General features: G+C 35.3%; 3 protein-coding genes across 7 annotated transcripts; 1 reads left to right on the forward strand and 2 right to left on the reverse strand.

Moving 5' to 3' along the window:
- Nucleotides 1-8,383: 8,383 nt before the first annotated feature.
- Nucleotides 8,384-123,343, reverse strand: LOC150083570 (general vesicular transport factor p115-like). Its single transcript, XM_090378525.1, has 21 exons — nucleotides 123,257-123,343; nucleotides 107,138-107,224; nucleotides 106,171-106,321; nucleotides 101,327-101,430; nucleotides 95,065-95,223; nucleotides 83,003-83,123; nucleotides 80,258-80,436; nucleotides 73,468-73,543; nucleotides 56,688-56,752; nucleotides 52,245-52,333; nucleotides 49,610-49,764; nucleotides 40,461-40,666; nucleotides 36,388-36,498; nucleotides 35,775-35,896; nucleotides 31,358-31,539; nucleotides 30,418-30,527; nucleotides 26,426-26,564; nucleotides 25,687-25,838; nucleotides 15,466-15,624; nucleotides 13,891-14,052; nucleotides 8,384-8,443 (listed from the first exon to the last, which is right to left on the reverse strand). The coding sequence occupies exons 1-21, from the start codon at nucleotides 123,332-123,334 to the stop codon at nucleotides 8,384-8,386; spliced, it is 2,667 nt and encodes an 888-aa protein (XP_090234651.1). The 5' UTR covers nucleotides 123,335-123,343.
- A 378-nt stretch (nucleotides 123,344-123,721) lies between these two features.
- Ppt1 (Palmitoyl-protein thioesterase 1) lies at nucleotides 123,722-124,916 on the forward strand. Its single transcript, XM_090377369.1, has one exon. It carries the CDS (start codon nucleotides 123,991-123,993, stop codon nucleotides 124,912-124,914), a length of 924 nt encoding a protein of 307 aa, XP_090233495.1. The 5' UTR covers nucleotides 123,722-123,990; the 3' UTR covers nucleotides 124,915-124,916.
- A 25,869-nt stretch (nucleotides 124,917-150,785) lies between these two features.
- Nucleotides 150,786-247,300, reverse strand: LOC150083572 (glutamine--fructose-6-phosphate aminotransferase [isomerizing] 2-like). 5 transcript variants are annotated; one of them, XM_090378071.1, is made up of 21 exons: nucleotides 247,188-247,300; nucleotides 234,537-234,644; nucleotides 224,072-224,161; nucleotides 223,589-223,714; nucleotides 217,273-217,346; nucleotides 213,295-213,423; nucleotides 212,542-212,603; nucleotides 207,707-207,786; nucleotides 206,867-206,890; nucleotides 206,346-206,363; nucleotides 196,834-196,972; nucleotides 196,647-196,717; nucleotides 196,290-196,382; nucleotides 192,795-192,988; nucleotides 192,586-192,706; nucleotides 178,932-179,089; nucleotides 175,726-175,840; nucleotides 166,247-166,374; nucleotides 161,474-161,626; nucleotides 158,598-158,774; nucleotides 150,790-152,463 (listed from the first exon to the last, which is right to left on the reverse strand). In XM_090378071.1, exons 1-21 carry the CDS (start codon nucleotides 247,192-247,194, stop codon nucleotides 152,419-152,421), a joined length of 2,112 nt encoding a protein of 703 aa, XP_090234197.1. In that variant the 5' UTR covers nucleotides 247,195-247,300; the 3' UTR covers nucleotides 150,790-152,418. The 5 variants fall into 5 exon arrangements, with proteins under 5 accessions (XP_090234200.1, XP_090234199.1, XP_090234201.1 ...); XM_090378072.1 differs by having other exon boundaries at nucleotides 150,791-152,463; nucleotides 217,288-217,346; XM_090378073.1 differs by lacking the exon at nucleotides 206,346-206,363 and having other exon boundaries at nucleotides 150,787-152,463.
- Between the last annotated feature and the right edge of the window lie 25,814 nt (nucleotides 247,301-273,114).

Genomic DNA, 273,114 nt, shown 5'->3' on the forward strand with positions numbered 1-273,114 from the left:
TCAGAGCAACTAACTCAGCCACAGTGTAAAAAAAAGGCCCACAAAAATTACTCATGTCACCAACAAGATTCGAACTAATGTCTTTCCAGCCAGTGATTCTACCAACTTTACTACCCACAAGGGCTCTGGGTGTTTTCAAAACATCTCCTGTCTGTAGTTTGTATATGCTGCCCACAAATCATCATTATCCCTTCAACAGAAGATGCTATTACTGAATAATCAAAATTCAGAGTTCTCCCTCTCATCTCATTTAGCTATAACTTTTCAATCCAAAATGGGAAACTCATTATAGAAATATGTTCAGAGCAGCAAACCCACTGGTCTCAAGACTACCTGAATTAGTCCAAAATTGTAATATACATCTGGAAAGAATACAAACAAAAAACAAATAGTGTAGACTCTCCATGCTCCTATTCTCCATTATGTAACAACTTTTGCAGCTGTGGAAAACCGCTCTTCACAGACTTAAACATAAAGCAACTTCATGCAGTCCACATGCAAAATTCTCCAAGCTGCACTGATCCATTGATTGGTCAAAACTGATACATTTGTGGGTACAGCAGTGATTCTCCACCCACCACTGCCATCTCTGTATCTCTTTTGACTGAGTTCAATACTTTATCACTGAACTCTTTGCCATTAATTCTAGAGAATACAGTTCATACATCCAGTCTCAATCACATAATTTATACTGACTCACTTGGTGCAATTAATGCCTTAAGAAATAGATCTACCTTTCATCTTATTGTGAAACAAATACAATTCTAGCTAATTTCACTTCATTTAAAGAAGTGCATTAAAGTTTTTTTGCTGGATTCCAGCTCACATTCGAATTCCAGAGAATGAATGTGCAGGGGTCTAGAACTCAACAACTACAGATCTGATCCACATCCCAGTGCCGCTTCTTTACTACAGAACACTCGTACAGTAAGCATGCACAGCTCAATAGATGTTATGACAAACTCAAACTTAAACCATTATTTTGGAATTCCAGTTCCCAAATAAACAGGCAAGAAGAAGTTATTCTTGCCAGGATGCATACTGCACATCTAACTCACCTTCTCATACTTACAAAAATTCACCACAATGTAATCAATGTTGTACCACCCTTCAGAGCTCCTAGTAAAGAGAGAAAGTAAAACTTACAAACCTTGTTTAATCGATTTGTCTCAAATGCATACTGTGTCAAGAAATTACGGTCTTATTGAAACAAACAGCTGCCCCATCCTAACACCCTAAAAATTCCACCTCAAGTCAAAAACTATTCCTGTAATGTAAACATAAGTAGTTCGATTGACAGGATCATTAAAGAAATATGGACATAGCAGAAACTGAAGCCCATGTCATATGTGGATTCTTTTCTTCCTGAAGGAAGTGTGAGCTCTCCTTGCTCCAAAAATAAACATTTCTCATTTTTGAGAAAAATAAATTTAATTGGAACAGTCATAGGTTTTATATTGTTCATATGAGTCTGCGTCACTTAATTCATCAACAAATGAAGCACCATAAAACTGTGACTAAACTAGTTTCCAAATCAATTCACTCGAGAATGGACAGATTTCACAAACTTCCAAACAGATGTGACTGTAATGCACAGCTCAAGATGTGACTGTTGGCGTGTATTCAGCAGAGGATGGATGCACTCAAGTATTCAAAGACTAATGACATTTCAGTCTAATGGATGGGGCTATGAGCTCACTGTCCAGAGCAGATTATCAAGAATAATCAACAGCAAATGAAAGAACAATTAACTTCCACATTTACTGCAAGAACATGTAATGCACTACAGGAGCTGATACCAAGCAGAAAATATGTCTGGACCACATAAAAACGATGGAGAACTGGAAGAAAGTGATAGTCCAATAAGTCCTGATTTATACTTTTCAGGTGCTGGAGATTTAACAGAATGGGGAATGTTTTTGTTGCATACTCTTGGTCCCCCTCCAATCCCACTGGAAGGCAATGTGAATGCAGAGCATATCAAAACATCATACACATAGCAATGTTGCATGCTGATTCCCTCAGGCAGGGATATACTTTCAAATGACAATAAAACCACTACTGCAACAAATGTATGCAATAGTAGGCTCAGAAACACATGAATGATTGATTGTCATGTACTTCAAGCATCTATACTGGATTGTTATTGTTATTTGTTATTTGGTTTTTAGGAGCATTAGCAACTAAGGCCATATTGCTCTGGGGATATGTGGTGGTCATTCTCTGACCTTTCCGCATCCTCCGTATTTGGTGGGCACGGGCTCGAACCCCGGTCTACAGCAAGAAGCGTATGCTTCTATACTGGAAAGCCAAATCCCTGGATCTCAATCCCTGGAAAGAGTTGTTCGTTGTCATAATACTTTGCATACATTATTACAGAAATTGAGGACTGTTTTGTTACTTGAGTGGCCCAATATTCCTCAACTCAAATAAAAAGTCAGGCAAAGGTCTGGAAGAATTTACTGAAATCAACAAGACAATACAAGGGGCGCCTCCGTAGCCAGGTGGGAAGGAGCAGCAGTGCGTAGCACACGCTTCTTGATTAGACCGGGGTTTGAGCCCGTCACCACCAAATACGGAGGATGCGGAAAGGTCAGGGAATGACCACCGCATATCTCAGAGCAATATGGCCTTAGTTGCTAATGCTCCTAAAAACCAAATAACAAACAAACAAACAATACAAGGGAAAAAAAAACAAAAAAACTTTAACATATAAAAATAGTTGTTAAAGTATATGAATCTGAGGAATTCCAAGTAATTAAATTTAAAATAATCCCTCTATGATTTGCAATTATTTAAATATTTATAAAGCTATAAACGTTTTAAATTATTTTTAAAAATTAACAGTAATTGCACTTTTCAACACTTCTTCATGCTACATCATGTAGGAGCAGTGATTTGGGCCAAAAGAAGTCCAACATGCTATTAGCTCATGGTCCTAATAAACTGGCCAAGCAGTGTAGATAAGCCTAATACAAAGCTTCATTTCCTTGTGCAAGAAGAGATTAATAGCCAGTAATTTTCTATAAATTGCATATAACTTTGATCAATTTGCCTGAATTTCTGCAAGAGAAAAACAATACAATCCTCTCACCAAAGACCAACTCAGAAATATAATAAAAAGAAAATCCACAGAAACTTCTCCCCATTTGAACAAAAGTCAAACTGAAGCTTTTGTCACATGTAGTGGAATCAAATTCGCTAAGCTAACTGCAAGGGGAAATGATATCAGGAATATGGCAGCGATGAGAGAAATATGGACAATCATCATGGTGGAAGATTTTTTTGCATGCCACAGCAGCAGCAAGTTCATAGCAAGTCACATGAAACAGACTGATATAACACAACTTTCAGATTGTGTCTGTAAATAACAATAAGATCTGTTACAACAAGTTCAGCAATACTACCACTGCTGAAGGCATTTCAGAAGTTCTTATTTTGTGATCCCTTCAGTGCAGGTAAAATCAAAAAATGCATTTTTGTCTTGAGTGTGTTGACACTATCTGCTTTAATACTGAGATAAATTAGTGTAAGCTTTACTTTTATACTGCTTAATATTTATCATTACCTTTTTAGCTAGCTAGTGGCAGTGTTCAGTATACATGATCTGGTTGAGCTATTGTGACTGGCTTACCTGGCAGTAAAAAAGGTTTGATTAATGATTAAAATTACTTGAGGGTGATTTTATTTAATTTCAGCATAAATAAAAAGTCAGGCAAAGGTCTGGAAGAATTTACTGAAATCAACAAGACAATACAAGAAAAAAAAACTTTGTAACATATAAAAATAGTTGTTAAAGTATATGAATCTGAGGAATTCTAAGTAATTAAAATTTAAAATAATCCCTCTAAGATTTGCAATTATTTAAATATTTATAAAGCTATAAATGTTTTAAATTATTTTTAAAAATTAACAGTAATTGCACTTAAATAAGACTAGTGGAAAAAAATGCATAGCTAAAAAACTGAAGCAATGTATAATTAATATTGAGAAATGGATAAAATTTACCTGTGTGCTCAAAAAAAGTATTTAAATGAGAGAGAGTGACAACAAAATACTTGTGTTAAAAACCCATCAATCATTCATAGAAATCAACTGGTTGAAACAAAATCACAGCTGCCTTGAATTGTAAATTGATGAAGAAACTAAAAAAAAAAATCATTTAAATACAATATACAGTAGCACACTAACAAGTGTGGAGGGGAAGACAGCTTTATCACAGAAAAAAAATGTTACAAATTCAAAGATACAATTGAAGACAACAGGTAGAGCTCATATTTTATGTGAATATTTCAAATAACTTTAAATTAAAGTTAGTATGCATTTCATTAAATCAAATCAAGTTATCTAAAATACTTTAATTGTAAGAGTCAGAATACCAGTCTCGTTCTTAAGAGTACTATCAAATAAACTTACACTACACTAGTTTTAAAATGATCACAGACGAGTAAAAAAATAAAATAAAATAATATGAACTGGCTATTTAAAAAAAAACTACTATCCATAATATGGAAATTTTGTATAAACTTGAAAATTAAAATAGGCTTAAATTTAGGGCATAACATTCCTAACATCACTTGATTAACTATACCCTGACATATATAAAATTAACTTCATAATATTAGAAAAAAAAAGAACAATAATTCATAACAAAACCGGAATAAAACAAACAATAATTCAAATTTATTTGGCACTCAACATAGATCACTGCTTTAGTTTAGGCAGTTCGATTATTTATCTTTCAAAAGAGAAAGATATTTCAATACATTGTAAAATTTAGCCCTTCCTTTGCAGTGGTCTTTTTTTTTATCAGAAAACACACCAAAAATTATGATACACTTTGTTGAAGAATATTTCAATATCCCCCACTTACTCTGTTCTAAATTCACTGAATAAAAACAATTAATTTCAAGATACTATGAGGAGATAAGTTTGAGAATTTAAAATATGTGAGGGGGGGGAGACCTTTTCTGGTGGTAACATTTTGGATTTCAGATCAATGAGGTTAATAGTTTCTCTCTGAATATGAATTCAAGTTTACTGTTTAATTTAATATAGTATTTAATTTACTTAGTATCAACAATTACTGCCTGTAATGTAAATAAACAAAAATATAAATGTACATCAATATTTGTGCATTTAAAATTATTACTAAATATTTTCAAAACATATTTACAGTTTTCAGAGCAGATATACACTTTTTCACTATCTAGACAAACTATGTACATTCTAAACACACATTTATAGGGAAGTGTCAAACTTTTGCTCCCCACTTATACTCGAGGAAGGAAGTAGTCACTTTACAGTGAAATTGAACAAAAAATTGGGGTCTTGATGACTCCCTTTATTAAATAACTTTGGTAATTGGTAGAATGCCAAATAGCAGTGATTTATTTTTGATGCAATAAAAATACAAATTTTCTTATTGGAAAAATTATTTTTTAAAAAATTTAAAAAAATATACATATATATAGAATGGGATGTAAATTCAGAGAGTCTGAGTTAAGGGCACATAATGTGCAAATTTTTGCTCAGTTTGGAAAGGTGATTAAATGAGGATGAAAACAGAAAAACAGCTTTTGCTTAACATTGATAGCTTAAGGAAAATATGTCCAGTAATATAATTAGATAAGTTATAGGATTTCTTAAAGTACCGATATGATTGGACTCAAGTTCAAATAGCAAAACTTAGTAAACAGTACTCACCTTAGATAATCTGCAGTTGTTACTTAAGGCAGGATGGATGAATAATTTTGGGGTTTAAGAGGTTCTGAATAATTTAGAGTTTAAATGAGTTAATTAGTAAGGATACGGAATTAAAAATTAAAAACGGAATTAAAATGTGCTCAAGGAAGTAGAAGTGCACAACTCATGCACTTCTACTTGTGTGTTTTTAAAGAACTTCTATGTTCACGTGAACATAGAAGTTCTTTAAAAACACACGTTCTCTCCTCACTTAGTATTGCCAACTGAAGATGTTAAAAAAATGAAAGTCAGTCGTTATGACTTTTGGCTTCACCGGTTTAATATATTTTAATCAATTAATTCTTCAATGAAAACTAGGGACAGAGTTGTGCACTTCTACTTCCTTGAGCATATTTTAATTCCATTTTTAATTCCGTATCCTTACTAATTAACTCATTTAAACTCTAAATTATTCAAAACCTCTTAAACCCCAAAATTATTCATCCATCCTACCTCAAGTAACAACTGCAGATTATCTAACATGAGTACCATTTACTAAGCTTTGCTATTTGAACTTGAGTCCAGTAATATATTATCATGATTTTAACATAAAAATGGATAAAAATATCTTTAACCTTTCCATTAGCTTTGGAACCATGAAAAATTCCAATAACATGGAAAGATAACTTCACACTAGAAATTTAACTTCACATTAGAAATGGACGTTCATAATATTTTCATGGACACACATCTAATAGATATTAATTCTTACTTTGTATGTTTCATAAATGATATATGTGCAAACAGGACGGATAGATAAATTTACAGAAGTGCATTGAAAATTGCAACTTACATTTTGCTATAAAATTGGCTAATAAATTAACCCTAGGAATGTAACCAAGATGCAAGTGATGTCGGCTAGTTTGCTTTTATATATACATATGCATTAATGCAAACAAGATATGCTACAGATAAAACTGCATATCTGAAATGCACCAAACATAATGCAAATTTATTTATTTTAATATTTCCATTAAAAAGTTGTTCATGCAAGGTATTTCATCAACTTTCTTAACCATAATCTTCTTGATCTAAGTCAAGTGGTAGTTTCTATAATATTCCATTACAGAAAATTCAGTATTTTTCTGTCAGAGAAATTAGAAAAAGCATGATAATAAAATTTCATATATGTTTATCAAAATTATACATATAGGTTGATTCTAACACCAACAAAATTTTAGAACTTCTAAACACCAAGTTAAGTAAAGAAGTTCGTATAACACGTTTGATTCTGGATGGTTAGGGAGCTATGATTGTTTCAATAATAAAAAATGCTAAAATAATAATAATAAATAGCAAAATGTTTATATCTGTACTAGGTATACATCTGCTTATTATTTATTTTTTTTTATCATTTTATTATTTCTAAAATTTTTTTACCATAGAAAACTCCATGGTCATTTATTAATCAAACAGCTATAGTAACCATTTTAACTATTCAAAATCAGACACATGTTTATACAAAATGTTTTACTTGTTTTGGTACATAGAACTGCCCCAAAAATTTTGTTGGAGGAATTTAGAAACACTCATATATATATATATATATAATGTGTGCGTGTGTGTGTATATATAATAAAGATAACACATTAAACATATTTTCCTAGTAATGCTGTTATTAGTTTCGCAGAAAAATGTGACAATTACAATGGTAATACTCTCTCAGAAGACCAATTATAATAATGATTATTATTATCATTATTATTCTGAGTAAAAGTGGTCCAGCAGAGCTATATTCAGATGTGCAAATATGGTAGCTGCCTGCAGCCCAGACAGCAAGCGATCCTGAAGATGAGATTAAGAAAACAGATTTTTTTAAAATTTCATTATTAAAATTATGTCATCTCATTATATCATGTTTACATTGAAGTAGACAATAATAAAAGTTTGTTTGGCATTGCCTGACTAGATATTCCATGGCATTTCAGGAAGAGGCAAACTACACCACACACAATTTATATTACATGTCAACGGGATTCAAGGGGCATCCGGTGTATGCTGTTCTGCATTCCCAGGGTTAAAAAACTTTCATTTTTGCATCATTAAAAATAAATTAAAAATACCATATACATCATTAGAATATACTGATTCACTAGGCACCAAATACCAATAACTCATTCATATAATTCAAGATTTTCAAAATGGAAAAAAAAAAAAAAACAAAATTAAACTGTCCACAATAAATGTACAATATTAATAATGAAAATATAAATAGATGATATTTGAAATAAGCAATAAATAAATAAATAATCTCTTAAAGCATCTGTATGATAAGGAAAATTAATTTTTACATATTAATTCCTACATAAACAAAAGGATGAATTATCAAGACAGGAAAGATTTTCTGCCATTTTGTTTTTAAAATTTGTTATAAAACATAATTATCATGTATCCACAGCTGATTAATCTCCCAGTTTAACAGCATCAGATATGCTTCTCTATAACAGCTTTGCAAAATACCTTCCTAGTTTCCATTAAGAATTAAAGGCATCTATTAAAAATACATTATCAACTACAATGTAATTTAAAATCTACAAGCTTGCATAGATAATTAACTATACATTGGTGACGTTTCACCAAAATTATTAGCAGATATGTCTCTAAGGATTTATGGTTTTTGTTAGTAGAGGTATTTATATTAATTTTCTGTTTCATCAGGTTCAGTATCTTCAACTGTAAATTCTTCTTCATCAATAATCTATAAAAAAAAAAATACAAAAATTTTTCATGTAATTTCTTATAAACACAATCTGAATTTCAGAGTTAAACAGTCCCAAGTGTCAATTAGAAATACTGATATTTAATGAGTTGACTGGGAAATATTTTCAAAAAGTATGATATTCATAAAAGGAACTCGCACTCAGATAAATTTCATGGTAAATGATTTTGTCATACCTATCGGGAAAAGTAAGGTAAGCCCCATAATGAATATACACTGATGAGCCAAAACATTATGACCACCTACCTAATATGATGATGGTCCTCCACATGCAGCCAAAACAGCTCGTACCCTGCGAGGCATGGATGCTACAAGATTTCTAAATGTGTCTTGTGGTATCTGGTACCAACATGTAACCATCAGATCCTTTAACTCCTGTAAGGGCCGTGGTTGAGATGCTGTAGATCAGAATTGCTGTTAGAACACAAACCACAGATGCTCAATGGGATTGATGTCTGGAGAATTTGGAGGCCAGGACGATACCCGAAAGTCCTCCTCATGTTCCGCAAACCAGTCTTGAACAATCCGGGCAGTGTAGCATGGCACATTATCCTGCTGAAAGATGGCACTGCCAGAGGGGAGGACAGTTGCCATGAAAGGGTGTACCTGGTCAGCAATGATGTTTAGGTAGGTGATAGACATCAGAGTGCCCAGCACATGAATGACGAGACCCAGGGTATCCCAGCAGAACATCGCCCAAAGCATGACACCACAGCCACCGGCTTGTTTTCGTTCCACGGTGCATCCAGGCGCCATCACTTCCCCAGGCAAATGATGCACATGTACCTGGCCGTCCACATGGTGCAACAGGAAATGTGATTCATCAGACCAGACGACCTTTGTCCAATCACTCAAGGTCCAGTTTTGATGCTCGTGTGTCCATTGTAGGCGCTGTCGCCGGTGAACCGTGGGTAGCATGGGTACTCAGAGCAGCCTGCAGCTATGCAGCCCCATTTTCAGCAGGGTTTGATGTAATGTGTGTTGTGACAGAATTACTCTTGTCACCAGCATTCCAATTATCGGATAGATGCACCTCAGTCACGCTTCTGTTGCCTGTACCATCCGTGAGAGCCTTCTCTTACCCCGAGCATCAATGAGCCGTGGTCATCCAACACCTTGCCGGCAGTTTGTGGGTTGCCCCTCCTCGGACCACTTTCAGTAGGTACTAAATACGGCTGACCATGAGCATCCCACCAGCCGTACCATTTCGGATATGCTCTAACCCAGTCGTCTGGCCATTACAATTTGGCCTTTGTTAAACTTGCCTAAGTCCACTGCCTTTTCCATCTGAAGAACAAGAATAACACTGTTTAACGCTCAGTATCGGGTGTTTTTTTTACCATGTCCCAACCCGCGCACACGCCGTAGTTCACCTACAGTTGCTTTGATTTGCATAACAACTCGCTGGTCATAATGTTTTGGCTCATCAGTGTACTTGTTTCATACACTAGACATGACAAACAGTCATGACAAGTACATCCAGTGAACTGATTAAAGTACATATTACAGTTATTTTCCAGTGTTACCTTAATCACATATTTTATATAAATCTTTATCATTATTTCACAGGTGGGGATATTAACAATTTCATTTTCCCACCGTCATGCTTGTACCAAGTGATATAAAGAATGTGGGCAGATATATAGGGATGCCATGTGTGTAGAATGGGCAAGATGAAAGATTTATATAACTTTGAAAATGATATAGTAATCAGCTGCAGACAGGCTAATGTGAGCATCATGTTGGGATATAAAGTATCACTGTGTCTTGGATATATTGAGTTTTGTTCAATAACCAAATAACATCCAGCCGACAGTAATCCTGCAGTAGGAAACAGTTTGTTGATATGAGAGGCCAACAGATGCTGACAAGACTTGTACAGAGTGACAGAAAGTCTACACATCATACCTTGTCACAAATGGGGTATCAGAGTCCCAAAACGAATGGATCCATTCCTGTCAGCAAAAACAAGAAAGTACAGTTAACATGGACTCAGGAACACCAACATTGGATGATTGGAAAAATGTTGCTTGGTCTGATGAATCCTGGTTCCTGCTTTTCATGACAAGGGGAAGACTTCCCCTTATCATGAAAAGTATGTCAAACTTCATTGATCCATCCTGCTTGGTGGCAATGCAATGACGCAGGGAACACATTTGGATGCTACAGGCTATCTGGAAATTGTATCCAACCAGGCACATCCATTCATGGCTGCAATGCATCCACCTGTAAATGGGTTCTTCCAACAAGATAAGGTAGACTTATGCAGAAATGGTTTCAAGAACGTGAGTGAATCCAGCCTACTATGGCCTTATCAGACCTTAATACAACTGAGCACCTGTGGAATGAGGTGGAATAAGCTCTTCAGAGTAGTGATCTCTAATCCTCCAACTCGCAAAAACTGTGGCAAGCGACAGAAGTGAACATGAACAGTATCACTGTGGCATACTTTCAACACCTGTATTTTTTTCTTTATCAACACCCAGAGATGGAAAAGAGAATTTTATACACAAAGATACATTTAATTAAGTATATAAACAAGAAGATTACACGGTTACAGAGATTGCAATTGATGTCAATGTTTCACGCATCCACTTTGGAATTTCATTCTTGTTCTGGACTCTGCTGAGACATGCTGGTGCAACATATCCTAAGTTGCTGACACATCTAAACGCCAACCACTGAGACAGGTTATAAAATGAGAGAAGAAACAGGCTGTACACTGACAAATTTAGAACCTGTCTAGGAAGACTCTAGTCACCTCTATGGTACAATAGCTTGTCTTGAGACCAGAAGCCTGGAGTGGATCTGAAACACTAATATCAATTGAATTTTATTCAGTTAAATGAATGTGCCTTTTAACATGCCATAGTTTAATAATTCCCACAAAATTTTAAAAATGAAAACTGATTTTTGATCCTTCACCCATGCTGTTATTTTGATTGCATGGAGGCACTATGCATTGTACCAGAAGGATTACCATAAGTGTAATTAATTCTGCGATTAGTTACACTTATGGTTTTCACTTACAGATGTGGTTGATAAAGCAAACAACAAATGTAAAACTATTTTATCTTCAAATAAAAAAAAAATATTTTTTTATTATATAAACTATTCATGGGTGACTGTGTGCCAATGGTTCACCATCCTTGATATAGAAGCAATTCAATTAAGTCAATTCAGTCTGCAGAAAAAAAAAAAAAATTGGAGCTATCACCTTTCAAAATTATATTTTTATTTTATGTTTTCACAAATGTTTTTCTGACTGTTGTTTTTTAAATAAATTTTTATCACTCACTCATCTGTAAGTTATCACATCTTGCAAAACAAAGGACTGCAGCTTATCCAATTCCTCAATGATTTCTTTAGCAGAAAAATTCCTATTTAATGTTATGAGGGAAAAGTTTTTTATATCTTAAATTTAAGGAAAGCTTTAAATTTAAAACAAACTTGAAATAACTATCTACTTATTTATACTATTTGTAAAATATAGAGATTAACTCATACCTTTTTATAGGAAGTTCTTCGGCCCGATGCTCACATCAAATTAATCCAATTAATATATTATATAAAACTAAATTTATGACACAATATTATGGTTTAAAATTGTTAATATATAGGGGTTTCTTAAAAATAATCCTGTATTCAATTTCCATAATCTACTCACTGCCAAAAGGAAGAGCAAAGTAAAGCCGATGCACATCAACCCACTAAAAACTAAACCACCCAGCAATAATATACTGGAAATTGAAGACAATTGTCAAATTTACTAAAATATTATAGACTAAACTTCTTAATAAAGGACAAAGTTATTTCTGGATAGTCCGTGCTCACAAGAAGTAAAGTGACACTTAACAATCTCCACTCTCTTTTATACTAATAATAAGATTCAATTTAGCGTACCGCAATGAGATTATTTTTATTAACCAATGCAAATAATGTTATTTACACATGCACGTAAAGGTCTATAAGTCCGAAATCGTGTATGGTCTACGTACATTTATAGTGTTAGGGTTTAACTTCATTTCAAGTGTTTTGGCTATTAGGAGTTTTGTATATTCATATTGTGTATTAATTACTCTTGCCACATTAAAAAGAAACATATGGTTCTCATGGATGCCTGGTGTTGTATTCACAATAAAAGGTAATTTTGGGTAGAACCAATATAAAAAGAGTTACATTCCCCACACGCAATGTTATAGACTATGTTGGTACGTTCCATATTAACTTCAATATGGTGTGGAGTTTACTTATGGGTTGCACAACAATTTTAAATTCCGTGTTTTTAAAAATACTAGCGAATTGTTTATTTAATAAAATATTTTTGTGTAATGTTTTTATTATTAAATGAAACCGATTCTGATTTTTGTTTCACATGTCGCTGAATATTCTCAATTGTACCTAATGTATATACCCTGTTCATGAGAATCATATGTTTCTTTTTAATGAGGCAAGAGTAATTAATACACAATATGAATATACAAAACTCCTAATAGCCAAAACACTTGAAATGAAGTTAAACCCTAACACTATAAATGTACGTAGACCATACACGATTTACGACTCATGGACCTTTATGCGCATGTGTAAAAAACATTATTTGCATTGGTTAATAAAAATAATCTCGTCGTGGTACGCTAAATTGAATCTTATTATTAGTATAAAAGAGAGTGGAGACTGTTAAGTGTCACTTTACTTCTTGTGAGCACGGACCACCCCAAAATAACTTTGTCCCTTATTAAGAAGTTTAGTCTATAATATTTTAGTAAATTCGACAATTGTCTTCAATTTCCAGTCCATTATTGCTGGGTGGTTTAGTTTTTAGTGGGTTGATGTGCATTGGTTTCGCTTTGCTCTTCCTTTTGGCAGTGAGTAGATTATGGAAATTGAATACAGGATTATTTTTAAGAAATCCCTGCATGTTAACAATTTTAAACCATAATATTGTGTCCTAAATTTTGTTTTATATAATGTATTAATTGGATTAATTTGATGTGAGTGTCAGGCCGAAGAAATTCCTATAAAAAAGGTATGAGTTAATCTCTATATTTTACAAATAGTATTAAAGTATGAAGGATTGAGATATTTTGAAACTTATTTATACTGCATACATCACAACGTTAAGCATGTAATATCATAAAGAGCATCTATTCTTCTGTCCTTTAAGTGGCCAAAAGAGAAGATGTTCATAAAATAATAGCCAAAATTACAATATTTCCACAAAATTGAATCAGGTGTTACTACTGATGACCCATATGACCACACAATAAATAAATTACAGTAAAAGTTGCATATGCTAACTAGAGTTTCATATGTAAAATTCTAAATGTATATAAATGTAGGAAAACCTTAAATCAAGATTTCACTGTATTTGAGATTTGATGTTTTTTAACAATTATATTAAGCATTTAATCATCACACCTTACCTTAACTCCCAATTCCTGTAGTTTTTTCTTGTATAATGACATTTTATTATCCTGCTCTGTTAAAAGTATTAAAAGGTCATCTTGTTCTTGCCGTATTGTCTCTAGCTCATCTTGTATTTTTTGCTTTTCCACTAGAATCCTGTCTGCTTCTTCATTAAGATCCTAGAAATCATATCCAAGTAATGGTAACTGGGTACGTACAGAAGTTAAAATCTAAATATTTTAACAAACAATATACTAGTTTTAATAAAAACTATGGAGCTTTGCCCCCTGCTCACTTTGCTCACCAACCCCCATTTATGGGGGGTTGGCAAGTAAGTGGCTTTTCTATGTAAAATGTAGAGGTATGATAGAGTAAGTCAAATCTTTTCTACATAAAAGCCACACCTGTCAAAATGCACTGATTGATATCTAATCAGGAAATGGACTATGTATTTATTTATTTTTGCATTTGTAGTGACGTAATTTCCCTGCCCACTGTACCATGTGACCCACATCCCTCTTCTCCCATTGGTTACCCCATCCCACCATGCAGCATTCTCAAGGTCAGTGTTTCTCAACCAGTAGTACACAGAAAAAGATTTTGTGGTATGTTTTAAAATTTTTTAAATTTATGAAATTATAAAAAAATAAAACATTAAAAATTTCCCTCTCTAAAGGTAAATAATTACATGTTTTACCTATCTTTTTTTCAATCTAACAGGAGTTTACAAATCATGTTGATTTTAAAATATTTTGTTTGTTCAACTTCTGAGCAGATAGCTACATATTTCTCGGAAAGCTTAAAATCGCAACCGAGTCTTATCTCGTGATGTTAATCAAGTATTTTATAGTTTATTTTGTTTTGTTTAATATTTGTTATTTAGAATGGTTTTGGCATAATACATCACTGGAACCATTAAACATGAGACTACCGGCTGGTCTTTCAACAATATGGAGCCTCACGCATTTTAAATTCCCACCTGTTTAAACATGACACATCAAGAGAGCTAGAATTACTATATAGAATTCTATATAAATCTTACCTTCACACTGAACTACTTAGCCAACTGATCATGAATATACCAAAAGTTCTTTGCTTAGACTCTTGGCTTCTAAACCCAATGGTTTTAATTCTTCTTGTTTACACAGTGATTTATGAATGACAACCAGGGGAAAAAAAGAGGTACACTTCTTCCTCTGAGCATAATTTTAATTATTAATATAATTTTAGACCTTTCACTTTTACCTTCTTATGAACTTCAAAAAGTTATAAATAAGAATCAAGAGGTGAGTACTGGATAAATTAATTATGAGAAAACAGACAGTACTTTAAGACTTAACTATAAAAACCTTCTAAACCAAATCAAGCAATTTGAAAGAAATGTGTTTATACTCTTTATATTTTAAAAGAATAAAATATGTAGTGACCTGCTATAATTTAAAAAATATTACTGACAAAAGAAACCTACTCAGCTGGATTTAATAATAATATCTAGTGTAAAAATATATTACTTGCTATAATAATAATAATAATAATAATAATAATAGTTAATTAATAAAGATTACTTGACAATAAAAAAATCCTTTACATACCTTTTGCTGATTGTTCTTAGTTTTCAAGCTTTGTATCTCCTCTTCTAACCTGCTTACTGTTTTTTTCAGCTCTTCTATTGTTTTATGTTGTAATTTAATTGTATCTAGTCTATCATTACTCTCCTTCTGGGCAGTAGTTTGTTTTATTCGTTGATCTTGCTAATTGAAAGAGATAAACCAGTATTATTATGCAGCACAATATTACAAAACTAATGTTCCTCAAAATTATATTAGTAATTAATTTTGACCAATGTTAAGACTTCAAAGCAGAGATATATAACCTAATATCCATAGCCCATAAGATTTATTTTATCAGGACAATGAACACATAATAAGGTACAACAGTTTTCATAAAAAAACAGATCAATAATAACAACTTGTACGTCGCTTATTGTGGCAAACATGAACATTTAAAAACATATGTATATGCAATAACTTTAAATCTACTTTGATTAAGCTTTGATTTGATTTGACTCACTAAGAGATGTCAGTATACACAATGATAAATGTGAATAGAGTATAATTAATAATTATGCCTAGGTGTTCAACTGGACTTTCATATTACTGAAGAGTAACAGCAACTAGTATGAATGGATTTGTTCATGCTGCTTATGTGAGTTATTGCCAAACTGAAAGCAGCCTCAATAAATTACAGCAAATCACAAACAGACAAAGCTTTCTATTTGGGTAGGGAAGAAAAACAAATAAACCACTTTATTTGTTGAAGAGATCAAACAATGTATGTCACATATGAGCTTAGTAATGTGCTAATGCATCAGATACCAGCAAAGTTTCTGTGATAAAGCAACAAAGATGAATCATATGGTGAAAAGTGTTGTGTTGTAAGTAGTCAATTTCCTATGATCTAGAGCTCTGAACAATGGATAGTTTCAGGATATTTTAAAAGATATTGATGGAGGGGAGACCTATGCAGATATATTTCATCACTCAGAAGTATGATGGCTAAGCAGATAAAGAGCATTGAAACCGATATCACTTAAAAGAAGTGCAGTTATTCATAAAGATTAAAAATAAATCAGTGCCAAAATTTATTAATGAAGATGGTAAATATATTTGAAGGCTTTTGAACTTAAACTATATTTGCAATAAATGCAGCTAACAAATGGAAACCTAGTTCACTTTACAACTCTGAATCTAATATCTAAATTCTTAAACTTTAACCCAAAACTGCAATTTAATGTGTAATAGAGACTAGAATTTTAATAGATTTTTGGACTTTTTGGTAAAAAGCTTCAAAGAGTTTGTAATCTAGCTGCGCTATTGGTTTAACATCAGAAAACAAAAAAAAGAAATATCTCCAAATCACACAACGGACTAATAAAATGTAAAGAAAATATGTGTGAGGTAAAATTCAATTGTATTGGTTTAAAACAATCTACCAATATATTTAAAAGTATTGGCCATAAATGTAGGGAAGCCAGAGACTTTTGTGCACCAGCAAAAAAAACCCCCTATGCATCCCCCTTACAGAAAGGGGGCACAGAGTGTTTTTCATAGGCCAATGAACTTCCTTAAACTGTTAGCCTCGATTACTCATGGAGACAACTTATTCCAATAAACAACATGCTTGATAAAGAAAAACTTCATACAATCCAGGCTATGACCCTTAGTTCGAAATTATGCCTCCTGGTTTTAGAGTCCCTCAACAGCATGAACAACACACACCTCAGCACACCTCAAAAACTTTAATGAGATTTCTTCTAAAGTACCTAGTTACCAAGCTCTCCTTATATGGATATCTTTAACCAAACTTAACAGATGCAATGCCTGTCTTCATCTTTGGACTTTTTCACAAAACTCAATGTCTTTTTTTGAGGTGTAGCTTCCATACCTAAACAAAGTACTCCAAATGTGGTCTCACAATTGCCTTATAGAGTGGAATTATAACCTTCACATCTCAACAATTGAATGCAACTAACAATTAAATGATAAATCATCAAGACAACAAGCCTTACAGGGAGACATTTTTAATGTCTGCCTGTATCATACCCCCCCCCAAATACTTTCTTTCTTAACTATTTTTAATTCTACCCATCCAAGTGTCCAATGGTGTTTTTTCCTATAATCATAATTTGGATACTCTATTTCATCATGCAGTAATAGCTGCCTGTGCTTATTCTTGCTCAGATTATGCACCTGAGTGGGCATAAATTCAAATTGAGGAAAGACAGTTGTAGAATAGATGTGCAGAAATTTGCCTTTAGCTAGCAGGTGGTTGATTGCTGGAACAAACTTCCATCTGTCATTGTGGAAGTTGACAGCTTAAATAAATTCAAGGCAGAACTAGGCAAACTTTTGGAGTGAATGGATGGGTGAAATGGGAAGGGTTTTTTTTTTTTTTTTTTTGGTTTATGCTGTATAAGCTTGCTTTCTTGCATCATATACCTCTCCTAATGCTAATTTTTCACAGGAATGCATATAGGAAGATTTCTTTACTGGTATCAGTATGTTTGCTTTTGTCATTTGATTACTATGAAATATAATAAAAAAATTAAAATGTCTGAGCTTTTCTTCTGAAAATAGTTATTCCAGTTACTTTAACATCATTGGATGTGTAACAAATATTGCAAATTTGGTCTGAAATGAACTACAAACATGAGTTCTAATAACTAATGACCACCTTGTTTCAAGCAGGCAGATCAAAATAAAAACACTGCCACAATTTGTGCTCTCATAACCTACTCACCTGATATACTCCATACGCTCCCATTAAGACCTGTAAATTTTGTTTCAATTGGGTTCTAAGCAGAAGACTTTCAAACTAATTCCCTCTAATTCTATTGGCATCCATCTTGTTTCAAGATGGTGGTTTTAAACAGTGAGAATATACTTGATAGCTGTACTCCTTTCTTATTACCCCCCCCATACTGTAATTTTGGCTGGGATCTGACAAAACAAACATGAGTTCTAAACAGGTAGTGCTTATATTGAATGGCGGTCATTTTGTTTAAAGATGGCACATAACTACAGTGATCACAGACAATTTTTAAATTGTATACAGTGGGACCAACTTATGACATTACCAACAGCAAATTCTAAATGGGAAGCATTCAAGAAAGTAATTGTGGAAGCTACTAGGCTTTTCATACTGATTAAGAAATACTGTTCAAGGTTTAGGCCTAAATGGATGTCAGATGAACTAATGAAATTTGTGGCAGAGAAGAAAAATGCATGGGATGCATATAAATTATCAGGCAACATAAAAGCCTATGATAGATATAAGCCAGTCTGTGATCAAAGGCAGATTACAAGAATCTTTGGCAAAGGATGTTAGAAAAACTGCAAGGACTTCTTTACTTATATAAACTCTAGAAGGAAGAGGATGAATCAGGTTAGTCCACTTGATACCGATGGTTTGACTGTTGATGATCCTGCTCAGGTAACTGACAATCTGAATCAGTATTTTGCATCTACATTCACGAGGAGTTAATAAGAGAGGAGAATGCTGGGAGTTTATCAAACTGTAACAGAGTGCTTAATGATTTTGTAATAAGTGAGAGCAAAGTGGAGGAGAAATTGTTGAAGTTAAACATAAGAAAGGCATCCATGGTGGATGAGATCTATCCAGTTATATTAAAGAAGATAGCAAAGGAAGTAAGCAAACCCTTAGCCACAATTATGAGAGCATCCTTGATTCAAGGGTAGTCCCCATGGACTGGAGATGTGCAAATGTATCCCCAATTCATAAAGGGGGGAATCTAAGGGTGACACAAGTAATCACAGACAAATTAGTTAAACTTCTGTTCTGGGGAAAATAAAGGAATCACTTTTTAAAGATGCATTGCAGGTTCATCTAGACAAGACTGTGACTGCAGTAATAATTCAGATGCAGCGTGGGTTTGTTAAGGGAAAGCCTTGTCTGAAAAATCTGATTGGATACTATAATGTGGTTACAAAGGAACTGGATGCAAAAAATAATTTTGATATCATATACTTGGATTTCAGGAAAGCTTTTGACACTGTTGCACATGGAAGACTACTGTACAAATTGGAGCAGAATGGTATTAAGGGCAAGTTGCTAGAATGGATAAAAGGGTGGTTAAGTGGGAGAAGACAGAGGGTGGTAATCAATGGGTGCTGCTCTTCATGGACTAATGTTATTAGTGGAGCCCCAGGGTTTGGTGTTAGGCCCACTGTTGTTTTGTATATTTATCAATGATATTGATGAAGGTATATCAGGCCTAATGTCGAAGTTTGCAGATGATACAAAGGTTGGCAGGGTTGTTAATGACAGTAATGGCAGTGTGCTACTGCAACAGGATCTAGAAAACTTGCGCAGATGGGCTGAGAAGTGGCAACTGAAGTTTAACCTTGACAAATGCAAAGTACTGCATATGGGTAGAAGTAACCCCAGAGAAATGTACCAACTGTGTGGTACTACACTTAAGGTGGTAGAAAATGAAAAAGACCTGGTAGTAATTGTGCAGTCAGATATGAAGTTTTCTGAACAATGCAGACAGGCTGTCATTGGGGTTTTGTCAATGATATATAGGAATTTTGCTAGCAGGGAAAAGGAGGTGATTGTCCCTCTGTATAAGGCAATGGTCAGGCCACACCTTGAGTACTGCGTATAGTTCTGGAGGCCTCATTTTAGGAAGGATGTAGATTTGCTTGGACATGTGCAGAGAACGGCAACAAGATTTTTGGTGAGGGGAATGAAGGGATCCTCTTACCAAGAGAGGCTTAAGTTCTGCAAATTGCAGTGGCAGGAGACTAGGCACCTGCACAGTGATCTGATCTGATTGAAGTGTATAAGGCCTTGAATGGGTTGAGCACGATGAATTCTGATGGGATTCTTCCACTTGTTCAGATTACGAACTTAAGGGGGCATAAATTCAAATTAAGAAAAGACAGATGTAGAATAGATGTGCAGAAATTTGCCTTTAGCCAGCAGGAGTTTAATTGCAGGAACAAACTTCCATCTGTCGTCGTGGAAGTTTATAGGTTAAATAAATTTAAGGAGGAACTGGACAAACATTTAGAGGGAATGGTTTTATGAAATTTTTTTTTTGGCTGATGCTGTATAAGCTCATACACTTGCTTTCTTGCATCACATGCCACTACTACTACTACTAATATTTGACAGGTGCTCACAAAATATTCCAAAATGAGCATTTGCAATCTTTATACAACAGTTTTGGTAAACATGACAATTGGCTGAAATATTATCAGAAGCTCTCAATTTGCTTCAGTTTATCATTTTAAATGGAAAACAATATGAAAAGTTCACCAAGTGCAAACTAATATTTAGTTGAACTGCCTCTGACCCTGATGACAGCAGCACACCGTCAAAGCATTGACAAGATCAATTTCTGAAGATAATCAACTGATAGTTCATAGTTCCAAACATGAATTATGGTTTCCTGAAGTTCACAAAGGGTCTTTGGTTTCTTTCTGTCAACTGCAGATTCCACACGATGCCAACAGTTCACTATAGGATTCAAATCCAAGCAGTTTCCTGGCCAGCTAAGTAATGGACCATTCTTCCAACCATTTTTTCACCTGTAACAAATGTAAACATATTACTGTCAAACCTCTAATGCTTCGGTAAAAGCTCAAGTAACTACAGAAGTGCCTACTTACACTTTTTGCCCGATGACAAGGAGCAGAGTTGTCCTAAAAGATGCAGTTACTTGGCGGGTTGAAATGGTCTCTAATGATTGACAGCAATTTGCCTTCCAATATAGCCAGGTAACCATTGGCATTTACGGAACCTTTAATAAACTGCAGGTTACCTACTCTGCGATACGAAATGCATCCCCATATCATTTGGCTGGTAGGGAATTTCACTGTAGACACCATACAGTCTGGATGGTACTCTTCACCATGTCTACGGCGAATCGTTTGTCTCCCATCAGAGCCATGCAGGTTGATTTTCTTCTCATCCGAGAAAATAACTGTCTTCCACTGCTTGGGGTCCATTTGACATGCTCCTTACACCAAATTAATCAGGCCTTTTTCATTTTTTGTGTGAAGAGGGGCTTTTTCTTAGGATGATGGGCTACAAGTCCATTTTTGAAGAGACATCTTCTGACTGTTACTGCACTTGCTACTACTCCTGTATGTTCTTCCCATTTTCTTTTCAGCTCAGATGAAGAAGCTTTACGGTTTTAAGGAATAAGCGCTTCAAAACGCGGTCCTGTTTGGCATAGAGACTTGTTTGCATCCTGTTCCTTTTTTACTATCAGCAGAACCAGTATTCTTGAGTTAAGGAAAGAAATCATACTCACTGTTGACTGATTACAAGACACTCTATAAACAATATGATGGGAAGAACATCCTTCCTTGTTTCGAGATGGTGGTTCATGTAAAGCAATAATAGCACTCTTTCTTCGTGGCATCAACTGCACGTAACTCACCATCCTGACACAAGCAAGGAATGAGTGCAACTCTTGCAGAACGTACTTATATAGCTGGAAGTAATAGCTGATGCAATATTGCATCATCATCTACGCATGTCAATCTTATCTGATGCAATCTGTATGAAATATTGTTATATACTTATGCTATTCGGAAGCCAATTACAATTTTAAGAGGTGATGCACTTTCTTTGAACACCAGTGTATATGGCAGTTATAATTTTCTTTTGATAGTGTTTGGTTGCTAGCTTTGCAGCTCTAATCAAATATGTCAAAGATTCTTTAGAACAGAGTTTAAATATAAATAGAATATGGTTCACTATACACTATTTCTATAAACTATTGTAAACTTTACTGTTCTATTTCAGGGGATGTCTATTTCTTCTTCCCCTTATCTTCTATCCAACTTTCCCTTCCAATCCCACTTCTCTTATCTCCACTTCCTTTCCCTAAACACCTTGGGTCTCCCAGGCTTGCATGATAGCCCCAGTAAAAGTCTCTAGTAAAAAGTAGTCTCTGGCACGCCTTCTCATGGCCAAGGTTGGAAATCAGGGGGCAGGAGACCAAGTGTCCCCCCCTGCCACCTGGCTGCGAAGTTGCCGGGTGCTGGCACTCAACACAACAACACACATTAGGGGAAACCCTGGAGACCACAATTAAACCAAACACACCTTGACCTTGATTCCATCAGACTGTAAACAGAAATTTTATCTGGGTGGAGTCACAGACATAGGCTAAAAAAACATGACAGTTTTGCAGCATTTTTTTAGGGGGAAAACCAGATTGTTAAATAGTTAATATCACTAGTATTTGAAATATCCTTCATTTTATTTTCTGACAAAATGGCACCCATCTTGTTTCAAGATGGTGGTTCAAATATGAGGATGTACAGTTGTACCCCCCTCTTACTCCCCCCCCAAAGTGTATTGTAGTTTGTACTTTAATTTATCTGTATTTGTATTTTGGAAATGAAATGCACAGGGCATAATCCTTATGGGTTTTGATAATTAACTATATAGTATCGGTGTAACCCATAGTTAACCCATAAACTTGAACTGCATATGTAGCGTAGAGGGCATCGTTTTAATTGTATCTCATATTGTGGCTGCCTTCACAATGAGATAGCTACTATTGCATTACTTCAAATAAATAACGCTTCTCTAGTAGAGAAGACTACTGTTATTTATTTTCAGCGGTACCATCACCCAGACGATCGTTTCGAAGCTATGCGGCTTCATCATCAGTGGGCGGGCAGGTACCCAGGTAATACAACAAGCCATCACAAGCCAATTATAGTAAAAGCTGTATTTGTATTATAATTTATAACAATTTTTGTTCTTTGTCTGTGCTATGTTATTTTAATTTTAAACATTATTTAGATAGATACAGTATAATGCAAAATATACAAATACAGTAGAGCGTCAGTTATCCAAAATAATTGATGTCAGACCTCTTCCGGATAGCTAAATTTTCCGGATAATCAAACCAGAATTTTCTAGATAATTTTTCTGGTAAGATTAAATAAATTTAATCTTATGTTATGATTAAATTAAATAAGATTAATTAAATAAAAAATAAATTATAAACCAGTCTCGGAAAACAAACATCCATCCAGGCATTTTTATGATTTTTATACAAAACAGGAAAATTAGAAAGATTTTTAAATCTTTTCCATGATAACGAGCACGGACAATTTGTGCATCCCAGTGGCATTTTCACACATAGCAATTGTAACTCGCTCTTTTCTCATCTTAAAACTTGGTACAGGCATTTCTTTTAGTGGCTAGGACTTTTCTTAGTAATGCTTTCCATAATAAGCCCATCTTATCAACTGAAGCAAACTTACTTTTAAAGGTCACCACTGCCAATTCGTCTGCAGAAAGTTTCTCACCTTGAATATCTAGTTCAACTATACCATGTCTCAGTTTAAAGTTTTTCAGCCAACCTGTGCTTGCCTTAAAATCTTCATTACTTCTTAATTTTCGATTAAAATCCAATGCTTTTTCACACAACATTGGGCCAGACACTGGTTCACCTAAACTTCACTCTGAAGAAAACAAAAAAAAGTAGAGTGAGTGCACTCTCTAAAGCGGCATTTTCAGGTTTCAACAGTCTTTTTCCTGCTAGATCTGCCTTCACTATCCATAATCGATACAAATTCTGTTATAGCATTGGAATTTTTCTTGATGTCGTAAATTAAAGTCCCCACATTAAACTCTTTGGAGAGATTTCCTAAATTTTCACCTTTTCTAATTCTATTAATAATTTCAGTGTTTTGTTGCAATGTTAAAACTACACGTTTTCTTTTCGTTCACATTTTTCCATAAAAAATTGAGAAAATAATAAATTGCACAGTTTCGGGCCAATATTATTCTTAACGAATCTGGAGCTAAATTAATCTGAAATCATAAAACAATAAAAACAATTTGCAGTTTTCGGTTTATTGGGCTTTTTGTTTGTACAATCTGTTATAAACAGGTAGTAAACTTGATCTTTCTCTTATTATAATCACAATTCAATTTTCAAACATCACCGCTACAACTGGAACTTGCTGTACTATCGCTAATAAAAAAAAAAAAAAAAAAAGAAGAAAGATCAGCCTTTCAAATTATTCCGGATAACCGACGTTCTACTGTAAATAATAAGTATTATGGGAAAATTATACACCGATGGAGAAAATAAGTTTATTAGGTACATCAACGTAATAAAACAGGAAAACAAGCTGGTCCATGCAAGCAGTACCTCCCGTTGGGGTATGGACTATCATCTTTATAGTAAGCATCCCACTTGTAATGGTTCCACAAGGATGCTGACCTATACAGATTCAATCACATCCCATAGTTGCCTCAGATTGGATGACATTGCATCTCTGCTGCAAAGCTCATTTCAACTCATCCCACAGATGCTCAATCGAGTTAAGACCTGGTGAATGGGCGGGCCAGTAGAGTGTGGTAAATTCCTCTTCACAATCCTGGAATCATGCCCAAATGAGCATATCATGTAACACGGTTCATCATCCTGCAGGAAGTAACCATTGCCAGATGGATAAACTGTGAGCATGAAGAGATGCACCTTGTTGGCAACAGTATTCAAGTAGGCTGTGGCATTCAGACATTGATCCACTGTATCAGGGGATCTAATATGTGTTATAAAACACCTCCCTCACCATCACATTTCAACCAGCAGCCTGCCATGTTGAAATGTGGCACAACTGGAAATGAGATTTGTTAGATCAAGTGGTCTCTTTCACTACTCCACAAATCACCAGTGTTGGTGTTCCTGTGGCTACTGTGCCTATAGCTGCTTGTTTTTAGCTGTCAGAATGGAGCCCAGTGAGGCTGTTTGCTGCTATACCTCATCTATGAAGGGGTACAATGCACTATGCATTCTAATATACTTCTTTGCATATCACTGTTGTATTGTGCTGCCATTTGATCTACTGAGACCTATTTATAAATCTGTACAATCCTTTCAACCTTCTATCACCCTCTCACATAAACAAGCTATCTCTAACCACAGGACTAATGTTGAATGGATGTTTTCTGGTTGTTGAACCATTCTTAATACAATCCAGACACTATTGTGCATGAACACAACAGCAAATATCAGTGTCCATGACACTTTTATTAGCATATCTGGTACCTGCTATCACATAACATTCTGTTACTTAGGTCATGATGTTTGCACATTCTCTTGCTGAATTTCACCTACATACACACTATCTCTCAGTATTTGTCTATCTACTTTTATATTATATATGTAATTATATATAATTATGGAAATGGCAGACAATCATTTTCAACAAATTCAGAATGATGTTTTTCAAAGCAAGTATACTCACATATTTTTCTAGCATTAAACTTTTTCCTTGCAGTTCTTGTTCAAGCTCCTTATATTTTTTCTTCAATTGTTCAAGTTCTTGTTTAGTAGAGTCCAATTCACTGGTAAGACCACTATTATTCTCACTTCCACTACCACTGCCTGATGATAATGCTAAAGTAATAAAACAGTTTTTCACTATTGTTTTTTAATCAACATTTTTCTATTAATATAAACATTTTATTTTCTTTGCTTTAAATATAAAAAATTAAAGATATAGCAAATTAATAGTAACAGAACAATGACAGTAACCAGTAATTTTTAGTATTTTTAAACAAAAAAAAATAGTAAAATAAAATTTTTCTTATTTCAATACTAAAAAAAGAAATCGGCCTTGTATTTCACTGAGTATCACATTAAATACCTCACAAGCTGATCATTCGAAGTGTTGCAAACTATAAAAACTTAGAATCGCTAATTAATGCTAAAATTGCAGGAAAAATCTAATAGTATATCCATAAATAATATATTCATTCATATATTCATAAATTTACATTAATACTACTCATTCTGAAGTTGACTCATCATCTGATTCTTCCAATGCTGTATCAAGAATCTTTTATTATATGTTTCATAATTAAAAAAAATTCCAAACAACTCTACACAAATTAAGTAAATTATGATATGCGTAATATAGATTTGTTGTGTTGCTTTATCATTGATGATTATGTATATAAATAGAGATTACCAAAATGACTTACTTTCCTGTGCCCTTAGCAAGGCATTCTGATCCCCAAGCTGTTGAATTGTGCTATTTATTGCTTGTGTTTCAAGTTCTGTTTCATTTTTTTCAAGTTTTAATTTCTCCAGTTGCTGTCTTAAGTAGCTTAGCTGTTGATCCTATAAAAAAAGCATAACATGCATTTTAAAATCTTTACATCTATGTACACATTTCCCTTTCTTTATAAGAGAGCTATACAATAAATGTGGTAAAAACATAGTTCACTAGTTACGGTACTTAGCCTACAAAATTTGACTATGATAAAGGTTACTAATTCTAAAATGTTATAGCTTGGTTTTGTGTTATGGTTTTAGTTTAACGTAACTTGTTATTAAATGTGTTCTTCTATTTTTAGCATAATTCAAACTGAAAAAGGTTTATATGATATGTTTACTTCCATAAATGGACACTGAGTAACTGGAAGGTAGAAGGCCCTTATGGACACAATATTTGAATTTCTAAAAATTTAGCTATTCAAGAGAGATGTAAAGTAGACTGTTCCAGAGAACAGAAATGTAATAAATGCAGATCAACAAAGAAATTCATTCAGTAGTATTTCAGATCAACAGTAAAAGGATGTTGGCTGGCAACCACATATCTTATGGATTTAGAAGTAAAAAAATAGATGCTGATATAGAAGAACAGTGCCCACAGAAATATCCACAGGAATGCATAGGAAAAGTGCTTACTCCACTATTATAGGTCTGTTGTTTTTCCTTATTAGATAAAGTTCTCCCTTGCTTCACATAACATGGAGTCAAAATACACTGCTACATTCATTTCATTTTTTTTTTTTAAATTAAGTATTTTAAGTGTCTGTTTTATAGTAATTTATCTCTTATGCAGAGGAAAGACTAGTATAACACACATTCAACAAATGATTATATTTCAAATCTAATCAATTTTAAATACAAGAGCAACAATACAATTACACCATGAAATTTTTAACACCCTAAGAACCAATACTTTTATCCAGAAAAATAGATTTACCTGAAAAATATCTGCAAAATAAGCCCTTTTTGCTTAGACGATTCCAAATTGTGACTCTTCTCCATAATGATCTAATACACATCCAGTCACTTCTGGACCACAGAAACTGATTGCTTCCTACCTTTCAACAGGCAGGCTACCACAGGAATTCCAAAATAGTCATAAAACAGCAGACTAACAACAGCAGACCAACCCAGGCAAGCTTCAGCACTTTTGCACCAGTCAGAGGACAAGCAAACTCCATGAGATAATCCCAAAAAGGCAATGAGTGTTCCGAACACTAAGCAGGATGTCACAGCTAGAATAGCTAGGGGTGGTATCATCTCATACACTAAACAAAATACCATGTGAGACTTTTCCTCAACACACAAATAGTAATTTATCCTCCAAGTATAAACTCCAACATCGTTGAAAAATCTACAGGAAATGCTCCAACACAAAAACCCACCTGGACCAATGTGATACAGCCAGCAGGGAGAAGCATGACTCTCTCCCTTATCCAAATAAGAATTTTAATTTTTTAATTACTTTAAAAATGTAATACTAAGGTAACAGCCAAGCCGCTTGAAGAATTGTGGGAAATGCGTGAATTGAAACAACACCCAAAACATGATAGCACTACCGCCAGCCCATTTTCATCCAACTTTGTGGTCTGGTTGCAGCTGTTTACTTGCTTGCCATTGAATACACACACCCATCCATCAGCATGATGGAGCTGGAACTTTGATTCATCAGGGTTGACCAAGTGACTTTTCCAGCCATCCAATTTCCAGGAACAATGTCCCCGTGCCTGCTGCAGGTGTTAGAGATGATCAGGCAACATGGGCATGTGAACAGGTGGCCTTCTCTGCAGGCCGATCCAAAAAATCGTTTCCAGCTTGGAAATATTTCTCTGTGTGTCCTGGTGTCCCCTCATCCTCATTGAGCTCACTCTCACTGCCAGATCCTACCTCAGCATTGTTTTGGACTAAGTTTTGTCCTACATGGTGACCGTGTATCAAGAAGGTACTGGACTCTTTCAACAAGACAATGCCCTGCATTGTATCTAAATGAGAAATGGGACCGAAGCAAACAGAAGAATATGAAAAGGGGTTGCCAACAGTCTCTCACTACATTCATCAACTTAGAGGATGTGCCAGTAGGCCAGAAAGGTCTGCTGGAATGGCAGCCAGAGAACTGCAACAGTCTACTTCAACTATCTAGAGCAGAATGTTCAAAACCAAAAGAGCTGAGCAGTAAAAAAACTCCATCCAACAGGAAGCAAGCTGACCTAAGACAAGTCCTATGATAACCTGCTCAGCAAAGGAGTTTTCAACCAACAAGGAGGATCTACCAGAAGAAGCTCCCACATAATCAGCATGCATCATTCCTTATCTCATTGTTTTGTTGGGCAGAGCCCATACCACTTTAGGATTCCTAGCAGGCAAGACTCTTAATACAAATATTTTAAAGCTAAATTCAAACTTAAAGAACTAGTAACTTAGAGAATTAGTCAATAATGCATTCAGAATAGACTGCTAATAAATGGCAGCAGGTCAGGACTATGCAGAAAATAGTTTATATATGTGATATACTCCTATACATATATTGCTATATGCAGCAGTCAAACAATGCTCGTTTAATGCTAGGTATCATTTTATTCACATTAGGCTTCATTTGCTTTAATTTCATTAACTAAAGGAGCTCAGAGAAGCTCCAAAATACTTCTTTCTAAATTTCATGTAAATTCTTCCAAATTAAAACATGGAAAAGTACTTTTCTATACTGACACCTAGGAACTAGCATTAAAAATTTCTTTCAGTAACCGCATTATTAGTTACCATTCCTGATAAAGATTATGGCTAATACACAGATTAAAAAATAGAAGCAAGAATCAACTTGAACAAAGAAAGTGTACTTAAGTATATACAGGAATACCTCACATAGCGCGGTTTCGAACAGCGTGGTTTACAAATTGAAAAAAAATTAACTGCGTTACGCACCAATACATTTGATATGTACGTATGTATGTATTATAATGCCAGCACGTAGGCCAATGCATTACGGATTCAAGGCCATTCTGACTGTTATCGAAACTCCCATTATATACAGCCTCTGTTAGCATTCATACATTAGTAAACACTCTAGATTCCAAGCGATGAGGTCATTGATTGTGCATAAGATGTACAAATATTTTTCGATGTGTATTTTTATTAAAGATTATTTTTTTTAAAAACGTTACACTCGTGTAACATTTTAAAAATATAATCTTATATTTTTATATATAGAATAAAATATAAGCAAATATGAGTGGAAAGAAGAAATGTAATGGCGCTGAGTGTTCTTCTAGATCCAAACATCGAATGAGGTATGAAAGTAAGGCAGGCGTTGCAAAATGATATTCAATGTTATAAAGAGATGTATGCACATAAAAATAAGAAAAAAAACTGTGCAAACTAAGCTGATCAGTTATTTTTCAAAATAAAAAACAGTACATACTTCACTTATATTCTTTTGGTATGTACATACTGCAATAAAAATCATTTCTAATGTACTTACTAATATTTTTCATTTTTATCATTTTAGTTTCTTTTTTTGCAAGAACTTCGTGTGCATCAATTTATAGTAAACAAACACCTATATATTTTTGCAACTCGACCTATATAATCAAATTGTTGTAACGCATTACATTAAAATACATACTAATAATACCTCGATCAGTGCGGTTTCACGTAGCGTGGTTCTTTCTTTCAAGTAAAAATATATTTGGTCACCAAAAGACCTTAAAAAGAACACCATTACTATGGTGGTCCAAGGTGTTATAGTAATTTTATAACAGGATCATGGGACAAAATTTTTTCTATGATAAATGTTGAGTAAGAGATCCAAAAGAGAATTTTATTCATATCATTTTCTAAAAAAAAAATAATTATTGCAGGGGAGATGAAAAGATTAAGATGAAAAGATTAAGATTAAGATTAAGATGCATAATTATAGATTCACCTGTTCTCTAATAACATCCTTATATTCCTTCAAAAGACTGCACTGTTTTGGAGTCATGTTGCTTTCTGGGCCATTAAGATCTTTTGGCTGTACTGCATTGACTATTGTTCCTAAAATATAATTAAAAATAATACATATCAATAAATTTATATAAAAATTTTAAAAAAATACATCAAATCAGTAACTGGTAGAGTTGCCATACTGAAATTATTACAAAGGTAATCTGTGTGCATAACTGACTACTTGTAAAAAACAAATTTCCAATTTTTTTCTACAACTGCTGTGTGCTCATCAAGAAATGAAACATTTATATTTTTTACCACTAGTGATGTTTCATTTGCTTCTTCTGCTAACAGAGGATATCTGCAATTGAAAATGGCAGATCCATTGGAGTTGTGTTATAAGGGAGCTGTGATTAAATTTTTGACTGCAAAAGAACAACAAATGGCAAACCGCACACACCTCCTGAGTGCATATAAAAGAGGATGCTATTAGTAAGCAGACAACAAAGTGGTTTAACAGGTTCAACATCAAATAAAATTACTACAATATCATAATGGCATTATTTCCACACCAGCACAAATATATGGAAGGTAATGGAAACTGTGAATAAATAAATGTACAAATATTTTCAGATCTTTTCTTTCACAATTTAACCATTGCCTTGTCTCATCTATAAAACTTATTTACTCTTGTATTGAAGCATATATTACTCTGGGTGAAATCAATAAAAATATTATTACAAGTGGACATATATGAAATATTATACTCAGATTTTTACATTTTCCTTTAAGCTTAGGAAGATGCAAAAATAAAAATAAATTTACTTAGGGTAACTTTAATTACAAATCAGTTCTTCTATCATTACATTTCCAAATTTTTTTCTGAAGTGGGAGTGAATGAGTATTTTCATATTAGTTGCATTATCTGTAATATTTACCTTCCAAAGACTTGAAGAGTTTACAGAATTCATAGTCAAAAAGAACTTCATTAGGACTTGTGTAATTAAGTTGAGGCCTTTGGCACACTTTACCATAAATATCTTGCTTGTTAATTAACTCCATCTTGTCTAGAAAGTTCTGGAGTCCAACCCTCTTGTTAATTAGCTGACAAATATCATCTCTAAAAATAAAAAAAAACAGTACCTATAACAATAAAAAATTACATTCAAAATATTTAAAAGGTCAAAGAATCAAAAAGTTCAAAATTTCAAGAATCACTATTCAATATATTAAAAAGTGTCTCATCTCCATCCCACTTTATGCTTCTATAACATGGTCCTTGGAATCAGGCACACAACTCTACAGGCTCTATGGATTAGTAAATACTATAGAACAGCCCTTCATTATACTGAAATCAAACCTTTGCTTAATTTCATAAAAGCTTCAAATCAGCAATTTTAAAACCACATGCTTGCAAAGCTACTTATGGGAAGAAGCGATAAACCCTCAACTGCAAAAATAATAAATGTTACAAACAAAAAAAAGATATGATTCTAAATCTCAACTATGAACAATTCTCAGTATCAATCAAGCTTTGGAATGCATGTTCCCAACAAACACCATAAAGTTCTACAAGATATGGCTATTCAGACTAACAAATATTGTAATGACAGCAGCTACAGAAAGCAGAAAGTGGAAAACATCTATCAACTAACTGAGACCTAGCAAGATGGGCTTATCAGAAGAAACAAATTTGGAAGACTCGGAATAATTGCATCAGAGGAACAAGATGAACAGAAATCTGACAGGTCAACAAACAACACAACTTATCAAAATCATACATGGCATGACTCCTGCCGTTCAAGAGCCTTTGTTGAAGAAACCTGCCAATGTAACAGGAGCCTATTGATAATCAACATGTGCAAGGACCTTGATATTAGCAAATGAAAGGACTTTTGTAGTAACTAGTAACAGACAGCATGATGTTAAACGTGATTAATAAAACATTCAATGTATTCTTTTCTACATGAGTGCCTCTGAAATAAAGCCAGTCTTACATGAAACCAAATTTAGCTTCCGATCACATTAAATTCGTGTTTAACGAATCTAATGAATTTAAGGGCATCGTGTTTAACCCACCAGTGGTGGTGAGTTAAACACGATGGTATTTGCTATACTTGCAGCACCTGATAGATGCACAAATTTGTTTTTTAATTGCTGGAAAAGTTTTAGGTTTTTTGAATTCTGCTTGGAAAATATCAAAATTTCACCTTTTCTGAATGGATTTCAATAATTATTGTATGTGTGACTTTTTACTTTTTAATAAACAATAAAATATTCAAAAAATGTTTTTGTTAACGAAACATTTTGTTAATAAGGATGTTATTTACACCTTTTATTAACAAACAATATTAATTCTGATGAAAATTAAAAAAAAGAACATTGTAGACAAAATATAAACATGAATCTATTAGTAATCTCATTCATTTTCCAGCGTTGGACAGAAAACTTGTGTAGTCGAGACCCGCTAATTGAATTAGCAGGTCTCAACTACACAAATTGTCTGTCCAACATGTCTAATAAAGTTTTGAGACTTGAGGATTTCCATAATGTTTTTTTTACGCTATGTCATTTCATTTTCCAGTTGAAAAAACTACTAAGTGCACAAAATTTCAAACACATTTTTTATATGTTAGATACTATTATTCACTTCCATTTTCAAATTTTTTCAAAATTTACTCATTGTGAGCACACCAAATTTGAAATGTGTATCTTTCTTCCCACAGAGTAGCATCCATCTTGAGTGATTATAGTGTTTTGTGTTGTGTATATTTTGTATACATTTTATTTTGTATATACAGTAGGGCATCGAAAATCTGAATGCCAATAATTCAAAATGTCAGTAATCCGCCAGCATTTATTATTTTTTTTTTATGCTGGTGCCATAAAATAATTGTGGTAGATGCTGGTTACTGTGATGACGTTTGTGAATTGAATTTTGATTCTATTAAACAGCAATTGTAATAAGCAAAAATCAGAGGAATATTATCCACAGGCTATAAAAATGAAGGTATAAAGCACAAATTTATACTTTTATTTTACCTTACTAATTAACAAAATTAAATGATACATGAAAATCAGAAGAATACTATTCACAGGTTAGCAAAATAAAAATAAAATTACGCTTACATACATAGATTACTTAATATACATACAGTACTAACTAAACATAACACTTCGTAATCTGATATTTCTGTTCACTGGCTTTTTTTTTTTTTTTTTTTTTTTTTTTTTTGAGTTGTAAAATCTAAAACAGTAAAAAAAAAAGATAAGCATCAACCAATAACAAAGAATATGGCATGCAGAAATTGCAACTAACACGATATGCACAAGTGAGATAGAGTTTAATATAGGAATGAAGAGTTTCTGAACATTTACAGTTTTATTTTACCCTACTGAAGTTATGGTGGTCTTCTTTTAAAAGGAAGCAGAAATTTTTAACAATTAAATCAAAGATTGAGATTTTAAACAGACTTTCAAAGTGTGAAAGCAGGTCTTCGTTAGCAAGATTTTATAAGGTTGGAAATTCAACCATAACAGAAATTAAAAACAAGGAAAAAATTTAAAAAGTTCACATCGAAACTTGATTCAGATGATGGTGCAAAAAAAAAAAAAAAAAAAAAAAAAAAAAAAAGAGAGAAAAACTATGAGAACAGCTAATAATCCGTCCCTCAAAGATGCTGTTTGTTGTTGCTGTAATTGGGTTCTCGGAGCATCAGCAACTAAGGCCATATTTCTCTGTGTATATTGTCTGTAAATTGTATGTTCTGTGGTTGATTTTCTGTTAGCTGGACGAAAAACCCAAGTTTCAGGGTAAAAAATCATGCTACCCTCGCTTGAGAAACTCAGCAACGTTGTGAAAAAAGCCCATAAAAATTCCTACCATCATTGATGGGACTTAAACCTGGTCCTTTACACTCAGGGTGGGGAGGACAGTGATTCTACCAACTGTGCTACCCACGAGGGCTAGGTACGAGCAACAAACTGAATACTGTCCCACTCAACTACTCTTGCTGAAAAGAGGGAAGAGATCTGGAAGCAAAAAACAATGTTCAAAATTGGTGCAGCAAAAAATAAGTAATTATTTGCATTAAAGGTCTATATATATGTATTATTATGACTGAAAGTTCCATTTGTTTTGTTATCTATGAATAAAAATACGTAAGTACATCTTAGTGTTTTTATTTCTAAACTTACTAAACCTTTTTTTTAGCCTTCAGAACTGTATTTTTGATAATTTTGAAAATCTGAACAAATTGGAAGCCCAAACTAACCCCAGTCCCAATTAGTTCAGATTATCGAAGCTCTTCTGGATTTTGTTTTCTTTTTATGTGAAAACAAAAATTTATGGGAATACGATAACAAATCTTTCAAAAACAACTTGCATGAGCTCATAGATGTTTAATTAATCAGTGGGAAAGGAAAGGTAAAGTAACCTTCAACTATAACCAAACACATAATTTCAAACATCTAGCAATGCCAGCATCTATCAGTTCCCATAGCTACTCTTCACACAAATAGTTAAAAAGTGACTCTGCACCTGATGCATTTAATCACTCTGCAAAAACTGTATATAAAAAAAAAAAAAAAACTCACAAGCTACTGCAGTAAAAGTTTGATTATTTAGGAAGCTGGAAAAATATTCAGATTTTTAAACATTAATTAAAAGATAATGCTTGATCATTATTTTAGAGCTATCCAGTGCAGCAGCACCACCACACTGGGTTAATAAATAAGATTAATAGGACATGTGTCCAGACTATAAGAATTACAAACAAATTGGAAAATAAAATAAGAATTACAAAGAAATTGGAAAATAAATACATGCATATTTAATTAATTTAAATATGAACACTAAATTTATGATCAGACAGATCATACTAAAATTATCTGTAATGGCATGACCTTTCTAATCATGCCACTAGATAATTTTGCCATTCAAAACCAGGTAAATCTAGAATATATGCTCTATTATCAAACTGCTATACCTTTAGGTGAATAGTGTTATTATTATTATTATTATTATTATAAACTTAGACAGGCTGTGTACAATAAAAGCAAAACTAGAATGAGCTAATGCTGATTCAAATATGAAAAAGTTAAGGGATCCAACATTAAGGCTAATAATTTGGATGAAAAAGCTAATATGCAATAGAAAACATTTTATTTATCTATCTATTTTTATGCTATTAGCAATCTTACAAGTGTGTATATGTAGTCTTTTCATCCAAACTGTTGACCTTATAATTCAAGGTTAGAGAGTACTCTTAACCCTTTTTCACATTTGAATCAGTCCATGTGCTCATTCTAGTTCCCCCCCCCCCCCAATCTACACAGGTCCTCATATGTACCAACCTGGTAAAACTTGGCACAGAATCATCATTAAACTCTACACAGATTCCTAACAAGAAAGCACAGAATCCTTGAACCAAGTCTTCATGTTCATCACCTTCAGCCAGTCCTACTTGGGATGTCAGCTAATAAAAACAGATAAGGATATAATAAACCTTTTAAGTATAATTTTGCAGCATGTGCTAAAAAATAGTTACCCCAAGATTTCATAAATTAATATTAAAATCATTATTCCTGTTTGGTTAAAGTCATTTTTCCCTCCATTTGCTTCTGAAAAAAATGCAATGTATTTTCATAACTTTTTTTTTATTTTTTTATTTTTTTTTTTTTTGGTAGTTGTTGGCGCATAGGCTTCTGTGGCCATAATGCACCTCCCAAGGTTTTTGCAGTACTTTGATCCAAGCCCGAGGCGGGAATCGAACCCGCGACCTTTGGGTTGCCAGGCAGGCACTTTACCCACCCGGCTAGCCCGGTCGGCCTATTTTTTTTTTTTTTTTTTTTATATAGTGATGTGTATATTTTTTAAAGTACAAGTGTATATTTTTTAAAAAGAGGTTCTTTAGAAAATTTTTGAACAGAAACTATAAAATTTACCAATATAGATAGCAAAGGATACAAAAGGAACATTAGTAGGAATGCTCAGAAAATGAGCAGCTACCAAGCTACACTGAGATATCCAAGTAGACATCAGCATTAATAGTCCTAGCCTAGTCTGTACTCTATTTCCCTGCAATGAAAATAATACACTAGTAAATGTTGTATATGAAATGCACTCAACAATTGATAATATGATATATATGTAAAAAAATATATTAGCATTAGTAGAGGCATATGTTGCAAGAAAGGAAGCTTATACAGCATCATTCGAAAAAAAAAAAAAAACATTTCACCCCAAATGCTTATCTAGCTCCGCCTTGAGCTTATTTAAGTTGTCAACCTCCACTACGACAGATGGAAGTTTGTTCCAGCTATCAACCACCCGCTGGCTAAAGGAAAATTTCCACACATCAATTCTATAACTGTCTTTCCTCAATTTGAATTTATGTCCCCTCAGGTGAGTAATCTGAGCAAGAAGAAGAATCCCATCAGCATTGAGAGCTTGCTCAAACCATTCAAGGTTTATAAACTTCAATTAGATCACCTTGCAGATGCCTAGTCTCCAGATGCTGCAATTTGAAGAACTTAAGAATTTCTTGGTAACAAGAAAGGCTTAAGGCTTAAAACTTTACATTTACCAATCTTGTTGCCCTTCTCTGTACTCATTCCAGCAGCTCTATATCCTTCCTAAAATGAGGCCTCCAGACCTGTATGCAGAACTCAAGGTGTGGCCTGACCATTCCCCCTAACCATACAGGGGAACAATCACCTCCTTATCCCTGCAAGTGGCGCCTCCATAGCCAGGTGGGCAGGAGCAGCAGTGCGTAGCACACGCTTCTTGATTAGACCGGGGTTCGAGCCCGTGATGCAGAAAGGTCAGAGAATAACCACTGCATATCCCCGGAGCAATATAACCTTAGTTGCTAATGCTCCTAAAACCAAAATAACAACAACATCCCTGCTAGCAAAATTCCTGAATATCATTGACATGACACCATGAGCTAATCTTGCAGCCTGTCTGCATTGCTCAGAAAACTTCATATCACACTGCACACTACCCCCCCCCGCCAAGGTCCTTTTCATTCTCCACTACCATGAGTGTAATACCACACAGTTGATACATTAATCTGGGGTCACTCCTACCCAAAGGCAGTACTTTACATTTGTCAATGTTAAACTTCAGTTGCCATCTCTAAGCCCATTTTCTAGATCCTGTTGCAGTAGTGTACTGTCATTAAGAATCATCTACACACGACTGCAGTTATTATAGTTCAGACACAGCATGTGTTTGTTAAGGGGAAGTCTTGTCTAACAAATCTGATTTGATACTATGGTATGGTTAATTAATGTTATTAGTGGACTCCTGGGGAGTCCACTAATAACATTAATGTATGAAGAGCAGTGTCCATTGATTACCATTCTCTGTCTTCTCTCACTCAACAATCCCTTTATCCATAGCAACAATTTGCCTTTAATGCCATACTGCTCTAATTTGTACAGTAGTCTTCCATGTGCAACAGTATCAACAGCTTTCCTAAAATCCAAGTACAGTATATGATATTAAAATTATTTTTTGCACCCAGTTTCTTTTTAACTACACCATAGTATCAAATCAAATTTGTTATACAAGACTTCCCCTTAACAAACACATGCTGTGCCTGAACTATAATAACTGCAGTCTTGTCTAGATGATCCTGTAGTGCTTCTTTATCCAGTGACTCCATTGTTTTCCATAATACAGAAGTTAAACTAACAGGTTTGTAATTACTCATGTCCCCTTTGATGCCCCTTTGTCAACTGGGGATACATTTGCACATCTCTAGTCCATGGGGACCTCACCTGAGTTCAAAGATGCTCTCATAATTATAGCTAAGGGTTTGCTTGCTTACTTTGCTGCCTCCTTTAATATAACTGGACAGATCCCATCCACCCCAGGTGCTTTTCTTATGTTCAACTTCAACAATTTCTCCTCCACTTTGCTCTCACTTATTACAAAATCATTTAGCTCCCTGCTAGAGTTTAATATGCTTCTGGCCTCCACTTCCCTACAGACTTTCTCATGTGTGAATAACATAACCTAACCTAACCTATGCAAAATACTCATTCAGTTTGTCAGCTCTCTGAGCAGGATTATCAACAGTCAAACCATTGATATCAAGTGGACTAGTATGATTCATCCCCTTCCTTCTAGAGTTTACAGAAGTAAAGAAATCTTTGCTGTTTTTCTTTGCCTCCTTTGCCAAGGATTTCTCATAATCTACCTTTGCTTGCCTGATCTCCTTTGTGACTTAATTACAGACTAGCTTATATCTACCACAGGCTTCTGTGTCGCCTGATAATTTATATGCATCCCATGCATTTTTCTTATCTGCCACAAGTCTCTTTAGTTCACCTGACACCCATTTATGCCTAAACCTTGAACAGTATTTCTTAGTTAGGAAAAAAGCCCAGTAGCTTCCAAGATTACTTCCTTGAATGCTTCCTATTTAGAATTTGCTGTTGGCAACATCATTAGTTGGTTCCACAGTATAGAATTTAAAAACTGCCTGAGACCACCATAGTCACCTTTACAAAAGCAAAAACCCTTCCCTTTACCCCTGATGGTAGTTACATCTTTAAGTAAATCCGACATCAGCACACTGTGATCACTGCCACCTAGTGGTACTGTTATCTGCAGATTCTTAATGCATGAAGAATCACAGCTGATAATTAGATCAAGAGTATCACTCCACCTAGTTCAAGTTGCCTCTCGAACATGCTGCTGTAGAAAACAATCATCCAATAAATCCACAAAAGTCTTGCTAGTGTGCAAGTAATCAACCCACAAGTTCCAGTCAATATCTGGGAAGTTAAAATCCTCCATTATGAGACAATCTAATTTACTGGCCCATTCTATTTCTCTGTACAGTTGTTCATTGTATTCATCATAGTCATTAGGCCTATAACACACTCCTAGTATCAATTTTTCAATATTTTGAAAAGTTTTAAAAGATAATCATTTTATGAACTTTATGAAAATTCTAGGAACACTGAGAAAGAAACCACAATATTTTTATTCCTGACATGTTGTTTGAATAAGAACATTACACATATGTGAATACTATTGATAAAATTAACATAAATTAATTACACAGAACATAACAGTAAACTAGTTATGCACAAAATGTACCATGGTAGACCTTGCAGTATTTCAAGCCGAAAATGTTGCAGAGTTATTCTTACATATATAATTAATTCCTAGTTTAGACTAAAAAATACAATTTAGAAAATTTACTGTGACCGCAATTTTAAAAATAATATACTTTGTTATGAAAAGAGAAAATCGACAAAATGAAAAGAAAATGAATTAACTTAGGTAAAGGCAAATTACAATTTCAAAACAACTGATAAAAAAGAAATGCAAGTGTTAGAATGAATGAATTAAATAAAATAAATGTCAGCAATCTTTAAAACATACCAATTATATTTTTTAATAACTACTCACAATGGTAACTGCATTTAAACTTATTTTTAAAATTCACACTTAATGTTATTATTTTTCAACACTAAATGTTCTGATAACACAAGTGGTCCACTTAAATGTTTCATATCCCAAATGCTTCAAACATTAGAGGATGGCATACAATAACTGCATGAAACTGAATTGGTAAACTAAAGATTCAGATTACCTTTAATATTTCTCTATCTATTAAGGAACTCTCCCCCCAACCTGAGTGGGGGGAGAGTTCCTTAATGACATCCATATAACAACACTCTTATCATTGTTTAGTAACTTTAGAAGCAAGTAATTGTTGCATCAGTGAAGCTACTATAACACATATCCATTGAAGAATTCAATGATTTAATGAACAATTCCACTTCAAGATGAAACTGTTTATAACTGATGTGAACAATAATTAGTTTTTTTTTTTTTTTTTTTTCATTTACTCCTTTGCTTAGAAAACAGATGTCTTTTTATCTATGTTATCCAGTAAAAATATCTATGTTATTCAATGCAATTTTTAAATATTTCTAGTGCATAATAAAGTGATATTCCATATATTTCACATTCACTGTGAAAGATACAGTATACTGCTAACATATTTTATTCACCTGATGCAAAATACTTGAACACTGCTTCATTAGAGACACTGGTGGATTACCGACACTTGTTGCTAATTGAACCCTGAGTAGTTGCTCTTTTCGAGTGACACTGTCAACCAAAGTATGGGAAAGGGCAACAGCTGCAAACCAGTTTGACAATGGATCAAGACTAAACAGGCCCCCACATAATAACTGTCCAGCAGTAATTGTAGAGACTGAAAATATAAAATATCACACATTAACTACACATGTGATAAAGTAGGTGGGTAGATAACAAAAGAGAATTTTTTTTGTATATAAAAGTAATGACAAAGTACAGTCAGTCCTCGTAATACACATGTTTACACTACACGAATTTGATCATACACGATTTATTAATAGGGGAACGATGTCATATATAACACGAACCAAATTCACTTATGAATGATTCGCCTTTTTGTTTACAAGAAATGACAGTCGAATGCGGAATCAGCCCAACTGAATGCAACAAGATAGCAACGAAGAGAAGATTCTGAAAATGTATTTGTTTTTAAAATTAGTGAAGGGGAAACACATTTCACCATAATAACGTAAAAACCCACACAATTTTAGCTGTCGGTATTAATGCAAATGCAATTAGATCGAGTTTACTACCAGTTTATAACAGATTCCACTAGAAGAAACACAACTGGAAATTGTTTTTATTGTTTTATGGTAGTAACCCCCAGAAATGTGCTTTAGTAAAATGTGAGCTAGTGAGGTGTTAATAGTGTGTCTCTGCCTTTATGGTGTTGTTTATTCAGTTGCTACACGCATGCAGCTTTTTTTATGTGTATCAAGTGTGCCTCCTCATTTTGTAATTGTGCTTTATTCCCCAAAAATGAGTAAAATACTTAAAAGGTGTGAAAAGGAAGTGTCCTGATGAAGACACTACAGATTCAGAGAGAAAAAGAAAAGCAATATCGATAGACAGAAGCGGACTGGGTCCAAAATTCTTACCCGGGGAAAATTTGTAGCAGCCTCATACTAGCATTCATGGCCAAAATCACACTTCTGGCCTCAGGCCTACCAGGGTTTCCCTGGTAAGGCTTATGGCCAGTCTGCCTCTGTTAAGAAAAAATGTGAAATTGTGAAACACTTTGGGCGAAATGAAAGAACATGTGATATTGCACATGCTACAGGCCTAAATGAGGCAACGCCTAGAATTAGAGAGAATGCAGAGAAAATAAAAACAACTTTCATAGCAGGAACAACTCAAAGTGCAATAAAATCCATTAGATCAAGACAAAGAATTGGAAGAGATGGAACAGCTCTCATCTGTTTGGATAGAAAATCAAACAAAGAACAAGTTTGCTTAAGACAGAAGCAAAAGCATTAGCACAATAATAATCATAATAAAATACTTACGTATTTTATTATTGTGTTTGGTAATGATTTGGTTACAAATGTGTGTTCAATCTTGGGTGGTCGGCACCTAAGCCTATTTTTCCCATAGGGCCTGTTATTTATATTGCACGATTTTGCATTGCACGAGAGTTTCTATGAACACAACTATCATGCTATACGAGGACTGACTATACTTAATAAATTGAAATATAATTATACAATGGATTCCAGTTATTTGGGCCACCAGTTAATCGGGACAGCCGTTTATTTGGGACAAATCTTAAAGAACAGAACTCAATCGAGAAAATAGGGTTTACTTCGCTTAATTGGGACAACATGCCGTTTAATCAGTGCAGGAGACCACAGTACACGAGATTACCCTACGATTGTCTCCAACCATACCACATGGTTCGGTCGGATTTCTGGAGGTCACAACCATAAAACAATAAGCAGGCTCCTGTTTATTGGGCTTTTCTGTTAGTGCTTCAATCATATAAAAAAATTAATTTTCAGAATCTGCTCTTCATTCCTATTTTTTAAGCTTTGTAACTCGTTACTCCATTCTCACTTGCACTTATTGTGTTACTTGAAATTTGTTTGTGCCGTGTTCTTTGTTATTGATTGCTTATCTTTTTTACTGTTTTAAATTTTAACCCCCACCCACAAATGTCAGTGAACAGAAATGTCAACTAGTTAGTATGTACATATTACAGTACGTATTAATTAAGCTATGCATGTAAGTGTAGATTTATTTTTATTTTGCTAACCTATGGAAAATATTCTTCGGATTTTCACGTATCATTTAATTTTTTAATTGGTAATGTAATAAAGTGTAAATTTGTACTTAAAGTATATCCTTACTTTTATAGCCTGTGGATAATATTCCTCCTATTTTCACTAATTACAATCACTGTTTTTTTGTTTTGTTTTTTTTATGTGAACCCCTAACACGAGAGGTATTAGAACCTATAGTACTTAGTACCGTGCTTGGGTTGGAGGTTAACAAGACGAAAAAAGATATTTGTTGACACTGGACTTGAACTTCTGTAGATTGTAATTTTCAGGAAATACATATGAAGGAAAGTTGTTCCAGAAAACGGCAGTTGAATGAATAAATGAGGAAGATGAAAAGTTGGTTCTGTGGGTTTGAAGTTGGACAGTAAATGGATGTTGGCTGGTGGCGGCACATGTTTGGACTGTTTTGAAAGAGAGAGCGGGAATTATAGAAGCCAGTTCAGAAGAACAGTGCCCATGGAACTATCTGTAGAAGAGGCATGCAGCATAAACAGTACGTCTATGAGAAAGCGAGTGGAGAGACTCTGTTAGAGATGAATCATTAATTAACCTAACTGCCCTCTTCAGAATGGAATCAAGAAGCCTGAGAGAGGATTTGGGGGCACCACCCCAGATGTGGGAACAATATTCCATGGCAGGGCGGATTTGCGATTTATACAGAGTGAGCAGCTGTTTGGAAGAAAAGTAATGCCGAGAGCGAAAGAGAAAACCAAGTTTTTTAGAAGCAGAGGAGGCAATATTTGTAATGTGCTTGTGCCAAGAGAGATTAGAAGTCAGGGTAATCCCCAAAAGAGATATATCATCTTGCCTAGAAATCGGAGTGTCACTAAAGATAAGCATAGGAGCAGAAGAATCCTTTTTGTAAGATATAAGGCAAGACTGAGTTTTAGAAGGGTTGAAATCAACTAAGTTGTCTTTTCCCCACGGGAGAATTACCTGAAGATCGGCATTTAAGAAATTGGTAGCAGATTTTCGAGAAGTTGAAGCTGATTGAGCAGGACAAGGTTTCTCAAAATGGAAAGTTGAATGCAATGTGCTATCATCAGCAAAACTATGGATAGGATTTCCAGTCAATGGAAGAAGGTCATTGATATACAAAAGGAAAAGAGTTGGGGAAAGAACTGAACCTTGGGGGACACCGGCATTAGTGGAGAAGTTAGAAGACAGAGAGCCATCTACCATCACCCTCAGTGAGCGATCAGAGAGAAAACTGGATAACCAATTACTAAAAACAGTTGGCAAACCATAAGATGGAAGCTTGTTTAGAAGACCTTTATGCCAAACACGATCAAAAGCCTTTGAGATGTCAAGAGCAACTACTTGTGTTTCACCGAACCTTTCCATTGAATTAGTCCATAAATCGGTAACATAAGCCAGAATATCACCAGTGGATCGACACTGACGGAATCCATACTGGCGATCGTTGATCAGACGGAAGGTTTCTAGGTAGTTTAAGAGTTGGCGGTTAATTGATTTCTCCATTACTTTAGAAAGAGTAGAAGTAATTGCAATGGGACGATAATTGGATGGGAGGGATTTGTCACCCTTTTTAGGAACTGGCTGGATATGAGCAACTTTTCAAGCAGAAGGAAATTCCTTTGGAATAAGAAAGTGAAAAAAGGCGACAAAGAATAGGAGTAAGTTCACGAGCACAGGTTTTGAGAACAAGTGGAGAAATACCATCAGGACCTGGAGCTTTCTTAGCATCAAGATTCATCAGAATCCTTCTGATATCCTTTTGACGGAAGACCACAGGAGGCATTGAATGGAGCGTGTTGGGAATGGTGGGAGGTGTTTTACCAAGATCATTAATACATGAGCTGGAAGAAAAATGGGATGCTAGCAGGTCAGCTTTATCCTTGGCTGAAGTGACAACAGAACCATCTGGTTTGGACAGAGGTAGGAGCAGAGATGGGCAAAAGCTGCGGCCAATAGCTTTGGCAAGAGACCAGACTGCTCGGCTACCATTAGGGCAAGAAGCAAGTTTTCTACTCTTAGCCTGTTCAAACTCTAGTTTGGACTGATTAATAACTGCTTTACAATTGTTGCGAGCTTTGGTGTAAGCAGAAAATGAAACTGAAGAATTAGAAACAAGCCAATTACGATATGCAACATTCTTCTCTTGAACAGCCTTAGAACATTTATTGGAAAACCAAGGTTTAGATAAGGGACGAGATTTTAAAGTGGAGTGTGGGATAAAGGATTCCATTCCTGCAAGAATAATTTCACTGACACGATCTGAGCAAACGTTGACATCAGAACTTTTGAAACAGTAATCCGACCAAGGAAAAGAAGAAAAGAAGTTTCGCAGGTCATCCCATTTTGCATTCTTGTAATGCCAAACAACACGAGGTTGGGAATAGCCATGAGATAAAGGTTCCATTGGAGAAGAGACAATCACCAAGTTGTGATCTGGAGTGCCTAAAGGACCTCTCACTTCGACCGTGTACTTAGAAGGGTTGTTTGTGCGAAAAAGATCACGCGTATTGGCTGTATGATTAGGATTGTCCGGTATTCTTGTAGATAAATGAACAATCTGTGCTAGGTCATTAGTAATTGCAAAAGCCTCAGCATCTCGACCAGCTGGGTCGGTGTGACTAGAAAACGGAAGCCAGTTGGAGTTGTGAACATTAAAATCACCAAGGAAAATTACCTCACTGTTAGAAAAGTTGGACTGGAGAAAGTCAAGTTGCAAAGAGAGGAAGTCAAAGAGCTCCAAGTGATTAGTGGAGTTGGGAGAACGGTAGAGACAACAGATGAATTTGACACAATGAGGTAGAGAGATTTTAAGCCAGAGAAGATCGGAGAAGAGAGGAGATTCCAAATTGCCAAGTCTCTGACAGGGAATATCAGAACGGACATATGCACAAGTACCACCTTTGAGGCGAAAGGAATCATACAGCGAATAGTTTGGGCATCTGAGATGAACAGTAGTTGAATCAACCGATAACTGAGATTCTGTCAGAAAAAGTACATGGGGTTTGGCAGACTGCAAGTGGACATCGTTGAGATTAGAATTGAGACCACGTATATTTGTGAAATGAATTAGGAAGTTCTTGGGAGGTTTAGATCTTTTCGCAGATAAGCTTGCTCTATTAGTTTGACAATTCATGGTGTATTCAATAGTAAGAAAAAGTGGGTGGGACATACTGAAATTTTTGGATATGGCGTACACGTGGTAAGAATGTACCCAGATCCTTGACATAACGTGGCCTCAACAATGCTCCCCGCATAAACCCTACTCGGACTCCCCCCAGTCACTATCTGGCAGAGTAGAGGTAGCAAGATTATACACTAGCTGATCCGGAATCTTCCTAGAGAGTTACCAATAGGTTCAGTCTGGTGTACTAACTAGCGGCCGGCCTGCGAACACTGTTTTAGAGCTGTACCCTCGAAATGTAAGGAATATTGGATCTCGCCACGACGTTCATCATAACCTCAAAAGTCATCAATCATACTGCATGATGGAAGAGATAGGGAAGGGTTGACAGGAACTTAGCTCTAGAGACTAAACATGGGTTCCACCACTTCAAGCCTCCAATAAGCAAAGTGGTGGTATTTCACCGGTTGATGAGAGTTATTTTTTTTTTTTTTTTTTTTTTTTTTTTTTTGATTTGGTAGTTGTTGGCGCATCGGCTTCTGTGGCCATATTGCACCTCCTAAGGTTTTTGCAGTACTTTGATCCAAGCCCGAGGCGGGAATCGAACCCGCGACCTTTGGGTTGCCGGGCAGGTACTTTACCCACTCGGCTAGCCCGGTCGGCTGATGAGAGTTATCTACCACCTAGTACTGCCTGGTAACATAGAGGGGCGGCGTTCCTCCATGTGGTGTGGGTGCCACACCTCGACTTCTGCTTACGTTGGTTCACACCTGGGTGGTCACCCACCATGTACTTGTGCATGGAGGTTATACCCAGGATTACTAACAGTCCCACCATCCTGAAGGTGCAAACACTGTTTAATAGAATTAAACTTTAATTCACAAACGTGATCACAATGACCGGCACTTTACAAACTGAATGAGTATTTTGCATCTACATTCACACGTGAGGAGTTATTAAGGTTTGAAAATGACAGAAGGTTATCAAATTGTAGCAGGATACTTAATGATAGCAAAGTGGAAGAGAAATTTTTGAAGTCAAACGTAAGAAAAGCACCTGGGGTAGATGGGATCTATCCAGTTATATTAAAGGAGGCGGCAAAGCAACTAAGCAAACCCTTAGCCGTAATTATGAGAGCATCCTTGGACTCAGGGGAGGTTCCCACGGACTGGAGATGTGCAAATGTATCCCCAATTCACAAAGGGGGATCGAAGGGTGACACGAGTAATTACAGACCAGTTAGTTTAACTTCTGTTCCTGGTAAAATAATGGAGTCACTGGTTAAAGATGCATTGCAGGATCATCTAGACAAGACTGCAGCAATAATTCAGACACAGCATGGGTTTGTTAAGGGAAAGTCTTGTCTGACAAATTTGATAGGATATTATGATGTGGTTACAAAGGAACTGGATGCAAAAAATAATTTTGATATCATATATTTGGATTTCAGGAAAGCTTTTGACACTGTTGCGCATGGAAGACTATTGTACAAATTGGAGCAGAATGGTATTAAGGGTAAGTTGCTACAATAGATAAAAGGATGGTTAAGTGGGAGAAGACAGAGGGTGGTAATCAATGGGTGCTGCTCTTCTTGGACTAATGTTATTAGCGGGGTCCCACAGGGTTCAGTGTTAGGTCCACTGTTGTTTTGTATATTTATCAATGATATTGATGAAGGTATATCAGGCTTAATGTCAAAGTTTGCACATGATACAAAGGTTGGCAGGGTTGTTAATGACAGTAATGGCAGTGTGCTACTGCAACAGGATCTAGATAATTTGGGCAGATGGGCTAAGAAGTGGCAACTGAAGTTTAACCTTGACAAATGCAAAGTACTGCATATAGGTAGAAGTAACCCCAGAGAAACGTACCAACTGTGTGGTACTACACTTAAGGTGGTAGAAAATGAAAAAGACCTGGGAGTAATTGTGCAGGCAGATATAAAGTTTTCTGAGCAATGCAGACAGGCTGCCAGGGCAGGTCATGGGGTTTTGTCAATGATATATCGGAATTTTGCTAGCAGGGGAAAGGAGGTGATTATCCCTCTGTATAAGGCAATGGTCAGGCCACGCCTTGAGTACTGCGTACAGGTCTGGAGGCCTCATTTTAGGAAGGATGTAGATTTACTTGAGCGTGTACAGAGAAGGGCAACAAGATTAGTGAGGGGAATGAAGGGATCCTCTTATCAAGAGAGGCTTAAATTCTGCAAATTGCAGTGGCTGGAGACTAGGCACCTGCGCGGTGATCTGATTGAGGTGTATAAGGAGTTGAATGGGTTCAGCACGCTGAATTCTGATGGGATCCTTCCACTTGTTCAGATTACGAACCTAAGGGGGCATAAATTCAAATTAAGAAAGGACAGATGTAGAATAGATGTGCAGAAATTTGCCTTTAGCCAGCGGGTGGTTAATTGCTGGAACAAACTTCCATCTGTTGTTGTGGAAGTTGATAGGTTGAATAAATTTAAGGAGGAACTGGACAGGCATTTGGAGGGAATGGTGTGATTTTTTTTTTTTTTTTTTTGGCTGATGCTGCATAAGCTCATACACTTGATTTCTTGCATCACATGCCACTACTACTACTACTACTACTACTTACTATATATGGCATAGCGAATGGTACTTTACTATGGTGAGTCCATCGTAATGTGATTAGATCATACAGAAAATCAATCGTAAAGCTGTATTTTTAACTATTTATGTGAAACTTTGCATAACTGGGGCAGTTGCTTAATCAGGCCAAAATGCACTAGTCCAATGTGTCCCAAAAACTGGAATTGACTGTATAATGAACAAATAAAAAACTAAAGTAATATAAACTTTTAAAACTAAAGGAAGTTAAAATACATAATTAGTATCAGTATTAGCAGCAGCAAATAATGCAAGAAAGCAAGCTTATACAACATTGGTCGGAAAAATAAATAAATAAATAAACTAGGCTCCCAAATTAAAGCAGAAAATCCATACGTTTTGTAGGAATCAAATATTGGTTGTAAATAATTTAAGTGAAAAGAAACTATGTATATATAAAGTGCTTTAGCATCATAATACACAGCCATTTCTGAATAAACAGAAAATTTTTAAGGCGGCATCGTTTTAGGTTATATCTCATATTGTGAATACCTTCACAACGAGTTGCCATGATATTGCACTACTTCGAATAAGTAACGCTTCACCTAAGGAGAAGACTAATGTTACTTATTCTCAGATAGGTACCACCACCACCACCACCACCACCTAGACGGCACCGTTTCAGGGCTATTTGGCCCTTCTTCGGTGAGTGGGTAGGTACCCAAGTGATGCAATGATGGCAAAAACAGTTATGAAGTATAATTCTACAATATGAGAGATGCCTGATGGTGTATGATGTATTTAGACTAAGGCGCATTTAGGGCTAGAGCCTCAAGCTGCGAACAAATTTGAACTATGTATATATAAAGTGCTTTAGCATCATAATACACAGCCATTTCTGAATAAACAGAAAATTTTTAAGGCGGCATCGTTTTAGGTACCTATCTGAGAATAAGTAACATTAGTCTTCTCCTTAGGTGAAGCGTTACTTATTCGAAGTAGTGCAATATCATGGCAACTCGTTGTGAAGGTATTCACAATATGAGATATAACCTAAAACGATGCTGCCTTAAAAATTTTCTGTTTATTCAGAAATGGCTGTGTATTATGATGCTAAAGCACTTTATATATACATAGTTCAAATTTGTTCGCAGCTTGAGGCTCTAGCCCTAAATGCACCTTAGTGAAAAGAAACTTAAATTCATTTAATTTTAATAATGAAAATTTCTTACAAGTAAAAACTTCTGCAGTCTCCCTCTTGCACAACCACTTGGTAACAGAAAAGAAAGGACAAATGACTTGGTCAATATACTACACTAACCACTTACTATCTGCAGAAGCTGGAAGCAAAGTCTGTATAATCTGTGCTTTTCCTGATTCATTATTATACAGGAAAGACTGAAAACAGTATAATACTGCACATCTCAAGATGAAAGGTTGTCTTTCATTCATCATTGACATTAATAATACCACAATGGCTGACCTAAAATAAAGTTAAGAAATGGGTCAGGAATAGTAAGAAATATATTATAGTAAGAAAAATGAAATAGAAAAAAATAAATCAACAATACAAATATATATATATTAAATTTATAAAAGCTAAACGTACATTATCATTAATATAAATCTGCAAAAGTAGTTTTGAATGCTTGCTTAGGACCCTTAAAGACAGAATATTTCTTCCACTCACTGAAAAGTATTTCTGTACTACTGCTATTAAGCTTTTTTTGTCTCTACTTTTGCAGATTTATATTAATGATAATGTACATTTAGCTTTTATAAATTTAATATGAAACATGGGACTTTATTATCAAGCAAAAACATATTCAAAATGTGATTCTGTGCATCCAAAACCATCCAAAAATATCAACTGAAGTTTCCATAACAGCAGCTAGAATTTTTTTAGAAATGCCTTCCATAGTATCTATGATTTTGCATTTCAGTTCTTCAGTGGTAAGCGGATTATTATTGTAGACATTGTCCTACAAAAAATAATCAGATCCAGCAAATATAGTCAGTAAAACCATTCAATCTGCTATTACTGTTGCAAAAACTGTTTCACAGATTTTCACTCAGTTACAAATAATTGCTTCCAGTACATGTGGAATGTTTTCAGGCATCTTCATTGGAATTTTTTCTGCCAACTGATCTTTCTGGACATTTTTGGCAACCAAATCTCACTAAATTCACCTACACAGTAACAAAACTACTAGTTTGATAAAAAATTTTTACACAAAAGACACACTATTCAGTAGTATACTCTGTCCTGCTTGGAGAGTTTTCCTGCTATGGCACATCATTTAACCAGTGATAAAACTCCTATGTCTTACGTGCTTAATGACCCCAAACTCATCGATGCAAGCCCAATACATCAAAAAATACCACATTCAAAATTGTGTTTTTTTTTTTTTTTGTTTTTTTTTGATAACCCTGCATAATATCAGCTAATCACACCAGACAAGAAAATGTTTCTGTTTCATTATTTAAAGCTTTTTAATCATAACTATCTGTAAAACTTCCTTAATATGTAAAGTTATAATTCGACTGCATCACTCTGGCTGCCTGTAGATGAGAAATTGTAAATTGTCCACAGATGAAATCACATTTTTTAATAGTTTATTTATTTCCTCCTGGATTTTTAAAAAAACATTGAAAGTAACACATATTTCACATTGCTGCTGTGATTAACATAATAAGCAAATAATAATATCTCATGATTTATGTATTAAGTAATACTTATAACAAAAAAAAAAAAAAAAATACAAAACCAAAAAGCAATAATTTCTATGTGCACAAACATTTCTTTTCTATACATCCACCATATTGCCCATTCATTCCTCCAATCAGTGTATGACAACAAACATAATATCCAGTGCTTCAGCTACAATATATGGTACATGGATAGCCTGTGTGATATGTAAAAAAAAAAAAAAAAGAAAGAAAAAAAAAAAAAGAAAGAAAAAAAAAAAGAAAGAAAAAAAAAATAATAAATAATTGTCAGACTTTGATTTGTCTGATTTTAATAAAATTTGGAATAACCTTCATAAATCTTTCTAAGGGCTAAAAATAAAATTTTATGAAAATCTGTCCAGTTGGAGTCAAACAGCCAGATGAACATGGCAAAAATAATTGGTGCTTTATGCAAATGCAAACACAGCTAAAGGTGGGTAATCATCCAGTAAATGTGGCTTCATATAGGACTCGCTTACTTTGCAATTTTGTTCATCAATACTCACTTCTTCTTAAAGGTTCCAAGTCTCAACAAGAAGTGAGTATTAACTTCAAAAAGCACCACTGAATTTAAAGTATTAACATCAAAGAAAGTGAGTATTAACTTCAGAGGGAACCAATGAATTTAAAGCCTGAAAGTGCACAGGGAGAAGAAAGGAAAATTTAATTTTTAAAGTGAAAATTTATAGCATGAAAATTAGAGATATAAATGTAGGGATTGTAAGGTACCACCTATATAGGATGGAAATAAAATCATAAAAAACAGACATCATTCTACATCCAAAGTGTTAAAATTTATTTTAATAAAAAAACTGTTAGCATTTTTAACTCCACTCCAAGCTCATTAGCTAAGTAAATTGAGCTGCAGTAACTTATGCTACTTAAAGATAATATATATCTAAAACAAAGAAGTTATCTAGTTATTTATGGGTTCATAAAAGTGGAATTCCATGGGATAGCAGCATCATTAATTATAAAGGTATGTTGTTAAAATCAGTCATGAAATGTGCAAATGGATGCATTTTAAAACCAATATAAATAAATTATTATTACAACTGACAGTTTCTAACAAATATATAATCTTAAAATAATTATTTCAAAACAATTTCTCTCTCTCTCTCTCTCTCCCCCCCCATCAATAAAATTAAGTTGTTACTTCAAAAATTACAAAAGTTATTATAATTATAAAAAAAAAGAATGATTAAAATTTTGCAAAATAATAAACTGAGTTACTTTGGAGGAGTAGATGGAGCTATAATTGTAGCAAAATAATCTTGGTTTTCCTGTTGACCTCTGATAACTTCAGCAACAGTGTTGATTGTCTGTAAGTAATAAAATAAGTAGTTCTGAAAATGACAAAGTAATTAATATAAGGGTTATTCCAAAAGTATGCACAAAAATGGTTAAGTTATAAAAAATAAATTCATTTAAAATGAATTAATTTAAATAAAAATATTAAAAATTCATTTAAAATAATTAAAAAATTCATTTAAAATAATTAAAAAATTCATTTAAAATAATTAAAAAATTAATAAATTTATTTAAAACGAATTAATTTAAATTAAAAAATTCTGTTAAAATGAATGAATATAAAATAAATTCATTTAAAATGAATTTATTTTATAATATAACTTACATTAAAAATCTTCAATATTGTCTCTTTCATGCCTTATGACTGTGGCCCAGTTTTGTAATTTCTGAATGCTATTCAACTGTCTGCTGAAGTTGAACTGCCAGATGCATTGGGTCATGCTGCATTCAGTGCTTCTAAAGACAGAAATCTTTGTCCACACAATAGTTCCTTCAGCTTGGAGAACAGATCGTAATCGCAAGGACTCATATTGGGACTATGGAGGGGGATGAGGTAGCGCTTACCATTTGTAACCAGTGAAAATAAGCTTACAGACTGTGAGCCTTATGTTGTCAAAGAGTACAAGTGCATCAATTTCCAACATCTGTGGCTGCTTCTGACATGATTTCTGATGAAAATATATTGCACAGTAGTTTCCAGTTACTAATCTTCCAAGTGGCATGTGATCACTGTCAATAATGACCTCATAACTGTAGACCACAATGATCATTTGCATGGGCACCGACAGCATGGGGCAAGGTGGTGCAAGTGCACCACCTTTGGATTTCAAAGTAATACACAATTTTTAATATTTTCATTAATTTATTGAAACAAAATATTGCATGTATTCAAAAATTTGGTGAACAAAATTTATTCCCAAATGCATCACCTTGTAAAATATCCGGCCGGTATCCATGACCATTTGTTTCATCTTTGATTGTTAGTGGCAACATTTATAGGGGCATGGTGAAGAGAGGCTTTCACTGAGCTGACTGTGACTTCAGTTCAGGTTAAAAATTGTGTCTGTGTCTCATAATGGCAACAATGCATTCTAAAAACCTTTCACCTTCTTGTGGGTGCCTCCGTAGCCAGGAGCAGCAGTGCATAGCACACGCTTCTTGATTAGGCCGTGGTTCGAGCCTGTGACCACCAAATACGGAAAGGTCAGGGAATGACCACCGCATATCCCCGGAACAATATGGCCTTAGCTGCTAATGCTTCTAAAAAAAAAAACCCAAAACCTTCTTGTGAGTAACCTACAAGTAACTGCACTGCAATTTCTTTATACTCTGCTCGTTCATCTGACAGCAACTGTGGGACCCATCAGGTGGCAATCTTTACTTTTGTAACACTTCAGTTAAAATTCTGTGAACAAATGATTTCGGTATTCAACATCTATTTAACATCTATTTCTTTGCAGGTTGTACATGTCTTCCCTCGAAGTGGTGGTAATAATGCTTGCCAGTGTTTTGTCTGCAGATTTTCTCATATATCTAAGCATTATTTGTCTTCAGTTGGTTTGACCTTGACAAAACCTTTGAAACCAACATGAAATTGCACCTACAATCTACTGTTAACTCACCACACACTTCCTGCAACAATTCATAAATTTTTGTTGGCATTTGACAATGTAAAGTTTCAATTTTGATAAAAGATCTTTGAACTAAAACTGTAATCTGACCCAAAGTAATACCAACATCCATTTTTAAAAGCCTCTACACAAACATTCAGTGCAGGAACTCTGTCTCAAGTGCAATAATGTTGAGATTAAACTTGAAATTATTATTGTGATATATCAGTAACCCAAGCATATAGAGTGTGTGTGTGTGCAGTGTGCATCACTTTCGTACTAAAACTGATTATGATTGAATATTCTACAACTAAAAATAAGAAAAAATGTCTTATAAATACATGTCGAAAAGTCTGTACTTCCAAGATATTAAACATTAATAACAAGTTACAAAATTGTGTAATATGAAACTGAAATAAACTTCTAAAAGGAAAACATCTAAACTAGCCATTCAAAATTATTTTCATTTTATTCAATGCAGCTTTCAGTGCAACCCATAAATTCCTTGACCCATCTTATAATTTCACAACTATTCTTAATGGTTTCAGCAACTTCTAAAATGTGATTTTTCAGCTTGCCCCTTGCATCGTAATGTGCACAGGACAAACCAAGGATTTCACATGACCCCACACAAAGTAATCTGAGAGTGTGTGGTCAGGAGATTGTGGTGGCCATTGTATATATAGCTGTTCTGACCAATTCATTGGTTATTGTATTCCACATTTAAAAAATCAGAAACATCATGAGAAAAGTGGGATGCACACTATCATGCATAAACCACATACTCTGCCAACATTCATGGGGTATAGCTTCCGATATTTCCCACAAATTGTTCCGTAGAAAATGTAGGGATGCCATTCCTTGCTCATAAAAAAATAGAGGCAAATAAGATTGTCCAGAAGAATACCACAAAAAACATTGGAGGAAAAGGTATGCTGATAGTGAATAGTACTGACAATCATCTGTAGGTTTTCTTCAGTCCAGGTATGAGTGTTTCAAGAGTTGAGAATTCTGTTTCTTGTGAAATGTGATTGATCTGTAAGAACATGGCTGAGATAAGGTATACATTGCAAAATCAGCCAATGACAAAAGTTTCTGCATTTATATATTATATATATATAAACCTTGCAATGGCAATTGCTGTATAAGCATACTGTGAAATGGATACAATTGTTGTTCATGTAATGTCCTCCATATGCTTGCAGATGAAACAATCTGCAAGCATATGGAGTATTTATTCTTCAACAGTTGGTTCATTAAAATATCCCTCCAGCTGTATTTACCCATAATGGTTTCAACATACCTGTTTCTCTAAGTGATCTATCCACAACAGCAAATGTTTTAAAATTTGGTACTCATTAAGTTATAAATTTTTTTAACATATCTGTGAATAGCAGCTAGAATACTTATGAATCTCACCATCAATTCAAATCATATCAATCAACTTCACAGAATAAGCAGATTTGTTGCATTTTCCATAATACCAGCTTAACAAATGCCATATGTGTTGTCCATAATACCAGTTTAACAAGTGTCATTTTGGGTTCCATGATGAGTGCTTGTTTAGCAGTCATCATACTAGTATTTAATAACACAGTTTAAGCACCAATAATTTAATTACTCAAAGGCTTCACTAGTATAACTGAGATGGATTTACAATCCCAGAGTAGGCACATAAAAAAGTTTCATTCCTTCTTTCTCTACTTTTGGCCTTCTGATTCTCTTTATTTTTGCCTTTCTAATTATTATTTGAGGGAAAAGAAGGCATTCTAGTCATCCTTTTTCTTTCTTTTATCTTTGACTTGAATGCATTTTAAGGTATTTCATGGGCTGCTTCATACTATAGTACTCAAAACGTTTGCATTTAAATACCTTCCCCCCCATTTGAATGTTTGTCCCACTTTAAATGCCAACTAAACTGCCAATTGAAAGGAAAAAGTGGCATAAACTTTTCATATTCTGAAAAATATCCATTGTTAAATAAACTGGATAAGTAATAGATTCTTTTTACTGCAAATATCAGTGAATCTCAGATAATGAGATGTTTGTCCATGATAAAATGGCCATATGGTCCAGAAACTTTCTATGCAGTCCAGCAGGGAATCACATCCATCCCATCCAACAAAATGGATGTGATATATCTGCTGAACCCAGGATACCCTCTCACAGCTAGAAGCTCTCCCAGCAGTCCAGCTTCAAACCTTTCCCAACCATTTTAGCCACAACATGAAATCCCCCGCTTGTATCCAGGGTCAAGCCAGTTCATACTAATCAGGAAGCGCCATCAGATATCAGAATGAGATAATCTCATTATTTTGTCCATGGTCTCATTTTGTAGTATTAACAACAGAATGAGACCTTGACCTCTAATAAGGTTTTCTATAAACATAGCAAAAATTATAAATGAATAAATCAATTTGTAGTCCTTAATACAGATTCATGTTTTTATCAATATAGGATTTTATATTAACTTGAAATAGCCCTGGAAGAAAAACTCTGTAACAAATTCAAGAGCAGATTAGCTCTCAATAAATTCCTAGATAACATTATTATAAATTAATGCACTAATTATTATACTGGAAGACTGATGTTCTTGTATGAAGTAATTACTAAGTACGAAACTAAAAAAAGCAAAAGAATTACTGAGTACATTTAAACAAAACAAGATAACTTCAAACGAAGGAAACAAATTTTACACACACACACACACACACACACATACGCTACATATGTAACTAAATGCACATTAACATACCTCAGTAAGAATACCTGCAGGAATACCACTGGCCATTAACATATTACAGAGCTGTGCTAATATGCCTGAAATTGAATTTCTAAATAAATATTTATTAAAAAATATTAATGATATGATAAATTTCTCTTTCCATGCTTGAATAATTTAAAAATTACTTTAAAAAACTTTATTGAATAAAAAAAAAGGTCCAAAATTTTCATATAATTCAAATAAACAAAATATTGTTCAATAAAAAATATACATTTCTTATAGGCTTCAGAATCCTTTTCATTGTTACTATCTATACGAGATGATCACCACTTAAATTAACTGATTTTTATCAGAAACACTTTCCCATTTTTCCTATAACTGATGTGGGAGCTGATAATTTATAAGATTTAATTCAGAGATAATATTTTACATTGAATTACTAGAACATGAATTGTAAAATTCAAGAATCATGAGTGAAAATTATATATCAATTACACTGGTGAACAAATTTTCAATATATTTTTTTTTTTTTTTTGTTTCTTTGATGAAAGTATTTTTTCTGTATTGTTTTGCATGTGCAGAGTTGAGAAATCAGCATTAAAAAATTATTTTGCTCAAGTTTTGAAACTACCTGCTCTGTCTTATATCCTATAAAATATGCTATGTAGGCCTAAATCAGAATAAATTAAGAACGTCCATTGTACTATTTTAATATAGCTTATATTGAAAAACGTGTTATATTATAAAAAACTTCACAAAACTTTAAAATAATAAGAATTGATACATTTTTAGTTATTGAAAAAAAAATATATTAAATCACAGTGATCAGCAAAATATATTAAATCACAGTGATCAGAAAAATATATAAAATCACTTGATTCACATTTTATGCTTCTTCTTCACCTGTCATTTGTACCTCACATCTGAGGCATCTTTTGTCACAGTCCAGAAATAGTCAGCTAGCATTGCAGAGTTTCATTTGCCTTGTTATCGCTTCTCCATTACTGAGACATCATCACTCACTCATCGCTTAATGCATCACAGTTGTCCAAGAAAAAATACACATGGGAGTGAAGAAAGTATATTTTTAATGCTATGTTGCAGCCTGATTTATGGTACGATTACAGATTTCTCACAAACTATTTATAGTTATTTGCTTTGTTGTTTCCCAGAAAGTTTGTTGCTACAAGTTTGAGAGCATCCCAGGCCACTTTCTCATCATGGCAGATCTGATCAAAGTGTTCGTCCTTAAGACAGTCCCATGTCTGTGGAACAATTAACTTGCCTTCCTTTATTTTGGCCCCACTAAGTCTTGGAAACTTTTCCTTGAGGTATTTGAAAGCTGTTCCGTTCCATCTTGATCCATGGCCTTAACAAATTGCTTCATAAGTTCTAATTTTATGTGTAGGGGAAGTAACAGAATTTTGCTTGGCTCAACTAGTGGAATGTAACGGACATTTTTTATCCCTGAATCAAGTGACTGCCTTGAAGACAAGTATTTTCTTGTGTAATGAGAAGACCATGCTCTACTGTCCCATTTGCAAATAAAACAGCAAAATTTTGTTTCCCTGCTGCATTCCTAACAAAATGTCAATTTTTAACTTTTAAGCCACCGCAAATCTGGCATTTGTAATCCTTGTAGTTGCAGATTCAATAAGAAGCTTCATGTCAGTATTAGTATTAGCAATGGTCACATAGTGCAAGGAAGCCTATGGCTTATGCTGCACCAGCCAAAAAATAAAAAAAAATTAAAAAAATAATAATAATTAATAAGAGAAAAGGAAATGGACAACCAATGCATTTCCCTCTTCCTGTAAGTAATCATCCAGCTGACATTTGAATTTCCCCAAACTGTCAGTTTCTACCACCCATGTACGTAACTTATAACTCTCTCGCTAAAATAAAACTTCTTACAATCCAGTCTGAATATTCCCCCCCCCCCACATAACTTGGAATTATGGCCATTATGTTCTAGAAAATTCATCCTCATTCATTTTGCTTATGCCTCTCAGAGCCTTAAACACCTCAATCAAGTTTCCTCTAAGGTGCCTAGTTTCCAAGCTCTGCACCCACATATTCAAAGTCTTTCCTCATATGGATGCCCTTTTGGACCCTTTCAAGAAGCACAATGTCTTTCTTTAGGTATGGTCTCCATACTTGAACACAGTATTCCAAGTGTGGTCTAACAATAGGTTTATATAATGGGATTATGACATCATTATCTCTACTAGCAATTGTTCGATAAATCCTCGATATGACACCATGGGCCTTCCTTGCAACCAGTCTATAACACTCAGAGAACTTCATATCTAACTGTATCGTAATACCCAAGTCCCTTTCCTCCACTACTGGTTTTAGTTCAACTCTGCCCAGTGTATAAGTTATTTTGGGGTTACTGGTCCCCAGGTGCAATACCTTACTTTACTGGATTAAAGCACAGCTGCCATTTTTCTGACCATCCCTGAAGTCTATCTAGGTCATTCTGAAGAAGCTCTGCTTGGCAGCGATCATTAACTACTCTACCAATCTTTACATCATCTGCAAATTTAAACATCACGCCCTCTATCCCTTCATCAATGTAATTTATGAAAATCAAAAACAACAGTGGTCCTAATACTGATCCTTGCGGAACCCCACTTCTTACATCAACCCAATCTGAGGAATAACCATTTATCACAACCCTCTGCCTCCTGCTCTGAAGTCATCCAGCTATCCATCTAAGGATTTTCCCTGTGATCCCAACCTGTTCCAGCTTATAAAGTAACCACTCAGTCATGTGGGACTGAGTCAAATGCTTTGCTGAAATCCAAATAAACAATGCTGAAATTATTTCCTAAGTCCAGCTCTTGAGTGCCCCTGTCAAAATAGCTAACCAGTTTAGTTAAACATGATTTTCCCTTTACAAAAATATGCTGAGTATCCTTCAAAATTCCATTTCTATCTAAGTGATCCTGAATTTCACCTTTGATCATAGTCTCCACGATTTTCTCTACTACTGAAGTTAGACAACCAGCCTTATGTATTGGAGATACACTGGCAATTTTCCAATATGACAGAATCACTCCCGAGTCCAGTGATGCTCTCATAATTAGCTTCAATGGTTCAATGCACTCACTTGTCGCCTCCCTTAAGATTACAGGGTATATGCCACAAACCTCAGGAGCCTTACTGGCCTGTAGGCTGGAAAGTTTTTCATTAAATAAACATGCAAAATTTAAACATGATTAATTACATTTTTTTAAACTTCACTCCCATAATTTCTCATTGACATAAATATCGATGAAAAATAACTGTTGAGTTCATATGCAACTTCAGCTGGGGTATCTAATACTATTCCACATCCATTACATAAGGGCTGATCTGGTCTGCCCTTCTCTTCTTTGCATTTATGTATGTGAAGAATTCCTTATCCCCCCCCCCCTCTTTGCTAGCAATTTCTCATAATCTGTCTTTGCCAGCCTAACCTTTTCTGTGGAACTATTCAGATCAATTTGTAGCTGTTATAGGCTTCCATACTTCTTATTGCTCTAACTTTTCCATGCCATCTTTTTCTGCTCAAGTAATCTGGCAACTTCATTAAGAGGCCATGTAGCACCTTAAGGCATCGCAATTTCCTTTCCCGAAATTATAACCCATTCCTTTGCCTTTAACTACTACTGCTACCTCTCTCTTCATTGTCCACCACAGAACTCCGTGATCACTTGCTGCTACTGGTTCCTGTACTGTTAGCCCTATTATGTCATCTGGTTCATGGGTGATGATGAAGTCTAGAGCATTCTTTTCCCTAGTGCTTTCCCTGAAATGTTGATACAAATAACAATCATCTATCATCGTTCCGCTATTCCAAGGGTCAACGTATGAAGCCTCGCCACCATTCCCTGTCCGTGTACTTCTCTCCGTCATTGATTTCACTCCAATTTCCTCCTCTCTTAATGACATTGGTCTTTATCATGTCCTGCCATCTCATTCTTGGTCTCCCCCCTTGGTCTTTTGTCCCTTAATTGTAAATCAATTGGGTATTTTAATAGAAAAAGAAGCCTCAAAACTAATCATCTAGTTGATTTAAAAATTTTGTCCCCCATGTGGAGTTTCTTTCCCACTTGCTCCAATCAATTAGAGGCAAATTAAAATCACCCATACTAAGACATTCATGCTTACTTGCCCATGCCATTTGCATGTAGAGGTTCTCATCATAATCTTCACAATCACCTAGCCTGTAGATTACTCCCACTCTTGTTATATCTTTGCTTCCAACTATCTCACACCATACAGATTCTATACTAGCATGTGAAATGTCTGAATCCAGGATAGCTTTTGTCGCACTCAGACTGCTTTTGATAAGAAGCATGACCCCACCACCCCTTCTATCTTCCCTATCCTTCCTAAATACATTATAAATACCATACTGAAACTCATCATCCCCTATCTCTGGGTAGCACTACATTTCTGTAAGCCCTATTATGTCAGCATTACTTGTCCCAACCAGCAGTTCAAATTTACTCATTTTATTGACGACACTTCTGACATTACTGTATAAACAATTACCCAGGGTCCTGAGCTGGATATCATCTTTCTTCTCTTTCTTGGTCATTCCTCTCTCTCTCTCTCTCTCTCTCTCTCTCTCAGTGTTACGTGGAAATTTCTTTTGGCTGGTGCAGCATAAGCCTCAAGCTTCCTTGCACTACATGGTTAATAATAAGACTTAGTGTTCTTGTACAGTTAACTACCCTGAGTCCCTGACACACACACCCCTTAAAATTATTTAAACTAACTTCCCTGGCATTTAGAGAAGAAGAGGGCACTGGGGTTGCAGAAGAGAAAAGTCGGTGGATTTTTAGCTGCTGTAAAGGGATAAGTATTTTTAATTTTTACCATATTTTTTGTTAATTGACATAATACATTGTATTTTACAAAGATATTAAATAGGTTTAGTAGCATTCGTTAGCTTCTTATTTCGAATTTAGCCAGCAATTTTTGGAAGTTACAACTCCCGGTGTTGGTACCAATATTGTTGAACAAGCTGCCATATTGTAGTCGATAAGAAATAGCTTAATGTATATATATATATATATCTCGAACTTATAGCATAAGGTATAAAGTAAAACTAGACAGTGTAAGGTATAAAGTAAAACTATATAGTGTAATACGAAGCACTGTATTAAGAATCTGTTAGCTTATTATAGTATTATCAATTAACCAAAAATTATATTAATCTTATTAAAATTCATTGTTAATTAAATTATATTTAAAGGGAAATCATGACCCAGACTACAGCTGCGAAGTGAAAATCACAGACTAGCGAGAGTGCTGTGACTCGGGGGAGAAATGAAGGGGACAATTCTCCAAAGTATCACAGTCTCAAAAAATGTGCAAAATGTGAAATGTTTGCTGACCTTTCTAAAACAGGACATGATCTTGGCAAGGAGGTTGTTATTGTTGTTGTTTGGTTTTTAGGAGCATTAGCAACTAAGACCATATTGTTCCGGGGATATGCGGTGGTCATTCCCTGACCTTTCCGCATCCTACGTATTTGGTGGTCACGGGCTCTAACCCTGGTCTAATCAAGAAGTGTGTGCTACTACGCACTGCTGTTCCTGCCCACCTGGCTATGGAGGCACCTTAGGCAAGGAGGATGCCTTTGTGTGTACTAGGTGTCTAGAGTGTCAAGAAATTAGGTGCCAACTCAGCGTTCTGATGGGCGTCTATGAGAGCTTGAGGTGTAGGGTAAATGCCCTCGAAAATTTAATATGAGGGGCCCATCAAGCTCTCAACAGCCCAGCTCAACAACAGAGTTCACTCCTCTGCATCAGGCAAAACAGAGACAGTCTCCAAGGCAGAATGCGATGGTCCCAAAGGAACTAGTTATTGTTGGTGACTCTGTCAGGGAGATGGGGAATATACTAGGTGGAACAGGACCAGGGTATGTCTGCCAGGAGCAAAAGTTGATGACATTGTAGAGCAGATATCATCTTTTAAGGGCAAAAAAAGTGATGTTGTTGTAAACGTTGGAACTAATGACATTAAGAGATCTGCAGATTTAATCAACAAGTACAGGTCAATGTTGAAAAATGTTGCGTTAGGGATGAATGTGAAAGTGTCTGCAATTCTGCCCAGACACGATAGGAGGGAGTATATGATGAGAGGCTTGTCGATCAATTCAGCCCTGGAGAGATTGTGCAAGACTCAAGGGGTAGAATTTTTTTCAGCCTGGTCTGTGCCAGGAGAGACTGCTTCTACAGGGATGGGGTACACTTAAATAGAAAGGGTGCAAGAATACTTGCTGATTCTATTGAGGCAGTGTTAGGAGAGTCAGAAAACTGCTAGCTTGTGGGGATACACAGACTAAAAGGTTAACAGTGGCTGCAGGCAGAGGCAAAAGTGATTCTTGCACTGCTTCAATTAGAATGAGCAGCAGCCTGGAAAGCAAGGTGATAGAGATTTCCAGGACTGTTGAGAGTCATAGTGGAACAAGTAAGTACATGGGCTGTGTTAGGGTAACCAAGAGTAGGAAGAGGTGCTTGTTGTTTGTTGTTTTGGATTTTAGGAGCATTAGCAACTAAGGCCATATTGCTCCAGGATATGCGGTGGTCATTCCCTGACCTTTCCGCATCCTCCGTATTTGGTGGTGATGGGCTCGAACCCCGGTCTAATCAAGAAGCGTGTGCTACGCATTGCTGCTCCTTCCCACCTGGCTACGGAGGCGCCAGGAACAGGTGCATGTATACTTGCATGTGCACCAATGCTAGGAGTATAGTTAATAAATTTGAAGCTTGAAGTACTAGTCAAGACATCAAAGGCAGATATTGTTGGGATATCAGAGACATGGTGTCACATAGATATAAGCAGTGCAGAATTGGAATCTGGGGAGTACAATGCATACAGGAAGGATAGACAGGGCAGGAATGGAGGAAGGGTTATGCCGTTAGTAAAGAAACACATAAAATCTAAGGAAGTGCATCCAACTGATGTTGGCGGACAATGCAGTATTGAGTCTGTTTGGTGTGAAATAAGCACTGGGAAAGGAAAAATAAGAATAGGTGTGTGTTATAGGCCTAATGAATCTGATGATTATAATGAGCAGTTGTGCAGAGAAATAGAGTGGGCCAGTAAATCAGAATATCTTATAATGGGGGATTTTAACTTTACACATATCGACTGGAACTCATGGGTTGGTCACTCGTTCACACTAGCAAGACTTTTGTGGATTTATTGGATGATTTTTCTACAGGAACATGTTCGAGAGGCAACCAGAGGGAGTAATACCCTTGATCTGATTATCAGCAGTAATTATTCATGCATTAAGAATTTGCAGATAAAAGAACCACTGGGTGACAGTGATCACATTGTACTGATGTGGGAATTACTTAAGATATAACTACCATAAAGGCTAAAGGGAAGAGCTTTTGCTTTCGTAAAGGTGACTACAGAGTTCTCAGACAGTTTTTAAATTCTGTGCAGTGGGATCAACTTATGATGTTACCAATGTTGAATTCTAAATGGGTAGCCTTCAGGGACTTAATTTTGGAGGCTACTAGGCTTTTCATTCTGACTAAGAAATACTGTTCAAGGTTTAGGCCTAAATGGATGTCAGATGAATTAATGAGGCTTATGGCAGAGAAAAAAAAATGTATGGGATGCATATAAAGTATCAGGTGACACAGAAGCCTATGGCAGGTATACACTAGTCTGTAATCAAGTCACAAAGGAGGTTAGGCAGGCAAAGGCAGATTACATGAAATCTTTGGCAAAGGATGCAAAGAAAAACAGCAAAGAATTCTTTACTTATGTAAACTCTAGAAGGAAAGGAATGAATCAGATTGGACCACTTAACATAGATGGTTTGACTATTGATGATCATGCTCAGGTAGCTGATAAACTGAATGAGTATTTTGCATCTACATTCACACGAGGAGTTATTCAATGAGGGGAGTGCCAGAAGTTTATCAAACGCTAACAGGGAGCTAAGTAATTTTGTAATAACTGAGAGCAAAGTGGAGGAGAAATTGTTGAAATTAAACATAAGGAAGACACCTGGGGTGGACGGGATCTATCCAGTTATATTAAAGGAGGCAGCAAAGGAAGTAAGCAAACCCTTGGCCATAATTATGAGAGCTTCTTTGGACTCAGGGGAGGTCCCCATGGACTGGAAGTGTGCAAATGTATCACCAAATCACACAAGTAACTACAGACCTGTTAGTTTAACTTGTGTTCCAGGGGAAATAATGGAATCACTGATTAAAGAAGCATTGCAGGATCATCTAGACAAGACCGCAGTAAAAGTTAAGACACAGCATGGGTTTGTTAAAAGGAGGTCTTGTCTGACCAATTTGATTGGATACTATGATGTGGTCACAAAGGAACTGAATGCCAAAAATAATTTTGATATCATATACTTGGATTTCAAGAAAGCTTTAATACTGTTGCACATGGAAGACTGCTGTACAAATTGGAGAGGTAGGGCATTAAGGGTAAATTGCTACAATGGATAAAAGGATGGTTGAGTGGGAGATGACAGAGAGTGGTAATCAATGAACACTGCTCTTCATGGACAAATATTATTAGTGGGTTTCCCCAGGGTTCAGTGTTGAGCCCATTGTTGTTTTGTATATTTATCAATGATATTGATGAAGGTATATCGGGTTTAATGTCCTAGTTTGCAGATGATACAAAGGTTGCCAGGGTTGTTAACAACAGTAAAGATAGTATGCTACCCCAACTGGATCTAAATAAGTTGGGAAAATGGGCTCAGAAGTGGCAACTGAAGTTTAACAATGACAAATGCAAAGTACTGCATATGGGTAGCAATAACCAAAGAGAAACGTACCAATTGTGTGGTACCACTCAGGGAAGTGGAAAGTAAAAAAGACCTGGGGGTAATTGTGCAGTCAAATATGAAGTTTGTTGAGCAATGCAGATGGGCTGCCAGGGCAGGTCATGAAGTCTTGTCATTGAGATATTGGAATTTTGCTAGCAGGGACAGGGAGGTGATTATCCTGTTATACAAGGCAATGGTCAGGCCACACCTAGAGTACTGTGTACAGGTCTGGAGGCCTCATTTTAGGAAGGATGTCGAGTTGCTAGAAAGAGTACAAAGAAGGGCAACAAGATTGGTGAGGGGAACAAAGGGGTGCTCTTACCAAGAAAAGCTTAAGTTCTGCAAATTGCAGTGCCTGAAGAGTAGGCACCTGCGAGGTTGTTTGATTGAGGTGTATAAGGCCTTGAATGGGTTGAGCAAGCTGATGCTGATTCTTCCTCTTGCGCAGACTAAGAACCTAAGGGGGAACAGTTTCAAATTGAGGAAAGATAGTTGTAGAATAGATGTGCAGAAATTTGCATTTAGCCAGCGGGTAGATGATTGGTGGAACAGGCTTTCATCTTTTGTTGTGGAAGCTAATAGCCTAAATAAATTTAAGGCTGAGCTGGACAGGCATTTGAGACAAATGGAGGGGTGAAATGGGAGGGGGGTTTGTTTGTTTTTTTTGGCTGATGCTGCATAAGCTTGCTTTCTTGCAACGTATGCTACTACTAATGCTAATGCTAATTTGCTACCTGTTCAATTGAAATGTTTCTGCCCTCAGAACATCTTGCTGATATGTTCTGTTGTGGCAACAAACAAGAACTCTTGAGGTATGTGTAAGTGTTACTTTGACCAATATTATCAGATAAACACATATCTATATTATGCATGTCCCCCCCAAACTAGCAGTTTCCCTGAACCTTTAAAGTATCCTCAATAATACTGGAAAAAACTCTTGCACCATCTTTGTTTAAATGTATCCTGTCTCTACAAAACAGATTCCTTCTACTACAAGTGTGGACCAAGTTGATAGAAATTTCCTCCAAAGGCCTTGCAGAGTCCAAGTCTTGGGTTAATCCACAAGACTTTCTGCATATAATCCCCCCTATCATGCCTGGGCAGAATTGCAGCCACACAGACATTGTGACCTAACTCATGGAATTTCATCAGCATGGTCCTATATTTGTCTAACAAATAATCAGATCATGTATGCTTAATGTCATCCATCCCCACATGAATAATAATATTCTCTTTACCGCCTTTAAAACTGCCAGTCTGTTGGTGACATCATGAATAATTGCTCCCAGCAGACATACCCTAGTTCCAGTCGACCTATCCTTATTACAAAAAATATTACCCGTTTCCCTGACAATGGAATCTCCTAATAAAGGAGACGTTTGTTCATATGTCCATATGAACAAACTGTTCTGGGGCCCGAATCGGGAGTGCATCAACTGATAGGTTTCTAGAGTCTTGAGTCGCTGATGAGCTCCCAGTTACATTATTCTCGAGGGCAAGCACTTGTTTTTTCAAACTCAGATTGTTGTAGCAATGCACAAAATTGTAACTTAAGATGGTGCACTTCTTACAATGGGGACAAAGAAAAGAATCTCCAAGTGAGCTAGGATTATCCACTAGGTCGACCTTGGAATACATACCACAGTTTCTGCAATCGACAAAATCTTGACTCACCTGGAAATTGCCATTGGCTATTTCCGTATGAGTCATGGTACCCTCTCATGAAGTGTTCAAGGCAGATCTTGTAATAGCCATTATAAAATTTACTAATTATTAATAAAAGAAACTTTCAAAAAATTATATTTATAATATTAAAAAAAATCAAACTATTACAGGAAAAAACTTATCAAAATAAATTTACAATTACAATATACTAAATAACCTTTGAAATCCTGCTCTGAAATTCATACATATTATTATTATATGTTATCATATGATAATATGCATGGTTTTTAGAATTAATGGTAGTCCATTGCCATTATGTAGTAGCACTGCTTTTAAACTCTAAATTGAGTTTAAAAGCAGTTTTTAAACTCAATTTAGAAGAATACATGAAGTTGCCAGCCTTGAGGGTTGTGATTAAAATTATGTGAGCCCATTAGAGAGAGAGAGAGAGAGAGAGAGAGAGAGAGAGAGAGAGAGAGAGAGAGAGAGAGAGAGAGAGAGAGAGAGAGATTCTGCTGTTGTAGTTTTCAGCCTAAAAATTCTGCCTTATTTTTTGCTAAATCAAGTTTTCTGATAAGATCGTTTAATTCATTTTGCATAACTTTGTGTGGCTCTGCAGAATGGAAATTGGAAATAAAATCAGGATCTGTTCATGTGAAGGATTCAGGTGATTTATCACAGCCATCACCTGACCCTACATCAGATTCTAAAACATATTCAGCTGGTGGCTCACTAACAGTGGTAGATGACTTACATCAACCGATGAAATACCACCACTTTGCTTATTGGAGGCTTGAAGTGGTGAAACCCATGTTTAGTCTCTAGAGCAAAGTTTTCCAGCATCTCCCTCCCCCAATACTTCTCCTTCAACCCATGCACGGTACTAAGTACTATAGGTTTTGATACCTTTCGTGTTTGGGGTTTTCATAAAAAAAAAAAAAAAACAGAAGTCCTTCTCTGTGGGGTACTGGTGAAAGAGCAGGTGGTATATTCAAGTAGCTTACGGTCCACTTTTTTATTCTTGGGAATCCCCTGCTGAAGAGGTGATACCGTATAAAAATAGCATTCTGTTATATGATCAGAATGCTCTCCATATCGTAGACATGCCGAAGGCACTGAGAGGCCTTTGTGATGGCTGAAAAGCATACAACTATCATTTTAGCTGAAAGGTTGGAGACCCAGCTTTTATTCTTGTTCCCCAACCTTGGAGCCAAAATAATAGTTGTATGCTTTTTTAATTATTGAAATAATGGCACGCTTCTCTGATGCAAATGTCACTTCAGAAAAAAATAACAAAAATTAGCATTAGTAGAGGCATATGATGCAAGAAAGCAGCTTATGCATCAGGCAAAAAAAAAAACTCCTCCCATTTCATTCCTCCATTCGTTCACAATTGCTGTCCAGCTCAGCCTTAAATTTATTTAGGCTATAAACTTCCACAACAAAAGATGGAAGTCTGTTCCACCAATCAATTACCCACTAGCTAAAGGCAAATTTCCGCACATCTATTCTACAACTGTCTTTCCTCAATTTGAATCTGTGCCCCCTCAGGTTCTTAATCTGAGGAAGAGGAAGAATCCCACCAGCATTCAGCTTGCTCAACCCATTCAAGACCTTATACACCTCAATCAGTTCACCTCGCAGGTGCCTACTCTCCAGGCGCTGCAATTTGCAGACCTTAACCTTTCTTCGTAAGGGCACCTCTTTGTTCCCCTCACCAATCGTGTTGCCCTTCTCTGTACTCATTCTACCAACTCTACATCCTTCCTAAAATGAGACCTCCACACCTGTACACAGTACTCTAGGTGTGGTCTGACCATTGCATTGTATAATGGGATCATCTCCTCCCTGTCCCTGCTAGCAAAATTCCTATATATCACTGACAAGACTCCATGACCTGCCCTGGCAGCCCATCTGCACTGTTCAGCAAACTTCATATTTGACTGCACAATTACCCCCAGGTCTTTCTCACTTTTCACTTCTCTGAGTGTAGTACCACACAGTTTTTAGCATTTAGCATTAGTAGAGGCATTTGATGCAAGAAAGCAAGCTTATGCAGCATCAGCCAAAAAAAAAAAAAAAAAACCCACTTCCACTTCACCCCTCTGTTCGTTCAAAATACCTGTCCAGCTGAGCCTTAAACTTATTTAGGCTATCAACCTCCACCACAAGGGATGGAAGTCTGTTCCACCAACCAACCACCCGCTGGCTAAAGGCAAATTTCCGCACGTCTATCCTACATCTGTCTTTCCTCAATTTGAATTTATGCCCTCTCAGGTGATTTTTCTGAGCTAGAGGAAGAATCCCATCAGCATTGAGCATGCTTAAACCATTCAAGGCTTTATACACCTCTATCAGATCACCTCGCTGGTGCCTAGTCTCCAGACACTGTAATTTGCAAAACTTAAGCCTTTCTTCGTAAGAGCACCCCTTTGTTCCATTCACTAATCTTGTTGCCCTTCTCTGTACTCGTTCCAGCAGCTCTACATCCTTCTTGAAATGAGGCCTCCAGACCTGTACACAGTACTCTAGGTGTGGCCTGACCATTGCCTTATACAATGGAATAATCACCTCCTTATCCCTGCTGGAAAAATTCCTGTATATCATTGACAATACTCCATGAGCTACTCTTGCAGCCCGTTTGCACTGCTCAGAGAACTTCATATCTGCCTGCACAACCACCCCCAAGTCCCTTTCATTCTCTACCACTGTCAGTGTAGTACCACAGAGTTGATACGTTGCTCTGGGGTTACTGTTTCCCATGTGTAGTACTTTACATTTGTCAATGATAAACTTCATTTGCCACCTCTCAGCCCATCTGCTCAACCTTTCCAGATCCTGTTGCAGCAGCATAGTGTCAGTAGTGTCCTTGACAACCCTGCCAACCTTTGTATCGTCTGCAAACTTGGACATTAAGCTTGATATACCATCATCAATATCATTTATAAATACAGAAAACAATAATGGACCCAACACTGAGCCCTGAGGGACTCCACTAATAACATTAGTCCACATTTCCACAGTTGGTACATTTCTCTTCAGTTATTGCTACCCATATGCAGTACTTTGCATTTGTCAATGTTAAACTTCAGTTGCCACTTCTCAGCCCATTTGCCCAACTTATCTAGATCCAGTTGGAGTAGCATACTGTCTTTATTGTTATTAACAACCCTGCCAACTTTTGTATCATCTGCAAACTTGGCATTAAACCTGATATACCTTCTTCAATATAATTGATAACTATACAAAAGAACAATGGGCCTAACACCAAACCCTGGGGAACTTCACTAATAACATTTGTCCACGATGAACAGTGTCCATTGATTAGCACTCTCTGTTGTCTCCCATTCAACCATCCCTTTATCCATTGTAGCAACTTACCATACCTCTCCAATTTGTATGGCAGTCTTCCATGTGCAACAGTATCAAAAGCTTTCTTGAAATCCAAGTATATGATATCAAAATTATTTTTGGCATTCAGTTCGTTTGTGGCCACATCATAGTATCCAATAAAATTGGTCAGACAAGACCTCCCTTTAACAAACCCATACTGTGTCTTAACTATTACTGCACTCTTGTCTAGATGATCCTGCAATGCTTCTTTAACCAGTGATTCCATTATTTTCCCCGGAAAACAAGTTAAACTAACAGGTCTATAGTTACTTGTGTCACCTTTTGAACCCCGTTTGTGAATTGTTCATACATTTGCACACCTCCAGTCCATGGGGACCTCCCCTGAGTCCAAGGAAGCTCTCATAATTATGGCTAAGGGTTTGCTTACTTCCTTTGCTGCCTCCTTTAATATACTGGATGGATCCAATCCACCCCAGGTGCCTTTTTTATGTTTAACTTCAACAATTTCTCTTCCACTTTGCTGTCAGTTATTACAAAATCATTTAGCTCAATGTTAGTGTTTCACAAACTTCTGGCACTCCCCTCATTAAATAACTCCTCATGTGTGAATGTAGATACAAAATACTCATTCAGTTTATCAGCTACCTGAGCATGATCATCAATAGTCAACCCATCTATGTTAATCGGTCAGATCTGATTCATCCCTTTCCTTCCAGAGTTTACATAAGTAAAGAACTCTTTGCTGTTTTTCTTTGTATCCTTTGCCAAAGATTTCTCATTATTCATATTATTTACACCCTTACACAGCATGCTAAATTTTAAGTTTTTGCTCAGCCTTAAACAACAAAGTGCAGCACAGATAGATGCCTGGCTCAGACTGATTTACATATCTAGACTGGAAATAGCATGACTCAGAACCAATGGCTGCAGTGTTGCCACACAACCTGTATCTCAAGGCCAAATTTTCCAAAAATCAGGCAAAAACACAATGAAAGTGACACATTTAGTATCACCAAAAGCTAATAGCTAATTTTAACTGTCATTTTCATATTTAACATTAGTCGAAATTTATCCATTTTAACTGTCATATTCATATTTAACATTAGTCGAAATTGACTAATTTTATTACCAAAACATTTTAGCTTTGACCGGTGTTATTAGTGAGAGTTTTTGTAAGTGTGGCAATAAGGGTGAAATCATTATAAGCTATTCTGTACAGAAACCATAGTAATTACAGCAAGAAATAACATTCAGATATGACTACCAAACACACTCCGTGAAAATTTGTAACTTTTAAAAAATTTATTTATATACTTGTAATACTGAAAGTTTAGTGCATCAGATTAGAGTCCCCAATTAGCTCATAAAAGGATACTGGCAATAAGGTTTTTACTCTTTTTTTTATTATTATTTCACTTACGTGAATTTTAAACTTGAACCTCTTTTGTGTATTTGTTAAAGAGTGGTTAAGTTGAAAATACACAGCTGATGGTTGCAATGCCATCTTGAATGTATCACAGCCCATAGAGATAAATCAACGTTGCTGGGTATACCTGATCTACAATATTATCATTATTAGTAATAGCAGTGGCCAAGGATGCAAGCTTATATAGCATCAGTCAAAAACACACACACACACACACACACACTGCCCATCCCATTTAATAATATGTCTAATTCTTCCTTAACTTCATTCAAACTCCCCACCTCCATTACACCATATGGTGGTTTGTTCCAATAATCTCTAATTCACTCTCCAATCATCAATACCACTCTCTGGCTGAAATAAAACATTTGCACATCTATTCTGCAGTCATCCTTTTTCAATTTGAGTTTATGTACCTTGTTTGCATTGTCTGAGTAAGAATTAAAATACCATCATCGTTAAGTTTACTCAATCCATTTCAAGCCTTAAACACTTCAATCAGGTCTCCATGCAAATGCCTAGTTTCCAAGAGCAGCAATTTTCAGAACTAAAGTCTTTTGTGTAAAAAAGGATACCCCTTTATGTTCTTGAGTAATTGGTTGCTCTTCTCTGCACACATTCCAAGAGAACCACATCTTTATTAAAATGAGGCTTCCAGACCTGCTTGCTGCACTCAAGATGTGGCCTAACCATTGCCTTATGCAAATGGGATAATCACCTCCTTGTTCCTACTGGCAAAGTTCCTGTATATCATTAACAGCATGTTAACTCATTCAGCTCATGTTAGAACATCTGCACTGCTAAGACAGCATGTTGAACTGTATGATTATCCAATATGTCTTGTACAGAAAGAAAAAATTAACTGTAAAGGGACAGGGCATGCCCTTTTCAATGAGTTAACTCATGACCAAAGGGGAAACCTCACATTTAGAAACAGAAATGTGATTAACTTTCTTCATTCTTGCCATTCGGCATGACACTGGAGTTCACTGTCCAAACCTGGCTGCAATACACACAGAAAGAGAAAGAGTTCCAACAACAGATAAAATTTAGATTGTTTCAGTAATTTACATATTTCATTTTATTTTCTACATGTTTGAGGCACGCAGAAAATAAAATGAGACTTTTTTCATATAAGCACAATAATTACATGAAAAACTAACTGACTGATTGATAAGTCATCTGTGATTTGATAAACAGGTTGGTTTAGCAATAAGAATGACTCTGTCCAGTGATGGCATAGCAAAAATAAAGTTGCTAAAGTGAGTTCCAGCATCTCACATTTCAGTTTCACTTCATAAATTTATATCAGTTGTTATCTCATCTGGTAGGACTACATCAACACATACCACAGATTATATCTGGAAAATATAAAACCAATGTGAGAGACAGACATTTTCTGTAAATTTTATGGCTAAATCAAAAAAGCTGACAAGTATGAAATAATAAATCACATAGGACATTTCCAATTTCTTTTTTTCTATTCAAAATGAAAGCTTACCTTGCTTTACAAAAAATAACAAAATAAAAGATAACAGATTTCAACTTACCACACTGATGCATTATTTTCTGACATGATGATATAACTTGTAAAGGATTAGTGGGAGATACCAATGTTCTCACTATCTGTCAAAAATGCATGTACAAATTATGAGCATGTTCGATTTAATAATGATAATAATAATGTAATCTTACTGTTATATTACAAAGAATTTATAATTCTGATATCAAATTTAGTTGGAAATATACAGCAAAAATGTAGCATATTACATTAATACTACATATTGCCATAATCTAACTGATTTTCAGTTAGATATGGGTACGAGAGTAAATGTGAACAGGTGAAGTTTTTACGGCTCCAGCTAATAGAGAAGCTTTTTAAATTTTTTGCTTTTTTATTGACTTAAATTGACATATTAATTTATTTTCTAGAGTTGCTTTATATTCCTAGTAACAATACTTTAGTTTAATTTGAACATAGATAGAGATTTTTGAAGGTTATTACTTAATATCGGTAAGGGTATCTAATCCACGTGTTGAACAAATTTTGCAGCTCCCGCGAATGCTAAGTTTTAATTATATTTAGCCATTTTTATTGACGTAATTGTTAGATTAAATAATTTTCTATAAGTAGCTTATAGACCTAGTCAAGCTCTGTGGTTTATTTTGAATTTAGATAGAGTGATTTTGAAAGTAATTAATACCTCATGTCCGTAGATTTACTGTTCGTAACTTGCCGCCATTCTTATACGATACAACGTGTACCCCGAACTAGATAGCGAGTATAATAGTATAAATTAATCAGTAAAATTTACTAATCTTATTAAATTTCACTGTCAATTAAATTGTACTTTTTTTTTAACTAAAAACATACAACCTAGTTTTTACAAACGTAACATTATAAATTAATACATATAACTTGACAGGAGATAAAAAAAGTTATATAAAGTAACTCGGAGATAATATTCGATACTGAAATACATATATAAAATGTTATAACAGCATTGGGATATAAGTATAGGGCTATATTTTGTATTGGAATTTTATTTGAAATTGAATAGAAATCATGACTCAGACGAAAGCAGCAAAGCAAAAGGCTCAAACTAATGGGAGTGCTGTTGGTTGATTGTTGGGTTTTATTGGCGCATTAGCAACTAAGGCTATAATGCGCCAAAGGGAGTGCTGTGGCTCAGGGAAGAACTGAGGGGGGGACAGTTGTTCTCTGAATCACAGCCTTTTGAAATGCACTGCTTCTTTGATGTTTGTGGAGTAATCAGGAACAGGACATGATTTACTCAAAAAGCTAACTCTTTCAGTAAATCCCACAAAAACCCTTCCCTTTACCATCAGAGGTAAAGGGAAGGGTTTTTTCTTTCACAAAGGTGACTACAGTGGTCTGAGACAGCATTTAAATTCTATACAGTGGGACCAACTGATGATGATGTTACCAACAGCAAATTCAAAATGGGACGCATTCAAAGAAATAATCTTGGAAGCTACTAGGCTTTTCATACCAACTAAGAAATATTGTTCAAGACTTAGGCCTAAATGGTTGACAGATGAATTAATTAGACATGTGGCAAAGAAGAAAAATGCATGGAATACATAAATTAACAGGTGACACAGAAGCCTATGATAGAGATATCTATCATAGGCTGGTCTGTAATCAATTGACAATGGAGGTTAGGCAGGCAAAGGCAAATTACAAGAAATCTCTGGCAAATGATACAAAGAAAAACAGCAGAGTTCTTTACTTATGTAAACTCTAGAAGGAAGGGGATGAATCAGATTGGTCCACTTGATATCGATGGTTCAACTGTTGATGATCCTGCTCAGGTAGCTAACAAACTAAATGAATATTTTGCATCTACATTCACACATGAGGAGTTATTCAGGGAGGGGAATGCCAGAGGTGTATTAAACTCTTGGCAGTAAGCTAGATAATCTTGTAATAACTGAGAGTAAAGTGGAGGAGAAATTGAAGACAAACATAAGAAAGGCACCTGTAGTGGATGGAATCTATCCAGTTATATTAAAGGAGGCAGCAAATGGAAATGTGCAAATGACAATCCACAAAGGAGGATCAAAGGGAGACAGGTAATTACAGGCCTGTTAGTTTAACTTCTGTTCCAGAGAAATTAATGGAGGCACTTGCTAAAGAAGCATTGCAGGATCATTTAGACAAGACTTCAGTTATAGCTCGGACACACCGTGGGTTTGTTAATGGAAAGTCTTGTCTGACCAATTTGATTAGACAATAGTCACAAAGGAACTGGATGCAAAAAATAATTTTGATATCATATATTTGGATCTTAGAAAGGCTTTTGATACTGCTGCACATGGAAGACTGCTGCACAATTTGGAGCAGTGTGGCACTGGAGGCAAATTGCTGCTATGGATAAAGGGATGGTTAAGTGGGAGAAGACAGAGCTGTTGTTTGTTGTTTTGTTTTTTAGGAGCATTAGCAACTAAGGCCATATTGCTCCGGGAATATGCGGTGGTCATTGGGAGAAGACAGAGAGTGGTAATCAATGGACACTGCTCTTCGTGGATTAATGTTATTAGTGGAGTCCCCCAGGGTTCAGTGTTGGGTCCATTGTTGTTTTCTGTATTCATTAATGATATTGATGATGGTATATCAGGCTTAATGTTCAAGTTTGCAAACGATACGAAGGTCGGCAGGGTTGTTAATGACACTAATGACAGTACGCTGCTGCAACAGGATCTAGAAAAGTTGAGTAGATGGGCTGAGAGGTGGTAACTGAAGTTTAACATTGACAAATGTAAAGTACTACATATGGGAAGAAGTAAGCCCAGAGTAACATATCAACTGTGTGGTACTACACTGACAGAGGTAGAGAGTGAAAAGGACCTGGGAGTAATTGTGCAGGCAGATATGAAGTTTTCTGAGCAGTGCAGATGATCTGCAAGAGTAGCCCATAGTGTCTTGTCAATGATATACAGGAATTTTTCTAGCAGGGATAAGGAGGAGATTATCCCTTTGTATAAGGCAATGGTCAGCCACACCTTGAGCACTGTATACAGGTCTGGAGGCCTCATTTTAAGAAGGATGTAGAGCTGTTGGAACGAGTACAGAGAAGGGCAACAAGATTAGTGAATGGAACAAAGGGTTGCTCTTAAGAAGAAAGGCTTAAATTTTGCAAATTACAGTGGCTGGAGACTAAGCACCTGCGAGGTGATCTGATTGAGGTGTATAAAGCCTTGAATGGTTTTTAGCATGCTCAGTGCTGATGGGATTCTTCCTCTTGCTCAGAATAATTGCCTGAGAGGGCATAAATTCAAATTGAGGAAAGACAGTTGTAGGATAGATGTGCGGAAGTTTGCCTTTAGCCAGTGGGTGGTTGATTGCTGGAACAAACTTCCATCTGTCATTGTAGAAGTGGATAGCTTAAACAGATTCAAGGCAGAACTAGACAAACATTTGGAGCCGGTGGATGAGTGAAATGAGAAAGGGGCGTGTGTGTGTGTGTGTGTGTGTGTGTGTGTGTGTGTGTGTGTGTGTGTGTGTGTGTGTGTTTTTTTGGCTGATGCTATATAAGCTTGCTTTCTTGCATCATGTGCCCTTGCTAATGCTAATATTATATGTATATATAATGTGCAATAGGGTCTTCCATAAAAATTAAACCAATTCCACAAAAAATTTTCAAGCTGAATGTCAACAAATCTCCTAAAATTTGGTAAGAGAGTTACACAAAATGAAATGCTACTGTGCCAAACTGTACATTTTTTGGTTAATTAGAAATACAGTAATGGCTGACTAAAGACAACCTCTAAATCTAGACTGTACGCTGAGTGCAGAAATAAAAAATAGGAAAAGAATTATCAATAGAGTAATGGCTGCCAAAGGACAACCTCTAAATCCAGACCATACACTGAGTGCAGAAAAAAAAGAATATTTCAGCTGGCTTTATCTTTACACTTATCAACTGCATCTTGCTGAAAACAACAAGATGATTTTTTTTTCCACCAGAATTTTAAATTTCAAGTTAAAATTCATTACAATTCATTCCTTACATGATATATTTCTGAAACTGGACTTTTAATCAATCACATGGTTTTTCAACTGTGATTTTCATCGCTTGTTCAAAACCTATAATCCCTTGAAAGACTCTACATATTCCAATGAAACATCATCATGTGTAATGCCAAAACACACATGCCTAGTACATAGTTTGCTAAAATTTAACCTAGCCAGCTTCAAATATTTATTGATTTTTAAAATCCAGAAAAAATACTTGCATTGTCAAAAGCCTGGCACAAAAGAAACAAGTAGTAATAACTTGAAACTTTGTGAACATTAAGTTTAGAATATGTCCTCACTTTTCTCTAAATGGCATATTTCTATTGCACAGTGCACTGCATCACTGATTGTTGTTATTTGGTGTTTAGGAGCATTAGCAACTAAGGCCATATTGCTCTGGGGATATGCAGTGGTTATTCCCTAACCTTTCCGCATTCTCCGTATTTGATGGTCACGGGCTCAAACCCCGGTCTAATCAAGAAGTGTGTGCTACGCACTGCTGCTCCTGCCCACCTAGCTATAGAGGTACACTGCATCACTGATGCAATGCAAAATTTTATATTGGGATTTCAATTTCAGAAAAATTTTAATAATTATATCTTATGTTATATACCAAAAATATGGTATGATGAGAAAAATTAGCTGTAATTTGTGTTATTTTGCAGGAACTGAGAAGAATTACAAGATTCTGTACTTTGCCCGAGATTGACTAACTTGTCCAGGTTATGAAAAAGCCACTAAAGTCATTTACATTATTGACAGGATTGGAACTCAAGCCTTTTCTGCATGGCATAGGAGGATTGTGGTTAAAACCACTCAGCTACTTGTAATTCAGCATTGATAATCTTAAATCAGGAAGCTAAATAATAGTTCCTGGGATGTATGATGCAAATTACTGTGAACTTCACAAAACCCATTCAACCAATAAGATCATTGACTTTTGCCAATAACACACTTTACATAGCACATTTTAATCAAATTACTTGGCCCTGTAATTGTGTCTGGAAGGCAGTACAATTTAGATTTATCAATTGTAACAGCTAGATCAGTAAGCTTAGTTTGATTCCCAGCAGAAGCATCATGATAAACAAACTGATTAAAAATGTAAGTCTTACATTAAATACTTCTGCAGTACACTGCAATAACAATATGACATTTACAGATAAATGAGAGCATGTTGTAAGCTTGCCATACAGAAAGTTATAAGTGATTACCCCTTGTCCCTTTTGTGTTAGGCTCTTTATAATGCAAGTATTTTTTGCTGTATTTTAAAAATGTATTTATTTTCAAAGTTGGCTAGATTAAAATCTAGAAAATATTATATACTAGACTTGTGTGTTTTGGATTTAGATATGAAGATGTTGTCCTACTAGAACATAACAGTCTTTCAATTCTATAATACTTAGATGGAAGGCTTGATTGAACTAACAGAGAATTAATCTAAATTTTCAGAAGATTTATATACTATATATCTGTCATGAGAGAGAGAGAGAGAGAGAGAGAGAGAGAGAGAGAGAGAGAGAGAGAGAGAGAGAGAGAGAGATTGAAAGTACAAGAAATCCATGAAGCAATTTACTGTAATAGTATATAAACAAAACAAAATCTCCTCAAGGACTTTATCATCCCATTATTTGAAGTATGAGTATTAAACCAATAAATATTCAGTTCCCTAGTCTTTTGTTCATATTGTTACTTATGTAAATTTCTTATATTTCTAATCTGCAATATCAAGAAACCTTAAAAGATAAAAACATTTTAGTTGCACTAATGAAGACAACATATTATTCATTTAAAGGAATGATTATATACAGTGTTAAGCAAAGATCTTTATAATATTACTTTAAATAAATTATCAGATTGGAAATAGAAGCATTAACAATACAGTGGAATACATTAGTTTCCATTTTTGATTACATTTCACCTACATAATGCCTTATCTCTCATAAGGATTTTATTTGACAATAAACAATTTGCTTTGGAAACAAACTGTTAAAGCTATAGGGAGGGTTTTGAAAATTTTTAAGAGATGACTGTGATGGAGGCAAGTGGCACATTACTCATCAGCATTTTTGTTCAGTCAGCTGATAAAATTCAGGTGATAAAAGGCCAAAGAGTGGAACACTGCAAGGTAGACATTGTAACAGAGCCTTGCTACAGTCACTTTTGACCAGTTTTACATGGAATTTTTGAAGTCACAGATAACTTCACACTAGCAGCAGTGAAAAGTGTAATGAGGAAATTAAGAATAATCCATGTTTCTGGTGTCTGCATTCCATACAGAATTATTAATAAAGATTCATAACAATAAACTGAGTTCCAAAGGCATATTATTAGATGGTAAACAAAAATGAGACCAGTAAGTATTAACAGGGGTGAAATTTAATGAGGTATGCAAGCATTAATTATATTAATCATAATAAATTAAATATTAATCATAATAAATTAAATATTAAATTTTAATAAATTAAAAATTAAATAAAATATTAAATATTATATTAATCATAATAAATCATAACAGAATAATAATAATAAATAATCAGCAAAATTAATGAAAACAATAATAATGAAGGTAAAGACTATATACTTGTACTTAAAGCAGGCACTGTTCAACATATTTCTGCAGTCATGCTATCATTTAAGCTGGCCAAGTGAAAATACTAATAAACAGTGTCCAGCTTGCAACCAGCATATCTGTTCGCCGAATCCTCAGAAAACTCCTTTTATGTTACATGCAATATTTTAAATATTTCAGTTTTAATAGAGAAATCAAAAATTTTGGTGCAAAATGATAACCATACCTGTAATAATAAATGAATATTGGTAGCTTTCTGTGCAGACCATCCAAACGTTTCTTTTGGCATATTAAAAAGTGGTGTTAAACACTGGATGTAACTTCCTTCTTTAAAGAAATTTTGATTTGACAAATTGTTCTTTAAAAGATTAAACAAAACAGCAAGGCAATCCTCAACAGCAACACCTTCAAAAAATGTTGAATTTTGGTATTTAGTTAGACATTGTACACAAACACATACAATACTAAAATAAATGTGTTTATTTAGTAACCAAAAATTTTGAAATCAGGCAATAGGACACAATCAATAAGTCTCCTACTAGCCCACCAATGTAACAAACACTGCAATCTAGATATTTAATCCGATAAAAGAGAATCATTTCATCATGCAGTATGATTGATGTCTTTTGAGGTTATGATGGGCATCATGACAACATCCAATCTTCCTTAGATTTTGAGGTTACAGCTGTAAAACAGTGTCACAGGCTGGCCACTAGATAGTCTGCCAGATCAAATCTACTGGTAACTCTATAGGAGTCATCCAGATCAGCTACTGTATAATCTCTGCCTCTATCTGTCAGGTAGTGACTGGAGGTAGTCCAAGTAGTGTTATTTGTAGGGGGACATTGCGAGGCCACATTATATTAAGGAGCTGGATATTATTGCTTGTGTGGACACCATATCCAAAAATTTCATTAATTCATACAACATATTCACGAATCGTCATACAACACATCATGAATAGTCAAACATTCATACAATACATCATGAATAGTCAAAATAATAGAACAAACTTAACTGCAAAAAGATATAAACCACACAAAAACTTTTTCATTCATTTCAAAAATATACATATATGGTCTCAGTTCCAATATCAATGATGTCCTTTCCCAACTGCAGTCTGCCAAGCCCCACTTAGTTTTTCTGACAGAATCCCAATTATTGATTTCCTCAACCGCCGCACATCTCAGTTGTCCTAATCATTCGATGTACAATTCCTTTCACTTCAAAGGTAGTAATACTTCTACATATACGGCACACTATGGCCATAGTTGCTGATGAGCCTAATAAATCCCCAAACAAACAATCTACATATATCCAATCTGATATTCCCAGTCAGAGACTTAATAATTTAGAATCTCCTCTTTTCAATCTTCTCTACCCCATTCTGTCAAATTAATCCGCTGCCTCTATCATTTTCCCAACTCCACTAATCACTTGGAACTCTTTGACTTCCTTTCTTTGAAACTCTACTTTCTCCAGTACAACTTTCCTAAGAGTGAGGCAATTTTCCTTGGCAATTTTAAGATTGATAACTCCAGCTGTCTTCTGTTTTCTAGTCACACAGACACAGCTGGTTGTGATACTGAAGCTTTTGCAATGTACTAACAACCTCGCACAGATTGTTCATTTACTTACTAGAAAGAAGGCTACACTAATGCTCACAACAACTGTAAAGCAGTTATTAATCAGTCCAAACTAGATTTTGAACAGGCTAAAAGTAGAAACTTCCTTTTGTCCAAACAGTAGTTGAGCATTCTGGTCTCTTGCCAAAACTACTGGCCACAACTTTTGTCCATCTGTACTCTCACCTCTGTTAAAATTTGATGCTTCTATTGCCTCCTCATCTAAAGATAAAGCCATACTAGTATCCTGCTCTTCTTCTAACTCTTGTATTGACAATCTTGATAAACCACCCCTTACCATTCCCAGTACATTCGTTTTCTACATACCAGCACTAAAAAGTGGGTTCCCACCTGGTACATCAGAACATCCAAAAAGTGAGGAGTATGATTAACTTCCAGCTCCATAATAAACTGAATAAATGATGACAGGGAATTGAAATATTGGAGGAGCAGCATCTCCAATGTTTGAGAGATGACTGCAAAAATACTGCCACTATATCTCTTCCAAAGTATAACTGGTACTGGCAGGTTCAAAAATAGACTGTTTACAAGACCCTCTAGGACAATGTTAGTTAGGAGAACTCACAGGGGCATCTACAGCCATACCCTGAATCTGCCAACACTAAGAATTGCTGAACATGATTGCAGAATCAGTTAAACACATTTAAGGCATCACAATAACATCCAGAGTTTTCTGTGTTCTGGCATTGGATCCCTACTTAATAATTGATTATGCCTAGTACAATCAATTGCTGGCCAAAACTGAATAGATGTAAAGGGGAAATCATATATGAGACTATTACCTCACTCTCAAGTATATTAAATCTTCACAATTTGCAAAATATAAGTACTATTGTTCACAGTGTAATAACAAGACTTACCAACAAGTTAACAAAAACTTAGCAATATATTTGGAAAGGTCAGAGATCAAGGCGAAACAAAGGATCCAGGTATGCATCTTTTGTTTTGTCTTCTTAAAGTATACACTTTTGTATAGCCTTCCTAACCTTAGGAAGGCTATAAAATCAGAGAGGCTGGCACTGCAATCCACAAAGCCCTCTACTTTATAATTTTAGAAATCTTCTGTCTTAAAAATAATAATTAAATAAGTTTATTAAATAATTTTAAAAATAATAATTAAATAAGTTTATTAAATAATTTTAAAAATAATTAAATAAGTTTATTAAATAATTTTAAAAATAATTAAATAAGTTTATTAAATAATTTTAAAAATAATAATTATATAAGTTTAGTTTCTGACATTTAATAATTTATTTTGAGAAACAAAAAGTGTTTAGTAACAAAAATGAAATCAGAAATACTGCTAAAGAGCATATAAAATTTACCTCCATCATTACAGTTTTCATCTTTAATGATTTGAAAGAGCCTGTCAAAAGCATTTTCAAAAGCCACTATTTTTTGAATGTTGGTGTTACTTCTAGTAAGGTGGGCCAATAACAGTAATGCCTATATTAAAATAGAAAAAAATACATATTTCATTAAACAATATTTGAAATTGTCTAATAATATCAACTTTTATCTAAAAACTGGCTTGTCCACAGAGTACAATTTAATTACAGTTTAGTAATTTAGAGGGTTCAGAAAGATAAAGAATTAAACAAAAGTTGGACAAGTATTTAATGTCATATTTAGCCAAACTGAGACTTTATGATCTCAAACCCTTGCTCATTTATGTAATTGAAGCTATAAACAGCGAACAGAAATTGAACAGACACATTTAAATATGAAAAAAGTGCTAAATTTCTGATTAATTCCAAAACATCTTTAATAAAGTAATCTATTACAGATTATTAAAACCATTCTTGAAGATGTTTTTATCTACAGTATCATCCTAGTTTTCTACCTACAAAGGTATATTGTGTACAATCAAAAGATTGTAATAAGAAATAAAGTTTGTGATATTAATCAGAATTAAACAATTGATTTTTAATTATGAAGTTGCTATTATTTTAATTATGAAATTACAGATTTGTATAAAGCTTTCGTTGCAGGTGCTCAGTTAGGTCACTCACTATTGTAACATGGCAATGGATCTTAATAAGAATATTATAAGCAGTTTAGCAAGTAATGTGGTATCTAATTCACATTTTATCTTAAATAATGGAAATTAATGCTCAATTAAGATATAATATTATTTCATTCCAAAAAAGTTATAGAATAAGGTAGGCTGGTTTCATAAAGATTTTAGAAACCTTAACATCTGCCATTCATTTGTCTATAATATTTGTATCACTTTAAAACAAATATTGAAAATTAGAGTATTATATTTTTGACTGTGCAGAACAGATTAAGTACAACTCTTGCAACAATTGCAAGAGTTGTACATAACGAGTCATAATATGATTCATTCAGTAGCAACCTACTTTTACTTACCATTATGGTTTCAGCATGCAAATAAACCACTTTCTTAAAAAAAAGTGAACAAAATAATACTGACCTCCTTATTAATACATTCCTAATCCATAAGATAATGTGATTAGCAGGAATATCAGTGCATACAACCCCAGGGGCTCACATCTGGTGAGTATGGGCTTGGCACACCCAGGGTCCTCAGCTGGATATCATCATTTTTCTCTTTCTTGGTGATTTCCTTCTACTTCTCTCTCTCTCTCTCTCTCTCTCTCTCTCTCTCTCTCTCTCTCTCTCTCTCTCTCTCTCTCTCTCTCTCTCTCTCTCTCTCTCTCTCACACACACACACACACACACACACACACACACACACACACACACACAGGGTAACTCAGAAATTTTTTTTTGGCTGGTGCAGCATAAGCCTCAGGCTTCCCTGCACCATATGGCTAATAATAATAATATGGGGAGGGAGGCCATTTAAGAAAATGGGAAGAGAATGTGAAAATTTAACAGGATGTTCAATTATGTAAGTAATAAAAAAACTTAATATAAGGTTTGGCAATTAAATTCAGACTGAGTCACTTTAAAGAAACTACATATTAGGCATCAACAGCAAGTAGCATAGATCAGGTCATGTTGATGTGTGTTACTTGCTGTTGATGCCTTGAAGAAAAGGGGTGACACCCCAACACAGATTAAAATGAAGGAACCCCTAAAGTACTTAGCTATCCAGCTCAATACTTGAGTCTACACTCATGCATCAGACAACACAGTAGAATCCCCCATCAGCAGAAAGAACTGGTCCCACAGGTAGTGGCTATTGTCAGGAACTCTATTATCATGGAAATAGGAAAATATTATGCAAAAGAAATAGGTGGAATAGGACCAGGATATGTCTGCTAGGGGAGGCCATAGTTAATGACATGGAACAGTCATCTTTCATGGACAAAAAAGGTGATATTGTTGTAAACATTGATATTAATAATATTAAGAATAGGAAAATTGAGGATTTACTTAATAAGCATAGGGCAATGTTGAGAAAAAGCTGCAAGTTAAAATTAAATTTGAAAGTGTCTGGAATTTTTTTGAGACATGATAGGAGGGGGAGTAAATGATGGGAGCCCTGTCAATCAATTTGGCTCTGGAGAAACTATCCAAGGGTCGTTGGGGTGGATTTTTCACAGCATGGTCTGCGATTGTTACAGGAGAGACTTTTTACAGGAATGGGATTCACTTAAATAGAATGGGTGTAAGAATATTTGCTGATGCGTTGAGGCAAATGTTAGGTGGGTCAGAAAACTGATAGTTTGGGGAGGAGAATATACAGACAGAGTTTAACAGCAGCTGCAAGAAAAAGTGAAACTGATTCATGCATTACTTCTATTGGGACAAGCAGCAGCCTATAAAGCTTTGAGGGGTTACAAATCTTGCTGCAAGTTTTCACAGGACAAGTAAATATATGACTGTGTTCGGGTTACTAAGAGCAAAAGCAGGTGAACATATACTTGCTGCTTTTACGCTAATGTTAGGAATATAGTAAATAAATCTGATAAATGTGAAGTATTGGATAAGTCATCAAATTCATCAAAAATAGGGATATAAACACGTTGCCACTCAGTCATAGAGGATACAGAATTTCAATATCATGGGTATAATGTGCTCAGAAAGGACATGTATAAGTATGCATTTCTGTCTAGGCAATTCTCTGGGATCACCCTAAAAATCTGCTGATGTCATCTGTGTTGTAGTATTTTTGCATAGTCAATCATGCATTGTGTACATTTGTTTGTTTAACATTTTGTTGCAATGTATGACTGGCCACTTAAAAATGCAGCAGAAAATTACTTAGAATTTCACTGACTAGATTCCGTCCTTTGCAAAGAGGAGGCTGGCCATCTTGCGCCATTCACTAATACTCAGTGCTGGGCTTTTTTTTTTTTTTTTTAACAGGGTTCTCCCCCTGGAACCTCAGGTTACCAGAAGGAGAATCCTGTTAAAAAAATAATAATAAATAATTTAATAATTAAAAAGAGGAAGGGAGAATGGGTTGATAGGAGGGGGGTATTATACTGTGACTTTAGTGTTTTGCACCAACCTTGCGTAGAAGTAGAAATAAAAACACCAGGGAAACTAAACTTTTGATAACTGTATTTATAATAAGTCAAAATAACCCGCATCTACAATAAATTTAACTTTACAATAAACTCTACATGTAAAATATTAAAATCTGCTACATTACAATCAATAAAATGTATAAATATACAGATTAAAACGATAAAAACCGTAGCTTTCAAAGGCTCAGCCTTCTTCTTCAGCGGTAACTCTTGCTATGCAGTACAACTTTAAATATCAGCAGGTTTAAATATCACCTGCTGATATTTAAAGTTGTACTGCATAGCAAGAGTTACCGCTGAAGAAGAAGGCTGAGCCTTTGAAAGCTACGGTTTTTATCATTTTAATCTGTATATTTATACATTTTATTGATTGTAATGTAGCAGATTTTAATATTTTACATGTAGAGTTTATTGTAAAGTTAAATTTATTGTAGATGCGGGTTATTTTGACTTATTATAAATACAGTTATCAAAAGTTTAGTTTCCCTGGTGTTTTTATTTCTACTTCTACGCAAGGTTGGTGCAAAACACTAAAGTCACAGTATGGATATACCCAACCTCAGAGGCCTGTTTGAAGAGGGGGGTATTATAGTTAGTATTACATTAGGGTTGAAACAGAGAAGGCAACCCAAATAAGGGAATATAAGATTGGAGTTGGCAACCAGTTACATCATGTGTTATCTTACAACTTTCACAAGCTGTGAGGCAACTTCTACTTGGAGTGAGCAAGTAGAATGATAGAAGGAGGGCCTTGCAGTACTAGAATATTGCTCATTACTCTGTGGCACAAGATATTTGATAGCACACACACATGCTTGTTCAGAAAGGCATAATTCAGTAATGCATAATTCGGAGAATTATGCACTTGGTTAAGAAGCACATATAATCTAAGGCAATGTACCCAGTCAACAAGGGCAATGTAATGTTAAATTAATTTAATGTGACATAAGGAAATCTGAGAAAACAGAAATAAAATTAGGAGTGTGTTATAGGTCAAATGAATGTGATGATTACAATGAATAACCATACAGACAAAGAGAGTGAAACAGCAAATCAGAATGTCATATAATGGGGATTTTAACTAGCTATTGACTGGAACATGTGGGTTGGTCATTTAGAGAGAAGCAGAACTTTTCTGGAATTAGAGGATTGACTGTTTTCTACACCAGCATGTTAGAGGCCTCAAGAGAAAGGAAGTACCCTTAATCTTATCATCAGCAGTGACTCTTCATACATTAAGAATCTCCAGATAATGGAACCACTAAGTGGCAGTGAGCATAGTGGACTGATGTGAGATTTACTTAAAGATATAACTACTCTAAAGGATAAAGGAAAGGGATTTTGCTTTCCTAAAGGCAACTATAACAGCTTTAAACAGTTTTTAAATTCTTTTTAGTGGGACTGACTGATGTTACCAAATGCAAATTCTAAATGGGAAGCATTCAGGGGAAGTAATAATAAGAAGCTATTAAGCTTTTTATATCAAGAGATATAAAAGGTTGTCAGATGAAACTAGTGATATAAAAGATAAAAGAAAAATGCACGGGATAATTATAAATTATCAGGCAGCACTGAGTTGAGGGGGTGGAGAGGTAGGCAAGCTAATGCAAATTATAACAGGCCTTTGGTTCCAGAGGAAAAGCTACAAAATACTACTAATGATAATAATAATTAAAAATTAAAATAATTTAATAATTATTTATTAAAAAAAGAAAGGGAGAATGAGTTGTTCTACTAGATATGAATGGCATAACAACTGATCCTGTTCAGGTTGCTGACATATGAAATAAATATTTTCCATCTACTTTCACACATGAAGAAATTTTTAGGGATGGAGAAACCAGAAGTATATCAAGTTATAATTGGATGATTTGATTTTGATGATTTTGTAATAATTGAGAGCAAAGTGGAAGAGAAATTGTTGAAGCTAAAAGCAAATAAGGCAGGAACTGACAGAATATATCCAATTATATTTAAAAAAGCAGCAAAAGAGATGATTAAACGTTTAGCCATCATTATAAGAACATCATACTTGGGTTCATGGAAGGCCCTACAAATTGAAAATGTGCAAATGTTCCCTACAGTAGGTAATTACAGACCAGTAAGCCTGACTTCCATTCTAGGGAAAATAGAGGTAATGGTTAAAGAAGTAATGTAGGATCATCTTGACAGGAATGCAGTTATATGGTAATCACAGCACAGATTTTTTAAAGGAAGATTTTGTCTGTACAATCTGATTAGCTACTACAATGTAATAACAAAGGAACAAATGGATGAAAAAAACTAATTTTGACATCATATACTTTAATTTCAGCAAAGCTTTTGATACTGTTTCATATGAAAGCCTACTATATAAGTTGGAGCAGTGTGGCAATAGGAGGAAATTTAATGATATGGATAAAGGGATGATTGGGTGGCAGAAGATAGTGAGTGGTTATTAACAAGCTTTGCACTTTTCAGACTAATGTTATTAGGGACTTTCCACTAATAACATTACTTCAGTATTGGGTCCCTTATTGTTTTCAATAGTTATCAACAATACTGACAAAGTTTCATCAAGTTTAATGACTAGATTTGATGATAAAAATGTCAGCAGGGCAGTTAATGGCAAGAAACAAGGCATGCTATGCAATTAAGATCTGGATAAATTAGGTGGAATGACTGAAAGTGGAAACTGAGGTTTAACATTGATAAATGCAAGGAAAGGTTGGCAGAGTGGTTAAAGGAAGGAATCAAGGCATGCTACTGCAATGACACCTATAGAAATTACACAGATTCACTGAGAAGTAGCTGTTGTTATTTGTTGTTATTTGGTTTTTAGGAGCAGTAGCAACTAAGGCCATATTGCTCCGGGATATGCGGTGGTCATTCCCTGACCTTTCCGCATCCTCCGTATTTGGTGGTGACGGGCTCGAACCCCAGTCTAATCAAGAAGCGTGTGCTACGCACTGCTGCTTTTTCTCACCTGGCTACGGAGGCACCACTGAGAAGTAGCAACTGAGGTTTAAGACTGATATATGCAAGGTACTGTATATGGGTAGAGATAATCCCAGAATATCATAACAATTTCGCGATAACGTACTCATATTAGTGAAACAAAAAAGACCCACCAGTATTTGTACTATTCAACAGGAAGTTCTTTGAGCAGTGCAGACAGGATGCTAGGACAGCTCATGGGATTCTATCAATTACATACAGAAATTTTAACAGCAGGTATAAGGAGGTGATTATACCATTGTATAATCACCTCCTTGGCGATTATACAATAGCTAGATTACATCTTGAGTATAGCATACAGGTCTGGAAGCCTCATTTTAGGAAGGATGCATTGAAGCAGGTGCAGAAAATAATAACACGATAAGTCAAAAACACAAAGGGATACTCTTAACATGAAAGACAAATTCTGCAAATTGCAGAGCTTGGTAACTAAGCACCTGCATGGTGACCTGATTGAAGTGGTTACGGCTTTAAATGGATTGAGTAAACTAAATGCCAATAGCATAATTATTTCTTCTTGGATGATACACGTAACAGAACATAATTTAAAATGAGAAAGGACAGTTGCACGATAGATGTGCAAAAATTTGCTTTCAGTTCGAGAGTAGTTAATTTTTGGAACAAACTACCATCTGTTATTGTGGAGATGGTCAGCCGGAATAAATTTAAAGAAGGATTTAGTCAAATTACACCAAGTGGACAGAAATAATGGGATATCTACCTAGTAATGGATAAGCCCACCTTTCGTCCAGATGAGGGGAGTCACACGCCGAGACATTGAGTCCACTAGTTCACTAAAGCATTCCGCAGGTATTTCCATCCATGCTTGCTGCACTGCTGTCCATAATTCCGTCGCATTCCTGGGCGGATGATCCAAAGCTCGAATGGACCTTTCCACAGCATCCCAAAGACGTTTCACAGGGTTCATGTCCGGTGAATGGGGAGGCCATTCCATGGTGGTATAAAATCTGCAGAATGCTCTTCGAACCATGTTCTAGTCACCACGGCTCTGTGGGGAGGCTGGAAGAGCCCATTGCCCTGTGGGTGCACAATGACCATGAAGGGATGAAGATGGCCTGGAAGGATGGACACGTAACTGGACCATTCAGAGATTCATCAAGATGTATCAGAGGTCCCAACATGTGCCAGTTGAACGTGCCCCAGACCATCCACCTGCCCAAACAGTTCCTTGTTGACATGACGAGTGCATAGATTTGTGCAGTTTCCACCAGATATGCACCCTCCTGTCTGCTCAAAATAACTGGAAACAGGACTCATTGGCCCAGGAGGCCCAGTGCCAACGTTCTTTTGCCCAGTTGAGGTGTAGAGTCCTGTGTTGTGGTGTTAGCAGTGGGACTCTGGTGGGTCCCATAACCTCTTGTGGCTAATGATTGTCTGATGGCCTTGGTGGAGACGTTTCCGCATTGAAGTTGGCAGTGATTTGTGCCACTGTCGCTCTCCAGTTGGCAAAAACAATGCAAGACAGACATCGAAGGCAACGTTCATCCACCACCTTTCTCTGCCTACAGTGCTGTCCATGATGAGATTTATTCCGGAAATGGTGTATTCCCCGATACGCTCTTGATACTGTCGAACGGGATAGTGGAATTTCTGTACCACCTCGGGTCGCCTTCTCTATCGTCCCCATATTTCTGTCTTTTCTCCCCAGCCTTCTGTCTCCCCCACTCTACCTAATACACAAGTGTATACCACAAATAACTTAAAATTTAATAATGACTAAATTTAATTGTGTTCACACTAAACTCATTTTGCCTTTCTGCACAATTTTCTTAACAACCACTGAGAGAAAATATACATACATTTTTTTTTTTTTTTTTAGGTCCTAGCCACTGAAATCTCAGGAAATTAGGTGACAGGACCTGCCAGAGTAAATATTTCAATACTAGTGTACCTGGTCTGCCTCCACGAGGCATAGTGTGGACAACGTTGGGCCCCAGCAGGGGTCTAGCGGCCAAATGGCCAGAAGAACAACGATACACAACACTACACTCATACAATATCCATACACTTAAATCTCTGGCCTTTACAGTGAACTGTTACACCCACAATGAAAGCAACACGGAGATGGGGGAAACCCCTGGTGCCGTTAGACACGAACACACTATACACACGACCTCCGCCATAGAATGACCCATGTGCCAGGCACTCACTATCATCCCTCTTTCGAAGTTAATTAACTCACAACATTTATCCATACAGACATTGAATTACAATCTAAGTGAAGGCAGTTATGCTGTTGTTGTTGTTGTTTTTGGTTTTCAGGAGCATTAGTAACTAAGGCCATATTGCTCCAGGAAATGCGGTGGTCATTCCCTGACCTTTCTGCATCCTCTGTATTTGGTGGTCACAGGCTCGAACCCCGGTCTAATCAAGAAGTGTGTGCTACGCACTGCTGCTCCTGCCCAACTGGCTATGGAGGTGCCTTGGGGGATCATGTGCTTCAATATAAAGACACTGGATTGGAGAAGTCCTGAAAGCTCCCAGTGCAGTCCTCAGAGCACCGTGATGGATCACATTTAGCCGTTTTAAAGTAGTGCTCCTGACAGAGTCATACACTGGACAACTATAATCTAGTCGTGAAGAGATTAAACTTCCATAAAGATGCAGTAAAGTATATCGATCAACTCCCCATGACATCAACTGATCAAAGACTGATCAAAGTATATTCAAATGCTTTATACAAGAAGTTTTCAAATAACTGATGTGGGCTTGGAAATTTAGTTTGCAGTCTAATATTAGTCCAAAAAATTTAACGGTATTAACAAGCGGGATTGGAGTATTGTTTATTTGTAGTTCAGGTTCGGGATGGAGAGCTCATTTTTAGCAAAAGTGAGTGACAGTGCATTTCTTTTCTGAACCGTTCCATGAAGTCCAGGATTCTATTTTGGTTATGGCAAGCTGGAGATGCTGTTTGATGGTATTCATACTTTGAGATTGAATGGTAAGGTCATCTGCATACATATAAGTTTGAACAGTTTTTGAGATATCCCATGTCATGCTGCTAACTTGGATTGAAAACAGTGTTGGATTAAGTATTGATCACTGTGGGACTCCCACTTCCTGAATGTGAGATGTAGAGAGTACGTTTTTATTTCAGACCTGAAAAGAGCACAAGTGCAGGAAAGTCTGAATTATTTCCAGCAAATGGCCCCGAAGCCCCAGGTGGTAAAGATCCATGTAGTATCAAATGCCTTTTCAAGATCTAAATTGATCATGACTAGATGTTTCACGACAAAGTTTCTTGCATCATATGCCTCCTAATGCTAATGCTAAAGGCATTGCGGATATGAGATTCAGCTTTGATAAGCACATCTAACATTGATCTATTCTTTCAAAACCCATATTGTTGTTCTGGAAAGAGATTCTCTGACTCCAGGATGTAAGTGAGCCTAGTATGAACATCCTTTCAAAAATTTTTCCCATGCAGCTCGTAAGAGATATTGGCCTGTAATTTTCAACAAAGGAAGGATCTTTTTCTGGTTTTGGTAAGGCGCTAATGAACGAATGGCACCAGGAAGAAGGAAAGGCATTTTCAGAGACGATCCAATTATAAAAAAATTAATAGGGACCTCAAGTCTTCAAGTAAATGCTTTAGCATAATATAATGAACACCATCTGGACCTGCTGCACTATTGGAAGATCTCTTTAATGAGTTAGTTAGTTAGTTCGTTAGTTAGTTATTTGGTTTTTAGGAGCATTAGCAACTAAGGCCATATTGCTCTGGGATATGCGGTGGTCATTCCTGACCTTTCCGCATCCTCTGTATTTGGTGGTGACGGGCTCGAAACCCGGTCTAATTAAGAAGCATGTGCTACGCACTGCTGCTTCTTCCCACCTGGCTACGGAGGCGCCTCTTTAATGAGTAAATGGTTGCTTGCACGGGAATGAGCGATGCTTGAAGACTCTTTCTGCCATCACTTAATACAACTCCTCGAACAACTTGATAGTTGTTAAAAAAATGCACACAAATGACTTGCAATACAAACGGAGAGAAAAACAGTCACACAGGTTAGCTGGGATGGTGTATTGCACATGGTCCTTGGAACTTTAACATGTATGCAATGGATATGGTCCTGGAACCTGATTGCCAAACCTTGTAAGATATTCAATTATGTAAGCAATCAAAAATTTAATGGAATGCACAATTACATAGATAATAAAAAATATAACAGGATGTGCAATTACATAAGTATTACATATATGCTAAATAAATTGTTTGTTTTTATTAGCCAATACAAATGTACGTGGCTTTCTGAGACACACCTGATGTTTAAGGCCTGTGTAGAGGATGTGCAATTACATAAGTATTACATATATGCTAAATAAAAACAAACAAGTTTTTATTAGCCAATACAAAGGTACGTGGCTTTCTGAGACACACCTGATGTTTAAGGCCTGTGTAGAGACCGGGCTAAAGTATCAAAAAAAAAAAAAAAATTTTAAAACTTCAAAGAAATAAAATCTGTTCAGAGATTTCTGAGATAATTAAAACACAAAGAAATCCTTACCAATAAACAACTTGATTTTGTAGTTGTACGTTTAGTGTGGTATTTACCAGTTTCATATCAGGCTATCTAAGTATTATGAAAATTTGGTTGTATTTTGTCTTATTTCTGAAAAAATACTCATAAATAGTAAGCATGAGAAGAATTTAAAATAGGAGTTAGGATTCCAATAGAGTAGGGCGAGAAACCTCGCCCTGCTCTATCAGCTTCAACTTCTTGAATATCCGCTATCAATTCCTTAAATGCTGATCTCCAGTGGGGCAGAGACAACCTAGTTGATTTCAATCCTTCTAAAACTCAGTCCTGTCTTATATCTTGCAAAAAGGATTCTTCTGCTCCTGTGCTTATCTTTGGTGACACTCCAATTTCTAGGCAAGATCTCTTTTGGGGATTACTCTGACTTCTAATCTCTCTTGGCACAAGCACATTACATTGACTCCTCTGCATCTAAAAAACTTGGTTTTCTCTTTCGCTCTCAGAGTTACTTTTCATCTAAACAGCTGTTCACTCTGTACAAATCGCAAATCCACCCTGCCATGGAATATTGTTCCCACATCTGGGGCAGTGCTCCCAAAACTTCTTTCAGGCTTCTAGATTCCATTCAGAAGAGGGCAGTTAGGTTAATTAATGACTCATCTCTAACAGTCTCTCCACTCTCTGTCTCATTAATGTACTGTTTCTGCTGCATGCCTTCCTACAGATATTTCTGTGGGCACTGTTCTACTGAATTGGCTTCTATAATTCCCGCTCTCTCTTTCAAAACAGTACAAACGTGTGCCGCCACCAGCCAACATCCATTTACTGTCCAACTTCAAACTCACAGAACCAACTTTTCATCTTCCTCATTTATTCATTCAACTGCTGTTTTCTGGAACAACCTTCCTTCATATGTATTTCCTGAAAATTACAGTCTACAGAAGTTCAAGTCTAATGTCAACAAATATCTTCTTTCAGCTTTTCAACCTTCAACCCATGCATGGTACTAAGTACTACAGATTCTAATACCTCTTGTGTTTGGGGTTTTTATAAAAAAAAATATATATATATGTGTGTATATATATATTTCAGAACTCTAACTCCTCTTTTAATACGTTTTATACATATTGACTATCCAGTAATTTTATTAGGTGGACAATGAATTGAATTTTTTAAAATAAAATACTCTTGCAAATATGCAAACAAGCTCTATAACAAAATGACCTCTACATTTCTGTCCGCCTTTAAAGTTATCAGGTGTATGCTGAATGAGTTCTGTCTCAGAATGTCACTAACTCAGTTTGAAGCTTATATTAAAACAATATCAATTGACTTTTTCAAATGAAAGACATCATTCTATAGGCTTGTAAAATTTACTCAGTTATTTTAATAAATAATAAAAAATAAATATTTGCTTCATACATGATTGCGAATAAAATCTCTCCTATCATTTAAAAGATCCATGAGGCGAGAGATGCCCATCGGACTCAATAAAATATAATCTTGGACTTCCTTAGGTCTATGAATTAATAAACCTGTCAGCAATTTTACAACAGGCCATCTTATCATAGAATTAGATTCCTACAAAAAGAAAGGAAAAAAAAAAACATAATTGTATTTAAAAGTTTATCACTTTAAAACATCAGCTATATGACAGCATTTTCTTCAGGAAATGCTGTCATATAGCTGATGTTTGGAAAAATGGTACACATTAATTGAACAATTTATCAGGAATACTTACCTGTAAAAAAATCAAATGTACTACTTGAAGTACCAATCTCATGAATCTAAATATTGTGTATGTAGACTGATAGCAGACATCTCTGGCACTTAGACAATAATATAAATTATATAATACTTATATAATAATACAAGTTGGCCTGCTCGTATTATTATACTTATATAATAATACGAGCAAATCAACTCTGAGCACAAAATCATAGTGGGCAGAGTTCAGATGCTAATATCACCACAACAGCACTCTTGGTTTTATGCCTGTACACAACAAGTAACAAGGATCATCAAGAATTGCTTTTAACTAAGAAAATGAGTAGCTCATTTCTAGCCAAAAAAAAATGTGGACAACGAGTGAACAGTGAATGTCAAAGGGTATGAGAGGCTAGTCAGATTGTACAGGTGAACAGATGTGTCACAATTATCCAAAAGAAACTGAGGACCAAAAAAAATAGTTCTCTAGTCCATGTCCCACTATGCAGATCAGAAGGCTAACTTATGAAGAAAATAGCATGAAGCCGCAGGCCATCATACATGGTAGAGACAATGAATGGTAAGGATATGTACAGACAGTAAACTCTACTTAAAAATTTTGCTACCTATCCCCAGATGATGGCTACTTCTGGCAGGACAAGTGCCATACTATCAGGCCTGTACAGTGCAGAAGATTCTAGGACCATAATAGCAACTTCTCTAGTTTCCTGCTCCACACCAAATCTAAAACTAACAAAACATTTGTGGATGAGGTGAAAAGAAACATCAGGTGCATTACACCATTTCCATCCACGTCCAGGAATCAAGAGGCTATTCAGTCTACATGGCTAAATACACAAGATGAATGGTATAATGAAATCATGAGCAAATAATTGTCTAATAAACTCCCAGTGAGTAAATACTCACAAAATACATTACAGCACATGAAATGACAAACAATTATAACCAGAGAAGAACTGGAATTAAGGTTTTTCAATAAGGCACCTGACTCGGGTATAAAATTGGGTTGAAAAAGTTGAAGGATTTAATCATATATGTTAACATGATGTAGTTTTGAGGGGGGAAAGGAGAGAACATCTAAGTAGTTGCCTTAGGTGCAAAAATACTTCATTCCAGTCTTAAAGGACTTTTTTTTTTTAATTTAGAAAGTTAGTTAGGATTATTAAATATTTTGAATTCCTAAGCATGGGGGATTCCATTTATTTACTAGAGATACATTCACAAGGCTAATCAAACATCGGACGTAAGAAGTCGCAAAAACATGATATTAGAAAAGCACAAGCTATCAAAAACTCAAGCTATTTCTAAAGGATTTTATCTTACAAGGTTCCTCTACTGACTTTTACATTTTAAAAATGTGTTATTGGAAACCTTAAATTGTCTAAATTTGTAAATGTCCCAAACCAGATAGTATAAATACCAACACAATTATAATAAATAAAAGAATATCTAAAAGTTTAGGATAATGAAAAAAACTGTGAAATTTACGTTCACATTGGAGAAGAGAGAAAGACCACCAGACAGAAACAAAAGACATTTAAGAAGAAATACAGTATTAACTTTAACTTTGGGAGGGGACTAAATATAACATCATCATGCCCACCCAAACAACAAACACCTATTTATGAGTGAAAGAAAAACATATACAGTATAACGATAATGTATAATCATGAATTACAAAAGTTCATTTAAAAATAATTACTTTTTTTGTTAAGTTTTTAAAATTTTGGTGAAATCAGATCCACAAACACTCACTTTAAAAGGTCAACAGGTTTTATTTTATCTATATGAGTTTTATGGTGTTTACTGTTTATCACTAATTTAGTGTTCATTACTGTGTACACTAATTTAGTGCTTTTTTGATATGTAGTATTGACTATCAGTTATCACAGTATAAAAATAAATGAGTAAAGCCAAATTTCTTAATGATTAGTTGGCTTTTAATTCACTTTTAATGATTATGTTTTTAATTCACTTGTAACCATCATCATATATTCATCAAAATATATCCTACACTTCCATCATTTTAAGAACATCTTCATGAGAGGTTATGGTTCTTTAGAATATGCCACTTTCAAACATGTAATCAACTGTTTCAATTTTCAGTAAAGGCAACAGTCACAGCATTGCAATTTCTCTAGATATCTGCTTCTTTGTCTTACTCAGCTTGAATCATCATCTATCCTTCCATTCAACCTATCAAAGACTTGTTGCCAATAGCATTATATAATAATACATGATTTTATTATATATTACAGTGAAACTTCTCTTTAACGGACAGCCATGGGGAAAGAAAATGTGTCCGTTAGAGAGAAGTGTCCGCTAACAAGAAGTCTGAGGGAGGAAAAAAAAAAAGAAAGAAAGAAAAATTGTTAAACGTTTAATGTAAAATTAAATTAAATTATATACAGATTTTGCACAATATTTTTGTAAATAATATACATACAATTGTGCTATGTATATTATGACTTTATCTTAAGAAAAATACATACAGTAATCACTTATTTTCTTCTGCACCTTCTTCCGGCTGATAATTTTGTTTTCAACATTTGTTTGGAGTGAAGAAACCATCAAAAGTCCTTCAGTATCTTCTTCAGCGGTGAAAAACATTTTTAAACGATTGATTTGTATGAGCGCTTCTTCTATTTTCATCGGTGGTTCGTCGTTAATATGTTCTTCGACAGAATGACCTCCTTCCATTTCTTCATCCTCATGAGGAACTTCTTGAAAAATATGGATGATAATGTCGTTGATATCTATAGCACCATCTTCTGTAGTGAGGTTCGAGTCTATATCTTTGTAGCCAGGGTCACTTATAGTTGAAGTGTCGTACATTATCAACAGATGTTGAAGTTCTTGTTCTCCTTGGTGCTCCACATTGCTGTTCACAACTTCAATTTTTGCGTTTGAGAAGCCAGACTTTACAAAACAGTTCACGCCATTTTGTTTTCTAATTGCGTTTACTGAAGAGGAAATCCATTGAATCGCATCTAGGATGCTGAGTTTCTTTGCAAGGTCACTCGCACATGTTACATCGTTCATGTTTGCAATGAGATGTCTTAAAACACATTTTCTGTAGTGAAGTTTAAAATTTTTTATTATCCCTTGATCCAAGGGCTGACACTCTGCAGATGTGTTTGGTGGCAGAAAAACGATTTGAATGTTGGACAATTCAATGTGCGAGTGAGATGCAGCATTATCCATGAAAAGAATAATTTTTCTGTTTTGACGAATCATGTTTTAGTTAAAGTGACTTATCCATTCGCTCATGATATCTTGTGTCATCCACACTTTTTTATTAGACTTCCAGTCAACATTCAAAAGATTCAACTTTATGCCCTTGAAACAATGAGGATTTTGTGGTTTTCCTATAACAAGAGGTTGTTCAAAGTCTCCCAGCATATTTATACACAATAGTACAGTCAAGCGTTCCTTAGAAATTTTTCCGCCCTGGCACTTTTCGTTTTTTAGACTCATTGTTTTTTCAGGAAGAGCTTTAAAAAACAACCCTGTTTCGTCACAGTTGTAAATATCCTTAGCTTCAAAATCACAACATAAATCTTCCAATTTGACGGTCCACTCTGTTACAACCCCAGTATCAACAGATCCACCTTCACCACTTACGGTTTTCCAAGAAATTTTATGCCGAGTTTTGAATTTGTCTAGCCATCCCACAGAAGCTTTGAACCCACTTACTCCCATAGATTTCACAACCTCCAAAGCCTTTTCCCTAATAATAGGCTCATTAATGGGAATTTTTTTAGCATGTTCGCAACAAAACCACTCATACGTAACATTGTCAATTTGAAGTCCAACAGTTTTCGGGAATGATTTTTGAACCTGATCATTTCCGTGTTGCCGAAATTATTTGAGCAGTTCATTTTTTTTTCTTTAGGATGTCGCTTACCTGCGTCTTCCCAATTTTGAATTTTGCAGCGAGATTGCGAACACTATTTTTTTGGCGATCATACGCATTAATGAGTTCGACTTTATCTTTTAAAGTTAAATGTTTACGAGAAGACATTGTGCACTTCACACGACACTGAACAAAACTGAAAACTGAAAAGACGAAAGGCCGACCACATTACCTGCGTCTTCCCGATTTTGAATTTTGCAGCGAGATTGCGAACACTATTTTTTTGCCGATCATACGCATTAATGAGTTCGACTTTATCTTTTAAAGTTAAATGTTTACGAGAAGACATTGTGCACTTCACACGACACTGAACAAAACTGAAAACTGAAAAGACGAAAGGCCGACCATATCCCCCCCCCCGCACAAACCGAATTCATCGGAACTTTTACACGTGCCTTAAAATTCTTGAAAAAGGGTTTAGAACCGCGACGTAAACCTTGATAAAATTCAGAGAATCGGAAATAGAAAATAAACACACGATTGAGGCAATACGTGGAAGAAAAGTTCCTAGAAAAAGGGCCGTGAGCTCTCCCGCAGTCCGTTATGGGGAGATCAAATTAAGTGCTAATCTAAACGAAACAGTGCAGATTGACTGTCCGCATCCGTTACAGAGAATGTCCGCTAGACAGAAGCTGCAAACACATTAAAACCAATGGAGGTGAGTTGGGGAATTTGAAAATGTCCGTTGTAGAGAGATGTCCATTAACGAGAGGTGTCCGTTAGAAGTTTCACTGTATATTCATAAAATATTATTTTACAAAGTATTATTACCTAATGCATTTCCAGACCATAAGCATAGGAATACACAAATTTATTTGCATGTGCAAACGTATAAATATGAAACTTCTGATTCCAAATATAACAAAATATTTTAAAATATATTAGTTCCTCAGTTCAAATTGCCATGTCTGCTGATGACATCAAACTGTACTAATCCATTTGGTATTCATTGGATGAAATTTAACTCCAACAAGATCTAAACAATCTCATGCACCAAATCTCAAACAATGGACTCTCTATAAATCCATCTAGTCTAATAAATCTTTTGCAACTTCCAGATCAACTAACTGCTACTATACTGTTCAAGTTGAATATTTTGTATTCAAAAGAGTGATCAAATTACCAATTTAGGAGTTATTTTTGCAAGCAACTTCCAATTTGGCAACAACAATATCAATCATGTTATTAGTAAATCTTTTAAAATAATTGGATTCAAGAGGATTCTTTCCACTTTAATGATTACAGATATGCTGTCCCATTCTACCAGTCATCAAATATGCTTCTATTGTCTGGAATCCCTACAGCAAGATTTGCTTGAAAAAACTCAAAGCCGTCCAGTATAACTTCATATGGTACCTCTCCTCCAGGCAACTGCTGCTCTACTACTCATATTACTATCAGACACATTGGATTTACTTTCATCTCAAAAAGTCTCAATGTCAAAAGAATCCTAGCTGATATAAAGTTTCTTTATAAAATTCTCTCTGGGAAAATGATGATTCTCCAGAACCATTGGAACCGCTCAACTTTCATGCTCTTCCTCGACCGACCAACCAACTGCGATATCAAGAAATAGTCCTATAAACAGACTCTCTTTAGTTTCAAATAATCTCAGTTAAGATGTCTTTGACAACTCAGTTAATATCCTTAATGCCATTAATGTCCTTGCACATCCCTTGGTACAATAAGTGATATAGTCTAATTAGGCTTCTTTATTTTTTTTACTGGTTGTTATTATTATAGTTATTTTCATTCTGTACACATGCACTGTAATTGGTTACTCTTTAGTGCATATTCTATTTTAATAAAATAAAATAAATTATAAAATAAATGTTCATATGGTTCTGTTTATATTGTGTAAGGATGGAGGAGTTTAAAACTTCACTGAGTACATTAATGATGGGCTGCATACTTTTTTTGTGTATAAGCTCAATTTAGCAACCTATCCACATCAATGTATGTCATCTCAAGACCACACCAAACCTGAAAAAATTTATTCTATTTTAAAATATCTATAATCTTAGCAATCAATATTATTACCTCAAGTAACTCAACTAACAATATTATATTCTGCAGTTTTTTGATAAAAATTTCAGTGAATTGAATACCCAAATCCTCAGCTTCTTTCTTCATTTCATTTGATTCTGTAAGGAAATAAATTAATAATATTTTTATGTGCTGACTAGGATAATGATAATATGATTATTATGAGACAGAAAAGTAGGAAAAAGAATATATATGAGTTTATATGAGTTTAAATATATAAATAAATGCAGAGTCACATTGTTCTATGGTAATTTAAATAAAAATTTTTAGTTCACAACTGTTTATAGTGTTTATACCACTTATATGAAAGAACAAAAATTTACTTGTGTAATTATTGCACTTTTTATGCTAATTCTGTAGTCTTAAATGTGACAATTATATTTAAAATTTGGTATTAGTATTAGAATAAACAAAATATGGAAGTAGACAGGCTTATGAAGCAACAATCTCTTAAAATAAATTATTTCACATATATAAAAAGAAAACTGCTTATATCTAGTCTGAAACTATTCATTCATAATTTAAATAAGTGGGCACTGGTGTCCATCCTGAGAGAGAGTGAAAAAATATTCTCAAGTTTCCCCAACACTTTTAAGGTAAAACTCTCCATTAGATTATGTATTACAAAACTGGAATCTCTTCCTATTTTGCCAATAACTAACCTTGTGATTCTTTGTTCAGCCATTCCAAGATAGCCACATCCTTCCAGAATGTGTCTCTAAGCTATTCACAAAGGATGTGGTTCTGACAAATTTTATGTAAATCATACAACCTTCTGCTATTTTGTACTGATTTTTTGTAAACCTTGCAAGGTAGTAGCCGAGTGGTCAGCACAAAGGAGCACATATTTTGGTTAACCATAGTTTGAACCCATGCAACTGCTAAATATGATAATTATCATATCCTTGTCAAAATTATTACTTGTAAGCTCCTCTGACTTGCCAGAACATTTTATTTAAAAATTTTATGTGTAAATACCATATATCATATTATATGGTGTGGGTTTTTTGTAAACCTTACAAGGTAGTAGCCGAGTGGTCAGCACAAAGGAGCACATATTTTGGTTAACCATAGTTTGAGCCCATGCGACTGCTAAATATGATAATTATCATATTCTTGTCAAAATTATTACTTATAAGCTCCTCTGACTTGCCAGAACATTTTATTTAAAAATGTTTTATGTGTAAATACCATATACCATATTATATGGGGTGGGCGGATGTATGCATACCTAAATGGACGACAGAAACTGATGAGACTAGTAACACAGAAGAAAAATGCATGGGATAACTTAATATGGGACACAGAAATTTTCTGTAAATATAAACTAGTCTGCAATGAAGTCACAAAGAGAGTTAGGCAGGCTAAGGCAGATTTTAGAAATTTCTGGCTTCTTGTAATCTGCCTTAGAAGAACAGTAGTGACAAATTCTTTGTTTATGTTGACACAAGAAGGAAGGGAATAAACCACATTGGCCCACTATATATGAATGGTATAACTACTGATGATCCCATTAGCAGAGGCATATGATGCAAGAAAGCAAGCTTATATAGCATCAGCCAAAAAAAAAACTTCTCATTTCACTCCAGATGTTTGTCTAGTTCTGCCTTGAATTTATTTAAGCTGTCAACTTCTACAACGACAGATGGAAGTTTGTTCCAGAAATCAACCACCTGCTGGCTAAAGGCAAATTTCTGCACATCTATTCTACAACTGTCTTTCCTCAATTTTAATTTATGCCCCTCAGGTAAGTAATCTGGGCAAGAGGAAGAATCCCATCAACATTGAGCTTGCTCACACCATTCAAGGCCTTATACACCTCAATCAGCTTGCTAACAAAATAAGCTTACTGACAAAACTAAATAAATATTTTGTATTTTACATTCATGCATGAAGAAGTATTTAGGGATGGGCACACCAGAATTATGCCAACTCATAACTGGAAGCCAACTGATTTTGAGATAACTGAGAAGAAAATTGAAGAGAAACTGTTAAAGTTAAAATTAAACAATAATAATAATAGTATTTGCCATATAGTGCAATGAAGCGACAAGCTGTTTTATGTACTGGCTAAAAAAAAGTAGATAAGAAAATATAAATTATATGCTTCTCTCCTCACATAGGTTAACCTCTGAATTTATTCAAACTGTCAGCATCAATTACCTGCAAAGGAAACTTATTCCAGCAATCAATGACTTGCTGGCTAAAAGAAAACTTCCTACAATCTAGTCTAAGCCTCTTCCCCTGTAATTTGAATTTATGATACCTAGTTTTGGAATTCTTTATAACAGTGAAAATTCTGCCTTCACTCATTTTATTAACCCTTCTCAGAGCTTTATAAACCTCAATCAGGTAATCTCTGATGTAGGCTCTGTAGCCTACATAATCAAAGCCTTTTCTCATATGGTTGCTCTTTTGTTGATGTCACCATGCGAGCTGCCCATTTTTGGACCTTTTCAAGAAGCTCAATGTCTTTTTTCAGATGAGGTCTCCCTACTTGAATATAGTATTCCAAATGTGGTCTTACAATTGCCTTATACAGTGAGATTATGACCTCCCTATCTCTACAGAATAATATTCGATAAATCATCGATAGGACACCACAGGCTTTCCTGGCTGTCTGTTTACACTGCTCAGAAAACTTATCTGCCAGAATCATAACTCCCCCAGGTCCCTTTCTTCCTCTACTGTTTTTAATTCAACCCCACAAATTGTATAATTCATTTTGGGGTTGCTATTCCCCAAGTGTAAAAACTTGAATTTTGCCACATTAAAACACAGCAGCTTTTTTGACCATTTTTGTAGCCTGTTCAGGTCATCCTGAAGGGGCACTAAGAAGTGTTTAGGGATGGGCACACCAGAATTATACCAACTTATAACTGGGAGCTAATTGATTCTGAGATAACTGAGTGGAAAATGATCATTAATTAAATGATGTTTTTCACAATGATCATTAACAACTCTACCAATCTTTATGTCATCTGCAAATTTTGACATCATGCCTTCCAATATTGTTTATGAAAATCAGAAACAACAATGGTCCAAGAACCGATCCTTGGGGAACCCCATTCTGATGTTAACACCAATCTAAAGAATATTCATAATCACAACCCCAAATAAGACACATGAGGCTGATGGAATCTATCCAATTATAAAGGAAGCAACAAAGAGGTTTTTTTTTTTTTTTTTTGTTAGTTGTTGGCACATCGGCTTCTGTGGCCATAATGCACCTCCCAAGGTTTTTGCACTACTCTGATTCAAGCCCGAGGCGGGATTCGAACCCGCGACCTTTGGGTTGCCAGGCAGGCATTTTACCCACCCGGCTAAGCAACAAAGAGGTATGTAAACCTTTGGCCATAATTGTGAGATCACTGCATTCAGGAGAGGTCTCTATAGATTAGAGATGTACAAATGTCTCCCATAAAGGGGAATCAAAGGCGTAATTAGAGACCTGTAGGCTTAACTTCTGCTCCAGATAATGGAGTCAGTGATCAAAGAAATAATACAAGATCATCTTTACAGGAATACAGTTATATGGCAATAACAGCCTGGATTCATTACGGGAAGGTTTTTGTCTGACCAATCTGATTGGTTAACAAAGGAACTGGAAGTAAAATATAATTTTGGCATTATATAATTAGATTTCAGCAAAGCTTTTTATATTGCTCCATATGAAAGACTGCTATACAGTTTGGAGCAGTATGGCAAGTTACTGCTATGTATAAAGATGTGGTTCAGTGGCAGAAAGTGGTTATGGATGGACATTGCCTTTGTTCAACTGATGTTATTAGTGGAGGCCCTCATAGTGTTAGTTCAGTGCTGGATCCTTTACTGTTTTCAACATTTATTAATAATACTAATGAAGCCATATCAAGTTTGTCCAAGTTTGCAGATGGTATGAGGGTTGGCAGGTTGGTTAAAGACAGAAATCAGAGTAAGATGCTGCAACAAGACCTAGAAAATTAGCCAGAAAAAGTGGCAAATAAGGTGTAACATTGAAAAATAAAAGTTACTGAATATGGGAAGCAATAATCCCAAAATAACATACTAATTACGTGGTAACATACTCAAGGGATGTAGAGCGAGAAAATGATCTGGGATTAATATTACAGTCCAACATGAAGTTCTCTGACAGTACAGACAGACTGCCAGGACAGCTCATGGGGTTCTGCCCACGATATACAAGAATTTTTTCAGTAGAGACCAGGGGTGATTGGCCCATCACATAAGGTAATGGATGGGGTCTGGAAGGCTCATTTTAGAAAGGACATGGATCTGTTGGAATGGGTGCAGTGAAGACAACAGAATTAGTCAGGGACAAAAAAGGGTAAACTCACCAAGAAAGAATTCAGTTCTGCAATTTGATGCATGGAAACTAGGCACTTGCAAAGAGACTTGATTAGTGTTTAAGGTCCTAAATGGATTGGATAAATTAAATGCAGATGATATCCTAACTTTTGCTCAGACAACACATGTAAAGGGACACAAATTTAAATTGAAAAATATGGTTGTAAGATAGATTGTAGATTTTGGTACTTATTTTTATAAATATGACATTAAAATGGCCATGAAGTACTTTTAGCATAGCATTCATTTCTGAAACATTTTTCTGCTATAAACTTGGCATGCAATCATTAGGAAGAGGATGAATACATAAACAAATACAGTAAATGTAAAAAAAAAAAAAAAAAAAATACCGAATAAATCTCACTGATTTGTAAGTGTGAGTAACACACACACACACACACACACACACACACACACACACACACACACACACACACACACACACACACACACACACACACCTTACTTATTTAGATAGTAAAATTACAGACCTTCTTCTTCTTCTTCATCTTCTGGACAGCCAGATATGACATTTGAAAGAGCATATAGTGCATATCCCATGATTTCAACATCTTCTCTGTCTTTTTCTAAAACTTTAAGTAAGGCATCCATACCATAAGCACCAACTTCTAACCTGAACTTCTGAAATCCCAGTATTAAAAAAACTTTGTTACAACAGAACTACAACATATTTTACTTTTTCTTGCAGCTCATAAGTCAATTATAAAAAAACAAATTTTTAAATTTTGTTCTAAAAAATTTCCTTTAAAATGAATTTATGCTTGGTGTATAATCTACAAAAGTTTCTTTTTTTTTATTACCATAGTAGATCTCAATAGTTTTCTTATTGCTAAATTAATCAAATACACAATTGATATTTCTACGTTACTATCCTACTTAAATTTTATTTGGCTAAGTTTACCCTGTGGGCAATTTCTTATGTCTAGTTTGACGCTATTCATACATAATATAAGATAGCAAAGTCAAGCCCATAGAATGCATGGTCAATTGCTAACTGTTTCTCAGCTGCAACAAAAAATAAGAAAGTCTACTTATTTATAATTTGATCTACTAATTTTATATTGATACTTTCAATTCTTGCAATAGAACTTACAATTATATTAACAAATTGAATTTTCTGCATTATGTTATGTCACTGAATTATGCTGTATTTAATTAAATTTAATGTATTTACATTTGAAGAATTTATCAAATTCTCACTGCCAGAATGACTATCTGCATAGTCATTAAGATTACGTGAATTCATTTTTTTTTTTTTTCTATTGACTTATTCAAAAAATCTGTAATGATACTTAAAATATCTGAAGGCCAGTGCATTACTGCAAAAAAATATTTGACTAACTCATATTTTTTGAAAATATGACTTAAGTTACAGTTAGTAGTTATTCAGCAATTAATATTATTACTGATTATTGTTTATAGACAGTAATATCTCACCTTTGACAGGGATTTTAATGCACGACATGCATCTCTTCGATCCTCTAAGAGGGTTGAAGTCTCAACTCTTTCTACTAGTTTTTCAACCTGTAAAAAATGCCATATTCAAAAGATTAAATTCAAACAATATAGCACAAGCAGAACAGCAGTAACAGTACTCTTTATTGATGGAATTTGGTGTGTGTGTGTGTGTGTGTGTGTGTGTGTGTGTATATACACACACACACACACACACATATATATAAATTTCGTAATTAACATATATATACACATACTGGCCTCTGTAGCCAAGTGGTCAAGAGCAGGAGTGCAATAGCACAAGCTCTTTGAGTAAACCAGGGTTCAAGCCCCTGACTGCTAAATACAGTCAATCTGCCAATCCACACTGGACCAGCATGGCAGATTATGGTCTATTCTCTCAATGTGACTTGTTGGGGCAGTCCTCCATCCTGCAGTGGATTCACAATGGCTGCAGACTTATTTTCTATCTGAAGATGTAAAATACAACTTAAAATTATGCTTATCATTATTACATTACTGTAATGTAGGAAAACTTCATAAAGGGTTCAATAATTGATAACTTATTTTTCTAACAAGTGGGAGCAAGTCATGTATTTAATAAAGGTCACTTCCCTTCCTTTTCACATCAATTGACTCTTAGACATGTTAGACTGTTACGACAGTTAAATAGCTGTCAGGATGATGGCACTTCACTGCTTATTAATGGTATAATACTTCTCTTATATTTAAGTAGTACAGTGTTATAAATGGTGATAACACCATAACTTGAGTATGTTGTGGTTGTATTACACCCACAACATACGAGTAAAAAATTAAGCGCAATAAAGAAAATTCATTCTTCTTTTTTTAATAAACTATTGTTAGTAAAAAGGGACTCCTGCTCCACATTTTGATAAGATAATTTTGTCTAGCATCAAATTTGTATATAAAAACATTCGCAAATATATATATATATATAAAAAAAACCATCAAATAGAGTTTACATGTCAACGCAAACACACATATCAATCCGCAGGTATATGTGAGCAAGCTGGAAAACATAAGTTTAACAGGTTGGGGAAGACTATTTATGCATTGCCAGCTAGCTACCACTGTATATTACAACTCTCCAGTATTTCAATTGTTTTGCAATATTATATTTTTTGTTTATGTATACAATTTTATGTATCTTAAAATTTAAATGTACAGTATTTATATTTATTTATACAAATTTATGTAGATAGCGACTTAGGGAATTAAAAACAATTGGTTAGTGTTGTACAGAATCTATACGTAGTTTCGAAACTGCTAACATGTATGCACTACAAATATTTATTAATCATAAATTTCATAATTTTTCCTACCATAGAAGTTAGACATACAGGTCTGCAGTTAGATCAGTTGGGTAGTTTTTTTTGTTTTTTTTTTAGTCAATGCTGTGTAAGCTTGATTCCTTACATCATTTGTCAATACTAATACTAATGAGAATTCTGATCAGTAGTGTAATCCCTCCTTCCCTTCTATCATACCTCTTTCCTGTATACATACGATATCTGCATCCAACATATCAGATACGTGGTGATGACACCATGTATATGATATCCCAATTATGTTAGCATTAGTATACAAATATGTGAAAAAGACTGCTTTTTCTTTTTTGTATTCCTAATGCATCCTACATAGATGCTGGCAGTAGTGTTTTCCAGTACATCTTCAATAATCCCCCATTATTTTCCATTGTCTCATAGCCCTATAGTCATTTCCAGCTATCATTGTATTACAAGAACTGTATTACCTATTATGTAAGCCCTGTATTACCTCTATTACTTTCCAAGTTACTGTATTTCTGAACAGGATGGAACAGTTCTAAATACAGTAGACTGTTGAAATAACAGCACTCCAAATAATGGCACATTGAGATATATACATACATATACACATACATATATACAGATATATACATACAGCGCAGATGTCTGGCAGTGCTGATAAAAGAAAACGGCAAGTCACGTGATTAATGTATTTGTTTACATTCACCATTTTCAAAGTGAATTCTGCACTGATATTATGGATTATACCGATGTTTTACATTTATTTTAAATTAAAAATCCCTCACTATAGCTCCTAAAGTTAATAAACCTCATACAGAGAAGAAAAGAAGAACAACAGTAAAGCTTAGTGATACACTTGATATAATCCAAACTATTACATTAGGGTCACACAGAATATTAATTCACATACCCGTGTGTATCATGTCTGTAAATTGCGTGTGTTCTCTGCTCGATTTGTCTGCTTTGCTGGATGAAAAACCTAAGTTTCTGGGAAAAAAAATCTTGCTATCTAAGCCTGAAACCCACTAACTCAGCCACAGAGTGAAAAAAGCCTATAAAAGTTTCTCACGTCACCGAAAGGATTCGAAACCAGGCCTTTTCCACCTGGTGTGGGGAGGGCGATGACGATACCGCTGTGCTAATGCACAGGCTAAACTTGATATAATAAAGAAAATAGAACGGGACATAAGCAGAAGTGTATTAATGGCAGAATATAACACTGGATCGTCAACATGTTTATGTTTTTGGATCATTGTGTTTTGGAATATAACACTGGATCGTCAACATGTTTAGAATGCACTAACATGTTTATGTTAGTGCATTCTTAATCTCTCTATTTCTTATTTGGCCTTATTATTTCTGCATTAAAAATAAAAAACTTTCTAGATAACAGAAAAAATCAAAATAACAGCACCTTGAATATGCCGTTATTTTGAAAGACTACTATAGTGAAAGACTCTTGGTCTATGCCAAGATCTGCATCTTTACAGTGACTCCCCTCAATTTACCAATTTCTTCTAATCCTTACGATCTCCCATGTGACATTAGGAAAGAAACATGCACTTCCCTATTCGAATAAATTTAGTGATTACTAACAAATTCCCTCTATCAAATAGGAAAAGTTACTACTTAGCTTGTAGATGAAGTGAACTCATGTAGATTTAAAGAGGAATTAAATAAAATTTAAAACTTGAGAGATATTTAATTATTTTATTTTATTTATTTTCATTGGTGATAAATCATAACTTAATAATTTCTAATTATTACTCTATAATTAAAATGTATTTTATTTATTTATTTTTTTATTTTATTTATTTTTTCATGATTGCTGCTATATAAGCTTTGTTTCCTTGAATCTTTCTGCCAATTTAATAGTAACAGTAATACTAATGCTATAACATCAGAGGCTATCTTACCTTTATGTCCATTGTACCAAGTATCTTATAATGTAACTCTTTTTCCAGTTAAATTAGTGAGGTTTATTTATGCATCATGATGACATAAGTAGACAAGATCTATCTCTGGAATGCATATAGAAAGTTGTACAATCAGTGGTGTACTTAAAAACTATGGGCAATTTCAATGAAATTTATTTTTAAAATCAAAATAAAATTCCCAGAATCAGCCAGAAGCCTCAAGTAGTGAAAGTAAGAAAGGGAGTATTTGGAGAGGGAAGGGGGTGGAGAGAGAGAGAGAGAGAGAGAGAGAGAGAGAGAGAGAGAGAGAGAGAGAGAGAGAGAGAGAGAGAGAGAGAGAGACAAAAAAAGGAAAGCAAACTATCAACCAAGTGCTCAAGAAAACTTTAATTTATATATATCCTCAGATCTAAATTTCAGACGGGGACACCACATTACAAATAAGTAGCATGACAGTGGGACCTCATATTGTGTTATTAATTATTTCCTGAGGACAAAGCATTATATGAAAATAGCACTTCTTGTGTAGTACTATTTTTGTATAATTATTATTAGCCATATGGTGCAAGGAAGCCTGAGGCTTATTGCTGCACCGGCCAAAAAAAAAAAAAAAATTCCCACATTACCATGAGAGAGAGAGAGAGAGAGAGAGAGAGAGAGAGAGAGAGAGAGAGAGAGAGAGAGAGAGAGAGAGAGAGAGAGAGAGAGAATCAGAAGTAGAAGAAAATCAAGAAAGAGAAGAATGATGATATCCATCTCAGGACCCTGGGTTTGCCAAGCCCATACTCACCAGATGTGAGCCCCTGGGGTAATGCTCTGCATTACACAAAAATAGTAAAAATATAAATAAAAAAATAATAAATAATATATAAATAAAAAATAATAAATAATATATAAATTTAAAAAATAATAAATATATAAAAATAACAGCACTACACATTATGCTTTCCATATATAATGTCAAATAATATCATTATAAAACAGTGCCTATGAAGACATGATTTTGACTTCATAACAGTTTATCTAGTAGTAGTAATGGCAAATGATGCAAGAAAGCAAACTTAAAAGCACCAGTCAAAATAAAAAAAAACACAGTTCACCCATCCATACCCTCAGTTAACCGGATGCATTGCCTTTGATTTAATATTCTTCTTAACTAAGAGCATAACCCCACTACATCTTCTATCCTGTCTGTCCTTCCTGTATACATTGTACTCCCCATATTCAAATTCAGCATCACTTACAGAGTGACACCATGTCTCTGCTATTCCTACAATGCCTGCATTTGATGACTTAATCAGTACTTCAAATTCAAATTTATTTACAATGCTCCTAGCATTAGTGTACATGCAAGTATACATGCACAAGTTCTTACTCTTAGTTACCCTAACACTGCCCATGTATTCATTTGTTCCACGATGACCCACAGAAGGCCGTGAAATCCCAGACACCTTGCTTTCCAGGCTGCTGCATGTGTCAATAGTAGCAATATAAGAATCACTTTCACCTCTGCCTGCAGCTCTAATTAAACTATTAATCTGTGTATCCCCCCAAGCTAGCAGTTTTCCAACCCATTTATCACTGCCTCAATAGCCTAAGCAAATATTCTTATACCCCTTCTATTCAAGTATATTCCATCCATGTAAAAACAGTCTCTCCTGTTAACAAGCACAGACCATGCTAAGAAAAATTCTACCCCATGAGTCTTGCACATACTCTCCAGGGTTGACAAGACTCTCAACATATAATCCCTCCTATCATTTCTGGGCAGAATTGCAGACCCTTTCAAATTTTATCCTAACTCATGACTTTTTGCCAACATTGCCTGTTTTTAAAATAATCTGTTCCATCTTGATCTATAAAAGCTAATAGGCAGCTTCTTTTGGTATCTCTGTTAAACACAGAGATAGTTAACAATAAAACTTAAAAAAAAAAAAAAAAAAAAGGCATTGATTCATGCTTCCAATGAAAACAAACACAATGAACTAATGAGGCTGAACAAGTGTTCTTTGTGCACACTAGCTCTGGTGCACGAATGCTGATTGTCATACAAGATGTAAATAAAAACTGTAGCATACTTGGACATTGTTATTTATTATGCAATTTGATTTTTGAAACATAACTTGTTTATTAAAACTAATGTTTTATTTTTTGAGTTAATACTATTTTATAATGCTAGATAAATTAATGCAATACAAGATGGAATAATAAGAGGTTCCCCCGTGCTTTTTTAGGGAAGCATGATGCTTATTTGTAGTGTAACACCGAGGCAACAAAAGTGGTAACCTCAACCTTTTTGACCTCATCAATTTGAGATTGATGCCACACAAAAGGACTTTTTGTGTTTTCTCATATAAGCAAACTTATGTTTGCTACCTTGCCAGTAAAAGGGAGTTTTAGGTCCTGTGCATTTATTATGGAGTTCAGAAGAGAGAAAATTAAAATGTTAAAACTTAATATTTGACATAATAAAGTTATACAGCATATGAAAAAAATTGATAGTATCTTGTCTATGAAATTAGTGGCCAGCAGAATGTCAGTTAAAAATTATACTGCGGTCTTAATATTCAAGATGGAACAATTATGGATATCAATGAGTTGCCTCAAGATGCAATACTTTTAAACAAATTATATCACTTAAAAAGTACTAAAGAGTATTAAAAAAGTATTATGTTCACAGCATTACTAAGGGTGCTCTCATGTAGAATGCAGTTGACTGCTTACGTGGAACCCAGTTAGAAGCTTCGGCTGCGACATTCAGCCGAAGCTTCTCACTAGGTATGAACACATAGAAAGCAGTGACCAGTGCAACTTCTCACTATGCAATGGAGTAGATTTTACGGGTGCCACTGTATTACGGAATGTTAATCCCTTTAGCTTGCGGGTAAACTGGTACTGTAAAATTGCTGATCAACCCCTCCTACTGTTCAGCATGTTGTGTCCCGTAATTTTCAGGCGAAAACTTATCAAAAGATAATTATGGGGAAAAGAGAGGGAGTGGGTGATTTACTAATGCCCATCGCAGGATATTTCAATAAAATATTCTTTGGCATGAGCACTGAAATAATTGAAAGAGGAAGGGAATAATATTTTTGCAGGCGAAGAATTTAAAAATTATCAAATAAAAAAAAAACAGTTAAAGTTGCGAACTGTTCAGAAGCTATATATAAATAAGTGTTATGTATTGATAGCAGTTCAGGAGAATGGAAAAGAAAATAAACTGGAAAGAGGAAGTAGTATAGCTACAAATCGAAAAAGTAAAAAGCATAATAATAAAAGGCAAAAAATAATACATTTTAAACGTAAGATAGAATTATATACATAAGTATATTGTCCCATGCCGAACAACCCTGGCATCTCTTCCAGTGTCAACCACCAGAATTGCACAAAAAAATGATAATATCGTTTTTTTTTGTACAATCTTTCTTTTTAAAAACTAATCTCCACCATATACAGGGTTACCAGACTTCCTCGTTTCCAAAGATATGTCCTAGTTTTTATGGCGTCCTCAGATGTCCTGCGGATTTTACACTTGCGTCCTGATTTTTTTATAAATAAAAAAAAATCACCTCATCGTAAAATGAATTTTCATTAAATATTCTGTGCTTTTGCACCTTCGATCAATACAACAGAATATTTAAAATCAATGTGCTGGTTGCATTAAGTGGACTGTATTTTCTCAAAATTACACAAACTCCAGGGGCTCACATCTGGTGATTGTGGCACACTTAGGGTCCTAAGCTAGATATCATCATTCTTCTCTTTCTTGGTGATTCCCTTCTACTTCTGACTGACTGACTCTCTCTCTCTCTCTCTCCCTCTGAGTAAATCATTTCTCCCTTCCACTTTCATTTATTTCAGCGCCCATTCCAACATGTATGTATATATATATGCAAAACAGCAGCAACCCCCAAGGCAGAATGCGCTGGTCCCACAGGAACTAGTAGTTGTTGGTGACTCTATTGTCAGGGAAATGGGGAACATGCTTGTAAAAGGATAGGTGGAACAGGATAAGGGGCAAAGGTTGATGACGTTGTAGAGCGGATATCATCTTTTAAGGGCACAAAAGGTGATATAGTTGTACACGTTGGCACTAATGATATTAAGAGTAGGAGACCGGCAGAGGAGAATGGAAAAAAGTTTTTTTTTTTTCACTGCTTTTTTTCACTGTTGAAAAAAAGCCATAAATTAGGGTTGAATTTGAAAGTATCTGCAATTCTGCCAAGACATGATAGGAGGGAGTATATGATGAGAGCCTTGTCGATCAATTCAGCCCTGGAAAGATTGTGCAAGGCTCAAGAGGTAAAAATTTTTTCAGTCTGGTCTGTACTTGTTAACAGGAGAGACTGCTTCTACAGGGATGGGATACACTTAAATAGAAAGGGTGAAAGAATATTTGTTGATACTATCGAGGCAGTGTTAGGTGGGTCGGAAAACTGCTAGCTTGGGGGGATACAAGGACTAATAGATTAACAGTAGCCACTGGCAGAGGTGAAAGTGATTCTTGCACTGCTTCTATTGGAATGAGCAGCAGCCTGGAAAACAAGATGCAGAATATTTCAGAGACTGCTTGGAGTCAATGCCAGAGGTGTATTCAACACAACCCATGTGTTTAGTTAGGGTAGCTAAGAATAGGTACAGGTGCATGTATACTTGTGGGTACACCAATGCTAGGAGTTTGGTAAATAAATTTGATGAATTTGAGGTATTGCTAAAAACATCAAATGCAGATATTGTTGTTGTAAGGCACCTCCGTAGCCAGGTGGGAAGGAGCAGCAGTGCGTAGCACACGCTTCTTAATTAGACCGGGATTTGAGCCTGTCACCACCAAATATGAAGGATCCGGAAAGGTCAGGGAATGACCACCGCATATCACGGAGCAATATGGCCTTAGTTGCTAATGCTCCTAAAAACCAAATAACAAACAAACAAACAAACAAGCAAGCAAGCAGATATTGTTGGGATATCAGAGACGTGGTGTCACACAGATATAAGGAATGCAGAACTAGAATTTGGGGAGTATAATATGTACAGAAAGGACAGACAGGATAGGAAGGGAGGAGGTTTCTTAACTAATGCTATTAGTTAAGAAACACATAAAATCCAAAGAAGTGAAGCCAGTCGATATCGCTGGGTGGTGCAGTGTCGACTCAGTTTAGTGTGACATAAGCAATGGGAGATCAAAATTGAGAGTAGGAGTGTGCTATAGGCCTAATGACTCTGATGAGTATAATAAGAAACTGTACAGGGAAATAGAGTGGGCCAGTAAATCAGAGTCTTATAATGGGGGATTTTAATTTCCCAGATAGTGACTGAAATTTGTGGGTTGGTCACTCACACACTAGCAAGGCTTTTGTGGATTTATTGGATGATTGTTTTCTACATCAGCATGTTCGGGAAGCAACTAGAGGGAGTAATACTCTTGATCTGATTATCAGTAGTGATTCTTCATGCATCACGAATCTGCAGATAAAGGAACCACTAGGTGGCAGTGTTCACAGTGTGCTGAAGTGGGATTTACTCAAAGAGGTAACTACCATCAGGGGTAAAGGGGCGGGTTTTTGCTTTCGTAAAGGCAACTACAATGGTCTGACACAGTATTTAAATTCTATGCAGTGGGACCAACTGATGATGTTACCAACAGCAAATTCAAAATGGGAAGCATTCAAAGAACTTATCTTGGAAGCTACTAGGCTTTACATACCAACTAAGAAATACTGTTCAAGGTTTAGCCCTAAATGGATGTCAGATGAACTAATGAGACATATGGCAGAGAAGAAAAATGCATGGGATAAATATAAATAAACATGTGACACAGAAGCCTATGATAGATATAAGTTGGTCTATAATCAAGTTACAAAGGAGGTTAGGCAGGCGAAGGCAGATTACGAGAAATCTTTGGCAAAGGATGCAAAGAAAACAGCAAAGAGTTCTTTACTTATGTAAATTCTAGAAGGAAGAGGATGAATCAGATTGGTCCACTTGATATTCATGGTTCAACCGTTGATGATCCTGCTCAGGTAGCTCACAAACTACATGAATATTTTGCATCAACATTCACACATGAGGAGTTATTCAGGGAGGGGAATGCCAGATGTGTATTCAACTCTGGCAGTAAGCTAGATAATCCTGTAATAACTGAGAGTTAAAGTGGAGGAGAAATTGTTGAAGATAAACACAAGAAAGGCACCTAGGGTGGATGGGATCTATCCAGTCATATTAAAGGAGGTAGCAAAGGAAGTAAGCAAACCCTTAGCCATAATTATGAGAGCTTCCTTGGACTCAGGGGAGGTACCCATAGACTGGAGTTGTGCAAATGTGACCCCAATTCACAAAGGAGGATCAAAGGCTGACACAAGTAATTATAGACCTGTGAGTTTAACTTCTGTTACAGGAAAATTAATGGAGGCACTGGTTAAAGAAGCACTGCAGGATCATCTAAACAAGACTTCAGTTATAGCTCGGACACAGCATGGTTTTGTTAAGGGGAAGTCTTGCCTGACCAATTTGATTGGATACTATGATGCAGTCACAAAAGAAATGGATGCAGGGAATAACTTTGATATTATATATTTGGATCTTAAAAAGGCTTTTGATACTGTTACACATGGAAGACTGCTGCACAAACTGGAGCAGTGCGGCACTGGAGGCAAATTGCTGCTATGGATAAAGGGGTGGTTGAGGGAGAAAAGACAGAGAGTGGTAATCAATGGACACTGCTCATCAACAGGATTTGAAAAGGTTGAGCAGATGGGCTGAGAAGTGGCAAATGAAGTTTAACATTGACATATGGGGAAACAGCAACCCAGAGCAACGTATCAACTCTGTGGTACTACACTGACAGTGGTAGAGAATGAAAGGGACATGGGGGTAATTGTGCAGGCAGATATGAAGTTCTCTGAGCAGTGCAGACGGGCTGCAAGAGTAGCTCATGGTGTCTTGTCAATGATATACAGGAATTTTTCTAGCAGGGATAAGGATGTGATTATTCCCTTGTATAAGGCAGTGGTCAGGCGACACCTTAAGTACTGTATACAGGTCTGGAGGCCTCATTTCAAGAAGGATGTAGAGCTGCTGGAACGAGTACAGAGAAGGGCAACAAGACTAGTGAATGGAACAAGGGGTTGCTCTTACAAAGAAAGGTTTAAGTTTTGCAAATTACAGTATGCGGAGACTAGGCACCGGCGAGGTGATCTGATAGAGGTGTATAAAGCCTGAATGGTTTGAGTATGCTCAATGCCGATGGGATTCTTCCTCTTGCTCAAAATAATCACCTGAGAGGGCATAGATGTGCGGAAATTTGCCTTTAGCCAGCAGGTAGTTGGTTAGTGGAACAGACTTCCACCCTTGTTGTGGAAGTTGATAGCCTAAATAAATTTAAGGCTCAGCTGGACAGGTATTTCGAACGAATGGAGGGGTGAAATGGGAGTGGTTTTTTTTTTTTTTTTTTTTTTTTTTGGCTGATGCTGCATAAGCTTGCTTTCTTGCATCACATGCCTCTACTAATGTTAATGCTAATAGCAACTGTTAAAATAATAAGTTTGGAGAAAGAAGGAAAGACAAGAAGAGTTTGTATATATGAGGTAGAATTAATAAGTCTGTTAAAAAGTGTCAAGCTGGATGAGTATAAATTACACAAAATACCCAAACTAATAGGAGAAGGATAACAGAAATTGGAGATGTTGAAGCCATGAGAAAGAGAAATAATGTGAATATCCTAATGAGATAATGAATTAAACAAAATTATAGGCTGAATTGAATAGCCAATCAGAGAGAAGTGATTAAATTAATATGCGGAGTAATAACCAGCATCAAATATGGGTGGGCAAATTTGGTCTGAGTAAGGGGTAGAGAAATTATAAAATTAAAATCTGATGTTAGCTAATATCAGATTTTAATTTTATAAGTTAACATCAGATTTTAATTTTATAATTTCTCTACCCCTTACTCGGACCAAATTTGCCCACCCATATTTGATGCTGGCTATTACTCCGTAAATTAATTTAATCATTTTTGCTTTACAACTCCCTTCTCTCTAATTGGATATTCAATTCAGCCTATAATTTTGCTTAATTCATTATTTCATTAGGATATTCATATTGTTTCTCTTTCTCATGCCTTCAACATCTGATACTATATAAGCTTGCTTTCTTGCATCATGTGCTCTTGCGAATGCTAATAACATTCAATGTGATTTTTTTTAGAAACAGAATAAGTATAAATCTAAAAACTGAAGCAATGAAAAGTTAATTTTACATATTCAAAAACCATTTCTTCATTGTCATACTGATTAATTTTTGCTCTTTTTTTTTCAAGATTTGTAAATAATAAGGAACTGATGGGTATATCCAATCCCCATACATTATAGTAGACAAAACTTTGAATATCATAATTTATGTAACAAATTGCATGGTCATAAAAGGTAATTTTTAAATTTATTAGAACGAATCAAGAAATGTTATGTTTAACATTCGAATAATAAATGGTATTAATATTTTTTCTTGCTAACATTTCTCCATGGTATTCCTTTTTATATACAACACGTGCCCAGTTGACACTGTTGTTCCATATTGTGCATTTTTACAAAAATTTCAGTATCCATTCTTAAAATTCTGGATTACAAGTTTTCTTTATGTCACCATGAATTCTTGCATTTTACAGCAACAGTAGTGGTAATAATTGCCTAAGGGCCAGAGGTGTGAGCAACGTGTACCCAGTTGAGTGATATCTGTACTTCCCTGGCAATAAGCAATTTGTTGAGGTAAGCTGAAGGATTAACACAAGAAGCGATGCCGCTGTCCACATGCTGTTATTCTATGCACTCCCATTGATTTACATTGTTCATTTACACTACCTGTAGCTGCTGGTCCCAAGTTAGCATGCCACCTGCATTATACATGAGAGCACCCTTACAGTGGATGAAATTCTGCAGGTCATTGAATACACAAGACGAGATATATGATATCTCAATCCACCAAATCATTACATAGGCCATACAGCTTAAAGTTTTAACTTCTGTATACCATATAACAACCTGCATGAAACTGTTTTCATTACTCACAAGTGAGGAAGTTATTCTGACCCACCTTTGCATCTGACACAGCTCACTCACATACTCTTTGTTGCTGAGGGCTACTGATATTCCCCCATGCGAGCATTGGGAAGAACTTTTTCTATCTGGTATATACTTTTTGAATACTCACATTTTAGAAATGAACTGCATGCCTTGTTCACCAATTTTAAACATCTTCCTGAGCCCTCTACACTTGACAGATTTTAACTGACCACGACAACATATTTGAAGTATTCTCCTTTTTAAGAACGACAAATCTGTACCAGTCACAATATAACCAACTATTTTACCCCCCCCCCCAAATTACCACTTCATTCTATTTGGTAATTGTATATATGACACGTCTATGAGTACAATGAACAATTGTACAGAGAAATAGAGTGGGCCAGTAAATCAGAATGTCTTATAATGGGGGATTTTAACTTCCCAGATATTGACTGGAACTTGTGGGTTGGTCACTCACACACTAGTCAGACTTTTGTGGATTTATTGGATGATTGTTTTCTGCAGCAGCATGTTCGAGAGGCAACCAGAGAAAGTAATACTCTTGATCTGGTTATCAGCAGTGATCATTCGTGTATTAAGAATTTGCAGATAAAGGAACCACTAGGTGGCAGTGATCACAGTGTGCTGAAGTGGGATTATACATGCTGAAGTATACATGCTCATGCCATACCCTGGCAGACATACCAGGGTATGTCTGCCAGGGGCAAAGGTTGATGACGTTGTAGAGCGGATATCATCTTTCAAGGGCACAAAAGGTGATATAGTTGTACACGTTGGCACTAATGATATTAAGAGTAGGAGACCGGCAGAATTACTCAACAAGTACAGGTCACTGTTGAAAAAAAGCCGAGAATTAGGGTTGAATTTGAAAGTGTCTGCAATTCTGCCCAGACACGATAGGAGGGAGTATATGATGAGAGCCTTGTCGATCAATTCGGCCCTGGAAAGATTGTGCAAGGCTCAAGGGGTAGAATTTTTTTCAGCCTGGACTGTACTTGTTAACAGGAGAGATTGCTTCTACAGGGATGGGATACACTTAAATAGAAAGGGTGCAAGAATATTTGCTGATGCTATCGAGGCAGATAATTTATATGCATCCCATGCATTTTTCTTCTCTGTCACGAGTCTCATTAGTTCATTTGATAACCATTTAGGCCTAAACCTTGAACAATATTTCTTCATCGGTATGAAAAGTCTAGTAGCTTCCACGATTAATTCCTTGAATGCTTCCCACTTAGAATTTACTGTTTGTAACATCGTCAGTCGATCCCACTGTACAGAATTTAAAAACTGTCTGAGACCACTGTACTCCCCTTTACGGAAGCAAAAACCCTTTCCTTTACCCCTGACGGTAGTTACATCTACATTCACATTTTTGCATCTACATTCACACGTGAGGAATCATTACAGTTTGAAAATGGAAGAAGGTTATCAAATTGTAGCAGTGTGCTTAATGATTTTGTAATAACTGAGAGCAAAGTGGAGGAGAAATTGTTGAAGTTAAACATAAGAAAGGCACCTGGGGCGGATGGGATCTATCCAGTTATATTAAAGGAGGCGGCAAAGCAACTAAGCAAACCCTTAGCCATAATTATGAGAGCATCCTTGGATTCAGGGGAGGTTCCCACGGACTGGAGATGTGCAAATGTATCCCCAATTCACAAAGGAGGTTCGAAGGGTGACACGAATAATTACAGACCAGTTAGTTTAACTTCTGTTCCGGGTAAAATAATGGAGTCACTGGTTAAAGATGCATTGCAGGATCATCTAGACAAGACTGCAGCAATAATTCAGACACAGCATGGGTTTGTTAAGGGAAAGTCTTGTCTGACAAATTTGATTAGTTATTATGATGTGGTCACAAAGGAACTGGATGCAAAAAATTATTTTGATATCATATACTTGGATTTCAGGAAAGCTTTTGACACTGTTGCGCATGGAAGACTACTGTACAAATTGGAGCAGAATGGTATTAAGGGTAAGTTGCTACAATAGATAAAAGGATGGTTAAGTGGGAGAAGACAGAGGGTGGTAATCAATGGGTGCTGCTCTTCGTGGACTAATGTTATTAGTGGAGTCCCACAGGGTTCGGTGTTGGGTCCACTGTTGTTTTGTGTATTTATCAATGATATTGATGAAGGTATATCAGGCTTAATGTCGAAGTTTGCAGATGACACGAAGGTTGGCAGGGTTGTTAATGACAGTAATGGCAGTGTGCTACTGCAACAGGATCTAGATAATTTGGGCAGATGGGCTAAGAAGTGGCAACTGAAGTTTAACGTTGACAAATGCAAAGTACTGCATATGGGTAGAAGTAACCCCAGAGAAACGTACCAACTGTGTGGTACTACACTTAAGGTGGTAGAAAATGAAAAAGACCTGGGAGTAATTGTGCAGTCAGATATGAAGTTTTCTGAGCAATGTAGACAGGCTGCTAGGGCAGGTCATGGGGTTTTGTCAATGATATATAGGAATTTTGCTAGCAGGGAAAAGGAGGTGATTGTCCCTCTGTATAAGGCAATGGTCAGGCCACGCCTTGAGTACTGCGTAGAGGTCTGGAGGCCTCATTTTAGGAAGGATGTAGATTTGCTTGAGCGTGTACAGAGAAGAGCAACACGATTGGTGAGGGGAATGAAGGGATCCTCTTACCAAGAGAGGCTTAAGTTCTGCAAATTGCAGTGGCTGGAGACTAGGCACCTGCGCGGTGATCTGATTGAGGTCTATAAGGCCTTGAATGGGTTGAGCACGCTGAATTCTGATGGGATCCTCCCACTTGTTCAGAATATGAACCTACGGGGACATAAGTTCAAATTAAGAAAGGATAGATGTAGAATAGATGTGCGGAAATTTGCCTTTAGCCAGCGGGTGGTTAATTGCTGGAACAAACTTCCATCTGTCGTTGTGGAAGTTGATAGGTTAAATAAATTTAAGGAGGAACTGGACAGGCAATTGGAGGGTATGGTGTGATTTTTTTTTTTTTTTTTTTTTGGCTGATGCTGCATAAGCTCCTACACTTGCTTTCTTGCATCAAGTGCCACTACTACTACTACTACTATTTTAAATGTTAAACTGTTTTTGTTTATTATCCCAAGAAATTCCGATTTTTTTATCCAGCAAAGCAGTCAAACCAAACAGACAAAATATGCAATTTATGGGCTTGATGCACACAGGTAGATGAGGTTATTTTTGGTTAACCCAAATATGAAAATGATAGACAGTTTTTGTGGACTCCCTCCTTGGTTGCTTAGTCAGCATGATAGCCACCATCTAAGTTCGATTTCGGCAATGGATGGAGGGATTTCTTAAGTCCTCTTCAATTGAGGCTATAGACTGCTGATCTCAGGAGGGGAGGTTAGAGTTTTCCACGTGAACAGGTTTTGCAACCTGCACAATATAAAAATCAACCGGGAACACGTTTCACTGATCTACACATAAACGGATATAGGCGAAAGGCTCCAGTGCCGTTTATCCTTTTTTTTTCCTTTTCCTGTGGACTCCCTGTTGTATTGAATATAACACTCCACATTTTTTGAGGGAAAGGCAAAAAATTGTTTAAAATGGTGTAATTAAAAATTATACTGTCTATCACTTTATCGTGTAATAAGAACAAATATCTTTAAAAACAGCGGTCTTATTATTCAAAAAATATATTTCAGAACACCTATTCAATATTGCGTCGCAGACTGAGCAAAATCTTAGCAGAAAACAAAATCTCTATGGAAAATAATAATATTGTGTAGTTGCATCGATACATACAGCTAAAACAGAAAAGGGCCAGAGAGAGGCTACTTACGGTGTCAGCTCCTGTGGGGCACTGAAATCCCTGTTGAGCTCCTAACATCGACTTTAATCCACTTGTAAAATAATCCATGATCCTTACATATACGACATTACGTTGGCTTCTTTACCTAGAAATATCTTTTAATTTTGTAGAACATCAAACATTGCTCGTTATTCGTATCATCTACCGTAGGTATAACTAAATGTCAAATACCTTAAGTTTGTTTCATTCATTGTTTCTGCAATAACAGCACGTGAGTAATAGTATATATTTTATATAACTGACATAGCGATAAGTTTGTTCACCATTTAAATTTCCTTAGCCATTTTAGAGCACTCATTCGTATATCAACAAAATTACCAAAATTATCCACCCATGCGGTCTTAGCGCCCTCTGTTTCACTTCCTGTTGTTGACAATTTTGTCTTCTGATAAAAAAAAATGTGTGGTCACATGTTCTTGTCACAAGTTATGCAGATAACTATATTATAGTTACGAAGTTGTTTTATTATATTTTGCCAGTCCTTCGCTGTGTGTTGGTGTTTTTTCTTTTTTAAATAAATTCAGTGGAAGATTGAATTCTAGTTAAACGTCACGTGAGACTTTCATCTGTACCGGCTCATATTTCTCTGCTGAATTTTTGTCATCTGCTCGATTTCTTGCAGGCCTAAGTTCGTAGCGTATTTTTATGAGAGAGGAAAAAATATATTTTTTGAACTTTACTGTTGTGATAATTGTTTGTAAAAGATGACAACGAAAGTTTTTTATGGTGTTGCTGTTATGTTAGTGTTATTAAATTACAACTGTCGTTCTGAACCAGCTTCGACTACTCCAAGTCCACCTTTACCAATTGTATTGTGGCATGGTATGGGAGATAGCTGCTGCAATCCAATGAGTCTTGGAGCATTTAAAAAAATCTTAGAAGAAAAAATACCAGGAGTGTATGTTAAATCTTTGGAAATTGGCAGTAATATGTTAGAAGATATGGAAAATAGTTATTTTATGAATGTTAACAGGCAAACTGAACTTGTGTGCCAGCAGCTGGAAGTAGATAGTACCTTACAAAATGGTTACAATGCAATTGGTTTTTCTCAGGGTGGGCAGTTTCTTCGGGCTGTTGCACAGCGATGCCCACAACCACCCATGGTAAACCTTATATCATTTGGAGGTCAGCATCAGGGAGTATATGGGATTCCAAAATGCTTTGGTGATAATACCACAATATGTAATTATATCCGTAAGCTACTTAATTATGGGGCCTATATTAGCTGGATCCAGGATTCTCTAGTTCAAGCAGAATATTGGCATGATCCTCTAAATGAAGCTGAATATAAAGCGAAGAGTGTTTTCCTTGCAGATATTAATAATGAAAGAATGAAGAATGAAACTTACAAAGAAAACCTAATGAAACTTAATAACTTTATAATGGTGAAATTTTCAGAAGACTCATTAGTGGATCCACCAGATAGTGAGTGGTTTGGATTTTATAAACCTGGACAGGGGAAAGAAGTGTTTAGTTTACAGAACAGTACTCTGTATCAAGAAGATTGGCTGGGTCTGAAGAAAATGGATGAGGATGGAAAACTTCATTTTCTTCTAGCCATAGGAGACCATTTACAGATTGATATACAGTGGTTTACTGAAAATATAATTGAGAAGTTTTTGAAATAATAGCACAGTTTAACACAAAAAGATTTGTTAAATTTTCAAAAGTATTATTGTTATCAATTTCTATTGAAAAAAGAGAATTTCAGAAAATGTTACCTTAATGAAGTGTAATTTTTTTCACCATTCAGTTAGTGTTAGTTTTTAAAAGCTAAAACCATTTGCTGTTTTTAAAATATTTTGTTGTTGTGTAGTATGAGATTCTTGCAGTACATTTTTAAAAAAATTCCAGTTTGAATGCTTAATTTTTCATTTATTTTTTTACTATGAGTAAAGAGTGTGTTTTTCCAAACTTATATACCCATTTAAAAAAAAAGTGTGCGTAAAATTGATTAATCAGGAAATAATGAGTTGCTGATTTCATTAACACAATTCAACATGTAGAAGTAAAAATACTTAATGTATTCTAATAGCGATTTTATATAAAAAAAAATTATGAAATATTTTGTTTAATATTTTTTCAGTATTTATTTTAATGTGAGAGAGAACGTTTTTGTTATTTAGTAACACTACTGAATAAACTGATGACTGGCTTCTAGTAAGACTGGGTATACAAATTATACTTTAAATGAAAACCAGTGTGGTGATGGACTTTATAAAAGAAGGGAATATGTCTAATTGTTAAACTATGGTAAAATCTTGCTTTAATGACCTTATGGGAGTGAAGCCTGTCTACTAAAATCTGATTGTTAATCTTGAAAGAAATACAGATGCTATAGTTGTTAAAATGTTGAGAAAAAGTGCTATACTAAAAACATTAAATGTTGTTTAAATAATGCATTTCACTGCACTTATTGTGGGGAGTAGAAGAATTTGAAAATTTTTTGTTGTATTAGTAGTGGCAAATGATGCAAGGAAGCAAGCTTATGCAGCATCAGACAAAAAAAAAAACCCTCTGCAAACCAAAGAATCTAACAGTTTCTCTAATCCTCAAATTTATTTAAACTACCCACTTTCACACCAGATGGTTATTGTCTGGCTGAAAGCAAATTTTCACTCTTCTTTCCTGCATCCATCCTTTTTCAATTGAAGTTTATGTTCCCTTATGCATTGTCCAGCAAAGAGTAAAGAAACCATCATCATTTAGTTTACTGAATCCATTTAAAGCCTTAAGCAATTCAGTCTGGTCTCGCAGTTACCTAGTTTCCAAGTGCTGCAATTTGGAGAACTGAAGAGGCTTCTTCAGAGAACTTTGCAGAAGTATGCTTGCCAGAGGCTCAGATGACTCCATACTCTGATTCAAGGTGACGTTGAAGAAAATCCTGGCTCTATGACAGTCTGCTTTATTGTAAAAATATTTTAATTGATGATAAATGCCATCACAGTTGCATCATTAAATCCTGTAAAGACAATAAGTCTGGTTCAGTGGATGTTGTACATTAAATTGAGGGCTTACTGCACCAGTTTTAGTTGCATACATACATTCTGGCTCAATTTTGCAGAAGCCTTCACTAGTCATAGATTCTGCTAGTCATTTGTATTTGTGGATGACATTGAAGAAATAGCAAGTGCAGTACTACATTCTGTCAGTAGTACCAGTGGCTAGTTATACACATTAATATTACAGCAATTAATGTAGTATTACTGTAAATAAATTCCTGTACAAATAATCTGACCTGGCATGTTGATTAATTGTAATAACATTATAAATGCACTCATTTTGAGAAAAATGGTTATTATTGCCTGATAGCAAAACTTCTGAATTTTTGATAAACATTCATTTAATCAATATTCTTGACCCTCCTCTCCCCCTCTGGTCTGTACGCTAAATATAAGCTACTTCATGAAGAATAACAAACTGATATTTAACAGTAATAATACATTAATTATTGTGATGTTAGTATATATTACTGGTCTGTTACTGTGAATACATCTAATTGTTAAACTACTGGTTTTGAATGCATGACTGATGAATATCTGGTAGAATATGTAGGGGAGTGTGTGCTGCCAATTTGTTAATAAGGGACTTGCTGAAGAAGAATTTCAGCTAAGTCATTCCTGGTTAAAATAGTGTGTTAAATTGTATCCAACAAATTTTTTAACAAGGAGCTCAGATAATCCCCAAAAATTTAATACAGGACTTATGTGAGTTCCTCTCATGTGCCCCTCCTGAGTCTGTGCCTGGAATAATACCACAGTCATCAATTCCAAAATTATGCCCACATTCCATAACATTTTGAATATTAATCAGAGTCTGAAGAGTCATTATCTTTTTCCTCAACTATTTTTTTTTTTTTTTTTTTTAAAGTTATATGTACAGGACATAAGTCCTTTAAACCAGTGGTATCTAACCCTTTTGCAAATAAGGGCTGTATTGAAAATTTCAGAACAGGGTATGATTGTGTGGCCTAGAGGCAGTTCTGGCTACTCTATGCAGACAAAAGAACAGCCTGTATGGAGACAAAATATTCAACTGTGATGTTCTGCGTCATAAAAATTTTTAGGGATAGACTAGATCCAGCATGTCAGTTACAGATTGGCTGCCATTTTAAACATGCATAAGTAACACAAAACAGATGTTTTCTTTTAAAAACAGTGACATCAAATCATTAAAGGGTTTGACAAGGCGCACCTTGAATTCTAGAAAATGTGTGATAAAAACACTTCCCCCAAATGGAAAAGATTTTCTCTTCTGGAGTCATTTAACCATTCCCACTTTTATGTCTAGGAGTCATTTCTTCCTTATCAAGTAGTGGAGTTCTCCTACAGATAACACAATGATATTGTGGAAAATTGAGTCTTTTTTTTTTTTTTTTCCAGGGGGCACTTCACCCCCTGGTAAAAAGATAATTCTTGCCATCTATCAAAATAAAGCAAATTCCCCTTAAAAGGAGAACCAACTATATTTTACATTTCCAACATTTACATGAATATTACATGTGGCGCCTCCATAGCCAGGTGGGCAGGAGCAGTGGTGCGTAGCACACGCTTCTTGATTAGACCGGGGTTCGAGCCCATAACCACCAAATACGGAGGACGCGGAAGGTCAGGGAATGACCACCGCATATCTCCAGCCCTGATAACGGGTGAGGGTTGGCGTCAGGAAGGGCATCCGGCTGTAAAAATTGCATGCCAAAACCCCATATATAATGGGAAAAAGCGAGGACAAAATAAAAAAAAAAAAACATGAATATTACATGTCAAAAATATGGCAAAAACAACATGCAAATAACAATAACATGACATTATTTTTTTAAGTATTTTCTATGATATTTATGAAACGTAGATAAGGAATTACCCTATCCCTTCAATTTGGGACCTGTTGTGCCACCAATTGGGCAGCTAGAAGAAATCTTTAAAGGACTTTCTGACTAGTATAGTAAACATTCATTTCTCCTTCCCCTACAGTGCAAGACTTATTAGCCTAAAGTAAAAATATTAAATACTTCCATTAATTATGGCCACCAAAACAATTCAAGGTTAGCATAGTAAATCACTGCAGGTCACCATGATTTCCTGTAATGTCTGCTTTTCCACCATACAAAAGATTTACTCCTTGTGATAAGAAATACCAGTTGTCAATGCATATCAAATAAAAGCAAACATTAGTGCTTGTTTTTCTTTGTTTTGCAAAACATTTACTGACCAGTAAGCTGCAAGTATATTTGCTATGTTTTATGATGTGACTTTCTTTTCCTTCTTTCCATGAGTTTTGCCTTACTATTTCAAGCCAACCTGGGCATGCAAGAAAAGGTCCTATCATGATTGGTTAGCCTGCCCACATGATTGTGGGCATGCTTGTGACAGTTTTACACTTGTATCACCCTATTATTATACCACTACTAACATTTGTTAACAGTAAACAAGTAAAGTGATTAAAGCAATTCAGAAACATTAGACTGAGAATAATAATTATTTTGGGGCACTTAGTTAACTATTTCTTCTCTTGTCTGACAAAATGCTGTGATCTCTTGTAAAGGTTGCATAGCTATAAACTATATGAATTTCATAAACTGGCCTGAGTTATTGGCTGCATGTATCTGATTCAAATTTAAGATAAATGGCAGACAGCGATGGGCCCACAATTTTCTAAATGGGGAGTCATTGATGTTAGGGGGGGGGGCTTAAGCAGTGTTCTAGAGAACTGTCAAGCTTTGATCATCATGTAAAAAAATACACATTATTTTGATCATAAGGGGATGGCTACAGCTATAGCCCCTACCTGGGATCATTCTTGTTGTGAGTTAATAGTCATGAGTTAAAGTTGTGAACAGATTGTAAATAGAGTTCCTTGTTTGACTATGAGCTTTATGGAACTAAATAAAATTTGTTTGTTTATGGGCTTTACAGACAAGAGCAACAAAGCCTTAATGTGCCTGCTTAATAAGCAAAATTTCAGTGTAAAATGAAGCTTTTATCCATAGAGTCAAGATATACCAGACTTAATGTTATGGACTGAACTTTCACTTCCTTCAAAAAATGCATCCATCATCTTCAGTTCCATCGAGGGCACTGCTGATTTCACATTTCAGAAAGATTTGGCAAATGTCTTGTGTTCCAAAAAAAAAACAAACCCCATAAATTTTTCACCCATTTGAATGCCTGTTGGTCACTTTAGCATTAGTAGAGGCATTTGATGCAAGAAAGCAAGCTTATGCAGCATCAGCCAAAAAAAAAAAAAAAACCCACTTCCACTTCACCCCTCTGTTCGTTCAAAATACCTGTCCAGCTGAGCCTTAAACTTATTTAGGCTATCAACCTCCACCACAAGGGATGGAAGTCTGTTCCACCAACCAACCACCCACTGGCTAAAGGCAAATTTCCACACGTCTATCCTACATCTGTCTTTCCTCAATTTGAATTTATGCCCTCTCAGGTGATTTTTCTGAGCTAGAGGAAGAATCCCATCAGCATTGAGCATGCTTAAACCATTCAAGGCTTTATACACCTCTATCAGATCACCTCGCTGGTGCCTAGTCTCCAGACACTGTAATTTGCAAAACTTAAGCCTTTCTTCGTAAGAGCACCCCTTTGTTCGATTCACTAATCTTGTTGCCCTTCTCTGGGCGCCTCCGTAGCCAGGTGGGAAGGAGCAGCAGTGCGTAGCACACGCTTCTTGATTAGACCGGGGTTCGAGCCCGTCACCACCAAATACGGAGGATGCGGAAAGGTCAGGGAATGACCACCGCATATCTCGGAGCAATATGGCCTTAGTTGCTAATGCTCCTAAAAACTAAAATAACATAACAACAGCCCTTCTCTGTACTCGTTCCAGCAGCTCTACATCCTTCTTGAAATGAGGCCTCCAGACCTGTATACAGTACTCTAGGTGTGGCCTGACCATTGCCTTATACAATGGAATAATCACCTCCTTATCCCTGCTGGAAAAATTCCTGTATATCATTGACAATAATCCATGAGCTACTCTTGCAGCCCGTCTGCACTGCTCAGAGAACTTCATATCTGCCTGCACAACCACCCCCAAGTCCCTTTCATTCTCTACCACTGTCAGTGTAGTACCACAGAGTTGATACGTTGCTCTGGGGTTGCTGTTTCCCATGTGTAGTACTTTACATTTGTCAATGTTAAACTTCATTTGCCACCTCTCAGCCCATCTGCTCAACCTTTCCAGATCCTGTTGCAGCAGCATAGTGTCAGTAGTGTCCTTGACAACCCTGCCAACCTTTGTATCGTCTGCAAACTTGGACATTAAGCTTGATATACCATCATCAATATCATTTATAAATACAGAAAACAATAATGGACCCAACACTGAGCCCTGAGGGACTCCACTAATAACATTAGTCCACGATGAGCAGTGTCCATTGATTACCACTCTCTGTCTTCTCCCCCTCAACCACCCCTTTATCCATAGCAGCAATTTGCCTCCAATGTCACACTGCTCCAGTTTGTGTAGCAGTCTTCCATGTGCAACAGTATCAAAAGCCTTTCTAAGATCCAAGTATATAATATCAAAGTTATTCCCTGCATCCAGTTCTTTTGTGACTGCATCATAGTATCCAATCAAATTGGTCAGGCAAGACTTCCCCTTAACAAAACCATGCTGTGTCTGAGCTATAACTGAAGTCTTGTCTAAATGATCCTGCAGTGCTTCTTTAACCAGTGCCTCCATTACTTTTCCTGGAACAGAAGTTAAGCTCACAGGTCTATAATTACTTGTGTCAGCCTTTGATCCTCCTTTGTGAATTGGGGTCACATTTGCACATTTCCAGTCTATGGGTACCTCCCCTGAGTCCAAGGAAGCTCTCATAATTATGTCTAAGGGTTTGCTTACTTCCTTTGCTGCCTCCTTTAATATAACTGGATAGATCACATCCACCCCGGGTGCCTTTCTTGTGTTTATCTTCAACAGTTTCTCCTCCACTTTACTCCCAGTTATTTCAAGATTCTGTAGCTTACTGCTAGAGTTGAATACACCTCTGGCATTCCCCTTGCTGAATAACTCCTCATGTGTGAATGTCGATGCAAAATATTAATTTAGTTTGTTAGCTACCTGAGCAGGATCATCAACAGTTGACCCATCAATATCAAGTGGACCAATCTGATTCATCCCCTTCCTTCTAGAGTTTACATAAGTAAAGAACTCTTTGCTGTTTTTCTTTGCATCCCTTGCCAAGGATTTCTCGTAATCTGCCTTCGCCTGCCTAACCTCTTTTGTAACTTGGTTGCATATCAACTTGTATCTATCATAGGCTTCTGTGTCATGTGTTAATTTGTAAGTATCCCATGCATTTTTCTTCTCTGCCATATGCCTCATTAGTTCATCTGACATCCATTTTGGCCTAAACCTTGAACAATATTTCTTAGTTGGTATGTAAAGCCTAGTAGCTTCCAAGATAAGTTCTTTGAATGCTTCCCATTTTGAATTTGCTGTTGGTAACATCATCAGTTGGTCCCACTGTATAGAATTTAAATACTGTCTCAGTCCATCGTAGTCGCCTTTACGGAAGCAATAACCCTTCCCTTTACCCCTAATGGTAGTTACCTCTTTGAGTAAATCCCACTTCAGCACACTGTGATCACTGTCACCTAGTGGTTCATTTATCTGCAGATTCTTAATGCATGAAGAATCACTGCTGATAATCAAATCAAGAGTATTACTCCCTCTAGTTGCCTCCCGAACATGCTGATGTAGAAAACAATCATCCAATAAATCCACAAAAGCCCTGCTAGTGTGTGAGTAACCAGCCCCCAAATTCCAGTCAATATCTGGGAAATTAAAATCTCCCATTATAAGACTCTCTGATTTACTGGCCCACTCTATTTCCCTGTACAGTTCCTTATTATACTCATCAGAGTCATTAGGCCTATAGCACACTCCTACTCTCAATTTTGATCTCCCAATGCTTATGTCACACCAAACTGACTCAACACTGCACTGTCCAGCGATGTCGACTGGCTTCACTTCCTTGATTTTTATGTGTTTCTTAACTAACAGCATAACCCCTCCCCCCTTCCTATCCTGTCTATCCTTTCTGTAGACGTTGTACTCCCCAAATTGCAGTTCTGCATCCCTTATATCTGTGTGACACCACGTCTCTGATATCCCAACAATATCTGCCTTTGATGTTTTGAGCAATACCTCAAATTCATCAAATTTATTTACTAAACTCCTAGCATTGGTGTACACGCAAGTATACCTGCACCTGTTTCTATTCTTAGCTACCCTAACACAACCCATGTGTTTACTTGTACCGCAATGGCTCCCAGCAGTCTCTGAAATACCATGCATCTTGTTTTTCAGGCTTCTGCTCATTCTAATAGAAGCAGTGCAAGAATCTCTTTCACCTCTGCCAGTGGCTACTGTCAATCTATTGGTCTTTGTCTCCCCCCAAGCTAGCAGTTTTCTGACCCACCTAACACTGCCTCGATAGCATCAGCAAATATTCTTGCACCCTTTCTATTTAAGTGTATCCCATCCCTGTAGAAGCAATCTCTCCTGTTAACAAGTACAGTCCAGGCTGAAAAAAATTCTACCCCTTGAGCCTTGCACAATCTTTCCAGGGCCGAATTGATTGACAAGGCTCTCATCATATACTCCCTCTTATCGTGTCTGGGCAGAATTGCAGACACTTTCAAATTCAACCCTAATTCTCGGCTTTTGTTCAACAGTGACCTGTACTTGGTAATTCTGCCGGTCTCCTACTCTTAATATTATTAGTGCCAACGTGTACAACTATATCCCTTTTGTGCCCTTAAAAGATGATATTCGCTGTACGTCATCAACCTTTGCCCCTGGCAGACATACCCTGGTCCTGTTCCACCTATCTTTTTTACAAAGCATGTTCCCCGTTTCCCTGACAATAAAGTCACCAACAACTACTAGCTCCTTCGGGACCAGCGCATTCTGCCTTGGGGGGTTGCCTCTGTGTCACGCAATGCCCAAGTGCAAGCTCTGGCGTTGATGTGGGCAGCTGAGAGCTTGATGGGTCCCTCAATTTAGTTTCTTCGAGGGCATCCACCCTGTCCTTCAAGATCTCATATAGGCCCACAAGAACGCCGGGTTGTTGCCTGATATCGATACACTCCTTGCATCGCGCACACACAAAGAAATCCCCCTTGGCTGTATCATGTCCCGTACCCGATTGCTCTGCAAACATCAAGCAAACAGTGCATTTTATAAGGCTGTGAGTCAGAGGACAACTGCCCCCCTCAGTTCTGCTCTGAGCCACAGCACTTCCATTAGCTTGAGCCTTTGTTGGCAGTCGGGTTGTAATTTAGTGCCTCTATCCATTTGGCCCACTCATCATGCATGGTGGTTTACAGTAGGGTTTCTTACCAGGGAGGTTTGCCTACCAAGGGTGAGGTCAGTACCACCAAAATGCACTTTTTTTTTTTTCTTTCCCATGTTCATTTTCCAAATTGTAATGAGTGGCATCAAGGTCTTTTTCAAAATTGAATCTTCTGAACATGCACTTCAATTACAATTTTTGAAATTTTGCTGTTATCACCTGTGAGGTAGCAGGGCAAGATTGCATTAGCATTAGCATTAGTAGAGGCATTTGATGCAAGAAAGCAAGCTTTTGCAGCATCAGCCAAAAAAAAAAAAAAAAAAACCCACTTCCACTTCACCCCTCTGTTCGTTCAAAATACCTGTCCAGCTGAGCCTTAAACTTATTTAGGGGCAGTAGCTAAAAGTTATTGGAGGGGCAGTAACTAAAAAAAAGTTAAGAACTCTGACTGGCAATCAAATAAATGCATATAACATTTTGTTTATTCTTAAATAGAATAATATTAAAATTCACTACATTCATAAGGCTACTGTGTCCAAGTTTACCTAGATACATCCGGGTTTTAATTAACCAGTATATGTATGCAAAACTAATATCATTAATCTAAGAAAATATATGACAAGATTAAACAGCCTCCCTGGTATTTCACAGGTGATACATGAGAATGGGAGTTTTGATTGAGGTGCACAAAGCCTTAAATGGTTTGAGCAAGTTCAATGCTGATGGGATTCTTCCTCTTGCTCAGATTCCACACCTGAGGAGGAATAAATTCAAATTGAAGAAAGACAGTTGTAGAATAGATGTGTGGAAATTTGCCTTTAGCCAGAGGGTTGTTGCTTGCTGGAACAAACTTCCATTTGTCATTGTGGAAGTTCACACTTAAATAAATTCAAGGCTGAACTAGACAGACTTTTGGAGTGAATGGATGGGTGAAACAGGAAGGATTTTTTTTTTTTTTTGCCTAATGCTATATAAGCTTGCTTTCTTGCATCATATGCCTCTATTACTGCTAATGCTAATCACAGCCATAGAATGTTTGAAATATTGATCTTATCTTTCCAAATTAATTACTAATTAATTATAACAAAGAGTTTGACATTTCTATTGGTGATAAAATTCAGTACCAGATTGTCCAAATTAATTTGGGAAGGCCTCATATAGAGAGTTAGGGTGTGTGTGGACTAGCTGCATGTTCATTTGTACTTAATCTTATAGAGTACGCCTGAAAATATGCAGGATTTCATCATTAATTAATATCCTAATTCTTAGTATGGGACAATGTTTTGAAACACATGCTATGGCAGCATCATTCTGCACTTTCTGCCATACTTCTCACTGATAAATTATTGGGTTTTTTGAAAATTTGTGAAACATTTGTATCACATCAAATTGCTCCATTTTCTAATTTTTATTTAAATGCAAAGACTTATTTTGAGATTTTTTTTTTTTTTTGTTGCTTAACTTTTGGATAGCAATATAGCTATCATGTCTGGAGACAACAAAGAGTAACTGTATATATAGTTCAGACACAGCGTGGGTTTATTAAAGGGAAGTCTTGTCTGACCAATTTGATTGGATACTATGATGTGGTCACAAAGGAACTGGATGCAAAGAATAATTTTGATATACAAGCAACCCCGTATAACATGGTACTTCTTCAACATGGTTTCGCTCTAACACGATTGATAGATTGCAGCAATCCTTGCACAACACTGTACTTGTATAATATGGTTAGAGAATTTTGGCAAACTGTGCATAACAGGGTATTTTGAACTTTTGTGCAGGGAAAACCCTGCTATTATGTTGGATGTAATTTTTAAACATTTCCACTCATTTTGAATCCCCACTGTTGACCCACTATTCAAAACAAAAATTATTGAGAAATCTCTGTATTTTGTTGGGAAATCCCCATGTTACATTCTGTGCTATCGAACTTGTGCTTGTTGAACTTGTGCAAAATTCTAGATTTCAAACTTTATTACTATTGGATAGCATACCAGACCATCCAACCATTGAAGTTATATTCCTACCACCACAGTTGTACTAGGTTAATACAACTTCTTTCATTCAACCATAACATCAAGGCATTACATCAACCTTTAAAACTCATTACATCAGAAAATTGTTACAATGGATTTTGAAAAAAATTTATTCCGAATCTATTGAAGTACTGGAGGCATGGAACATTTCTCAATTGTGGACTGTATCAGAATCATAGCTTTATCGCTGAAAGATGTAAAATTCACATTAAATGCATGTTGAAAAACATATGGCCAGAGTCAGTTCATTCAGGAAATATGGTCGAGCAGGCAGCAAACTGAATCGGTGTGCGATAGTAGAACTTGCTATGTCAGTAGGAGGGGAAAGTTTTGATATGATTACTGAAGCCCTCGTGGGTAGCACAGTTGATAGAATCACCTGCCACTCCACTCAAGACCTGAGTTCGAATCCCATCGGTGACAGGAGGAATTTTTATTGGCATTTTTCAGAATGTGGCTAAGTTAGTCGGACGATGGTAGCATGGTTTTTTCCTCCCAGAAACTTGTGTTTTTCATCCAGCAAAACAGAAAATCGACCTCAGGACACATGCAATTTATAGTCAATAAACAAAGTAACATGGCCTTAGTCACCAATGCTCTTAAAAAAAGATATGATTACTGAAGGCGTTCAAGAATTACTGGTAGAAAAAGAGACTCAAACAGATTTGGTGGAAATGACATCAGAGGTAAAACCAAATCAATTCAGAGGATGATGAGCGCAGATGAAAATTCTAAACTTCCAAATTTTACACTGAAAAGCATATGAGAGGGAATAATGTTAGCCGAGCAATTAGAATCTTCTTTTTTGAATGCAGATTCTTGAATGAAAGGAACCCAAAGTTCAAAAGGGGGCTTAAAAAATGCTAGTTTCATACAATGAAATTCACAAAGATTTATCAAACAAAAGCAAACAAACCCAGATTACTGATTTTCTAAAGCAGCAGAAGATAGACGAAATCGAGAATGGTGTGTTTTTGTTAACAAAATAGTGCATTTTTGTTAGCTTTTGGAACGTAACCACCATTTTTGTACTTTTTCTTAGTCCCGTATGTCATGTGTGAAACCGTATAGCACAACACGACATTTTATAGGAACCAAAACTACTGTGTTATACAAGGATTACTTGTACTTGGAACTTAGGAAGGCTTTTGATACTAATGCACCTGGAAGACTGCTGTGCAAATTGGAACAGTATGGTATTAAGGGTAAGTTGCTACAATGGATAAAAGGGTGGTTGAGTGGGAGAAGCCAGAGAGCAGTAACCAATGATGCTGCTCTTCGTGGACTAATGTTATTAGTGGAGTCCCCCAGTGTTCGGTGTTGCACCCACTGTTGTTTTGTATATTTGTCAATGATATTGATGAAGGTATATCAGGCTTAATATCGAAGTTTGTTGATGAAACAAAGGTTAGCAGGGCTGTTAATGACAGTAATGGCAGTGTGTTACTGCAACAGGATCTAGAAAATTTGGGCAGATGGGCTGGGAAGTGGCAACTGAAGTTTAACATTTACAAAGGTAAAGTACTGCATATGGATAGCAGTAACCACAGATAACGTATCAACTGTGTGGTACTCAGGGTGGTAGAGAATGAAAAGGACCTGGGGGTAATTGTGCAGTCAGATATAAAGTTTTCCGAGCAGTGCAGACGGTCTGCAAGAGTAGCTCATGGTGTCTTGTCAATGATATAGTGACATTTTTTCTAGCAGGGATAAGGTGATTATCCCCTTGTATAAGGCAATGGTGAGGCCACACGTTTAGTACTAAAATGAGGTCTGGAGGCCTCATTTTAGGAAGGATGTAGAGCTGCTGGAACGAGTACAGAAGGGCAACAAAATTAGTGAATGGAAAAAAAGGGTTGCTCTTATGAAGAAAGGCTTAAGTTTTGCAAATTACAGTGTCTGGAGACTAGGCACCTGTGTGGTGATCTGATTGAGGTGTATAAGACCTTGAATGGTTTGAGCTCAATGCTGATGGGATTCTTCCTCTTGCCCAGATTAATCACCTGAGCGGACATAAATACAAATTGAGGAAAGACAGTTGTAAAATAGATGTGGAAATTTGCCTTTAGCCAGAGGGTGTTGTTGTAGAAGTGGGCAGCTTAAATAAGTTCAAGGCAAAACTAGAAAAACATTTAGAGTAAATGGGAGTTTTTTTTTTTTTTTTTTGATTGATGCTGTATAAGTTTGCTTTCTTGCATCATATGCCTCAACTAATGCTAATGCATGACCTTTATGATGCTATTAAAATCTTTATTTCAATTTTCTGAAATCTGTTTTCTTGCCTTTTAGGATACTAAATTTTCATGAAATGATTGAGGAAAACATCAAAAGTCTCTCAAGAAGGATCATCACTGATCTTTTGACAGATTCGCAATAGCAAACAACAAGGATTCTGGAATGTCTCAGCCAACTATGGAATCTTGAATACCAGTCAGCTTTACTGAATATGCTGGATTTTGAAAGATCCAGGTCCAAGGAGCACTGATACTACAGAGTTGTCTTAAATATCAAGTTTTAAATATACAATCAAGGGTTTTCAGAACTACAATTAATGATCCCAGTCAAAGCCACAAACTGCCTGCAAGTCAACAAGTTCTTCATTAGATAATTCCTTCTCTTCTCCCTCTATTAACTCTTCTGTGTCTTCGGCACCAATCTCCAACTGAAGAAGCTCTGCAACCTTTACAATCTTATCTGTAACCTCTTCATATGATTCATCTTTTTCAAATCCTTTTACATGCCATGGGCACATTTTCTTCCATTCACCATTTAAACAACTTTTAGTAATTTCCACCCAGGCCTTATTAATGTTTAAAATGGCGTGGTAAATATTGTAAGATTTCCAAGTCTCTTAACATAAAAATTTTCTCATCATCTACTGATTTTTGATATGATTGATTTGGTAGTTGTTGGCGCATCGGCTTCTGTGGCCATATTGCACCTCCCAAGGTTTTTGCAGTACTTTGATCCAAGCCCGAGGCGGGAATCGAACCCGCGACCTTTGGGTTGCCGGGCAGGCACTTTACCCACTCGGCTAGCCCGGTCGGCCCTCATCATCTACTGCAGACAATGCCTGGGAAAATGTTGTGCATAAATAGTATGCTTTTAAATTCATAATAACACCTTGATCCTTAAGTTCGATGAGTGAAATCGTGTTTGCCGGAAGAAATATGACTTTCATGTTCGAATTGAAATCATCTAGATGCATAGGATGCCCAGGAGCATTATCTAATACTGTAGAAGCAAAATCTTGAAAGGAATGTCGTCTTTACAATAATTTTCAACCTCGCGAATGAAGCAGCATTTTAAGCAAACCTGAATAAGAGATATTGTTATCCATGCTCTCTGGTTTGATCGGAAATGCACGGGCAGGATGACTTTATTGATGCCCTTAAATGCACGAGGATTTCCAGAATGGTACACAAGCAGTGGTTTTAATCTGTAATCTCCCACTGCATTAGCCCCAAGAAAAAGTGTGGCCATATCTTTTGACGCCTTGAAACCTGGCATTGTATTTTCCTCTTTGGCAATGTATGGTCAATCCGGCAATTTTTTCCAATACAGAGCAGTCATCAATGTTAAACATTTGCTGCGTTGAATAGCCGTCTTCATCAATCATTTTTTTCCAACACATCACAAAATTTCTCTGCAGCTGCAGAATCAGCACTGGCGACTTCACCACATACTTTAACGTTGTGAAAACCAGCACGATGCTTGAACCTATTAAACCACCCATTGCTTGCCATGAACATGGGTTGAGGTTCACTGTACTTATCCTTAATATCTTTATAAATACTAGTTGCTTTTGCTTGAATGGTCATTAGACTCGGGCACTCGCTTCTGAATCTGATTTTCCATCCATATTATTAACAGCTGTTCCATCTTCGAGATAGCACCTGATCGCTGTTTTGTGATCACTGTTGATCTTAAATGAATTGATCCTATAACATGTTCTTTTATATGCGCACTGTCCCTTAAAATAGTATTCACTGTTGAAGCAGCGAGACCTAATTCCCTTGCAATAGATGATAAACTTTGTCCTGCTTCGTACTTCTTAATCATTTTCATCTTCATTTCTAAATAAATTTTGTTTCGTTTCCTGGCACTACCACCACTTGCACTTTTCATTGGTCATTTTCCCTTCATCATTGTAATACGTAAATAGGAATGAAGAGAGGTTTCTGAAAATTTCAGAAACTTCTCTTCACAGACATAAGCAGTGCAGAACTGGAATTTGGGGAGTACAATGTGTACAAAAAGGATAGACAGGACAGGGAGGAGGGGTTATACTGTTAGATAAGAAACACAAAATCTAAGGAGTTGGTTAGTTATTTGGTTTTTTTTTTTAGGAGCATTAGCAACGAAGGCCATACTGCTCTGGGATATGCGGTGGTCATTCCCTGACCTTTCCACATCCTCCGTATTTGGTGGTGACGGGCTCAAACCCCGGTCTAATCAAGAAGCCTGCTCCTTCCCACCTGGCTACGGAGGCGCCTAAATCTAAGGAAGTGCATCCAATTGATGTGGATGGACAGTGCAATGTTGAGTCTGGTGTGACGTAAGCACTGGGAAAGGAAAAATGAGAGTGGGTGTCTGTTATAGGCCTAATGAATCTGATGAGTATAATGAGAAATTGTGCAGAGAAATAAGAGTGGGCAGGTAAATTAGAGTGTCTTACAATGGGGGATTTTAATTTCCCAGATATTGACTGGAATTTGTGGGTTGGTCACACACACACTAGCAAGGCTTTTGTGGATTTATTGGATGATTGTTTTCTATAGCAGCATGTTCAGGAGGCAACTTGAGGGAGTAATACTCTTGATCTGATTATCAGCAGTGATTCTTCATGCATCACAAATCTGCGAATAAAGGAACCAATAGGTGGCAGTGATCACAGTGTGCTGAAGTGGGATTTACTCAAAGAGATAACTACCATCAAGGGTAAAGGGAAGGGTTTTTGCTTTTGTAAAGGTGACTACTGTGGTCTGAGACAGTATTTAAATTCTATACAGTGGAACCAACTGATGATGTTACCAACAGCAAACTCAAAATGGGAATCATTCAAAGAAATAATTTGGAAGCTATTAGGCTTTTCATACCAACTAAGAAATATTGCTCAAGATTTAGGCCTAAATGGATATCAGATGAACTAATTAGACATGTGGCAGAGAAGAAAAATGCATGGGATACATATAAATTAACATATGACACAGAAGCCTATGATAGATATAAGCTGGTCTGTAACCAAGTTACAAAGGAGGTTAGGCAGGCTATGAGAAATATTTGGCAAAGGATGCAAAGAAAAACAGCAAAGAGATCTTTACTTATGTAAACTCTAGAAGGAAGGGGATGAATCAGATTGGTCCACTTGATATCGATGGTTCAACTGTTGATGATCCTGCTCAGGTGGCTAACAAACTAAATGAATATTTTGCATCGACATTCACACATAAGGAGTTATTCAGGGAGGGGAATGCCAGAGGTGTATTCAACTCTGGCAATAAGCTAGATAATCTTCTAATAACTGAGAGTAAAATGGAGGAGAAATTGTTGAAGATAAACACAAGAAAGGTACCTGGGGTGGATGGAATCTATCCAGTTATATTAAAGGAGGTGGCAAAGAAAGTAAGCAAACCCTTAGCCATAATTATGAGAGCTTCCCTGAACTCAGGGGAGGTACCCATGGACTGGAGATGTGCAAATGTGACCCCAATCCATAAAGGAGCATCAAAGTAAGACACAGGTAATTACAGACCTGTTAGTTTAATTTCTGTTCCATTGAAATTAATAGAGGGACTGGTTAAAGAAGCATTGCACGATCATCTAGACAAGACTTCAGTTACAGCTCGGACATAGCATGAGTTTGTTAAGGGGAAGTCTTGCCTGACTAATTTGATTGGATACTCTGATGTAGTATAGAATTTAAATAGCCCCTGGCATTCCTGCCGTGAAGGGTAAATTGTATACATCCTTTGTACACAATAAAGATTATAGTCACAAAGGAACTGAATGCAAAGAATAACTTTGATATCATATATTTGGATCTTAGAAAAGCCTTTGATACTGTTGCACATGGAAGACTGCTACACAAATTGGAGCAGTGTGGCATTGGAGGCAAATTGCTGCTGTGGATAAAGGGATGGTTGAGTAGGAGAAGACAGAGTGTGGTAATAAATGAAAACTGCTTTTCATGGACTAATGTTATTAGTGAAGTCCCTCAGGGTTCAGTGTTGTTTTCTGTATTTATAAATGATATTGATGATGGTATATCAGGCTTAATGTCCAAGTTTACAGACAATACAAAAGTTGTCAGGGTTGTTAATGACAGTACACACTGCAACAGGATCTAAAAAAGTTGAGCAGATGGGCTGAGAGGTGGCAAATGAAGTTTAACATTGACAAATGTAAAGTACTGCATATGGGAAGCAGTAATCCCAGAGTAACGTAGTAACTCTGTGGTACCACACTGATAGTGGTAGAGAATGAAAAGGACCTGGGGTAATTGTGCAGGCAGATATGAAGTTTTCTGAGCAGTGCAGACGGTCTGCAAGAGTAGCTCATGGTGTCTTGTCAATGATATACAGGAATTTTTCTAGCAAGAATAAGGAGGTGATTATCCCCTTGTATAAGGCAATGGTCAGGTCACACTTTGAGTACTGTATACAGGTCTGGAGGCCTCATTTTAAGAAGGATGTAGAGCTGTTGGAACGAGTACAGAGAAGGGCAACAAGATTAGTGAATGGAACAAAGGGTTGCTCTTATGAAGAAAGGCTTAAGTTTTGCAAATTACAGTGTCTGGAGACTAGGCATCTGCGAAGTGATCTGATTGAGGTGTATAAAGCCTTGAATGGTTTGAGCATGCTCAATTCTGATGGGATTCTTCCTCTTGCTCAGAATAATCGCCTGAGAGGGCATAAATTCAAATTGAGGAAAGATGGTTGTAGGATAGATGTGTGGAAGCTTGCCTTTAGCCAGCAGGTGGTTGGTTACTGGAACAAACTTCCATCTGTTATTGTAGAAGTTGATAGCTTAAATAGATTCATGGCTTGACAAACATTTGGAGCGAGTGGATGGGTGAAATAAGGGGTTTTTTTTTTTTTTTTTTTGGCTGATGCTATATAAGCTTGCTTTCTTGCATCATGTGCCTTTGCTAATGCTAATTTATTTTTTATATGATTGAAGATTTCAGTGAAAGGAAACACATTTTACCATAATAGCATAAAAACCCACACAATTGCAGTTATCGGTATTATTGCAAATGCAACAAGTTTATTATTAAATGCACTAACAGAAAAGCCCAATAAACAGGCAAGTGCAAATTGTTTTTATTGTTTTTGGTTGTGATTTCCAGAAACATGCTTTAGAAAAATATCGCAAAGGCGTTCAAAATTGATTATTATAATGGGAACATATGATAACGATGAAAGTGTAGTGCAATTTCCATTATAAATATGACCTTTTAGAGAGATAAATAGCTTAGTAACATAGCAAATTTTTCAACTTCCGAGGACTTGGAACGAATTACAAAAAAAAAAAAAAAAATGTGTTATCACAATATTGTCAAAATACCTCCATTTATTCCTACGGGATGCAAAATACGTTTCCATGATTTTTTTTTTAGTGTGCACCATCCGGCAAAATCTTACGTAAAGTTGAGTATTACGTAAGTCTGGGAGTTCCTGTATATGCAAACTAGTCATTTATGAAATGCACAATAATCAGAGTAATTGATTATGTCAGTTTCATAGTCAATTATATGCAAATTAGTTTATTACAAAATCGACATAGATGAAAACTGAAGAAGGAAAAAAACAGAAGCAACAGTGGAGGAATTTAATCTGATGTTATCAGAACTAAAGATAAAGTACTCTTCCCACTTGGTTGATTGGTATGTTGTTTAATGCTAAGGCCATATTGTGCCTGATTCTATTCTATAGTGCAATTACCAGTTAAACTCTGTTAAATAATCCTATTTAACATATTTTAACAATGTGAAATGTGAAAATTGTGTTTTGATAATTATTATAATGGTTACAATATATTAGAATATGCTTCACCGTAAGTGTAGACTTACAAAACGTACAAATAGGCAGATCTTCCCCAAGAATAGATAAATATAGGTTAGATGTGTGTGTATGTGCCCAATATGCATCCTAGCCATAATCACCTCCTCTTGCCTACTTGACTGCATGCTTGATGGCCACAACTTAGGTTCGTGTTTAAATTGAAGCAGCTTATTGACGCCCCGAGCCTGCCAGATCTGCAAATATTGTTCTTCACACACATTTTTTGACTGATTTGTAGTTTGTATTCGGCACTTGGTAGTTAGGAGAGCTTGAGATGATTGGATATTTAGTGGCTTGATCTGCATAATAATTTCCTTGGATGCCTACATGACCTGGTTTCCAATAGAAAGTAACTGATTGGTTAGCAGCAGAGAAAGCTGCTAACCAATTTATTTGTGATCTGATTTTCTGCATGATGGGGTGGATTGGCTTGGATAAATTTTTTAATGCTGTTATTGCACTCAGAGCCAGAATAGATCATTGTTTGCTTACAGGATAGATCAGTCACATGATCTGGAACTATCTTTATTGCAAACAGTTCAACAGTATAGACATTGCATTCCTTCAGAAGAAACTAGGAAAGATAGTAGAAACCACTGCTGTCCTATTGTTGTACTTGTTTTTGAGCCATTGGTGTATATATATGAAAACACTGAGAATGTTTAGCTACATGTGCAGCATGGAGTTTCCTGATGGTGAGATCTGCTGCTTGTTTTTTCCCCCATTGTTGGAAAGAGATCACAGACCGGTATATAACTAGACCATGGAGGGTCATAAGTGCTTGTATTCTGAAAGATATTATCCATACGTAAATTCCAGCATTCTATTAACTGTAGTAGCCTTATGCCAATTGGCTTGTTTTCGTTAGGTTTGTTGTAATAAAAGGTGGTCCACTTGGGCTCAAATAAGTATGGCCAAAGAGGGTGAAAGGGAAGGCTCCGTAATTTTGCTGCATAGTTGAAGCAACATTTTCCTCCAAAAATGAAGTAGAGGTTTGTGTGCCTCTATATACAGACTGTGTACAGGTGACATTCTAAATGGCCCTGAGGCAGTCCTTTCCTTAGAGCAGTGTGATGGATAGTCTCTAGCCGAATTAGTTCACTTTTCCTGGCCGAATCATAGATTGGTGATCCGTAATCCAAGCAAGATCTGATTAATACCTGATATAGTTGAATCAGTGTATCAGTCAGCACCCCGTGTTGATGAAGATAGTACTCTTAGGATATTTAATTTTTTCAAGCAATTAGTTCTCAGATATGTGCTGTCTTGAATGAAGTTTAATTTATTATCCAGGATTAGGCCAAGAAACCTGATACTATTGGAAAGAGGTATGGTGAAATTTTTAAGTTATAATTCAGGCTCAGGGTGGATCTTACGTTTTTTACAGAAATGAATACAGTTGGATTTTTGTGCTGATAGGTTGTAGCCATTGCGAAACGTCCACAGCTCTTTTTTGTTAATTGAGATCTGAAGCTGCCTCTCAATGGAATTCATATTTTTCCCTTGGCATGAGATCATCTGCATAATGATATAATTCTACTGTGCTTGGAATATCGTGGATGAGATTGTTTATTCTTATTAAAAATAGCATAGGACTCAAAATAGATCCCTGAGGGGAATCCCCCCTCCTCCTGTATATGGATTCTAGAAAGAATATTTAGATGACTAACCTGAAATGTTCTGGACTGGAGAAAGTTTTGAATAAACAAGGGAAGCCTGTCTAGTAGTCCAAACGTGTGAAGATCCCATAAAATACCGAAATGCCATGTTGTATCAAATGCCTTTTCTAAATCCAAACTTACCATAACTAGGCGGTCCTTTCTGACAAAAGCATTTCTGATGTTCAATTCTGCTTCAGCCATCATATCCAATGCAGATCTATTTTGCCGAAAGCCATACTGATTTTTATGAAAGATGTTATGTGACTCCAAAAATCAGGTGAGGCACTTGAGGACCAATTTCTCCAGTGTTTTCCCTAAACAACTAGTTAAGAAAATTGGATGATAATTTACTGGATCAGAGAGATATTTTCCTGGTTTAGGGATGGCTAATACAAGTGAATGTCTCCAAGAATGCAGGTAAACATGCTCCTGAAAAATTCTGTTAAAAAAAAAAAAATCAGTAGAGTTTGTAAGTCTGTCATTCAGGTGTTTTAGCATAATGTAAAATATACCATCAGGGCCAGCTGCACTATTGGGTGCTCTGTTAAGAGATTGTTTTAACTCAGATATTGTAAAAGGCTGATTATATGGAAGAGAGAGGCCAGTGTTGAAATTTAACTTCTGCCTTTCTGCTGCATCTTTAATTCATTGTATGGAGCATCATATGAGTTTGCTGATGAAATTTTGGCAAAAGCTTCAGTAAAAGCATTTGCTATATCTTTGGGGGAGGATAGTTCCTGACCATTACAGATCAATATAAGAGAGGTTTTTTTTTTTTTTTTTTTTTTTGATTTGGTAGTTGTTGGCGCATCGGCTTCTGTGGCCATATTGCACCTTCCAAGGTTTTTGCAGTACTTTGATCCAAGCCCGAGGCGGGAATCGAACCCGCGACCTTTGGGTTGCCGGGCAGTACTTTACCCACTCGGCTAAAAGAGAGGATGACAATGGATATTTGCCATTCAGAAGTTGGATTTTCCTCCAGATTAATCTAGTATCAGTGTTTTTTGTAATAGTGGATGCAAAATGAATCCAGGAATCTTCTATTTTCTTATTTGTCGTGCTTTAGAATTAAGTTTCTTATAGTTTACAAGGTTAATAGTAATGGGATGCTTGCAGAAAATATCTCAAGCTTGATTCTTTTCTTTTTTCACTATATTATATTCATCATTCCACTAGTAGTTTTTGAGTCTGTGTGGACAAGTTGATAACTGAGGAATAGCTTTTTCAGCTGCTGCTAGTATCTGTTTAGTGATATGGTAAGAAGCTTCAGCTATTGACTGATTATGAATGAAGTTTTTATCAAAAGCTGTACTTAAGGAAAATGTTATCCAGTTTGCCTTTGTAAATTTCCATCTTCCGTAAATTTCTGGATTGGAGGAGATAGTTTGAAATTTACAAGTAATTGGAAGGTGATCACTATTATGTGGATTATCCAATACTGCCCAATGTATACTTGGGTACAGAGCAGGGGAGCAGATAGATAGATCTATGGCAGAAGTATTTCCTGTAGGAAAATGCACATGGGTACCTGTGTTCAGCAGAGTTAGATTATGAGTATCCAGTAATGTTTCTATTAGCTGCCCTCTTTTATCCATATGTAGACCACTCCATAATGGGTGGTGTCCATTAAAGTTGCCTATCAAACAAATAGGAGGTGGTATCTGGGCAAGGAGTTCATCAAAGTACATATGTTTGGTTGGGTGGAAGATAAATAGAAACAAGAGATAAAATTATTCCAAGTTCTATTCTTACAGCAACAACTTCTAAATTAGTTTTTAAGGGGATTTGCCCAATGGATTAGTAGTAGATACTAAAACCACTACACCTCCATGGGCTGCAGTTGCTGCATTCCTGTCACACCTGTACAATGTATATTTCTTTATTGAGTGGGTCACTTGTGGAGTTAAATGTTTCCTGTAAACAAATGCCTGCTGGATTGAAATCTTAGATTAGGTCATAGAGCTCATCTGTATTAGTACATAGTCCTCGACAATTCCATTGTAAGATGCACTGCATTATTTAGATTTAGTGGTAGGATGATTTGGTTGCTTTTTAGAGGCAGTAGGCTTACAGTGATCTATTTTAATTTTATCTTTTTTAGGAAAGGTAGGCCGTCCAGTGTCCATATCTTCTTCAGCATAAATTTCTAATATTGGTTCTTCTTGAGTTTTGTCATCTATATCCATTTGTGCAGTATTAATTTGGCTCTTAGTAGAAGATTCATCTTTTGCTGTCCTAGTCTCACATTGGGACTTGATGTCACTAGTAGAGGGGATGAAAATTGGGGTATTACAAGTCTGGTCTCTGTTGCTTTGCTTCAAAGATGGATTAGGAACTGAAAGCTGAGCTCTAGCCCGTTCAGCAAGTGATATGTTAAGCGGAACTGATTCATTGGTTTGTGTAGCAACTGAACAATATTGCTTTGTAACGTTAGCATATGTACGTGCTGGAGTATCTTTCAGTATTTGTCGTCTTGCTTCCTGATAGGTCACTTTATATTCAACTTTAAATTTCTGTATTTTTTTTCCAAAGTTTCCATAACTCTCAATTTTTAGAATATGCAGGATGATCTTTGTTGCAATTAGGGCAAACTGCAGATGTTGCAGTACAGTCTGTCTGAGTGTGATTCAGGGATCCACATTTTGGGTATATTGTGTTTCCTCAACATTTTGTCTGGGTGTCCGAATTTCTGACACTTATAACACCATATTGGATTTGGAATATAGGGGCGGATATGTCAATTTAGATAACCAGCTTTAACAGTATTTGGTAAGTGTGGAATATTGAACGTGAATATTACACTACAGGCTGGTATGAGATTGCCATCCCTATGAGTCAGAATTCTCTTAGCTTGTATGACCTTTTGATCTTTTAGTTCTTGTACAAGCTCCTCTTCTGTTACATTCAATAGATTCCACTCAGAGATAACACCTTTGGAACTATTTAGGGTTGTGTGGGGAGAGATTTTAACAGGAATTCCACCAAATGTTGTCACCTTTAACAACAATTCTGAATGTTTCGACTGTGTAGTTTCCACAAGCAAATCCTCTAACTGTAACCGTTTGACCATTTTGGTAATCCAGCAGCATTTTTTAAATATCTCTGTACAGTCAGTCCTCGTATAAGACGTGTTTACACTACACAAATTCGAGCATACACGATTTATAAATAGGGGAACGATTTCGTATATAACACGAACTGAATTCGCTTATGCACGATTCACCTTTGTGTTTACAAGAAATTTCAGTCAAACGTGGAATCACCCCAACTGAATGCAACACGACAGGAATGAACAGAAGATTCAGAAAATGTATTTATGTTTTTTATATCAGTGAAGGGGAAACACATTTCACCATGTAGAACGTAAAAACCCACACAATTCCAGTTATCGGTATTATAGCAAATGCAATTAGATCGAGTTTACTACCAGTTTATAACAGATTCCACTAGCAGAAATGCATGAGTAAAAAGGTGTGAAAAGGACACATCCTGGTGAAGACACTACAGATTCAGAAAGAAAAAGAAAAGTAATATCGATAAACAGAGGCAGACTGGGTCAAAAATTCTTACCCAGGAAAATTTGTAGTGGCCTCATACTAACATTTATGGCCAAAATTACACTGGCCTCCGGCCCACCGGGGGTTTCCTCAGTAAGACTTATGGCCAGTCCGCCTCTGTTAAGAAAAAAAGTTTGAAATTGTGAAACACTTTGAGCGAAATGAAAGAACACGTGATATTGCACATGTTACAGGCCTCAACGAGGCAACGCCGAGAATTAGAAAGAACGCAAGAAAATAAAAACAACTTTCATAGCAGGAACAACTCAAAGTGTAATTAAAATCCATTAGATCAAGACACAAAGAATTGGAAAAGATGGAATGGCTGTCATCTGTTTGGATAGAAAATCAAACAAAGAACAAGTTTGCTTACGATAGAAGCAAAAGCATTAGCAATATTTTATGGCATAATTAAATACATAAGTATTTTATTACGATTATTTATTGTGTTTGATAATGTTTTGGTTACAAATGTGTGTTCAATCTTGGGTGGTCGGCACCTAACCCTATTTTTCCCATAGGACCTGTTGTTTATATTGCATGATTTTGCATTGCACGAGGGTTTCTAGGAACACAACTATCGTGCTATACGAGGATTGACTGTATTATAAATGGAGAGAGTTTGCTCACTGGTTGACTAGTTAAGGAATAGATAATCAGGAAAGTTGGATACTCAGGTTGATTGTCTTTTTTTTTAAGCGCTTATGTTGTGCATTAACTTCATCAGAATTATACCAATCTATGGTATTTGAGCTTGGAGGCTCTAAGGCTGGATAATTTTCTTTATCCATATCGGCTCCTTTTTGCCCTGGGGGATTAGCTTTTCCACCCAAGTTACCAGCCCCACCACAGGGAGGCAGGATCAGTGCCACTTGTGACCAAGCTTAAGAGTTAGTATATAATAAAAAAAAAAAGTACTTTCCTTTTTCTAGCTCTCTTTTTATACTTTTAAAAAGTAGAGCTAATTAAGAGAAAGACTTTTAAAACAAAATAAACAAGGAAAAACTCAGTCGCCCTAGAAAAATTGCTCTATGAATTGCAGTAGAAATAGCACAGAAGCACAATGCTTGGCCTCAAGATTCGCTTGGCACCCTGGGCCTTCCCACTTGGGAAATAGTTCTGTTTAGTCTCTCTCTCTCTCTCGGCAATTATCGATTATGGTATATTTTCATAATGGATTACCTGCAAATTAGGTTACAATATTTCAATTTTGAAAATACCATAATTAATTATGCCCATCACTAGTTGAAACCATTAAGAATAGTTATAAAATGACAAGACATGCTAAAGAATCATTGATTTGTCATACTGAATGCTGTGCTTAAGCAAATTGGAGGTCACTTTAAATTGCTTTATAAAAATTATTTTTAGTTGTAGAATATGCTTCTACATTTGTTTCATGCAATTTTGAAACACACTGTATTTTTTTTTTTTTTTTTTATGAAAACCCCAAACACGAAAGGTATCAAAACCTATAGTACTTAGTACCGTACATGGGTTGAAGGAGAAGTATGGGGGGGGGGAATACCGGAAACTTTGCTCTAGAGACTAAACATGGGTTTCACCACTTCAAACCTCCAATAAGCAAAGTGGTGGTATTTCACCGGTTGATTAATAACAAAGAAAAATAAAGAGAATGTAAAAACTTTTACAAAATTCAGTGAAGATGGAATATGAAACTGTGATTATTTTCAGATCAACAAACATGTTTCACATTATTTCAAAAAAAAAAAAATTACATTTTAATTTTTATCATCCATATACAAATTCAATTTGTCACTCAGAATGCATCATAAATATTCAGATTTTCATAAAAATATTCCATATCACAAAGTAATTTCAAATTAATTTAGTGAAGCATGATTTTCCTAGATGGTAATAAACAATTTTCCTACAAACCAATATTAGTATGAATTATAAATACTATTCAATAATTGGCTTACACATAATTATCTGGTCATTTTAGTAACACTAAATAATTTTAAATAACATATATTTTTTAAAAAAAGATGAATTATATACTAATGAGAGAATATATACTTTTTCCAAATTCAACATTTCACAAAATTTAAATATTCAACATGTATAAATTCAGTGGTGTTGGCAACCAATCTTTATAACTACTTATAAATTGATCATAGTATGGAATAATATATTTCAAAATATGACCTCATAATCCAAAAATTAAATTTTATCTTAAAATGATTTATTTTGTGTCAAAAATGCATATGACTGGAATGTTGGGAGAACAGTATTTGCAGCAAAGTTCTAACAGACTTTACATACAAATTTAAGAGCACCAATGACTTGAATGTCTGTATACCTCAAAATGTAAATTTCAACATTAACTTAAAAGCACTACAATAAGTTTAAATTATAAACTGATCTAATATTTTCCATGATTTATTAAAAAGGCTGCCATAAAATTTCTGTGCCAGTCTTCAGGATGGTAACTCAACAAATGACACAAAAACTAAATTTTACTGACTAGTTTCTACTATCAAAATGTATACAGCACTCTTAAAAAAGTCTATTACAAATGTTAATTTAAACATAATATAAATTCCATGAATTTAGGAACATATGTACATAGGTAGTAGAGAGAGAATATCAAATATTTACAATTATCATACGTGCTTCTTAAAAGTATTTTTTTTTATAAATATGTCAAAAATTACATCATACAGATAAATACTTTGTGTGACAAAGACACTACACGTCACAGAATTTGTACTTTAATAGTGTGTATGAAAAATTTCAATTAAAACATTGTCCAAATTTGCAAGAAATTAATTTTCTTTTAACTTGTGTGTTTTTAAAACTATAAAATTAAAATGTAATATTACAAGCTGCAGATATTGCTTCTGTTAAATTATTAATGCAATTATTTTAAGTAATCATCCGATCATATTTTAAACTATTACAAATTGTTTAAAATATGCAAATCAATATTCTGCACTGTTGATTTTATAAAAGAATGAACAGGTGCATGTGCAGATGGTTAGACTCATAAAATTTTATATTAATTTATTGACATTAAAACACAAAACTGTCTTTGATGTGGTGCAAAATTTCTGCTTTCTGGAATAAACAATACAAAGTTACAACAAACAATATAATTAAGCAATAAAAATAAAGCTAGGAAAATCTTAAATTTCAGCTAAAGCTAAATCCAATTTAACTTCTTTTAAAGCTTTCTATAATCACACGTTAAGCATTCATATTAAGGCACATGCAGAGCACAATATGCTTTTAGAAAAATTTGTGCTTAACACTATATATGAATAACAGATTCTGTGTGAAAAAATACATGAAAATATTAAATGAATTCAACATATTTTCCTTTCTTTTCTTGAAATTAAAGTTGTTTTGGAAGAGTGCAGCTTTAAAGAGAAGATGGAATGTTGAAACTTTCAGAATAATATAAGCATCTAGTTTTGTTTTGTTTTGTTTTTTTCCCTTCATCCAAAGCAAAAGGCAGAAAAATTATAGTCTTACTCTACAGTTACAGACTTAGCCAAATTACGTGGACAATCCACCTGCAAAATAAAACATAGAAAAGGAAGTTACATCAGATTCATATCCTTTGAATATAATTCCATATAAAGTGCTTCATAAGAAATGATGCCTCATAATTTTAAACAGATATCACTGTACTCAAGAATATTTAGACTATTTGTAGTTATGTTAAGTTTCAGTTATTATACAAATTAAATTTAATCTGTTTTATAATATTAATCAAGTCTCCATTGTGGAAAATGGACTATCAGAGTTTAATTAGAAAATATCATACTTATCACATGTTCTTTTCATATAAAAGACAATAAAATGGAAAAATGTTAACATGTTATCAACTTTGACGCTGTCACTAATATGTGTACTTCAATTATTACAACTGTAGTTGTAATTTGCAATATAACTGCAAATAATTGCAACATCTATATGAAACTCAAAAGCCACATGTGCCTAAACTTGTCAGTAAATTTTCGGTTGACAATCTAATTCTCAAAATTCTCCACTAAAGATTTTCTACCTGCTCAAAAATACACAACAATAATATAATCATGTTTCATTGGCTTGCCCCTTATATTTCATTGGCCCACCCTTTGCTTTGATGACTGCTTGACATCATTACAGCATTGACTGAATGTATTCCTGAAAAATCTCATGGTACTAAAAACAGATTAATGTCTCCTGCACCTCTTTAAGTGTTTATGGTTTCTTTTGCATTACTGAAATATCCATTTTGTTCCAAAATTTTTTAACTGGATTGAGGTCTGGACTGTTCCCAGACCATGTTATTGTGCAAATTGATTTATCCTTCAAGCATTTTTGCATCTGTGGACAGTAAAGACAGCAAAATACATTATATTTTTTAAGCAAGTGTGTGATGTTTCATAAATTTAAAACTTTTGCTAATTTCATGAAGTAGTACTTACAGTTTTGGCTCTATGACATGGAGCAGAGGCGTCCTGAAAAATGCAACTGGCAACATCCCCATAGTAATCTGTAATTGTGAAAAGTAATTTTGTCTCAGGAATGGCCTTGTACACCTCAGAATTCACTATACCCTTCAAAAATTCAAGACGACCAACTCCTCTATGCGAAATACAACCCCATATCATTTGAGATGCAGAATGTTTCACTATGAAGTTGAAACAATCAGGATGAAATTCTTCTACTCTTCTTCAGTCTGTAGGGCTATCCAAACCATGCAAGTTGATGTTGATTCATCAGAGAAAATAACACATTTCCACTAATCCTCAGACCAACTAGCATGTTCTTTTGCTCACTTTAGATGCTTGTTTTCAATTTTTTTGCATCAAAAGTGGCTTTTTTTTTTTTTTTTCCCCCTTGGCTGATGTGTTACTAATCCTGATAATAAAATATGTCTACGTACTGAAGCAGTACTTGCCTTTACTCCTGTATCCCCCTTTCACGCTTTTTTTTGGGATCTGTTGATGAGGATCTTCTGTTTTGAACACAAAGATGGACCAGAAATCTGTCCTGTGCTGTAGAAGATATTTGTGGACATCTACTTTCTTTTTTTCTGTTTAGACTCCAAGTTTCTGATAATTTTCATAATAAATGTGCCATGTGCCGCTGTTGGCTGAATATAGTGAATCCTTTTAGCTATTTTATACATAGAATGTCCCTCTGCATTCAACGCGGCAGCAATACTTTTCTTAAGCGGTGTTAATTGTGAAAACTTAGACATTGCAATAGCACAGAATGTTGTGCCCATGGCATATGCACTGTATTTATACTGTCACTAGGGTGATGCAATAATTTGAGGTATTGCTCAAAGCATCAAAGGTGGATATTGTTGGGATATCAGAGACATGGTGTCACACAGATATAAGGAATGCAGAACTGGAATTTGGGAACTACAACGTCTACAGAAAGGATAGGAAGGGAGGAAGGGTTATGTTATTAGTTAAGAAACACATACAATCCAAGGAAGTGAAGCCAGTCGACATCGCTGGACAGTGCAGTGTCGAGTCAGTTTGGTGTGGCATAAGCACTGGGAGATCAAAATTGAGAGTAGGAGTGTGCTATAGGCCTAATGACTCTGATGAGTATAATAAGACACTGTTTGTGGGTTGATCACTCACACACTATCAAGGCTTTTGTGGATTTATTGGATGATTGTTTTCTACATCAGCATGTTCGGGAGGCAACTAGAGGAAGTAATACTCTTGATTTGATTATCAGTAGTCATTCTTCATGCATTAAGAATCTGCAGATAGAGGAACCACTAGGTGGCAGTGATCACAGTGTGCTGAAGTGAGATTTACTCAAAGAGATAACTACCATCGGGGGTAAAGGGAAGGGTTATTGCTTTCGTAAAGGCGACTACAATGGTCTGAGACAGTATTTAAATTCTATACAGTGGGACCAGCTGATGATGTTACCAACAGCAAATTCAAAATGGGAAGCATTCAAAGAACTTATCTTAGAAGCTACTAGGCTTTACATACCAACTAGGAAATATTGTTCAAGGTTTAGGCCTAAATGGAAGTCAGATGAACTAATGAGACATATGACAGAGAAGAAGAATGCTTGGGACTTGGGATACATATAAATTAACACGTGACACAGAAGCCTATGATAGATATAAGTTGTTCTGTAACCAAGTTACAAAGGAGGTTAGGCAGGCGAAGGCAGATTATGAGAAATCTTTGGCAAAGGATGCAAAGAAAAACAGTCAAGAGTTCTTTTCTTATGTAAACTCTAGAAGGAAGGGGATGAATCAGATTGGTCCACTTGATATCAATGGTTCAACTGTTGATGATCCTGCTCAGGTAGCTAACAAACTAAATTAATATTTTGCATCGACATTCACACATAAAGAGTTATTCAGCGAGGAGAATGCCAGAGGTGTACTCAACTATGGCAGTAAGCTAGATAATCTTGTAATAACTGAGAGTAAAGTGGAGGAGAAATTGTTGAAGATAAACACAAGAAAGGCACCTGGGATGGATGGGATCTATCCAGTTATATTAAAGGAGGCAGCAAAGGAAGTAAGAAACCCTTAGCCATAATTATGAGAGCTTCCTTGGACTCAGGGGAGGTACCCATAGACTGGAGATGTGCAAATGTGACCCCAATTCACAAAGGAGGATCAAAGGCTGACACAAGTAATTATAGACCTGTGAGTTTAACTTCTGTTCCAGGAAAATTAAAGGAGGCACTGGTTAAGGAAGCACTGCAGGATCATCTGGACAAGACTTCAGTTACAGCTCCGACACAGCATGGTTTTGTTAAGGGAAAGTCTTGATTGACCAATTTGATTGGATACTATGATGCAGTCACAAAAGAACTGGATGCAGAGAATAACTTTGATATTATATACTTGGATCTTAGAAAGGCTTTTAATACTGTTGCACATGGAAGACTGCTGCACAAATTGGAGCAGTGTGGCATTGGAGGCAAATTGCTACTATGGATAAAGGGGTGGTTGAGGAGGAGAAGACAGAGAGTGGTAATCAATGGACACTGCTCATTGTGGACTAATGTTATTAGTGGAGTCCCTCAGGGTTAAGTGTTGGGTGCATTATTGTTTTCTGTATTTATAAATAATATTGATGATAGCATATCAAGCTTAATGTCCAAGTTTGCAGACGATACAAAAGTTGGCAGGGTTGTTAAGGACACTACTGACGCTATGCTGCTGCAACAGGATCTGGAAAGGTTGAGCAGATGAGCTGAGAGGTGACAAATGAAGTTTAAAATTGACAAATGTAAAGTACTACATATGTGAAACAGCAACCCCACAGCAACGTATCAACTCTGTGGTACTACACTGACAGTGGTAGAGAATGAAAAGGACCTGGGGGTAATTGTGCAGGCAGATATGAAGTTCTCTGAGCAGCACAGACAGGTTGCAAGAGTAGCTCATGGTGTCTTATCAATGATATACAGGATTTTTTCTAGCAGGGATAAGGTGATTATTCTCTTGTATAAGGCAATGGTCAAGCCACACCTTGAGTACTGTATACAGGTCTGGAGGCCTCATTTCAAGAAGGATGTAGAGCTGCTGGAATGAGTACAGAGAAGGGCAACAAGGTTAGTGAATGGAACAAAGGGTTGCTCTTACGAAGAAAGGCTTAAGTTTTGCAAATTACAGTGTCTGGAGATGCGAGGTGATCTGATAGAGGTGTATAAAGCCTTGAACGGTTTGAACATGCTCAATGCTGATGGGATTCTGCCTCTTGCTCAGAATAATCACCTGAGAGGGCTTATGCCCTCTCAGGTGATTATTCTCAGGTGATTATTCAGGTGATTATTTCCTCAATTCAAATTGAGGAAAGACAGATGTAGGATAGATGTGCAGAAATTTTCTTTAGCCAGCGGGTAGTTGGTTGGTGGAACAGATTTCCATCCATTGTTGTGGAAGTTGATAGCATAAATAAATTTAAGGCTCAGCTGCACAGGTATTTCGAACGAATGGAGGGGTGAAGTGGAAGTTTTTTTTTTTTTTTATTTTCTGGCTGATGCTGCATAAGCTTGCTTTCTTACATCATATGCCTCTACTAATGCTAATGTATGGCATTATCTTATTATCTAAGTGGGCCTGTTAGAAATGGATGATGCATAAAGCTAATGCTATTACAAAACATATATGATATACTGCCAAATTTTGTAAGTGATATAATTTTTTTGGCAATACGTTTCTGTATATGTTTTGGAAGTTCTTTCAATGTAATATCAAAAAATTACACCTTTATATGCATAGGTTCTCTTGAGGCTCTACAGAAGTGTGCTATCATCAATCAGCTGTGTTCAACAAGTAATATTAACCAATTTTATATTAATAATAGTTTCAACAATAAATGCAGCTGGGTGTAACCTTTTAACAATATTTGGGACAATGTGAGCTTCCATAAAATTGAAGAAACTCACTGGAATGAATTAAGATCCACAAATAGCTGAAAATGAATGAAATAATACATGTGTACATGTCTTTACTGGAAAAGAAAAATAAATAATGCAAGCTTTAATAATCTTAATTTTTTTTGTATTTTTTAACATTTTTATGATATTTACCCTTATTTTTTTTAAATTGATTTTATTTTTGACAATAATCCTGCTCTAATTTTCAGTTGTAAAGTCAAAACAGGAAAAAATTAATATTTAATAGCATTTATGTACATAAGTTTTAAATTTTTACAGACTTCCAAATTCCTCAAAAAAATTCACTTCAGTTGCCATGCATAGGTCAGGAAACCAATTATAAAAGGATTAAAGCCATGACTTTTAAATATGGGTATTTAAAGCTTAAAATAAATTAATCCTTCCACTGTTGGAAAGACTTAATTGTTTTTAATTAGTGCAGTGCAGTGCTAGGGAACAGTTCTACTTGTTATCTTGAAACTCAAAAGAGTTCTGCAACTTATTCACTACATTTTACAGCTTATAGTTTATTAGTGCTCTTAATTTAATTATTCATTTAGAGTTTACACAAGCACATGTATAAATATATTTCTTAACTACTACTCTTCAATCTCTCCCCCTTTAATCCACTAAAGAAGCCTCACAGAGGGGTCATCTTCAGTAGAATTGGGGGTTAAAGATGTGATCCTCCCCAGATATCTGTACAAATTCCAAACAAACCATTCTCTTATTTCAAGTTTTAAAGTGCAGACTTGTTTTCAACATTAGTGACTGCCATTTTGTCTGTGGATCATATAAGCAGCAACAATGCATAGAAAGCATAGGAAGGTGTATCCCCAACTTCAGCACAGGAAAGTTGATCCCCAGCAGCTGCTTCAAGTAAAGTTGCTGCTTGATAGTCATTCATTCTTCCTTCTGGTTACGAATCAAGTTGCATTGCCATGATGCATTTACACACAATACATGATCAGGTCCTATGTGAGGATGGCATGCCACAAACTGGTTAGACATTCATGGTCTCCATTTCTCAACACAACAATGATACTATATACAATGATATATATCACAAACATTGCATAGAAAATGAATATGTAAGCAGCATTCCATAAAATATAACTATTAAAGCATGTCACTATATCAGATTGCAAATGGTTTTATCATAACATACACATGTGGCCAGTAAGAAATTTCTTATTAGAACTATTTTAATCTACCTTATATATTTAAGGTGAAATTATACTAAAACATTACAACATATAATAAGAAAAATACTCACATTGCAACCCCTAAGTACAGCAATATGATATGAAAGTAGCTGGAGTGGAATAACAGTTAAGGCACCCTGAAGGCAGTCAACAGTATGTGGTACCTCTAGAAATTTAAAGGCATGCTTCTGAGTTTCTGTATCTCCCTTTTCACAAATTATTACTGGTCGACCATCCCTTGCTATTACCTATAAAAAGTCCCCAGCTATAGAGTTTAACACACTAATATTTACTTCATGTAAAACAGGCTTCAATACTCTATTAAAATTGAACATCATACAAATTCTAAACAGCCTGGCAGAAGACAGACACAAAATGCTAACTCTACTTTTATTTCAACAAATTTAGCCAAAATTTATATTAAAATGGTTCCAAACATTAACATACAAATCAAAGTTCAGATATACACTGAATTTTAATTTTGTATCTGTAATTCACTGAAGCACTGAAGTGAATTATAGATACAAAACAAAGGATAAAATAAAAAGAAACATCATAAAAGTTGTGATGCTGTTGTACATATAAGCTTTTGTTTGTTTTCTTATTGTGTAATTTTGCACAAGTTTTAATGAAAAATATCCAAATAAGATGTTACTGTATTACTATTATATAAGCACTTATAATGTACTTTATTCAGTGTTTAAGCGAAAAAAACCAAGATTTTGTATAATTTGTACTAAGTTAAAACTGAAAATGCACTATTTAATTTTAAAAAATTAAAAAAATATATATTTTCATAAGTTTATTTAAAAACAAAAATGAAAACTAGCATAGAGCAGAGCACTGATGTAAAAAGCAGCAAAGCTATACAAAATGGTGCCACAGGAATATTTCATTTATTAGTAATAAAATGGCTAAACAAAGAAAGAAAGTAATGCTAATATTACATCTGCCATGAAACAAAAAAATAAAATAAAATAAAAATACTAACAAAAATAAAATAAAATAAAAATAATAACAACAACAACAAAATAAAATAAAAATTATATAAATTAAAATTTCTTCCAGTTTTATGTTTCATTTACTTCTCTTCTTCTTCCAAATATTTGTCTAATCCCTCTTTAAATTATACAAACTCTCTGCCTCTACAAAGCTGTTTTGGCACATTATAGCCATAGTTACTGATGCACCAATAAAACCACAACAAAAGCCTCTACAAGGCCAAGTGGTAACTTTTTCCAATAGCTCATTACTCTATGACTAAAGGTAAATTTTCTTCTATCCATTATATTTAATGATGCTTCCTTAATTTAAATCTATGTTCCCTTTTGTGTCATCCTAGATAGAATGCCTCCATCATTTAATCTGCTTAACTCTTTTATGGCTTTAAAAGTTTCCAAACTTTACAGCTTGCAGAACTGGAAACTGTCCTGCCACAACTAATCTTGTTGCCTTCCTTTGTATTCTTTCAAGCAAATCATTATATTTCCTGAATTGAGACCACACCTGCCAGTATACTGCTCAAGATGAGTTACAACCCTTTATTTGTACTACAGGACAATGCCCCATTTATATCCTTGCAGCCTTAGCATGCTGTTGAAAGAAACAGGACAAAAACAAAAGGAAACATCACAAAAATTGTAATGATACTTTTTTTTTTTTTTATGAAACCCCCAAACACGAAAGGTATCAAAATCTATAGTACTTGGTGCCGTGCATGTGTTGAAGGAGAAGTATGGGGGGGGGATGCCGGAAACTTTGCTCTAGAGACTAAACGTGGGTTTCACCACTTCAAGCCTCCAATAAGCAAAGTGGTGGTATTTCACCGGTTGATGAAAGTCATCTACAGCATACATCCCAGCTTGTTTGTTTTCCTAATTTTAGTATATGCTTTGTTCATGTAATTTTTCACTGCTGAGCTGCATTACAACTTACAGATCCTTTTCATAATCAATAGTGCTGAATTTGCTAACAGTTGATAACTTAACTTGCAATCAGAACTGGAGCTAAATTTGCAGGCAAGTATACAACTGGTTGCAGAACCTATAGGTGAAGCTGGCATCTCTGTTTATATCTCACATTTTGTCTAATTGCTTGAAGCCGCTCCAAGTACATGGTTATGTACATTACACTTCGTGCACCTGCCTAGAACCACTGAAAATTGTCCACCTCCTTGTACGTAGTTACTGTGACCCAAATAGAAAACCATGAACTTACTGGCATTAAAGCTTAAATATTATTTTTTAACCAGTTGTATAATTTTCCAAGTCTTGCATCTGGTTCTCATTGTTAACAACTCTTCCTCACCTTAATATCACAGCAAATTTTGATATGAGACTTGTAATAGTGTACTATCAAGAATACTAGAAAAAAGAGGAATTCCAGGACAGAACTGCAACATGCCCTGAAAATATGTTGCAATTATTATAAAATTAATAAGACAAAACAAAACATCAACTCCTGTAATAAATACAATTAATGTTTCAGAAAATTAATGTTGCATATCTGTCTCAAAAAGCATCAAAGATAAAATATTTTAAAAATCAAGGATTTTCTGAAATAGATAAGCTGCTGTTTCAGGACATTTATTGCAGAAAATAATAAAATTATTTGCATCAAAATAAAAAAGAACAAAAGTAATTATTTATAATGATGGCTATTACAGAAAACAATAGCAATAATAATATTACAAAACTTTTTCAGGTATCTTCAACCAAACCAGAGGTATATAATGCATTTATACAATACTTCATTTTATTCAATTTTGGAAGAGAATAAAAATTTATTTATTAGTAATTTTAATAATAAATCAATTATAAATTTATTAATTATTATTACAGAAAAAACTTATACCAAAAAGTTTTTTAGTTATCTACACTTTATCACTACATTTATCAAACACAAACATTATCAAAAAGGTCTCTATATAGGAAAATAGCTATCTTACCTGCTGTAAGGCATTCATGCACTTAGGATACACAGGATCACGGGTAACAACCATTATTACGGGCATTGCTTTATCTACAAGCGCAAGAGGCCCATGTTTCAGTTCTCCTGCCAGGATCCCTTCTGAATGAAGGTAGGTCAGTTCTTTGATTTTCTATATAGAAAACAGAAAGTAAAAGCAAAATAACTTACAACAATATGAAGAATTTTGATGTCTTACATCTTTCAAAGTATTTGGTCAAAAAATTTGAAATTTTGGAATGCTCCTATATTAGATATCTGCTACAAGTATTGCAATATCAAAGACGTGTGCTTGTGTGAGTACAGATGCACATATAGTTACTGCATCATGACAAGATTTTGAAGAAATTATGGGTTTGAACATGTGTATGTACACAATTTCTGCAAAGTTCAGTCACTATGCAGTAATCAAATCCTCTGCACACAACTTCATACTGGTAAAGTTGTGCACAGATGGTATGGACTGGAGCTTGGTATGTACTCGTTATGTGCAGATTTAACATCATCACTGCTCAGTCACTTTCTCAAAATTATTAAACATATATAGTTTCAATATTAAATTATACAGAAAACATAAAGCATGTGGGACTGGGAGAAAAATTTCCACATAAGGAAGGAAATCTGTAACACATGGTTTGTATTGAAGTTTCTGTGTGTAAAGGGTGTCCAATGGTGAATATACTCGGAGATCGTACAGAACTCTCCTGTTGTGAAAACTGAATAGATCAACTATGTAGCTGATGTGCTTATAGCAGTGATGGAGATCTGAATCTTTTTACAAAATCAGTTAATGCAAATGATGATGTAGACAAGTTAACTTCCCTCACTAACAGTGAACTACAGGAATGAGATCTATGTTGCTATTGAGAAATGGAGCTGCTCCCATGAGGGTGGGGGTGCAATAATTTGTGATGGAGCATTTGTGCACAATCAGCACAAGAATTTGTTGATGGAGCATGACAATGACTTTTCACAAGGCGAGTGCTGTGAAGCAAGGTTGCAATCACTTATTTGAGAGCTATAGACAAATTATACAGACAAAAATACAAGAATTCCATGTGAACCTATATTCACCTTTTAATACAAGAGCCTATAAGTATATATATCGTATGCATATTTTAAAAAATATGTATACAACATATAAAGCTTTTTTGTTATTTTATTGATTTTTAACAGTAAATTAAAATAAAATTAGGTAATAATAATAGTGATAATTTTTACTTTAAGCACTTTTATTTTAAAGTGTGTTGGGGTAAAAAATAAAAAAAAAAACCTGCCGAATATAAAATTTGTTGAGGTTAAGATTTTCAGTTACCATGGAGTTATCAGAAATGCATCTGTGCATATACATACATATAAAATATTTATAAATATATATATTTAATGCAATTTTACACATAATATCCAACTGCATTTTTCCTACACTTCTATGTGTTATTTTAAATTGAGACATCACTTGACATATTAATAATAATTCTTCACCATTCAATATGATATGAACCCTCATGCACCTGAAAATAATGAATGCAGAGACTGGGTAGCAATTGGGCAGCCTTCTACCTAGTGGCACATCCTGATACTTGCCAAATATTGAGAAGCAAAATAGCAAAGCAGTTGTCTGTCAAAAAAAGTGAAAAAATTGGGTGAGAAGACTGGATGCAGTCTTGAGGTAATGCACATGAACACTGTTTTGTACACTCTAAAGATCAAGACTATTCACTGCCAAAAATAAGTGCAGTAAATTTCAGTTACATATTAGCTGTTGTACTGATAAATTGCAGTAAAACAGTTACAATGAAGTTGTAAAATGGTAGTGGAGAGTAGAGTAGAGTACAGAAGATATACCTCCTCTCTAGATTCTAAAAATCTGGAATTGTCACATATTCATGACAACAGGAACAGCTGCAGATGTGAAGTGGATATCCTTTGACAGATCCATATGAATTCATTCCAAGACAATTTATTGTACAAGAGTTCGGAGCATAACAATTCTCCATATGTGATAATTGGATGCATGACAGTTTGGTGTGTGAGACAATTTGGTGTATGTTGAACAATTCAGTGTATGACACAGAGATCAGAAATCATTGTTACATACAGTGAAATGTCATTCACCACATTGTCTCATACACTGAACTGTCATGTACTGAATTGTTGCATACACCAAGCTTTCATGCACATTGTCACAAATAGCAAATTTTCATGCACCAAACTGTTGTACAACAAATTGATATGATCCTCTTTCAACATTCCAGTTTCTAGATATTGTTGAAACAGACTGACAAAGATCTGAATGCAACTCAAGAAAAATCATACAGTCATATCAGTCTTACACGGCTATCTGCAGAAGGCAACCAACAAGACTGGTATGACTGCAGTTTGATAATTCCACACTAAAATCTTACAGAAATTCCAAGAATGAAAACCATATTATGAACATCAACTGTTTCAGAAGAAACAGAATTTAAAGAGATAATGCTGAGGTGGTTGTAAAAGAGAGCTGATTTGCTTGTCTTATGGTCTGATGATATACTATGACATGATGTTGCCAACAGACATGCCTATTACTGGGGCAAAAATAGTGAAAAGATCAGGATCAACCCAACGTTATCATGCAGTGTGTGGCTTCACTGCTACTCAGTTCCTGGAGCCATACATCCTATAAAACACAATAGATGGAGTTTGTTATTTCTAATTTTAGAAAATTGTGTGTAACCAGCTTGAAGAACACACAGAGAAAGCAAACTAACTTATATAGCATCAGCCAAAAAAAAAATAAACACACACAAACACCACCCATCCTTCCTTCCTTACTCTCCAAGGATTTGTCTAGTTCATCCTTGAATTTATTCAAACCATCCACTTCCACATCAACAGATGAAAGTCTATTCCAACAATCAACCACTCACTGGCTGAAGTCAAACTTCTGCACATCTGCAACCATCCTTCCTCATCTTAAATTGATGCCCCCTTGTGCGTGTAATCTCAGCAAAAGGAAGAATGCCATTCACATTCAGCTTACTCAATCCATTCAAGGCCTTAAACAGCTCAATGAGATCACCCTGCAGGTGCCTAGTCTCCAGATGCTGCAATTTGTAGAACTGAAGCCTTTCTAGGTAAGAGCACCCTTTGTTCCCTTCACCAATCTGGTTGCCCTTCTTTGCACATATCCCAGCATGTCTACATCCTTCCTAAAGTGAGATCTCCAGACCAGTATACAATACTCTAACCATAGTAATTCCACACTAAAATGTTACTGAAATTCCACAAAGGGATAATCACTTCCTTATCCCTACTAGCAAAGTTTCTGTATATCATTGACAAAACCCTATGAGCTATCCTTGCAGCACATCTGCACTGTAAGAGAATTTCATATCTGACTGTACAATTACACCCAGGTCTTTTTCATTTTCTACTACTCGTTGGAATCTAACTGCATAAATGTAGTGAAAATGCAGGTAGACATATGGAGGTGTGATAAGTCACACCTCCATATAAAGGGAAATGGCATAAAATAAAGTACAATATTCTGAAACACATTTCTCAATCACATAATTTTCTGTTTTTTATAATAAAAAAACAGGAAGTCACTTTTTAAACACCTTATAGCACAAAAATTTATGGAGACTGGGTGCTGGTGTAAAAGGATTGGGCTGGGTTATTTTGAATATAGGTGAATTTGGAATACCTAGGTGGCTAAAGCCACGAGATATCAGTAATCATATCTATAAACCACATAAATTCTAGTATCTGCTTACCTATTTGTAGTAACAAATTCCCAAGTCTCTTGGGGTGGGCAGGACACATTAATCCTTGCCAGATTAACTCAGCAACAGTATGAAGAAAATTCATAAAAGTTCCTCCCATTCCAATGAAACTCAAACCCTTTTTTCTATAGAGTTTTAAAGAACAGCAGTTGTAATCATTGTGCTAGCCATGAGAACATTCATGTAAAAAACTCAGGTAGGCCAGCTAAAAAAAAAAAAAAACTCTGAAAAGTCTTTACTGTTCTGGCAAATCTGCATAAGTTAACAAAAAAAAGCAAACAGAGAATTAAAATATACCATGATCCATACTGTGAAAAATCTTTAAAATCTCAACTCAAAAAAGTAAACATTACAAATGCCACAAGCTATAAAAGCTTAAATGTGTCAAAATTTTTTCATCCTTTATTATGAAAGTATTATAGCAATTATGCACCTGGATATATTAGAGACAAAGCCAAAGCGATAACCTGAAAAGGTATCTTTGATTTGTGTTTTCCAGAAACACAGGATCTCTCCACCATTTATCACAATGGTGTAAGGAATTTGTTCAGTCAAAAACTTAAAAATAGGCTAGATGCAATGGTCCAAAATCACCTTGCGCACTTATGTCAAAGGCCTAATCTATATGTTAATCTTAGAGTTCACCACTAATTAGCCAAAGAAATGTATATGCTGTGCAAATGCATCTGTTGACAAGAGCAAATTCTGTACAGGAATTGTTGAGTATAGCAAGAATTGGAAAGCAAGGTAAAGAAACCATTGGTACTTATTCTGAATACTGGTAGTTTTTTCAGAAATGTAATAACAACAAAATGTATATTATAGAGTAATAATGTATATTATGTATATACATTATATATACATATAATAATTATTATGTATCAAAATATATATTATAGAGTACATTGATAAAGCATGAACAGCTGTTTACACAAAAATTTCAGGAGCTGACATTCATTTATAATCATCAAGAAATGGAGACTTACCAAAGCACCTTCAAGACATGTAGCATGATTGTAACCTCTACCCATCACAAGGACTGATTTTTGTTGATACAATTCCTGTGCTAAATTATGCACTTCTTCATCTAGTTTTAGCACTTCCTTGATATGGTCTGTAATGAAAAATATGATTAAAATTAGTAGAGGACCCAAAATCTACAGTAAGTACAAACTAGTTTACAATCAGATCACTAAGGGGGTTGGGAAAGATAAGGCAGATTATGAGATATCCTTGACTAAGAATTTAATTTTGCTAGCAGAGACAAGGTGATTATATCTTTGTATAAGGCAATGGTCAGGCAACACCTTGAGTACTGCATACAGGTCTGGAGGCCTCATTTTAGGAAGGATGTAGAGTTACTAGAATGAGTACAGAGAAGACCAACAAGATTGGTGAGAGGAACAAAGGGGTGCGCTTACGAAGAAAGGCTTAAGTTCTGCAAGTTGCAGCATCTGAAGACTAGGCACCTGCAAGGTGATCTGATTGAGGTGTGCAATGCCTTGAATGGTTCAAGCAGGCTCAATGCTGATAAGATACTTCCACTTGCTGAGATTAAGAACCTGAGGGGGCATAGATTCAAATTGAGGAAAGACAGTTGTAGAATATATGTGCAAAAGTTTGCCTTTAGCCAGCGGGTAGCTGATTTCTGGAACAGACTTCCATCTGTTGTTGTGGAAGTTGATAGCTTAAATAAATTTAAGGCTGAACTAGACAAACATTTGGAGTGACCAGATGGGTGAAATGGGAAGGTTTTTTTTTTTGGTTGATACTCTATAAGCTTGCTTTCTTGCATCATATGCCTCAACTAATGCTAATTTGCCAGCAAGAACATGGAGATGATTATTCCATTGAAGGCAATGGTTAGGCCACATCTTTGAGTACTGCATACAGGTCTGGAAGCTTTATTTTAAGAAGAATGTAGATCTCTTGGAATGAGTGCAGAGAAGAGCAATCAGATTAGTCAGGAACACAAAAAGGTACTCTTACCACAAAAAAAACTTCAGTTCTGCAAATTGCAGCACTTGAAAATTAGGCATTTGCGAGGAGACCTGACTGAAGTGTTTAAGGCTTTAAATGGATTGAGTAAGCTTAATAATGATGGTATTCTTACTCTTTCTTGGATAACATATAAAAGGGACACAAACTTAAAATGAAAAAAGATGGCTGTAGGATAGATGTGTGAAAAATCTGCTTTAATCCAGAGTAATTGATTGTTGGAACTATCATCTGGTGTTGTGGAAGTGGGTAGTTTGAATAAAATTAAGAAAGATTAAACATATAGATGAGGTGGGCAGTGCATTTGTTTGTTTCTTTTTTTTTTTTTTTTGGCTGATGCTGTATAAGCTTGTTTCCTAGCATCATTTGTCACCACTACCAACACTACTACTATTACTACCATTACTAAGGGAAGGGTTTTTTTTTCTTTCATAAATGATAGTACAGTGATCTCTTTTTAAATTCTATACAGTGTGACTAACTTATGATGTTACCAAAAACAAATTCTAAATGGAAAGAATTCAAGAAATTATCATAGAAGCTACTAGGCTTTTCATAACAACTGAAAAATACTGTTCAAGGCTTAGACCTAAATAGAGGCCAGATAAACTATTGAGACATGTGGCAGAGAAGAAAAATATATGGAATTCATATAAATTATGAGCAGAAACAAGAAATCTCTGGTAAAGAATTCCAAGAAAAGCAGCAGACTCCTTTACTTATATTAGCAGCAAAAGAAAGGGGCTGAATAATATTGGTCCACTTTATGTAGATGATTCAATGTTGAGGAATGAGGAATTGTTTAGAGAGATGGATGTCAAAAGTTTATCAAACTTTAACAGGGAGCTAAATGATTATGTGATAACTGAGAGGAAAATAGAAGAGAAATTGTTGAAGTTAAACATAAAAAAGGCACCTGAGATAGATGGGATCTATCCAATGATATTAAGGGAGACAGCAAAGGAGATAAGAAAACCATAAGCCATAATTATGAGGGCATCTTTGGATTCAGGGAAGTTCCCTGTAGACTGGAGATGTGCAAATGTATCCCCGATTCACAACGGGAGATCAGAGGGTGGCATGAGTAATTACACACCTATTAGCTTAACTTCTGTTCCATGGAAAAAATGGATTCACTGGTTAAAGAAGTAATGCAGGATGATCTAGACAGGAAGGCAATTATATTTCAGCCACAGCATAAGTTTTTTAAGGGAAGATTTTGTGTGACCAATCTGATTGGACAGTATAATACAGTAACAAAGGAACTGGATGCAAAAAATAATTCTGATATAATATTACTTGGATTTTGGGAAAGCTTTTGATACTGTTACACATAAAGAACTACTGTACAAATTGGAGTAGGTGGCACTGAGGGAAAGTCACTGCTATGGATAAAAGGATGTTTGAGTGGGAGAAGACAGAGTGGTTATCAATGGACACTGCTCTTTGTGGACTAATGTTATTAGTGGAGTCTCACAAGGTTCAGTACTAGGCCCATTGTTGTTTTCTGTATTTATTAATGATATTGATAAGGGTATATCTGGATTAATGTCTAAGTCCACAAGTGATATAAAGGTTGGCAGGATGGTTAATGTCAGTAATGAAGGTACACTGCTGCAACAAGATATAGAAAAATTAGGCAGATGGGCTGAGAAATGGCAACTGAAGTTTAAAATTGACAATTGTAAGGTACTGCATATGGGAGCAGTAATCCCAGAGGAAACAAACTGTGTGGTACTACACTCAGGGGAGTGGAAAATGAAAAGGATCTGTGCAGCCAGATGTGAAGTTCTCTGAGCAGTACAGACAGGTTGCAAGGACAGCTCATGGGGTTTTGTCAATTATATATAAAGGAATTTTGCTAGCAGGGATAAGGAAGTAATTATCCCATTGTATGAGGCAATGGCCAGGCCACATCACAAAAGGGGTGCTTTTACCAAGAAAAGCATAAGTTCTGCAACTTGCAGCATCTGGAAATAAGCACCTATTAGGTGATCTGATTAAGATGTTTATGGCTTTGAATGAATTAAAAAAACTCAATGTTGATGAGATCCTTCCTCTTGCTCAGACTACGCACATGAAGCAGCATAAATTCAAATTGTGGGAGGGTGGTTACAGAATATATGTGCAGAAGTTCGCCTTCAGCCAATGGGTGGTTGATTGCTGTAGAAGTGAATAGTTTGAATAAATTTAATCTTTCACCTATCCATCCCTCCCAATAGTAGTAGTAGTGGCATGTGATGCAAGAAAGCAAGTGTATGAGCTTATGCAGCATCAGCCAAAAAAAAAAAAAACACACCATTCCCTCCAAATGCCTGTCCAGTTCCTCCTTAAATTTATTCAACCTATCAACTTCTACAACGACAGATGGAAGTTTGTTCCAGCAATTAACCACCTGCTGGCTAAAGGCAAATTTCTGCACATCTATCCATCCCTCCCAATAGGCAAACTATTGGGAAGGATGGATAGGTGAAATGTTTTTTTTTTGGCTGATGCTGTATAAGTTTGCTTTCTTGCATCATTTTGCACTATTAATACTAACACTAGCACTAATACTAATGGTAATATCTATAAAATATAATATAACTGCAATGAAATTTGTTTATGAAATTAAACAATCAAATGTGATCCTTTGATAACATTTCAGTTAAAAGTTGCTATTAGTTTAAACACTTTTCTATACCAAATACTGAGGAAAAACTACCAATGAATCAGCATAACCCACTAAAGCTCTGGCTATACTCGTAAAATCATGAAATCATAAAATGGGAATTATAAACCATGAAGTAATAAAACAAAATTTTAAATTCGCAAGGTATGCCTATAAACTCAGTACATCTATCCTAGAAAATTAAAAAGTGCTAAAATATGATGAAGTCAATAAACCAGACAGTTTTCTATGTTTTCATTTTTTTAACTGAATTATCAGCTGAAAGTAATGAAAGATGAATTCTGAGATAATGGAGGCAACAAACAATATGGCTGAATTGATGTATGTTTCTAAGGTAAGAAGTATGGGAAAGGGAGGGGATAGTTTAATCTCATCTCTTATTTATTTTTTTTTTTCATTCTGGAAAAAATATATAACAGTTAGGATTTTAAAATGCTCATAATGCTGAGAGAAAAACAACTTTATTTCTCTCACACGGTGTATAACCACTATCAGGATGAGCAAAACCAACTCTCCTTCACATGACTGCACTAATTTGTCAATCAATTAAGTGTTTAGGGTAGCTTTTCTATGAAATCTGCCATTAAATGTTTTTTAAACATCACTTTATACAAGGATCGTAAATCATATCACTTTTGAGAAAGGTTCAAAATGGAATATTTTATGAAATAGAAGACTCATTAAGATAATACAATGAAAGGCAGTTAATGAATATACATGACATTACCTAAAAATATGATGAATTGGAATGCATTCTGGTGAATTCTATGAATTCTATCCATTCTGAACCCTGCTTTAGAATTACTGTTCCTTCACCCATTATACCCATTATGCTATGCAATTTTGTAATGTCTTTGTGAGTGTGGTGTCTTTTGTAGCATCTTTTTCTGAAATAGTGTTCCTGCACTCTATGAATTCCAAAATTCATCTTTTATTATACTAATCTATAGTACAAGAGTGAAATTCAGAGCTAAATGCTTTGTTGTCTTATATTTTAATGGCATTTAAGATTTTCTTTGAATAAGAATTACCCATAAACAAATACTTGTGAGTTGATATTTTCTTATCATTCATAATTTTTTTTTTCACTGTGCTCCCTTTTTATGATTTAAGTGGTGCTCAAGTATTTAGTAGCTAGCACATTCCTGCCAGATAAGCAACAGGAGGCAAACTTTTTAAATGTACTCTCAACATGGCATCATTTCCCTTTCTGTCTTATGTGATTTTTGGCAAGATGAAATGAATGCATTTTGATTTTTTGTTTACCCAAACTTCAAAGTTCCAGATTATATATTTCACCACAGCCAGAATGTTTACCAGAGAATTCAAATATACTTACACAGCAGATATCAATTAAAACAAACTGGCTTTACAATCTGTGCATGCCTACTCTTCTCTTCATTCATACTGATCAAGTTATTGAGTATTTCATGATACTGATAGACGACAATGATCCTGAAGCAGCTGTTGTAGAATATTTCGAGGATACTTACACCAGATAAAGAGACAACACAACAGACATGATATTCCAAATCTTCTGATAAAGTCCTGAAATAATCTGACCATGTTAGGGATGTTCACCTCATTCTAATAACAATGTTAAAGGATGGAATAGATGATGCTATTCTGCAGCAGTGTGTGATCATCTATCTAACTGGCACTAAATGAGTACAGCAATTTATTAGCAGAACAGGAAAAACTGTTACAAAAAATACATGAATGCAGATAAGCGTATAAAAGCTGCTGCAATAAGTTCCTTGAAAGTGGACCATTACAGTATTTATATTTCTTGCAACCTGCTTAGTCTGCAACTTCCATGGTGCTGCTGTTTTAAATTAGCATCTATAATCCCACCTTTTCTTTCTAAATTAATCCAAATATGGGCATCAGCCAGCCAGCATCTATTCACAGTTCAACTGCAAACTCACAAAAATGTTTTTTTTTTTATTTATTTATTCCTTATAGTTCTGTTCTTTAGATCAACCTTCCTCAAAATGGATTAACTAAAGATAATTACAAAATTTCAAGAACAAAAAAAATAAATTTTCTGTTTATACTCTGAGGCAATTACACAGTCAGAGGAGTTCACAATATAGAGAGAATAGAAGAAACAGCACCATATTTAGCAGTCACAGGTTGAACCCCAGTCACTCAAAGCACATATACTTATGCATTCTCATGCCTGTTCACTTGGCTCCTGTCAACAAGTTTCTGCTAGCTTCTCGGTATTCAGCCCATTCTCATTACTAGAGTATTAAAAGAATCAGTGAGCAACCTTTCACAGTTGGGATCACCATGAAGAAAATAAAAAAATAAAAAATACAATGCAGGTTGTAAAATGAACTGAAAAAAAATCTATTTGAGGAAAAAAATAAGAGTTAGGATTTATAATATATTAAAAACCATATATTGTGCATTAAATTTACTATTTACAAAAGATATGCTTTATTTTATAGTACTCTGTGTGAAAGCAATCTCTAAATACCTTGCAATCCCCATGCATTCAAATAGCCTGACATTGTGTTGCATTGCATGGGACAGTGAGAGATCAAATGCATTAATCATGTGCAAAATCCCAGGAGATCAACAGCAGACAACTGTAACTGACATAGTTTATCTGCTCATAAAAAGCTTTTAGTGATTTTCAGTTTACTTTTCTGCAACAACTATATAACACTCCACAAATCAATGACATTCCAAATGAAGAGCATCAGCAGCTGAAATACTGTCACTTATGCTTTTCCTTTTGCACAGCCATTTCACATATACTTTATCATTTCTTAAATCTGGGTGCCTACTCAGATGAGCAATTGACCTTACCCAAAGATTTGTGGTAATACTTTGCATTGTATACACACATAGGAAACTAAAGACAGGCATTTTATAAGATTTTCAGTTCATCTGCAAACTCAGTTATTTAAAATGTCTGGTCTCAAAAGTTATGATAAAGAAACAAGTTAACCTAAGTTAACTAGAGGGAGTAATACCCTTGATTTGATTATCAGTAGTGATTCTTCATGCATTAAGAATCTGCAGATAAAGGAACCACTAGGTGGCAGTGATCACAGAGTGTTGAAGTGGGATTTACTCAACGAGGTAACTACCATCAGGGGTAAAGGAAAGGGTTTTTGCTTTGTAAAGGTGACTATGGTGGTCTGAGACAGTATTTAAATTCTATACGGTGGGACCAACTGATTATGTTACCAACAGCAAATTCAAAATGGGAAGCATTCAAAGAAATAATCTTGGAAGCTACTAGACTTTTCATACCAACTAAGAAATATTGTTCAAGATTTAGGCCTAAATGGATATCAGATGAACTAATTACACATGTGGCAGAGAAGAAAAATGCATGGGATACATATAAATTAACAGGTGACACAGAAGCCTATGAAAGATATAAGCTGGTCTGTAACCAAATCACAATGGAGTTTAGGCAGGCAAAGGCAAATTATGAGAAATCTTTGGCAAAGGATGCAAAGAAAAACAGCAAAGAGTTCTTTACTTATGTAAACTCTAGAAGAAAGGGGATGAATCAGATTGGTCCACTTGATATCAATGGTTCAACTGTTGATGATCCTACTCAGGTAGCTAACAAACTAAATGAATATTTTGCATCTACATTCACACATGAGGAGTTATTCAGGGAGGGGAATGCCAGAGGTGTATTAAACTCTGGCAGTAAGCTGGATGATCTTGTAATAACTGAATAAAGTGGAGGAGAAATTGTTGGAGATAAACATAAGAAAAGCATCTGAGGTGGATGGAATCTATCCAGCTATATAAAAGGAGGCAGCAAAGGAAGTAAGCAAACCCTTAACCTATGGACTGGAAATGTGCAAATGTGACTCCAATCCACAAAGGAGGATCAAAGGGAGACACAGGTAATTACAGACCTGTTAGTTTAACTTCTGTTCCAGGGAAATTAATGGAGGCACTGGCTAAAGAAGCATTGCAGGATCATCTAGACAAGACTTCAGTTATAGCTCAGACACAGCATGTGTTTGTTAAGGGGAAGTCTTGTCTGACCAATTTGATTGGATACTAAGATGTAGTCACAAAGGAACTGGATGCAAAGAATAATTTTGATATCATATATTTGGATCTTAGAAATGCTTTTGATACTGATGCACATGGAAGACTGCTGCATAAATTGGAGCAGTGTGGCAAATTGCTGCTATGGATAAAGGGATGGTTGAGTGGGAGAAGACAGAGAGGGGTAAACAATGGACACTGCTCTTCGTGGACTAATGTTATTAGTGGAGTCCCCCAGAGTTCAGTGTTGGGTCCAATGTTGTTTTCTGCATTCATTAATGATATTGATGATTGTATATCAGGCTTAATGTTCAAATTTGCAGATGATACGAAGGTCGGCAAGGTTGTTAATGACACTATGCTGCTGCAAAAAGATCTAGAAAAGTTGAGTAGATGGGCTGAGAGGTGGCAAATGAAGTTTAACATTGACAAATGTAAAGTACTGCATATGGGAAGGAGTAACCCCAGAGTAACATATCAACTGTGTGGTACTACACTGACAGAGGTAGAGATTGAAAAGACCTGGGGGTAAAGATATGGGAGAAGACAGAGAGGGGTAAACAATGGACACTGCTCTTCGTGGACTAATGTTATTAGTGGAGTCCCCCAGAGTTCAGTGTTGGGTCCAATGTTGTTTTCTGCATTCATTAATGATATTGATGATTGTATATCAGGCTTAATGTTCAAATTTGCAGATGATACGAAGGTCGGCAAGGTTGTTAATGACACTATGCTGCTGCAAAAAGATCTAGAAAAGTTGAGTAGATGGGCTGAGAGGTGGCAAATGAAGTTTAACATTGACAAATGTAAAGTACTGCATATGGGAAGGAGTAACCCCAGAGTAACATATCAACTGTGTGGTACTACACTGACAGAGGTAGAGATTGAAAAGACCTGGGGGTAATTGTGTAGGCAGATATGAAGTTTTCTGAGCAGTGCCAACAGTCCGCAAGAGTAGCTCATGATGTCTTGTCAATGATATATAGGAATTTTTATAGCAGGGATAAGGAGGTGATTATCCCCTTGTATAAGGCAATGGTCAGGCCACAACTTGAATACTGTATACAGGTCTGCAGGCTCATTTTAAGAAGGATGTAGAGCTGTTGGAAAAAGTACAGAGAAGGGCAACAAGATTAGTGAATGGAAAAAATGGTTGCTCTTAAGAAGAAAGGCTTAAGTTTTGCAAATTACAGTGTCTGGAGACTAGGCAACTGTGAGGTGATCTGATTGAGGTGTATAAAATCTTGAATGGATTGAGCATGCTCAATGTTGATGGGATTCTTCCTCTTGCTCCGAATAATCGCCTGAGAAGGCATAAATTCAAGTCGAGGAGAGACAGTTGTAGGATAAATGTGCGGACGTTTGCCTTTAGCCAGCAGGTGGTTGATTGCTGGAACAAACTTCCATCTGTCGTTGTAGAAGTTGATAGCTTAAACAGATTCAAGGCAGAATCTGTTTAAGAAAAGAACTAGACAAACATTTGGAATGGGTGGATGAGTGAAATGAGAAGCGGGTGTATGTTTTTTTTTTTGCTGATGCTATATAAGCTGGCTTTCTTGCATCATGTGCCCTTGGTAATGCTAACCCAATGTACCACTGAGTAAGATTTAAAGTACTGCCTTATGAAGATTTAATTTGGTAAAAAATACTTTCTTGAAAAATTAACTTTATTCAAAGATATTTGCGAATGCATATTATACTCTTTTTCTCAGTACAGATAACTGACAAACCAAATGAAGTACTTTACTGTACTATACTTACCAGGAAGTCTACTCAGTCCTTGAATTATCTCACTCCTTCGTGGTTGCATTGATATGCGATCTTCACACATTACTAAGGAAAACATAACCAAAGAAATGAACTGACTGGTATAAGCCTGAAAGAAAGAGGAAAATTTTTAATATCATATCCACAGTGAATCTGTTCTCTAAACTGCATCAGCAAATAACAACGATGGTCTACATTTCTACTAATGAAACTACTTATTTGTGTCATGACATGAGTAAATACAAACTAGACTTGTTTTTCATTATTTTTTATAATTTAGTTCTTCCAAAATGAAAAAAGATTCAAAAGAAAATCCAATAACACAAGGCTGCAAGTTAAAACTTAGAGTTGAGTTTATATTCTAATATGTTATGTTCCCAAAAAAAAATTTTTTTTTTTTTAAATCACATAAGGATTTTCCACAAATTGGGGAAAAGGTGAACACATTTTTCCTTACTTCGTAAATTTAATTTAATTTATCCAAATAAATTTTTTTATAATAAAACAAATAAAACTCAAAGTGAAGGAAATAGAAAAATATTAATACAAAAACAATTTATGGAGATTCACCAAATTGCTTGGAATAAATCTAAGTCATTTGATCTCAAATGGGTGTTTTGTGGTCTTTCTTTACATATTATACCAGATTTCACTTTTTCAAAGACAAACAGTAGTCTGCCATTGTGTTTGAAAAAAAAAAAAATGTTTTTTTCACCTTGTTAACAGAAAAGAATTTTCAGAAAACTGTCAAGAAATGACCCTTCAAATTCATCTTAAATCCTGATTTTTGAAAATGATTGAGCATACTTTCATAACTGGTACCTTTCGTGTGTCCTAAGGAAGTTTTGAAAAACATTTTCGAAGCCAATCAAAGCTTCTTTTTTAACTGTAGTCATTGTTTCTTCAAATTGTCCTGAAGCTTTCTTACATTTCTTTCTTGCACATTAGATAAAACTGGAAACTGATAGAAAGTTACTTAAAGAATTATTATCCTTGTTAAAGGCTTTACAAATTGGTTCATTTACCCCAATGTGATAAGAAGTGGAGATAAGAGAGCTTTCACTGAGACTACTAAACTTCCATATTCCATACTTTTTAATCCCCATATGAGGCTGTCTCGGTGTCTGATTCTCTGTCCAATCTGACTTCACACTTTGCATTCCATTCACATAGGGTATGTCATTTTCATCTAATCTAGTGACCCAACAAAATACATAGAACTTCCATGTCTTCACAGAATAGTCAATTATGTCCTTCAAAATTTAGTATTATAAAAAAAAAAAAAAAATGTTAGGATGATTTGATACATCACGTTTAATTCTTCCATAATGATTACACATACAAATGGAACAAAAACAAATTTTCCTTTAAAGAATGAGAATGCTTTTAAGCTAGTTTTGGAGAAAATTGATGAAAAATCTATATTCACTTGGTTTATGAACTGGAGCTCCTAAAGCAGTCATTAATCTGGTAGCACTGCTGCAATAGACGAGCGAATCTTCCTAAGAAAAATATGGAATGAATTCCTTCCCATGGTGTTTTTACCAAGAAAATGGCACAAAATGGCCCAAGAAAGAGAGAGAGAGAGAGAGAGAGAAAGAGAGAGAGAGAGAGAGAGAGAGAGAGAGAGAGAGAGATTTTAATTAGGAGCATTGATTCCAGGATCTCTGCAGATGACTTTGGAAAATCCCAATAGCTCACAAATAATTTAGCTCATCTAGGAACAACCACTGTTGCTATATACAATACATTCAGAATCTGATGATGAAATTGTATTGAGAGTTGGTGGAGAAGGTATAGGAAGATGAGGCCTTTGCATGATCCATCTCATAAGAGTTAATAGATTCAGATCAGTGGTAAGCTGTTATTTTTTGATCAATTTTGGTACCATAATTTTGGTAGACTTCCAAACAAAAAAATTTCACACATGAAATATATTTTTTTATTTTCAGTATTAGAGTCTTATGCTTTAGATAAGAAAAAATATCAATTATTTCCATGGCTTTTCAACTCATACCAGACCATGGGAACAGCAAAAGGCATGGACTTTTTCTTACTTGAACTCAATTTCCTCAACTGTTCAGCACAAGTGTGGCAAACTTTTTGTGGAACCCATGGTTCCACAAAAAGTTTCATCCAAAATATGCACAATAGCATGTGCTCAGCCAAGCAAGCTCATCTCATCATGGGTGAGTTATTCACCATCTGCATTGCTCAAAAGAAGTTGAAAAAAATGATTGAAGAATTTTCTCAGCAACTTTTAAGCATAAGTATTTTTATTTTAGCATTGATTAATAAAAATTTAATATTGATTAATAAAGATTAATAAAAAAACTCCATTACTGGAAATCAGAGTCAAATCTGCAAACTAGGAAATTTGCAGTTCTCTTCTCAGTTTAAATGAGATTACAGATGACAGTGTTAGATTTATTGATATAGTATATACATATACTTTTATATGAAAATATATTTCCATTAAACAATGTAAGCAATTTCTCTTTCTTAGAACAGTCCATCAGCATCTTCTGAACAAAATATTCCCTACGGTAGTGCTACTCAACCTTTCACTTCTGACAACCCCTTTATAGAGCAAAACAAAATCTGGTAACCATTTACTCATTACTAGTGATAGTCATAATAATTATGATCCACTAGCTGAGAAATGCTATTCTAAGTACAAGCATAAGCGGTCATATTACATTACATTAAATTAATAATAAAGGCATATTTAGGTCTTCTGATTTTAATCAAATTTTTATAACTGATTCATAAGTATCTTGACAATAAAATTATAATTATGAAATAGTACTTATGCTAAATTTAAAACAGTGTTGATTTATAATCATTTTGAAATTTAAAAAAATACCTATAGCAATATGTGCTTTTATTTCTCAGTGGCAACACAGTTGCTTTTATAGAACTTACTGTTCTATGTCTGATACATTTTGCTATGCACATGCAGCCATAAAAACAAGTACTGATTACTAGTCAGTTTGGATTTTGTTGTTGTTGTACATCATTTTATAAATTATTTAAGTAATTTTATTTCAGATAATTTGAAAATTAAATTTATATATAGATATATATTTTATATATATTTATATATATAAATATAATATAATATACATAAAATCTATATATAAAATATAAATTTATATATTTTATATATAGATAATAGATATATAAAAAGTATCTCTTACCTTGGTACTTGCAACACCAATTTCAGGACCAGCATTAATGTGAACACCACAATGACTCTCTCTACAAATACTACTACCAACAGTATTGGTGACACCCACAATAAGAGCTCCTCTCTGTTTGCAATAGCGCAACGCAATCAAAGTATCAGCTGTTTCACCTGTAAATATATAAAGTAAATGAAAATTATAATAAAATTCTTTATTAAAACCACTTTAAAATACAATAATAAAAGCATTATAATCCAATTAACAGAACAGTCAGTAATGTTTTAAAAAAAATGCTAATTAAGAGGTAGTGCAAGCAAGAAGCATATCAAAGCATTATGGCTTAGAATTAAAATTTTGATATCACCATCTTCACAATTAAGGATGTTAGCTATATATTTCAAAATGCAAAACAATGATTCTATCTATCCTGATCTATTCTGTACAAGTTTACTATGCATTAGAAAAGAAAAGAGGCTATTTACATTTTAAGAAAATAGGCTGCTTCATCATAAAGCTCTTACTATGGCAGGCAGAATCCTCTGTTATCTATAAGGTAGTCAAATTCCAAAGTAGAAGGGTTTATTTATTTGTAAGCTGTTCTAGGTATTATGGGTTTAAACAAAATCTTGAGATTAGCAAAGTGCGAGCAGGTCTTTTCATTCCTGAACTTCCAGTTCAGCCATTTTAGGAATATGAACTAATCACCAACAATTTTCTTCCTTATTAATTCCATACAAACCCTCAAGTTTGTTTTGGATTTTTATGGTGCAAAAACAACTGTGGTTATAATGCGGCACATCCACTGCTGAAATTTGGGCATCTGTGTCACCCTCACTTCAAAAACAGGTGTTTGCATGTGAATACTGGACCCTGAAATGGGCCACAAATAAGCATTGCCGACCCCTCAATTGAGAACATCTGACATGGCTGAGCAGCTAAATGTACCCAGGCTCTCAAAGTTAATTGACAGCAGGCGTTTAATGACTACAATAAAAATGTTCACAGGAGTTATAAACATCTGGGATTTCTGTCAGTGGCACAACCCTCTGCCATCCTTGAGGTCTGACCCCACACTAATCCTCAAATAAAAAACTGCCTGAAACTTTGTATTCATTTCCTGCCTGCCCAGATGCTCCCCAAAATTCAGACACTGCTCTGTCTTGGAATTAACCTGCAGAAAATGGCTATTGACTACAAATACCATCGCATTCTCCTCACGTGGATCGCATCAGTTGAACTGGAATAAATTCATCCAAATTGTGTTACAATGTTCATTTCTGTTTCTCTTTATATTAACTCCTGGCCATGTCACTGTGATGAGAATTATTGTTTCTAGTACTTGTAACATACTTAGCAGCAATAAAGACATTTATTATCATAAACCCTCAGGCTCACTGCTTGATGAATATATACTTGACAAACCTGGAGTACCTAACTGAACTCCTCTGCATGTATCACTAAAATAGTTTCATCAAATTGGTGGTAACACTGATCTCCATCTGTAAAACAGTGAAACAGCTTCAAGGTATGGTCCCTTTAATTTCAGATTATTTTAAAGATTCACACTTTACAGGATATAGCAGCTGGAAATACCATACTGGGGTGTTTCCTTTTTCTTGTTCCTTTTACTTTTTCATTTTCTTAACTTCTCTAACTGGAAAGTGGCACTCTGCCTCCTAACCCAAAGCATGTAAAGCTATCATGATGTATTTATATTGCCTTTGTATATAATGGCAGAAAACCCAAAAGTTAGTAATAGTGGTGATGGGATCTCTGACAACAGCAGGGGCATTGTGCCAGGTAGGGAAGGAGATGAGGCCTTCCAAATCACCAACAAGTGAAATTCTAATGGGAACAAAGAAAAGGAAGAGAGAAATAGGAAGCATAACTAGTATAGCAACATGCAATGTGAAGATGATGAGGGAAAGACTTTAAAAAGAGTGATGTATAGGAGGCAAAATGGTTGTGGTAGGGTTGTGACTACATGGAAGAGAGGGGCTTTAGAAGTCAAGATTTATAAGATTTATATTGAGGTGAGGTTGAGAAGAAATGGTGTTTCACACATTTCCCTAACTGTAATAAGTTAGGGAAATGTGTGAAATAGGTTGAATGTGTTACTGACAGAATAATGATGGCAAGGAAAAAAGTAGACTCTAAAGATACACGCCAACATCAGATTACAATGAAAAGGAACTAGATGGAATGGATAAGAAGGTACAAGAAATAATTAACAGAGAGAAAAAGAATTAAAAAAATGGTTATTTCATAGCAATTGGGGGATTAGAATGCTGTGATGAGGGAGGGAGGGAGGGAGGGAGAGAGAGAGAGAGAGAGAGAGAGAGAGAGAGAGAGGAGAGAGAGAGAGAGAGAGAGAGAGAGAGCGAGGGGATGGCAACTGTAGGAGACTATAACCTATAATTTATAGCGCTACATATGTGTTTTAACAACCTAACTTTATCACATAGTACATGATACATGATATTAATATTCACCAAGCTTTTAGTATCGGTGATTTGGCGTAGATATAGTATTCCAAATAGTCACTCGAGAGTTCAAATCAAGTGGTTTTGCAATAGATGGCAAATTTATTATCTATTATAACTACTTAGAATTTAAAAACGTAACATTATAGCATAATACGTACAATTTAAACTTGGTAGGAGATAGGAAATACATATACCATAAGCTCGATATTTAAATATATATATATATTCAATAATGTAAACTTCATAACATAATCAGTGCATAGTGTTATTATTGCATTGGAATATAAGTTGAGTGTAATATTTTTAATGATATTGAATTTGAACTGAAATCGTGCCTCAGACCAGAGCAATAAAGCAAAATGTTCCAGGTAGCAGGACTGCTGTGGCTTGGGGAGAACTGAGGGAGGGGTTGTCCTCTGAATCACAGCCTTATAAAATGTACTGCTTGCTTGATGTTTGTGGAGCTATCATGAATGGGACATGATGTTGCCAAGGGGGGTGTTTGAGTGTGCTTGATGTAAAGAGTGTGGGGATGTTAGAAGCTTGAAGAACAGGATGGATGCCTTGAAGGATTTAAATTGGGGGACCCATCAAGCTCTCGGCTGCCCACATCAACACCAGAACTTGCACTTGATCATCAGGCAACACAGTGGCAATCCCCAAGGCAGAATATGCTGATCCCACAGGAGCTAGTTGTTGTCAGTGACTCTATTCTCAGGGAAATGGGAAATATATTGTGCAGAAAGGATAGGTGGAATAGTACCCGGGTGCAGCTGCCAGGGGAAAATTTATGATGTTGTAGAACAAATACCATCTTTTAAGAGCACAAAAGGTGATACTCTTGTAGACATTGGCACTAATGGCATTAAGAGTAGGAGACCTGCAGACTTCCTTAACAAATATAGGTCAATGTTGAAAAAAAGTCACGAGTTTGGTTAAATTTCAAACTGACCGAAATTCTGCCAAGATGGAGGGAGCATATGATGAGAGACTTGTCAATCAATCAGCCCTGGAGAGATTATACAAGGTTCGTAGAGTATAATTTTTTTCAGCATGGTCTGTGCTTGTTACAGAAGAGACTGCTTTACAGGGATGGTATACACTAAAATGGAAAGGGTTTTTTTTTTTTTTTTTGATTTGGTAGTTGTTGGCGCATCGGCTTCTGTGGCCATATTGCACCTCCCAAGGTTTTTGCAGTACTTTGATCCAAGCCCGAGGCGGGAATCAAACCCGCGACCTTTGGGTTGCCGGGAATGGAAAGGGTGCAAGGAATATTTGCTGATGCTATCGAGGCAGTGTTAGCCGGGTCTGAATGAAAACTGATAGCTTGTGGGGGGGGGGGGGATTCACAGACTAATAGATTACCAGTAGCCAGAGGCAGAAGTGAGAGTGATTCTTGCATTGTTTCTACTGAAATGAGCAGCAGCCTGGAAAACATTTTGCTGGGGATTTCAAGAACTGCTGGGACAAGTAAATACATGAGCTGTGTTAAGGTAACTAAGAGTAAGAACAGATGCATGTATACTGCATGAACACCAACACTAGGATTATAGTAAATAAATCTGATGAATTTGAAGTGCTCGTCAAGACATCAAAGGTGGTTATCGTTGGGATATCAGAGACGTGGGGTCACATCCAATTCTGCATCCCCTTATATCTGTCACACAAATATAAGGGATGTAGATGTATCCCTACAATGGTGGGTTTAACTTCCCAGATATTGAACTGGAACTTGTGGGTTGATCACTTGCACACTAGCAAGACTTTTTGTGGATTTATTGAATAACTTTTCTACAGCAGCATGTTCGAGAGGCAAACCAGAGGGAGTATTACTCTTGATCTGATTACCAGCAGTAATTATTTAAGCATTAAGAATCTGCAGATAAAGGAACCACTAGGTGGCAGGAATCACAGTGTACTGATATGGGATTTACTTAAAGATATAACTACCATTGGGGTAAAGGGAAGGGTTAAATCTTTCATAAAAGTGACTATGCTGGTCTCAGACATTTTCAAATTCTGTACAGTGGGACCAACTTTATGATGTTACCAACAGCAAATTCTAAACAGAGCATTCATGGAATTAATCTTTCAGGTGACACAGAAGCCTATTGTAGATATAAGCTAGTCTGTAATCAAGTCACAAAGGAGGTTAGGCAAGCAAAGGCAGATTACAAGAAATGTTTGGTAAAGGATACAAAGAAACACAGCAAAGCCTTCTTTACTAATGTAAACTCTAGAAGGAAGGGGATGAATCAGATTGGTCCACTTGATATTGATGGTTTGACTGTTGACAATCCTGTTCCAGCAGCTGAAAAACTGACAAACAATTTCATCTTAATGAAAGTGGCAGATTCATCTCAAAACAACCTCTGCCAAAAAGCAATTTCAAAAGAAACTGCTTGTTCAGCTAGTAGGAGATGTCCAAAATAAGAACATCCTTTCAGAAAAATGCTACTGAGTTAAAATACGGAAGACAGATTCAATTTCCATCCTCATTTTGTGATGACAAGATGAGAATCCAAATAGAAAGAATGACTGTCCAGATATAGTAGGATAAAAGAAAGGGGTCTGGCCCAAAATCCCAACAGCCCCTACTATATTGTAAAAATATATAAATAAAATTCTATATATTTATTAGTTTTTTAGTAAGTAAAAATTTACCTTATTAGATTAATTTTGTAAAAAGAATATAAAAAAAATAATTTTAATGACTAATATCTCTCTCAATTTGAAGACCATGTTTTCTGTTATAGAAATAAACAGTTTTTAAAATACAATCAGCAAATAAAAACAACTTAATCAATTTTACTTTATTATACAGGTGGTGCCTCGCAATTCGACGTACCACTATTCGTCAGTCGGATTTCACGGGCCGGCGAAAACACTACATGATATTGCACGATAGAATTCTTTGCTGGACTACGTAACTGCATTTAACGTTACTAAACAGCACTAAATAGTGACGGCTGCTTCATACATTTTAACCAATGGTATTAAAGAGCGGGAGTAACATTAACCAATGATAGATAAAGCGGGAATAGATCCCTCAATCGTTTCAGCTACGTTAGCCGCCCTCAAAGATAGCTACAGGTATGCTGTCAGTTCTTCCTCAGTTATGAGACAACATTATCTTGTTAATAATCGTAGTCTGAGTTCACGTTTGCTCTAGTTGTTTGTGCTAATTTATAATTCTGCATTTCTCATAAAGTAAAAAATTGTGCTTTGGCAGTTATTTATTTTTTGAGTGAAATTTGATAATGGGTCCAAAAAAGTAAAAAAATTGTGCTTTGGCAGTTATTTATTTTTTGAGTGAAATTTGACAATGGGTCCAAAGAGAAGTGAACAGCGGAATAATTCAGGAAAGAAACACTTGGTTGAGCATAGAAAAGAAGAAAGAAATTATAGAAAAAGTGCAGAAAGGTAGAACAATTACAGATGTAGCTCAAGAGTATGGTGTCCCTAGGTCAACCGTGGCAACTTTTTGGCAACAAAGAGACAAGATTATAGGTGCTAGGGGGTTCATTGGAGCAATGAAAATTTCTGACAGAAACAGATCTTTAATCAATGAAAGAAATGGAAAAGCTGCTTCTTACCTGGATTAGAGAAGACAGATGAAAGGAGGTCCAGTAACTCAGGCAATGATCTGTGAGAAGGCTAGGTTAATTTTTGAAGAATTGCAGAAGAAAATTCCAGGACGTATCTCAGATCAAACTGATGAATTCAAGGCAAGTCATGGGTGGTTTTCACAGATTCAAAGGTAGAACAGGTGTCCATAGTGTTCTCAGACATGGGGAAGCGCTAGTGCAGATAAAAAGTCTGCAGAAGAGTTTTTGAAAAAATTTGAAGATTTAATCATGAAGGAAGGCTACTTGCCACAGCAAATTTTTAATGGAACGAAACTGGGTTATTTTGGAAGCACTTACCAAATCGAACATACATCACGCAAGAAGAAGTGATGCTCCCAGGACATAAGCCTATGAAAGGTAGGCTTACCTTGTTATTGGCAGCAAATGCAAGCGGAGACTTTAAAGTAAAGCCACTTCTCGTTTACCACTCTAAAAATCCTCGCTGCTTTGGGAAGAAAATCATCAAGTCCAAACTGCCAGTGATGTGGAGATCCAATGCAAAAGCCTGGGTAGACCAGAAAGTCTTCAAAGATTGGATTTTTGAGGAGTTTGCCCCCGAGCGTAAAAAAATTCCTCATTGACAACAATTACCTTTGAAAGCACTGCTGATTCTTGACAATGCTAGTGCCCACCCCCCCAAGACTTGGCAAACATTCTTGAAATTGACTTTGATTTCATGAAAGTCCAGTTTTTGCCTCCAAACACCACATCACTGATCCAACCCATGGATCAAGAAGAATTGCCTGTTTTAAAAAAACTTTACACCAGGCTTTGTTTTCACAGCTTTTTGACGTGACTCATTCTTCTGATAAGACACTGAAGGAGTTCTGGAAGACTGAGTTCAATATTCTTCACGCCATTTCCTTTATTAAAACTGCCTGGGAGGGAGTGACACAGAAGACCCTTCGTGAATCATGGAAGAAACTCGTTCCTTCCTTTTTTCGGGGATGACAACAATGCAATCCAAGCCGCTGAAGAATCAAAAGCAACTGCGACCATGCGAGAAATCATTTCAATGGCGGAGAACCTCGACATAGGAGAAGTTGATCAGGCTGATGTGGAAGAGCTTGTGGAGGATCACGATGACGAACCAACTGTGGAAGAACTCAAAACACTCAGCGAACAGGAAGCAAAAGAGAGAGAAAAGGAAATTTCACTTGAAGAAGAAGAAGACAGGGAAAAAGGGCCGATGCCAACAGCTGCCATTAAATAAATTGTATTCCATTGGGAGAAAGTGTAGTCTGCTTGTTTAAAATGGCACCCCAACACTGCTGTTGTAACTAGAATGACAGACTTGTTTAACAACACTACTATGCACCACTTCAAGGCTATCTTGAAAAAGAGGGAGAGACAGTCCACCCTTGATCAGTTCCTCATCCCCATTCAAGCCAAAAGGAGAAGAAAAAGGGTAGAACAAGATAAATAAAACATCCTTCCAACATCTAAGGCTCAATGAAATGTATGTACTCATTATGTATTTTGTAATTTCGTTTGTTATATGGTAGAATATAGTAAAGTCAATAATACTGTGTATTTCTCTCTGACAACAAATTAATCAATTTTCCATAAACTTATATTGAAAATATTGACCCGCAATTCGACTCTAATTCGGGGACGGATTATAGTTGAACTGCGAGGCACCACTGTATTGTATTTAATTGGTAATTTTTCAAGTTGAATTTTGGTATATGTATAGGGTATCTGAGCAACAATTAGGGTATTTGAGCAACAATTATAGGTACAGCATTTAAATGCCAAAGATAAAAAAACTTGAAATAAGAATACTTTCAGAATACAAAGATTTAGAGTAAAGTATTTTGGCAGCTGCATAACATTTGTCATAAATATCATTAGCACAACTAAAACTGTAATTATACAGGTATTTGTTATTAGCTGTATTTTCATGAATTTCTTTGACAAGTACATTAGGCATGCTGGCAGGATATTTTGAAAGTGGTAAGAGGAAAAAAAATCACGAAAAAAATATCCCCAGAAAAAATATTCCATTTTCTCATTATTATAATAATAAGAAGAAAATGGGATTTTTAAAGATTCTACAGTGGGAGAAGAAAGAATTCTTCTATTTACAACAAAAGTAAATATTCAATGCCTATCATGTGCTCAATATTGGATTATGGATAGTACATTTAAAACCGTGCCCACAATTTTTATCAATTATATATGGTAAATGCCACCGTCGGTAATGAAAACTACCGAATTCTTCCCTTAGTTTATGTGTTGATGAATAAGAGTGAAAAAAAATTATAAATGTTTGTCTCAAAATATGACTGACTTTGCTGAAGAAAATGAAATTGAATTGAGACCACAGTCCATATTAACTAAACTGGAAATCAGCTGCAATAAATGTCTCCAAAGGAGAGTTCCCTAATGTATCTAATAAGGACTGTTTTTCCCACCTGGGACAATGTGTTTGGAGAAAAATTCAAGCAAGTGGACTGGCATCTCAGTATGGCACTATGAGGAATTTAGTTTGCTGCTTTGACATTTGTGAGCCTTTGCATTTATTCCTTCTGGTGTGATACCACAAGCATTTAATGTTCTGAAGCCACATTTACAGAGGGAAGCTAGTGATTATATTTGAAGACAAGTGTGTGTGTGTGTGTGTGTGTGTGTGTGTGTGTGTGTGTGTGTGTGTGTGTGTGTGTGTGTGTGTGTGTGTGTGTGTGTGTATATATATATATATGGAAGAATTAGATGGTATATGCATAATGGTATGGTAATTCACGCTCCATCAACATTATGGTCTGTATATGATTCCATTCAACTGGGAATTCCATGCATCCAAAACAGTGTTGAGGATTGGCATAGAAGATGGGGGTGTATAGTTGGAAGAGCACATATTGGCATATATAGGATCATTGAGGAAATTCAGAAAGAACAGCAACAGGTCAATAACCAGGCTGAATGCATACTTCATGGTGAATCCTGTCCAAAACACAAGAAGGCGACATCCAAGAGAGAAACGAGAATAATAATGAGTATTTTGCATCTATGAGTATTTTGCATCTACATTCATGCATGAGGAGTTATTCAGGAAGGAGAATGATGTAGGTAAAGTAAACATTGGCAGTGAGCTGGATGATTTTGTAATAACTGAGAGGAAAGTGGAGGAGAGATTGTTGAGGATAAACATAAAAAAGGCACCTGGGGTGGATGGGATCTATCCAGTTATATTAAAGGAGGCAGCAAAGGAAGTAAGCAAACCCCTAGCCATAATTATGAGAGCTTCTTTGGACTCAGGGGAGGTACCCATAGACTAGAGATGTGCAAATGTAACCCCAATTCACAAAGGAGGATCAAAGGCTGACACAAGTAATTATAGACCTGTTAGTTTAACTTCTGTTCCAGGTAAATTAATGGAGGCACTGGTTAAAGAAGCACTGCAGGATCATCTAGACAAGAATTCAGTTATAGCTCAGACGCAGCATGGTTTTGTTAAGGGCAGGTCTTGCCTGACCAATTTGATTGGATACTATGATGTAGTCACAAAAGAACTGGATGCAGGGAATAACTTTGATATTATATATTTGGATCTTAGAAAGGCTTTTGATACTGTTGCACATGGAAGACTGCTGCACAAATTGGAGCAGTGTGGCATTGGAGGCAAATTGCTGCTATGGATAAGGGGATGGTTGAGTGGCAGAAGACAGAGTGGTAATCAATGGACACTGCTCAACGTGGACTAATGTTATTAGTGGAGTTCCTCAGGGTTCAGTGTTGGGTCTGTTGTTGTTTTCGGTGTTTATGAATGATATTGATGATGGGATATCAAGTTTAATGTCCAAGTTTGCAGATGATACAAAGGTTGGCAGGGTTGTTAAGGACACTACTGACGCTATGCTGCTGCAACAGGATCTGGAAAGGTTGAACAGATGGGCTGAGAGGTGGCAAATGAAGTTTAACATTGAAAAATGTAAAGTACTACATATGGGAAACAGTAACCCCAGAGCAACGTATCAACTCTGCGGTACTACACTGACAGCGGTGGAGAATGAAAACGACCTGGGTGTAATTGTGCAGGCAGATATGAAGTTCTCTGAGCAGTGCAGACGAGCTGCAAGAGTAGCTCATGGTGTCTTGTCAATGATATACAGGAATTTTTCTAGCAGGGATAAGGAGGTGATTATTCCCTTGTATAAGGCAATGGTTAGGCCACATCTTGAGTACTGTATACAGGTCTGGAGGCCTCATTTCAAGAAGGATGTAGAGCTGCTGGAACGGGTACAGAGAAGGGCAACAAGATTAGTGAATGGAACAAAGGGTTGCTCTTACGAAGAAAGGCTTAAGTTTTGCAAATTACAGAGTCTGGAGACTAGGCACCGGCGAGGTTATCTGATAGAGGTGTATAAGGCTTTGAATGGTTTGAGCATGCTCAATGCCAATGGGATTCTTCATCTTGCTCAGAATAATCACCTCAGAGGGCATAAATTCAAATTGAGGAAGGATGGATGTCGGATAGATGTGCGGAAATTTGCCTTTGACCAGCGGGTGGTTGGTTGGTGGAACCGACTTCCATCACTTGTTGTTGAAGTTGATAGCCTAAACAAATTTAAAGCTCAACTGGACAGGTATTTCGAATGAACGGAGGGGTGAAATGGGAGTGGTGTGTGTGTTTTTTTTTTTTTTTGGCTGATGCTGAATAAGCTTGCTTTCTTGCATCATATGCCTCTACTAATGCTAATGCTAATGACAGTTGTGAACGATCATGAAAATAGATCTACAATGGATTACCTTTGCAGTATTGCGCACAATGTATCTTTATAAATATTATTTTATGTATATATATATATATATATATATATATACACACACACATATATATATATATGCACAGGTCGACCATCATATCCCGGCTACCAGTAATCCGGTTCCCCCGCTAATTCAGACATAATTTCCGCGAACATAATTTCAAATTTCCCGGGTCAGCGCACTGACCTGCTGCTACTGTTTCGTTGGCATTGGTTGCACCATCAGCTGTTGGCATGAACCTGTAAACACTGGCAAGCCATTCCTTCTTGTTTTTCTGCATTTATTATTATAACCTCCTTACATTTAGTCCCAGCCATGGTTCCAATGCAAAAAGGAAGTGCTTCTAGTGGTGTAAAGCGCAAACACTGTACATTGTCCATAACAGGTAAAGTTGAACTTCTGAAAAAACTCGACAATGGCGTGTCTGTGAGAAGTTTAACTCTGCTTAGTTGTAAATTCCAGCAATTTTTCTCAGTTTTTTTTTTTTTTTTTTTTAACAACACACTATGATGAATTATAAAGTGCACAAATGAACTTGTTTTCATAAAATCTCCAATAATATTGACAAAACTTTTGTGACATTTGAGAGTTTATTTTATCGCAATTAGTTTTATTGCAGCGCTCGCCGTGCGTGCAATAAACTAATCACAAACGACCTTCGTATGTATGCCATAATAGCATCACATGTGTGGCCGACATGGCTTCTCAAGAAATAAAGTAACCTACTGGGCTATAATAAAGTAACCGACACAAAAAAAAAAAAAAAAAAAAAAAAAAACTCTTTTTTTGATATTTTAGCGAAAAAACGACATCACTGACATTACAATATTTATTTTAGAATTACTAATCAAGTTGTTTGCTAAATATTTTTTGGCCCCTGTGGAATTTTTTTCTTAAACTAGCTTGGCAGTCAATGTGTTAAAAGGTAGGATGAGGGTAAACTGTATGTGCTAATCTAACCACCGGTGATCTGGCAAACTCACTAATCTGGCACCCTACAGTTCCCAACACTGGCGGATTAGTGACGGTCTACCTGTATATATTTATATATAAATATAAATTTTATTCATTAATATGACATAAAATATTAACATTATCATATACTGTTTGCATAACTGCAATGTATATGTTCCATGTGTTCAAATAAAATTTTAATGTATATATTACATGAAAAACATTTTTTATTGCAAACAGTTTCTGAGATATGGACTCTTTGTTTTTTTTGAAATACAATCAGCATACTGGGATTTTCGGTGGCACTGAAAAGAAACAGTTTGGTATTGTAAGACATGCTCTAGAAAAGCATCACTGCAGGATTTTGAAAGTTTCAAGAAATATAAACACATACTAAAATCATACAAATAATTAACGTTTAAAATGTCTGTAGAGTTTTTAAAATGTTTTACCATATAGTTTTATATATTATCTCATGTTGTCTCATATTATCTATTATCTCATGTTATCTCATATTACCTATTATCTCATGTTATCTCATATTACCTATTATCTCATTTTATATATTATCCCAAAAAACTAATTTTCAAACATCACATTTCAAGTAGTTTTTTTTTTTTTTTCCCTAGAACTGCACTGCACGGGTAAGACAGTAAAAATAATGCTGGATTAAGGGTTGTGATGGACAAGAGACTAAGAGGAAGAGGGAGAATTTGAATATTGGATAGTTTGATAGAGACTGACAGGTATGATATCATGGACTGATGGAGTGGGCTAGACAGAGTGGAGATGTGATAGAGTTCTAGCTGTTGTAGACCTGCCACCATGCAGAAGAGAACATATGGTGTGATGACAAATTTTGAGCTGAACAACCAGATCATGAGGCATACATTACAAAAAATGATGGCAAATGTGTAGCAATTGAAACAATTAAGAACAATTAAGATGACTGTTGAAGTTTGCTGTTGCAAATAACACCTACAAACTTGAACATCTTAGGAGATTAAAATTCCAGTCTCAAATAGCATCAGAGTAAGGTAGGCGGGGCATTTTACTAAATTTAGGTAATTTGATTTGCTGCAGTATAACTGAGTTTAACCATTATGCCAAAGTCCTTGATGGAATGAATTACTTTGAGAGAATATTCAGAAAGTTGAGTCTGTGGCAATTGATTAAGAGAAAAGAATAGACATACTACATCTATAGAGGCTGAAAAGTTATTGTTGCTTTAATTAAGACAAGATGCAAACAAGACTGATCCATCTTAAGGAATTCCAATAGTAGTTATAATGCATAAAACTTTTGTCAGTTAGTTTGCAATGAAATGATTTGCACAAAAGAATTGCAATCAGTATTCAGGGAACTTGACACCAAAATACTGAAATGCAGATTAACATCTATGGTTTGAAAGGCTGCAGAGCAGTGTTTTACTCCTGTCCTTAACTTTTATCCTTTAATTAGCAAATATCAGTAATTTTATATAAGTTGGTGCATTGTGCACTTTTCTTTTTTGTACAATTCTTGTGAAATTATTAATAAGGATATGAAATAAAAAACATAATATACTCTATATATACTTACAGATCACTGAATATTTCTAAAGAGATTAAAAGTATATATATTTACAAAATTACATAAGTACTGATAACATAGCTTATTACTTATGACCATAGTGTATGTAGTGCTTACATTCTTTAATCACCTAATTAAACATTTTATTTGATATTTTTAACAAAGCAGTTTCATATGAAACTTTATATATGTAGTATTCTATCCTGCATCATTACATTTGCAGAGTATATTTTATTTTTCAAAATATTTACATACCTGATTGAGAAATAAAGAAACAGACATCATCACGGAAAATGGGAGTATTTCGGTCTAAAAAGTCACTTGCTAGTTCTACCATTACAGGCAATTCCGTTAATTCTTCTAAAATTTGTCTTGTCTGAAATTAAAAAACAGAATATTGCAAAATATTACAGATAAGCATTATTAGTAGCTATCAAAAGAGCATTTCTTCTCATTTAACTTACAGCTATAGCACTGTGATAACTGGTGCCACACCCTATTAACAGGAGCCTCCTACACCGCTTGATTTCAGGAATATAGTCTTTAATACCACCAAGTACCACCGTGTCACTATCAAAATTTACTCGTCCACGCATAGTGTTAATTACTGATTCAGGTTGTTCAAAAATTTCTTTCTGCATAAAAGAGCTATAATTACCTGGGAAAAAAAAATTGAAATAAGTTTATCAATGTACTATAAGAATGTTATTTACCAATAAAAATATTAATGGCTTACAGATTAACTACCAACAAAACTGATCTGAAGCTTAATTAAAGACCCCATAAGTATATTTACTTCTTTAATTTAATATATTTAAAAGATGTAGTCGAGAAATCCTCTGTTTATTTCTAATATGAATCATTACATAGTAATATTTCATAAGATTAATACTACATAATAATCCTATAAAAAATAAATAAGGCTTTGCTAATGTGCATAGTTTTTAAGAGAGTCTTCCTCTTTGTTTAGATGGAGATTCCCACATCTGTATCTAGTTCTGATAACACCATCCAAAGTCTTCTTTGGAGACATGTTATGCTCCCCACACCCCTCATAACACTGCTTTTCAAACTGTTTTTGGATTGACTCTGAATTCCATCTGTCAGTTTATGAAACAGCCAGATGTCCAATGGAGCCAGATCTGAAGAATATCAGGGATGGAAGTGTTTAAATCCCCCTTATCATATAGAAATTCCATGATGAGGTTGGCCTAGTGAAGTAGTACACTGTTTAGGTGCAAGATGAAGCTGTATGTTGCCAGATGAGGTTGAGGTTGCTCAACCACAAACTGCATGATGTGTCTTATAAAACTGTTCAGTTATTGTTAATCCTTTTAGAATAGCATGTTACAGGATCAACCCTTCCTTATCCCAAAAAACTGCATACAGAACACTGTTAACCGATATAACCATCTGAAATTTTTTTTGGTGTTGGAGACATGTTTCTATTGTTTGGATTATCTTTTTACTTCTGGACTTTACTAAGGACAATAGACTCATCCATGGTGACTATACTACTGTACTAAGGACAATAGACTCATCCAAGATGACTGCCCTGCTCAGAAATGCTCTTGATCTGCCTTGTGATGTCAATAGGGCTCAACATGCAACAAATCGAACATGCTTTTCCATCAGCATCCAACTTCTACATAAATTGGCATGCGCAAACACCTGTGACATCCCAAAATTTTCATGGATAATGAAAAAAGCTGTTCTATGAAATGGACTATCCTTGCATAAATGTCTTCAATTGTCAATTGGCACCTCCATAGCCAGGTGGGCAGGAGCAGCAGTGCGTAGCACACGTTTCTTGATTAGGCCAGGGTTCGAGCCCGTGAGCCACCAAATATGGAGGATGCGGAAAGGTCAGGGAATGACCACCGCATATCCCCAGAGCAATATGGCCTTAGTTGCTAATGCTCCTAAAAAAACAAAAAAAAAAAAACAAAAAACAAATAACAATTGGCGATTGTTTGTTCTTCATGATCAGTTGCTCCAGACTAATTGCACTTCCAAGTGTTTGTTATAAGCAAGATCTGGCAGACTGGCTCATCTTAAATAGCTTGTCTGACATCTTTAAATTCATGAACCCACTTGCAAATTGTGCTATCAAAAAAGTGAAGAGTCACCACAAACTGCAACAAACTCATGATAGATGTCATAAGCTTTCTTGTTTATTTCAAACAGAACCTTAAGAATCCAAGGTCCCATGAGATTCATAGCCAGTAGGTAACATATATAGCTGTAATAAATGATGTTGAGCCCTTCTGAGGGAAATATTCCAATGATTCCTACAAGATATCAACAAACTTTATCATCTGTCAGATGAAACACAGTATAAAAGTTCTGTTGAAATCTTTGCAACTTTCAGGATGCATTTTAAATGCTTCTGTCCCATCATGCAACTTTATGCTTAACATAAAGCATCTCTGTCAATTCAATCCAAAATATTACAATAGCATTAAGGGCAAGTTACTCCTACAGCTAATGGAATAGTTAAGTAGTAAGAAAAAAAGAACTAATGTAATGAATAGGTTTCAACAGGGGTTGGTGTTGAAATTATTATTATTTTTAAAAATATCATACATGATACTTATGTAGGTATTCCATGTGTGATGTGTAAGTTTGCTGATGATACAAAGGAAGAAACAGTGGTTAACTGTTAAAGTAGCAACTGAGGATAAATGCAAAATACTGCATTTAGGCAACAGTAATTTGGGACTGTATTAATCCCAAAATAACATACTATTTGAGTAGCACCAAACTCAAGGATAAGGAAAGAGACCAACATATAATTGTACAACATGAAATTCTCTGAGAAGTGCAAACAGACTGCTAGAAAAGCCCATTGATTCTGTCAAAGATATACAGGAACTTTGGCAGCAAGGATAAAGAGGTGATTATCTCATTGTATAAAGCAATGGTTAGGCCATGTCTGGAATACTACATACAGATTTGGAAATTCATAAACTCAAGAAGGACACAGATCTGTTGGAAAGGATGCAGAGATGAGCAACAAGATTAGCTAACATAAAAGAATATTCTTACCAAGAAAGACTGGCGTTCTGTAAATTCTATTGCTGGAAATTTGACATATCTGCATGGTGACCTAATTGAAGTGTATATGGCTTTAAAAGGGTTAAGTAAAATAATGCTGATGGCAACTTTACTTTTTCTCAGATGACACACACAAAGGAACATAAATCTAAATTTAAAAAAGGTTGGTTGCAGATAGGTGTAGAGATATTTGAATTCAACCAAAGAGTAACTGACTGTTGCAATAAACTTCCATCTAGTGTTGCGGAAGTGGATAGTTTGAATAAATTTAAAGGTGTGGATAAATTATTAGCAGAAATAGTAAATGAAGTGGGAATTTTTTTTTTTTTTGGTTGGTGCTGTATAAAAACTTTATTTCTTTGCATCATGTTTCCAATATTAAGACTAATTTCATTACACTCACTGTTTATCTTTAGCCACCATTTTACTATATATATATTTGTAGGAATAATAAGATTAGCATCTGGTTACAAACTCAGACTTCCCAACAGCAGTTATGATAACAGGCATCCTTTAACAAAACCCTGCAAGTAACATTTGGTAATTCCTTTGGGAATAGCTTACTATTCTGGCATTATAGTTTCTCAGAAAGACTCAAGGAATAAATCTGAATTCAATATAGAGTTGATAAAAGTTTTAGAGGTGGCACTGAAACAATAAACAAAATAAGATGAATAAACAAAAGAGGGGGATGGAATAATGGGTGATTATAACAAATGAACAATAATGGCTTTTTAAAAGTAAATTTATTCTTAGAGGCAATAATGATCTCAATGGTAAAAAGTATACTAAATACAATAATTAACTAGAAGCTCTGACAATACGAATAAAAATAGTTTACATTATACAAACTGCAGGAGGTGTTTTGTTTCACATTGAATTTTAAATATAATATTAAATACCTTTCATTATTTGTTGAATTTCCATTTTTAAGGTAATTATTTCTCTAGCTGTTGATTCATCTAGAGTTCTTTTAAGCCTATGGATTGTAAGATCTGCAAGAAATTAACTAGATTAACATGTATATTTTAATTAATTAGTAGAAAAATAAACAACTAGTTTTTTTACTATGATATTATATTATTACAGCTTTATACTATTTTTTGTAAAGTATTATAAAATTTGCATTATGTGAAGAAGATTTCTAACAGAATTTTAAGAACAACCAAATATTATTTCTACTTCATCTTTTACAAGATTATTTTAATTTAAATAAATAAATACAATTATTTTATTTGTAACTAAAACAAAACACTTACTTCCATCCATTACTGCAGCTACATCATCATCTTCCAAGAAAATCACACGATTGGTATGCTCAATAATTGCACTGAAGAATTAAAATTAAAGAATTCTAAACTCAAAACTCAACAAATAAGATAATTTAAAATTTTTTTTATTTTCTTTTTATTATTTTAAAAGAGCAGAGGGAAAAAATATAAATACCTTGCATCAGATGCAAAGAAATATTCAACTTCTTTTTCTTCTCCAACAGGATGAAATTCTGTAGTGGAATCTGAACGCTGGATACCTTGTGGCTTTACAGAATTTGATGGCAAATTGGCTGCCTGGCGAGGACGATGATCTAACAACAAAATTTAAACTTTCTTATATTACTTTTTTATGTGCGACACTTTTACTGGCACATAATTTTTAAAGAACTTGGAGCACAAAGGATAAAATAAAAAATATATATATAGTTTTAAAATAAGATATAATTAGATGCTTCATATTATTTAAAGAGTACTCTAAAGTCAAATAGTACCTCAAAATATATTAAATACTAATGAAATTACATGATGCAATTATATGATTCAACACTTACTTCAAAAGAAGCAAGAATCTGTACACACCCATATATAGAAATGATAAATAAGTAAAGGGATAAAAAAAATTTTGCAACAAGAAAACAAAATTAACATGAAAATGAGGCTTAATTAAACATTATGTTTGTAACAGATTTTTAAAATCAGTTTAATAATCATATTAATAATAAAAGACATATACCAGTAAATAAAATAGAGATTTCTTTTAATAAAGGCACTTTTTAAAAAACAATTTTTGCTGTTTAAAGCTGCCTCTATTGTGGCAGTTTTGAACAACAGGAATCAATATTACAGAGACCAATATCTATTTCCGACCAAACAACTTATTAGCCAGTTACTTTCATTATGTCAAGGAGGTGTGAACTTCCAAGATGGAATTGTTCCTTAGGTGAAAACTATACATTTTGTGACTAACTAAGATGATGAAACATAAATTGGTAATAAATGTATGGAATTCTCACACACACACACACACACACACACACACACACACACTTTAAAAGTTCGAGCAAAAAAAAAAATTTCTATTTCATATTCTAGAAACAAAATAAAATTTAAAAAAAATAGTTACTTAAACAATCTCTTAGTAATAATGTATGTATTTCACCTCCTCACCATGTTTTTACAGTTATAGTATGAACAAATTAACAATTTTTCTGATTGTTTCCTATCTGATTTACAATTAATTACAATTGTAATCTTAATCTTAATTACAATTAATAAATATCCAAAAAGCAGTTAACTTTTAAAATCTGTTTCCATTCAATATTACATCTGATTTTCTTTGATAATAATAGCTTTTAAAATAACTATCTTTAAGAAGTACATATAACTTCTGTTAGGTCTATACTTTATTAGTCACATTGAAACCAAATCATTCATGATAAACATTTTAGATGCAACTTTAACATAACTGTATAATATGTAATGTTCTTACATATAATGTTATATTTCATGAATTATCAATACTTTTTATATTTTTACATAACTGTATATGTATTTATGAAAATACAACAAATTACATTCTTAATTTCATTTATTATTGCTAAATGTGTGTGTGTGTGTGTGTGTGTGTGTGTGTGTGTGTGTGTGTGTCTGATAAAAAAATATATGCTTATCTATACATTTATTTGTATATTTTGAGTCACATACACACACACACAGTGCACATATCAACACAAACTAGTTTGGAATAGGTGTTTTACATATACAGCTAAATGGCACATTGACAGTTCTCTGCGAAACCTTGACCCCAATTTCATTCCAGTTTTTAGCTAGGTTGTAGTGGTGATGTGACTAAACTCATAATTGAACTATTTTTGATTTTCTTCTTTGGTGAAAAGTAGAAGGCCTTGAAACAAATAAGCAAGGAATTTAAAAGCATCTAATATATATATATATATATATATCCTTAACAACTCTGTCAAGTTAAATGAAGGTCAATAAAAAATTTGATCATGCAAAGATATCCACAATGCACATTCTTTCAATGTTTTTCTACCCCTTCCCAACCCCCCTCTTTCTCTCTCTCTAAGACAGTTACGAAAAAAATATTACTTTAAAAGTGAGATAAATAATTAAATTAAGAATGCATATAAAATTTGTATTAGACTGTTTAACATGATTGTTCTTGTTCCAAAAATTAAAGGGGGATGGTATGTTGAAACATTGCCATTGGTAATGATTGTATTATCTTTCTGTCATGCAAATGTAAATTCAGACAGAGTAAAAAAGTTAAATCATCCAAATTAGAAATTTGTCTTAAAATTACAATTGTAATAATGAATAATACAAATACTGTCTATATTTTTCAAACCTTTTTCCACTGAAATATCTTTATATCATTGTAATTTAACACACAAATAGGCTGGAGAAAAAATCATGTTTGAAGTTAAATTTGTTGCAAAATACAGGCCAGCTGTTCACTCAGCACTACATATTGCTACTAAAAAAAAAAAAATTCTTTTCCTGATGTATAATTGTTCCTGAGTATAAACAAACTGTTTCTTTCCAATGATTTTTTGATATTTTATTTTATTGTAAACAGTAAGATGCATGAGTACTGCGTAGAGGTCTGCAGGCCTCATTTTAGGAAGGATGCAACATGTTTGCACTAAATTGATTAAATTTATCTTTGTAATAATCAGCTCTGGTTACTGATAATATTTACAATTTAAATTTTTCTTAAAGTAACTAACATTCTTAAGATCTATATCTACATCTCTCCTGTGCAGTTTTAACTAAAAATATAGAAATAAAAAGTTGAGTAAGAGCTAATTAAGTACACTTAGTAAATGGAATAGTTGCATATAATGTACAATTGTAATAATGAATAATAAATTCGGTTTTGCACTCTTCGCTTGCAGCCACTGCAAAAACCATTCAACATTTTTATCTGACCTTCTTTAATTATCTTACATCTAAACTTAAATCTTTCTAACCCATAGACATAGTATACCTTCCTTTTTTTAATATATTACTATTCTCTTAATCACATAAATCATTTTGTGTCTTTTCATCACAAACTTTAATTCTGTTTAACAGGACTCTTTATTTCTCATTTGGTATCACCTAAAACAGACTTTTGAAAATGGCAGTGTATAATGATCAAAAAGCAACAGAAAAAATATAATGTCAGTGAGCTAGTTCAAACAGCCTAGGTTACTATTTAGGCTGTTACTATATAGGCTACTGATAGCAAACAAACTGAATGAGTATTTTGCATCTACATTCACACATGAGGAGTTATTAAGATTTTAAAATGCCAGAAGGTTATCAAATTGTAGCAGGATACTTAATGATTTTGTAATAACTGAGAGCAAAGTGGAGAAGAAATTATTGAAGTTAAACATAAGAAAGGCACCTGAGGTGGATGGGATCTATCCAGTTATATTAAAGGAGGTGGCAAAGGAAGTAAGCAAACCCTTAGCCATAATTATGAGAGTATCCTTGAACTCAGGGGAGGTCCCCATGGACTGGAGATGTGCAAATGTATCCCCAATTCACAAAGGGGGATCGAAGGGTGACACGAGTAATTACAGACCAGTTAGTTTTAACTTCTGTTCTGGGTAAAATAATGGAGTCACTGGTTAAAGATGCAATGCAGGATCATCTAGACAAGATTGCTGCAGTAATTCAGACACAGCATGGGTTTGTTAAGGGAAAGTCTTGTCTGACAAATTTGATAGGATATTATGATGTGGTTACAAAGGAACTGGATGCAAAAAATAATTTTGATATCATATACTTGGATTTCAGAAAAGCTTTTGACACTGTTGTGCATGGAGGACTACTGTACAAATTGGAGCAGAATGGTATTAAAGGTAAGTTGCTACAATGGATAAAAGGATGGTTGAGTGGGAGAAGACAGAGGGTGGTAATCAATGGGTGCTGCTCTTCATGGACTAATGTTATTAGTGGAGTCCAAAGGGTTCAGCATTGGGTCCACTGTTGTTTTGCATATTTATCAATAATATTAATGAAGGTATATCAGGCTTAGTGTTGAAGTTTGCAGATGATACAAAGGTTGGCAGGGTTGTTAATGACAGTAATGGCGGTGTGCTACTGCAACAGGATCTAGATAATTTGGGCAGATGAGCTGAAAAGTGGCAACTGAAGTTTAACCATGACAAATGCAAAGTACTGCATATGGGTAGAAGTAACCCCAGAGAAACGTACCAACTGTGTGGTACTACACTTAAGGTGGTAGAAAATGAAAAAGACCTGGGAGTAATTGTGCAGTCAGATATGAAGTTTTCTGAGCAATGCAGAGAGGCTGCCAGGGCAGTCATGGGGTTTTATCAATAATATACAGGAATTTTGCTAGTAGGGAAAAGGAGGTGATTGTCCCTCTGTATAAGGCAATGGTCAGGCCATGCCTTGAGTACTGCGTAGAGGTCTGCAGGCCTCATTTTAGGAAGGATGCAGATTTACTTGAGCATGTACAGAGAAGGGCAACAAGATTGGTGAGGAGAATGAAGGGATCCTCTTACCAAGAGAAGTTTAAATTCTGCAAATTGCAATGGCTGGAGACTAGGCACCTGCGCAGTGATCTGACTGAGGTGTATAAGGCCTTGAATGGGTTGAGCATGCTGAATTCTGATGGGATCCTTCCACTTGTTCAGATTATGAACCTAAGGGGGCATAAATTCAAATTAAGGAAAGACAGATGTAGAATAGATGTTCGGAAATTTGCCTTTAGCCACCAGGTGGTTAATTGCTGGAACAAATTTCCAGCAGTCATTGTGGAAGTTGATAGGTTAAATAAAGTTAAGGAGGAACTGGACAAATATTTAGAGGGAATGGTTGTGTGAATTTTTTTTTTTTTTTTTTGCCTTGTTATTTGTTATTTGGTTTTTTTTTTTTAAGGAGCATTAGCAACTAAGGCCATATTGCTCCGGGGATATGCGGTGGTCATTCCCTGACCTTTCCGCATCCTATGTATTTGGTGGTCAAGGGCTCGAACTCTGGTCTAATCAAGAAGTGTGTGCTACGCACTGCTGCTCATGCCCACCAGACTACGGAGGCACTTTTGTTTGTTTGTTTTTTTGGCTGATGCTGCATAAGCTCATACACTTGCTTTCTTGCATCATATGCCACTACTACTACTACTACTACTACCATGGTCAAATAGCAGATCAATTTTTCATTTCCAAGATCAGTGGTATAAATTCAGATGTATTCCTTTGCTCTGCAGTATTTTTAGAAACAAAACTTCAATTAATCATAAAATTAAAAACTGATTTATGTTATCAAAATCTGTTTAAAAACTAGAAAGTTATAGTTGCTCAAATTTGCCTGTTCTATTCTACTCCAATTAACATTTCACTGAGAAAAGAAAATGACATATGTCTAAACTATTCATATGTATAGTATCTTATGTAGGACGGCACCTGAACGAAAGTTCAACTCCATCAAACTATTCATATTTAAATCTATTATACAGGTGTTTATAAATGATCTGTGCTATTTCATTATGTCTTAATTGTTGAACTACACATGACAGAAGGAGGCGCCTCCGTAGCCAGGTGGGAAGGAGCAGCCATGCGTAGCACACGCTTCTTGATTAGACGGGGTTCGAGCCCGTCACCACCAAATACGGAAGATGTGGAAAGGTCAGTAAATGACCACCGCATATCCCAGAGCAATATGGCCTTAGTTGCTAATGCTCCTAAAAACCAAATAACAAAAAAACATGACAGAAGGAAATGGGTTGGTGGATAGGATAGAATAAAATGAAAATGGCAATACTGCAGGAAAAAAATGCAATGTGTTGAATGGTTCATAAAAACAAAATCAGTTATGCAAACTCAGAGAAAGTTCCACATACACTACAGAAATAATCCTCCTTCAAAGAAGCATTAAAAATTATTATACAAAATTCAACGCAATCAGCAGTATTCAGTGTGGAGAAAAGGTTTGGTCATCCAGGCACTAGTGATGAAGTGGCAGAACAAATACGTGAGTCTTTTCTACACAGTCCAAAAAATTGATCAGGAGCGCAACCAGAAAATTAAGTGATGACATCTGTGTGTCTAGAAGGTTCAGCATGTGCAGGTACTGCACTCAGATGAAAATCTTAAGTGAATACTTTTTACTATAGACATTTTGGACCAAACTGATGAAGACAAACACTAGTAATAGAGGCATGTGATGCAAGAAAGCAAGCATATGAGCTTATGTAGCATCAACCAAAAAAAAAAAAAAAATTCATACAACTATTCACTTTAAATGTTTATCCATTTCCTCCTTGAATTTATTTAAGCTATCAACTTCCACAACGACAGATGGAAGTTTGTTCCAGCAATTAACCACCTGCTGGATAAAGGCAAATTTTCGCACATCTATTCTACAGCTGTCTTTCCCCAATTTGAATTTATGCCCCCCTTAGGTTCGTAATCTGAGCAAGTGGAAGAATCCCATCAGAATTCAGCGTGCTCAACCCATTCAAGGCCTTATACACCTCGACCAGATCACCTCGCAGGTGCCTAGTCTCCAGCAGCTGCAATTTGCAGAACTTAAGCCTCTCTTGGTAAGAGGATCCCTTCATTCCCCTCACCAATCTTCTTGTCCTTCTCTATACACACTGAAGCAAATCTACATCCTTCCTAAAATGAGGCCTCCAGACCTGTATGCAGTACTCAAGGCGTGGCCTTACCATTGCCTTATACAAAGGGATAATCACCTCCTTTTCCCTGCTAGCAAAATTCCTGTATATCATTGACAAAATCCCATGACCTGCTCTTGTAGCCTATCTGCATTGCTCAGAAAATTTCATATCTGACTGCTCAATTACTCCCAGATCTTTTTCATTTTCTACCACCCTAAGTGTAGTACCACACAGTTGGTATGTTCCTCTGGGATTACTTCTACCCATATGCAGTACTTTGCATTTGTCATGGTTAAACTTCAGCTGCTACTTCTCAGCCCATCTGCCCAAATTTTCTACATCCTGTTGCAGTAGCACACTGCCATTACTGTCATTAACAACCCTGCCAACCTTTGTATCATCTGCAAACTTCAACACTAAGCCTGATATACCTTCATCAATATCATTGATAAATATACAAAACAACAGTGGGCCCAACACTGAACCCTTTGGACTCCACTAATAACATTAGTCCATGAAGAGCAGCACCCATTGATTACCACCCTCTGTCTTCTCCCACTCAACCATCCTTTTATCCATAGCAGCAATTTGCCTCCAATGCCACACTGCTCCAATTTGTACAGTAGTCTTCCCTGCACAACAGTGTCAAAAGCTTTCCTGAAATCCAAGTATATGATATCAAAATTAATTTTTGCATCCAGTTCTTTTGTAACCACATCATAGTATCCAATCAAATTTGTCAGACAAGACTTTCCCTTAACAAACCCATGCTGTGCCTGAATTATTGCTGCAGTCTCAACTAGATGATCCTGCAATGCATCTTTAACCAGTGACTCCATTATTTTACCCGGAACAGAAGTTAAACTAACTAGTCTGTAATTACTCGTGTCACCCTTCGATCCCTCTTTGTGAATTGGGGATACATTTGCACATCTCCTGTCCGTGAGAACCTTCCCTGAGCCCAAAGATGCTCTCATAATTATGGCTAAGGGTCTGCTTAGTTCCTTTGCCACCTCATTTAATATATCTGGATAGATCCTATCCACCCTGGTGCCTTTCTTATGTTTAACTTCAACAATTTCTCCTCCACTTTACTCTCAGTTATTACAAAATCATTAAGCACCCTGCTACAATTTGATAACCTTCTGGCATTTTCCTTCCTTAATAACTCCTGACGTGTGAATGTAGATGCAAAATACTCATTAAGTGTGTTTGCTATCTGAGCAGGATCATCAACAGTAAAACCATCGATATCAAGTGGACCAATCTGATTCATTCCTTTGCTTTTAGAGTTTGTATAAGTAAAGAAATCCTTGCTGTTTTTCTTAGCATCCTTTGGCAAAGATTTCTCATAATCTGCCTTTGCTTGCCTAATCTCTTTGTGACTTGATTACAGACTAGCTTATATCTACCATAGGCTTCTGTGTTGCCTGATAATTTATATGCATCCCATGCATTTTTCTTCTCTGCCACAAGTCTCATTAGTTCTTTTAACAACCATTTAGGCCTATACCTTGAAGAATATTTCTTAATAGGTATGAAACGTTTAGTAGGTACCACGATTAATTCCTTGAATGCTACCACTTAGCATTTGCTGTTGGTAACATCATCACTTTCTATAACATGTCCTGTTCACCAAAGAGGAAACTTTCCATGTGCTGGGAATGGTGAACCAACATAACCTTCATGTTTGGGGTTCAGAAAATTCAAATGTCCTCAAACTTAGATGTAAAAGCCCTAAATTTAATGTCAGATACAGTCTGATGCACAAACATCCATAGATTAGGTTAGATTTTCAGTGAAGAAGAGGCCAATGACGTATTGTTTTATAGGCAGAAAGTGTGATGCCATTTTCTTCAAAGAAAACAAAACATCTTCTGCCTATCTTTACAAGCTAAAACATTTCATGCTTTCGTGTAAAATGAAAATGCAATAGCAACCACACATTTCAGCAGGACTGAACACCAATACACTGGGATCTGTTATTTTTCATAGTCCTTCACAGACAAATTCCACACTGATGGACTGATGATAATGTTCCTCACCGTTCAACACCATGGTCAGCAGAGATTTTGCATTTGGATTTCTGTCGAAAGAGAGAGAGAGAGGGAATCATTAAAGATTTTGTATAGCAAACTTTCGACTTCACAAAACTATGAATCAGACTCACAGATCTTGTAGCCATGCATTCCAAATACATCAGAACTGCATCCGCAATGCAACAAGAATAGAATAACATCGGCTGACACCAACAAAAAACTAGGGGAGTCTATGTTCACTAAGGGCAGCAAATGTAAGTTGCCCTAAGTGAATAAGGTACCCAACTTTGTATTTAAGCAAGATTTTAATATTTTTGCCCTACATGCATAATAATATTATGTGTGGATGTATACATAATAATAATATTATGTGTGGATGTATACATAATAATAATATTATTATGTATACTTATTATGTATACCTAATAAAATATCAGAAAAAATATTTTTACAAAATATTAGTCTAATAAATGGTTACAGAATATTGCTGATATATACATAATTCTTTCTCGATATGCTATCACAAGTCGCTTGAGAGTTCTATGGATCATGAACAAATTTATGAATTAGCTAAATAAAAGTATCTAAGTATTATCAGCTTCATCTCCTTACACTCTAACATTAAACAGTACTTTTTTAGGTTTACATTGCTAAGGTATTTAGTGTCATTATATATTATGAATATTACGGTTAATTTTCTCTTTTAGAATTTATATGCATGAAATCATGTAATCTTTTTTAAACTAAAAACTAATTTATTTCAAGATATAAGAAAATAGATTGTGTTGAGAAAACCTACACTAAAGTATTAAAAGATAAAATTTTCCATGAAACACTTATTAAATTTAAAAAATTAATTTAATTAAAATGTTTAAACAGTTATTAAATTTTAATAATCTTAATTTTAATTTAGCTGTTTAAACAGTGTTATTATATTTTTCTGTTAACTTATAAAATTGCACATTAAAAAGAAAAAAACAGTACCTGTTCCACTGGTGCTCTCTGAAGAACAAGGAAAGCGTGCAACAGAAGATATATGACGAATCAGCATGCAAGAAAACAGTGCAACAAGACAAGCAATGATAACATCTATTCAGCTTATAAAAAGAATGCCTATTAAAAGTTGATTGAACAGATAAGATACACATACTTGAAATATTAGACTTTACAGAAAAGCAGTTTTAACAAATACATGCAATAGTAGAATTAGCTTTTAGTGCATAAATATGGTACAGAGCTTTAGGAGCAAACTTTACACACTTGTGCACATTATAGAATAAACACAACAGACAAGAGATGAAAATAAAGTAACTGCATCATTACTAATTTAATTAAATATAAAATATCACATGTATATTTTTTGTTATTTAATAAATAATAACTCTGTCCATTACTAAATCACAATACTGTGGTAAAGAAGTAATAGACAAGAAACCCTGATAAAGAATTCCAAACTAAATTTAAAGAAAGAAAAACAAAACAAAACAAAAGACAGGTGAAGATACCTTGATTCTGCTTGTTCTCTGATTCTGAGGGAGAACAGGTGTCAGGAATGAAAATAGTTCATGCAAGAAAATAAAATAGGAAAAGGAAAGATTAGAAATGTTTTAACATCATAAATAATTGTTTATATTTCTTTGATTTTATATTAGAGCAGCGATGTGCAACTGTTGTTAAAATGTTCACATTTCTGTGTAAAAAAAAAAGAAAAAAGTTTTATAAAGCAGGTATTAGCGAAAAAGTAATGCACAATTAAGAAGAGAAAAGCAACAGTTATTAGAATGAGCAACGCCGAAAGCAAAATACTGTACCAAAATCAATGCAGAAATAATGCACCAAGCATAATGAAGAGTATTCAATGACAAATTTACCACATATTAAAATCTATTTTTCCTTAGACATTCTTAATTTATTGGCAATAATTCAAAATTTTAAAATAATTAAAAATATCTCATTAATAAGTTAACATTTTATTAACCAACATTCTTATATAATTTCTTAATTCATATATTTTAAAACTAGTAGAGAAAAGAATTTAACATATTATCTATTCATTTTTAAGTTTAAAGCAAGATTAGTTTCAAAGCATTTTATATTTGTACCACAGCAAGCTCTGCAGAATTCAATGATAACACCTATCACCATTAATTGCAAGCTCTCCATCACCATCTAAAATGACACAACAGCATGAATAAATTTTAACCAAATAGCATTGGAATTCCATGTCAAAATGTGTTTTTTTATTTTACCTTTTATCATTCTTTATCACTTTTGTTACACAAATGAAAGTTATTATAATTATTATAATTTCAACTTTAAAAGTTCAAATTAGTTGTTTCTCTTACCTTTGCTATATAGAACAGGTATATAATCTGTTGCTAAATGGGTTTTGCTTTTGATGCCAACTAATAATGGGCTTCCACGTCTATAAAATTAAAATAAAATATTAAACAATGTGAATTTAAAATTATTTTTGAATTAAATATGAAAAAATTATTTTTTCATATTTAATATTTTTCATATTTGTTTTCTACAAAAGAAAACAAAGGGATTTAAATACCTTGAAATTGTGACCTATAAAAATCATAAGAAATGAAGAGATGCCAAGATCTTTGGGTGTGCACTTACCTCAAATACTCTGTCTTTCATAATCTCCAAGTTTTTTTTATTTTAAATAAGTGAAATGAACTGAAAACCAAATAAGAGCTATAATAACAGATAACAGCCTTCATTGCTGTTGATTTTTAGGCAAATCAGCAAGTTAGACCATATTATGTCACTATAGATTATCTCTATACAAGTGTGCATTCACAGGCCAATTTGTATGTTGTGCAAGTTTAAAAACTGGGAATAACTCATATCCTACTCCCTCTGATTAAGATTGACTAACCATTGAAGAAGCCCTTAGAAATTCCTCCAGTCTATGAAAAGAAACTCAGACCTAGCCAAAATAAGTGACAAATGGTAAAACCACTATACTGTCATGGAGAAGTCTTCATATTATAACAGAAAGCTTACCAAAGAGCATTTTCATGAAGAAACAAATGCCCTATTTCTAATGGGAAAATGATATCAGCAAGCTTAAAAGGAATGAGATGCTCATATCTGTCAAAAATCATTCTTAAGTAAAGTCTTCTATATCAATCAAAATTTTATAGATTTAATATAAAAAGCTGTTACCAGTAAAAATATAAAAATTTGTTGCTACAGTTACTACTAGTTTATTTTTTTATTCACTAATTACTCAGCTTGCCATATAACTGGCACTTTCTAATATATTCTAGTCAATATAAAAATCTATAAAGAAATCTAATCTAGTAGTGCCAAGTTTCTTTACATTTGAACAGATATTGAGCCTGCCATGTTTATTGAAATGTAAGTTAAAGTAAAACATTAACTTTAACAAGAAAGCAGAATGGAGATTTGATGAAATCATATATATCATTGAATGCTTTTCTTCACTATATTATTATTAATTCATATTTTTCAATTTCTAAGTATCATTGCCTAAAGTGTTTATATTTTCATTTACAACAAAAAACATTTTTTAGGATAATGATACTAATCAGAGGCAATACTCTAATATTCATAATAATCAGTGCTGGAACGAGTACAGAGGAGAGAAACGAGACTGGTGAGTGGAACAAAGGGTTTCTCTTACCAATAAAGGCTTAAGTTCTGCAAATTGCAGTGTCTGGAGGCTAGGCACTTGAGATGATCTGATTGAGATGTAGAAGGCCTTGAATCATTTGAGCAAGCACACTGCTGATGGGATTCTTCTTCTTGCTCATATTATGCACCTGAGGGGAAGTTGACAGCTTAAATAAATTCAAGGCAGAACTAGACAAACTTTTGGAGTGAATGGGTGGGTGAAATGAGAAGTTTTTTTTTTGACTGATGCTGTATAAGCTTGCTTTCTTGCATCATATGCCTCTACTAATGCCAATGATAACACTAATATAACAATAATAATCTTCTAATAATTATCAAGTTGTAATCAGAAAATATGAATTATAAGTTACTGAATAAAGAACCATGTAGATCTAACAGGATGTAATTCTGCACAAATCTAAAAATTTAATTATAAATATCCAATTCTAAGGTTTATTACTATGAATGTGCACAAAGCATCAAAACTTATCTTCAAAATTTTGGTGATTGAGGGTTCCAGCTATTTTTGAAATTTTAGAACTTAAAATTCAATATAAAAATGCAAGATTTTTGTATTGAATTTCAATATAGAAGTTAATATATAAAACTATTTTCAAATTAATTTAAATACAAGTTTTGAGGTTCATAACTACAAACTTAAAAAAGGTTCATAACCACAAATTTTAAAAGTTATATAAAATTTCCAGTTATACCACATATAATAAAACTTTAAAAACCTTAATTAAAAACAAAAAATAATTCTATCATATCCATATACTTTTTGTGCTAATATTTCCCTATTATTATTGGAATAAAGTGACTGAGATTAACACAAACAGACCACATTTCAATCTCTATGTAACATAAAACATTACGAGAGAGAGAAAGAGAGGGGGCCCTATACACAACAAGCATATCTTAACAAAATATGAGAGACAAATTTAATTTTTTTTTTTAAATGTGAAGTTGAAAAGTTGAAAGCTGGTAAATTTCAGCTTACTATTTATTCTGTTGATAAAATACTTCATTCATACTTTACATCATAATGTAAAGATTAAATTACATATTCTGCAAAACAGAATCTATATTTGGAACAAAATGACTTCAGGCCTACACTAGTCCCCTTGATGGGATGCATTATTCAAGAATGAGCAATGCATCTGATTTGTTGATTTTATCAGCAAATAAATTTAGTCAATTTGTAGCTATATATTATGAGGGCCTTGTTTCTATATTTATTAATTAATAAAAACTAACATAATTGAAGCTAATCAATACAAAGGATTAAAAAGCTTTGTGTTGCTATGGCATTATAGGTAACCTTCGTATAACAGGGTAGTTAGGTTCCTATAAATCTCATGTAGTGCGAAACTGTGTTATATGGGACTAAGAACCAGTAAAAAAAGGGGGATTATGTTCCAAAAGCTAACAAAAATACATAATTTTTTTTATAACTATTGGAAACTTTATTTTTATTAAAAATAGTAATAACTGAACACAACGTCTTAAAAACTGTGATACATATGTTAGATAATGTATGTTCATTTAATCTTCTTCCTCTTCATCACAGATAAGCACAATAAAATGAGAACGTTTTCTCTGTTGCAGAATATCTTCACCTTTTGAACTTTCTTCTGCAGAATCTAGATTTTGTGTTTCTACTGCTCTCTTTAAAAAATCAGTAATCTGAGTTTGTTTGCTACATCTTTGTAAATTTCATGGTATGGAGCTAAGAATTTTTCAAGCTCCCTTTTGAACTTTGTGCTCCTTTCAGTTGAAGGATCTGCATTCAAAAAATAAGATTCTACTTGCTCGGCTAAGTTTATAAAGTTTTAAAGCCTTCCCATGTAAAATTTGGTACTTCAGAATTTATCTGCGCTGTCATCCCGTGAATTGATTTGGTTTACCTCCAATGCCATTTCCACCAAATCTGCTTCGCCAGCCTCTTTTGCTACCAGAAATCCTTGAATGTCTTCAGTAGTGATATCATCAAAACCTAACCCTCCTACCGGCTTTGCAAGTTCTACTATCGCACCGATTCCATTTTCTACAAGTTTAACCATATTTTCTGAATGAACTGACTCTGGCCATACATTTTTTCCAAAGTACATTTAAATGTTGATGGTTTTACTTCTTTGAGCAATAATTCTGATACAGTCCAGAATTGAAAAATGTTTCCATGCCTCCACAGATTTGGAATCACTTATTTCCAAAATCCATTGTAATGATTTTTTGATGTAGAATTTTAAAAGGTATATATAATGACTTTATCTACTAGCTGAATTAAAGAAATTGTATTAGGTGGTAGGAACATTACTTCGTTTGGATGACTTAAATCTTTTGGATGGCCTGATGCATTATCCAATGGTAATAAATCCGAAATGTAGATTTTTCCACTTTAAATAGTGTTCCACAGCTGGCACAAAACAATTTAGAAACCATTCTTTAAATAAATCGGCAGTTACCGAAATTATGCCTAAGTTCCTTTAGGCATAATTTGGAGCTGGAATTTAATTCACAACAAAGAAATTATTCCAATACGGTTCTTAAGAACAAAGTTAAGTAATACATACCCGGAAAAATTTATAAATGGTCAAATAAAAGCCAAAATTACTTACAAAAAACTTAAGTCACAAACTGCATGCTTCGAAGTCACAATTTTTTATGGTCTAAAACGAGCACAAATTCAACTGCACAGAACTTAACATGGGGATTTCCCAATAATTTTTTTTTTTTTTTTTTTTTTTTGCATAATGACTAGCAAGTCAACAGCGGGGATTCACAAAAATGAATGGAAATGTTGAAAAATTACATCCAACATAATAGCAGGGTTTTTTCCACACAACAGCTCAAATACCATGATATGCAAGGTTTTCCACAATTCTTTAACCATGTTAGAGTGAAACTGTTATATAAGTACCGTGTTGCGCAAGGATTGCCACAATTTATCAATCATGTTAGAGTGAAACCGTGTTGTAGAAGTACTGTGTTATACAGGGGTTGCCTGTATTTGTTCATTGTAGTTGAGGCAAGAATTTGTTATAATTTTAAAGATAAACATAAATAAGAGTCCATGAAAATTCACCAAAAGCTTTCTTGTTGAATTTCCTTAGACTTAGGTTTAAGTCTAAGGACATTCACCTTACCAACTAGAGCCAAAATATTAATGTTTATTTTTATTTGAAATGTTTTATAATCTATTTTTAAAATATTATTATTGAAGCAGGAAAACAGTTATACAAGGCTATATTATAATTTAGCTTCTAACAATGGAGTGTTGTGTATATCTCATCCAAACATGAAAATTCATAATTTTTTGTTAAAAATAAATACTGCAAGAATGAATAAATATGATGTACTTCGGGTACTTCAGCAGAACTTGAGTAATATGGACCAAAATAACTGCTGATAAATAATCAAATGGCTGCACTATGTTTCTAAATAATAAGAACACCAACGTCATTTACATCTCCCCAAATTCGTGTTATAAAATAAAGTATGCCAAGTTAAAAGCAACAAATACTTTTACCTTGTGGCAACACATTGACCAGGATACCGCCAGCTCTTGAAAACTAAAGCAAAAGCACCTTCCTGAAATTATAAAATGGTTTGTCATGAAAGTTCAAATAAATAAATAATTAGTACTTTTACATAAGCAGCAAATATGAAACTTCAGTTGCTAATATTTTAATATTTGCAAACGAAAATTCCATCAAAGAACCTACAATTATGGTAGACACAAATATGTGAACAAAAGTTATTATTTTCACAGCATTAAGAACAGTCAGACTGGAATACTTTAAAATGATTTCAAAGGGAAATGGGCCAGAAAACTACTTATACCTCAATAAATTTAAAAGCAAAAAATTTAATTTTCAAAATTAAATTTTTTGCTTGAAAATACTTTCAGCATTTTCAAGCAAAAATGTTATTGAATAAGCAAGTCACGAATACTACTACAATGTTCATCTACCAACCCAGTGTAAAGTGGGTTTTAAATTTGAAAATTTAAGTTTTGAAGCATATAGTACTCAACTTAATGTTCCAAGTTGTTTATGACTTTTGGAATTTTTATCTTTGATATGACAAAATCTTGCATGATTAAAAAAATTACAGTGCAATTTAATGTTATTAATAATACTAAATGTTCTAAATTTTTTTCAATTTCGTGCATATAATTAGACACAATTTCTGCAGTGCAAACAAAGCTTTCTAATATATATATATTTGCACACCTAAAAGTATTACTTGGGCATTAAAACTTAAAATATGGGGTACATACCAGTTGTTGAATGACCTGCTCCACTAGCTCACGAAACGAGACATCAGGATGATGATCATGTAGCATTTTAATAAGTTTTGATATAACTTCGGTATCTGTTTCAGATTCAAATTCACATCCTTTATTAACCTGTAATTTTTTAAAAAATATAAGTACATGATACAAGAAAAAACAGTTTTATTACTTAACATCATTAAATAACAAATAGACTGAAATGACTTATCATATGAACAGTTCATTTATGTGATAAGCTTACCTGAGTAAACTTATCGCTAAATTCCAAATTTAAAATGAGAAACATATTACATATAAGTAATATATATTGCCTGTATGATTATTAAAATGACAGAAACCTGTCAGCAGGCATATGAGAGTAACTGAAAGCTATAATATTTCCTCATACAAAACAAATCCACTAGCCTGAGAACATGAAGAGCCTTTTGGGAAATGTTGCTTATCAGATCCCGTAATGGTTTGTAGATTCCAAAATAAAAAAGAAGCTGAAGCTGCTTTAAGAGCATCAATCATGTTGTCTTGTTATATAAGACAAAGTCCACCCATCTATTCTATAAATAAAATCCTACTTGAGGGGATTCCTCAAGATGGCTACCCAAAGAAATCCAACAAATGTTTGAAGTGTCACTTGCACCCACTGTTTAAACAACTAATCTGTGCTGTGTTAAGGAAAATCATCTTGATATTTAAAAATTACAATCAATTTTGCAAGCATGGGTCTGTCCTTCCATTATCATTAATAATCTGTTTATTCAAAACCCTTTGCTAAATTCTGTAATTTCTTTTTCATTTACCCACCTTCAGCAATAGCCATGTAAATAACTTTAAATGCTTACAACTCTGCAACTTGAGAAAGGCTTATATTCCCATATGTTATACTCATATAATATATTATATTCATATAACATTTTAAGCTCAAAATCATAAATTAATAATCTCCTTTGGCTCTAATTTTATAGAATGATCTATATAAAACTATTTAGCAGCTATACGCTTAACCACGTACAGGAACTCCCCGACTTACGTAAGGGTTGCGTTCCACAGAACGCTACATAAATCGGAATTTTGCCCATGCTTGTGCAGCATTCGCAATTGTGCTCGCTGAATTGATTGAATCAAAAAATAAATGTTCAACGAACATGTAAATAGAATTATTTATTGTATTTATTCAATTTTTTATCTCATGCGCAGGAAAAATTACAAAAGCATGCAATTTAAAATAATTTCAAAATTATAAAATTACGAAAAAGAGAGGAGACAGGCATAAGGTCAGAAAGTTTTATCTCTCAAGCATTGTTTCCAGAATCGATGTCTTCAGCTGATAAGTACACCACTGCGGAGGTTGAGGCTGTGGAGATTTAGAAGGGGTCGGCTGCTCAACCTTAGGAGAGAACATATTAATGGATGACTGGACGGTGGCTTTTTTCTTTTCATCATAGGTTTCTTTGTAGCAAGCAAGCATATCATTCACCCCTCTGTTAACTTTTAAGAATCGTTCGCTGTCAGGATCCATCTTCTCAAACCTCGCCATTGCCGATGCAATTTCACAAAATGCCATCGCCATCTCTCTGGTGATGAAGCATCTCAAGCTCCTCATTTGGTTCTTCTTGAGCTTTGTCCACTATCGCTGCCTGCAAGTCAGTAAGTTCTTCGTTAGATAATTCCTTCTCTTCTTCCTCTATTAACTCCCCCACGTCTTTGGCATCGACCTCCACTGAAGTAGCTCTGCAACCTTTACAATCTTATCTGTAACCTCTTCGTATGATTCGTCTTTTTCAAATCCTTCAAAGTCTTTTATGTGCCATGGGCATATTTTGTTCCATGCACCGTTTAAACAATTTTTAGTAATTTTCGCCCAGGCCTTATTAATGTTTAAGATGGTGTGGTAAATAGTGTAAGATTTCCAAAAGTCTCTAAACATAAAATTTTTCTCATCGTCTACTGCAGATAATGCCTGAACAAATGTTGTGCGTAAATAGTATGCTTTTAAATTCTAAATAACACCCCGATCCATAGGTTGGATGAGTGAAGTTGTGTTTGGCAGTAGAAAGATGACTCTCATGTTCGAATTGAAATCATCTAGATGCGTAGGATGTCCAGGAGCATTATCTAATAGAATCAAAATCCTGAAAGGAACGTCACTGTCTTTACAATATTTTTCAACCTCAGGAATGAAGCAGCATTTAAACGAATCCTCAAAGAGATACTGTTATCCATGCTCTCTGGTTCGATCGGAAATGCACGGACAGGATGGCTTTATTGATGCCCTTAAATACACGAGGATTTCCAGAATGGTACACAAGCAGTGATTTTAATCTGTAATCTCCCGCTGCATTAGCCCCAAGCAAGAGGATGGCCCTATCTTTTGATGCCTTGAAACCTGGCATTGTATTTTCCTCTTTGGCAATGTATGTTTGATCCGACATTTTTTTCCAATATAGAGCAGTCTCGTTAACGTTAAAAATTTGCTGTGCTGTGAAAAAACGATTGATGAACACCTTCATCAATCGTTTTTTCCAACATATCACAAAATTTCTCTGTAGCTGCAGAATTGGAATTGGCGACTTCACTGCATATTTTAACATTATGGAAACCAGTGCGATGCTTGAACCTATTAAAACCACCCATTGCTTGCCACGAACTTGGCAAAGATATATAAAGATAAAAAGATATCTTTATATATCTTTTTTTTTATAAATACTTGTTGCTTTTGCTAGAATGGTTTGATTTGATTTGGAATTTTATGGCACAAAAACAGCAAGGTTATAGTGCTTGAATGGTCATTAGACTCAGGGACACTCGCTTCTGAATCTGACTTTCCATTCATATTATTAACAGCTATTCCATCTTCGATATAGCACCTGAATGCTGTTTTGTGATTATTGTTGATCTTAAGTGCGTTGATCCTTTGACATGTTCTTTTATATGCGCACTGTACTTTAAAATAGTATTCACTGTTGAAGCAGTAAGACCTAATTTCCTTGCAATGGATGACAAACTTTGTCCTGCTTCGTACTTCTTAATCATTTTCATTTATAAATCAATTTTGTTTCGTTTCCTGGCACTGCCAGCACTTGTACTTTTCGTTGGTCACTTTCCCTTCATCATTGTAATACGTAAACAGGAATGAAGAGAAGTTTCTGAAAATTTGTTTTTTATATGATTGAAGATTTCAGTGAAGGAGAACACATTTCACCATAATAGTGTAAAAACCCACAAAATTGCAGTTATCAGTATTATCGCAAATGCAATAAGATTGAGTTCACTACCCGTTTATAATTAGATGCACTAATAGAAAAGTCCAATTAACTGGAATTGTTTTTTGTTCGTGACCTCCAGAAACATGCTTTAGAAAAATATCACAAAGGCATTCAAAATTGATTCTTATAATGGAACATATAATGATGAAAGTGTAGTGCAATTTTCATTATAAATATGATATTTTAGAGAGATAAATAGCTTAGTAATATAGTGAAATTTTCAACTTCCAAGGATTTGGAACGAATTACAAAAAATAAAAAACAATGTGTTATTGAGTTCACATTATATTTCCATGATACCGCCATTTATTCCTATGGGATGCAAACTATGTTTGCACGATTTTTTTAAGTTTGTACCGGTTAGTACATAAAGTCGAATTTCCATAAGTTGAGTATTACGCAAGTCGGGGAGTTCCTGTAATCCATTTAGGATTGGTTTCTCTAGTAAGGCATCTCCTGAGGAAAACTATTTGAAATAGTCCAACCTTTTTTGGTATTACTAATAATTTTACTTAGAATTAATTCTAAACCTAAAAGAGCAGCTTTATATTTTAAAGAATAAGAAGATAAAAAAATTGTTTTCAAAAATATTGATGCCAGTAAAAGTGAGATTGGTATCCTCAGTGGATTTGGTATATGATAATATTTATAAATAGGTTTGGTGGCTGTATGTTTAATATGAAACTTAAAATGGAATACATACAGAGTTAGTACTCACCAAGAACTTCTTAACATCTTTATAATTGGTAATTATTCCATTATGAACAACGACAAATTCTGAAAGTTAAACAAAAAAAAAAGACATCTAAAAAAACTGAATTTCTCAAAACATGACTAAAATAATAAATTTTTCAGTTGGTTTCTTGAAAACAGCATCATATTTGCTAAACATGTTAGGAAATATAATGATTAAAGTATACTGAAGTGAAGATATTTGTAATCCAGTGTCAAGTTCTAACAAGTATATGTAAACATGAGTAATCTAAATGCCCAGTAATAAAATTTCTAGTCTAAATATTTTCATAGACCAGTGTTTCTCAACTTGTGGTCCACAGACCACTAGTGGTCCATGAGTTGGTTGCAGGTGGTCCGTGGGAAAGTAAATTTTATTGTAAGTATATATAATATAATCACAAATAAAATTAAAATTGGCAATCAACTGTTTACTTTGTTGTCGCAAATCAAGAGGTATCCCTTACATTGTAAAAAGGTATCCCTCACATTGTAATACTTCCTGATTGGAATGTAAATCTTACAATGTAAGACATTGTGTGTTGCCAGCACACTGTTGGTGAGGCCACAAGCTTTTCTGTCACAGTAGATCACCAGCTTCTGGGCATGTAATATGTATTGGATTTGTTTTTGTGTATTCATAAAATATTTTTTACATTTTCACAAAACTAGCATGCAAGAATAACTATTAAAATTTGTAGTGAATATTTGATTGTATATGTTCGGTGAGTTTTTTTTAGTATATTTTTAATTATATTTAATTAATAAGTGATATTTTGTTTGAGATTGGATTATTTATTTTAGGAATTTAATATCAGCCTTATACTCAGTATAGTATACTGAACAACATGGATAAGCATCTAAAAACAGGATTTTTGAAACGTCAACCCAATACTAATTTTTTCATAGATGTAAAGAAACCCTACCCAGTGGTCCGTTTATGGTAAGTAAAGAATGCTTGAAGTGGTCCATGAATGATAAAAGGTGAGAAGCACTGTACTAGACTGAAATTCAGTATTCAAAATAAGGATAAAAGAATACATAAACTGTTGCTTGATTCTGAGACTAATAAAAATATTATATAATTAATTGTTTTCTACAAAGTGCTCCTATAATTTTACAGCCAGAAAAAATACATTTAGACAACTGTCATTTAATGTAAAATGTATAATTTAATTCTAGTGTGTGTGTGTGTGTGTGTGTGTGTGTGTGTGTGTGTGTGTGTTGCCCACACTTTTCCAATATTCCTTACTTAACCACTTCATAATGTTTATATCAGTATTTGATCTCAAACCCTGCCAGTGATGACACCTGGCCTGACAAACCCATCAGCAAAACATCTATTGTACATTACTGATATATGGAGATTTCATGTAACTTAGCAAAACTCTGATGTCCTTTGCTGCATTGCCATTATTTCACAAGTTCCGCAATTAATACATATGTACTGATCCAACAAACATCAAAGCCACATGCCTGCACAGAACATTATTTGCTGATAGTGAGAAATCAGAAGTTTGATTTCAGATACTTGGTTTTATTTCCAATAACAAATTTTCTTTCATGGCCTTGAGGGATCAATGGTTTCAGCAACATATATCTTCTACAATCAGTTCCCCAAGATTGAAAACAAGTAAGAGAAATTGCTTTTATTGTTGTTTGTGATAATGGGCTCTACTTACAAAAGGTATTCTTGGGAGTGTGATAAATGAATTTTTCTAAAAAATAAAAATGAGATGATTTTACAAAACAAATTCTTAAAAAATAGCTATTTTACAACTATGAACCTTAATTTTTTTTATTTTTTTTATTTGTACTGTTAGTAGTACTAGGATTAGCACTATTCTTTGGAAAAAAAAAAAAAAATTATCACATAGCCACATTATACATGTTTCTAAAGTTATACATTTTTCTTTTTAATTTATTTAAAACAGTTAGCAGTGTTAGTATCGGCTATACAGTACAAGGAAGCCAGAACCTTTTGTTGCATCAGCCAAATAAAAAAATAAAAAATAAAAAAAACATAGCCACACATGAACTGCCACATGTGTTTTCCTCTTCCTGCATGTATGATCCAAAAGGCCTTTGAATTTCCCCAAAATGGGAAGCAACTTATTCCACTGATCAACAACTTGCTGGCTAAAGGAAACTAGCCAGCAAGTTCTATAATTCTACCCCACCCTTGGTTTGAATTTATGCCATCTAGTTCTAGTGTAATACTGTGAACATTGAACCAATTTTACTACATTTTAGCCTTATTAAGCCAAATCAAATTTCCTTAACAGCACCTAGCTACAACTGCCTCATACAATGGAATTATAACTTCCCTACTGCTATAAGTCATTGTTTGATAAATCATCAATAGGTCACAATGGGCCTTTCCCCCTTACTGTCTGCACCACAGAATTACATTTGTCTGTATGTAACCCCCCCCCCCCAAATACTTTTCTTCCTCAACTATTTTTAATTCAACTGTTCCAAATGAATAATTATTTTTGAGTTGTTATTTCTAAGTATAAAACTTTGTAAATTGCAGCATTAAAACACAGTCTTATCAGACCACCCCCAAAGCCAGTCTAAGTCATCCTGAAGCAGCACTGCTTGACACTCATCACTAATCACTCTCCCAATTTTCACATCATCTGCAAATTTTAATATCATTCTTTGTATTCTTTCTTTGCTGTCATTTAAGAAAATAAGAAACAGAAGAGGTCTAAGCACCAATTCCTGGAGCACTCCAGTTCCTGTCGTGTAGCCATCCTATAATCAGGATCTCACCTTTGATCCCAATATGTTCCAATGTACACAGCAATCTCTCACAAAGGTTCGAGTCAATTGATGAAGTCTAAATAAGCAATTTTAAAGTTATTTCCTACATCCATCTAATAGTTGGATGTAGGGAAAATAAAAATAAACTGTGACATAGGAAAAATAACCTGATAACAGGTTAGTTAAATAAGATTTTTCTCTTTACAAATCTATGATTAATTCCCTTGAGTTTCCCTTCTAGATGCCCTATACTGCATTCTCGATCCCTATCTCCATGATTTTCCTTACTGCTAGAGTCAGGCAATCCCGTATGTAGTTATCCACTTTGCATTTTGAACAGACTTGATGGATTGGAATACAATAGCACTTTTCCTATTTAAGGGAATCACCCTTGTGTAATGAAGTTATCATGACTAAACTTAATGGGGTAACATATTCCTTTACTGCTTCCTTTAAAACAACTGGGTATGCGCAATTTACCTAGTTATGTACAGTGAAACTTCTCCTAACGGACACCTCTCTTTCATGGACATCTCTCTACAACTGGCATTTTCAAATTCCCCAACTCACCTCCATTAGTTTTAACGTGTTTTCAGCTTCTGTCTAGCGGACATTCTCTGTAACGGATGCGGACAGGCAATCTGCACTGTTTCGTTTAGATTAGCACTTAATTTGATCTCCCCATAACGGACAGCAGGCGAGCTCACGGCCCTTTTTCTAGAAACTTTTCTTCCATGTATTGCCTCAATCGTGTGTTTATTTTCTATTTCCGATTCTCTGAATTTTATCAAGGTTTACGTCGCGGTTCTAAACCCTTTTTCAAGAATTTTAAGGCACGTGTAAAACTTCTGATGAATTCGGTGTGTGAAGGGGGGGGAATTTGGTCGGCCTTTCGTCTTTTGAGTTTCAGTTTTCTTCAGTGTCGTGTGAAGTGCACAATGTCTTCTCATAAACATTTAACTTTAAAAGATAAAGTCGAACTCATTAATGCGTATGATCGGCAAAAAAAATAGTGTTCGCAATCTCACTGCAAAATTCAAAATCGGGAAGATGCAGGTAAGCGACATCCTAAAGGAAAAAAAATGAACTGCTCAAACAATTTTGGCAACACGGAAATGATCAGTTTCAAAAATCATTCCCGAAAACTGTGGGACTTTAAATTGACAATGTTACGTATGAGTGGTTTTGTCACGCACGTGCTAGAAAAGTTCCCATTAATGGGCCTATTATTAGGGAAAGGCTTCGGAGGTTGCGAAATCTATGGGAGTAAATGAGTTCAATGCTTCTGTGGGATGGCTAGACAAGTTCAAAACTCGGCATAAAATTTCTTGGAAAACCGTAAGTGGTGAAGGTGGAGCTGTTGATACTGGGGTTGTAACAGAGTGGACCATCAAATTGGAAGATTTATGTTGTGATTTTGAAGCTAAGGATATTTACAACTGTGACGAAACAGGGTTGTTTTTTAAAGCTCTTCCTGAAAAAACAATGAGTCTAAAAAACGAAAAGTGCCAGGGTGGAAAAATTTCTAGGGAACGCTTGACTGTACTGTTGTGTACAAATATGTTGGGAGACTTTGAACAACCACAAAATCCTCGTTGTTTCAAGGGCATAAAGTTGAATCTTTTGAATGTTGACTGGAAGTCTAATAAAAAAGCGTGGATGACACGAGATATCATGAGCGAATGGATAAGTCACTTTAACCAAAACATGATTCGTCAAAACAGAAAAATTATTCTTTTCATGGATAATGCTGCATCTCACCTGCACATTGAATTGTCCAACATTCAAATCGTTTTTCTGCCACCAAACACATCTGCAGAGTGTCAGCCCTTGGATCAAGGGATAATAAAAAATTTTAAACTTTACTACAGAAAACGTGTTTCAAGACATCTCAGTGCAAACATGAATGATGTAACATGTGCGAGTGACCTTGCAAAGAAAATCAGCATCCTAGATGTGATTCAATAGATTTCCTCTTCAGTAAACGCAACTAGAAAACAAACTGTCATGAACTGTTTTGTAAAGTCTGGCTTCTCAAATGCAAAAATTGAAGTTGTGAACAGCAATGTGGAGCACCAAGAAGAACAATAAATTCAACATCTATTGATAATGTACGATACTTCAGCTACAAGTGACCCTGGCTACAAAGACATAGACTCAAGCCTCACTACAGAAGATTGTGCTCTAGATATCAACAACATTATCATCGATATTTTTCAAGAAGTTCCTCATGAGGATGGAGAAATGGAAGGAGGTCATTCTGTCGAAGAACATATTAACAACAAACCACCGTGAAAATAAAAGAAGCGCTCATACAAATCAATCATTTAAAAATGTTTTTCGCCGCTGAAGAAGATACTGAAGGACTTTCGATGGTTTCTTCACTCCAAACAAATGTTGAAAACAATATTATCAGCCGGAAGAAAGTGCAGAAGAAAATAAGTGATTACTGTATTATTTTTCTTAAGATAAAGTCATAATATGCATAGCACAATTTGTATGTATATTATTTACAAAAATATTGTGCAAAATCTGTTATATAATTTAATTTAATGTTTAACGATTTTTCTTTATCTCTTGTGTATGTAATTGTATATTATTTACAAAAATATTGTTCAAAATCTGTATATATTTTAATTTAATTTTACATTAAACGTTTAACGATTTTTCTTTCTTTTTTTTTTTTTTTTTCCTCCCTCAGACTTCTTGTTAGCGGACACTTCTCTCTAACGGACAAATTTTCGTTCCCCATAGCTATCCGTTAAAGGGAAGTTTCACTGTATATAACTAGGTAGACTGCATACACTTATATGAAGAAAGAAATGTCTTTAAGACTTTATATCCTTAAAAGTGTGTGTGTATATACACACTTATGTATATACACACACACTTATATAAAGAAATAAAAAAATAAATATAAAACTAATAGGATTATGAATGTGATATCTATTTTTATTGTGAATATATGTTCTTATTAATAATGAATATATTCTTATTAATTATATAAAAAAATCATTGAGAATTCTCTACTGTAAGCTGCAGTGGTTCCATTATGAAAAATTTACAATGTTATGAAGTGCTATCTTAATATCAGAATGGGTAAGGTACAATTTCCTTGTAAAAAAAAAAAAAAGACAAAAAAAATTTCAAAAATAGATCTGTTATTAGTATTGCATAAAAGAGCTGTGCCACTAGATTTAGGTAACAAAACAACAGCATTGTTATCTTCAAAGTTATAATCCCAACTGCTACAGTATACTTTAAATACTCTGCTATTCCAGTGAACTCTGTTATTCCAGTATAAAAATATTAAGCTGTTACTTTTAAAAATGACAACAGGTGGTGTATCATCTTACAATTAAAAGAATATTTAGTTACTTCTTAAAGATGTATCACACTAAACACTGTAATGACCAATAAAAATTAATAGGCACCCATATTTAAGTTCTACAGCTAACATCAAACAGTAATTACAATACAGTGAATATATTTTAAAGCCATTATTTATATTATCCTACCATTTGTACTGTCAGATCGCTGAGGATGGCTGTTAAGATCACTAGGAGCACCATGGGTAGCCCATCGTGTATGAGCAATGCCAATATGAATTGGGAAGTACTGATCAAAATCAATATCCTCCTTTCCTAAAGATGAACATCAACATGCATGAATAAGGAGATGCATGAACATGAAATATACAAAGGAAAGTGCTTTTTTTGTCAAAGAACAGTGATTAAATAGTCTTTAAACACTCTTATTAAATTGCTATAATTATGAATTTTAAAAATTATAGTAATTATGACAGTGTGATAATTACGATAATTGGAGATACAAGTATAAAAACATTTTATTAAAAATAAATAATCCCCTTCAATAGAAGTGAATTAAAAATTAAATTAAAATTAAATAAATAAAAGTTATATATATTACATAACAAAAGGTCTTATACAGATCATCCTTTATAGTTTTTAAAAATTCAACTAAAAAGTACGGCTACTTACCCCAAATTGCATCCTCTAGCATTTTTACCTTTCCACTTCTACGGATAATTCCAGTTGTCTTCCCTTCTGGATCTCCATCAAAAGCAACACCTTAGTAAAAAAAAAAAAAAAAAAAAAAAAAAAAAAAATTCTAAAATGTTTTACATTAAGAAAGGAAACAAGCCAACAATAAATGAAAATCACTCCCTTTATAACAGATCACAGAATTTAGCCTAACATTTTTTTTTTTTTTTGAGTAACAATACTTAATTATTGTTAAAAGACCTTTTCTTAAAAAAAAGTTAGAGAAATTCATGTTTGTTTTTTAGATCCACATGGTTTACTTAAGATCCAGTTAGGTTAAGAAATAAAAATTAAAAGCACTATGGGAAAAGTGCCAATGGTTAAAAAAATAGTCCAATATATGAGCATGTAACTGTTGCCAACATGATGTGAAATATATATCAAATGAAAGTTAAAACTAAAATCATGATAAACTTGTCCATGTACTTGGGACAAAAAATGGAGCTAATCCATCATTTGCTGGAGTAACTTAAAAGTTATGAATGAAAATGAGATTTAAAAGCTATTTAATCTCCTTTTATTTGCAATTTTCACTTACTGATGACAAAATTATACCAAAATTTCTTATCCCAAATACTGTTTATTGTAATTCTCATTTTATTTATCGTCCATCATACTGAGAACTGGTATATGCACATACTGGTTCTCCATATTTGAATTCAGCCATAAGTTTATGGCCTATGTCATGTTTCAATGATGCACTGACCTTCAGTGTGACATTGCAACACAGTAGTAATGGAAACTATATTGTGCCTTTGGTGGGTTTGTGCACTTGCATAAAACACAATAATAGTCAGAATGAATGTTTTATATATATACAGTGAAACTTCCCTTTAACGGACAGCCATAGGGAACGAGAATGTGTCCGTTACAGAGAAGTGTCTGCTAAAGAAGTCTGAGGGAGAAAAAAAAAAGAAAGAAAGAAAAATCATTAAACGTTTAATGTAAAATTAAATTAAATTATATACAGATTTTGCACAATATTTTTGTAAATAATATACATACAATTGTGCTATGCATATTATGACTTTATCTTAAGAAAAATACATACAGTAATCACTTATTTTCTTCTGCACCTTCTTCCGGCTGATAATTTTGTTTTCAACATTCGTTTGGAGTGAAGAAACCATTGAAAGTCCTTCAGTATCTTCTTCAGTAGCAAAAAACATTTTTAAACGATTGATTTGTATGAGCGCTTCTTCTATTTTCATCAGTGGTTCGTCGTTAATATGTTCTTCGACAGAATGACCTCCTTCCATTTCTTCATCCTCATGAGGAACTTCTTGAAAAATATCGATGATAATGTCGTTGATATCTAGAGTACCATCTTCTGTAGTGAGGTTTGAGTCTATATATTTGTAGCCAGGGTCACTTGTAGCGGAAGTATCGTACATTATCAATAGATGTTGAAGTTCTTGTTCTTCCTGGTGCTCCACATTGCTGTTCACAACTTCAATTTTTGCATTTGAGAAGCCAGACTTTACAAAACAGTTCAAGACAGTTTGTTTTCTAATTGCGTTTACTGAAGAGGAAATCCACTGAATTGCATCTAGGATGCTGAGTTTCTTTGCAAGGTAACTCGCACATGTTACATCATTCATGTTTGCAATGAGATGTCTTAAAACACGTTTTCTGTAGTGAAGTTTAAAATTTTTTATTATCCCTTGATCCAAGGGCTGACACTCTGCAGATGTGTTTGGTGGCAGAAAAACGACTTGAATGATACAATTCAATGTGCAGGTGAGATGCAGCATTATCCATGAAAAGAATAATTTTTCTGTTTTGACGAATCATGTTTTGGTTAAAGTGACTTATCCATTCGCTCATGATATCTAGTGTCATCCACGCTTTTTTATTAGACTTCCAGTCAACATTCAAAAGATTCAACTTTATGCCCTTGAAACAATGAGGATTTTGTGGTTTTCCTATAACAAGAGGTTGTTCAAAGTCTCCCAGCATATTTGTACACAACAGTACAGTCAAGTGTTCCTTAGAAATTTTTCCACCCTGGCACTTTTCGTTTTTTAGACTCATTGTTTTTTCAGGAAGAGCTTTAAAAAACAACCCTGTTTCGTCACAGTTGTAAATATCCTTAGCTTCAAAATCACGACATAAATCTTCCAATTTGATGGTCCACTCTGTAACAACCCCAGTATCAACAGATCCACCTTCACCACTTACGGTTTTCCAAGAAATTTTATGCCGAGTTTTGAACTTGTCTAGCCATCCCACAGAAGCTTTGAACTCATTTACTCCAATAGATTTCGCAATATCCAAAGCCTTTTCCCTAATAATAGGCCCATTAATGGGAATTTTTTTAGCATGTGCGCGACAAAACCACTCCTACGTAACATTGTCAATTTGAAGTTCAACAGTTTTCAGGAATGATTTTTGAACCTGATCATTTACGTGTTGCCAAAGTTGTTTGAGCAGTTCATTTTTTTTCTTTAGGATGTCGCTTACCAGTGTCTTCCCGATTTTGAATTTTGCAGCGAGATTGCGAACACTATTTTTTTGCCGATCGTACGCATTAATGAGTTCGACTTTATCTTTTAAAGTTAAATGTCTATGAGAAGACATTGTGCACTTCACACGACACTGAAAACTGAAACTCAAAAGATGAAAGGCCGACAAAATTTCCCTCCCCTGCACACACCGAATTCATCAGAAGTTTTACAGGTGCCTTAAAATTCTTGAAAAAGGGTTTAGAACCGCGACGTAAACCTTGATAAAATTCAGAGAATCGGAAATAGAAAATAAACACACGATTGAGGCAATACATGGAAGGAACGTTCCTAGAAAAAGGGCCGTGAGCTCGCCAGCTGTCCGTTATGGGGAGATCAAATTAAGTGCTAATCTAAACGAAACAGTGCAGATTGCCTGTCCACGTCCGTTACAGAGAATGTCCACTAGACAGAAGCTGAAAGCATGTTAAAACCAATAGAGGAGAGTTGGGGAATTTGAAAATGTCAGTTGTAGAGAGATGTCCGTTAGGAGAAGTTTCACTGTATGTGTGTATGGGTGTGTGTGTGTGGATATAGGAGGTAATGTAGAAAAATTACCTCCTATATACATAGGAGGTAATGGAGTATATTACCTCATATAGAAAAAACAGGAGAATGCAATTAAAAGGGAAAATGGATAGATTCATTATTAAAACTACAGTTAACAATGAATGGCAAGAAGTGACCAAGTAAGAACACAAATGAATTGGTAAGAAATTAAAAGTTTGTCTGAGATAAAAAAGGGGTGCACAAAAAAAAAAAGGCTGCTATAGTAAAGAACAGAAGTCAGTCTGTAGTAGCATAATACAGATAGTTAAGATTTCAAACTGATCATATGAAGGGCCACATCAAAAGGGCTTGATCTGTAGTCATAATATGACAGCCTAACAGAAATAAGAAGCTCCGACACACATAGCTTGCCTCTCTTTCTCAAAATATTTACACTAGAATAAGGATATTTCCTAAAATTATTAATTGTAGAGTGTTAGGAACAGACACACATATTAAACCCTCAAGTGTTAATAATATTTTAAATATATACTTCTGCAACAGTCACCTAATCCAAAAAACAACACATTATATTCATACAATTACATTAACTTATTACATATACTGCATACTATGCATATTTATGTAATATATTATAATATAGAATTACATGAAAATATAGGTTTACCATTTGATATACTATTACCAACTGGATTTATCTAACATTTTTTCTTTTAAGTAATGTTGGAATATTTATGATTACAGGTTATAACTTTTTCTGGCAAAATCAAAGTACAATTTTGTTCTTTCAAAAAAAAAAAAAAAAAAAAATGGGAATCAAACTCAGTCAAAATGAGCAAGCAGCTATAGCCCATAATATTGACACACAGAGAAATTTCTAAATGACCTCTTCAACTGAGGCTATAGTTAACTAATCTCAGGCAGAGGGAGTTGTTATTTGGTTTTTAGGAGCATTAGCAACTAAGGCCATATTGCTCCAGGGGATATGCAACGATCATTCCTGACCTTCCCACATCCTCCGTATTTGGTGGTCATGGGCTCAAACCTCGGTCTAATCAAGAAGCGTGTACTACACACTGCTGCTCCTACCCACCAGGCTACGGAGGCGCTGACAGAGGAAGTAGGGTTCCCCCATAAGTTATTCTCGGTTTTTCAACCCACATAACATTTGCATAAGCCCAGGAACACACACTTATAGAGACATAATATACAATGTGGTGCAACATGGCCTAATTCACTGATGTGCCTAAATCCCAACAATAATCAGTCAACCAAACCAACTAACCAACCAAGAATGTGGCCTAAGATGCTGATGCACCACAAAATCAACAATAAAAATAATGCACAGATCTGAACATACAAGTACAGTATACAGGAACTCCCCGACTTACATAATACTCGACTTACGGAAATTCGGCTTTACATAAGTATTTGCCAGCCAGTGCCAACTTAAAAAAATCGTGGAAACGTATTTTTCATCCTGTAGGAATAAATGGAGGTATTCATGAAAATATCATAATGTGAACCCAATAACACATTGTTTTTTTGTTTTTTTTTTTTTGTAATTTGTTCCAAGTCCTTGGAAGTTGAAAATTTTGCTATATTACTAAATTATTTATCTCTCAAAAAGGTCATATTTATAATGGAAATTGCACTGCCCTTTCATCATTATCATATGTTCCCGTTATAAGAATCAATTTTGAATGCCTTTGTGATATTTTTCTAAGGCACATTTCTGGAGGTCACTACCAAAAAAACAATTTGCACTTTCCGGTTAATTGGGCTTTTCTGTTAGTGCATCTAATTATAAATGATTAGTAAACCCAATCTTATTGCATTTGTGATAATACCGATAACTGCAATTCTGTGGGTTTTTATGCTATTATGGTTGAAGATTTCAGTGAAGGGGAACACATTACATTTCATGTAATGTGTTCAAATTTTCAGAATCTTCTCTTTGTTCCTACTTGCATATTACAATGATGAAGGGAAAGCAACCAACAAAAAGTGCAAGTGGTGGTAGTGCCAGGAAACAAAACAAAATTTATTTAGAAATGAAGATGAAAATGATTAAGAAGTACGAAGCAGGACAAAGTTTGTCATATATTGCAAGGGAATTAGGTCTCACTGCTTCAACAGTGAATACTATTTTAAAGGAGAGTGTGCTATACATGCAATGTCAATGGATCAATGCACTTAAGATCAACAGTGATCACAAAACAGCATTCAAGTTCTATATCGAAGATGGAACAGCTGTTAATAATATGGATGGAAAATCAGATTCAGAAGTGAGTGCCCCCTGAGTCTAATGATCATTCAAGCAAAAGCAACAAGTATTTATAAAGATATTAAGGATAAGTACGGCAAACTTCAACCCAAGTTCATGGCAAGCAACGGGTGGTTTAATAGGTTCAAGCATCGTGCTGGTTTTCACAATGTTAAAGTATGCGGTGAAGTCGCCAGTGCCGATTCTGCAGCTGCAGAGAAATTTTGTGATGTGTTGGAAATAATTATTGATGAAGGTGGCTATATTAATGCACCAAATTGTTATTGTTGACCAGACTGCTCTATATTGGAAAAAAATGCAGATTGAACATACATTGTCAAAGAGGGAAATACAATGCCAGATTTCAAGGTGTCAAAAGATAGGGCCACGCTCTTACTTGGGGCTAATGCAGCGGGAGATTACAGATGAAAATCACTGCTTGTGTACCATTCTGGAAATCCTTGTGCATTTAAGGGCATCAATAAAGCCATCCTACCCGTGCATTTCCGATCGAACCAGAGAGCATGGATAACAATATCTCTCTTTGATAATTGGTTTAAATGCTGCTTCATTCCCGAGGTTGAAAAATATTGTAAAGACAACGACGTTCCTTTCAAGATTTTGCTTCTATTAGATAATGCTCCTGGACATCCTACACATCTAAGATGATTTCAATTCGAACATGAGAGTCATATTTCTACTGCCAAACACAATTTCACTCATCCAACCTATGGATCGGGGTGTTATTTAGAATTTAAAAGCATACTATTTACGCACAACATTTGTTCAGGCATTGTCTGCAGTAGATGGGAAAAATTTTACATTAAGAGACTTTTGGAAATCTTACAATATTTACCACGCCATCTTAAACATTAATAAGGCCTGGGCGGAAATTACTAAAAGTTGTTTAAATGGTGCATGGAACAAAATATGCCCATAGCAGGTAAAAGGCTTCAAAGGATTTGAAAAAGACGAATCATACAAAGAGGTTACAGATAAGATTGTAAAGGTTGCAGAGCTACTTCAGCGGAGGTTGATGCCAAAGACGTGGAGGAGTTAATAGAGCAAGAAGAGAAGGAATTATCTAACGAAGAACTTATTGACTTGCAGGCAGTGATAGTGAAAGAAGAAAATGCTGATGAAGCTCAAGATGAACCAAATGAGGAGTCAAGATGCTTCATCACCAGAGAAATGGTAATGGAATTTCGTGAAATTGCATCGGCAATGGCAAGGTTTGAGAAGATGGATCCTGACAGCAACGATTCTTAAAAGTTAACATAGGGGTGAATGATATGCTTGCTTTTTACAAATAAATCTATGATGAAAAGAAAAAAGTCACTGTCCAGTCATCCATTAATATGTTCTTTCATAAGGTTGAGTGGCTGACCCCTTCTAAATCTCCACAGCCCTCAACCTCCACAGCAACGTACTTATCAGCTGAAGACGTCGATTCTGGCAACAATGCCCAAGAGGTAAAACTTACGGAAGTTATGTCTGTCTCCTCTCTTTTTTTTATATAATTTTATAATTTAAATTGCACGCTTTTGTAATTTTTCCTGCGCATGAGATAAAAAAATAATTCTATTTTCATGTTGATTCTATTTCTTTTTTTGATTCAATCAATTCAGCGAGCACAGTTGCGAGTGCTGCACAAGCATGGGGGAAATTCCGACTTATGTAGCATTCCACAGAATGCAACCCTTACGTAAGTCGGGGAGTTCCTGTATATTATTAGCCTTATGTTGCAAGGAAGTCTGAGGCTTATGCTGCACCAGGCAAAAAAAAAAAAAAAAAAAAAAAATTCTGAATTACCCTGAGAGAGAGAAGTAGAAGGGAATCACCATGAAAGAGAAGAATCATGATGTCCAGCTCAGGACCCTGGGTGTGCCAAGCCCATACTCACCAGATGTGAGACCCTGGGGTTAGGACAGATGTTTAAAGAGTTAAGGTTGGCAATATGACAAATGTTCATTTTAACAGACTTCAGTTTCTAACATACTTCAGAAATAACAGACAGCATTCAGTGAAACATGCTTTCCATCTATATGGGTCAAGGTGACATAGCTGCCTAAGCCTGATGGTATTTACCATTAGTTAAAATATCTTTGATGCCAGGGAGCAAGGATTTTTCTTACCATCAACTTCTGATAGCATGCCAAGCTGGTCAGTAGAGAGTGATTTTGAAAATTTTCTGCTTATCAGTACCTCCAGCAAGATTAATCAAGATCTCTTCAGACTCTGAATAAGCTTTATTCAAAGTTTACCTTTTTCCTATACCATACAAAAAAAATTTGAAGCTCTTCTACACCACATAATTGTGGCAAGTGAAGCAAAATAGTTTACTTTTTTTTTTTTTTTTAAGTGAACCCCAAAACCTTTCTCATAACACTATCAACTTCAGCAGCCATATTTATTTCTTTCAAGTTTCAATCTTAGCAGGATTCAGTGGACATGTTTACCCCCAATACAGTCCATTAATTGAACTTTTATTACAGTAATAATTTCAGTTGCGATGCAAAAACTGTAAACTTACTGTAGGTGCAGTCACCTTATTTGGAGGTCCATCTGCTTGTAAAACTGTATAAAGAGCCGCATAAAAAAATAATGGGGAACTACAGGAGTTAGCTGTTTAGAGAAAAAAGCTCAAAATGCTATAACAGTTACACAACAAATTAACTTGGAATTTTTTCTTTTATTAAAAAATGCATTAATATCTTTATAAAATGCAACAATAAGGCACACTGTTATGCATTCATTAAAAAATAATAATATATAAAATTCATACCATAAAGATATTCATACTATAAAGATTACCATGTTGTAAATACAGTATGGAAGTCTAGTATAAAAACAACTTTAAAAAAAATCATAAAAAATACTCGTTATGTCTTTTTCTTATACCCAAATTAATCATTGACATGCCTTATTGTAATGTCCATCCATTACAATAATAATCTCTCTGTGAAATCGAAAAACAGGATATATTATAATCTTGCATTCATTTATACAATGGAAGTCTGCATTATTCTGTTTCCTGTCTCCACCTCATATGTTTCATCTTTAATTAAAATATGCCTTATATGTTTCCCATGTAATTTGCCCAAGTAACTTTAAGTGACCTAAAGAATTTTATCAAGTATTGCACTTTTCCATGTGGACAGTACCTTCCACAACAAACATCAACAATTACAACTGATGTTGGTTATTTACTCACAAATGTGGAAGCTGAAAAGCAAGTCAAATTACATTTATTAATGTCTTCCTGTGTTTCTATCATCTGCTCCAATCATATAAATCTGGTTCCATAGCTCTGTGCAATGCCAATATAATGGCAGGTGCCAGGATTCATTAATAATGGATAACATCAAAGCAGATAACCATTTACAAAAGTACACATGAGAAAAACAAATTTGCAAAAAAATTATGAGAAAATTATTGCTGCAGTCATTTAATGGCTAAATGTTTCGTATTTCATACATTTTATAAGTTATAACAAGTATAATGAATTAAATTTCTTATATTTACATTATTAAAATTCTCTTTATTTAACATTATTAAACTAATGGCATATTAATAATGCTTGCAGTAGACTTTCCATTATAGACCATTCTTATAATAATGCTTTTATTATATTTAAAAGTTCTCAAAATATAATTGAGATCTATTCTGTCTTTCTATATGGTTGGCAATCAGAAGACTTTCAAATGCTTAAATAAACACTGTGATCTTAAAATATACCCACAGCGGAGCAATTTTCAATATCTGCGAGTTGCATTCTCTTGAAACATGAAAGACAAGGTAGTCCTCGATATACCAAAGAGTTATTTATTTATTTATAAATTTATTTCTAAAGGATACAGAGCTTCTGCTGTAAACTTTCATCTGATAAAATTGAAGACAAATCAACAAAGTGAGTGCAGAATATAGGATTCACTGTTTCAGAAATTCAGACTGAATGGATCAATTAAAAAGAGGTGATAACTGTAAACATGTCCTATGCATTAGCATTAACATTAGTAGAGGCATTTGATGCAAGAAAGCAAGCTTATGCAGCATCAGCCCAAAAAAAAAAAAAAAAAAAAAAAAAAAAAAAAGTCTTCCAAATTCAAGGATTAAAAGTCAAGCCAGTCAATTAAAACATGTTCCACTCTCTTAATATGCAACTGCAAGGCATACATATTAACACAACAAGTCAAAATTCATTTATGATAGTAATTTCATATTAATATGATATTAATTAATCTATTAATGATGAAATGCAGAACTGCCAGCTGGCAGTTTGCATTTCATAAATTCAAAAAGCTTGACAATCATTGATAAAAATTATACAGTGTCCATAAACCTCTTTTACAATGCAAAAACATTGTGTGAATAGGATACATGATACAAACCTGAAAAACTTCCAGCTGATAGAGAGGACATATTACAATTTTCATTGCAGATATCCTCTATTACCTGGAAGTGGTTGTGTGCTACAGTAGATAGCATAATTGAAAACTATAATAATGGTGGAATTTACCAAATTACCAAATCCAATAAAGTGTACAGACTTTTTTTTTAGAGAAGCTAACATCACAGGCATATACTGATGTGTTAGAGAATTTATTTATGCCCCAACCGCAGGATGACAATGATAGCAACTCAATTTTTTAACAAGAAGATCTGCCACATTACCACAAAGAAGTTCATGCATACTTGAATATGGTGTTTCCTGGGAATTGGATTGGAAGAGGACTAATTTTGTGGCCCCAAGATCTGACTACATATTTTACTCTCTGGAGATTCATGAAAGATGATACATCTATCCCACTTATGTATGAGAACCAATATAAAACGTAATGCATTTGTGAAGGAATTGGCCGCATTGATGAGTATATGTTGTGCTGAATATGGGAGGAATTAGTTTACAGGCGGGATATCCATAAAGGTGCAAACATCGAACACCTCTAATTAAAAATATCCTCTATCACCGAAACATGGTTTCAGATTTCTATCACGTACCCTATTCACATAATGTTTTAGTATTGTAAAGGAGGTTTGTGGACACTCTGTACCATAAAATTATAATATTAATGAGCAAGGACTGTGCTATACTCCATCTAACTAAAATAAAAATACTTGCCAGCAGAATCATAACCACGGTATTCAAGTCTTTGTAAGCCCTTAATTAAGCATTCCAAGATATCTTTCCTGGTACGTGGTTCCAAATAATTAAGATAAGCAAAAATGCCTATGAGAAAATAAAATAATCATGAATTTTTTTGTGATAATGAAATGTAAGTTAATAAAAATATTAATAGTAACTTAAGATTTCATTTTACATAATGTATTTTAAGCTAATAAAATTATTTATAGTAACATAAAAGATTTTATACACAGAAGTATTTTTTCCTCAGTTGTGATCACCTAACTGTGGCAAGCAGCAAGGTTTCATTGACATACTGAGAGGTAGGAGGGGATTCCTACCTACTCCCAGAAGAGGCTCCAAAGAGAGCTAAATTCATGTTATTGTAGTGGTTGGATGACCTGATTAGACAAAGACTTCCTGTTCTGTGGAAATGAGCAGTTAAACAACTGTTTCAAAACTAATGGTTCGGTTATTGTATATCTGCATTCCACTCTTTATTCAGGTTAAGATGTTAGGACTTTTGTCTAAGCTTACTATAATATAAAAATACATTTAATATATCTGAAAAGCATCTAATGTATATAAAAGATTGTAAAAAATCAAACAAACTTATGTTTCCGAATAACCAAGTATGGAATATAACAGCAACAAAAGAATTATCAAACTCATATGACTAGTGCAATTATAAAAAGCCCTATATTATGGCTCCATAATTTATGCAGTTGCCATATGCTCATCGTGTTGAAGATTTGCTGTACTCCAAAACAAAACATTATACACTGGCTTTGTATTTGTGTTTTCTTATCTACTTGATTGGGTTTTTTTTTTTTTTTTGCCAGTTCAGCAAAAGCCTATAGCTTCCTTGCACCATATGACGAATATTATTACTATTTATGTATTTTAATTAGCTTTAGTTCACTCCTAAATTATGATGAGAATTTTCTTCACAAATCTTCTGTAGGCTGTGCCACTTTATAGTACTGCTCTAAGTTATTTCAAAATACAAAGAACATCAACAAATATAAACCTAAGTTACGTATAAGCTGTTTTTAACTAATTTTGAAATAATTAAAAGTCAAAAACTACACATTATATGCATAAATAATGATGAGCCAAAAAATAATCAAGGTGGTTAATGAGTCAATTTCTGCTGGGTTTGCTATTGAAAGTGACCATTCTACAGTCATTCTGTACTAAACAAAACATATTTAAGAAGTGTTATGGCCAAAAGCAACCATGATGCAAACCTCAATGGCATAATAATACAACTGTATAATTGAATCTACAGCTATTTATTTATTATTACACATCCAAACATAGTATGGTTCGATACAGGTTAATGTATTTTACTTTATTCTGTGGAAGCAAATATTCACAAGCCAGTTTGTGTGTGTGTGTGTGTGTGTATATATATATATTTTTTTTTTTTTTTATTATTTTTTTTTTTTAATTGAAAAAAAAACCTAAAATCCTCATGGGAAAACTGTACACCTCCACTTGAGACCAGCTAGTTACAGCTCCAAATAAAGTAGTATTTGAGATTTTCCTTTTGTTGTTAATACAATTTGAACACAGACCTTTTCAAACAAGTGACAGTCAACAAAACTATTATACTGTCAAAGGGATAAAAAATATTGAAAATTAATATTCAAATATACAAAATATTGTATTAAAAAAAATCTGACTATAAAATATTATATTAAAAAAATATTCTCATGAATTTAGAGGATGCATCAGTCAAAAGGATAAGTGAATGAAAATGACAACAAATAATGATTTAAAAATGCATAGTAACTGCCAGGATGATAAATTAATAAATGTTCAATCCACTATTTTCCTTAAGTCATAATGCAGAGTTTTTATTTTATTGCAGGCACCAAAATTACAAGAACAAAATGCTGCATGTTTGCCAGATGGCTACCAAGCACATAGAATGGGATGAAATGAAATGTAATGTACATATTTAATCTGCTTCCTCATAGTTCTTTCTTTACAGATACTACAATACAGTTGATAAAAAATATATATATAAAAAAACTGCAATATACCTTCAGTAATAAATATAATAATGTACATGTATTTTTAGTGTTGTTAACAACAAAAACATGTGCACAACCATCTATATTAATATAGACAGCTCTCTATAGATACTACAATTTCTTTCTGTGAACAGCCTTATTATTATTATTATTTTTGTACCCTGTAAAACTGCTTCAACTAGCCTTTGAAATTGCAGTTTGGTTTTGAGGATACATTTAAATTAAATTCTTAATTCATGAAAGGGATGTTTTGGATATACTACATTGCATATAATAAATACCATACTGATTACCAGTTATTTTTGTTAAAAGATTAAAAGGAAGGAAACAGAGGAACCATAGAACTTGTGCCCTTAATAAAACACTATGAAATAAAAACAATAATAGAAATAGTGACACACTTATTTTCTCAAACAAAGAGCTAAGGTAGGCAAAAAATGCTATCTTTACTAGGGCAAGGCTGACAACTTTACTGCTGCAGTTAATCATGTAGTTATTCAATTATTATCTAAATAGGAATTAAGTAAAAGAAATTGCAGCAACTCCTAAAACAGTAGGCAAAAAAAAGTGGTGTTATAAGAAGAAAAATATATCTAGTGATATTTGGTGGAGTTGGGAGTGGGAAAGGATTCAACTGGCCCAATAGATGATTTGAAGGTTATGGGGGAGGAAGAATCTAGAAATAAAATTTTTCCCAGGAGGGGAAAGACCAATGATGGATCTTGACACTAATGGTGATACTGAATATTTATTTTAAAAAATGAAGTGTATATTTTTAAGACGTTGTAGTTTAAAATTAAAATGCAATAAACAAAAGTGTGAGAGCAAATGAATAAATAGAAATTCAAGTTATTTAACATCCATATTAATACAATGAAACCATCTGATTATTTTTACACAAAACAAAACAACATTACTGGCTATGATGGTGTACAGTTAGTTGTTTCCTTCAGTGCACAGACAGAAATACCATTAAAAAAATTCAAAGTAGTTGTAGTATGCTGTGATTTGAAATTTGAAATATTCTTATTTCTTTTATTCAATAACTATAAAATCATATACCCAAAATTCTTCTGTCTTTTACCAAAACAAATAGCGGGTGAACATACAGTCATACTTTAAAAATTGACTTCCTGAGATCATCACAGAATATCATGCAGAAGTATTAGATTTCTTTTATTACCCATACTTGTCTATGCACTAAACTTAGTTTTTAACCAATAAATGGATATACCATCTGGAAACTACATAGAAACCATTAGATTTCTTTTGTTACCCATACTTGTCTATGCACTAAACTTAGTTTTTAACCAATAAATGGATATACCATCTGGAAACTACATAGAAACCTGTAAAACATGTTTGTGCAAAACAAGATTTATTCTGAATATACAAGTTAAAATAAAATGTTATTAGTCATTAGCAGTCAACAATGAAAGCCTGCTTTATTAAACAAATCCTGTTGAATTCCTTGGACAAATGCCTGTTTTACTAGTGTGTCCTTCAGGTGTGACCTAATTCAGATCAGGAAACTGAAAGATAAGCAGTATTACCTGATGTCTAGACAAAGAGCAATGACCTAAAAAAAACTTTCTTTCTGGGATAACAGAGGCATGTATTGTCATCTTTATCTTAGTCAAAAAGATGAGGTGGACGTTTGCATTTATTAAAATAAATACTTATTTTAATTAAATCTTCAACAAATAAAATTAAAATGATATAAAAGTTTTGGCCAGGTCACAACAGGCTGTAAATCTAATCACAAAATAATATCAAAAAGAAAATAAATATTTACTTTTACAAATATAAGTAAAAAATAAATATTTCTATTATATAAAAAAGACAAATGGAATACATCAAAAATTTAACAGAGATGAGTATAAATACTACAGAAAAGAAATAAAGTAGAATGCAAGCAATCAGAAAAATATTAGTTTATATGTGAAAATTATCCCAAATTACTTCCTATTTTGTTTGAAAAAAAAAGTTATGAATATACAGTAAATCAACAGGACACTAAAGCAAATATACAAGGCAATCATAAATCTGATGTTACCACATACTGAACAGATTACATATAGTTTAAAAATGATGCAACAGGAAATACATCAACCTTACCACTGAGAAGCAGAAAAGGAAATGGAAATGAGAGCCTTTATTACATGGGTTACATGCAGATTACAGGTAACAATCCAATGCAATAACATTATGAGCACTGTACTGATTTTAACACTAGGTAAAAGCATATTCAACAAACGAAAGAAAATTAATTATCCTGTAATTATCATGATAAAAAGTCTTGTTTCTGAAAGAATATATTTAACTTATTAGTATTTAAAATAAATGTATATTTTATGTATTTTAAAACTTAAAATATATAATGTATAAAAGAAGCTAATATTCTTTATATATATAAAAGTTTAAATACATTAATAAATAAGAGGAATATTAATTTAAAATCTCAATTTCCTCTCTTGGGGCTGGGGGAAAAGAATATTATTCTTGGACAAATTCCTCATAAGGCCTCATAAAGGCTTTCCATTATAGAAAACACATAGTAACCATTAATTTTTAAAACTTAAAGAGTAAGCAATGGACTTATATGTATATGCTATTCGTATTTCAATGTAATGTGGTAAATAGTGAAAAATGTTAAAATATATTAATAATTTCTTTATTGCATTGCAATAAACAAGAACTAGCGTGAATAAAACACTAGTGCATTTGTAACTGAAAAGGAATGAATTAACTTACAATGATCACTTCACAAAAATTAATTTATAGGAGTGAAATAATTCACTCCCCTTCTAACTTTGGGAAGAGTCACTATTTCAATGTTTATTTATAGTTATCAATTTATTTCATTTTCCTGCTAATTATGATGAAGTAATCCACTGATGTTTTTAATAAAATCTGATAATTATCAGCATTCATCCCCAAAAGACAAATAAGAAGTTTGTTACTTTTCACAAACTCCATATTCATGTCATTTTTGTTGCTTCATTTTATGTACATGTTATTTACAGAACATAGGATAAATCTAAGTGTAGAATTACTTCTGATATTAAAAACAGTTTAACATACCACGTACAGTCACAACTGGCTAGTTCATAGTGCAGAAGGCTTCAGCCTTTGAACCTCAGTAATTTAATAATGCAACTGCCATTTGTGGCAGACTATAGTTGAAGTTACAAATATACTAATTTATATATACTAAATGTATATCATTTTAACTCTCAACAATTCCATCAAAGTAACAACCGTCACTATAATTCAGTAGGAAAAAAAAAAAAAAAAAATGGTATAACAGGACTTTATTTTTAAAATATCAACCTAAAAAAATTGCTATAAAAAAAAAGAAAAAGAAGAGTATATCAACAATTACAATCTTACTCAAACCCATTAGATATAACTTTCAAAAGAGACTGGCTGATTTGAAAGAAGTCCCATAATCTTAATATACAGCTTAATATACAGCCTAAAGGTTAACAGCTTAAACTGTCAAACAAAAATTAATTAAAGCTTCAAACTGGTTTCGGAATGGTGTCAAGATATTTAGACATTTCCTCTTAGAAGAAGCAAAAGAAAAGTGATCAAAAGAGATGTCCAGATTAGTTACAATTCATCTTACAAGGACAGTGTATCAATAATAATAAAAAAAAAAAATAATCTTAATAATAATAGAATAACAGTAATTTGCACTATCATTATTTTATTTGTTTTCATTTCACTTGTGAAAACCAAGAAAATTTATCACAATAGAAAGGTTGTTATATAAATATATGTTAATATGCATATCTGTATGTAAAAAGTAACAGAGCATCTCTTTTGTTTAAAAGTTTGGAAACAATAATGATGGACAGAATACAAAAGTGGAAAGAATTATAAAAGGAGTACTGATTTTAATTCATGAACATTATGTTATTCCATTATTAAACCTAAACAGTAAAAAAAAAATAATAAGAAGAACTGTGGACAAAGTATAATAAAGGTTACTTGTATCAAGAACATTTTAAAAAATTCTAGACGGAAAAACACAAGGTTACAATGAAAGTGCACAAGTATTCTATTTATTTATTTGTTACACCAAGCAATTTATAAACTCCAATTTGAATTGTGATGTATTATGTCAGTGGAAACAAATATTCATAGACTGGTTTGCATGTTTCATAAGACGAAATCTGAGACCAGCTTCAGTAGAACTTAAGCCCTGCATGAAATTGAAATGGCTTTTGGAAAAATTCCTCCAATTATTCATGGGATCTGAATACAGAACTTTCCAAACAAATCATAAGGAGCGACTCTTATTATGAAAAAGTATTGTCATTCCAGATAATAATAATATTAGTGCATTAGTAATTGAAAATGATACAAGGATTAGCTCAAAAAAAAAAAAAAAAAAAAAAGAAGAAAGCTACCTACATCTTCTATTCAACTCCTCTCACAATTTGTCTAATCCTTCTTTAAATTTATTCAAACTATCTACTTCCACAATACCAGATGAAAGTCTGTTCCAGTAATCAATTATGCTGTGGCTTAAAGCAAATTTTCACATATCTTTTCTGCAATTGTCCTTCCTAAATTTTTCCCTTAATATGTGTCATCCAAGCAAGAAAAAGGATGCCCATCAGAATTTGGATAATCAATCCATTTTTAAAGCCTTAAAAACTTCAGTCAGGTCTCCTTGCAGATGCCTAGTTTCCAAGAATTTCAATTTGAAGAACTAAAATCTTTCTTGGTAAGAGCACCCTTTTGTGTCCTTGATTAATCTTGTTGCTCTTTTCTGCATCCATTCCAATATCCTTCCTAAAATGAGGCTTCCAGACCTGCATAGAGTACTCAAGATGCATTCTAAACTATTGCCTTATATAACAGGACAATCAGTTCCTTGTTCTTGCTGACAAAGTATCTGTATATCATTGACAGAATCCCCATGAGCTGTTCTAGCAGCCTGTCTGCACTGCTCAGGGAGCTTTACAATCACCCTCGGTTACCTTCAAAATGATACCACCCAACTGCTATGTTATTCTGAGATTACTGCTACCTACACATGATATCTTGCATTTATCAATGTTAAACCTCAACCGCCACTTTTCCACCCATCTGCCTAAATTTTCTAGGTCTTGTTGCAGGAGGACATCTTAATTCCTGTCTTTAACCACCCTGCTAACCTTTTTATTATCTGAAAAATTAGACATTAAACTTGATATGCCTTCATTAATAAATACTGAAAACAGTAAGGGAGCCCAGCGCTGAACCCTGAAGAACTCTACTAATAACATTAGTCTAAGAAGATCAGTGCCCATTTATAACCACCCTCTGTCTTCTACTACTCAGTAATAGCAATTTGCCTCTAACACCACACTCCCAATTTGTACAACAGTCTTTCAAGCGGAACAGTGTTAAAAGCTTTACCACAGACTCCATTATTTTCCTTGGAGCAGAATTCAAGCTTACAGGTCTGTAATTATTTACCTGGCCCTTTCATCCCCATTTATGAATCAGAGATTGCACATCTCCAATCTGTAGGGACCTTCTCCTGAATCCAAGAATGCTCTCATAATTGTGGCCAAAGGTTTACTTACTTCTTCTGGTGTTTCTTTTAATATAACTGGATAGATTATATCAGCTCCAGGCGCCTTATTTACTTTCAATTTCAATAATTTCTCTTCCACTTTCTTCTCAGTTATCTGAAAATCATTTCGCTCCCAGTTATATACTTCTGGTATTTCCACCCCTAAAAACTTCATGCATGAATGTAATTGCAAATATTAATTCAGTTTGTCAGAAACCTGAGCAGGATTATCAATAGTTACACCACTTAAATCTAGTTGCCAATGTGGTTCATCCCTTTTCTTCTCATGTTAACACAAATAAAAAATTCTTTGTATTCTTAGCCATAGACTCCTTATAATCTGCCTTAGCGTGACTAACCCCCCCTTACTGACTTGACTTTAGAGTGGTTCATACTTATACTAATTATAATTAGATTAGAGTATTGAGTGATGAATTAGCAGTATCAGATAATTCACAATGGTATCAAGCATTAGGAAACTATTCCACTACAGTAACTAACATGCACATTCTTTAAAAAGAGTAAAATAAAACAAGATATTTTATCTTTGAAAATACAGAGAAAATGCAGCATAGGATAATGACAAATGCAACAGGCTTTTCATATTATTTGTAAAAGGAAGAATAGAAATTAATTTTAAATAAAAACAGACAGCTGCTAAGGAGAAAAAGAAAGCAAAAAATCTCCCATACTAAGGATTCTATATAATATAAGTAAAATAAAATTAGACAAAGGCTATAAATTCTCATTCATCTTGATCTCTTGGTAGTTAATATTATCAAAATCATGTCATTCAAATCTATACACAATACAGTATTTCGAATTAAACTGTAAAGTATAAAGTATTTCGAAATTAAACTATTCAACAGACAATTAAAAAATTTTCAGAGGAATAATGATGGATAATTCAAGAATGTTTTGAAGAACATTTTAAGAAATATTCTTTATCCACATCACAACAAAAAGTACAAATGGAACCCAGTAATCAGCACTTTAAAATCAAAGAGAGAAATAAAAAAAAAAAAAAAAAAAAAAAAAAGGTGTCTTTTTTTATCATCGTTCAATGTATGGAATAGGTTTATCATGAGGTAATCAGAAAAAATAAATTTATTTATTTATTATATCAATTAATTTTATAATGCTGATAAGAAGATTTATAACCATATCTTGATATTTTTATAATCTCCTTTAAGGTTGTGACCTTGTGGTTCAGAATAACTGTTTTAATTTTTATAATTTAATATTTTTAATAACAACAAGTCAAGTAGTTTCACCTCTGAAAAATTAATCTGCTTAATAAATATGTGAATGATAGTAATTAATAAGAGAACAATTGTCCATCTGAGTTTTAATATTTTAGTTTGTTATTTTATCCTTAGAGATAAAATTACAGTAAACTAAACTATGATATTAAGATAAACTAAAATATGGTAAGAATATCAGTTTCATAACCAAGTAGGGGTGCAATCCCTTTTAACAAAAGTATTGAGTTATATCTTGAATTCATATGCAAACTATGCATTCGAAGATACATTCAAATACAAATTTTTGATCCTTTTTTGGGAATCATTTAAACAATTCCCAAAAAAAAAATTGAAAGGATATCCTATGTTGTTAAAGTAGGGCAGAAAGTTAAATAATTAGGTGTCTCACCAAACTTGCATTATTTAATTATGTTATACTTAATATCATTTATGTAATATATGAGTAAACCTCAATAAACTCAATTTTTCTCTAATTTATGTGGTTCTTGAGTGTCTTTTTCTACCTAATATTTAAGAATTAATTTATTCCATGTACATATTTCATGCAATTCTTACAATAAAAGTTTGCTCAAAGCCTCCATAAACCAAGATACTGCATGTTACTGCTTCAGAAATACAACACCATGTTGTCCAGACTTACAAACTATCCTCCATTAGTTGTGATATAATGCCAACATCCAAATTGACACTCCTACTGAACTAATCCCCTCAAAACTGTGATTTGCAGTGTTGGGGATGCTGCTATCAGATAATTGACAACTAGCGCCAAACCACCACAAAAAAAAAAAAAAATGAGTCCAATACCAGCTGTGACTTTTCAATTTGACAACTGAAAAGTAGGCAAATGTTGTTGCTGATAAGTCACACAGAATATTCTTGTTCTCCACATGGTGGCAAAACTACCATACCATTGGGTTCACCACCATGCAGGGGGAGAACAGAGTCAAGGGGCCTGACAGTTGATGAGGCATGGTTCTAGATCATATTGAAGCCATTTCATATTCTTGCAGGGTAGATGCCCAGAATTCATAGTTTGCCATTGTCTCTACAAATATGGAAGACAATATATTCAAGCTTAATATATTATTAATTTCAGTGGACACTGGGCGTATAAGCTATTTTAATAATGATATTAACTTCCTATGTTATTAAATACTTGATAAAAATTTGGATAAAACAACTAACAATGTGATTAGGTTTCTAAAGGACATTATATGGAGTATTAACTACAAATATAATACAATTAAATAAGGCACTTTTCCATGTGACAAAATCATGGTTTACTGAAACAGTAACGCAAGAAAATTTTTTTTAAAATTTCATAATGCTGTAAAAAAAAAAAAAAAAAAGGTAAAGTGCAGCCATTATCAACCCACTGCAGGATGGAAGCCTCCTCAACAATTCATGCTAAGGGAAATGGACCATAATCTGCCACGCTGGTCCAGTGTGGGTTGGCAGATCGACTGTATTCAGCAGTCAGGGGCTTGAACCCCGGTCTACTCAAAGAGCGTGTGCTACTGCACTCCCGCTCCTGACCACTCGGCTATGGAGACCTTCATAATGCTGTACTAGGACCCAAATAAACTAACATGCAAATGATTCTGCATTCATCTATAAAACGCTATCTTCAGATTAGGTAGGGCTTCTCATTAATTGAAGTACACTTTATGAAACTACACTAAACCAGCACATTAACACAAAAACATTTTGTGTTTATGTGCTTGTATTAATTAATGGAATATTATTAATTATTCATTAATAATATTCCAAAATTAATACTTTCTTTTGATTTTATTACTTTTTCCGTTATGGAAGAAAAAAAAACCACAGAATGGCCTAAAAATTTTGAGTTGTCAACTATTGATATAATAAAAATGTCAGACCACTGCTTTTGGAGTACACTGTATGCACACGTACATTATTTTTTGCTAACCTAAAACCAATTGAAATAATGGCTACTGACAACTGAAGTGGGTCAAGGTGAACTAGGAAAGTGACATCTTTTCTACAAATGAGTGATGAGATAAAATCATTGCAATAACCAATAATAAATAAGTAAACATTTTATCTGCTGCTAATGAAGTTTCTTGTATCAATTATGTCTTGTTTCCTGGTAGAAAAATATATTTATAAGCCAAAATAAAAATAAAGAAATTGAAGTTTTGACTACTTCAGACTTTGCATGACGTGTAAACTTACAACAGTTACATAACCTAGCAATAACTTAAAAACAGTTTGTGAAACTTGATGCCGTCAAACTGAGATAGTTTGCATACTGAACAGAAATTACTTTCTAATATTATCTAAGGTAATTTCCAGAGAACATATTTCATATTAGTTAAGAAACTGACAGTTTCATTAGTTAACAGAATTTGGGAACTGTCTTTTACATGGATTTGAATTTGTCCATCACAAGACATTTATATATGTGCCATCTTACAAATCAGCTTGTTTCACATATGCTGTGCACATCTCTCTCTCTCCTCCCCATTATTATGTGATTTAATTATTGGTTCAACGTTATTATTTCAATTATTTCAATTTTAATAATGTTTCAACACCAACATCATGCTTTAACTTTGAACAAAATCCAAAAATTTTAAACAGTTCTATGAGGAACTTATCATTGAATAACACTATGCACTTTTCAACCATATATAAAACATTCACATATATATAATCAAAATTAAAATACAATCATATCATAAAAATATGTTGGGGTGTATATAAACAAAATTAAAGTTTTTAACCATTAATAATTAAATTATATTTTAATTTTGCCTCAGGATAATAAAAAAAATAATAATAAAAATATTTTGGGCATTATATATCTGCTAAAAAAGATGCTATTACATTTTCATTTGTACATAAACGCAAAGCAGCCTATTATTTTCCAAATCTCTCTCTCTCTCTCTCTCTCTCTCTCTCTCTAATAAACATATTCTTCATTTTAATGAAATTTCAAAAATAAATGAGTATCTAAACTTAAAACAACATTCATTTGGAATAATAAGCATCACAATATGAACCAAACTATATATATGAAATTTAGGACAATTATATAATTTAGAATAATTATATTCTCTTGAAAGTCATTCAAGAAATACCTAAAAGAACTAAGAAATTGATTGGCGTGGCACTACTTTTCCTTAAATTAGCACTACGTCAAAAAAATAAAAATAAATAATAAAAAAAATAAACAAGTACATGAAAATTATGATGCAGACTTTTCATGAGCATCCACTCATCCTGAGATAACAAAGCACACGTCATCACACTGTTAAAAAAAAAAAAAAAAAGAATCGGGACTACGAAGAGATAATATTGCAAGAGATGTTTGTCAATGAGATTGCAATATTTCTATCATTTTATCCATTCGCTAATGTCTTCAATAATTACCAAAAGTCAGTCCACAATAGTTAATAATAAAAAATAAAAAAAAGAGGTAATGCAGTTGAATCCACTCAAAATTTGAGAAAAAGCAGCTAAAAATAATTTCTTTTTAATAGACTATCATATTCAAATTACTGTACAAAATTGGGTAATAAACCGGTTTCTTTAACTTCATAAAATGCCAGGGTTTATATATATATATATCCTTAGAAATTTTTCTATGGATGCTTCTTTCAGTCGATGATGGGAAGAGGAGCAGGAAGTTCAAGGAAACAAGTACTTAAGGTTAGTATCCGTTGCAAAATAAAAATACAAAGTGCTAATACACTCATTTACGATATTACGTAATCCATGAAAGGGAGAAACTACTTACCACACATTTTAAATGTTTTACGTTTCCACGTCTCAAACAACCTGGAAGGCGCTAAGTAGGAAAGTGAACGGATAAAGCGGTGCAATTACAATATAAGGAAACCCAAAAAACTGGACGACGAGATAAACGTTCACTAACACGCCTCCATCAGAACTCTCCCTTCTGACTCGCGCTCTCACTGGTTCGCTTAGGGGGATTGGTTACGCACGTGGCTTCCAGTTTCTGAAGTATAGGCGTTCACTAAGATACAGTCTTTCATTTATTTTTTTTTTTTTTTAATGACCTGAGGTGTGATACAGGAACAGGTTTGGTAAGTGGGCCACCAGGACGAGGACGCCTAGTAGCAGTAATTGATCATTGTTAGTTTATAACTGTTTCTGATAACGGTATTAATAAGTTAACCACTAAAATGATCTTTCAGAAGTTTCTGACAACTTTTCTCATGTTCCCTAAAAATAAAATATCATCAGTCCGGATCGTTCTCATAAACTTTCTATCAGGCATGCCAATTTTTTTAGTAGACAAAAAAAAAAAAAAAACACCTTAAAGAATTATGCTTATTGCTATTTTTTTAAACATCATTTATTTATTAATAAATACACTCTTCATTAAATCGGTGTACAAAAAAAGTATTTCGCATATACAGCTGTATTTTATTTTTTATTTTCTCATTTCTAGGTGGGGACAGGTTCCATATTGAACCTTATCTGTTAATATCCATAACAGCAGCACGTATTATATAGGTTTATATGCGTGTTATATGCACATATTATGCGGGATAAAACATCCTTTAAAATCACTTAGCTATTCTGAAAACATGAATTAAGATTACGCAAAGAGTAATTTTACCAATATTTTCTGAAGCTTAAGTCACTATCAAATGCGGTGCCCTAAAAAAAGGTAGAACCTTTGCTGTTAGAGGAGTATTAACAAAATAGGATAAAAAGGAGATCGATAGCTTGCTTAATAATTTAATCGGCGAATTAACACGAATATTTATTAGTAAAATATAAGGGGACGCATTCAAAAGTTATGACTTTTGAATTATGAGTGTTGACTTTTCAACGTTTTTTACGTTCCCCATACCAGTAACAATTTTATTATGCGTTACCCATACTCATAACAATTTTCTTATAACTCTCTTATTACCAAATTATTTTTTTTACTTTAATTTATTTATAATTATTAAAATATTCCAATTCATCACATTTATTTTTTATGAAAACTATTGTGTAACATTTGTGCAACGCCCTGCTCCCTCAAAATCTATCTCTACACCATGTGAAAAAGGCCTATAATATTATTTTAATATTATTATTTATTAAAAATAAATAATAATATTAAAACTGATCGCAAATGCTGTGCTGGTTATAAGGATAAAAAATAAGGTTCAAGTTTGTAGAGTATTTTAGGGCCTCATGCTACGTGGTAATTTAACTAACGTATAGGTTAGTGCAATGACATCAGTTTAATTCGTAGCCATCTACCAAAGTAGTTAAATTGGCATCGTTTTAATTATATCTCATATTGTTAATATCTTCACAACGAGTTGTCATGGTATTGTACTACCTCGAATAAGAAAACACTTCACCAGTGGAGAAGACTACTGTTACTTATTCTCGGCGGATATTACGAATTAAACATGCTATTGCACCAACCTATATGTTGGTTCAATTTATTTAATCTATGATTTCACTTCCCGATGACGTGTTTTTTTTTTTTATTATTATTATAATTGTCTTTCATTCAGATCGCTTCGTTCAATTTTTTTGCCAAGAGATTGATTCTTTTGGCAGAAAAATTGAACTGTTCCTTGATGGTATAGCTACGAGAAGAAGAAGCCCCAGGGGCTCACATCTGGTGAGTTGGGTTTGGCACACCCAGGGTCCTGAGCTGGAAATCATCATTCTTCTCTTTCTTGGTGATTCCCTTCTACTTTTGACACACTCTCTCTCTCTCTCTCTCTCTCTCTCTCTCTCTCTCTCTCTCTCTCTCTCAGGGTAACTCGGGAAACTTTTGGCTGGTGCGGCATAAGCCTCAGGCTTCCTTGCACCATATAGCTAATAATAATAATAATAATAATAGAAGAGGTGTGGGGGGTGAAGCCTATGTCTAAATTTCATCACGTACCCAAACTAAGTTCGAAAACAAACCCAAAATCACAAAAATGCACGTGAAACTCTTTGATTACCTTACATTATGATTTGCATAAATTACTTAAGTTAGCATTTAAAATTAACCTCGAGACCAATGTAGTGAACATACTGTATATTCAAGAACGGTTTAGATGACGTATAATAGCTTATTTATCAGCTTCATTAAAAAAAAAAAAAAAATTTTTGTTAAAAATTCGCCTTCATTAACAAAAAAAAAAAAAAAAAGTGGTGGGAAGGAATTATTTGGTTAGTCTTCTAAGCGGAAGTATTAAATCTGTAGCGAGACTGATTTGCTGATTAAAAAATAATGGCAAATTCAATATAAAATAATTGGCAAATATATTGATTAATTAACGAAACTGCTAAAAAAGTACATCACTGAGGAAATAGTTGTTAGAGTTATAATGTACAAAAATCAATAAGAAGCAGTATTATAATAAAATATAAGCCGGAACTTGTTTGTTTTGAGCAATAAAAATTAACAGCATAATTGGAAACTCGTTTCCTTATTATTATTATTATCATTATTATTATTATTATTAGCCATATGGTGCAAGGAAGCCTGAGACTTATGCTGCAACACCCAAAAAAAAATAAATAAATAAATAAAAATTACCACAATACCCGGAGAGAGAGAGAGAGAGATAGAGTCGGAAGTAGAAGGGAATCACCAAGAAAGAGAAGAATGATGATATCCAGCTCAGGACCCTGGGTTTGCCAAACCCATACTCACCAGATGTGAGCCCCTAAGGTTTCCTTAAATAAATGAAGCAACTTAATTATTTATACGGAAATTCCACAATTTTATGTGTATATCTGTGTGTACGTGTGTATACGTCGTGTCAAGGCCATATTAACACACAGGCTATAGCTGTAGGTTTTCATTCTATATTGACGTCAGGTCTGCTACTACCTCGAGGTGCTAGCAATCACTAGTATACATATACTGCATATTAATGTAATAGGCCCATTACCCTTAGGCCTCTTATAACCTTAATCTGACCGTACAGTCAGTTATTTTACCAACTTCAAAAGCGGGGCGAGCATTTTTCACTCCGAATGCTTTTTCATTCTCCTAGCTCTGAGATCTGCGGAGAAAATGATTTTATCCTTGATACAGAAATGAAAATACCAAAGTGCTGTGCATTTGCTAATATCTGATAAGTTCATAAGTAATATCGTAAATCCTAATTGTGAAATTTATAGATATTACTGGGTATCTATAAATATCGTCAAAGGAAGATGTTGTAATAGGGTTTTAGGAGCATCAGCAACTAAGGCCATATTGTTCTGGTGTATACTATATGTAAATTGCGTGTGTTCTGTGGTCGATTTTCAGCTTGCTGAATGAAAAATCTGATTTTCCGGGAGAAAAAACCATGCTACTCTCGCTTGAGCCCGAATAACTCCGTCACGTTATGAAAGAGGTGCATAAACGTTCCTTCTGGAATGTTTATGCACTCGGGTCTTTTCCACCAGTTGTGGGGAGGACAGCGATTCTACCAACTGTGCTACCACGAAGGCTCAAAGGAAGTAATTACGTATAATGTGAGAGTTTTTTTTTTTTTTTTCTTCAGGCTTTGACCAGTAAGAGGGCTCCGCAATAGTTGGAAATGGCTGAATTCAGATTTCTGCTACGTCAAACTGCTATTAACAAAATGTCCACCTACTTTACTAATTTAGTCACCTGCAATTTTTTTCTTATTCCCAAAAATAGATACACAAGGTTGAGTGGCAAATTATTCCAGTATGCAGCACATTTTTTTCATTAATGTTATGCAGGTTCTTAATAATAATGGACCATTGTTCAAAACCAAGGGCATTTGTACATTCAAAAGTAGTATGATATTATTATTAGAAGATTATTACAAGCAAAAATTTGCATAAAATTTTTGCAACCTACACTGTGCGCCACTTTATTAGGTACACCCCTGCTGTGCACACAAATGGTTTGTCCCACAACGTTGCAAGTCACATAATCACAATGCAGCAGAACAACCTTTCTAGTATCAGTTAAGCGTACAAACCGTAGCAAGAATGGGGAAAAGGAGTGGTCTAACGGACTTCGAACGTGGCATGGTAATAGGTGCCAGACGTGCTGGACAAAGCGTCTCTGAAACGGCAGATCTCCTGAACTTTTCACGTACCACAGTTTCAAGGGTGTATCGAGAATGATGCAACGAACAGAAAACATCTTCTCAACGGCACTCCAGTGGAAGAAAATCGCTTGTCGATGAGAGAGGTCAGAGGAGGATGGCTAGAATTCTGCAAGCAAACAGACGGGCCACAATGTCGCGCATCACGTCAGAATACAATCTTGGTGCGCAGAACAAAATATCGCAACGGACCACTAGTCACACTTTGTCGCGAATGGGCTACAACAGCCGACGGCCATATGGCGTACCTTTGTTATCAATGAAGAACAAGACAGCACGCCTCCTGTGGGCACAGCAACACCAGCACTGGAGTATCGAGGATTGGAAAACAGTTGCTTGGTCTGACGAGTCGAGGTTCCTGGTGCATCATATTGATGGAAGGCTCAGAATTTGGCGAAAACAACATGAATCCATGGACCCGTCATGTCTGACGACTACTGTGCAAGGTGGTGAGGGCAGTGTTAGGGTGTAGGGAATGTTTTCTTGGCACACGTTGGGTCCATTGATACCCATAGATTCACTGCTGAATGCCACATCGTACCTAAACATCGTTGCTGACCAAGTGCATCCGCTCATTTTGACAGTTTATCCTCAGTCAGATGGTTACTTCCAGCAGGATAATGCGCCGATGCACAAAGCCCGAATTACTATGGAATGGTTCCAGGAACATGACAATGACTTTTCTTTGCTGCAGTGGCCCGCTCAGTCCCTGGATCTCAATCCTATTGAACATCTTTGGGACGAGCTGGAAAGGGCTGTTCGCTGCAGGCTTACATCTCTGTCGAATCTCAAGAAACTGCGTAACGCACCCATGTCTGCATGGTACTCCGTTCCTGCACAATGTTTTCAGCATCTTGTTCAATCCATGCCTAGATGAATTCAGGCTGTTTTGAAGGCTAAAGGAGGCTCAAGACGCTACTAGTTAGGCGTACCTAATAAAGTGACAGCACAGTGTATTTGATATTTAGCTACAAAACAAACAACACCATTTTCAATTTCATCCATTTCCATATATTCTCTGGTCAATTTTCCCATTGGTTGCATGAAAAAGTTGGAGTTCAAGGAGACAAAAAAAAAAAAAAAAAAAAACTATCCTACCCTCTTTGGAAACCGACCAACCCCTGTCACAGGGTCAAAATAAAAAAATTGAAAAAGCCCACAAAGATTACTTGCGTCTTGAAGGAGGCTCTAATTACAGGTATAAACCACTCAACATGAAGCAATATTACATGTGTTATAAACAATATGAATATATCTAAATGCGTCCAATGTATGACGATGTAAATTTTGAATTGAATTCAAATAGTAAACCACCAGTGAATAATTAATTGACGTATAGAAATTATAATATGGCAATTAATGGGAAGGGTTGATATTTGATACAGAAGGGGTAGTATGTCACTTATCTGATATTAAACAAAGGTAATAAATACGACAACACTTATGTGATTATTATTATTAGCCATGTGGTGCAAGGAAGCAGAGTGAAAAAAAATCCCGCGTTACTCTCCGAGAGAGAGAGAGAGAGAGAGAGAGAGAGAGAGAGAGAGAGAGAGAGAGAGAGAGAGAAGGTAATCATCAAGAAAGAGAAGAATGATGATATCCAGCTCAGGACCCTGAGTTTGTCAAGCCCGTACTCACCAGACATGAGCACCTGGGGTTATCTAGAACCGCTAAGGAAACTTGCTGCGTAAAAAAAAAAAAAAAACAATTTCACACATCACGTCACTCTAAAAGCTTGTCCAGTTCCTCCTTAAATTTATTTAAACTATCAAATTCCACAGCGACAGATGGAAATTTGTTACAGTAATTAACCACCAGTTGGCTAAAGGCAAATTTCCTCACAACTATTTTACAACTGTATTTCCTCAATTTGAATTTTTGGCCCCTCAGGTTCATAATTTGAGCAAGCGGAACAGTCCCATCAGAATTCAGTGTGCCCATTCAAGGCCTTATACACCTTAATCAGATCACCTCGCAGGTGATCTGATTGAGGTGTATATGCCTAGTCTCCAGATGCTGTAATTTGCAGAACGTAAGCCTTTCTTGGTAAGAGGACCCCTTCATTCCACTCACCAATCTTGCTGCCCTTCTCTGTACACGCAAAAGCAACTCTACATCCTTCCTAAAATGAGGCCTCCAGACCTGTACGCAGTACTTAAAGCGTGGCCTGACCATTGCTATATACAAAGGGATAATCACTTCCTTTTCCCTGCTAACAAAATTCCTGTATATCATTGACGATACCCCATGACCTGCTCTGGCAGCCTGTCTGCATCGTTCAGAAAAATTCATATCTGACTGCACAATCACTCCCAGATCTTTTTCATTTTCTACCACCCCAAGTGTAGTAGTACACACTTGGTACGTTTCTTTTGGGTTACTTCTACCCATATGCAGCACTTTGCATTTGTCCATGTTAAATTTCAGTTGCTACTTCTCAGCCCATCTGCCCAAAATTCCTAGATCCTGTTGCAATAGCACACTGCCATTACTATCATTAACAACCCTGCCAATCTTTGTCTCATCTGAAAACTTCGACATTAAGCCTGATATACCTTCATCAATAGCATTGATAAATATACAAAACAACAGTAAGCCCACACCAAACCCTGGGGGAATCCACTAATAACATTAGTCAATATCATGACCACAGTTGTGGATATAAATGCAGCAAAACAACCTTTCTAGTATCAGTTAAGCGTCCACTGATTACCACCCTCTGTCTTCTCCCACTCAACTACCCTTATATCCATTGTAGCAACTTGCCCATAATACTATACTGCTCCAATTCGTACAGTAGTCTTCCATATGCAACAGGGTCAAAAGCTTTGAAGACGTCATGGACATCAACATTGTTGTTCTCCCTGAAAATCTGGTTTTTTGTCCAGAAAACAGAAAATCGACCAGACAACAAGCAATTTACAGTCAATATACAGAGAACAATACGGCCTTAGTCTCTAATGCTTCTGAAATCCTATTACAACTACTCCAATAGATTACAATATTACCTGCAGATTTTTAATGCACGAAGAATCGCTGCTGTTAAGCAAATCAAGAATACTGCTTCCTGTTGTTGTTGCCTCTTTAACATACTACTCTAGTAAACAGTCATCTAATAAATTCACAAACTCTTGCCACAAGTTTCAATCAATATGTGGAAAGTTAAAATCCCCCTTTATAAGCCATTTATAGATAATAGGGTATTGTCAATGATATACAGGAATTTTGCTAGTAGGGAAAAGGAGGTGATTATCCCTCTCTATAAGGCAATGGTCAGGCCACGCCTTGAGTACTGCGTACAGGTCTGGAGACCATTTTAGGAAGGATGTAGAGTTGGTTGCGTGTGTACCGAGAAAGGCAACGAGATTGGTGAGGGGAACGAAGGGGTTCTCTTACCAAGAAAGGCTTAAGTTCTGCAAATTGCAGCGGCTGGAGACTAGGCACCTGCAAGGTTGTCTGATTGAGGTGTATAAGGTCTTGAATAGGTTGAGCACGCTGATTTCTGATGAGGACTCTTTCCGCTTGCTCAAATTACCAACCTGAGGGGCCATAAATTCAAATTGAGGAAAGACAGTTGTAGAACAGATGTGCGGATGCCTTTAGCCAGCGGGTGGTTAATTGCTAGAAAAAACTTCAATCTGTCGTTGTGGAAGGTGATAACTTAAATAAATTCAAGGAGGAACTGAACAAAATTTTAGAGGGAATGGATGTGTGAAATTGGTTTATTTTTTTTTGGCTGATGCTACATAAGCTCATATGCTTGCTTTCTTGCATCACATGCCTCCATTACTAATACTATTCTGATTTTCTGCCCCACACTATTTTTTCTGTGTAGTTGGTTGTTGCAGACACACTGGTACTTTCATTTTCGTTTGCAGTGTTTTGTCAAACCAAACTGACTCAACTTTGTACTTCTCCCCCACTCAGGGGCTCACATCTGGTGAGTATGGGCTTGGCAAACCCAGGGTCCTGAGCTGGACATCATCATTCTTCTCTTTCTCGCTTTCTCGGTGATTTCCTTCCGCTTCTGACACACTCTCTCTCTCTCTCTCTCTCTCTATCTCAGGGTAATATGGGATTTTTTTTTATTTTTTTTTTTGGCTGGTGCAGCCTAAGACTCAGGTTTACTTGCACCTTATGGCTAATAATAATCATAATCATAATCATGTCGGCTGGATGCACTGCCTTAGATGTAATATGCTTCCTAACTAAGAGCATAAATCCTCCCCCACCACCTGCTCTGTCTGGTCTTTCTATGCACGCTCCACTCCTCATATTCATATTCTGCATTCTTTATTTCTGAGTGACACTATGTGTCTAATATTCCTATTAAGTCTTCATTTGGTGACTTAATCAGTATTTCAATGTAATCAGTTTTTAGTTACTCTAACACAGCCACATTTTGATTTTTTTCAATAATAACCCCCAACAGGTCTTGAAATCCACAACACTTTGCTTTCTAGGCTGCTGTATGTTCCAATAGAAGCAGCATAAGACTCACTGTAATCTCTGCCGGCAGCTCTAGTTAATCTATTGTTCTGTACTTCCCCTACCAAAGCTATCATTTTATGTCCAACTAAAACTGTCTCGATAGCAAATAATGAATATTCTTGCACTCTTTCTAATTACTGTAAGTGTATACTCTCCTGATAACAAGCGCAGACCACGCCGTGAAAAATTCTACTCCATTAGTCTTGCACAATCTCTCTCCAGGGCCAAATTTATTGACAAGGCTTTCAACATATACTCCCTCCTAACGTATCTGGATTGCAGACATCTCTCAAACTGAATCCTAACTCTCGACTTTTTGCCATCATCTCTGTACTACTCGTAATATCATTAGTACCTAGGTGTACAATATCATATTTCGTTCTAGTAAAAGAAATCTGCTCTACAATGTCATCTACCTTTGTCCCAGGTAGACATACCCTGGGCCATTTGCACAACATATTTCCATTTCTCTGATCATAGAGTCACCAAGAGTAACTATCTCCTGTCGGATCAGCGCATTCTGCCATTGAAATTGCTGCTGTGTTCCCTGATGCACAACTGTAAGATCTGGCGTTGAGTAAGGCAAATCAAAATTTGATGAGTCCTCATTTTATTTATTTCGAGGGCATCCACCCTGTTCTTCAAGCTCTTATAAACGCCCATCAGGCTTTTGAGCTCGTATGCCTAATTCTCTCACTTTCTTTGCACCAAACACACATAAATACATCCTCCTTCGCTGTAGCATGTTCCGTTTCAAAGGGCTGGGCAAACATCGCACAAGTAGCACATTTCGTAATGCCGTGATTCGTAGAACATCAATACCAGTTCTCCACCCGAACTACAGTACGCTCACTTTGAACTAGTTGCTTCTCTGCTGCAGTCTGAGCAATTTCGCTTGAATTGAATTTAATTTGAGAACAGTACACATGATAGATACATGTAGGATTTGAGAATCTACAAATGATCGATACCTAAATGCAATAATGCATATTACTGTGTCAAGATTACGTTATATGTATTAGCTATACATTTATATTCGTATCGTTTTAAATTAGTTACAGTTTCTAAATTAGTTATTATAAATAAAATTTCTTAGCTAAGACAAAAAATTATATACCAACCTACATGATTAGAACTTTTGAGCTTCTCATTTATCACAATTAAAACCATACAGTTCCAGTAATGTGCACTATATTACTAATTACATGATACAATAGTGCGCCAAATCTCTGATACATATTGTTCTACGAATGTTAAAATGTAACTTTACAAAATCTCTAGCTAAACTATTTGTTGAACACAATTTAATCAGGTGTTAATTAAATAAAAAAAAAAAAAACGGCAAAATTTTCCACCGTCCTTCCCGCATTGGGTGGAAAACATCTAAGTTCGACTCCTGGCAATAACGCGATAATTTTTTGTGGGAATTTTTCACAACGTGGCTGAGTTAATCGGTCTCAGGCAAGGGTATCATGGTTTTTCCTCCCGGAATCTGAAAATTGATCACAGAACACACGCAATTTACAGACATTATATACGGTGTTGTATGGCCTAAGTTGCAGATGCAGCTAAAACTCTTCAACAACCTACCAACCAACTGAGAAGAGCATTCACTTTGGAAAACAACTGGTACTTCTTGGACACCGTTTTCCTAAGTTTCACTAAAAATTTGATGTTTGCAGGTATTCATTTTGTACCTAGCGTTGTCGTATCACATACACACACACACACACACACACACTTTTACATTGCAGCTATTCAACGTATTGGCATGAGCTTTGTCACACAACCACAAGAAGGTTCAAGGTTAACCACTGTTCCACTGTCGTTGAGAGTGGGAAATACAGTGAAATACTGGTATAACAAATGCCAGAATAACGAGATATTCACCATAAAGAAACCGCTTCCCACTTCCTGACAGTTTAGTATGTATCTTTATGTAAAAATGTTTCATTTTGACGAATGTTATTAAATTTAAATATTTGTTTAGCGAAATAAAAATTCATCACGCTACGGAAAAATATAATCATTATAACGAAATTTGTAAAAAGAAAACCTTAGAAAGCAATATTTTGTAATTTGATAGATCTGATGCCAGACTTATTAGTATTAGTAGTGGCAAATGGTGAAAGAAAGCAAGTTTATACAGCATCAGTCAAAAAATAATAATAATAAACAAAACCCACAAGCATCACCTGTCCATATCCACCAATAGTTTGTCTAGTCCTGACGCTGCAATTTACAGAACTGGAACCTTTCCTGGTATGAGAATCTTTTGTTACCTTCACCAATCCCGTTGCCCTTCCTAAAATGAGATCTCTAGAGCTGGATGCAGTACCAAGACGTGGCCTAACCATTGTCTCATAAAATGGTATAATCATCTCCTTATCACTGCTAACCAAATTCCTTTATATCATTGGCAATATCGCACTGTCCAGGCAGCCTCTCCATACTGATCTCAGAACTTCTTATCATACTGGACAGCTATCCATAGGTCTTTTTTTTTTATTTTCGACTATCCAGAGTGTAATATCACAAATTTAGTACGCTACTCTGGGATTACTGATACCCATATGCTGTACCGTGAATTTTTCAATGTTACATTAAAAATGCCATTTCTCAGCTCATCTGCCTAATTTTTCCAAGTCCTGTTGCAAAACCTTGATTACCGTCATTAATGAGTTTGCCAACCTTCGAATCATCTGAAAACTTAGACATTAAGCCTGATACTTTGATTGATAAATTCTCATCGATAAATATAGAGAACAACAATGGGCCCAGCACAGAACCCGTGGAAATTCACCAATAACGTTAGTCCAAGAAGAGCAGTGTCCATTTATAACCATTCTCTGTCTTCTGCTACTCAACCATCCCTTTATTAATAACAGTAACTTCACCTTAATGCCATAATGCTGCAATTCATACAACAGTCATATGTGCAACTGTACCAAAACTTTCCTTAAATCCGAGTATATGATATAGAAATTAATTTTTGCATCCATTTTCTTTGTTACTGCGTCATAGTCTCCAATCAGATTGGTCACACAATATCACCATTTAACAAATCCATGCTGTGCCCACATTGCAATGGCATTCTTATCTAGATTGTCCGGTCCAGCATTAATTCTTTAACCACTGACAAAATTGTTTTTCCAGAAACAGAAAAGTTAAGCTAACAGGTCTGTAATTACTTATGTTACGTTTCGATTCCACTTTGTGATTTGGGGACACATTCAACATCTCCAGTGCATAGGAACTAGCTTAAATCCAAAGATTTCACATAATTATGGCTAAGGGTTTGGTTCCCTTCGCTACCTCCCATAATATTACTGGATGGATCTGATTCAAGTCAGGTGCAGTTTTTATTTGTAGTTTAAACAATTTCTCTTCCACTTTCCTCTCAGTTATCACAAAATAATTTAACTCCTAAAAAATTCCTCACGAATGAATGTGGTTACAAAATTCCTATTGAGATTATCAACAACTTGAGCAGAATAATGAACAATTAAACCATAGTCATGAAGTGGGCCAATTCGATCCCTTCCTTCTACTGTTAATATACACTGTGTTGCCACTTTATTAGGTACACCTCTGTTGTGCATACAAATGGTTTCTCCCACAACGTTGCAAGTCACATGACCACAGTTGTGGATATAAATGCAGCAAAACAACCTTTCTAGTATCAGTTAAGCGTACAAACCGTAGCAAGAATGTGAAAAAGGAGTGATCTAACGTCGCATGGTAGTAGGTGCAAGACGTGCTGGACAAAGCATCTTTGAAACGGCAGTTCTCCTAAACTTTTCACGCACCACAGTTTCAAGGGTGTATCGAGAATGGTGCAACGAACAGAAAACATCCTGTCAACGGCACTTCTGTGGAAGAAATTCGCTTGTTGATGAGAGAGGTCAGAGGAGGATGGCTAGAATTGTGCAATCAAACAGACGGGCCACAATGTCGCACATCACATCAGAATACAATCTTAGTGCGCAGAACAAAATATCACATCGGACCACTAGTCGCACTATGTCGCGAATGGGCTATAACAGCCGACGGCCAAATCGCATAACTTTGTTATCAATGAAGAACAAGAGAGCACGCCTCCTGTGGGCACAGCAACAGCAGCACTGGACTATCGAGGATTGGAAAACAGTTGCTTGGTCTGACGGGTCAAAGTTCCTGGTATATATCACGTTGGCGGAAGGCTCAGAATTTGGCGAAAACAACATGAATCCATGGACCCGTCATGTCTGACTACTGTGCAAGGTGACAGGGGCAGTGTTATGGTGTGGGGAATGTTTTCTTTACACACGGTGGGTCCATTGATACCCATAGATTCATGTCTGAATGCCACATCGTTGCTGACCAAGTGAATTCGTTCATATTGACAGTTTATCCTCAGTCAGATGGTTACATCCAGCAGGATAATGCGCCGGTGCAAAAAGCCCGAATCACTAAGGAATGGTTCCAGGAACATGACAATGACTTTTCTTTGCTGCAGTGGTACGCTCAGTCCTGGGATCTCAATCCTATTGAACATGTTTGGGATGAGCTGGAAAGGACTGTTTGCTGCAGGCCTACACCTCCGCCCAATCTCAAGGAACTGGGTGACACACTCATGTCTGCATGGTACTCCATCTCCATTCCTGCACATTTTCGGCATTTTGTTCAATACATGCCTAGACAAATTCAAGCTGTTTTTAAGGCTAAAGGAGCCTCAACACGCTACTAGGTAGGTGCATCTATTAAATTGGCAGCGCAGTGTATGTAAAGAACGTAAAGAATTCTTTGCTGCTTTTGTAATGCATTCTTTTCCAGGGACTTCTCCTAATCTCTTGTTGTTGTATGGTTTTAGAACATTTGCAGATAAGGTCGTATTGCTCCGTGTATATTGTCTGTAAATTGCGTGTATTTTGAGGTCGATTTTCTGTTTGCTGGACGAAAAGTTTCCTGGAGAAAAAAACATGCTACCCTAACCTGAGAACGACTAACTCAGCTATGTTGTGAAATTGATGACCAAAAAAAAAAAAAATCTTCCCGTCATCGACGGTACTTGAACTCAAGTCTTTTCCATCCCGTGTGGGGAGTTGTAATCTGTCTTAGCTTTCCCAATCTCCTTTGTAACTTAATTACAGGTTAGTTTTAATCTACCATTCTCTATTGCTTCCTCATAGGTACAATCGCCGTCTTCCCCACACCAGGTGGAAAAGACCCGAGTTATTTTTATCGGCCTTTTTCACAACGTGGCTGAGTTAATCGGTCTCTGGCAAGGATAGCATAGTTTTTTGTCCTGGAAACTCGTGTTTTTCATCCAGCAAACAGACAATTCCCCACAGAACACGTGCAATTTAGTATTAGTATTAGTAATGGCCGCATGGTGCAAGAAAACCTATGGCTTATGCTGCACCAGCCAAATAACAATCATTTACAGACAATATATTACGGAGCAATATGGCCTTAGTCGCTGATGCTCCTAAAACCCTTCAACAACAACAACTACTACTATTACTACTGTATCCAGAGGCGGACTGGCCATAAGACTTGCCTGGAGAACCCCGGTGGGCCGGAGACCGATGGAGGCCGGTGTGAATTTACTCCTAAACTGGTGAGGCCGCTACAAATTTTCCCTGATAAGAATTTTTAACCCAGTCCGCCTCTACTTGTACCACTTGATACTTTACAGTACCGTATATACATCACGTGCATTTTTCTTCTCTGCCGGAAGTCTCATTAGTTCATATGACATCCATTTAGGTCTAGTCCTTGAACGGTACTTCTTAGATGGTATGAAAAAGCCCTGCATGCTTCCCTTTTGGAATATCTATTTGGTAACGTCATAAGTCGGGCATTGCGGAGAATATAAAAATTTTCTGAGATCGCTATAGTTACCCCCTACAAAAAAGCCGTTCACTTTACCATTGACTGTCTTAGTATTGATAATATCAGAGAGGAAATGATGCAAGAAAACAGTCTTATAGAGCCATAGCCAAAAAAAAAAAAAAAAAAAAGAAAGAGAAAGTACCCCAACTAATCCGTCTGTCCTCTTCAAGAATTTGTCTAGTTGTTTTATTCACTTTATTCAAACTACCCACTTCCATAACAACAGATGGCAGTTTGTTCCAACTATCAACTACCCACTGGCTGAAGGCAGCAATTATGTCTTTAGGTAATCCACACATCAGTACACTGTGACCACTGCCACCCAGGGGTCTTTTACTTGCAAATATTTAATGCACGAAAAATCGCTGCTAATAATCAGAGCAAGAGTATTAATTCCTTATGTTCCTTTCCAACATGCTGCTGCAGAAAAGAGTCATCTAATAAATCCTCAAAAGTCTTGATAATGTTAGTCACCAACCCACAAAATTTCAGTAAATATCAGGAAAATCCCCCAATATTTCTCTATATAGTTGTTTGATGTACTCATTATAGTCATTAGGCCTATAACACGTTCCTAGTCTCATTTTTGTTTTCTCAGTGCTTGTGGAACTCTGAAGTGACTGAACATTATACTCATGTGTACTGGCTATCCCACCTCACCTTCTGTTTGTCCTTTCTGCATACTCCCCATATTCAAATTCTGCATTCCTGATGTCCCTACAATGGCTGCATTTAATGACTTAATCAGTACTTCAAATTCATGAAATTTATTTACAATACATGCACCTGTTATTTCTCTTAGGTATGCTAACATGGCTTACGCATTTACTTTTGCTCAAAGTGACTATCAGAAGGGTTTGAAATCCTTGACACCTTTCTTTCTAGTCAGCTGCCTGTTCCAGTAGAAGGTGACTAAGAATCACTTTCACTTCTACCTGCAGCTCTAGTAATCTGTTATTCTGTGTATTCCTCCAAGCTATATTCTAGCTTAATAAATAAGTCGATATTGAAAGCGTTGCACATTTGAGAAAGTATAGTTATTTGCATCAATATCACCAGAAAGTTGAGCGAATTTCGGAAATGTGCTACACATTAGACACTAAAAAAAAAAAAAAACAGAATCCCTTATGGTATTTAGGGCATGTAACAGATCGAACACATGCCTTCTACGCTTGTTTGCTTACAACGCTGAAATTAAAGAATAAGAATAACCCACATTCTTATTTATATATATACCAACTGTGACTGAAGCAGCAAGGGTTTCCACTGTGAAAGACGAGACGCAGAAAAGTCGTTAGATTGTTGAAAAACAAAACGAGTGATAGCGGTTTGCAGGTGTAAAGAACATTCTACTAATGATATACACTATACAGCTGAATTTGCTGGAATTTTGGTAAGAACTTTTTAAGGAAGATCTTGATCGTGATTGACGACAATTATCCGTATCGAAAACGAAAAACAATATCAAACAGGATAAGACTCCTGCAAAATACTTAACCATGGACCTCGTTACTTGATTTTTGAGAGAACACTGTGTGGGTCCTTTAGGCTATCACAGATATTTTCTCAGGTATGCCAAGATGGGCTTGCTGCCTGGGGGTCTAAAACGCTAATGGAACTTTTTTTTTTTTTACATGAACCCCAAACACGACAGGTATTAGAACCTATAGTACTTAGTACCGTGCTTGGGTTGGAGGTTGAGAAGACGAAACAAGATATTTGTTGACATTGGACTTGAACTTCTGTAGACTGTAATTTTCAGGAAATACGTATGAAGGAAGGTTGTTCCAGAAAACGGCAGTTGAATGAATAAATGAGGAAGATGAAAAGTTGGTTCTGTGGGTTTGAAGTTGGACAGTAAATGGATGTTGGCTAGTGGCGGCACGTGTTCGGACTGTTTCGAAAGAGAGAGCGGGAATTATAGAAGCCAATTCAGAAGAACAGTGCCCATGGAAGTATCTGTAAAAGAGGCATGCAGCAAAAACAGGACGTCTTTGAGAAAGCGAGTGGAGAGACTCTGTTAGAGATGAATCATTAATTAACTTAACTGCCCTCTTCTGAATGAAATCAAAAAGCCTGAGAGAGGTTTTGGGGGCACCAACCCAGATGTGGGAACAATTTTCCATGGCAGGGCGGATTTGCGATTTATACAGCGTGAGCAGCTGTTTTGAAGAAAAGGAACGCCGAGAGCGAAAGAGAAAACCAAGTTTTTTAGATGCAGAGGAAGCAATATTTGTAATGTGCTTGTGCCAAGTGAGATTAGAAGTCAGGGTAATCCCCAAAAGAGATATATCATTTTGCCAAGAAATCGGAGTGTCACTAAAGATAAGCATAGGAGCAGAAGAATCCTTTTTGCGAGATTAGCATTAGCATTAGCATTAGCATTAGTAGAGGCATATGATGCAAGAAAGCAAGCTTATTCAGCATCAGCCAAAAAAAAAAAAAAAAAACAACCACTACTCCCATTTCACCCCTCAATTCGTTCGAAATACCTGTCCAGCTGAGCCTTAAATTTGTTTAGGCTATCAACTTCAACAACAAGCGATGGAAGTCTATTCCACAAACCAACTGCCCGCTGGCTAAAGGCGAATTTCGGCACATCTATCCGACATCCGTCCTTCCTCAATTTGAATTTATGCCCTCTCAGGTGATTATTCTGAGCAAGAGGAAGAATTCCATCGGCATTGAGCATGCTCAAGCCATTCAAAGCCTTGTACACCTCTATCAGATCACCTCGGCGATGCCTAGTCTCCAGGCTCTGTAATTTGCAAAACTTAAGCCTTTCTTCGTAAGAGCAACCCTTTGTTCCATTCACTAATCTTGTTGCCCTCCTCTGTACTCGTTCCAGCAGCTCTACATCCTTCTTGAAATGAGGCCTCCAGACCTGTATACAGTACTCAAGGTGTGGCCTGACCAATGCCTTATACAAGGGAATAATCACATCCCTGTCCCTGCTAGAAAAATTCCTGTATATCATTGACAAGACACCATGAGCTACTCTTGCAGCTCGTCTGCACTGCTCAGAGAACTTCATATCTGCCTGCACAATTACCCCCAGGTCCTTTTCATTCTCTACCACTGTCAGCGTAGTACCACAGAGTTGATACGTTGATCTGGGGTTACTGTTTCCCATATGTAGTACTTTACATTTGTCAATGTTAAACTTCATTTGCGACCTCTCAGCCCATCTGCTCAACCTTTCCAGATCCTGTTGCAGCAGCATAGTATCAGTAGTGTCCTTAACAACCCTGCCAACCTTTGTATCGTCTGCAAACTTGGACATTAAGCCTGATACACCATCATCAATATCATTTATAAATACAGAAAACAACAATGGACCCAACACTGAACCCTGAGGAACTCCACTAATAACATTAGTCCACGTTGAGCAGTGTCCATTGATTACCACTCTCTGTCTTCTGCCACTCAACCATCCCTTTATCCATAGCAGCAATTTGCCTCGAATGCCACACTTCTCCAATTTGTGCAGCAGTCTTCCATGCGCAACAGTATCAAAAGCCTTTCTAAGATCCAAATATATAATATCAAAGTTATTCCCTGCATCCAGTTCTTTTGTGACTACATCATAGTATCCAATCAAATTGGTCAGACAAGACCTGCCCTTAACAAGCCCATGCTGTGTCTGAGCTATAACTGAATTCTTGTCCAGATGATCCTGCAGTGCTTCTTTAACCAGTGCCTCCATTAATTTTCCTGGAACCGAAGTTAAACTAACAGGTCTATAATTACTTGTGTCAGCCTTTGATCCTCCTTTGTGAATTGGGGTTACATTTGCACATCTCCAGTCCATGGGTACCTCCCCTGAGTCCAAAGAAGCTCTCATAATTATGGCTAGGGGTTTGCTTACTTCCTTTGCTGCCTCCTTTAATATAACTGGATAGATCCCATCCACCCCGGGTGCCTTTTTTATGTTTATCCTCAACAATTTCTCCTCCACTTTCCTCTCAGTTATTAGAAAATCATCTAGCTCACTGCCAATGTTTACTTCACCTACGACATTCCCCTTCCTGAATAACTCCTCATGTGTGAATGTAGATGCAAAATACTCGTTTAGATTGTTAGCCACCTGAGCTGGATCCTCAACTGTTGAACCATCAACATCCAGTGGACCAATCTGATTCATCCCTTTCCTTCTTGAGTTTAAATAGGTAAAGAACTCTTTTCTGTTTTTCTTTGCATCCTTTGCCAAGGATTTCTCATAATCTGCCTTTGCCTGCCTAATCTCCTTTGTGACTTGGTTACAGACCAACTTATATCTATCATAGGCTTCCACGTCACCCATTAATTTGTATGTATCCCATGCATTTTTCTTCTCTGCCATATGTCTCATTAGTTCATCTGACAACCATATGACAAAGATATAAGACAAGACTGAGTTTCAGAATTGTTGAAATCAACTAAGTTGTCTTTGCCCCACTGGAGAATTACCTGAGGATCGGCATTTAAGGAACTGGTAGCAGATTTTCGAGAAGTTGAAGCTGATTGAGCTGGACAAGGTTTCTCAAAATGGAAAGTGGAATGCAATGTGCTATCATCGACAAAACTATGTATAGGATTTCCAGTCAATGGAAGGTCATTAATATACAAGAGGAAAAGAGTGGAGGAAAGAACTGAACCTTGGGGGACACCGGCATTAGTGGAGAAGTTAGAAGACAGAGAGCCATCTACCATCACCCTCAGTGAGCGATCAGAGAGAAAACTGGATAACCAATTACTAAAAACAGTTGGCAAACCATAAGATGGAAGCTTGTTTAGAAGACCTTTATGCCAAATACGATTAAAAGCCTTTGAGATGTCAGGAGCAACTACTTGTGTTTCACTGAACCTTTCCATTGAATTAGTCCATAAATGGGTAACATAAGCCAGAATATCACCAGTGGATCGACACTGACGGAATCCATACTGGCGATCTTTGATCAGACGGAAGGTTTCTAGGTAGTTTAAGAGTTGGCGGTTAATTGATTTCTCCATTACTTTAGAAAGAGTAGAAGTAATTGCAATGGGACGATAATTGGATGGGAGCGATTTGTCACCCTTTTTAGGAACTGGCTGGATATGAGCAAATTTCCAAGCAGAAGGAAAAGCACCTTTGGAATAAGAAAGTGAAAAAAGGCGGCAAAGAATAGGAGTAAGTTCAGGAGCACAGGTTTTGAGAACAAGTGGAGAAATACCATCAGGACCTGGAGCTTTCTTAGCATCAAGATTCATCAAAATCCTTCTGATATCCTTTTGACGGAAGACCACAGGAGGCATTGAATGGAGCGTGTGGGGAATGGTGGGAGGTGTTTTACCAAGATCATTAATATATGATCATTTACTGGACGAAAACCCAAATTGTTCCGGGGAAAAAGACCTTGCTATCTACGCCTGAGCCAGATTAACCCAGCCACTGAGTGAAATAAGCCCATTAAGGTTCCTTGCATCATCCTCACACCCGCCTTGTCCACCGGGTGTGAGGAGGACGGTGCCGATATCACTGCTACCCTCGCAGAATTTGAGATTATGATGGACATCACGCCGAGATCCAATCTTCCTTACGTTTCGAAGGTATAGCTCTAAATAGGTTTTTATAGGTCGGTCGGAAGTTCGAAGGGTCGAACCTATTGGTAACTCTCTAGGAGACTTCCGGATCAGCTAGTGTATAATCTTCCTGCCTCCACTATGTTAGATAGTGACTGGAGAGAGTCTGAGTAATGTGTGCAGTTTGCAGTGACTGGGAGGGGTAGTATTATCCAGGCCATGTTATGTGAGGGAGCTGGGTATATTCTTGTCATATGTACGCAATATCCAAAAATTTCATTACTTCAGAGAGCATGTCATCTCAACATCTTTTCTTACTACTGAATACATCATGAATGATCAAGGTAATAGAACAAGCTTATCTGCGAAAAGATCTAAACCTCTGAAACCCTTCCTCGTTCATTCATTTTGCAAATATACGTGGTCTCAGTTCCAATCCAATGATGTCCATTTCCATTTAGAGTCTGGTAAACCCCATGTACTTTTTCTGAGTGTCCCAGTTATCTGTTGATTCAGCCATTGCTCATCTGACTTGTCCGAATTATTCGCTTCAAAGATGGTACTTGTGCATACGTTCACTGATATTTCCTGTCAGAGACTTAATAATTTAGAATCTCCTCTTTTCGATCTTCTCTAGCTTAAAATCTCTCAACCACATACTGTAAAATTCATCTGTTGCCTCTACCGTACCCCCAACTCCACTAATCACTTGGAGCTCTTTGACTTCCTCCCTTTGAAACTTGACTTTCTCCAGCCCAACTTGCCTAACAGTGAGGTAATTTTCTTTGGTGATTTTAATGTTCACAACTCCAGCTGGTTTCCGTTTTCTAGTGACACGGACCCGGCTGGTCGGGATGCTGAGGCTTTTGCAATTACTAATTACATGGCCCAGATTATTGATTTACTACCAGAACACCAGACAATCCTAACCATACAGCCAACACGCTTGATCTTTTTCTCACAAACAATCCTTCTAAGTACATGGTCGAGGTGAGTGGTCCTCTAGGCACCTAAGATATTATGGTGATGGTCTTTTTTCCAATGTAGCCATTCTCTCATGGCCATTTCCAATCTATTGTTTGACATTATAAGAATGCAAAATGGAATGATCTGTGAGATTCTTATTCCCCACTTCCTTGATCGGATTAGTTTCAAACATTTTGATTGTGTTGGTCCTCAGATTGTGTTGGTGAAATTATTCTTGTAGGGATGAAATCTTTTGTTCCACATTCTACCTTAAAATCTCGTCCTTTATGTAAACCTTGGTTTTCCAATAAGTGTGCTAAGGCCGTTTAAGAGAAGACTGTTGCATATCGTTATTAGCTTGTTTCCAGAAATTCAGGTTTATTTTCTGCCTATACCAAACCTCACAATTGTAAAGCAGTTATTAATCGGTCCAAACTAGATTTCGAACAGGCTAAGAGTAGAAAACTAGCTTCTTGCCCAAATGGTAGTTGAACATTTTGGTCTCTTGTCAAAGCTATTGGCTGCAACTTTTGCCCATCTCCATTCTCACTTCTTTCAAAAGCAGATGGTTCTTTTTCAGCCAAAGATAATGCTGACTTGCAAGCATCCTATTTTTCTTCCAACTCGTGTATTGACGGTCTTGGTAAACAACCTCCTACCCTTCCCAGTACACTGCAGTCAATGCCTCCTGCGGTCTTCTGTCAAAAGCATGTCAGGATTTTGCACAATCTTGTTGCTAAGAAAGCACAAGGTCCTGATGGTATTTTACTTACTCCTGTTTTGTGTTGCCTTTTTTCATTTTCATATTTCAAAGGTGTTTTTCCTTCTGCTTGGAAATTTGCTTATTCAGCCAGTTCCTAAAAAGGGCGACAAACCCGTCCAATTACATCCTGTTGCACTTACTTCTACTCTTTCTAAAATAATGGGGAAATCAATTAACCACCTACTCTTAAACAATCTAGAAACCTTCCATCTGATCAATGATCTCCAGTGTTGGCTTCCGCCAGTGTCGATTTCTTGTGAAACTCAAGCAGTTGCTCTTGATATTTCAAAGACTTTTAATTGTGTTTGGCCTAAAGGTCTTCTACATAAGCTTCCACTTTATGGTTTGTCGTTTTCTGTAATTGGTATCCAATTTTCTTGCTGGCTGCTCAGTGCAGGTGAAGGCAGATGACCCTCTCTCTACTAATGCTATTGTTCCCCAACGTTCAGTTCTTTCTCCTGTATATTAATGTCTACTGATGGCAATCCATAGTTTTACTGATGATAGCATATTGCATTGCACTGCACATTCCAATTTGAGAAATCATGCCCTGCACAAACAGCTCCAACTTCTTGATATCCACTACCAATTTCTTAAATGCTGATCTCCAGTGAGGCTAAGAAACAGTTGGTTTTAATCCTTCTAAAATTCAATCCTGTTTTATATCTCAAAAAGGATTCATCTATTCCTATGCCAGGGGCTCATATCTGGTGAGTATGGACTTGGCACACCCAGGTCCTGAGCTGGATATTGTTGTTATTTAGTGTTTAGGAGCATTAGCAACTAAGGCCATCTTGCTCCGGGGATATGCAGTGGTCATTCCCTGACCTTTCCACATCCTCCGTATTTGGTGGTCACGGGCTCAAACCCCGGTCTAATCAAGAAGCGTGTGCTATGCACTACATCTCCTACCCACAGAGGTGTCGAGCTGGATATCATTGTGCCATGGCCAGCACAATGATCAGCTGAAAACCATTGGACAACTTGAAGCCGAGCAGTCACAGGTGGCACATTGACTTAATGTGCCACGCAGCATTGTCTCAGCACTACTATGTAAGCAGTTCCTGCAGACAGGAACCATTACAAGAGCTGGAGGACTATATCAATCTGAACAGTCTGCTATCTGGCTCTAACAGAAAGAAGGAACCCTACAATGGCCTATCTTTGTCACTGGAGGTGGTTGTAGCCACAGACAAAAACATTTCCAACTGGACTGTTAAGAATGCTCAATTCAAGTGTACTCTACACAAGGAAGCCAGTGGTTTGTATCCAATTAACCACAAACCACCACAGAGTTCACTGAAACTGGAGCCATGAACATGTCACTTGGATCTCTAACAAATGAGGTAGTTGTTTTCTGATGAGTCCCATTTTAGCCTGCAGATTCTAGATGTTATTTCATCTGGAGATGAGGAATGCAGTACCATCTCTCCAACACCAGAGAGAGGGACACAAGGGGTTGAAGCAGTGTTCTCATTTGGGGTAGAATAATAATCAATGGCCATATCCCCTACATGTTTTTACAGAGGTACCACAACTATGTAGAGGTACTGAGAACAGATCTCCGAATTCTTATGTGCAAATTTTTTGGGGTGCGATTGGTCCAGATTTTCTTTTCACACATGACGGCACTGCACTCATCACCTATAAATCCAATCAAACATGCATGGAGCACCCTTGGGCATTGTATTGCACACTGACAGCGAAACTCCTCAGTTACTTCGTGAGCTAAGGTCTGTACTGGTGGAAGAATGGGATTCTTTGCCACAGAATCTTATAGATACCCATATATCAAGCATGGCTCACTGCTGTCAGGCATGTTTAGCCATTGGAGGGTACTGATGTCATGTGACAATATTTTTGAGCATCTTGTATCAACTTCGGTAATGTGACTTTTTTGCTAATTGTTATACAATCCTATAAATGTCCCTTAAACCTGCCAAGTTTCTCACTGTCACTTCATTTCATTATTCTATGGTACACCACCATACCTAATTTTGTCCTGCTTCTTCACAAGCTGCATGAGTTATAGCACATTTTTATGTTCTGTTAATTTTGTTGAGCAGTGTATTAATCAGTTAGGGTTTACTCTGACCTGTGATCTCTCATGACATAACCAGATAATAAATATTGCTTCTTGTAGTCGGACTCTGAGTTAATCAATGCAACATTACTTCCAAACTGTGTGCAAGGTATCATATAAGCTGGTAGTTTTGGATCAGTGATTGTTTTTTTTTTTTTTTTTTTTTTTTTGTTTGTTTGAGGTGCATACCTCATAGGTATACCTTATGTTCTTTGAACATAAGGTATATTTTGTTCAAAGAAAGTGCATCACCTAGGAATTTCACATTTCTAACCCTTTTTTGTGATGGTATGTTATATTAATGACTAGCAACACATAGAAATATAAACAAAAGATATTTATTAATAGTTACGGCAAAGCTAAGTAATATTTGACAGGTGCTCTCAAAATATTCTAAAATGAGCATTTGCAACTTTTATACAAGTTTTGGCAAACATGACAATTATGGCTGAAATGTTATCAGAAGCCCTCAGTTTGCTTCAGTTTATCATTTTAAATGGAAAAAATGAAAAGTTCACCAGGTGCAAACTAATATTTAGTTGAACCGCATCTGGCCCTGATGACAACAGCACACCGTCGAGGCATTGACAAGATCAATTTCTGAAGATAATCAACTGATAGTTCATGGTTTCAAACACGAATTATGGCTTTCTGAAGTTCACGAAGGGTCTTTCTTTCTGGCAACTGCAGATTCCACATGATGCCAACAATTCTCTACAGGATTCAGGTCCGGGCTGTTTCCTAGCCAGCTAACAGTTGTAATGGACAGTTCTCCCAACCATTTTTTCACCTGTAACAAATGTAAACACATTACTGTCGAACCACTAAGGCAGAAATGAAGCTAAAGTAACTAGAGAAGTACCTACTTACACTTTTTTCCTGATGACAAGCAGCAGCAGTTGTCCTGAAAGATGCAGTTACTTGGCAGGTTGAAATGGTCTCTAATGGTTGGCTGCAATTTGCCTTCCAATACAGCCAGGTATCCACTGGCATTTACGGAACCTTTTATAAACTGCAGATGACCACTCCGCGATATGAAATGCACCCCCATATCATTTGGCTGGTAGGGAATTTCACTGTAGACACTATACAGTCTGGATGGTATTATTTACCACGTTTATGGTGAATCATTTGTCTCCCATCAGAGCCATGCAGGTTGAATTTCTTCTCATCCGAGAAAATAACTGACTTCCACTCCTCGGGGGATCTATTTGACATGCTCCTTACACCAAATTAATCAGGCCTTTTTAATTTTTTGTGTGAGGAGGGGCTTCTAAGGATGACAGTCTACAAGTACATTTTTGAAGAGGCATCTTCTGACTGTTACTGCACTTGCTACCACTCCTGTATGTTCTTTCCATTCTCTTTTCAGCTTAGACGAAGACGTTTTACAGTTTTTAAGGCGTAAGTGCTTCAAAATGTGGTCCTGTTTCGGTATAGAAACTCGTTTGCGTCCGGTTCCTTTTTTTCTATCAGCAGAACCAGTATTCTTGAGTTTGGAAAGAAATCTACTCACTGTCAACTGATTACAAGACACTCTATAAGCAATATGACAGGAAGAACATCCTTCCTCATGTAAAGCAACAATAGCAATTCTTTGTGGCGTCAACTGCATGTAACTCACCATCCTGACACAAGCAAGGAATGATTGCAACTCTTGCAGAACGTGCTTATATAGCTGAAAGTAACAGCTGATGCAATATTATGTCCTCACCTACGCATGTCATCTTATCTGATACAATCTGTAAGAAATATTGCCATACTGGACAACAATTGCAATTTTAAGGGGTGATGCACTTTCTTTGAACACTAGTGTACTCTCTGTAAATTAGGTGTTCTGTAGTCAATTTTCTGGACAAAAAAAATAAATTTCTGGGAAAAAAAACCATGC

Source organism: Mastigoproctus giganteus, chromosome 7 (genome assembly GCF_048544385.1).
Source record: "Mastigoproctus giganteus isolate SK-2022 chromosome 7, ASM4854438v1, whole genome shotgun sequence".
Classification (NCBI taxonomy): Eukaryota; Metazoa; Arthropoda; class Arachnida; order Uropygi; family Thelyphonidae; genus Mastigoproctus; species Mastigoproctus giganteus.

Excerpts from the sequence above, each read along its gene's own strand:
- LOC150083570 (XM_090378525.1), bottom strand. The coding sequence starts at position 123,334 with ATGGATTATTTTACAAGTGGATTAAAGTCGATGTTAGGAGCTCAACAG. Across the intron at positions 26,565-30,417 it reads AGGATGTTATTAGAGAACAG|GATCAACAGCTAAGCTACTT; the intron begins GTGAATCTATAA and ends CTTTTTTTATAG. Across the intron at positions 25,839-26,425 it reads CTTGCTAAGGGCACAGGAAA|CATTATCATCAGGCAGTGGT; the intron begins GTAAGTCATTTT and ends TTATTACTTTAG.
- Ppt1 (XM_090377369.1), top strand. The coding sequence starts at position 123,991 with ATGACAACGAAAGTTTTTTATGGTGTTGCTGTTATGTTAGTGTTATTA.
- LOC150083572 (XM_090378071.1), bottom strand. Across the intron at positions 212,604-213,294 it reads AGCAGGTCATTCAACAACTG|GAAGGTGCTTTTGCTTTAGT; the intron begins GTATGTACCCCA and ends TTATAATTTCAG. Across the intron at positions 161,627-166,246 it reads CATGTCTTGAAGGTGCTTTG|AAAATCAAAGAACTGACCTA; the intron begins GTAAGTCTCCAT and ends TTTTCTATATAG.